Genomic DNA, 288358 nt, shown 5'->3' with positions numbered 1-288358 from the left:
ATATGAAAACAAAAGAGCTTCCTCTGGACTTGAAAGGAGGCTTCCAAACTCTTCGAAACATGAATTGGTGACACAATACAAGAGAAATTTAACACTGAATTTCCCCAATACTGACCTGCATCCCTGTAACTGATATTTTCCAAACTTGGACTAAATTGATTCATTCTGACATTAGGAAGAGGAGCTTTAGGCACAAACTGTAATTCATGTTGTATTCCCTGCTTATGAGTAAGATGTTTAGTTTTAAATAGAACTGGAAAAGTTTCTACTTCTTTGATCAAACTATCTTTAAGCTGAGTCTCATAACTTGAACAAACATCTTGTCGATTCTTATGTTGTTCCTTTACACACATGATTACAAATATTTTATTTGAACTTATTAATCGCTTCATCTTATTAGCAACAACTAAATTCAAGTGATTTTTGTTTTGATGTGCCCTAACAATAAATTCAACCCCATCTTTCTTAAGGTGATATTTATGCTCTCTCCTGTAAAATACTGCATCACGATCATAAAGATAAGGACTTCCTAAGACAACTCCACATATGTCTACTGGAACCACATCTAATTCCACTTCATCAATGTAATTAGCTGTAATGGAAAATCTTAATCGACACTGTTTTGTGACTTTTATTTGAGTTGATTTATTTAGCCATCCTAATGGGTAAGGTCTTGGATGATTCCATGTCTCCAAACCCAAGTTCTTAACTAAATATTCAGATATTAAATTGGCATGTGATCCACTGTCAAACATTGTATCTATCTTTGTGTGCTTAGAAGTTATCATTATGTTAAACAATTCAACTCTTTTATCCTCATTTGAAGGATTTATGTTTGATGAAGATGCAATAGTATTCGAACTTGAACCAGTGTCAGAAGTTTTACCTGTCGTAACCATAGCAGTTATCCTCCTTTCATCACCTGAATTTGAACCTAGATCTTGCTGGACTGTTGCAATTGCCTTCTTTTCATCCTTCTCCTTAAGGAACTTTTTGGGCTTAAGTTTTGGATGAAGTTTCCAACACTTCGATTCATCATGACCGATTCTCTGGAAATGAGAACAAGTAGGTCTTTCCTTTTGAGCTATCGCTGATTTCTTTCTCTTCGAATTGTTCTTCCCCTTACTGTCATTGGAATCTTTGATTTCCAACTCTTTGGATGATTGCGATGAAAACTTGAATGGTCTGCCACCTGATTCAATATGTATGGCCTGAACACACACTTCATAAAAATCATCACGATTAAACATGAATAATATATGCTGCAAATATGAATGTAAATTGCCGATGTATTTTAATAAAGTTTCATGTGTATCCAATGAAATACCAAGCGTTAATGCTTTCTTTCTGAACTCCTAAGTAAACTCCTGAACACTATGCCCTTTACCTTGCCTGAAATGTTGCCAATCAATAACAACTTGTTGCATGTATCCTAAAGGATAGAATTGTTTCCTAAGAGCTTTCAAAAACTTAGACCATGAAGAGATGACTTTTCCTTTTCGCTTTACATCTATCTGAGTTTTAATTTCCCACCAGACAAAAGTTGTTCCCCCCATTCTAAGTGTAGCTAACTGAATTTTCATTTTATCTTTAGAGATGTTCTGAATACGAAAATACACTTCTAACTGCTTAATCTAGTTATTTAGCTTTTCAGGATTCATTTTGTCATCATAAATAGGTAACTCAAATTTTACATCAAGTTTTAAAAGAGATGTTTTCTTAGGTTTCTTTTCTGTTTCAGATTCTACACTAGAAGAAGGTGATGATGATGATGATGATGGAGATGATGGAGGTGATGGAGGTGAAGGTGGTTTATCAGCCTTGCCTTTACCTTTGTCCTTCTTCAATGTCTTTGAAGAAGAAGCTGCATCTCTCGCCTTCTTGTCTTTGTAGAGTTCTCCCAACATCTGTTGCATAATCAAGAATGCTTGTTGGAATTGTTCATCACTCATCTTAGTTTCAGTGTTTTCACCTGCATCAGATCCTGTCATGGTCGACTTATGAACAACTCGTCGCTTTCCAATCTCTGGATCAATCTGCCGAAGGATTCCTTCTCCACGTTGCGACTTCGACCTGGTTAACATTCAATGACAAATTCTACAAACGAAACCTGCTCTGATACCAAATTATATGATCTGAAATGATCATATGTTAAAACTGAAGTAGAATTGATTATGCCATTAATGAATAGAATGTTAACTGAAAGTGCAGAAACCGAGAGAACTGCTTGAGAAGAAATACTTTACGACAATTGATAAAACATAAGTAAGATGTAAAACAGAAGTGAGAACAGCAAAAAACACAGCGATACCAGACATCAAGATTGATTATGGAGTTCGTCCCTGATGGACTACGTCTCTGGGTCCGCTTTCAAGATGGGCGACCGCTTTATTAGGATTGAAACCGAAGAGGTCGATTACACAGCAATTTGACCAATCTGAATGTGCACACAGGAAATTTTGGTCACTGTCAAAGGATAGCTCTCTAAACCAGCCTTCCAACGCCTATCACGGTTTCCAATTCCAACTCTCGATGCCTCGGTTACACTGAAAACAAAATCGACTATAACCTCCAGAACCTGCATACAAAAACCCAAAACCACTCCCTCTCTACTTCAATGAACAAACTTCCTTTTAAAACCCACCAAGTGCATTCGAACTTCCTCCACCGAGTTTAGGAATGCATTTGTTATAATTTGGGTTCTTGGAGTTAAGGTCTTATCATGTTTGAACACCTGCATGGTGGTTGAATTAATTTTAAAACCAAAACTGTAACAAAACCCAAATATAAACCTTATGTTAATGCGAAGACCGTTAGTTGTTCACTAACCGGGCGGAGGAGGAGACAATGCATGTGACAGTTGCCTTCCGGCAATCTCGGATGACGGTGCTCCGGTGGTTAACACATTATGGTTTTCTCTAGCTGTTCTGGTTGACATAACCTCCGACTGTAACCTATTCACATATCATAGTCCCCGCGTGGTTAGTGCTGCGGTCAGGTGAACTCCGCACTATTATCATCTGCCTGTTCACATGATAATAGTTTTTGACGCGGCTAGCAAATGGCAGTTTTTGGTGAACTGTTGGCGATTGACTGTCACCATAATTTTTCACATGGTCGCGATCTCTCTACGGTCTCCTCCATGGTTTCCAAGCCCGATGTTTTAACCGTGATGTTACCTCCGCATGTTCACATGCCCGCTTTCAAGTTTAACTTCCCCACGCGGTTAATCCTGCAGTTTATGACTGTGGATTGAAGTTTTGTAATGTTTTATAATGTATTTCATAACCCGAGGGTTGAAAACATCGATTTATATGTTTTGTTTAATACATAGTTTGTATTGGGATATGTTTCGATAGGTTTAGAACTTAGGGTAAAAGGTTTAGGACTTAGGTTTTATGTTTGTTAATGCATTTTAATGTATGTTTAATACATGATTTAATGCATAGAAGTAATATATTAGGTTTTTAGGACTTTAGGTTTTTGATGTTTTCCTCCATAGTTTTTAGGGCTAGGGTTTAGTCATAGGTTTTAGCCTTACATCAAAAAAACCTTTTACATCAAATTGTCACAAAGTGACATTTGCAACCATCGTAACTTGAAGATGACAACCAACCCCGGCAACATGGAAGACAAACCATATCATGGCGCACTGACGACAACCAACATGTCGACAACGAAATCCTGCGAGGCGGACGATAATCACATGTCGACAACCAGATACAAAACCATCACCATGAAAACCATTAACATCACCTGAACAATCTGAACCATAATCAACACTGTCGAAATTGAACAACACCGGATTGAATTGCTAATGACAACACTAAACTTGTGTAATTGATCTAACGAGATCCTCCTAGATCAATTCAAGTGCAAAAAGATACTAGCAATAATCTTGAAGAAGATACCGCTTTGAAATCTGAAAATCGATATGCGTTAAATTCAGAAAATCAGAACATAAATTAGCAAGTACAAGTAGCAATCGAAGTTTCCAATAATACGCAGTTTGCTGTACAAATTTCTGAATTCTTTTATGATGAACAAATGCCAAATTCAGGACAACAAAGCAATATTTTTCAAGAAAGCACAAGTACACAAATGAATGATCTCAAACCTGAAATTTACAATGAACAGAATGCACAAGAGTTCTCAAATAAAGACATTTTTAAATCCATTACTTCTTATTCTCATTTTTCCCTTTATCCTAATATTTTTGCTGATAGAAATTTATCTCCTCTTAACATTAATGATATTTTAGAAAACGGAGAGGCTAATTGTAATGAATTTCCGATTAGTTTTTATCAAGATAGAGAATTAGTTATTGATCATTCTTCTGGCATTAATGAACATGTGCCTTATATTCCTTCTTGTTTTGATACATCAGATAAGATCAAAGGGAATTCTAATGAATATCCTGAAGTCATTTATGATAATTACTTTGACATTGAGGACATTGATTTGTCTACTTCACTATTGAAACTTCATGATCAAAGAATAATCAAATGTGAAAATGAAGAACACTCTAATTCAGAAATTGTTTCAAATAATTCTCATTTTCAAATAATTAATCATACTAATGATTTCAGCATTCGAGAAAACATTCCAATCTATGATTTATATGACGATCAAGATCTCATTCCTATTCATAGACATAATTCTCTTTCTAATTCACAAGTTGGTATTAGAAATAATTCGAATTCTATTATTCTAACCAAGACTTGTGAAAATGAAGTTGTTTTAAGTTGGTCCCAATTGTGTTGTAACAATAATTGTAACACTAGTGTAAACTATGATTTGATTTTATTATTTTTTCTTCATTTATTTTGTTTAAATTCATATTTTTTTTCTGTTTTTAATTTCGATTTTTAGATAATTTGTGGTGGCATATTGAGCATCTCAGTATTGAACACTCAATTGATGTGTTGTCTGAATGGGAAAATGAAGTATTAGATTCTAATCGTGAACATCAAAAGTTATTTTTCTTCCAATTTCAATTGATATTCATTTCTTATCGATTACTTCTACCTTCTCAAAGGTAGTGTAAACAAGAGTGAATTATCACAATATGACCAGCAATCTGATTCAATTAATAATCTTCCACTATATCTAGAAGATTTTCATCCAATTTTCATTGACCCATTTATTTGGAAAGTTTTCCTTCACAGAAGATTGTTAATAATTTAACACTTGCACATAACACTAACATATTTATGCAGACCATTATATCTAAAAGCTCATTTCCATGATTTGGCTTGTTAACCCCTCTTTTGAACCTCTTCCAATCATCAATAGAAATTCATTCATATTTCTATGATCTTATTGAAATTCAACTGGAAAGGACATTTCAAGTGAAGGTAATTGTAAATAATATATTAGCAATAACTGTATATTCTAAATTCAGATTTATTTTCCTTAGCTTAATTTTATTTGTATTTTTGTTACTAATGATTGATTTGTACATACATGTAGGAATTAAAATGCTTACATGGTTACATTGGAAGTATGACTATACCTAGTCATGTTCCCTTAATTAAGTTAGAAATATGAATAGATTAATTTAGATTAGATTTGTTTTCTGTTAGCTCCTATTTCATTATTTCAGATTTCAATAAAGCAAGTAATGAATCTGACTTCTTATGGGCATTCCCTTTCATTTTCGAAAAAGTAGCTTAAAATATTTTAAAAGCTCTTGAATAATCAGATCATGCATATTTGTGAAGTCCTTAATTGTCTTGTTTTGAAAAACATCACATTAATCATGTATGAAGAAAATCCAAAGAATTGTCATGATTTGGCAATCCTTGATTCATGAGTATTTCTGCAAATCTCATTGCCAACACTCTTCTCATTTGATATGAATTTGAGGTGGATGTAATATGAAAGTTCATTACTTAGAATTTTAGATTAAATAAATAGATGATCTTGAACATATGGGAATTTTGAAAGATACATGGGAGAAATTGAAGATTCATGAGGTAAACTTACAATCAAGATTCTTCCAGGTATGCATTTTAAAGGTTCATATTCATCGATTGTTTGATTCTCTTTTTCATGATTTATTGCTTATTTATGTTCTGTTTATTTTTGCAGGTCTTCATTGCTTTGATTTTGGAGACTTGAAACAAGCAGGCAACTATTTTAAATCTGCAGCATGCTCAGGGAAGTATTAGTTGTTTTGTCAGAATTTGAGGATTCATTAATTTTCCTTATATATTTCATTAAAAATCCTTTTAGACTTTTACATACATTATTAGGAAATTCATATTGGATTATTATAATATCGCAAATCTCCTCATGAGAAAGTCGTGATAACATCTTCCTCCGATCGAATAATCTGATGGTTAATCAAATTATTGAATGAAGTTTTTATAGAAAGAAAAATTGAGTTGGGCACTTCCATGTAAATTGGATACTTTAAAACATCCCAACTTTGACGGAATGCTGCGTATAATTATCAGAGAATCCTAATGTCGGGACATTTCATATAAAGCATCAATTGAAGTATTGTGATATCCACCCAATCTTAGACCCGATACCACATTTAAATCTAGTTCTAAAAGATATCGTATACTGATTATAAATCGCAATTTTAGTTGAAGCGCATGTTTTAAAAAGTTTCGATGTCCTAGACCCAATATGACATTTAAATCCAGTTTTAAAATATATCGCGTCCATCACAATTTCAGTTGGGGCATACATTTAAAAAGTTCCGAGGTCCCAGATCTGATATGAAATTAAATCCATATAATTAAATGATCGGGTTTGTTCCATATCGCATATCGGCATATCAACAATATTACATCCCGTATTCAAAATCTTCTGATTGCCAATTTATTATAAAATTCAAAGATGGTCCCACCAATTTTCCACATCATTCATCGCATCCTCACAATCACAAAATAATATCAGTGTGTCATTTTAACAACTCCTATATTTGATTCCCTGATATTGCGATCACTTGATCGCATATATTCACATAGCAATTGCGATATCACATTTTTACATAGCATATACCCATATCGCAAATTCGCTATTGCAACGCTTGTATCGCATTGCAAAATTCAATGAAGCCTTACCTTAAGTTTTTTTTAATACAATAGACCCTGATGCATGCCTCTCTGCCATTGACTTTCAATCGTTATGTAACATTTGGTCACATATCGGAAAAGATAAATCTCGTAATTTGAAAGATGTGCATTGCATCTGATAAAACATTGTCCTGTATAAAACATTTTAAGGCACTCTTGGGCAGCCATTGTGATAAGGAAGCAATTAATAATAAATTTGCAACACGATTAAATCATTTTTTGATTTCTCTTATATTTCAATTTTAATATATAACTCTATATTTAAATATATAAAATTCAAGACCGCTTTATCTCTACTTATGTTTTAAATTGTCTTGGATTTGGTCTTGATTTTGAGCAATTTATGAAAATCATGGAGTTGATACAAAACTTGTACTATTAAGAGAACATTCATCGTTGTGTTTCATTAAGAAGCATATCTTCATTCTAATTTTGATGAGTTTGGTTCATTTTCGATTCCTTGAACACAAAGCATTACATTATTCTAGTTTACTGCTCGCTTTAGTATAGAGTTAATAAATGATGATTTTGGGTTAATAAGATTTCAGTTAGTTCAACTTCTTCATGCTTTTAATTCTAATTAAAGTACAGAGTTAACTAGTATTGGATAAAATGATATATTTCAAGGTAAGATTAAATGAAATTCTCCAATGGTAAGTTTCATGTACCCATTCTCATTATTTTACTTTTGTTTTTAGTTTCGTTTTTAATTTTTGTTGATCTTTAACTCTGTTTTTGCAGGTCTTCATGAACCTATTGTGCCTCTACCAGATTAGTGTTGAAGTTCATTCTCTTTTGTTTAGTTTTCTTTGAGATTCTTGAAAGAAGCAGTAATGATCCTCATTGAATCAACTAAACTGGGGAGTTTCTGAACCTTTAACTGTTTCCTTAAGCATTGCTTTTATTCGAAAATGATTAAGATGTTTTTTGCAGGTTTTGCTTCGAAACAAGAAAGTTTGCAGCAGAAAGAGACTTCTCATTTAATATATTATCTATCATCACTGCTATCGGAAGCCAAAATGCTTATAACTCTGCAAGATAAAATTTATCTAAATCTCAACAAAAGAAGGAACATTCACATGATTATTTTCTTTTATCTCTTTTGTTGAGACATTTGTATAAGTAGTCTTGATGGAGTTTATCTTTTAAATTTGGATTTTTCTTTCAATTTTTGCTTTCTTCAATTTTATTTTGGTTTGTTGATTTCTTTTCTTACTTTAGTTTAAGAATTCTTTTCCTTTTGCTTTTAGTTTTGATTTCATTTTGGTGACTCTGCCATGATTTATATGAAAGGCTTTTTTCCTCGCCTGACAGTGATTGGCATACATGGGAAATCTCTTAACTCTATCCATTTCAGTGAATTTCATTTATCATTAAAGGCATATCCTTATGGAACCATAAGATCATCTAGCTTTAAATATTTTTCATGGAGGAACACACATCCTTTCTAGGTGATTGAAGGAAAGAATTGATTTGAGTTTAACACAATGAATCCCTCCCACCGCTCCACATAAAAGCCTCTGATTGATAGTTGTAGGGAAAGGATTTGGAGCAAACATTATGAAAGTATTATGTCCATTAAACATAAATCTCTATTACCATCCCACATCTTTCACTCAAATATATCATAAACTACAAGCTTGCAAATACGCTTATCAAAAGAGTGATTAAAAAGGAAGCATGGAAAATACAAGTAAACCCGTCGGGGCTATGGGAGCTCATTGGCAGCGGGACTAAGCTTGTATGTCATAAAAGACAACTTCGTCGGGGTATTGTTCAAGCTCGCTAGAAGCGAAGCGATGTCAGAGACAAACATAAAATGGATGTATGCTTTATCAAAAACTCCTATCTCTACCTTCTTCTATTATTATATGAGGTAGTTTTAATATAAATTTTCCCAAATTTGGATTCATGACTTTTACTCTAGTCTTCTTTGAGTACTTATCTTTACAAACTCATATTGCTTAATCTATTTTATGTGGGACTTATGGAAATATTTTACTGTTAGACGATTTCGTAAACTCCATTATTTTCAACCTTTGGATAAATTAAAGTTTGTTATCTTTAACTAGAGATAACTAGTTCTTCCTAGTGTGTCGCCATTGTTGTAGGGAAAACCCAACACCCCCCATTACTTCAAATAATGGGGACCCTTTCCATTAATTTTTGGCAAAACACCTTTTATAATTTTCATTAAGAATTTTTGCATTTTTTTACTTTCTTCGGATTTATGTTTTGATTGTTTCTTTGAATCTGACTTTTCATAAGCTTTCCATCAATACTTGTTTCGCCTCATTTGGTCAACCAGTTTGTAAATGGCACTACTTTGAAGTTTGATCATTTTCTCGCCTGGACTAAAATTGTAAATAAATGTATAATATTTCAATTTTTGTAACTAATTAAGTTCAATAGTCATTCATTGTAAATATTGACTTTTAGTTAAATTTTATTATTTTTTCATTTTTTCACTAACGATCCTACAAAATGACCCAGCTAAATCATACAACGGATGAAAACGTGTTTCAGAATCTTGGTAATTTACTCCAATTTATTATTTTAAAACAAATTGCCAAGACCAGATTCTCAAAATTGCAAAGTGACTATAGTCCAATTTGTAGGATTATTAATTCTACATGAGCCCCACTTCATATCACTTGCTTCCTTCTAAGAATTGTGATTTTAAAACTGCGATCAAAAATTATGATGCAATATTGCGATACATCGCAAATTGCATATCGCAAATAAAACTTTTTGTTTTTTATGCACCAGTATTAAAACTCCGATACACAATTTTTAAAATATACGAGGATTAAAATCTTTAACATAAAATTTATTCGATCCTCCTTATCCCTCCGTAACATCACCCTCACATCACCATCACACCTTATCCCTCCACCTCACTCACCTCACCATCACCCTCACGTCACGCCTTATCACTCAATACCCTCTTCACTAATTACTACACTCTCCACCATCTTCACACTAATACATGAACCATTGGTTTTGTAATATTAAAATATTTTTAAATTAATATAATATTATATTAATATTATAATATTATATATTAATTATAATATATATATATATATATATAATATGCTATTTTAATTAATCATTAAATTAAAAATAATAATAATAATTAATTTTGTTAATTAAATAATTATTAAGAAATTAATAATGCAGTTATAATTAATTGTTATTAATTAATTAAACAGTGATCTAATTTAGAAATAGAATTTAATCAAAAAAATCTGATTTTTAATCTAGGTAACAGAAATTCCAGAATTCTAGCAATTTTAATATATCAATTTCAAAAGCTCATAAATGGAGTTTCACTTGGCCAAATGAGGCCCAGGATGACTCATTGGAAAGATAAAATCATGGAGAAATTTTTTGAGAAGGTTTCATTAACATATTTTATCATTTATTGGGTCTAAAATCCAGCAGAAGATCAAGCTCCGAATTTTTTAATAAAACTATTTTTTCTGAGTTTTATTTTCTGCATTTTCATTTTCCCAAGCCTCTTCTGAATGCAAATTCATTCGTCAATGATATCCTTGGCCAATTAAATCATCACAGACATAAATAGAAAGCTCAGATTTCCTTTTCAATTATTTATTTAATTAAATTTGATTGGATTTATTTTAATTCCAGATTTGGCATTGTGATTTTATTTTTGCATTTTAATTTTGTTTTAATTTGATTTTGCAGGAAAACAGTTGAAGAGATGAGGAGAACAAGATATCAATCAATAAGAATGTTCCAACAATCAAACAATGGAATTTTGAGCCAATGAAAAATTGATGGAGAGGATTTATTCTTCAACAAACTTTCTTATCCTAAATTCTTTTGTAAATATTATAGATATCATATTGTATAATGTAAGAAGGGCTTCTCTCCTCTGCAATTCTAGAATTCTAAAAGCACTTCTGTAATATGGATTTAGAGTTGTAGGTGGGAGGAGTGAAAATCTCAAATCTGGGGATTATTAAGAATTTTTCTTTTGCATTCTGAATTATGTGTGATGGGCAGAGTCTACACTTCTGCAGCTCTTATTGTAACAACAAAAATTCAAGCAATGTAAAGGAATGTTGGAGACCAGAGCAAGAGAAATGGATTCAATAAATTGGTATTTCTAATGCTACTGCTTTAAATACTAGTTTCATTTTATGATGGCAAGAATGTGTTAGTTTATTCATATTTTTGCACTTTTGTCGGTATGAATAATTTGTCTCAATCATATGTTATTATTTATCTTTGCTCTTATGGGTTGAACTCTGATTTCTGAGTAACTATTTACTCATAAAATTGTCTTTTAATAATAGTTTAACAAATAGTAATATGTTGTGAACTTCTTCATCACATTATTGTTTAATTATTCGAATTACTGATTAAACAATCAATATCATTTTTGTGAACTTCTTCCTAAATTTTGTTGGTTGATTATTTCAGTCAAGAGGTCTCTTAATAGAATGTGACTTGGTATTCATAATGTCAATTAATTGAACTACTTCATTAACTTGATATTCAATATAATCCAGACGTATTTAAATCTCAATCATTTAAATATCTTGCTCTCAGTTGGGTTAGATCTATATCTGCCTAATTGAGATAGGATTAGGATTTAGTTCCTTTTGCTTGCATTATAGAATAATTTTGCATTTAGATTTAATTTTACATTCTTATAAGTCCTCTTCCCAAAGAGGCAAACTTTAGTTGTGGCTTGGCTGAGCCCCAGATCATCTTAAGGATCACTTTCTTGCCTGATCAGCAAGAGGTTTGATCTGATGTCTCTTCTCCATTGGTGGATGAAATTCATATTGTAAGCCATTTTGGATATTGAGAGAAGGTAACTGGACCTAGTTGAACCAGTCGGAACCACCATTCCAAATGGAAAAGGAGTTGCTTTAAGGTCCGAACTGGGTGGTCATCCCCCATGTTGTTGCAGTGAATTTCGAGGCTTCAACAGGTTGTCATAAGAAAATATATCAAAAAGGTGCTTGACAGGTTTAATATGAAGGATGTCAAGACAATTGGTACACCCCTTGCAGCCCACTTCAAGTTGAGTAATGATTTATGTCCTAGTGATGACAAGGAGAAGGAAGAAATGAACAAGATTTCTTATGCTTCAGCAGTTGTGTTATCACAAAATCTAACTCTGATAGGTTGTTGATCAAGTAGACTCTGAGTAACTCTTTCAAACCAATCTTTTGGCTGAGGCTTAGCCTCCTCAACCTGAGAGGGCTCTCTCAATAGGTTTAAGATTTTTGATTAATAATTAGATGGCTAACTCTAGTAGTAAAATCAAACAAAATGTAGAACTTGGTTGAATCAAATATTAGCAAACATTCATTGGGCTATGGAGTCAAGGTAGTCTTCAACAAAAAATCATGATCAGCAAAACATGGAAGTCAAGGCACTTGGAGTTTAGGTTTACAAGTAAAATAGTAACACAGTAAATCAACACAGTTTACAAGCATGTGAAGGAAGTTAGAGCATTTTCCAATGAATTCTAAGTATCACAAGCTCATACCACTGCAAATAAGTAATTGAACAAGGCCATAAAAACATCAACCACATAAACCCCTTGTGAATCCTTAGTAGTAAAACTGATCTTTGTATTAAGTTTGAAAAAACCACAATTTCTTACAATAACACATCTTTATTTTGCTAATAAAATTACCAACACTTAGGAATTCGGTTCTCAAGCTTTATATAGTGGTTTACAACCTTGGATACTATGATCCATATTTAGGGGAATTCAAATTCCTAACACTGACACCTATCTATTCATAAAACAAACTACTTAATTACAACTTGACAGCTTGCTGTCTTTAAGATTCCTAGTACAAATAGGAGTGAAACTCCTAAAACATGCTTTCAACAACCTTATCTATGACTTTAGTACATTCTTTAATCAGCTTCCAACCCATTTCTTCGAGCTTGATGATGTCCATAGTGTTGTTGCAAAACCTGCTGAGTCATGACCTAACTATCCTGAAAACTAGGAGACAGAGTTCCTCCTTTTAAGGCCCTTAATCCTTTATGCTTATCTTCAAACAGTTTTGCTAGTGTACATGTGGCATGCATTAATAATCCATAAAAACTTCATTTTCCACCTGTGCAAAAATGAAACTCGAAAATATGGAGGAAAGGATGAAACATGACTGTGCTACGAAAATACTCTGTTTTCGTAGCACAACCTTTATATCACTTATGAAATAATTCTTGGAAGTTTGCTTTCTACACCACTGCCATCTGAAACTTCATATATGATCCCATGTCTACCAGCAACTTCAAAATTTGGAATTAATCAGACCTTACCTCCGAAAAGCATCTATAAGTGCTAAATGATCATCTTCAGCAGTTTCGTAGCGCGCTACGAAACTGCTGTGTATGCTCCTTTTCAACACGGCCTTCAAAAATCTGTAGTTTTGGAGTTTTTTTTTCAAAATTCCATGAAGACTGATATGATCAACCAAAAATCAAAACCATTTACCCTTATAAGATGTTCTTCTTCACAGCTGTCCTTCTTTTTATATGCCAAAACTGTTTTAAGATGTATCCTTCACTGCCCTTTTTCATCACCCTGTTTCATTATTGTTGTAGCCCCTTTTCCAGATTTTGTTAACTATATTTCTAGGTCTTCAATTTGTCTCTTCAATTTCCTGTTAGTAGCTCTCAACTGAGCATTAATCCTCCTTACAAATCTGGCTTCTTTGATTGCAGGAACAGTCCAGGTAAAGTACTGAGTTTCACTGTTGACTATTTCTGGTTTGGAAACTTTTTCAGCTTCCTAGAGAGCCTTTATCCTTTTGAAATCTGTCCTTTCAGCAGCATGCCTTCTTGCTCTCACTCTTAGTCTAGCAATTTCATTATTAGCAGCCTTTAACCTTTCTTCCATTACTTCGTAACTGGCTTTTTCTGTTTGAGTGGAAAGAACTGTGTTTTTGTGATTCGGACTTAAACAGGAACGCAACAAATTACAGAGATAACCCTAAACACAGATATGCAGTGGAAATAATACTTCATTTCATTAATGTAAAACACTGAAATATGCTTACAAACAGTCATGGAAATAAACTAGCTAGGGCGATGGTAGCTTATCTCTGAGAAGAGATGTGGTGGCTACATGCCTCTGAACTGTGTTACAATGAGGCTCGAAGGCCTATTTATTGTTGAGAAACAATGGAAAACCCTTAACATTCCAAAACCTAACCCTAGAAGATGAAACGCCAAACTGTGGGCCCTGTTTGGGTAAATTGGTACACCAACTTCCCAGGTCGTAACTTTGGCATACGATCTCCGTTTGACGCGTACAATAGCTCGTTAGAAATATCTATCCGAGCACTACCACTTTGGGAGGCAACATCGGTCCATGGACCCATGTTGTCCCAGATTTCCCAAAAAACGTCGTTTAGGGCCTCAAAACGGCTCCGGAAGTTCAGGACCCGAAAACTGCTAAAAATAGTAAGTTGTGCTACAATTAAGGAAACTGAAAATGCTGAGAGAAACAATGGTGGGGATCCAGGTGGACTTGGCAGGTGGCCACCAATATCCACTTGGATCATTCCCCCCCCCTTAGGAAGCAATGGTCCCCATTGCGTTGAGTTCTTCCATGAGATGAGGAAACTTTTGCTGAACTTGTTCCCTGGTGAGCCACTTGCCCTGGTGAAGGAGTTGGCCTGCATTGACAACTCGATACAGTTGGATATTCTGTTGGCGAGTGTTCTTGATCTGTGTGTCCATGATCCGATCAGTTGCAGCTTGTTCCATGAAATTTGGATTTAATTCTGTGGGTGTGAGCTGTTCTGCAATGTCGAATGTGTCTAGCAATGGTGGAAAGTATGGCCGAAGGCGGTCCACATTGAACACTGGGTGCAGACCAAAGAATGGGGGAATGCTGAGCTCAAATGCATTGTCTCCCATAGCCTTATTAATGGTGTAAGGACCATATCGGAGTGGTCTCAGTTTCCGATAGGCTCTAGTCAGGCGTTCCTTTTGCAAATGCAACCAGACTTTGTCGCCCACCTGAAACTTGTGTGGCACCCGATGTTGATCATGTCGCTGCTTGTACTTGGCATTTGATTTCTCCATAATTTCATGGACCTGCTGGCGAATATGTTGGATGCGCTCAATGAAGCTGGTGGCCTTATCTGTTTCGGACTGGACATGAGCTGAATTTATGTGAGTAGCTGCAAGTGGCATGGCCACATCAATGGGGCATAGTGGCTGGAATCCCAAACCCACCTGAAAAGGGCTATGGCCAGTGGAGCTGTTAAGAGCTCGGTTGTAGCTGTGCTGAACATAGGGGAGGTTCTCGTCCCATGTGTGTGGATGCCTTGAGTTATACATGCACAGAATGTGCACAATCGTCCTATTGACAACCTTTGTCTGGCCATCAGTTTTAGGATGGAAGGTTGTGGACTTCGTGAGTTTGGTGTCCAGCATTGACCAGAGACTGGACCAAAATGTGCTGAGGAATCGACTGTCCCGATCTGAGATGATAGACTGTGGGATCCCAAAGTGCACCCACACTCGTTCAAAGAAGAGTTTAGCAGTGGCTTCTGCTGTGATATTCTTCTTGCAGGCCGCCATAATGGCCATCTTCGAGAACCTATCGACGACCACAAAAACATAGTCATTTCCATGCTTAGTGGAAGGAAGGCCTGACATGTAATCCATGGAGATGGATTCCCAAGGTCAACTAGGGGTAGGCAACGGGGTATAGAGGCCGTGCTTCTTGATGGTCGGTTTGGCAATGGCACAAGCAGTACATGATCTGATGTACTTCCCAACATCCTGTCGAAGATTCGGCCAATAGAAATAATTTTGCAGTACTGCCACTGTTTTCTCGACCCCGAAATGCCCAGCAGCCTGACTGTAGTGTGCTTCCCAAATCATCTTGGCACGCTCGCTTGAAGGAACACAAAGGTGACCTAGGTGGCACAACAGGGCATCCTGGAGGTGAAAATCTGGAACATGCCGACCCTCCAAGAGTGTCTGGTATGTGTGGCTGAATTCTGGGTCGCTTTTGTAGAGAAGTGGCCACTCAGAAGTCTCGTGCCCACAAGAGTTGAGCACGGTCGTTAACGCCATGATCGGTGGTCGACTGAGGCAATCTGCAACATTATTGGTGCTGCCCTTCTTATACTTGATGTTCAAGTGGAACTGTTGCAGGTATGTAGACCACTTCTGATGGCGATCATTCTGCAATTTCCCTTGGGTCTGTATGAACTGCAGGGGTCAGTGGTCTGTGTGGATGACCGTTTCCTTCCCCAAAATGTAATGCTTCCATTGTCGGCAGGCCTGCACAATGGAATACATCTCTTTATCATAAGTGGGGTACTTCCGGACTGTGTCTGAAAGTGTTTCACTGTGATATGCCACTGGATGTCCATGTTGAGTAAGGACTGCCCCAATAGCATAGTCAGAGGCATCTGTCTCGACCTCAAATGGTTGTTGTAAATCTGGTAACGTGAGCACTGGTGCCGTGCAGAGGCGATCCTTCAACTCTATGAATGCCTTCTGTTGAGATTCAGACCAAAAGAATTTTTCTTTCACCCCTCCCTTGGTGACTTGACTCAAGGGCCAAGTAATATGAGAAAACCCCAACACGAACCTGCAGTAGAAGTTGGCAAGACCTAGAAAGCTGCGGAGCTCTGTTAGAGTGGTTGGAGATGGCCAATCCCGAATGACTTGGATCTTGGCTGGATCCACATGCACCCCCTGTTCATCAATGATGTATCCCAGATACTGAACCTGGGTCATGCCAAAAGTGCATTTCTCCAAATTGGCACATAGCTTGTGTTGCCGTAGTGTTTGGAGAACCTGTTGGATGTGGTGGAGGTGCTCTTCCCAACTCTGGCTGAAGATCAGAATGTCATCCAAGTATACTACTACAAATGAGTTGGTGAATGGCCGCAAGATGTCATCCATTAGCCTCATAAAGGTTGCAGGAGCATTCGTCAATCCGAAAGGCATAACCAACCATTCGAAAAGGCCCTCCTTGGATTTGAAGGCAGTCTTCCACACATTAGAGTGTTCGATTGGTACCTGGTGATATCCTGACTTCAGATCGATCTTGCTGAAATATTTCACCCCCTTTAGTTGGTCCAAGAGGTCATCAATCCGTGGGATTGGGTACCTATTACGGACAGTGATCTTGTTCAGCGCCCGATAGTCAATACAGAGTCTCCAAGTCCCATCCTTCTTCTGTACCAACACGATCGGGCTCCCACAAGGCGATCAACTCGGACGGATGTGACCTTTCTGCAGGAGCTCCTGAATCTGCCTCTTGATTTCATCGTTCTCCAAAACGGAGCGCCGATAAATTGGTCCATTAGGTAGCGGCGCACCTGGGGTCAGATCGATGGAGTGCTTGACCTGACAGTGCAGAGGAACCCCTACGGGGGAGGTGAAGATGTCCTCGTACTCCTCCACGACCTTGTCCATTTGTAGTTGTTGTGCAGAGGGGCCCTGTCTGGAGGTTGTGGCCACCATCTTCTTCTTCCCTTGAGGGCGTATCATCAGGAAAACAAATTTCCTGGTTTTGGAAATGAGCTTACTGCATTGTTTTGCAGTAATCAAAGAGATGGCGGTAGGTGGTGCTACCTCTGGTATCCTGTACAACTCATTTCCCAATGTAATAATAACAGCACGGGGCCTTGATTCATACACAGCATGTCGCTTCCACAAGTATGGTTGTCCTAATAATACATCACAAACTTAAAGGGGAGCAATGTCACACAATACCTCATCCGTGAAGGGCTTGATGTTGTATTGAAGGCGACACTGCTGGCTCACGCGAAGATCTTGTCCTTGGTGAAGCCACCCAATGGTGTACGATTGTGGATGTGCTGTGGTCGGTAAGCCCAACTGCTTCACGACCTCTGCTGAAATGAGGTTCTTTTGGCTCCCGCTATCAACAATGAACTATATCGGGGAGCCCTTTACCCACATATGGGAGTGGAAGAGACGCTCCTCCTCCTCTGGATCTTCGGGTTCATTTTTCTGGATCTTGGCGGTAGCAACAGTGGCGTTCAGATCCGCATCAATGATCTGCTTCCCTTTGTCATTCCCCTTATCAGGTTCTGACTCAGAGTCGGAACATGCATCTGATTCTGAAACCTTTAGCTCAGCCACCAGTGACTGCTTGGCCCGACACTCACTTGTGTTGTGAGTGGAGCTCTTATGGAACTCACACCATTTTCCCGTGTCCTTTTTCGGCTTCACGGCACTGTTCTTTGCTTGCAGCTTCGGTGGGTTGTCTTGGGCTGCCCCGCCTTGGCTTTGTCCTTTGTTCTGTGGTTTAGGGGCACCTTTCCCCTGCTTTGGATTCGCAGATCCAAAGTCTCACTTCTTTTGTTTAAACTTCTGCTCGACTTTGACAGCATATCGGTATGCTGTGTCGAGCGAGGAGATGTTCAGGACTTGTATTTCTTCCTAGATGTACTTATGCAGGCAGCCACAGTATTTGAGTATCAGATGTTGCTCTGAATCCTTGATACCCAACTTTGTGCGAAGGGTAAGGAAAAGATTGGTGAACTCCGCACGTCTTGGTCCCTTCCCTGCTGCAGCGTGGTCCACTTTACGTATTCATCCTCATAACTTCCGAAAGGGTAGTACTGCTCCTTGATGGCCTCCCGAAATGAATTCCAGGTGGGTGCGGCTGAAAATAGTGAGCCAGTACTTTCATCCTTCTGCTCGCAGTAGGTTTCCCACCAGTCCTTGACATGGGGGGCTGCTTTGAGAAGAGGGAAAACAATCTTTTCCCGACTCGAAAATTCATGAACAAAAAAATAACCCTCTAGCATATTTAACCATTTATCTACGGCATCTGCGTCTATCTGACCCTCGAATATGGGGATTTCAAAATTAACTTGTACCTTAAAGGGCGTGGCATTTCCAGAGTAGCTGCTGGAAGCCGATGCGTCGCTTCTGGGTAGCCGCTGAAGGATCTGGGCAAAGTTGTCCATCATCGCGTTCCGTTGTCGCTCGAGGGCTTCTTCGAGCAAGATTTTGATAGGATCTCTTGCTCCCTCGTCTTTCTTCTCATCCGCCATGGGAGGCCTTCGGGATTTGCGAGGCTGGTCTTGCAAAGGTTCGACCAGTGCAAGCCCTAACTCCTTATATCCCGACCTCGTTGGGGACATGTAAAGAAAAACAGAGAAAAAGCAGACCGCTCTGATACCACTTATCCGGACTTAAACAGGAACACAACAAATTACAGAGATAACCCTAAACATAGATATGCAGCGGAAATAATACTTCATTTCATTAATGTAAAATACTGAAATATGCTTACAAACAGTCATGGAAATAAACTAGCTAGGGCGATGGTAGCTTATCTCTGAGAAGAGATGTGGTGGCTACATCCCTCTGAACTGTGTTACAATGAGGCTTGAAGGCCTATTTATTGTTAAGAAACAATGGAAAACCCTTAACATTCCAAAACCTAACCCTAGAAGATGAAACGCCAAACTGTGGGCCCTGTTTGGGTAAATTGGTACACCAACTTCCCGGGGTCGTAACTTTGGCATACGATCTCCGTTTGACGCGTACAATAGCTCGTTAGAAAGATCTATCCGAGCACTACCACTTTGGGAGGAAACATTGATCCATGGACCCATGTTGCCCCAGATTTCCCAAAAAACGTCGTTTAGGGCCTCAAAATGGCTCTGGAAGTTCAGGACCCGAAAACTGCTAAAAATAGTAAGTTGTGCTACAATTAAGGAAACTGAAAATGCTGAGAGAAACAATGGTGGGGGTCCAGGTGGACTTGGCAGGTGGCCACCAATATCCACCTGGATCATTTTGTCACCTTCAAGTCTTAGAGATGGAAAGTCTATCAACTCTTCTTGAACAGCGAAGGCTTCTTCTATTCTTCCCAACTCAATATTGGACTCTTGCATCTTCTTGGATTTCCTGGTTAAGGGCCAAATGCTATAACATCATCCTCAAATTCCAGTTTCTTGGAGGGTTTCATTTTCTTCGATTTGATCAAATTTTATCACATCTGCCTGTACCAAAGGGGATTCTGCAATATCAATGGCTTTTAAAATATCATTTAAATCACCCTTCAAGCTTGAACCTTCTCCCGAGATCACTGTTTTACCTTTCTCCTTTGCAATTTGACTTCTAGTCAATCTCCTTTGAACTGGTTTGTTGGTTGACTGTTCTTGTGTCATTCCTTTAACCTCAGATATCTTTTCCTTTGTAGATTTAGGAGTTTCAAGAATGACTACTGGTGTTTTGCTTACTTGCTCTTTCACTTGCTTCCTAGGTTTCAACTTAACAAACCTTTTTGCCCTGGACATTACAGACTTGCTGGTTTCTGCTGATGGAGTTCCTTTAACCCTAGGGCTAATGTCTACACCTTGATTTTCTACTCCAAAGTCACATAGAAACAAAAACGAAGACCATTCTTTGTTGATCCTTTTGAGTTCATGTAGAACTATCAGTTTAATTAGACCATGATGAAACAGGGAAGTTTCACATCCTTGAGATTTCAACTGTACTTTATATGCCATCTTAGCTACACTTCGATATAAGAAGTAAGGCAAATCTAAAGAGATCATACCAGTAAAATGCAACAGGAGTTTAAAATGATATGAATAAACCTTTTGATATCTGCCTTCACAGGTAAAATAACGTTGAATGTTGAAGAGAAAGTTGGCATAGTTGTCCTTGATGTAGTCTCTGGGAACTGCCTTGGTTAAGTCTGTTTCTACAAACTCTGGCTTTAGAAACACCTTACATGGTTCCATGTCAAATTTGAAGTTTTTGAACCATATATCTTGCCCCCTAGGGATCTCTGTCACCAAAGCTATGACCTCTGGAGAAATTTGCAAGTTCAAGATTTCGACCTCTGTGCTTGAGCCAGTGAAATGTAGTGCAAACTCCTTTGTCACCTAAGTGTGCCCTCCCTGCAATTTCTTACAAAACTTCCAGCTTCCTGCTTTCTTGAAGGCGTCTACAACTGATTTATCTCTGACTAATACCTCAGTGCTTTCAGGCTCTGTTATTAAACAATGACCAGACCTGTGACGTCTCTTCTCCTCTGTCATCTTTCCTTCTGAATTCCTGTAAAAAAACCGGCCTTGCTTGAAATTCTGTTGATCAGCCTCGCTTGCAATGGTAGTCAGCCTCGCCTGAATTATGGATGAGGAAAACCTTGGTGAAAAAATTACCAAAGCTTACCGTTCGAAAACAATTCTGTTTGAGGGTTTGCATGCAAACTAAAATGATGAGACTAGCCAACCCTTTCGAATTTGAAATTATCTTTCTTAATGAGCCCTAAATTCGAAATGATGAGTTTGGATGGCGGCATGCTTAAGGACTGACTCCTAGCTGACACCTAATAATGAAAATTTTAACAGAATATTAACGGATTGATGTTTGACAAGACTGTTCTACGAATTCGCGCTTTCGTAGCGCACAGGGAAAAGTGCTACGAAAAGAGCAGCGTTTTCGTAGCGCAAAACAGACATTTTACATTGTTTGCGCTATGAAAATGTGGTTTCGGGGCTAATTCCAAAAATTTTCAAAATGGCTTAAGCTATGAGTTTCTAAAAATAATTTAAGACTCATGAAACATGGAATAAGGATGTTAGACTTTATTTGGATATGAAAAATGAAACCTTTGAGACTCCTAACCTATCACCTACCCATTAAAACATAGGGTGACTTGACACTTATCTAAGACCATGACTAGGAACAATGTAAACCCCTATTTTGGTGATAACAAGTTGGTAGCTTGATGTATGCCATGGTATGCACATGACCATACATTGCATATTCAGTGGGAGTAGTGAGCAGGTTCCATGCCATCCAAACAAACAACATTGGCAAGCAGTAAAATGGATTTTGAGGTATTTCAAGGGTACTAGTCTTTATTGTTTATGTTTTGGTCATAATGAGATTGTGCTTGAAGGATTTACAAATACAGATATGGCTGGAGATATAGACACCAGAGAGTCCACTACATGTTATTTGTATACATTTGCAGGGGTAACAATTTCTTGGGTATCAAGGCTATAAAGATTAGTAGCTCTCTCTACAACAGAGACAAAGTACATAACTGCAGCAAAGGCTTGTAAAGAGATGATGTGGATACATCGATTCTTAGTAGAGATAGGAATAAAGCAAGACAAGTATGTGTTATATTGTGATAGTGAGAGTGTTATTCACTTAGCGAAAAACCTAGCATTTCACTCAAAAACCAAGCACATTGACTTAAGGTACCATTGGCTCCAACATGTGTTGGAGGAAGGAAAATTATCCTTGGAAAAGATCCATACAGATAAGAACCCTGCTGATATGCTCACTAAGATTCTACCAAGAAATAAACATGAGTTATGTAGAGGCATGGTAGGACTTAGTGTAACTTGATTTAGGATTCTTCATTCGAATTCAAGTGGGAGAATGTTAAACGTGAAGCCATAATGAAGACGTCGGCATCGTTGTACGCCAAAATTTACTATCAACAACATCTTCATCTGTCACCGCCACACCCACACCCACACCGAACCTACCACACCGTCATTTGACTTCTAGATTTCACTGTGTAGTCATCTGAATCACATGCAGAAAATTCTAGATCCTCCTTCTTCATCTATAAATTTGTATTTTCATCTACCTGAGCAATCCAAGCCAAGGCAAGGCACTCTAGTAATAAAAAACTTGTGATTTCTTCCAGTTTTATGATTAGTCTGTCCTGTCTCTGAATTTGTAATAAGTTATGTTTTGTTGTCTCTGTATGAATCTGATGTGCTCTACTTAGATTCTCTAAGTTGTATGTTAATTTTTCCCTTTGAACCCGATATGTATGCTTTGATTTCCCATCAAGTATGTGGCTTTTTCTTAGTTTGAATTGACAATATTTCTGCATTGAGTAGTGACCTCTCAATTTATATAGAACTGCCTATCGATGTTGTTTTTGAGCTTGTGGTTTCCTGGTTCACCTCAAGACGTCGTGCATGGGTTGCAACATTCAAGAAAAGTGGCGCAACCATTCTTGGCCACACATGATGGTGAATACTAGGTAGTTTCATGGAAATGAGTGTTATTATTGTTGTATATGCACATTATTTAGCTTTAGTGTTTGCATGTGGTGTACATGTGCATTTACATAGAATAAAGCACACATAGTTTTAGTTAACTTTAGTTACCCTTAGTACTTGCATGTAGTTAAGCTTAACTTAGTTGCCTTATGTATTGATTCTCTCATCAATATTGAGATATATAATTCATTGTCTCTTCCAATATTTCTCAATTCTTGCAAGTTTATGTAATTATTTTCCAACTAGGTCCTTACCAGTTCACAATCTAATAATCTAACATGGTATCAGAGCAATGAGGGGCCTAAAGAATGTGCATGAACAATTTTTTGTAGGTTTGAAGATCAAAGCAGTGGAAATTGCTCGAAGATTGAAAGTGCCAGAATTTTCCACAAATTGAAAGTGTCAAAAACTACAGGAGAATTGAATTGGTGAAAGAATGGAATTCCCAGCTTCTGTCATTCTCACTCCATACAATTACTATGAATGGAAGCCAATGATTTTTCTTCATCTTAGGATCAAATGCTTGTATCGAATAGTCATGGGAATTGAGATGAAACCAATGTCAGAGGATGAGAAGTTTGATTGGCTTAATAGATCTGGCATGGCTTATGGAAGATTGTGTTTATCTGTGTCTCATGATATTCTTTATCAAATCATAGATATTGAATTGTCACATGAAATTTGGACTATATTGAAAGGATTATATGGTGATGAAGATGATCTAGAAGAACACCATTTGGAGACAAAGAGCTCGATCTATCATAGTAGTCATGAAACCGATGAAGACTTCTTCAACAACATGGACAAATATTCTCAAGATAGTGTTTCACATGAAAACTTTGCTTCTTCTGTTGTTGATGAAATTGTTTCAGATGAGAATTTTATCTTGTCCAATAACGAAGATGTTGCACATGAGGAAATATCTTCCTTCGCTAGTGATGAAGACTCTGCTATAGATGGAGACATTGTTTTCGAAAACATAGAAGAGGACTTTGATTCCTCTACTATTGATGATGTTGACAATATAGATCTGATGAGGTCTCAATTTGATGATGCCCCACATGCACTCTCACCCGCAGAGTCATGCATGCCCATGCATACATCCAAAGAGGCATTTATAACACCATGCATGCATCCCTAGAGACCCATGTATACGTATATTGTACATGCATTTGATTGCCAAACACATGATGAAGTTGCAAGGAATCCATACTGACATGCAACCATGGATAAGGAGAATCTGCCGTTGATCCAATCATAGGAGTTGATACCTCTACTTCTAAAAAGGAAGCTTGTTCCTCCATATCCATTTGCAAAGGAGTCAATTTACAGCTATGTACATTATTTGGGATCTGGCCCCATTTGTTGGTCAAACAAGAAGCAGGCTGCCATTTTTCTATTGTCAGCAAAGGTTAAGTACATAGAAGAAGTCAATGTCGCAATTCAAGCCATTTGGTTGCATCATTTCCTTTCCAAGCTTGGTATCATTAACCATCGTCTGACTATCATATGGTGTGACAATCATATTACCTTGAAGCTTTGCAGAGATCCATTGCAATGTCAACATACCAAACATAATGAGATCCACATGCACTACATCAAAGGATTGATACATGACGGGATCATCGATTTGTAGTATTGTCTTAGTGCTGTGAAGACTGCCAACATCTTCACTAAAATTTCACTTAGCAAAAGTTTCACTTTTTGCGGGATCATCTCGAGGTGAAGGACACAACTTCCTAGCAGTTATCTTTTCTTTTAGTTTTGCATTGGGGGGGGTTTCTGACTAGGTTTTCCCTATTTACTCTTTCATGCATTGTATATGGGCACCTAAAATGACTTGTTGCTAGGACTCATCTCTCTTGCATCACCTAAGTTATGCTTGATGGGGGGTGTTGATGTACATGCACATTAGTTAGATATAGTTTTTGCATGTGGTATACATGCACATTAACATAACTTAAAACACACTTAGCTTTATTTAGCCTTATTGCTTAATGCACTTAAATTTAACTTAATTGTTTCATGTATTGATATTCTCATGAATATTGAGATACAAAATTTGTTATCTCTTCTAATTTTTCTCAATTCTTACAAGTTTATACAATTATTCTCTAACTAAATCCTCACCTTTACTAGCTCTAATCTTGTTCACCGCAACCTCCAATGTCCGGTCTGCTTAATACTCACAGCGTTTAGCCTCCTCTCCATGATTGTCTACTCTCAATGATTACATCGGACACTGAGGTGGCCAAAAACCCTCAAACAATCCGCTTAGCACTTGGATGTTCGGTAGGGCTATGGGATTTGCGCTTAAAAGGGTATTATTGGAACCTCTACGGCGAATTTTTGTTACGCAACTCTTCGGCATACGGCATCAGTCTAATAATAACGGCAGTGCTCTGAACCTCCAACACAACAAAAAGTGGCGCTTAAGAATATGACGGACGATGGTCCGTCCATAGGAGAGCACCCAGATGCATTCTCAGATATTGTTTAACCACCACTTGCAGATAAAGAAGCATCTGGATGTTGTACTCCATCAGGCTTCGTCAGAGCTTGAGGGCAGCACCACCAATATTAGACTCATTTCATATGTCGGACATCATTGTCTTGTAGTCCTCCTCACAGCTGACTTCATGTGCTACAATTCACCGCAGAGCGAAGGGGTGCACAGCCTATATCCTCCACAAAAGTCGTCAGCGCAAATACCCTCTGCCCTTGCCAACATCAAATGTTTTGATGGGTTTATTTTAAAAAAAAATTAAACTTAATATTTAAAAAATCTTTAAACTCAATTAAAAAGTTTTATAATAAAAATTAGAAATTTTTTAATGGAATTGCCGGAATTTCCATAACTTTTAGGGTAAAAAATATTTAGATTTTATTAAAAAAATCTTAAATTTCATCATTTATTTTTAAATTTTGTAGGATATTTAATTGAATATTAAAACTAAATCAAATTATTATTAGCACAATCATGTTAGTAAATGTAGTTCAATGTTATTATCTACATGAAAAGCATATAAAATATGGAAAATGAAATGAAATAATATTTTAAGGTCTACCAGACTAAAATAGTCTTGTAGTTGATTGGCATATCAACCACAATTACTAATGTGATTGTGCTACTTACGGCTAACATCCATGGCATGTATTTGTAAAACACGATTGACTATGGTTCATGTCAGCTGACTATGGTTAAAAATGTTTGTCAAGGTTTGACCATTGTTGATGAGGTTGACCATGGTTTAACAGGGTTGATGAGGTTGACCATGGTCAACTATTAATGTCACATTAATCTCACAATATTATATTAATGTTGATGATTATCACATTGTTACATTCACATTACATTAATGTCGACCATAGTTGATGTTACATTAACATTAGAATAGTGGTTACATTAATGATTGAAGAGGGTTGACAAAGTTGAGCATGGTTGATTGAGGTAGACCTTGATCAACTAAGGTTGACCATGGTTGGTATGGTTGACCTTAATTGACCATCGACACCCATTGTTGACCATGATTACCATGGTTTGCTAAGGATGTAAATGATTGATTATGATTGACTAAAATGACCATGATAACCATGTTGATCATGTTTAACTTCTTGACCATATTTAACCATGGAAATCTAGTAAATCTAATAAACCTAATAAACCTAGGTCAACCTAGTAAACTAGGTTCAACCTAGTAAATCTAGGTCAACCTAGTAAATGTAAGTCAACATAATAAGCCTAGTTCAACCTAGTGAACCTAAGTAAAATTAATAAACATATGTCAACCTGTGTCAACTTAGTAAATCTAGGTCAACTTGTAAACCTAGTATACTCAGGTCAACCTAGTAAACCTAGTTGATTTTGGTTGACCATGGCCGACTATGGTTGACCTATTAAACCCAATAAACATAGATCAACCTAGTAAACCTAGGTCAACCTTAAACCTAAGTCAACCTAATAAACTTAGGTTAACCTAGTAAACTTAGTTCAACCTAGTCAACCAAGTAAATATATAGTAAACATAGATCAACCTAGTAAACCTAATAAAAGTAGGTCAACATAGTAAACCTAGGTCAATCTAATAAACCTAGTAAGCCTATAAACCAAGTAAACCTGTTCTACTCAGTAAACCTAGTAAATCTAGTAAACCTATTTAACAAACTAAACCTAGTTGAAAAAAAGTAAACCTAAAAATATTAGAGATTGAAAGATCATAGCTAAAAAAATGCAAGAATAACACCTCTATTTATAATCAAATAGGTGTTGTGAGAGGGATAATAGGCTACCCGTAAGATTATAGAAAACTTGGGTCTTTTATTATTTCCAATTAATAGGCGGTAAACAATACGATTTGGATGGAACAAGAGAAATCCATAGGTTTAGGTTTAAGTTTGGGAGGGAATCATCCATTGTTTCATTGCTTTAATAAACTTAGGTGTGAATCTAATAATACAATTAATAGATATCATTAATCAATTAATGGATTAGGAGGGGCCGAAGAAAAGTAAAAATAAAAAACAATAAACTATATTAGCCAATCAAATATTGAGTTAACATATACATAAATCAATCCAAAACAAGAACTCTAACAACTATATCTACCAACAGGTGAAAATCGAAGAACATGGATTGCAAAACGTGATTATAAACATTCAAAAGGATTCATAAATGGTCAACATTGATGAGTCATGATTGAAGAGGGAATTAATAAGAAAATTGAGGATATTCCATTCATTAATATAAAATTATCATGTAGGGACCCAAGCCTAATGTATAGAACCTCAAAATCATCCTTTTGAACCATGCAGAGATGATTAGGTGGATAACTTCTAATGTTTACAGTCAACTAAGTATGAGTTATTTGTGTCATTTTACGACAATTTTTCTAACAATATATGATCACTACAAAGTTACATTTAACCTTTTTTTTTGTATTTAGAGGAATCAACAATTGGGTTGGTCTCGTACTCGCATGACAGGGGTTTGATTCCAACTGTTACCACTATAACCTCTAGGTGCCTATATATGCCCATTCTGTAGGCACATGTGAATCAACGGGCTTTGAACCTCAAACCTCCTCGCACATAAGACTTCATTTTCATGACCATTGCCAATTAAGCTGCCCCTCAGGAGTTAAAGTCACATTTAACATTATGAATAAACCAAAAAACATCTAATGAACATTGCACCTCAAAAGCCTAAATTTCAAATCAAATCACCATACATAAAATGTATCTTAAACAAAAATTATGGCAGCAACATTGTCATTCCACATTAATTACAACAAACAAACTTATTAATTGCATAAAAAAAAACACAAAAAAAACATTAAAAAAATGTTCAATACAAATAGTTTCCTCACTAGAAAGATGCAATCCTTGAAAATCGTCTTAAAGAAGATTAATATTATTTAACTTCCAAAATACAAACAATTTGTTGCAAAAAAGACAGCAAAGATCTATCAATCTATGAGAAAAACACTAACTAGACTATCATAATCGCCATCAAACCGTTAATAAAATTAAATATCAAAACTAAAACATAAAAAATTTCAAAAAATACATTATCATAAACACTATACTATACGAATTTAAATTAATTAAAAAATTAATATATATATATATATAATACTTAAACCACTCAATAGCATAAATTATCATTCAATACCATAAATAACAAATCATAATGACCATAATATATCATATCTTATTTTAAATGGCTACACTCCACTAAGAAATAATAAGCTTATAAATCCCTTAATAATCATACTAGATGGAGGAAAAAAATCCAAAAATATTATTTAATTTTACACCTGAAAAGCTCCACACTAACTAAATACATAATAAAATACTAATTAAACACATAATAAAATAGGCAATTTTAAAGAACTGAAAACTCACACTCCTTTGGATTTTCCTTGGCACATCAGTAATCAAGTTTTACATATTAAAAAAACATGTTCCCTGAGCTCCACACTAACTAAAGACATAATAAAAAATGCAATATTAGATAAATGAAAATGAAAAAAAAAAAAACTCATTTGTATTTTTTTATCATATAGTATTCCAATTTTATTTATTAGAAAAATAAAAATAAAACAAATCAAATCAAATCAAAGTGATAATAATAATAAATATATAATTTTATTTAATAATTAATAAAATTATATAATTAATAAATAATAATAAATATATAATTTTATTTAATAATTAATAAAATTATATAATTAATTTTTATTGGTTAATTCTTAATAACTATTTTTTAATACTAGATTTTGAAATGAATATATTTTTGTTATATAAATATTTTAGATATATTTTTGCTATATAAATATTTTGATTAATTAATTGATTTTTTATTTTTATTCGAAAAATAAATCATATTAAATAATTTAAAACCTTCATCAACATTTTATGATATAAATAATAAAAAAATATTATCAAAATCAATATCAATCACAAAATTCTAAAAAGAAAATTTGAAATTTATTAAAATACCCAACTATATTTAAACCTAAATCTCACTTAAACTCATAAAATAACACATAAAATCAATCACGATATTTCAAAGGAGGGGGTGGATTTGGAAAATGCTATATCATTTTAAAATTACAATTTGGCATCTACCAGGACAGGGTGAGTTTGTCGCATGAGTTAAAGTCTTCCCCTTCGTTTTCACAACAACAGTTTATGGTTTACGAAAATTTCGTTTATTTGAATTGATTTTCGGGACAATATTGCGTTCGACAAACCTGCGGAAATGCACAAACGACGGCGGGCAAGTGGAGCAGAGGATAATCTGAAAGAGTATCTATATATTATTGTGAGCATGCGAGCGTGCTGAAACTTTTATTATATTGTATTCCATATATATATTGTTTACAGCTCCGAGCATTGGAGTTTTCCCAAAAATATAAACAAAAACATCAGAAAGTAGGTCTGGTAATTATGTTGCTGAGGTGATGCTGATTCTACCGATTTTGGAATATTTTAGAAATTAAATAAATAGTTAAATGATTGGTTATATAACACAAATAATAATAAATAAAATAAAATGATTGGTTTTCTAACCTTATTAATATCTTATGAAAAATTAAAATCAGTGCAATAACATTCTTTTTAAGAATTTAAAATTATAATGTGTATAGTTTAATTTTATGTGGAAAGTGTGTTGATTGTAGATTTTGAAATATTTTAGAAATTAAATAAATAGTTAAATGACTGGTTTTCTTTATATATATATTTGATTTTTAAACCACCTAAAAGGATTACCCAAGAGTGTGGAGAACAATATTGAACTAATTTTTAAGGCGATATATTATTTAATTATATTAATAAGTGTCACTATTTTGCAATAAGACTTTCAAAATTTTAATTTATTTATCACTAGTTATTTAGTGGATGGTAGAGATTTAACCTTCACGGAATATTCTAAAATATTTTTAGTAGTAGTTACATATAAAAATTTGAGATTTATCTCAAAAAAATAGTTATGTATATTCTACCCTTTTAATTAACTTGATTAATTAAAAAATGTCATGTGAGCATGAGTCATAGGTTTTTTTGGGCATGTGGTATTAGTAAGTCATTAGCCCATGGTATTATGACAAAGTATATTTATAGATTAAGAATCTCTATGGAAAAGTGGGGTGAATCTCAATGGTTAAGAATCTTATTATATATATGTTTAACTCATATATTATTTCATTTACAATAATAATTTAAAATAAAGTTATAATTTAGATTATTTTTATTATTTTTTTAAATCTTATCATGAGGTAAGTCTTTTGATGTTTATCCACATTTACTAGCCATTTGATTTATAGTTGTGTTAGTTTTAATATATCAAAGTTTTAGGTAATTTGTATTTTTCTTTTGTTTAAATGTATGAAGTTTTTGGGTAGAAAAACTTATTATAATTTAGTTGTTAATCAATAGTGATGATAGTTATGCCCACGAGGCATAGAATAGATGGTGATGGGGTGTACTGTTAAGTCACTCTGTGATATGAAGGTCATCGGTTCAAAACTCCGTGGCCCGTGCGCAAAAATCTAGTCATGTTAAGGGCTTGTGTGGCTTAGCCCGGGTGCGATCCCCAGGTGATTTTCACGACTTATATACCCGTGGGTCGCAGTTTCTCAAGCCACATTTCAAGCTTGATGTAATCTTTGATAAAAAAAAAACAGTGATGATAGTTATCAATGTGTTGACTCATCACTATTATTTAAAGAAAATCATGCCACTTGAAATGAATTTATTAGTACTAAAATCAATGAGTGAAAACATAACTTTTAATACCAAATATGCCATAATTGATTAAGCTCACACCTACTTGATTGAATTGTTCGTAGACCCCATTACAGCCCAACGTTATGGCCCAGTATTGTGCCTGAAAAAAGTCAAATTATTTGAAGAAAAACTTAATTCTTAGCAACTTAAACCCTATAAAAAAAAACTATAAAAATACCACCCCACTCCCCCAATTGCCTCACACTTCTCTCCTGTGCATTTAGATTTTTTGAGAAATGTTGAAGATCAATGGTTTAGAGAGAGCTCAGAGCTAGTTTGGAAATTATTTTGGGTTGTTTTTGTGAATTTGGCATTTTAGCGAGGAGGCTACAACTCATTTTCAAACTTGGAGGAGTTGTGGATTAAATTTTTGTGTCCAATGCCCATTTTTCTCATTCCCAAATATGTTAACATAATATATATATATATATATATTCCAGTTTATAGTGTTCTGTTTAAATTAGTATTTTGGGTTGTTTTCGTGAATTTGGCATTTTAGCGAGGGGGCTACAACTCATTTTCAAACTTGGAGGAGTTGTGGATTAAATTTTTGTGTCCAATGCCCATTTTTCTCATTCCAAAATATGTTAACATTATATATATATATATATATATATATATTCCAGTTTATAGTGTTCTGTTTAAATTACTATTCTATTATTATTTGACTTAGATGGATTTTGCATCAAATGCATTTGAGCTAAATTATCAATTGCATTCATATAATATATGGACCAAGAAAAGAAAAATACTTGGCCTCGGTAATTATGTGCTCTATGAAAATCCAACAAGGGTTGCATGCTTTCTTTGTCACAAAATAATAAGGATAAATATCAGTTCAGAAATTGAACTCCACTACCAATTGAAGATGGTGTTGGATCAGGTGCACAGCAAACATAAATACACACAGCAATTATCAAGCACATAAACACAAAAATTAACGTGGTTCACCCAACCAATCTGGGCTACTTCCACCAAACATAGGCATCAGGAATATATTAATCAAATTAGGAGATTACATCATGAAATCCTCACACACTCTTAGCAAATCATCCAAATGACTGCCTGTTATATAGCATAGAGAATCTAACAGCCTCATAACTCCCTCATATCAAATATAGGAGGCATTAACTCCCTCCCAACAACCTGGAGCTAATCTAGGAACTGAATCCCTATTGTTGTCATCCTTCAGAGATTTTTGCCTATTTGACTAAAACAGAAAATCTCAACAATCTCCACCTTGACAACAATTCGCCTGATGCCCTGTTATTATTATTTTATCTTTTCTGCAAGCCAAGAGAAGCCAAACACCAGCGTAGCTTCTCCAACAAAACTGGTTTCGTGAACATGTCTGCACAGTTCTCCTTTGTATGCACCTTTTCAAGAGAAACTCCCCTTTCAGTGATAACCTGTCTTACAAAATGATATTTGATTGGAATATGCTTTGACTTACTATGATAGGCTGGATTCTTAGCCAAATGTATTGCACTTTGACTGTCACAAAGTAACCTGATGTTATCCTGTAACCTACCAAACTCACCAAGCAAACCTTTCAACCAAACCGCCTCTTTGCAAGCATGCGAAGCAGCAATGTATTCTGCTTCAGTAGTGGATAAAGCAACAATGTTCTGTAGCTTTGACATCCAGCTTATAGCTCCACCTGCAAGAGTAAAGACGTACCCTCAAGTTGACCTTCTCTTATCCAAATCACCTGCAAAATCGGAATCAACATATCCGCAAACAAATTCACTACTCTTATTGTAAGAAATACAATAACTACTTGTGCCTCTCAAGTACCGAAGCACCCATTTCACTGCTGACCAGTGCTCTTTACCCGGATTTGCCATGTACCTGCTGACAACCCCAACTACATGAGAAATATCTGGTCGCGTACACACCATCGCATACATCAAACATCCTACTACATTGGCATAAGGAATTCGAGACATATAGTCCTTTTCTTCATCTGTATTAGGACATAAACTCGAAGAAAGCTTAAAATGGGAAGCTAAAGGGATCGACACAGGCTTCACATTGTTCATACCAAACCTCAAAAGTATTTTCTCAACATACTTCTGTTGTGATAGCCACAGCTTACCATTGCCCCTGTCTCTGAAAATCTCCATGCCCAAAATCTGTCTTGCGGCTCCTAGATCTTTCATATCAAACGTCCTTGCCATCTGAGTCTTCAACCTGTTGATTTCTTCAATGCTTTTGCTTGCTAAAAGCATATCATCAACATACAACACTAAGATAATGAACATGCCATTATTTAACTGTTTGAAATAAACACAATGATCATATTCACTTCTAACATATTTCTGACTCAACATGAAAGAATCAAACTTCTTATACCACTGCCGAGGCGACTGCTTCAGGCCATATAATGACTTCTTGAGCCTGCAGACAAATTTCGCATTGCGATGCTGAACAAACCCTTCCGGTTGTTCCATATATATTTCCTCATCTAAATCACCATGTAGAAATGCAGTCTTAACATCTAACTGCTGCAACTCCAAATCAAACAAAGCCACTAATGCTAACACAACTCTAATTGAAACAATTTTAACCACTGGTGAAAATATCTCATGAAAGTCTATGCCAGCTTTCTGAGAAAACCCTTTTGCAACCAGCCGAGCTTTGTACCTGTCTTCCGTATCATTCACACCTCGTTTCAGCTTGAAGACCCACTTGCATCCCACAGTTTTCCTGCCTTTGGGAAGTTCAACCAGATCCCACGTACCGTTCTTACCTAAGGCCATCATTTCTTCCTTCATGGCTGCTTTCCATTTGTCACTATTTGAACCTTCTACAGCTTCCTGACAACATAAAGGTTCATCATCATTAGCGATCAAAGCAACTGAAGTAACATGATCATCATACCTTCTCGGACGACGTTTGATCCTTGTAGATCTCCTTAAGAATGTTTCTGGTGCTTCCACAACTGGTTGTCTATCAACTGTAGGAATTTCTTCATGATCGCCATCTGAGACCTGTTCAAGTCCTCCATCTGAACCCTGTTCATAATCTGATTCTGAAACCTGTTCATGACTAGAATCTGAACTATGGTCGTTATGACTATCATTAGAAATGCTGTCAAACTGAATATGCTGGAAATCAGATACATCATCCTGTTTCAATCTTCTATCTACATCTAACTGTACAAGAGAGGATTCATTAAACCTTACATCTCTATTGTGATGATTTTGCGGGTAGTAGGATCCCACAATCTAAATCCCTTTGTTCCATCACCATACCCAACAAAGATATACCTTTTAGATTTTGGATCTAATTTAGTTCGCTGATGTTTAGGTACTAGAGCATATGCATCACAACCAAACACTCTGAGTTTAGAATAGTCACAAGGGTGTCCTGTCCATACCTCTTGCGGAACCTTGCAGTCTATTGTCGTTGATGGAGATTGGTTTATCACATAACAAGCAGTTGCCACTGCTTCCGTCCACAACTCATTCGGCAACCCGGCGTTACTCAGCATACACCTTGCTCTCTCTAGAAGAGTCATGTTCATGCGTTCAGCAACTCCATTCTGCTGAGGAGTATAAACCGTGGTCTTATGTCTTTCGATCCCTGCATCCTTGCAATAGCTGTCAAACTCCTTGGAGGAAAACTCACCACCATTGTCAGTTCTTAAACATTTGATTGTTCTACCAGTGTTGTTTTCTACCAATGCTCTAAACTGCTTGAAAACTGTAAAAACATCAGACTTCTTTTTCAACATGAAGACCCAAACTTTCCGAGAAAAGTCATCAATAAATGATACAAAATAAGACGAACCACCATATGACGCTGTAGGGGCTGGACCCCAAACATCTGAATGGATATAATCAAGTATACCTTTACTAGTATGTTTGCCTGTTTTAAACTTTTGTTTACTTTGTTTACCAAACAGACAATGTTTACAGAAATCCAATTTTCCAGATCTTAGATTAGGAAGTAACTTTCGGTCAGCCAAAATTTTCAATCCTCTTTCACTCATATGCCCCAATCTTTGATGCCATAAGTGAATGGAACTACTGTCATGTTCAGACACAGACACATGATCTGACCCAGTTCTACCTTCTAACTGAAATAGATTTCCTACTTTCTTAGCTTTCATCACTAGTAAGATACCTTTATAGATTTTCATAACTCCACCTTGAATTACAGTTTTATATCCATTTGAATCAAGTGCTCCTAATGAAATCAAATTTTTCCTTAAATCTGGTACATGCCTCACATCAGTTAATATTTTGGTTGTGCCATCAAACATTTGTAGTTGTATGCTTCCAATCCCAACAATATTACATGTTACATCATTACCCATGTACACAACACCATCATCAATTGATTTATATGTTTTAAACCAATCTCTATGTATACACATGTGGTTAGATATCCCGGAATCTAACAACCAATGTTGATCATGTTTTGAAACATTAACTGACAATACCTCATCACTCATACCTGAACCTGATACTGAACCTGTATCCGTGGTGTTGGCTTCCTTCTTTTCTGTCGAAGAGCCTTCTTTAGCAGCCTGCTTTCGCTTCCAGCAATCCTTTTTCAGATGTCCAGCCTTGCCACAATGCCAGCACTTCACCTTTGGCTTCTTTCCTTTGGATTTTGAGCGAGAGTCACTATGCTTTCCCCCGGAGTGTCTCTCTCGTGAGCGACCTCTGGCCATCATTACCTCTGATGTAGAGGTGTCTGCATTCGACCTTTTCCTCGTTTCCTCAGCCAACAAGGCTCCAATAACATCGTCAAATTCAAGAATTTCTGATGTACTAAAACTTATGGAAGTAACAAAGTGATCCCAGGATTCAGGCAAAGAACATAATAGAGTTATTGCCTTATCCTCTGAATCAAATTTCACATCTAGACTGTTTAATTGCACCAACAAGGTATTAAAAACATTCAGGTGATCAGCAATTGAGGTACCTTCTTTCATCCGCAAACTGTAAAGCTGTCGTTTCAGGAGAATTCGATTTGTCAAAGATTTCGTCATATAGAGCTTCTCAAGCTTCGACCACAAGCCTGCGGCGGTTTTCTCTGACACAATGTTAAACAGAACATCGTCTGCCAGACATAACCGAATTGCGCTCAGAGCTCTATCGTCCATCTCATCCCATTCATCCTCCGTCATGGAAGAAGGTCTTTTGTTTTTCCCCAACAGTGGTTTCGCCACACCTGAAAAACGCGCAGCGATTCGAACTGTAAATTGCTTCTCGGCTCAGCGCGCGCAGCAACCTCTCCTTCGTCTGGAACAGCAACCAAACCGCCGGCTGCCTCCAGCATGCAATCACGTCCAAAACACAGTCAGCACCAGCACTTCTCCTCTCGTTAGCGCAGCACCTTCAGCACTCCGGGACTTGATACAACACGACTTCCTCCGCTGTGCCAGACGTCCAACAGTGCTCTGATACCAATTGTTGGATCAGGTGCACAGCAAACATAAATACACACAGCAATTATCAAGCACATAAACACAAAAATTAACGTGGTTCACCCAACCAATCTGGGCTACGTCCACCAAACATAGGCATCAGGAATATATTAATCAAATTAGGAGATTACATCATGAAATCCTCACACACTCTTAGCAAATCATCCGAATGACTGCCTGTTATATAGCATAGAGAATCTAACAGCCTCATAACTCCCTCATATCAAATATAGGAGGCATTAACTCCCTCCCAACAACCTGGAGCTAATCTAGGAACTGAATCCCTATTGTTGTCATCCTTCAGAGATTTTTGCCTATTTGACTAAAACAGAAAATCTCAACAGATGGCCATGTTGGTTGCAAAAAGGATGCATTGAAAGGCTCATGGTCTAGCTCTAAGACATAGTCATCCTTGATACTGAAAAATACAAGGTTGTCATTATTTGCTTATACAAATAGAAGGGTAAGTGAATGGATAATGGATGGATGCATTTGTAATTACCCGTTGATGAGGTTTATTCCTTTTTTATTTTACATTTTGTAATGCAAGAAAATTATAAAAAAAGATTATAAAAAGAGCATGTCTACTTTTTGACATGTAACTTTACAATTCATAAAAGTGCTTAATACCTCTTACATATTTATCATATTTTATTGAAAGCACTTTAGTGAATTGGTTAGAGCACACATGAGAATTCAAATATATCATTGACAACAATTGTATTTGTATCATCTTCCACCTTTATTTAATGCACCATTGGTTCATGATTTAAATCACTACCTTCCATTCACAAGATGCTCCTTGAATTCCAAATGCTCAACTACAAAAAATTGTTCAACAACAAATTCGCCAACATTGACTAGAACATATTCCCACACACCAGGCCTTGGTTGTACCGCATGATCAATCCATGGTGGAAGAACAATTGCCTCCTACAACATATATTATATTTCCATAAGAAACAAACAAAAATATGCATACATTTTTTGAAAATTATACTGATCTTGAAATCTACTTCTCAAGGAGATGCAATAATGTTGCATGTATTTTAACTAATGAAAAAAGTGTAACTACACTTGCATAAGCCTCAACACATCTCCAAATAACCCATGTCATAAACTTCGAAATTCATCATTCTTTCTTATTAGCTCTTCTGGTCTATCTAATAGTTGATGAGGCTACAAAATTTTCTCCCCTTCTATTACGTATTGTTGGGTTGTGTTATATTCTTTCCACGACTAACCCACGTAGTTAACCGGTGGGTTAGAGGGGGGGAAGAGCCCCCCTTCGTTGCGTCGATTGCGTAGCGGCAGGGGGGAGGTCACAGGGGGTTTGAGGGGTACCCGTAACCCCACTTTATGGAGTCCGGGGCAGTGCCCTGGAAAATTTTGGTTTTGGACCCTATGTTAGATTGGGTGGACCCACATATTATTTTGTGCATGATTTTCGCACATGTTTTTGGATGCAATGGTTTTCGGTCCATGGTTTTGGACGCGATGGTTTTTCGGTCCATGGTATTGGATGCTTCAGTATGTATAAATATGTATTGTAACATTGAAGGGAATATAATGAAAAATCAAGCTGGTAGTCCCGGTTTTGGGATCCAGGGGAAAATCTCTGTGTATAGGTGTTTTATGTGTTATGTTCTCGCATTGTTTATTTTCTGTATTTTAGAATTCGTATGTAGGTAATTTCTATACGGGGTTAAAACCTACACGTATCTGCAACATCAAGATAAAAACAAGTCATCACTTAAAAAATTGTGGGATTAAATGTTCATTTGGTGCTTATATTCGTTTTATAGTTTATCATGTCCTAAGTTATATGAATTGTCTGTTTTGTTTACCTCAATTTAAATTCTAGAAAGTCGCTTTGAAAAACAAATATTAACCATTTTTTAATTTAAAATAATTAAAAAATAAATGAGTGAGGCAAAATCATAATTTTAAGAGGAAATGATAATTTTATCTAAAATAAATGTCTTAAAATTTTGTATGTGTAACAGTGACACCAAAAAAGATGGGATGATCTGTAGAATTGATTACCAAAACTTGTGAATCATAAAAATAATATAATGACTCTTAACATATAGTTTTTTATTAATTAGTATATTTTGAATTCTTAGCCGATGGTTTTTTATTGATTAGTATCATTTGAGTTCTCATGTGTGCTCTAACCGAGCCTTCAATAAAATATGATAACTATGTAAGGGGTATGGCCATTATAAACATTACGTTCCAAGATACGTTCTTTAAGGGTTCCTCCTCTTGAAAAGTGTTTTGCTCAAGGGAATGACTATGTTTAGAAAGCTTTATTTTCAGAAATATTTTATCATTTTCGCCTTGCTATGGAGAAATCTTTATTATTTTCAAAATGTTTCTTTGCATGGCTAATTCAATTCAATGAAAGAAATATTAGAAATCAATTGCGGGCCAACCATATTTATAAAGAACGATCGATCGGTTGTCATGGGAATGGCACTTTGTGTCGGGATTTGGCATCTCAGCGAAGTGAATGGCACTTTGTGTCGGGATTTGGCATCTCAGCGAAGTTGGGGTGGATTATAGCAGCCCCGTAATACCCAAGGCACTGCCCGCTGCTGTAAACAAACTACCACCACCGTATCCTCCTCCAACGTACCATCGTCTAGGTGGGGTGAGATAGTCTCGTGATAATTTATTTGTCTAGGCGTCGGAAAATAATGGAAATTTTGGATTTGGCAGATTCAATGTTTTTTTTAATATAATAATTTTTTACAAATCTGCCGCCTTGGTAGACAATTCCATCCTTATTGTGGATTCCTAGAATATTTTGGCAATTCACTATCCACATAAGCTCGGGGCATTTGCCATCTGCAAATTTGTTGCCTTGTCTCTCAAAACAAAGTCATCCTTATGTTGATTGTAGATTCCTAGAATATTTTGGCAATCCACTATCCACTTAAGCTCAAAGCGTTTTCTATATGCAAATTTGCCTCCTCAGTGGAGGAAGCTATTTTTATATTAATTGCGGATTCCTAAAATTCTTATGTGGATTGTGGATTCCTAAAATATTTTGACAATCCGCTATCCACTTAAGCTTCGAACTTTTGCCATGGGCTTACTTTTGTACTTAGATTTAGAACTTAGCACATAACAAACACCCTATACTTAAGTAAATTGTGAATTACTAGAATAGTCTGGGATCATACATTTGAACTCCCATGCCCATTTAATCCCAAAATATTATGAAAATTCACAATCCACATAAGTATGCCCTCACAAACGGATTTGTTCCAGTCAGCACTAAGGCCATGGTAAAAATGTGGTCCATTACCCATGACCAGGAAATCTACGAACGACCTCATTATTTCCACCAGCAGAGGTTTCACGCCCGACCATCCTTAACCCCATTGTAGGTTTCCCTAAAAGGATGTCAGAATGTGAACTTGTGCCTTGCTCCTTTTCATGTCGGTTGGCGAATGTGCCCGCGTAAGCTTTTTAGCCTCCGAACTGTTCATATGGGCCGTGAGTGATGGACCACACGCTCACCACGGCCATCATGTGAGCCGAAACCCACATCCTTCGTGTAGAGGCGAGCACCCGGCAGATGCGTTCTCAGGTATTCTTTAACCACCGCTTGCAGGCTTTCACTACTATATAAAGGGGGGTTTTAAGACAATATTTGAGACAATTTTTGGGTAAATTGTCTTAACTTGAGGCAAAAAAAAAAACTTGTGTATCATCTTAAATATTGTCTTTAAGCGAGTGTCTCAAAAATTATTGTCTTAAAGATTATTGTCTTAAAAAATATTGTCTTGCCTTAAAAAAATTGTCTCTATAAAGACAATATATAACACAAGCATTATTGTCTCTTAGGAGACAATTTCATTTTTGTCTCTCTTGAGACAATTTCATTTTTGTCTCTCTAGAGACAACACTCAGATTAGAGACAATATGTCTTTAATACTAGCTATTGTCTCTCTAGAGACAATAAATATTTTATTTAAAGATCAGTTTGTTTCTCTAAAGACAATATAAAACAATTAATCCATAAATATCTCACCATTGAAATAAATCGATATAAAAAACATTTAATTAAAAATAAACTACAAAATCATTGATTAATTCATGTTAGCACACAGTGGAATCGAACCACCAACCTCCTGCTTGTAAGGCAAGCGCTCTTCCATTGAGCTAGCACACTTTAAAGAATTACGTGAAGAGTTATGGAAATCCTGAAAACTACATTTATAGTAACTGTGTAAGTGTGTAAGTGGATCTTTAGAATCGGGAGAAAAAAGAACATTCAACAAATATTAAGTTACTAGCATTTTCACCAAAAGGTGCAAGGGCACATTGATAGTGTTTCAGGGTTTTTTGACCCTTCGAATATATATATATATATAAACAGTTGAAATACATGCAGAAGGATATGCAGTCTTGGAAATGAAAATGGTGCTAAAGGACAGGTGGGCCCAATAACAAAACCATCAATGGTTTGAGAGACCCCTATTCCAATTTTGAAAACTCGAAGTGGAGGAAGGAAACGCCAAAAATAATACAAGGTGTATATGTTGTATAAGGAAAGTAGAGTGTCTTTTTTGAATAGTGAGTTGTGGCCTATTATGTCCCAATAACAAGTGGTTGCTAGTAATAGACTATCAACAAAGCTAGACTAATAATAGGTGATTGTTTGTAATAGACTATCAATAATAGGTGGTTGATTATAATATATGGTTGTCTGAAAGAGGATCTTAATCGTCTCCTTGAAAACAATTTAAAAATTAAGAATAAATAAATAACATAGACAAATAAAATCATGCATTTATTTTACTATAACAAAGTAAAATGTTACAACCACTAAAATCCAAATTAAAAAACATTAAAAAATGGTTCATATAACTAACCCAAGTACCAACTTGTGACAGTTTTGAAAAGGACATTATTTTTTTGTAGCAAGCTAGGAACATGCTAAGTGATATGTTATTTTCATGTTTTTTGAACATAAGGCACTCAATCTAACAAGAATTATGTGAAACAACTTCAAAGTTCTTATAAAGTGGTTATAGAGTACAATATATAAATCGTGAAGGTCACGGAAAAAATTAAGCTATATATAATATTTCACAAACAAATGGTTAAACATATAGTTGCTAACTATTGCTATTAGCTTGGAAATTGAAACATGTATCTTAGGAGGTATGATGGTCCAATCAATGTGCTTAGTGTCTTGTTCTTAGAGCCAAAGAGAAAAAAAATGTAAGTATGGTTTCCTCCTCCTTACTTTACTATACTTCCTAAGCCATCCTAATTGGTGATTAACTAAACTATAAATGGTTTTTGGTCCTTTTTTTTGGTTCTTGGTCAAGCCAACTGAACATAGACAAGAGTGAGTTTCTCTTTGGATTTCTCCTCATTCACCACATCATTTTGGTTTATTGCCATACACGCAAAAAACACCATTACGAAACTTCAAGTCATTCACTTTTTCAATCTCCACTTAGTCTTCTATACAATATGAATTGTAGTTCGGGGCTAAAATCAATCATATATATATCTAGATATTTTCAATTTTTTCGATTCGCCCCTTGTTTAAAATAGAATTTAAAATAGAGTGGAGCGACCGAGTCTCTTATATACATGAAAATAAAATTCCCTTTCAAATGAGAGGTCAATATTGAGTGCTCACTTGAGTTGGTGAGTTACATTTTTCAATTAATTAAAATAAATTCATTTTATTTCTTCGGAACCAACGACTCTAGCTAGGGCTCATCCTACATAGAACTGGCACGCGCTGGGGCACAATAAAATATCTGGAACTTGCAGGTCAAGGGAAACGTTTGATTCTTTTGCTCATCACTATAGGTCTCACTCTATCCGCGACATTTCTCTGAGATGGAGCGCATTAGTTCATCGTGGAGTCACTGAATTTATCTGTGTTTGGCATTATCATAATTGAAATTGCTTGATGTGCATCTTTTACTGAGAATCTATCCTCTTCTCCCATCATACACTTAAGTAGGATCCCAAAAGGATTCCTCCAATGCAATTAGCACCCAATGCACAATACCCAACAACCTTAAGCTTCAACGATCTCCTATGTGATTTGTCCATCCCTCGAGGGAAAAGACCTATGGTAAGAAAACGAGATATGTCCTGGTATCATGGGGACTAGTGATATCAAATCATATTGGGGCTCTTGAAATTGATCCAAAGACCTAGGAATTGTTATAGTGGAAAGTGGCAATTGCCAATGAGAATAGGACTAGTAAAACGTGTAGATGCAACCATGTAATAGTCCTGACTCCATACCAAGAAAAGAGAATAATAACTTGGTAGGATGTTAAAAATAATGTGCAAACTACACAATTCACAAGTCAAGCACAGACCCAAGGATAAACATGAAACTAAAATCTCTTTAAATTAGTCCCAAAATTACTAGAATCAATGCAAGCGTTTAAAATCTATTAATGCAATTACAATTTTAACTTCACTAGGAACATCCAACCATATGAAACAACACAAAATTGGTTGATCATATAACTACACTCCATGAAATAAAATTCCAATATTAAAGATTTGAATTCTTTCAGACATCTTGAGAGATTCCATGTCAATGTAATATACAAAAGTTGGACCAAACTCATGGAACTCTAGGTTTTGAAGGTAAACCCTAGCCTCCTTTGAAATCAATGGCCAAAATAAGCCAATAGCCAATTGTTAACTATCCAACATATATCCCTGTGGTAATAAGTGGAAAGCATTCATACATCAGAAATGGTAAAAATATATTCGTGGACTTTAATCTACATTTCATGAACAGGCCTATCTCAATACATGTTAACAGGGGACTATAATACAAAATGACAAAAGAAAAGGTTCTCGGCATACTGCAAATTAGGATTCAAATATCTAATGGAGAACCCTTTAAGATCACAAGGAAACATGCAAATAAGTCAACTCTCTTATGCAATGCAATTTACTGTTGACTGGTCTAGATGAACTCAGATATGATGATGTTCATCTTTTTAATAAATGCATGTCCCTGCACAACAACTTTGTACACTTCTAGCAACGAGTTAGCTGGATGGAAAATGTTCTCAAGGATTCAAAACTGAGATTGCAGTTGGATTAAGTTTGCACCACACTTGTTGCAGCTTTCCCATGCAATCTAGGTGGAGTGCTAGTTGCAGGGCTAATAGGTCCCGCAGCTAATGTGATTGAAGGATAGTGGATAGAAATTAGACGCATTTGAACAAAATGCATAGCAGTTGAAATCACAGAAGTTTCTTTTGCATGTTGCATTGCATTTCCATTGGATTCCAATCCACTGTTGTGAGCTCTAACACCAAAAGATAGTGCCATGGACAGGCTTAGTCTACCTAGACTACTCATCCCTTTTGCCATATTGCCTCTTGACTTTTTCAAGCTTCCTGAAGCCAGACGTATAGAAGATGCTTGAGGAGAAGCATTGAAAGTTCAAAAGGATTATGTTCTGAACAAAGGATGTACATAAATTAGCAGGATTTTGTAACATTTAAACTCCATTTATATGATCTTGATTCAAGACATCTGCTCAAAAGTGGCCAAACAATAAGTAGCTGATCTAAAAAAGACATATATATGACACACGCTTGGAAAGGTCTGTGTCAATAGTTTTCTAAATCACTAAATAGGAGTTTCACCTACAACAATTTTTTTTTCTCTATGGGATTTTCAGATACATTTGTAAATGTTTACTTATATTGAGAAGGTAGAACTGCATGTGGGCTACCTGACTGATGTTGGCCACTATACCGTGCATGTAAATTGACTCCAAGAGATATACCAAGATTAATATTTGGGGGGCCACCACCCAACGTTAATGTTGGAGAGGCAAGTGACAATGTCCTAGAATTGGATGATGTTGATGAACCTGGCTGCATTTGTTGCTATTGCTCCTACTGCTGACACAAATGAGGATTACTGAAAGATGTTTCTTGGGAATTTAACCCCTGCATTTGTTGTTTCTGATGGAGTCCCGATACTTGATGAGCAGATTGAGGTAAAAACTGGGATTGTTGTATTGCTTGTTGCTGCAGATATGGACTACGGGTAAAAAGGAATTGTTGTGGATTGAAATGAGCTTGGTTATGATATGGCTAGCTCTTTAATCCAACTAGCTGTCCAGATACCATTAAGGAGACTGACTATTGTGCTTGTTGCTGGTATTGTTGCTATGTAGATTTTCTTGATGAGCTTTGAGATACATGCGAAGGCCCCAAAACAGATGGTGTGCTCCTGCTGCCCACTCGAGATGACTTTTTGTTGGAGATAGGAGCTATAGATTTCTATTGTGAGATGGGTCCTTTGCTCCCAGTTGCAATCCTTAATGTTAGTGTGCTCACAGACTTCGAAACTGGAGGTGACCAACTATTAAAGTGGGCACAGAATTTGCTGGAGGCAACTTTGGAGCCATGATAGAGCAAGAATTAACCTGTTGATTAACTAGTGGTTGTCTAGAACTCTTTGAAACAAATGAAGCTTGAGATGGGGCAACTAGACTTGCCCCTATACTAGGGTTTCCCTGCTGGAAAAAAAAATTATTGTAGCGAGAGCAGTTTGAGGTAGAGCACTTGCAGCTGTGGGCATAGTTGTTGGCATTCTAGGAGTTATTTTCCACTGATGAGATTGTTGTCCCCGCTTTAGATTCTGGCCTGTAAAAGGTGGACATGCTTGAGAAAGGTCATATTCATGATCTTAGAGCGAAAGGGTCATCCTGAATGGTATCATTCATGGTCTTAAAGGAAAGGGTTCATCCTGGAAGGTCTTAATCATTGTCTTAGAGAAAAGGGTTGGTTATGAAAGGTCTTAAGACAATTATTTAAAATTTTAAAAAATAACTTTTCAAATTTTTCATGTGAAATTAGAATGTCTTCTCGCCATATATATATAATTAATAGATATTTCATGTTTCTCGATGCCCAAATATTTGACCTCTCAAGGTGCAAAAGACACCCTATAAATCTATAAGCATATGAATCTCGTATTGTAGTTGTATAAGCACATCCAATGGACAAAATTTATTTTCTCTAAATAATCTGTGTTAAACACATTTATCAAACATTGGGAAACATATTTATTAAACATTCAGATTATGTTTTACATAGAGGGAAAAGGTTTCAATCCCCAAAGATTCTTTGAGCCCTAAAAATAGATTGCAACCATTATACTAATTTAACTAAATTAAAAAATTACATCTCATAAACAAATTAGGAGGGCCTTTTCTTCATAGCACTAGAAACAAAAATGAAAGAACGTCCTTTGCCTTCAAATTAAGAATAAAAATTTACATCAAAAAAATAACACAAGCAACCTAATTAGAAAAAGATCTTGGTAGAAAACAAATTTTCCATTCACATACCTGCAAATTCAATCGTTTTTCTTTTCCATTATCTTATATAAAGGCGAGCTCCAGTTAGGGAATTGATTTTTCTTATAATCTTTCCATTCTTCCCACCAGATCATGAACCTGCTTCCCTCCATGAAAACATCTGAAGAAATGCTCAGAGCATTTTCCATCTCTATCACACACTCTTCAAACTTTTCAAGATTTTGTAGGATCTAACTTTGGCCTTGTTTCATATTTTCCAGATCTTTCTAAGCCTCTTCTACATGCACCCAAAAGCATGAGTCTGAAGTGAGGGATGCACACTTTGTGCAAGTTCTCTGCCCTTTCGAAATGTGATTTTTTTCTTTCTCTTTGATCCATTTATGAAGAATTTTACGATGATTAGGTCTTCCCTCTGAAAGATACTTTCCATTATCATTAATTCTATAATAATGTGCAATATCCAGAGGCTCTGCAAATCTATTCTATGTGTTACCAACATTTATCCACTTATTTTGGAATTGGAAATCCATGCCCCTCCCATGCTTCAATAACATCATCCCAAAATATCCTGAGATTTATCATATGCCCATCAGCATCGATATCCCCCCTGTCACGGTTCTTGAAGGTATCATAATATCAGATGCCACTGTGTTTCTCACAACACTCTTTATACCACTCAAGATCTACCATCATATTTGATTATGATGATCTTGACCTTGATTGACTTCTTACTGATGGAATGATCTTGCTTGTTTTATCTTTTAAGTATTTCATTTCGTTCCACATGTTTTTTTATGGCCTGTAGTTCCTAGAGCTATTCAGAGATCTCCTAACGAAGTTGTAAAGATTCCATTAATTCATGTAGTAGGCATAAGTAGGTCCTCCCTAAATCCATGTGATAAGGTACGAAGTGTTTAAGTTGTGAAAGGATGGAAGCCTGCATCTATTAGATCAATGAGGTTCTGTTGATTGATGCTAATTACTATTCGAACAAAGGCTTAGAATAGATCCAGACCTTACAGATGTACTGGGAAAAATCATTGTGACCTTGCTTGGGGTTATCGGTACTTTGTTTTAAACTTAATTTAACAACTAACTTATGAACAATCATGTTATGCTTATTTTCAATTTCTCCATCTCTTTGTAGGGCAAGTGCCAAGTTGTGCTTGATCATTCTGGGAAAAGTAATCAACAACATTTCAAGCAACAATTAGCATGCTGAAATGAAGAAATTTCAATTCAAAAGTGTAGATAAAAAAATTACTATACTTTAATCTTATATTATAATTGTGTATGAGATTTTTTTTTTTGTGTGAAAGAACATATTTCATCTTTTTATTTGTGAGACAAGGGATTCATTTGGGTGTAATAATTTGAATGCTAAATTTTACAAAAGCAAACATATTATATTCATTTGGGTGTAATAATTTGAATGCTAAAGTTTACAAAAGTATACATATTCTATCCCTTTGGATTTGAATTTAAGACCTCTTAAAAAGAAGAAAAGAAAGACATAGTGTTAATCATTAAACCCACTAAAACTATACAAATAAATGGAAGATTTAAAATTCTACAATAACAATTTCTTCCATAGATTTCAATCTTGATATATGAAAGAAGTAAAACACTTTACAGAGATATATATACGATATTCTTCTGGACGTAAACCATTAGACCCACTAATGATATACATACTTTGAAAAACATAAACATTAAATTTCCTTTTTCTGTTATTTAAATGTTATTTTAAATAAGGTATTGAGAATTACCTGAGCTCCAACACCTGTAGCTTCTAACTCCACTGAAATTCCCATGTCGTAAGAAGATTCTGAATCCGGATTTGGAAATTTTCTCCCACTTTTGTAGTTTTCTATGACATGTTTCAAAATCGAATCATACCATATACTTTGAAAACAATCCTCTAATGTAACATCTAAAAGATTTTCATGGCTCTGCGTTGCATCTTCAAAATGGTGTCATAATTTTCAATACAAGCTACGCCACGGCTTGAGCAGAACATGTAAGTGTCAACAGGTCTGTATGGGCTTCTCTTGTGCTTCTCTGTGTGACCCTGTATCAACACTTTGGAAAATGAAACACATACCTTAAGTATACTACATGAAATTATTGAGAAGAATCCTACAAGCCTATTTAATAGAAGAATATAGGACTTTGTCATGCCAATAGGGAAAATAATAGTCAAAGGAGAAGAAACGGCCTCAAGCGGTGCAAGGAGCATCCAAAAAAAATTCATGCTTGGAAACCACATGGAAGCAGTTGCCTCCCCAATTCTGACGACCAACTTCTTAAACGAGTCTTTCATCTCCGACCGGAGGGCAACCAAATGTGATACAAAAGAGAGAGATTTGCCTTAACCTCTGTCCTAGGAACCACAGTGTAGCCAAGGTTGCAACTACCCCTCCAAAGGAAGACCCACAAATATAATAGGTTTTGTTTACTTTGTCTGGAGTCCGTATAAACCTGTAACTGATCAATCTAGAATACCTCAACCCAATGTTACTTTTCCCTTTGGATTTCAATCATTTCATCTATAATAACTATTTAGATAAATCAAGTAACCTTTTCTTGGAAATTTGTTTTCTCCGTAATATCCAGGAAAGACTTAAGAGCTCCCTGATGGACGAGGGCTAGTTTATCATCGTAACCCTTGAGGAAATCCAAGAATACCTGGTTGTTTTTTTTTTTTTTGGTATTTCCCTCTCCATCGATGAAACTTCATATCCATGAGGTGCTTGTAAGCATGTGCAGGCATAAAGAGTGGTTTTCATGCCGGGGAAGCCACTGATCCTAGCAAGAGAAGGCAGGCCATGCTTCCTTTTGTGGGACTGACATGTGATGGCAATGTGTTGGGTCTTATGAAATGAAGGGTAGAAAACATAAGCAACACCTCCATGCTCCTTCAGATTAAAACTCTCTAAATTGCTTTCATGAACTTACTCTTCCCAAGCCTTGAATAGTATATCACATGAAGCAAGAACAACTGCAGTCTCTTGACCAACAGTGAACTTGCAACAACATATCTATACATTAGCACCGTAAGGGCTATGGATCCCTCAAAATTTAGAATTTTGTGCTGAACATTTTGCACATTTTTTTGGATCAGGAGATAGGGAGGACATTACCATATTCAACCACAATAAAATAATACCTCCATTACCTGAGATGAAGATAAAACATGAAACAATGAAAAAACATTGTATCAGATTACAAATACAAACTAGGCTTCTAGATAGGATAACTGAGGTGTCTAATACCCTCAATCCACTTAGCATGCCAAAAACTACAGATAAAAAACTTATATATCCAACTTTTATATTTCTTTTTACGAATGAAGAATTAATATATGAAAAAAAATCTTCTTTATAACAATATTTCAATCATGTCAAGGCCACACATGATGTTTGTATTAGCAACAAGGGATTGATTAGACTCTCCCATTTTATAATTTATAATGTTTCATTAATATAACTATCTCTATCTCTTTTTATTAAACAATACCGATGTTAGAAATTTCAACTCAACAAACTACTCAATGAAGTCAAAGTGTTGACAAAATCTTGATTAAAACTTGGGGGACCTTTTTTCATTCTTGGCATTTAAATTTGATTGGGAGGAGTTTTGTCCATCCACTCATGATTTAGACTGCCTAGTAAAAATAAACTAGGTGTTACTTGCTAGTTACTTCTTAACATCATCATCAAATTAAGAATTTTTTTATCCTTATAAGATAACACCTTGATATAGTTTCCAACTTTATTATTTAATTAACATTCAATATTTGATGCGAAGTTTGGCCATGAATGATCTATCATCAACTTGTATATTTCCTTGTATAAATGAAAAATATATAAAACAAAATCTTCTTTATAACATTTCATGTGATTTTCTTTCTTATTTCCTAACATTTCTTCAATTCCTTGCTATTTCCTATGCATGTGTACCCCATATTTCTTGCCCATAGTTGGCCCAACCACTCTTGTTTCTATCAACTGATTTCCTTCCATTTCCAGTTTGTTTTCTTTGGGACAAGTACTTTTATGTCCATTTCTTTATCCAATGCAGGCTATAAAGTTATACAGGGTAGGCAAAGATAGCAAAATGTTAAAAATGAACGTATTAGACATGGAATTTTACAATCAACAAACCTTAAAAGGCCACCCACAGTACTTCATTAACCATAAAAGTAATTTGGCTGGAAATTATAAAAACTTTAATTGGTCATTCCTCTTACAAGTTATAAGAAAATTTGAATTAAGTGGAGCATGGATCAAAGGTTGCAAATCTCCTTGCTCATTTGCAGTTCTAGTCAACATCTGACAATTTAATTTCTTTAATCTATCATCACTATTGTTGTAAGGTTGCCTCAAGCCAACAAATGATCTTAGTAAAAACATTGATAACATTGAGAAAATGCAAAGAAAGATATGCTAATTTAGGTTTTCGAGTAATCATCAAACATTCAAAACATTTTTAATCCATGCAGAATGGGTAAAAATACATAAATTTAAAATATTTAATGGGAATACTTGATAAGTAAAAATAAATTTGACTCAATTTTACCATGTTCTACACGAACTGTAAAGCAGGTAGTAGGTACAAGTGAATATAAATTTTACCAATTTTAACAAAATTTTACCCACACATTAAAGCAGGTGTCTTCACTGAAATTGTGGTAATTTTCAAAGGTTACTTCACTCTTGCAATTATTTTGTCCATGTAGATGGACTAAAAGATCAAATAATTCAACCAGTCAGAAAAGATATGTTTTATAGAATTGGCCATACCATATAGTAGGCTAGGACAGAGAAATCTTTGCTCATATTTTCTTCCACTACCCTTCCCCTACCTCATGAATCTACCACTCCTCTCACCACAACCATTCTTGGCCATTAGAGCCAAAGGTCGCCCCGCCCACCAACCTTTTTTTTTATTGATAGGGCCTTATAACAACCTGATGAATCTATCTATATCCACATTTTTCTGATTGCCACTGGCGGATGGGCGAGGGATAGAACCGCATTGGAGTAATTTATGTTAACACGCTATGCTTAATTGAAGTCATGATATAAAAACATTAAATCTCAAATCAACCTCTAATTTTGTAGGTTTGTATTGTAACATGCATATTTTCCTTCAATATTTTATCTTACTATATAAAGAGTAAATCATTATGCTTATAGTGATTGCATAAAAAGAGATACAACAAGCATGCTGACCTTATCAATCTTCTCAAAATAATCGAACAGATGCGTGAACCAGCGTTTGATATAACCACCAACAACAGTAAGTCAGGTCGGCATATTGTAGTAGCCTGTTCGCTTTCGATGTGCCTAGGGGGATTCCCAATCCTGGGATTAGAATTGGTGTTGGGAACGAATTTCCTTTGTGGCTGCAAATGTTGAGAACGAAAAGGATGATGCTACTAATGTTGATGGTGTTGATAGCGTCTTTTCTTTCTGGTTTCATTTGAAAGCAATGGAGATGCGTCAACACCATTGTTCTATTTTCCTCTCAATTTATTCCTATAATCCCCCTTGTTTTTGTTCCTACCCTCAACGACTTGGCCAATGGTAGTGAGTGCTATCAACCACCGAGACGCCATAAACAAATATTATCTATTGAAGGATGCCCCATTCTCCACAAATCTCTCTGCATAATCTGCATCCCTCGTGGAGGGTTCATCACACAAGCACCCCATCAGAATAATTACAAAATGCACTCCAAAAGCCCTCCTCCGACAAACCCCAAAACCCCCAAAAAAATCCTTGAAAGCATAGAATTTGAACTTAAAAATGAACAAATATATAAATAGCAAGGCTTGCCTTTCCAGTCTTTTATCTTTAATGAGCAGGTCTTTGGCTCAAATCTATTAAAATAAATAATAAAAGTTGCACACAAAAAAACCCTGACTAGTTCTCCTCATAATTTTGTGCAAAGAATAAAACAATCCGCGTTGCATCAAGACAGACCTCATCCTGTTCCTCTAGTATTCTTCTTCTTAAACACACATCACAGTTTTCAAACCCCATGATGTGTTACGAACCCCATGATGTGCAACCAAAGCAGTCACTTGGAACCCATAGATATAATGTACTTTATGGCACGAAAATTCCATTTTCTCTGAACCAGCACGTTTGAATCCCAGAAATGGAGTGCTTCAATAAAAGCAGCACTGCTCACCAACAAGGTGCAAATATGACCCAAACTGAACAACACCCGTTCTAATTCCCTCGAGTGCATGCTAACTTTGAAAACCATGTTATTCTTGTTGAAAACCCCCTATATCTGAGGAGGTCATGGCTACCATAGGGTGAAGGTTCAAATCCTTCAAAGGTCTATGACTCCCGTGGAGGCCATGGCCGCCATTCAGAATCCCTCAAATATCTATGTCTAGGTCCGTATCTATGCACATACAAAATTATTGTGCAACTCTTCATTTATTTCCACTCACCCAGCCTCGTGACCTGCACGCCTTGTGTGCCCTCTGCATATCCCTTCTGCCATTACAGGTTATTTTTCTTCCTCATTTTATTTATTTATTTTTAAACTTTCTTCCATTTTCTTTTCATTTTAATTTGGTTTTGTGTTGTTCCCCACAAATGGGTGTTTCTTTGGTATATGTCATATACAAACGTATTTTTAGGAAGACAAATACCCCTATCACGTTGTCATATTCATGGTTATTTGCTGGGAAATTTGGCTTTATAAATTTCGTTTTAATACACATTTATTTTTTTATTATTGTGAATTGAATTTCGTTATATTTTGGATTTATTTTATTATTACTGTGAATTGAATTATATATATGATAGATATATTCTTACTATTATTATTTTAATTTTAATAATTTGGAGAGTGCATGTCATGAGGGTGTTTCCTGGTTTATGAATTTAATATTTTCATGATTCACTTTTATAGAAGTCAAAATGAAATTTAATTAAAATCAATTCTATTTTCATTAATGGATAAATTCATCATGAATAATATAAGCAATGAAAGAGATTGGCTTGCAAATGAAGCACTTAATTAGACAAGTTGATTGAAGAAAAAAACTAGTGTAAGGTCATGTTGAGCTTGAAAAACCCCATAAGTACTAGGAAAAATTTGGGGACCCTAATTTTTAATTTATTTCCTAAAAGAGATTTTTTTAACTTATATTGAGCTTAGTTTGTCGCACCTTGCACCTTGATTATTTGTCTTTATAGTTAAGTTAGACGAACTTTCATGTTTTACTTAATTAATTTTGATTTGTTTCTTTCCTTGTTATTTATTCATAAAATGAGATTTTGTTTCATCCCTTTAAATTCAATTTCCTTTGTTGTAATTCTTTTATATCAAACATTATATTGAAATCGGGCTTCTTTTATTCATGTTTTTTTGAACTTGATCCATAATTATAAAATTGGAACCCTTATTTTCCTTTACCATCATAACATTATTTGAACTCCTTATAAAACTTCTCAAATTTGTCCTTCTTTAATGTCCATAAACTCCTTAGATTTATCTCCTCTCCTCAAACTCTTTTCTTCAATCTTTTACACTTATTTAAATGTTGATTACTTGCTTTCAAACATTGGACTTATTGAAATTTTCCTTGATCCAATTTGGAAACCACAACTAATTTCCAAATAAGATCTTTTCTTCCCTTATTCACCACCCTATTTCAAAATTAGGCCCAATTTGAAAATCAATCCCCCTTCTTCATTTTGGTCCTTTTATATTTTCAAATCAAGCTAAATTCCCAAATTAGGGCCCTTGTTACTAGAAATTATATTTGAGTTATATTTTAAATTTAGAGTTATGTTTCTTATTTTCTTCTTTTGCTTTCAAGATACATTTTTCAAATTTATCTTTTTTCCTTTTTTTCTCCTTTCAAACATTGTTCCTCCTCTATACCTTGATTTCTACATCAAGCCTAATCTTTGAATTGAGGATCCTTCATTCCTTCATAGCCAAACTTTCTACAAATTGGGCTCAATTTTGGAATTCGGGCATTTTCATACCTTCCTCTTTGAAACCTTCTTCCATTTGGCATTAATGAAATTAACATAAAGTTTCCAAATAAGGTCCTTCTACCATTCACATCACAATTCAAACATTTTGGTCTAACTCTCAAACATAGAAAAAGGACAAAATATATTTATAAGCCAATTATGTATCCAAAATATTCAAAGGAATTAGCTTGATTAAATAATTGATTTTATTTGGATAACCATGTGCACATTTTTCTAGGCATACTAACATAGAAGTACCTTTACATATGAATTACCCTTATAAAAATAGCAATTGACATTTAAGAAAGGAGTTTGAGTAGTATTGAGGAGAGTTTAAATGAACAAAGGAACCTCATGTTCAAGAGAGAGTTTGAATCAAGAAAAGGAATCAAAGCCACCTAAGTTGTACAAAATGATGGAAAATTCAAATAAAAGGTGAAATTGAATGGCAAAGAATAAATTATTAACAATTAAAATTAAATTCTCATGAGTACAATAACAGTATCAAAGCCATGAATTTGTGGTACTGGCCATAGCCTTCAGCGTTGTATAGAGTCTATCACATATATGTTGCTAGGTCTACAATTCCATGTCGATCGTTACCCATTACATCGCCTATTTGTGGTAAGATTTTTCTGTAGCTCTATCATTTTGTTACCTCTATTTGCAACCATTTCTCTATGTGTGTGCAGTTCTGAATTACCTATTTCTATTGTATCCAACCCTAGGTGCTCTACAACACATAATCTTCTATTGTATCCAACCCTAGGTGCTCTAGAAAATGACATAATGAAAACCACAAAACCAATTTAAAATGAAGAAGAAAAAGAAGAAAGAATAAAAATGAATAAAATGAGGAATAAAAAATAGTCTGCAAAGGGATCCAGAGAGGGCGTTGCAAGGGTGGGTGAGTGGAAATGAATGAAGGAAGGAACTTTTTACACATTTTTTTGTATTTGCATAGTGACATAATCAAACATAGATCTTTGAGGGATTCAAACATGTACACTATGGAAGCCACATCCACCTTAGATCTAGGGGAGATATAGACCTTTGAGGTATTCGAACTTGCACCCTATATTGGCCATGGAATCCCTAGGTCTAGGGGAGTGTCAACAAGAAGACTATTGATCTGAAAATGGTTTGTCAAGCTTACAAGAACCTATCCCACTTCCAAAGCTTAAATATTCCAAAGATATTATGATTAACCAAGTGCAGAATTAATAATGTTTGAAATAGGTGTATGCTTGTGTTTATTTTTAACTGTTAATGTGCTTTAAGTTTATTTGTTTGAACCGATATAAAAAGCATATAACAGCGAATAAAGCAGCAATGCAATGCAGCAACAACAAACACACATAACAGCAATATAATATGGAGTTCACTGAAAACTCTTGGGCTATGTCTCCTTGAGCTCTAGTCAACTCGACTAGACTCTCTGGGATTATGGAAAAGTCCTTTTACAAGCTCCATGCTCAACTCCACTGTATTACACAGAAACAATGGGCTTAGAATACCATCTCATCCTTGGCTCTGAAGATCTCAGGCTTTCTAGCTCTGGCTCTTGCTCTGGCTCTCGACTCTAGCTCTTGGCTCTAGCTCTTGGCTCTAGCTCTCTGCTCTGGCTCTGGCTCTTGCTCTGGCTTTGGCTCTTGGCTCTGGCTCGTGGCTCTGGATCTTGGCTCTCAGCTCTGGCTTCTTTGAGCTCTCTCTCGGCCTCTGCATGCATCTATGGATCGCTTGACCTCCAAGCGCCCCTTAACAACCTTCCAACGGCCTTCAGCAATCTCTGCTGCTGTTAATTGAGCTTTCTGGTTCACTTGACCTCCAAGTGACTCTCGAAACTCTCTGCGTTGCTTTGTCTTCAGCTTTTTCTCTGTCTTGGCAACTGTCTTCTCTGTCTCTGACATTGAGTGGCTTTTAAGCTTATCAGCGCTTGTCTGTTTGTTTCCCCTTTTGGGCTCTTTGGTTCCTGGCCTCTGTCCGTTCAAATCCCCTCTGAGTGTTAAACAATCGTTGTGGAACACCTTCAGGTATGGTGGCCACCTGTTTTTTAAATGGAAAGGGACCACTGGCACAGTTGAAATCCCTAAGAACATGTTTCCCCATTTACATAGAGAAATACATTAAAAACACACAAAAACTCTTTCTATCGGACTTCAAAAATCATTGAATCAGCCCTATAATCATATCAGGTCCGCCTTTGGCTGCTGTCACACGCCCACCGTTGATCTGTGTGATCTCTGATCCAACAGTTGATATTAATTTCGGGTGGCTTATGCGCACAAAGATTACCCACCTGAAAAGGCGGTTTTCTCTCTCTGACGCCAAGCCACGTGTTGGCCAGTGTATGGGATCGGGTGGAGCCCGTTCAATACCACTTACCGCCTGAGGCCTGCCCGAAATCCCGCTCATTATGAAACTCAAATAATACAAAGTTGCATGTATAAACATTTTGGGTCTGTTTTATCGCTCCGGGCGCATTTCCTTTGTATTTTGTTCTCTTAACGAAAATGCGAAAATACATAGAAAAACCCTTTTTACCGGAACTCTATATATATATATATATATATATATATATTCTCATCCATAAACCCTTTCAGGTCTGGCTTTAGTCGCATATCACATCGCATAGGCAGATTGGCCAAAACCTAAATACATGGGAAATACATTGAAATTCTGAAGTTCCTGGACTACAAATTTTATGCAATCGGGTCCATAATCCCTATCGGGTCCGGGTCCTGATCGCTAATCGCAATCACAATGGCCCGGGGGTCTGCCCTTTGGGTATGTCGATCACCGATCGCTGAGATCGCACCTCGCGTATTGCATCGGTGGGGGTCTATGCCTTTTACCCCTCCAATCGCCAATCGACTGATCGCTCCAATCACCGATATCGCAATCGCATTATCGCATGTCGCCTTGTCTTGGGTCCCGATATCGGGAAAAGGCCTACATCCGATCCGATATATTAGAGATCGTTGATCAGGGGTCCTTCCACCTTTTTGTTAAGTCCTTCCCTTTGGCCTTTTGCGATACGATTCCCTTAAGGAGACTTTTAGACCATTTTTAGAAGAAATGCCTCCTTTTCCAAAGGACAAAGGCAATCTTCTTTCTGTGATAACTTCTTCATCCAAAATCCATTTTAGCCCATTCAAGTTGCAGTAGATTCAGAATGAGAAGATCTATGCAATGGGACTATTTCCAATAGCATCCTTGGACTTTAATTTTCCTTTGTGAGGAACACTTTAGACTTAGAAGTCTATCCAGGGTCCATTTTGGATCACACCTTCCCACTAAAAGAACTTTTGGTCTCCAAAAGACTAACATATTGATCTGAACAGTAAATGAGAGTAACAACACCCTCTTTCTTCAGCCTTCCTACACTTGCCTCTACATAGTGCCTCTGAACCAAAACCTTTGACCACTCCTTCCTGGATGTATTGGTCCTCTTGTGAAGAACTGACTTCCTCCTTGACTTCATGCAGAACTCCTGCTAAGATGGTCACAGAAGGTAGTTTGAACTTCTCTACCTTGATCATTGGTCCAAGGTGGTTAAAACAAATGTGAAGTTACATCTGCTTCATAAAATTTTCATTTGTATCTGTTTGACAAGTTGTCAACAACAACTATTAACAACAACAGAAATACAAACAACAACTGGATGGCATAAAACTCTTGCTTCAACAAAAGAAACAGATTTTCACATCTTTTGAACACCTCCATGTCTTACATCTGCATACAAATGATGGACTAGATAACAAGCCCACAAAACATGCCTTTAAAACAAATGACCCTTCAATTCAAGCATGTAGAAAAATACCTCTAAGACTCTTTTTCAAAGATAAAACACTTCATCATTATCTCCATCTTGGAGACCAAGTTAACTTCTCCCAAGTCAACATTGCATCACATGCATGTCAAAGCAATCAACCCTTCAAGTTAATTACACATACATGTTCAAATACAAGGAAAGCATCAACATCCCTGTGTTCATGCATCTCAAGCTTATGCATGCATTTCATCCTTCAACTTTCACTTAAGTACACTGTACTTTCAAAGCTGAAATGAAATATAATGTTGCAGCAATAAAGTAAGCCTCCTACTCAACTTTTACATTCACCTTCCTGGTAAAATTCCACAACTTGCATTCCATTAACAAAGAAATGTAAATAGATGCATCAATAGACATTCAATCTTAATTGGATAAGAACTCTAACCATTTCCTACCAATCCCTTTCAAAGGTGCTACCTTTGTCTGCACATCAGCATTGATATGTGAATCATCCTGAAACACATCATTCATGGAAACTTCCTTTCCATTTTTGCCATTTTCTCTTTCCACTTTCTTCAGCTTTTGTGGAAGCATTGTTGGATTCAGAGTCCAACATTTTGCAGCAAGATGCCCTTGCTTATGGAAGTAAGTGCATTGCATGTGCATCCTCTTGACAGCATCACTTGCCTTGTTCAATGGACCTTTGGCTTCTTGCTTCCTTTCCTTCAAAAGTTTCCTGTATGTGGCCCTTCTCTTCCAACATCTAGAAACATTATGGTTATCCTAACCACAAAAGGAACATGCAATTCTTTTCCCATGCTTATGTGGAAATTTATCATGCTGAACATAATCAAAAGGAAGATGGTAAGAACCAAATTTATACCTTTCTCTTTCACCTTTATTGCCTTCTTGAGGAGGTGAATCAAATGAAGAAGTGGCTCCCTTTGGAACACCATCAATCTCTTCAAGGTTGTTAGAGTTTCCACAACTCTCTGGTTCAAGTGTGTGCTTCTGAACACCTGCATCCTGCAAATGATGTTTCAAGCTATTGCATTCCTCCTAAATACAATCTTCACACTCTTGAGGTAGAAGACTTGTAATGCAACTCCTTCTTGGAGTTGTTTCAATGGCCTTCATGGCAGCTTTGGAACTCTCTCCATAAGATTTTCCATAGCCAAGACCCAAATACTTAGGCCTTTCCTCAACTATTATTGGCTCAACAATACCCTGTGCATGTCTACCCAAGCCTTTTCCTTCATAGCCCATCTTGGACATTAGCTTGGAACCTATGCCTCTAGTATGTTTTTCAAAAGAACCCATATAAGCATTCTTAGAAGAATTTGAAGACAAACGGGAATGGTTTACCTCTTCTACAAGCTGATACTTGACCAAGGCTTCTTTGGCAACAAAGAGTTGTGACTCCAACTCATGCATCCTTTTCAGGTTCATATTTGCAATATGAAGTTGCCTCTTTGTTTCCTACAATTTGTTAGAAAGCATCTGCTTCTCTTCCTCCATGGAATTCAACTACTCTCTAAGTATGTTGCTCTTCCTTCCATCCTCATACATTTCTCTCACCTTGTCCATCATGATGAACAAGTCTTGCTTCATATCTTCATCAAAGACTCTTGTGAAGAAAGAAGAATCTGAGGACTCACTTGTAGAAGTTGTCATTATGCCAATGAACAAAAAACTTCAAACAAGATTAACAAAGAGCTTATCCAAGCAACCTTTTGCAACAAACCTCTTGTGCTTCAAGGATTGCTTTGAGGTCCTTTTTGATAAGAAGAATGCCTTCAGCCCTTCTTCCTTCTTGTCCTTCCTGGATTGAGCTATCAATAGCTTTCCCTTCACCTCTGCAAACTCACACAATAGTCAGTCCACAACAAGCATACAATCAATCAGACAATCAATCCTTGACTGCTCAAACACCTTTTAAACAAGCAATCTTTTCTCTGTTAATCAAGCATTATGACATAACCTTCTTTGAAGGTGGGGTTAATCAATATCAGGCTCTAATACCACCTGACCTGAAAATGGCTTATCAAGCTTATAAGAACCTCTCCCACTTCCAAAGCTTAAATATTCCAAAGATATTATGATTAACCAAGTCCGGAATTAATAATGCTTGAAATAGGTGTGTGCTTGTGTTTATTTTTAACTGTTAATGTGATTTAAGTTTATTTGCTTGAACTGATATAAAAAACATATAACAACAAATAAAGCAACAATGTAATGCAGCAACAGCAAACACACATAACAGTGATATAATATGGAGTTCACCCAAAACTCTTGGGCTACGTCTCCTTGAGCTCTAGTCAACTCGACTAAGCTCTCTGGTATTATGGCCAAGTCCTTTTACAAGCTCCACGCTCAACTCCATTGTATTACACAGAAACAATGGGCTTAGAACACCATCTCATCCCTGGCTCTGAAGCTCTCAGGCTTTCTAGCTCTGGCTCTAGCTCTGGCTCTCGGCTCTGGCTCTGGCTCTAGCTCTGGCTCTGGCTCTTGGCTCTCGGCTCTAGCTTCTCTAAGCTCTCTCTCGGCCTCTGCATGCATCAATGGATTGCTTGACCTCCAAGTGCGCCTTAGCAACCTTCCAGCGACCTTCAGCAATCTCTGTTGCTGTCAATTGAGCTTTCTGGTTCACTCGACCTCCAAGTGACTCTCGAAACTCTCTGCACTACTCTGTCTTCAACTTTTTCTCTGTCTCAACAACTTTCTGCTCTGTCTCTGACATTGAGTGGCTTTTAAGCTTATCGGTGCTTGTCTGTTCGTTTCCCGTTTTGGGATCTCTGGCTCCCAGCCTCTGTCCGTTCAAATCCCCTCTAAGCGTTAAAAAATCATTGTGGAACGCCTTCAGGTATGGTGGCCACCTATTTTTTAAACAAAAAGGGACCACTGGCACAGTTGAAATCCTCGAGAACACGTTTCCCCATTTACACAGAGAAATACACTAAAAACACACAAAAACTCTTTCTATCGGACTTCAAAAATCATTGAATCCGCCCTATAATCATATCGGGTCCGCCTTTGGTTGCTGTCACACGCCCACTGTTGATCTGTGTGATCTTTGATCCAACGATTGATATTCATTTCTGGTAGCTTATGCGCACGGAGATTACCCGCTCAAAAAGGCAGTTTTCTCTCTCCGGCGCCAAGCCACATGTTGGCCAGTGTATGGGATCGGGTGGAGCCCGTCCAATACCACTTACCACCTGAGGTCCGCCCGAAATCCCACTCATTACGGAACTCAAATAATACAAAGCTGCATGTATAAACCTTTCGGGTCCGTTTTATTGCTCCGGGTGCATTTCCTTTGTATTTCGTTCTCTTAACGAAAATGTGAAAATACATAGAAAAACCCTTTTTATCGGAACTCAATATATATATATATATAGATATTTATAGATATATATATTCGCATCCATAAACCCTTTCGGGTCCAGCTTTAGTCGCATATCGCATCACATAGGCGGATTGGCCAAAACCCAAATACATGGGAAATACATTGAAATTCCGAAGTTCCCGGACTTCAAATTTTATGCAATCAGGTCCATAATCCCTATCGGGTCTGGGTCCTGATCGCTAATCACAATCGCAACGGCCTGGGGGTCTGCCCTTTGGGTATGCCGACCGCTGATCTGCCGATCCGCCGATCGCCCCGATCACCGATATCGCACCTCGTATATCGCATTGGTGGGGGTCAATGCCTTCTGCCCCTCCGATCGCTAAAATCGCAATCACATTATCGCATGTCGCCTTGTCTGGGGTCCCAATATCAGGCGAAGGCCTACCTCCGATCCGATATATTGGAGATCGCTGATTAGGGGTCATTTTTCCTTTGTGTTACGTCCTTTCCTTTGGCCTTTTACGATGTGATTCCCTTAAGAAGCCTTTTAGGCCATTTTTAGAAGAAATGCCTCATTTTCCAAAGGATAAAGGCAATCTTATTTCTACGATAACTTCTTCATCCAAAGTCCATTTTAGCCCATTCAAGTTGCAGTAGATTCAAAATGAGAAGATATATTTAATGGGACTATCTCCAAGAGCATCATTGGACTTTCATTTTCCTCTGTGAGGAACACTTTAGACTTAGAAGTCTATCTAGGGTCCATTTTGGATCAACTATGATTGTGGAAGTTAACATGCACTTTAGGGCATTAGAACATGGGTTCTTCAATTTGGGTCAACTTTGGACTTGTGCAACTCTCACTTTAATTGTGGCACTGTACACTTGGGATTCAAACCCATGACATGTTGGTGCAGAGAAAATGGAAGAAAAATCATGTCGTTAAGTGCATTTATATCTCTATGTTCCAAGTGAATTCTTTGGTTTCATGCCATGGGGTTTGAAACCACAATGTGCATTTAGGAAGAAAAATACTAGAGGAACAAGAAGAGGTTTGGACACATTGTGGGTTTTTTAATTCTCTGAACAAAATTATGCAAAGATGAACTAGTTAGGGTTTTTGTGTGTGGACTCTGTTATTTCTTTGACATATTCAAGTTGAAGACTTGTTCATAAAAGAGTAAAGATTGGAAAGGCAAGCTTTGAGTACACCTTGTTTGTATATGTGTTTGTTTTTGTGTTTATTGTAACACCCTCCTCCCACATCCACCCAAGTAACCATGCCAACTAGGGTAAACATGAGACGAGAGGCTACTATGATCATATTCGACCTCCCATGTGACCTTAAGGAAGTGGAATCGATGAAACATCATACACAATCATCCAACATCATCAACAAACCCCTTAGGATACAAGTCAGCCACTCAGATAGCCTGTCCCTGGGTCCCACTACTGTTCTAAACCTATTAGGCCATAGTCGCTCTCATGCTTTGGGAAAGGGAGTGAAAAGAAACCCAAAGTCGCTCTCATAGGCCTACCTGCCAACAACTATGGACCAGAATTGCTAGTTCTATGCTAGCGACCCTAGGATTTAAGCCACTGTTTCAAGCCTAGAGCCTAGGCCACTTTCCAAAATGGAATGATAGCTTGAAATCAAGGAAGGTATAGGGAAACAATGCAGCAAAAGCAATAAGCTCAACAAGACCTTAACCAAAGCCCTACTAGCCATGACAGGCATTTCGTCAAACATTACATCAACATGTAACCTATAGGTGTAAACAACATAATTAAGTGTAGGGATCTCATACTTATCTAAGAATCGATATAAACCATTGTTCCCTCATGTCATTTGTTGCATATTCATATGTTAAGTCATAGACACATTATCCATTCATATACAAGTAAAAACATGTTGAGAGCCATCCATAGTCGATGCCATAAAATGTACATGTCACCAACATAATAGGGACATAAATACAATAAACATATCAGTTATGAAAATCCATATATACACTAGTCAGTTTACACATGAAAATCAATGGAATGAATTTCTCATTAATCAGTGCAATGAACCAACCGGTGATGGGACTACCATGTTCCACTTGACCATAGATTGGTTGAGCCAAGACTCTCTTCAAATAATCACCCCCGTGCCATATTCCAAGCATGAATTTCAGACTCATAGAACACATCAAAAACACCAATCAATGTGGATGCCACCAGAGTTCTCTGCCTTCACCGTGAGGAATTTGAGTGCCTCCTGGTCTCTCAGGCTTTAATGTACATGTGTAGCCTGATCCAAGGATCACTAGGCCCTACACCAAGACATACTCTCTATGCTTTACCATGCATTCCATCTTGGAATCACTAGGCCCAACGGAGAGAAAATCCACCTCTTGGCTTTACCGTATATCCCGCCATTCATCGACAAGGATTCCTATGCCCACTGAGGCACACAAGCTGGCTTTATCACAACCCACAGTCTAGTTTAGGGGTTACTAGGTTAGTGGCTTCATGCATCCTCAGTCTGGTTGAGGGACCACTACACCATGTGTTTGTCAATTCGGAGATCCGCCCCACTCAGCTTTGAATCCAATCCGGCCATTCGACATAAACCAAATGAGAGAACCTATATCATCAAAGTTATCAGGAAATGGCAAGGCTAGGCTGAAAATACTGTCACACCTGGAAAAACCCTGGCCATGGTAGAAAAGAAACACATTCAATCCCATGCATACCAAATCTAGCACGGAAAATACACAGGCAAGTCGATACCTGCAATGAAGCCTATTGTAGTTGCTTGATCTTTGCTTCCCCTTTCCTTCTTTGCCTTTCTTGCTCCAATGCCAAAGTGCTCCAAGGAAACTCTAAGTGTCCAAGAGTATGAGAGATAGAGAGAATAATGAAAGAGATCCAAATCTAAACTGACAAAAGGTTACCAACTGATCCTCATAAGCCTTTTTATGAATGAGGCCTCTATTTTCTTCATTTTCCATTATTTTCCTTCATTTGCCTCCTCACATGCAACCTTTGACCTTTCAACTCCCTTTTCTCCTAATTTCCATTATTTTCATAAATAATTGTGCCAAAATGCCATTTTGCCTTTCCAAAGCCTTAGCCATTGCCTTTGCCAATTTCCTTTAGCCATAAAAAACCAAATGAACACCCCCTAAGATGTCTTTCCCTACATTCAGCTTGGAATAAGTGTCTCATTCATCCGTGGTTATTGTTTTTAACTTTTATTACATGGAATTTTCACCAAAGCTGTTACAGAACCCTCCCCCTTGGGGGACACCGTCCTCGGTGTTCAATCACACATATACCTCAGCAACCCATTGAAAGAAGACATACTGCTTATGGAGCTTTATAACACAGCTTGATGCAGTATTTACAATGAAATATCTGCTCAAGAGAAGAACATCATGACAACATGACAACATACTGCATAGTGGAGCTTTATATCACAGCTCATTATGGTATTTACAATGATCATTCTGCTGAGTTCCAATCCACATGACATCATAACATCATGATAACATAACCATAATGAATTGATACCCATACCACATAGTGGAGCTTTATAACACAACAAGAAACATCACCATAAATATAGATACCAAAACATATGCCAAATCATATACCAAAACATATATCAAACATATACTAGTCATCATATCTAAGACATATTAAAACATCATATAGCATATATCAAACCATCATAAAGCATATATCGAACCACCATAAAGCATATACCAAACCACCATAAGAAAATACCAAACCACCATAAGCAAGTACCAAACCACCATAAGAAAATACCAAACCACCATGTCAAGCTACTTTGCCTCAACTAGAAAAAAAGGAAGGATACATGGCCCACATCTGATCCACTATCTCCCATGTAGCTTCATCGGGCCCAAAGTGCTTCCACTACACTTTAACTTGCTCAATTGCTCGGTGAGCATGAGAACCTTTTTTCTATAATATACATTGAGGCTCCGGATGGAATTCTCCATCTAGTTCCACCTACAATACAAACCAGTCAATTACATGATCATCATCTTTAACATACTTCTTAAGAAAAGATACATGTAAAACATCATGGGCTTTCACTGTCGGAGGCAGTGCAAGTCAATAGGCTACTCGCCCAATCCTCTCAATGATATTGAAGGGTCCACAAAACCGTGGTGCCAACTTGGCACACGATCCAATCCACAAGGAGCTCTTCTTTGTTTTGATGTGCAAGTACACATGTTCCCCAACCTGGAACTCCTTGAACAACCTATTCCTATCCGCATAACTTTTCTACCTATCCTGTGTTTCCTTTAGATTCTTCTTGATCACCTGCATCTCATGTTCCAGGTCTGCCAACATATCATCCAATCAATACTCTACTAACCAGATCACTCCAACTAATGGGAGTGTTACAACTTCGCCCATACAATGCCTCAAAAGGAATCATCCTCAACGACTCCTGATAACCATTGTTGTATGCGAACTCTACCAAAGGGAGATACTCTTCCCACTTCCATTGCCGATGCATCACATACATCCTCAACATGTCCTCCAATATATTGTTGACCCTCTCTGTTTTTCCATCTATCTACGGATGATAAGTTGTGCTGAAGGCCAACTTTGTGCCCAAACCTGCAAATAACTCCTTCCAAAATTTGGAAGTGAACTTCGCATCCTTGTCTAACACAATCTTCTTCGGAACACCATGTAGTCTAACCACATCTTTGATAAATACCTCTGCCACATCATTAGCTGAGAACATAGACTTTATCGGAATGAAGCGTGCAACCTTTGTTAACTTGTCCACAATGACCATGATGAAATCATGTTGCTTCACTATCTTCGGAAACCCTGTGATGAAGTCCATGGAAATGACCTCCCATTTCCATTATGGAATCACAATTGGTTATAGCAGTCCACCTAGATGTTTACACTCTGCCTTCACTCGCTGACAATCAAAGCATCTAGCCACAAACTCTACTACATCCCTCTTCAAATTCGGCCAATAGTAATATCTCTTCACCGATGTTAGTGTCTTCTGATAACCTGGGTGACCTGAATATGGTTTCGCATGAAATTCCCTAAAGATCACCTTCTTGAGCTCACTGTTATCTGGTACATATATCCTGTCTCGAAACCTAACCAATCCATATGTTGTAAGACAATAGTCCATGCCCTATGCACCTGCACCTGTACTTGTGCCTGTACTACCACCTATACCTGTGCCACTACATGTACCTGTACTTGCACATGTACCTGTACCATGACCTGTACATGTACATGTACCTATACTATCACCCTGCTACAACCTGTGCACAATCTCCATATACTTGACATCCTGTTTTCTTCCATGCAAGATCTTATCCTATAAGTCTGTCCCATAGAAGCTCACAACTACAAAGTGATGTACCTATACCCATATGATGAGAGCATCTGCTACCCTGTTCTCTTTACCTTTGATGTACCTAATCTCGAAATCAAACTCGTTGATCATGGCCAACCATATAGCTTGCCTGGCATTCAGATTCAGCTAGTCAAACAAATACCTCAACCCAATGTGATCACTCATAAGCACAAACTGCCTACCAAGAAGATAGTGCCTCCACATCTTCAGTGCATGTATAATCACTACTAACTCAAGATCATGTGTCAGGTAGTTCTTCTTGTGCTCGTTTATTTTCTGGGACTCATAACATACCACCTGTCCATCTTGCATAAGGACTCCACCAAGCCCTCTCTTGCAAGCATCTATCCATACCACAAACTCTTTGTCTGAATCTGTAATCTATAGTACTGGTGCATGCGTCAACAACTGCTTAAGTTGCTCAAAGCTAGTTTCACACTCCTTTGTCCATTCAAACTTCTTACCTTTCCTTTGCAATGATGTAATGGGATAAGAAATCTGCGAGAAGTTCCTGATGAACCTCCGATAATAGCCTGCCAAACCCATGAAAGATCTCACCTCATCCACATTCTTAGGAGCTACCCACTCTATGAAGGTCCTTATCTTCTTTGGATCTATTGCAATGCCTTCCTTGGAGACAACATGTCCCAAGTAGTGCACCTCAGTCTGAAAGAAACTACACTTGCTGAGCTTAGCATACAACTGATGCTCTCTCAATAACCTCAATATTGTTGCTAAGTGCTCAATGTGATCATCCTCATTTTTAGAATATACCAGTATATCATCAATGAACAGAATAACAAACTTATCCAAATATGGACGCAACATGTTATTCATCAAACACATGAATGTAGTTGTAGCATTAGTTAATCCAAATGAAACAACAACAAACTCATAATGCCCATACTTGGTCCTGAATGTAGTCTCGTAAATGTCCTCCTCTTTGATGCATACATGATGGTATCCGGATCTCAAGTCAATTTTTGAGAACAATGTTGCTCCCTTCAGCTGATCGAACAAGTCATTAATCCTCAACAAAGGATGTCAATCCAAGCATGAATGTGGGACTCATAGAACACATAAAAAACACCAATCAATGTGGATTTCACCGAAGTTCTCCACCTACACCGTGAGTAATTTATGTTCCTCCTAGTCTCTCAAGCTTTACTGTGCATCCGTAGTATGATCCAGGGATCACTAGGCCCTACACCGAGACATACTCTCTAGGATTTACCATGCATTCCATCCCGGAATCACTAATCCCAACAGAGATAAAATCCACTTCTTGGCTTTACCGTATATCCCACCATTCACTGGCAATGATTCCTAGGCCCACCGAGGCACACAATCTGGCTTTACCGCAACCCACAGTCTGGTTCACGAGTTACTAGGCCACTGGATTCATGCTCCGCAGTCCGGTTCAGGGACCACTACACCATGTGTTTGTCAATTAAGAGATCCACCCCACTCAGATCCGAATCCAATCCGACCATCCCACATAAACCGAATGAGAGAACCCATCTCATCAAAGCTATCAGGAAATGACAAGGCTGAGCTAAAAATACTGTCACACCTAGCAAAACCCATTCCATGGTAGAAAAGAAACACATGCAATCCCATGCATGCCAAGTCTAACAAGGAAAATAACATGTCAAAGAACTGCTTACCACAATTGCTCGAGCAGGATCTATCCACCAATACAGAGTACTTGTAAGAATAGTAGCAATTAGACCAATTGTGTTGGTGATCACATCAAAGAAATGATCTTGAGCATATGCCTTCACAATCTCATTAGTAAAACTTCAAAAATACATTACGGGGAATAACTTCACAAAATTAACTAAAACCATAATTCCAACCACCCAATGTCATTTGTCACCATCTAAAAATAAACCATCCTCCTGTGGAAATTTGGAAATAGAGTTGACAAAAGTTAATTCCTTGTATGCAAATTGGAAAAATAGTCTGTCTCTCAAAATACAATACACAAAATTCTGACCATAAGGTACATGATAGAGCAATCAACAGTATGATATGAAGCATGGAGAAGCAAATCCATGGATAATATGAGCTCAATATCAGGGTAACTTTTAAGACAAGGAGTAGGATTATAACTGCACAAAAAAACAACAAGAGTATGTAAAATGATTTATTAAAAACAAAACTGTAAGACTTAGCATACAAGTAGGTCCCGAGAAAGGTGCATGGGTTTTTGGTGTTTGGGTGTTGCAAGCCCATGCTTCCTTTTAATCTATATTCATAAGACTAGAATTTGTAAATAAAGGGGTACTTGCAAGAGTTGATGTCAAGATAGGAGGGTTTCTACTAATGGCCATACAGGAAAACAAGTCAGAAAGATTTTAATCTATATTTGAAAAATAGAAAGCAATTCTGCCAGATATCAAAGAATATATAAAACCATAAATGCAGGCTTTGCAAAATTAGTTTTCCTGTGAGAGATTATAGAAACTTCAAATGTAAAAAGAAAATATCCAAATAACTATGCTAATTTGACATTCATAACGCAAAATTCAGAGTATCTTAGAGTGCACTCAAGCTCACCAAACCTCTCTGGTAGTGAAACACTAGCATGTTTGACCTACAAAATCAAAAGCATATAAATTCTATTAATGTCTAAAATGGAGCCCCAAAAAATTCTTGTTCATTGTAAGGGAGGTTATTCTTTAATGCAATTCATACATTGTACAAGTAGAAAGATAGCACAATACAGAAGCAATAAAGCAAAAGGATGAAGCCTAACTAACAAGTGCATTATGATGTTATGGTAGGAGAAGGTTATGTGGAAAATTCACTCAACTAAAAGCTCGTAACAAAGAAAGACATGAGCTGATTTGGATCTATAGTCTCTAAATAAAATTCCAACTAAATTGGATATGTTCACCACTTCCATATAAGTTTAGCTTCCATCTTCATGCAACATCAATTTCAGTAACAATGGGCATGACCTCTAGTAAGTGTGCTTCAGTTTATGTAGGTTGGGTTGTGGTCTAGCATAAGCTTGATGTGAGTCTACCCCAACTAACCCTGGTTCGATTCTTAGTGTATGCATGGTTGGGCATCCCCAAAGTGACACATGCCAAAAATTTTGCACCCACTCAGGCCATCTTGAACTCAATTATCTTTTCTATGTCTATTCTACACTGACTCCATGATCTTTTCCATGTTTACTCTACAATGTGCAACCATAAAAAGTTAAAATGCATTAAAACACATCAATTTCAAGGTATGTATTCTTGAAGTTGTTTACCCCAAGCTTGAGATATATTTCAACAAAACCTTCAACCTGGAGTGGACACAACCATCATATCTTGAATATCGATGTTTTGGAATGCATATTGCACACTTGTGGTTGGCACCTATCCAATTACAACCATCACGCTTAAAGCCTCTAGATCCCAAGTTCAACAACAGAGTAGGTAGGGAAGTGCATGATGAGTCCATGGCCTATACGAAGAAGCCAGTGGTCTGGCTGATCCAAGTGGATATTGGTGGCCCCCCGCCAATTCCACTTGGACCCCCACTATTGTTTCTTTCAGTTTCCTTTATTGTAGCACAGTTTACTATTTTTAGCAATTTTTCAGGTCCTAAACTTTCGAAGCCGTTTTGAGGCCCTAAATGACATCAAATAAAATCGTCATTTTCCAACGATTTCTATCTATGACACAAATCATTGATAAATAATATTAATAATAATGATAATTTATTATTCATTCTTTATAAAATGTAAATAAATAATTACTTATTTTAATAATAAAAAATAATAGTTAAATAGTTAATTATTGTTAAACAATAATAATAATTCTTTAATTAAATAATAATAATATGAATATAAATTAATTATGTAATAATAATAATAATTAATTCATCTTTAAATATTAATAATGATAATAATTGATTCTTTGTCACAATGTGACATTGGACCATGGCTGACCGTGGTTAGCCATGGTTGATTTTCATATTGAGAAAATCTTTGTCACAAAGTGACATTTGAGCATAGTTGACCATGGTTGACTATGGTTCACTATGGTTGATCAAAAGGAATAACAAATCATTGGGATTAATACTAAAAAACCAAGAAACCAAGATTGGCCTTGGTTGACCATGTTTTATTCTATAAAACATGCTTGACCATGATCAACCATGGGTGACCATGGTTGACAATGATTGTCCATGATTTTTATATGGAGACAATTTTTTTCACAATGCAACATCCCACCATGGTTGGTTATGGTTGACCATGATTGATATTATAAACCCAAGTTAATAATAATCCCAAGGGATTGATATTATGAACCCAAGGGATTCTACTAAAACCCCATGATTGACCATGGTTGACAATGGTTGACCATGATTGATATTATAAACCTAAGGGAATAATAAACCCAAGGGATTGATATTATAAACCCAAAGGAATAATAAACCCAAGGGATTAATATAAAAACCCCAAGGGATTATGAATCCAAGGGAATAATATTAAACCCAATGGACTAATATTATAAACCCAATGTATAAAAACCCTAAGATAAATATTAAAAATACTAAAATAAACATGGTTGAGCATGGTTGATTTTCATATTGAGACAATCCTTGTCACAATGTGACATTGGACCATGGTTGATTATAGTTAACCATTATTGAATAATATTAAACCCTAGGAATATGAACCATTAGATCAATAAACCCAAGGGATTTATATTATAAACCCAAGGGAATAATAAACCTAAGGGATAATAATTATAAACCCAAGGTATATAAACCCTAACATCAATATTATAAACCGTAAAATAAACATGGTTGACTATGGTTGATTTCCATATAGAGTCAATCCTTGTCACAATGCAACGTTGGACCATGGTTGATTTTCATATCGAGACAATCTTTGTGGGATGCAACGTTAGACCATGGTTGACCATGCTTGATTTCTGACCATGGTTAAACATGGTTGGTTATTATTGACTATGGTTGACAATGATTAATATTATAAACCCAAGGGATTAATACTAAAACCCCAAGGGATTATAAACCCAAGGGAATAATATTAAACCCAAGGGACTAATATTATAAACCCAACGTATATAAACCCTAAGATAAATATTATAGACACTAAAATAAACATGATTGAGCATCATTGATTTTCATATTGAGAGAATCCTTATCACAATTCCATGTTGGACCATGGTTGACCATGTTTGACATCATAATAAACCATGGTTGATCAGGGAATAATAAAACCAAGTGATTGATATTATAAACCAAAAGGAACAATAAACCTAAGGCATTAATACTAAAACCACATGGGATTATGAACCTATGGGCATAATATTAAGCCCAAGGGACTAATATTATAAACCTAAGGTATAAAAACCCTAAGATAAATATTAAAAATAATAAAATAAATATGGTTGAACATGATTGATTTACATATTGAGACAATCCATGTCACAACGCAACATTGGAACATGGTTAACCATTGTTGAATAATATAAAACCATAGGAATATGAAAACTTGCATAAATAAACCCAAGGGACTGATTTATAAACCCAAGGGAATAATAAACCAAAGATATAAAAATTATAAGCCCAAGGTATATAAACCCTAACATGAATATTATAAACCTTAAAATAAACATGGTTGACCATTGTTGATTTCCATATAGAGACAATCGTTGTCACAACACAATGTTGGACCATTGTTAACCATGGTTGACCATGATTGATTTTCATATCGAGACAATCTTTGTCAGAACACAACGTTGGACCATGGTTGACCATGGTCGATTTCCATATCCATATGGTTTGACCATGGTTGACCATAGTTGGCTATGATTGACCATGTTTTACCATGATTAATATTACAAACCTAATGGATTGATATTATAAACCCAAGGGATTAAAACTAAAACCCGAGGGGATTGTGAACCCAACAGAATAAGATTAAACACATGGTTGACCATGGTTGGCCAAGGTTGATTTTCATATTGGGAAAATCTTTGTCACAAATCGACATTTGAGCATAGTTGACTATGGTTGAGTATGATTCACTATGGTTGACCCAAAGGAATAACAAACCATTGGGCTTAATACTAAAAAACCAAGATTGACCTTGGTTGACCATGTTTGATTCTACAAAACATGCTTGACCATGATCAACCATGGGTGACCATGGTTGACAATGATTGTCCATGATTTTTATATGGAGACATTTTTTTTCACAATGCGACATCCCACCATGGTTGGTTATGGTTGACCATGATTGATATTATAAACCAAGTTAATAATAATCCCAAGGGAAAAATAAACCCAAGGGATTCTACTAAAACCCCATAATTGACCATGGTTGACAATGGTTGACCATGATTGATATTACGAACCTAAGGGAATAATAAACCCAAGGGATTGATATTATAAACCCAAAGGAATAATAAACCCAAGGGATTAATATAAAAACCCCAAGGGATTATGAACCCAAGGTAATAAAATAAATATGGTTGAACATGATTGATTTACATATTGAGACAATCCATGTCACAACACAACATTGGAACATGGTTAACCATTGTTTAATAATATAAAACCCTAGGAATATGAAAACTTGCATAAATAAACCCAAGGGACTGATTTATAAACCCAAGGGAATAATAAACCAAAGACATAAAAATTATAAGCCCAAGGTATATAAACCCTAGCATGAATATTATAAACCCTAAAATAAACATGGTTGACCACTGTTGATTTCCATATAGAGACAATCGTTGTCACAACACAATGTTGGACCATTGTTAACCATGTTTGACCATGATTTATTTTCATATCGAGACAATCTTTGTCAGAACACAACGTTGGACCATGGTTGACCATGGTCGATTTCCATATCCATATTGTTTGACCATGGTTGAACATGGTTGGCTATGATTGACCATGGTTTACCATGATTAATATTACAAACCTAATGGATTGATATTATAAACCCAAGCAAATAAAAAACCCAAGGGATTAAAACTAAAACCCGAGGGGATTGTGAACCCAACAGAATAAGATTAAACACATGGTTGGCTAGGGTTGATTTTCATATTGGGACAATCTTTGTCACAAATCGACATTTGAGCATAGTTGACCATGGTTGACTATGATTCACTATGGTTGACCCAAAGGAATAACAAACCATTGGGCTTAATACTAAAAAACCAAGATTGACCTTGGTTGACCATGTTTGATTGTACAAAACATGCTTGACCATGATTAACCATGGGTGACCATGGTTGACAATGATTGTCCATGATTTTTATATGGAGACATTTTTTTTCACAATGTGACATCCCAACATGGTTGGTTATGGTTGACCATGATTGATATTATAAACCCAAGTTAATAATAATCCAAGGGATTGATATTATGAACCCAAGGGAAAAATAAACCCAAGGGATTCTACTAAAACCCCATGATTGACCATGGTTGACAATGGTTGACCATGATTGATATTATGAACCTAAGGGAATAATAAACCCAAGGGATTGATATTATAAACCCAAAGGCATAATAAACCCAAGGGATTAATACAAAAACCCCAAGGGATTATGAACCCAAGGTAATAATATTATAAAACCAATGTATAAAACACCCTAAGATAAATATTAAAAATACTAAAATAAACATGGTTGAGCACGGTTGATTTTTATATTGAGGCAATCCTTGTCATGATGCGACATTGGACCATGGTTAACCATCGTTGAATAATATTAAACCCTAGGAATATAAACCATTAGATCAATAAACCCAAGGGATTTATATTATAAACCTAAGGGATAACAATTATAAACCCAAGGTATATAAACCCTAACATCAATATTATAAACCCTAAAATAAACATGGTTGACTATGGTTGATTTCCATATAGAGACAATCCTTGTCACAATGCAACATTGGACCATGGTCAACCATGGTTGACCATGATTGATTTTCATATCGAGACAATCTTTGTGGGATGCAACGTTAGATCATGGTTGACCATGCTTTATTTCCGACCATGGTTGAACATGGTTGGTTATGATTGACCATGGTTGACAATGATTAATATTATAAACCCAATGGATTGATATTATAAACCCAAGGGATTAATACTAAAACCCCAAGGGATTATGAACCCAAGGGAATAATATTAAACCCAAGGGACTAATATTATAAACCCAACGTATATAAAGCCTAAGATAAATATTATAGAAACTAAAATAAACATGAATGAGCATCGTCGATTTTCATATTGAGAGAATCCTTATCACAATTCCATGTTGGACCATGGTTGACCATGGTTGAGAAACTGTGCTCAACCATGTTAAGGGATTATGAACCCAAGGGAACAATATTAAACCCAAGGGACTAATATTATAAACCCAACGTATATAAACCCTAAGATAAATATTATAGACACTAAAATAAACATGATTGAGCATCGTCGATTTTCATATTGAGAGAATCCTTATCACAATTCCATCTTGGACCATGGTTGACCATGGTCGATTTCCATATCCATATGGTTTGACCATGGTTGAACATGGTTGGCTATGATTGACCATGGTTTAACATGATTAATATTACAAACCTAATGGATTGATATTATAAACCCAAGGGATTAAAACTAAAACCCCAAGGGATTGTGAACCCAAGGGAATAAGATTAATCCCAAGGGACTAATATTATAAACCCAACGTATATAAACCCTAAGATAAATTTTATAAACACTAAAGTAAACATGATTGACTGTGGATGATCTTCGTATTGAGACAATCCTTATCACAATGCCATGTTGGACCATGGTTGACCATGGTTAATTTTCATATCAAGACAATTTTTGTCGCAATGCGACGTTGGACCATGGTTGATCATGGTTGATATTCATATCAAGAAATTTTTTGTCACAACATGACGTTCAATCATGTTTGACCATGATTTACAATGGTTGACCATGTTTTTTTCTATAAAACATGGTTGACCATCATCAAACATGGCTGACGATGGTTGACCATATTGTCCATGATTGTCAATGGTTTTTATATGGAGACAAATTTTGTCATAATGTGAGATCGAACCATGATTGACTACAGTTGACCATGGTTGGTTATGGTTGACCATGATTGATATTATAAACCCAAGCTAATAATAAACCCAAGGGATTGATATTATGAACCGAAAGGATACATAAACCCAAGGGATTAATACTAAAACCCCAAGGGATTATTAACCCAAAGGAATAGTATTAAACCCAAGGGAATAATATTATAAACCCAACATTGGTAAACCCTAATATAAATATTATAAACACTAAAATAAACATGGTTTATTTTCATGGGGAGACAATCCTTGTTGCAATGAGACATTCAACCATGGTTGACCATAGTTATCTATGATTAAAAATGGCTGACCATTATTGATATTATAAACCTAAGGGAATAATACACCGAAGGCATTGATATTATAAACCCAAGGTATTAATACTAAAACCCCAAGGGATTATGAACCCAAGGGAATAATATTCAACCCAGGGGACTAATATTATAAACCCAATGTATATAAACTCTAAGATAAATATTATAAACACTAAAATAAACATGACTGACCATCATTGATTGTCATATTGAGACAATCCTTATCATAATTCCATGTTGGACCATGGTTGACATCATAATAAACCATGGTAAACCGGGGAATAATAAACCCAAGTGACTGAGATTATAAACACAAAGGAAAAATAAACCCAATGGATTAATACTAAAAACCCAAGGGATTATGAACCTAATGGAATAATATTAAACCCAAGGGACTAATATTATAAACCCAAAGTATATAAACCCTAAGTAGAGACAATTTTTGTCATAATGAGAGATCATACCATTATTTACCATAGTTGACCATGGTTGGTTATGGTTGACCATGGTTGATTTTATAAACCCAAGTTAATAATAAACCCAAGGGATTGATATTATGAACCCAAGGGAAACATAAACCCAATGGATTAATACTAAAACCCCAAGGGACTATGAACCCAAGGGAATAATATTAAACCTAAGGGACTAATATTATAAACCCAACATTGGTAAACCCAAATATAAATATTACAAACACTAAAATAAACATGGTTTATTTTCATGGTGAGACAATCCTTGTCACAATGCGATATTCAACCATGGTTGACTATGATTGACAATGGCCGACCATGATTGATATTATAAACCTAAAGGAATAATAAACCCAAGGGATTGATATTATAAACCCAAAGGAATAATAAACCCAAGGGATTAATACTAAAACCCCAAGGGAATAATATTAAGCCCAAGGGACTAATATTATAAACCTAACGTATATAAACCCTAAGATAAATATTATAAACACTAAAATAAACATGATTAACCATCGTTTATTTTCATATTGAGACAATTCTTATCACAATTCCATGTTAGACCATGGTTAACCATGGTTGACCAAGGGAATAATAAGCCCAAACGATTGATATTATAAACACAAAGGGATAATAAACCCAAGGGATCAATACCTAAACCCCAAGGGATTATGAACATAAGGGAATAATATTAAACCCAAGGGACTAATATTATAAACCCAAGGTATATAAACACCAAGTGGAGACAATTTTTGTCATAATGCGATATCAGACCATGATTGACGACAGTTGACCATGGTTGACCGTGATTGATATTAAAACCCAATTTAATAATAGAGTTAAGGGATTGATATTATGAACCCAAGGGAAACATAAATCCAAGGGATTAATGCTAAAACCCCAAGGGATTATGAACCCAAGGGACTAATAGTATAAACCCAACATTGGTAAACCCAAATATAGATATTGCAAACACTAAAATAAACATGGTTTATTTTCATGGTGAGACAATCCTTGTCACAATGCGACATTCAACCATGGTTAACCATGCTTGCCTATGACTGACAATGGCTGACCATGATTGATATTATAAACCTAAGGGAATAATAAACCTAGAGGATTGATATTATAAACCCAAAGGAATAATAAGCCCAAGAGATTAATACTAAAACCCCAAGGGATTATGAACCCAAGGGAATAATATTAAACCCAAGGGACTAATATTATAAACCCAACATATATAAACCCTAAGATAAATATTATAAACATTAAAATAAATATGATTGACCGTCATTGATTTTCATATTGAGACAATCCTTACCACAATTCCATGTTGGACCATGGTTCACATCATAACAAGCCATGGTTGATCGGGGAATAATAAACCCAAGCGATTGATATTATAAACCCAAGGGATTAATACTAAAACCCCAAGGGATTATGAACCTAAGGGAATAATATTAAACCTAAGGGACTAATATTATAAACCCAAGGTATAAAAACCCTAACATAAATATTAAAAATACTAAAATAAACATGGTTGAATTAATAAACCCTAAGAATTAATATTTTAAACTCAAGGGATTAATAAACCAAAGGGATTATTAATATTATAAACCCATGGAACTAATAAACCCAACTGTTTAATATTATAAGAGATTATAAACCCTAGGATTAATATTATAAATCGTATGATTATAAACCTTAAGATTATAAACCCTAAATCCAACATTATAAACCCTAAATCCCAAAATAAATATTATAAATGAAAATATTAAACCATAATTTATTCAATGTTGCAATATGACATTGAATAAATTGCAATGTAATGTATCATTGTGACAATGATTGTCATGTTGCTTGATGCTTGTCACACGACAACCTTGCTTGTCACACTGCGATGTTGCTTGTCCCTTGGTTGACCACAGTTGATCATGGTTGAACATGGTTGATCATGTTTGACATTGATTAACCATACTTGACCATGATTGACCATGTCCAACCATGGTTGACCATATTCAACCAAGGTAGAGCTTGGAATGTTCTAGGTTTGCTTTGGTTGACCAAGGATGACCATGGTTATGACTATGGTTGACCAAAGATGACCACAAGATCGTGACCATGGTTGTGACTATGGTTGACCAAAGATGACCATGAATGACCATGTTTGACCAAGGTTTTCCATGGTTGAACATGATTGGATGTGGTTTGATATATTTGGGCATGGTTGACCATAATTTTCTATGATAGAATATGTTTGTCCATTTTTACAATGGTTGACCATGTTCAACCATACATATCTTGGTTTACCATGTTTGACCATTAGGGATGGGTAAAATAATAGGTTTCCTTGGTTGAAAGGGATGAGCATGGTTGACCAAGGTTAATCATGGTTGACTATAACTAACAAAGCTTGTACATCATTGAGCATGGGCAACAATGAGTGATAATGATATTAAAAATGTAGTAATTATTATCATTAATACTATCATTCATAATGTTTTAAATATCATAATTAATATTAATAATATAATTATTAGTATATGATTTATATATTTATTTATTAATATTAAATTTATTTATATCAACCATGTTAATGTGTTTAATAATATTGATATTGTTAATTAAATATTATTAATATCCATATTATAATTTAAATGCTATTAATAATATTAATGTTATTATGTTAAAAACATTAATGCTAACCATTGTAAAAACGCGTAGTCTAACGAGGTGGAGGAGTTGCCCAGAAAGTTATGGAAATTCCAGTCATATTTAGAGAAAATCCGGTGAGGATTTTTTAAAATCCAAGTTATAGTTGTTAAACTTCAAAATTTTAGGTGTCTTACATGTTTTTGATGGTGCTGAATCCATTTCCACCATCAAAAACATGATTCAAACATTGCCTCTACAAGATATTTTGAAATTTTTTTGCCCGGATTCCGACCACTTTTGGTCGTCCAGGCAATTCCTCCACCTTGTTAGATGACTCCTTTTAAAAATTTAGTATGATTAATAATATTATTTATTAATGATATTGTTAATAATATTATTTTTAATATTAATTTGAATGTAATTATAATTATAATAATAATAATTGTTGATGATGATATATATCAATTTTAATGTTTTAAATTATTAATATTAATGTTATATATTAATTTATATTAATATTAATAATATTTAAAGATGATTATGATTAATCATAGTTGACTTAGGCTTGTTATGATTGCACATTATTGGCCATGGTTTGATATATTCCAGCGTGTTAATCATATTTTTCTACAATAGAATATGTTTATCCAATTTTACAATCTTTGACAACTTTAAACCATAGAGAGCTTGGTGACCATGTTCAACCATAAAGAACTTGGTGACCATGTTTGGCCATTCTAACCTTGGTTGATCCTAATTAGACAATATAATTACTACTAATAATATCATTGTTAGTACATAATTTTTTGATCTAAATTTTTATTAATAATTATTATAGTAATTATTTATCAAAATTAATGTTAATTCTCTTATATTGAAAATGTTAATGTGCTTAATAATATTGATATTATTAATTAAATCATATTATTATTATTATTATTATTATTATTATAATTATAGTTTAAATATTATTAATAATTTTAATATTATTATGTTAATAATATTAAATACTAATAATTTTTTAATAATTTTAAAAAATAATTTAGATTAATAACATCAATAGTATTATTTTCTAGACATTATGAGCATTATTTTCTAGCTAACAAAGCTTGTACATCCTTGAGCATGGGGCCACAATGAGTGATAATGATATTAAAAATGTTAATGTAATATCATTAATACTATCATTAATAATTTTTTAAATATCATGATTAATATTAATAATATAATTATTAGTATATAATTTATATGTTTAATGATATTAATACTATCATTAATAATTTTTTAAATATCATGATTAATATTAATAATATAATTATTAGTATATAATTTATATGTTTAAATTTTTATTAATTACTATGAGCATTATTAATTAATTATTATATTTTATATATTATTAATAATTTTAATATTATTATGTTAATAATATTAAATACTAATAATTTAAAAAATAATTAAGATTAATAACATTAATAATATTATTTTCTAGACATTATGAGCATTATTTTCTACCTAACAAAGCTTGTACATCATTGAGCATGGGCGACAATGAGTGATAATGATATTAAAAATATTAATATTATTTTTATATTTTATATATTATTAATAATTTTAATATTATTATGTTAATAATATTAAATACTAATAATTTTAAAAAATAATTAACATTAATAATATTATTTTATAGACATTATGAGCATTATTTTCTACCTAACAAAGCTTGTACATCATTGAGCATAGGCGACAATGAGTGATAATGATATTAAAAATATTAATATTATTTTTATATTTTAAGCATTATTAATAATTTTAATATTATTATGTTAATAATATTAAATACAAATAATATTTTAATAATTTAAAAAAATAATTAAAATTAATAATATTATTTTATAGACATTATGAGAATTATTTTCTAGCTAACAAAGTTTGTACATCATTGAGCATGGGTGACAATGAGTGATAATGATATTAAAAATGTTAATGTTAATATCATTAATACTATCATCAATAATTTTTTAAATATCATAATTAATATTAATAATATAATTATTAGTATATTTTTTTTGTTTGCTAATGCAAGAGTCGTGCCTTCTATTCAAAATAACCAAAAAGGATTAATTACATAAATTACAACCAACCCAAAGGAAACTGGGGACATAGAATTAACTTTCTCCCCCAGGGTATGGAGCAACTAACCAAAGGCTAAACCATTGTTCCATGGGTACACTCCCCTAACAAAGGGTCCTTCACAAAACATATGCATTATAATCCATTACAACGGAGTGAAAGAAAACCCAACAAGCTAGAACTGTAACCGGACCCGAAAAGGAATTAAACCCCCAACTATTCAGATTTTGGGTCCGCAAAAGGGGAATAAACAATGCGTATGTGGCCCGCCCAAAATTCCTTGATGCCCGCCACGAAGCTAGACAAGCACGGACGATAACAAAGAGACATGCCTCAGACCCGGACCCACCAACCTGCATGATGCATCTGGGCCGTTGATCTGCCTCGCCAGATCCCACGGTTGAGGAACATATCGGATGGAAAAGAAGCCCAGAGAATACCCGCCCGATGAGGGCGGTATTCTCTCTCCTACTATAGCCACGTGTTGCATGTTGAGTGGCATTGGGCTCAAATCAGTGAAACCACTCCCAGTGTTGAGAGCTTCTGATAATCTGTAAACCACCTTGAGGGCGGTATTGACACAGTAGGTTGTTATGAGGAAAGTTTCGAGTCCACTAAGGAAGCAAAGACTCTGGCCTAAACCCATCGAACTGCAATTTGACTCTCCACCCTTGATCCTCAGTCGCTTGATCCAACGGATGGGAGGAGTCTCCTTTTGAAGAGAACCAGGAGGGATTCCCGCCGTCCGAGCACCCGAAAACCTGTAGACCAACCACGCCAGTTCACTGTAACCATTTCCAACAATTATGTACCTATGGTGGGACTCTGTTGTACCTTCTAATATTAGTATATAATTTATATATTTAAAAGTTTATTAATTACTTTAATATTTATTTATTAATACTAAATCTATTTATATCAACCATGTTAATGTGTTTAATAATATTGATATTGTTAATTAAATATTACTAATATCTATATTGTAATTTAAATGTTATTATGTTAATAACATTAAGGGCTAACCAATTTAAAAAATTATTATGATTAATAATATTATTTTTCTAGACAAATAATATTAATGATATTATTAAAAATATTATTTTTAATATTAATTTGAATGTAATTATAATTATAATAATAAGTGTTGATGATGATATATATCAATATTAATGTTTTAAATGATTAATATTAATGTTATATAATAATTTATATTAATAATAATAATATTTAAAGATGATTATGATTAACCATAGTTGACTTAGGCTTGTTATGGTTGAACATTATTGGCCATGGTTTGATATATTTTAGCATGTTAATCATATTTTTCTATGATAGAATATGTTTGTCCAATTTTACAATGTTTGACAACTTAAACCATAGAGAGCTTAGTGACCATGTTTAGGGATTCTAACCTTGTTTGATCCTAGTTAGACAATATAATTACTATTAATAATATCATTATTAGTACATAATTTTTAGATCTAAATTTTTATTAATAATTATTACACAGTGAATATTATTAATATTATTTATCAAAACTAATGTTAATTCTATTTATATTGAAAATAGTGACGTGCTTAATAATATTAATATTATTAATTAAAACAAATTAATATTAATATTATATTTTAAATATTATTAATAATTTTAATATTATTATGTTAATAATATTAAATACTAATAATTTTAAAAAATAATTAAGATTAATAACATTAATAATTTCATATTGGATGCTTCTGTGATTCATGATATAATGATTAAGATCTTCCGGAAAATCACATGAAGGATTATTGGTCGACGCATTTCGAACCTCAATCTAGGTTCATCATCAGGACCAGGCTGAGGAGCAAGATCAACAGATTCCTAAAATATATCTCAGAGATGCAATGGTCAATATCCAACGTTCAAAAAAATAATTAATGATAAAGAGTGTTAAGGGATAAAAATTGATTTAGTCAATAGTTATATTTGACTTTTGGAAATTAATTAATTAATTATTATTATTATTATTATTATTTGTTTAAATATGATATAAAAAGTTTCTATAAATAAACTATATTAGTTTTAAATTGAATTTAAATTTTATTTTTTTTTCTCAATTGGTCTACTCCTATATTGATACAAAATGATATTATAGAGAGGCCGAGGCCACAAAAGTTCTAGCCATGGAGTTAGCATTCTTACAACAGACTCTTAACATGCCAAGCAAAGAACCTACATAATGACTTGCATCAGGATTTGTTGTCTCGGAGAGCATGAGATTCCAGAACTTGACAATGACCTTACCAAAATTGATCCAAACTGCAACTAGAAACTGACCCATACAGTGACCAGGATAGACTTGCGCGCATCTAGTACTCGGAAAAGTTCCACCATAAGCATAAACGTCAACAGACACCAGCATATAAGAAAAACACTGCCTCCTAGTGGAGACCAACAAGTAGAAATGATTGAGACCAGACTCAGCGAAATTACAAGCATCTTTCTTTGCCAACTGACCAAAAAAATAAGACCGTAGGTGCAGACAAGATCATTCATCTTCCGAGGTTGATGGTTGTTCTTCAACAATTCTGCACCCAAAACGATCTGAATCTTTTGAATCAGAATGATGAGCAGCAGAGCTTGAAGGGTCACCTCCCGCAGGCGCGCTGCGGCCAGCATCTGCATTTATATGCATAGTGTGCAAACCACCTGAGTCTTAGCGCTGGTTGACGTCCTGATTAACCACTCTCTGCTGCAGGGGAGCCTCAGGATTAACCTCCCTCGAGCTAACCGCTGCCTCACACATTTCGACAGAGACTGAAACAATGAAAGATGAATTTCCCAGTGAGCAAGGAATGCGAAAACGGGCAGTGTGCGTATGAGAGTGATGCGAGCAAACTTCAGCTGTTGTTTGCCCCCTTCCTCTGCCTCTGCCGCTTCTGGTAGCCGGGTATCTATAGCAAGAGAACTCCGAAGCATCCGAGGAAGGTTCCGAGGTGGTCGAAGATGACAGGCGGGAGCCACGACCGCGATAATTGCCCCGTCTGCATCCCATTCTTGGTCGTTCCCTTGGCATTTTGCAAGGAGCTGGACCGGAAAGCATAGAGGAATGACAGGTGAGCACTTGAGGAGCAAGCCCACCGTGTAAGGAGGAGACTGAGCACACTGATTCAGAGCTGACGGCAGGCGGAGGTAGGAGTTGGCGCAAGAGGTGCAGCAGGGAGCTGCAACCTTGCTAAGTCTGGAGGCGCGCGGAGGAGATGCCTGGTGGGAGAATAGCCATTGCAAATAAAATTAACTCCGGGATGGGCAGCATTAACACTGCCATTAATGGGTATGTGCGAGACCATGTCGCCCACCTGCTACCGTAACATTTGGCGCTTGTGGATGGCCACGCGCCCACCCTTCACGCCGGATTCATACCTCTGAGCCAGTTATTCACCCGCATCCGGGGAAATTGAATTTAAAATTAATCTTAAGACATTAGTACATTATTACAAATTTAAAAAAAAAAAAAATATATATATATATATATATATATATATATATATATATATATATCACTATTTACTTTAATGTGACATGAATTAATCACAAGCTTCTTATTATTTTATTAATGAATATTATAAATACATCTATTAATGAGTATTATCCAACAACAAAAAAATAGGACACAATGACTAATAGAGGCAAGGGCAGGGGGTTACAAACAAAGAGAAAGAACTCACGAACTACTTAACATTGTGAATATTATTTTATTATTATTATCTAAACATTATTTTATTATTAACATTATTTTCTAAATATTACGAATATTATTATATTACTTTGGCTACTGTTTCCAGAAGCAACTTCTTTCTGCACACATCGATTCCAGGCAATACATATTTGATCTCTCGAACTTGAACATTATAATAAAATTAAAAATTAACATAATCCGCTGATTATAATCTGTTTTCTTCCTTTCCCAAGTTTGGGTTGAAAATAATTTTATTACTAATGACAGATAAATTACCCTATGGGGTTTTTTATGAGTTCAACATATTTTTGAACACCAAAGCAATTTGAGAAACCTAGTATCCTACATGATGACTAGCCAAGTGAAATTTAGTGATTAATTGTTATTTTTATTTTACAAATTAAATTAATTGTTAAATAATTGATTTTATTTTTATTTATTAAATTCTAAAATCTATAATTAAACTAATAATATTAACTTATCCATCAAGCAAACAATAATCTGCACTAAGTGTATCTGCTACACCAAGAGCTTTCTAGGCATTGGCCCACATAATCAACGCCCTCCCAGAAGCTCAAAGACAATCAAAGCGCCTCTTAAGCCAATCCTGAGTGCATCCCATCCCCATATAAAATGTTGGATCATAACTTTTGTATGCACACCTATGGAGGGCAAATGTTATGGCCAGCCCTGAAATGCGCCTCCTACCATAACAATATCAATTGCTTGATGTACAGAGCAGAAGCAGTAGTCCCACACGACCATTTTCCTCCCACCTTTCTCCCTCCAACCTGATTGGCCACAACTTTGTTCGTACAATCTAAAACAATGAGGCCCCGAGGGAAATATATGGAGATTGAAGGGGATAATTCTCAGAGAGAAAGTGATGATAATGACCATTTCTGTAAATAAAACTCTAAGGAGAAAGAAAACATTATTTGTGTCATTGTCCTAGCATAGACGCAATATGCAATATACTGCAAAATAGAGACTACAACGAATAAAGCTTATGTGAATGACACTAATACGTTTACACCCTCACTAATATCTAACTCAATCAATTACTGTTAGATAGTAGTGTGGTCTTGAAATTAATTATCTATTGGAAGAATAATGGTTTTAAACTTTTACCGCACTAACCAACCAAGAAACTAATTCAATCAATAATGAATTTTCAACTTCAAATTAAATGAAGCCAAGCAGTAAGACTTTATATACCTTGTTGCAACCTGGAATAAGGTCCTGTAAAATTTTCATGGGCTTACTCATTCTCTCTCTTCTGGAATGCATTTCATAACCTATTAGTGGATGATATTGAACTAAATAATTTGTTGCAATGTATTTACCCTTTCTGCGAGGTTATTCTTGTGAGCAACCTAACCACTTCTTGCTCTTAGATGAATATAATCTTTCTAAGACTCGAACTTAGGTTCCTCCACGAGAATATTGGGCAGGAATTCTACATTGTTGCCCCTTGAAACATGGAATATAGGGTTTGAGTTTTCCTTATGATCTTTGCAACTTTTCGCACATAACTAAGATTTGTTGATGACCCTCTTGGATTTCTATAAAACCACATATCAATTAACGCTAGAATTAAATCATAAAAAATGAGATTAGGTATAATAAATCATATGTAGCTTGATTGAATAAATTGATTCAACCGTCATAATAAGTATGAATTACTGTTAATTGAAGTCACTTTGGAATATCCCTTTTGAGCTGAATCTTGCACATAGGTCTCTATGACACTCACTGTTAATTGAAATCACCTTGATAATTTATATATTTAAATGTTTATTAATTACTTTAATATTTATTTATTAATACTAAATCTATTTATATAACCATGTTAATGTGTTTAATAATATTGATATTGTTAATTAAATATTATTAATATCTATATTGTAATTTAAATGTTATTATGTTAATAACATTAACTGCTAACCAATTTAAAAATTTATTATGATTAATAATATTATTTTTCTAAACAAATATTATTAAAAATAATTAATTTGAATGTAATTATAATTATAATTATAATAATAATTGTTGATGATGATATATATGAATATTAATGTTTTAAATTATTAATATTAATGTTATATAATAATTTATATTAATATTAATAATATTTAAAGATGATTATGATTAACCATAGTTGATTTATTGGCCATGGTTTGATATATTTCAGCATGTTAATCATATTTTTCTATGATAGAATATGTTTGTCCAATTTTACAATGTTTGACAACTTAAACCATAGAGAGCTTAGTGACCATGTTTGGCGATTCTAACCTTGTTTGGTCCTAGTTAGACAATATAATTACTATTAATAATATCATTATTAGTGCATAATTTTTAGATCTAAATTTTTATTAATAATTATTACACAGTAAATATTATTAATATTATTTATCAAAACTAATGTTAATTCTATTTATATTGAAAATATTAATGTGCTTAATAATATTGATATTATTAATTAAATCAAATTAATGTTATTATTATATTTTAAATATTATTAATAATTTTAATATTATTATGTTAATAATATTAAATGCTAATAATTTTAAAAAATACTTAATATTAATAACATTAATAATCTCGGATTGGATGTTTCTGTGATTCATGATATAATGATTAAGATCTTCCGGAAAATCACATGAAGGATTATTGGTCGACGCATTTAGAACCTCAATCAGGACCAAATGAATGTCAAAGAGTGTTAAGAGATAAAAATTGATTTAATCAATAGTTAAATTTGACTTTCAGAAATTAATTAATTAATTATTATTATTATTATTATTTGTTTAAATGTGATATAAAAAAATTCTATAAATAAACTATATTAATTTTAAATTGAATTTAAAATTAATCTTAAGATATTAGAACATTAAAAAAATATAAAATATATTATATATATAACATTTGCTTTAATGTGATATGAATTAATCAAAGACTTGTTATTATTTTATTAATGAGTATTATACAATACATCTATTAATGAGTATTATCCAACAAAGAAATAGGACATAATAACTAACAGAGACACGGGCAAGAGTTACAAACAAAGAAAAGGAACCCACAAACTACTTAACATTATGAATATTATTTAATTACTATTTTCTAAACATTATTTTATTATTAATATTATTTTCTAAATATTATTTTATTATTAATATTATTTTCTAAACATTACTAATATTATTATATTACTTTCGCTAATGTTTCCAGAAGCAACTTCTTTCTACACACATCAATTCCAAGCAATACATACTTGATCTCTTGAACATGAACATTATAATAAAATTAAAAATTAACGTAATCCGTTGATTATAATTTGTTTTCTTCTTTTCCCAAGTTTGGGTTGAAAAATAATTTTATTACTAATGACAGATAAAGTACCCTGTGGGGTTTTTTATGAGTTCAACATCTTTCTGGACAGAGAGCAATTTGAGAAACCTAGTATCCTACATGTTCACTAGTCAAGTGAAATTTAGTGATTAATGGTTATTTTTATTTTCCAAATTAAATTAATGGTTAAATAATTTATTTTATTTTTATTTATTAAATTCTAAAATATTCTCAAAATCTATAATTAAATTAATAATATTAACTTATCCATCAAGCAAACAATAATCTACACTAAGTGTATCTACTACACCAAGAGCTTTCCAGGCATTGGCCCACAGAATCAAGGCCCTCCCAGAAGCTCGAAGACCATCAAAGCACCTCTTAAGCCAATCCTGGGTGCATCCCATCCCCATATAAAATGTTGGATCATAACTTTTGTATGCACACCTATGGAGGGCAAACGTTATGGCCAGCCCTGAAATGCCACCTCCTATCATAACAATATCAATTGCTTGATGTACAGAGTAGAAGCAGCAGTCCCACACAACCAATTTCCTTCCACCTTTCTCCCTCCAACCTGATCGCCAACAACTTTGTTCATACGATCTAAAACAATGAGGCCCTAAGGGAAATATATGGATATTGAAGGGGATAATTTTTAGAGAGATATCGAAAGACAAAGTGATGACAATGACCATTTCTGTAAATAAATCGTTAAGGAGAAATAAAACATTATTTGTGTCATTGTCCTAGCATAGACGCAATATGCAATATACTACGAAATAGAGATTGCAACGAATAAAGCTTATGTGAATGACACTAATACTTTCGCACCCTCACTAATATCTAACTCAATCAATTACTGTTAGATAGTAGTGTGGTCTTGAAATTAATTATCTATTGGAAGAATAATGGTTTTAAACTTTTACTTCACTAACTAACCAATAGACTAATTCAATCAATAATGAATTTTCAACTTCAAATTAAATGAAGCCAAGCAGTTTATATACCTTGTCGCAACTTGGAATAAGGTCCTGTAAAATTTTCATGGGCCTACTCATTCTCTCTCTTCTGGCCTGCATTTCATAACATGTTAGTGGATGATATTGAACTAAATAATTTTTTGCAATGTATTTACCCTTTCTACGAGGTTATGCTTGTGAGTAGCTTAACCACTTCTTGCTCTTAGATGAATGTAATCTTTATGAGACTCGGTCTTAGGTTCCTCCATGAGAATATTGGGTAGGAATTCTACATTGTTGCCCCTTGAAACATGGAATATAGGGGGTTTTCCTTATGATCTTTGCAACCCTTTGCACATAACTAAGATTTATTGATGACCCTCCTGGATTTTTATAAAACTACATATCAATTAACGCTAGAATTAAAAAAAAAAAAAATGGGATTAGGTATAATAAAACATATGTAGTTTGATTGAATAAATTGATTCGACTATCATAATAACTCTGAATCACTGTTAATTGAAATCACCTTGAAATATCCCTTTTGAGCTGAATCTTGAACATAGGTTTCCATGACACTCACTGTTAATTGAAATCACCTTGAAATATCTCTTTTGAGCTTAATCTTGCACATAAGTCTCCATGACACTCTCAGTGATCTCGCTGATCGATTTGTCTCATTTTCATCTTGATGAATTGAAACCGACTTCTGATCTCTTGAAAGAGACCATGGGGCACAAAGAGAATATGAACAGGGGGGCATTACACAACCATATTTATGACAAAGGCGCACAAGTAGAATATTAACAAGTAGTAAGGGTAACATTTATGAGAAAGATGGGGCATGGAAAAGTGTCGTCCAAGTTTCAACATTTATACGTTTCAGAGTGCAAACAGAACATTAGTTTCAACGCGTGTTTGGCACTAACTTTTTAATTTTATTTTTTCTAATCCCACATACGTGGAGATAAATAAGGTGCACGGTAATTTTTTAATGATTATTTGGTAACAAATTGATTTAGATATACAAGGAGGTTATCATTTTCAATTTCATTCTGACATCTTTTAATTTACACGGTAAGATAAAAAAAGATTAATTAACAAAATGATTAAAATACCCAATTCCAATAAATAGAAAAATATAAATATAAATAAATATAACTGATATGTAAACCACTCAATACCAAAATAACAAATCATAATGACCATGATGCATCATATCTCATTTTAAAGGACTATCCTAAGAAATAATAAGCTTATAAATCCCTTAATAATCCTACTTACTCCATGACGAAAAAAATCCAAAAATATTACTCAGATGCATAAGAAAATAATTTTCCCTTAAATAAAATGTTCTTCTTTACACAGAGAAAGTTCCACACTAAGTAAACACATAATAAAATAAAATATTCTTCTTTACACATGGAAAGTTCCACACTAACCAAACACATAATAAAATAGGAAATTTTAGAGAAATAAAAACACACTTTTTGGATTTTCTTAGGGACATCAGTATTCAAATTTTACATATTAAAAAAAATGTCCATGCAAATTGCAAGCCCCACACTAACTAAACACAATAAATTATGCCATTGTAGATAAATGAAAACTTACACTCATTTGGATTTTCTTGGGCATATCAGTATTCCAGTTTACATATTAAAAAAAAAAATTGTATAGTGAAATTTATAAAAATAGCCAAACAGATTTAAACCCAAATCTCACTTAAGGTCATATAAAATAACAAATAAAATCAATCACGATATTTCAACGACTGGGTGGATTTGGAAAATGCCATATCATTTTAAGATTACAATTGGGCATCCACTAGGACATGACGTGGTGAGTTTCTATTGGGAAAATTGTCGTATGGGCGACCTTATAGCCATTTATCACACCCCACGTGTATGCATCGCTACCAGAACCCCTATCATATATTGTCGCATGTAGTTAAAAGTCTTCCGCTCTGGTTTACGAAAATTCCGTTTATCTGAATTGAGAATTCGAAATCAGTTGAGGAACATTCCTCGTGAGAATCCAAAATATTTTATTTTTTTTTCAGAGAGAAAAAACCAGATAGATTATATTAAGAGAATATAATGAAACACATATACATAGTCAGATATTCATGCCTGGATGAATCTCAGGGCTCCTGAAAAGAAATAAGAAAGAGAGAAATGCAGATAATGGATGATGCATCCCAAGCCGGCTGAAACAGATAATATGACATATAATCCTTATGAAGGAGGCAGGAACGACAAAATGTTCATATGCAAAACAGCCCAGCGAAAGCCATGACTGTGGAAAGAGAATGAAATCAAAAATGTCATCATCAAAACCTGTAGGAAAAAATCCCTACGAGACAGGAGTGATTGAACATTCAGTAATTCACATCAGTAATTCGTGATCGAGAATCCAAAATAATTATAATGCGTATAGTTTAATTTTAGGTGGAAAGAGTGTTATGGTAAACTTGGGAATATTTTAGAAATTAAATAAATACTAAAATGATTATAAAATACCATTAACATCTTCATTAGAATTCAAAATTAGTTCAGGAAATTTATTTATTTTTACCAGAATCCAAAATTCGAACGTGTATAGTTTAATTTTAGGTGGAAAGTGTGTTAATTGTAGATTTTGGAATATTTTTTTGTGTGGTAGATTTTTTTTTGTTCTATTAATGATAGAGCAAATTTACACAAGAGAGAATTGGGTAAATGGCCTCAACTTGTCTAATGACCACCTATCCGTATTGTATGCTATCAAGTAGCAAAAAATCTCAAGTCTTTCTATCCAAGCTATATAAGTTTCAGATTCTTGCCCACTTCCATACTCTAGAGTTCTAAATACATATATAATTGCATAAAGAAATTTAAAAGCTATCGGCATATATAAACAAAAACATCCGAAAGTAAGTTTGCTAATTATGTTGTTCGGATTGATTCAACCAATTTTGAAATATTTTAGAAATTAAATAAATAGCTAAATAATTGGTTGTCTAACACAAATAATAATAAATAAAATGATTGGTTTTCTAACACGACTAATATCTTATGAGAAATCAAAATTAGTCCAGTAACTAACATCTTTATGAGAAATCAAAATCAGTCCAGTGACATTCCTGTTAAGAATTCAAAATTATAATGCGTATAGTTTAATTTTAGATGGAAAGTGTGTTGATGGTAGATTTTCAAATATTCTAGAAATTAAATAAATAGTTAAATGATTGGTTTTCTTTACATGTATTTAATTTTTAAAACACCCAAAGGGATTACCTAAGAGTGCTGAGAATATTTTTTTTTGTAAGGTTCAACGAGACTTTATATTAATAAAATACAGTAGAATACATAATGCAGAGTGGGAGTCGATGGGACCTCCCTGTGTCTGCCTTTGAATAACTGAGCTGGTCTAGTCTCTGTTCTCACTTGCTTGTATAATTGTCAGTGGATGGATATATGGAAGAATCAAAGGAGCCTGGCATTTGCTAAGCTTGCTGGTCTACCTTGTTTATGGTGTGGCATTTCTCTCTGAGTTCCCCCTCCTCCAGGTCTTGCCAGAGGATGTAATAGTCTTCACTGTTGGACTGAACTCCCGCATTGGATATGGTGTCGGCCAGCTTATTTGCAGTTCTTCTGACTGCTTGAAAGGTAATGCCTTGAATGTTGTTGAGATGGGCTTGCAGATCCTTCAGGATTGCCGAGAGCCTCCAGCTGGGTGTGATCTTGTCCACTTGCGTGCCGTTTTGAAGTTTCCTCATCATCTTGATGACTATCTCCGAGTCTCCTTCCACTATCAGGGGTAGGAATTTGTAGTGGTCAGCCAGGGTGATGCCTTTGATGAGAGCAATCAGTTCTGCAGCATTGTTGGTGTTATTTCCCAGATTGCCATGGTAGATGAGCTGGATGTTCCCCATATGGTCCCTGATTGCTCCGTCGTATCTTGCTTTTCCCGGGTTTTGCTTTGACGCGCCATCGAAGTTTAGTTTGAACGCTGGAAATGGCGGTGTTCCCCATTTGTCCTACTTCATCGCTTGTGTGGTCTGGTTCCTGCCTGTGGGATTGGTCCGGGCTCTGAGATTGAGGATTTGGACAATCCTTTGATCCTTTGGTGACAAGTTCCCCTCTTGCTACGTTATGTCCATGGCGTGGATCGTTTATATTATTAACTGCCTCGATTTTTCCACTAACATCGCAGAGTTCTTAAAGATTCGAGCATTGCGCTCTTTCCAGAGGATCCAGACCACGGCTCCCGGAATGAGGTTCCATGCCCTGTTGATCAGATTATTGGTGGACATGGTTGATCGCCAATTGCTCAAGGTAAGGCAGATCGAATCTCTGTTTCTGTCGGTTTTCCTGAAGACAAAAGCCATATCATCCCATAGCGCGCAGGCGGTGGGGCATGTATTGAGAATGTGGTTGAGCGTTTCATTATCATTCTCGCAAAGGGCGCATCAAGAGGGTCCGATGAAGCCCCATCGCTGTAGATTGTTCCAGGTGAGCACTCTGTTGTGCATGACCAGCCAGGAGAACAGGGTTATTTTGGGCCAATTGCCTCTGGTCCAGAGGGCGTGCCATCTGGGGTCCGGTTGCCAGTCTGGTGAAGCAGCGATGATTCTGTAGGCTTCCTTTAGGTTGAAAGTTCCTTTAGAATTGTTTCCCCATCGCAGGATGTCTTCTCTGGTTGAGGTGAGGATCCTGCGCTGTTCTAGCTGTTGTAGGAGTTGTTCTATGTTTCCATTGTGGTCTTGTGTTGGCCATTGATCTTTGGTTAGCCATTTTTGCCAAGTGGTGGTCACTGTTTGGGGTTGCCAATAATCTGCTACCTTTTTTAGCCCTGCCTCTTGCATGTCATTTTTGAGTGTAGTCCAATCTGGGTGGTCCAGAGGAGGGAGTTGCTGCCAAGCATCCTCCCAAAAGAGGGCAGTGTTGCCTTGGTGCACTTCCCAGAAGCAGTGTTGCTGAACAATGTGTCGATTCTCCCATACTTTGTTCTAGAGGGGAGAGCCTTGAGTGCTGCCTGTGAGCCTGATGAGGTATTTGTCCTATATTTGATTTGTGTACTTTGCCTTCCACAAGGTGCCCCATAGGGAATTAGGATTCTCCACCCATCTCCACCATATTTTTGCTGCAATAGCCTTGCTTAGGATTTCAGGATCTCTTAGGCCCAGTCCTCCTGCCAGCTTTGGTTTGCATATGTCTGTCCACTTGAGGAGGGCCCATTTGCACTTCTTTGAATCTCCATTCCAGAGGAAGGACCGCTGGATGTTCTGAATGGATTTGTAGACTGATTTGGGTGCTGCAAGGGCTGAGAGCATGTAGGCCGGCATTGTTTGAAGCACTGATTTGACCAGTACCAGTCTGTTGGCCATGTTTAGGGCTCGATGAGTCCAGCTGCTTAATCTGGATTTCATTTTGTTGAGGAGATCTTCCCAATTTGCAGCTTTGGGGGCGTATTCTGAAAGTGGTATGCCTAGGTATTTGGTTGGAAGGGAGTTCCTCTGAATCTTGAGAATTTTGCTGAGATTTCTCTGCACAAGAATAGAAGTGTTGAAGAAAAATAATTTGGATTTAGTTAGATTGATCTCCATACCTGAGGCTTCCGTGAAAGTACTTAGCACCTTGTTGAAGGTTCGAGCTTCCTTCACTGTGGGGGTTCCCATAAGCATTGTATCATCGACAAATTGTTGATGCGTTACTGTGGGTCCTTGATGCACAGCTTTGATGCCTTTGAGCTTATTTGTTTGGAGCGCTTGGGATAGGGATCTTCCGAGGCCCTCTACCATGATGACAAAAAGAAAAGGTGACAAAGGATCCCCTTGTCATATGCCTCTGGATGGGCGGAATGGTTGTAAGGGGCCTCCGTTCAACATGATTGAGAAGAATGCTCCTGAGACCATTTCCATTATCCATTTTATCCAGATCTGACTGAAGCCGAAAGCCTGAAGGATTTCTCTGATGTATGTCCAGCTGATTTTTTCAAAGGCCTTGGAGAGGTCAAGTTGAATGAGCATGCCCGGGATCTTTTGAGTTCTTATAGAATGCAGCACCTCCTGGTTGAGAATGATGCTGTCAGTTATCTGTCTTCCTTCAACATATCCAGACTGTTCATGAGAAATGATTGAGGGAAGGATGGGTTTAAGTCTGTTGGCCATCAATTTTGAGAGGATTTTATATATGACATTGCAAAGGGCTATAGGTCTAAATTTGTCGGGGGAGTCAGCATGATCAGATTTGGGGATGAGGGTGAGGAAGGTAGCATTGATGGCCGGCAGCACTCTCTTGGTTCTGTGGAAGTTCTTTATCAGATTGAAAAGGTCTGCTTTGATGATGTGCCAGCAAGCTTTGAAGAATTCAATTTTAAAGCCGTCTGGTCCAGGGGCTTTGTCAGAGGCCATGGTGAAAATGACATCTTCAATCTCCTGCTTAGTGAACTCTCTTAAGAGAAGGGAGTTTTGCTCCTCCTTTACTAGGGGGGGAATAGCACTAATGATTTTGTTGATAGCTTAGGTTCTATCTTGATTGGGCTTAGAGAGCAGTGACCGGAAGCACAAATTTAGTTCTGATCCTATTTTCTCTCTGGTTAAGACCTTAGCACCATCATCTTTTTTGAGGGATAGAATACGGTTGTTGGCTCTGTGCTGAATGGTTGATTTATGGAAGAAGCTTGTGTTTCGTTCCCCATGCTTTAGCCACTGCACCCGCGATTTTTGTTTCCATAGCAGCTCTTCTTGTCTTAGTCTGTCTTCCCATTGCTTTTGTAGGTTTGATTCCTGAGCTAACCTGTCCTCATTAGGCCCGTCCTTGATCATGGATTGTTGGAGGCCCGCCATTTTTTCCTCGAGCTCTTTTTTGGCTTGAAAAATGTTACCAAATGTGTTCTTGTTCCAGCATTTGAGCTTTGTCTTAATGCTCTTGAGCTTTTGCTGAAATATGTACATAATGTTGTCGCTCTTTACAGAGGTTTGGGTCCACCAACTTTGTATATTTTGCATGAAGGTTGGGTGATCTATCCAGAATCGTTCGAACCTGAAAGGCCGGTTTTGGGGCTTGATCATATTGGTGAAGTGCAGTTGTACTGGCCAGTGATCTGATCCCCCAATGGGCAGAATGTTGGCTTCCATGTCTAGATTCTGGAGCATGATGGATTCCGATATGAGGAACCTATCAAGCCTCGATGCAACCTGTCTATTTCCCCCTTGCTTATTATTCCATGTGTGTAGACCATTGGATGTGGGAACATCAATGAGTTTAGATGCTGCTATGAAGGTACTGAAAGCTTCCGCATCTTTATCTAATCTTCTTAGGCCCCCTTTCTTCTCCGCTAGGTTGGTGATCATGTTGAAATCGCCACCTAGGATCCAGTGGTTGGCACCATGGTGTTGTCTGATTTCGTTCAAGTCTTCCAGCATCTTGAACTTCTCCTGAATTTGCTGAGGTCCATACACATTGGTGATGCATATCGTTTGTTGTGAGTCTAGCATGTTGAAGATCACTGATAGCAAATGCTTAGTGGACAGAGCATTCTGCATAAAAAACTTGTTTTTGTTCCAAAACATTAGGAGCCCTCCTGCTTGCCCAATGGCTTCTGTGCTTGTGCATTGAAAGCCTTTTGCAAATAGTTTCTTGAGCGTTTCTATGTTGTTGGCTGAGCATTTGGATTCTTGTAGTAAGACCAGGTCTGGAGATTGCGTGAAGAGACGATTTTTAAGGATTCGTCTTTTGGAGGTGCCATTTAGCCCTCTGATATTCCATGTTGTTATCTTCATTGAGAAATCTTCGGTGTGGCTAGGACCAGAGCCCTCATCTTTCCTTCATTGATTAGGTGCCTACCTAGTTCTTGTATTTGTTGCTTTGTCGATTTTCTCCCCCGTTTTCTTCCTGGACCTTTCGGCTTGTATTGGTCCAGGTCTAGGTTTGCTTGGATGCCTTTTTGGCTGTTGTCTCCCCATTGCTTTTTAGCTACATTCTGATTCAGATATTCTAACTGCAGGTATGCCATTTCGATTTTCTCCAAGTGTTCCTGGGGAATGGCATTCACACCCTGTTTGGACCATTGCTCAGTGACCTCCTGGAGATCCAGGTCACCCAGAATTTCTTCCAGGGGACTGATAGGAGCAGTTGAGGGCATCCGATTTGGCTGAATTTCTGTGCAGGGAGGGGTATGCAGAGGATCGAGGCTTGTATCGCTGTGGTCTGAGTTGGGCTGCGGGATTTGAGGTTGTTCCTCGGTTTGGGGATGGTCCGAGCTAGGGATGGAGGTGGTTGAAGGGTTAGATGGTTGAGGCTGCCCGGGTGGATCTTGAGCCGGGGGGGCTTGGGATTTCAGAGGGTTTTCGAATGGATCCTGGTTGCCTAGAACTTCAAAGCTATTTTGATGGGTGAGGATTGGGTTGGAGGGGTTTTTCAGAGGATTTTTCCCTTTCTGCTTTTTTCTCTTCCTGGTAACAGGGATGTAATCTGGGGATGGGTTGTCCGCTTTGTCTATTTGGGGTTGAGGTGGGGGTTGATTTAGGGGGCACCCATGACTGAGATGTCCGTGCTGTCAGCATTTCCTGCATCTAAAAGGAATATTTTCATAGTCGATGGACTGCTTCCATTGAATACCTTTGTGGATCAGAGCAATATGACCTGGGAGAGGTCCTGAGACATCCATATAAACACAGATTCTAGCGTAGGTAGTGTATTTACCTTGAGATGTGAGATCTGAAGTTTTGATGAAGACACCCAGCTTGTTCCCGATGGCTTCCAGGATCCGCTTATTCCAATAGTCCACTGGCAGGGAGTATAGCCTGAGCCAGACTGGAACTTTTGTGAAGTCTTCTTGCTCTGGAACAAAGTTTGGCTTCCAGTACGTTATGTAGAGTCCTGCCGAGTTGTAGAAGTATGGGCCTCCTTCGAAAGTGCGATCTTTGTCTTCCCTGTGGGTGAAGATGACCGTGAAAAAATTCCTTGCTCCTAACTGTAGTTCATAGTTCCCTTTGGGCTTCCATTTCTGGTTTATCCACCAGCAGAGAGCTTTTTCATTGAGTCTTACTCCCATGAAGCGACAGATTAGGGCATGTTTGCTCATGTGATCCTTGTATTCTTCGATCCATGGGTCTTCGATGATTAATGAGGGAGTTTCCTTCGATATCGGTTTGCAGGGGGTTGATCCTGTTGCTCCACTTTGGTTTGGGATGCTTCTCTCAGCCGCAGGTCCGTTGGCTGTCGAGGTATAGTTTGCCGCCGGAGCTTTGCCTCTGTCCCTGGATCGGGAGGCGGATGAGGTAAAGGCGGGCTCAGGAGGGAGGCTGCCGAAAACGAAGGGGCCGAAGGCTGGGGGGGTCGATCCCCCCCCGAGGGTGTTCATGGAGCGCTGCGTCTAGGGTTTGGTTGCAGGAGTGAGCGTTGCAGACCAGCGATCTCTCCAATCCTCAGCGTTTTTAAAAGTGCTAAGAATATTGAATTAACATTCAAGGCAATATATTATTTAATTATATTAAGAAGTGTTTCTATTTTGCAATAAGGCTTTCAAAATTTTAATTTATTTATTACTAGTTATTTAGTGGATGGTAGAGATTTAACCTCAACAGAATATTCTAAAATATTTTTAGTAGTAGTCACGTATGAAAATTTGAAATTTATCTCAAAAAAATAGTTATGTATATTATGCCCTTTTAATTAAATTGATTAATTAAAAAATGTTATGTGAGCATGAGTCATAGGTTTTTTTGGGCATGTGGTATTAGTGAGTCATTAGCCCACGGTATTATAAAAAATTCATTTATAGATTAAGAATCTCCATGGAAAAGTGAGGTGAATCTCAATGGTTAAGAATCTTATTATGTATATGTTTAACTCATATATTATTTCATTTTATAATTAATAATAACAATAACAATTTAAAATAAAGTTATAATTTAGTTAATTTTTATGATTTTTTCAAATCTTATCATGAGGTAAGTCTTTGATGTTTATCCATATTTACTAGCCATTTGATTTATAGTTTTGTTAGTTTTAATATATCAAAGTTTTAGGTAACAAAATTTATCCTAATTCAGTTATTAATCAAATATTTGTATTTTTCTTTTCTTTAAATGTATGAAGTTTTTGGGTAGAAAAACTTATTATAATTTAGTTGTGAATCAACAGTGATGATAGTTATGCCCAGGGGGTGTAGAATAGATGGAGATGGGGTGTATTGTTAGTCACTCTGTGATGTGAAGGTCACCAGTTCAAAACTCTATGGGAAAAAAATCAGTCATGCTAAGCGCTGGTGTGGCCTAGCCCGGGTGTGATAAAATCCAGTCATGCTAAGGGTTGGTGTGGCCTAGCCCAAGTGTGATCCCTGGGTGGTTTTGACGACTTAGATACCCCTAGGTCCAAGTTTTTCAAGCCACATTTCAAACTTGATGTAATCCTTGATAAAACGAAAAACAATGATGATAGTTATCACTTTGTTGACTCATCATTATTATTTAAGGAAAGTCATGCCACTTGAAATGAATTTATTAGCATTAAACTAAATGAGAGAAAACATAACATTTAATACCAAATATGCCATAATCAATTAAGCTCATACCTACTTCACCGAATTTTTAATACCAAATATGCCATAATCAATTAAGCTCATACCTACTTCACCGAAACTTTCTTAGACCCCATTATAGTTGAGTATTGTGCATGAAAAAGTTGAATTATTTGAAAACAAAAATAAATTTAAGAAAAACTTAATTCTTAGCAACTTAAACCCTACCAAAAAAACTATAAAAATACCACCCCACTCCCCCAATTTCCTCACACTTCTCTTGTGTGCATTTAGATTTTTTGAGAAATGTTGAAGATCAATGGTTTAGAGAGAACTTGGAGCTAGTTTGGAAGTAATTTTGGGTTGTTTTGGCATTTTAGTGAGGAGGCTACAACTCATTTTTCTCATTCCCAAATATGTTAACATTAATTATATCTATATATATATATATATATATATATATATATAGATATAGATATATATAGATATAGATATATATATATATAGATATATATATATATATATATATATATATATATATATATATATATATGAATTTTTCCCAATTTACAGTGTTCTATTTAAACTAGTCTTCTATTATCCGTTTACAGTATTTGATTTAGATGGATTTTGCAGAAAATGCATTTGAGCTAAACTATCAATTGCATTCATACAATTTATGGACCAAGAAAAGAAAAATACTTTGCCTCGGTAATTATATGCTCTATGGAAATCCAACAAGGGTTGCATGCTTTCTTTGTCACAAAATAATCTCAAGGATAAATGTCAGTTCAGAAATTGAACTCTACTACCAATTGAAGATGGTCGTGTTGGTTGCAGAAATGATGCATTGAAAGGCTCATGGTCTAGCTCTAAGACATAATCATCCTTGATACTGCAAAATACAAAGTTTCCATCATTTGCTTAAACAAATAAATGGGTAAGTGAATCTATTTGTGCAGCTACAAATATATAAAAAAATATGAAATATAGTAGAATATAGTTATATTTATAGTTTATATCCCCTATATATATCCACCTATAGTGGATGGATACTAGATAGATGCATTTGTAATTATCCATTAATGAGGTTTATTCCTTTCTTATTTTCCATTTTGTAATGCAAGAAAATTATAAAAAACATTATAAATAGAGAATGTCTACTCTTTGACATGTAACTTTACAATTCATAAAAGTACTTAATACCCCTTATATATTTATCATATTTTATTGAAGGAACTTTAGTGAATTGGTTAGAGCACACATGAGAATTAAACTATAGCATTGACAATAATTGTACTTGTATCATCCTCCACCTTTACTTAATGCACCATGGGTTCATGATTTAAATCACTACCTTCCATTCACAAAGTGCTCCTTGAATTCCAAATGCTCAACTACAAAAAATTGTTCAACGACAAATTCGCCAACATTGACTAGAACATATTCCCACACACCAAGACTTGGTTGTACTGCATGATCAATCCATGGTGGAAGAACAATTGCCTCCTACAACATATAGTATATTTTCATAAGCAACATATTATATTTCCATAAGAAACAAACACAAATATGCACACATTTTTTTTAAAATTACACGAATCTTGAAATCTACTGCTCAAGGAGATGCAATAATGTTGCATGTATTTTAACTAATGAAAAAAGTATAACTACACTTGTGTAGGCCTAAACACATCTCCAAATAACCCATGTTGTAGACTTTGAAGTTCATCATTCTTTCTTATTAGCTCTTCTAGTCTATCTAATAGTTGATGAGGCTACAAAATCTGCCCCCCTTCTGCTACGTATCTGCAACATTAAGACCAAAAAAAAAGTCATCCCTTAAAAAATTGTGGGATTAAATGTCCATTTCGTGCTTATATCCGTCTTATAGTTTACCATGTCCTAAGTTATATGAACTGTCCTTCTTGTTTATCTCAATTTAAATTCTAGGAAGATGCTTTGCAAAACAAATGCTAACCATTTTTTAATTTAAAATAATTAAAAAATAAATGATTGAGACAAAATCATAATTTTAAGATGAAATGATAATTTTGTCTTAAATAAATGTCTTAAAATTTTATATGTGTAGTAGTGAAACCAAAAAAGATTGAATGATGTGTAGAATTGATTACCAAAACTTGTGAATTATAAAAATAATATAATTACTCTTAACATACAGTTTTTTATTAATTAGTATCTTTTGAATTCTTAGCACCTGGTTTTTTATTACTTAGTATCATTTGAATTCTCATGTGTGCTCTAACCAACTCACTAAAGAGCCTTCAATAAAATATGATAAATATCTAAGGAGTATGGCCATTATAAACATTACGTTCCAAGATACTTTAAGGGTTTCTCCACTTGAAAATTGTCTTGCTTAAGGGAATGACTATGTTTACAAAGCTTTATTATTTTCAGGCTCAAACCCAAAATGACAGGTTTGCTCCGATATAAATAAGTTTTCATCTAATCTTTGCTCGCGCATTCTTGAACCTACGGATGATAAGGCTATCCCCTCTCCTGCGCCCTTACAAATAAAATATTTTATCGTTGGCTCCCACCCCATAGTGATTTCATCTTCCTCCCCGACGCCAGATAAGAATCTTCTTCCCTCCTTAAAAGGCAAAGAGCCTTGGGTGGCGGCCACTCCTTTCAATTCCCCTGAGTCATCTCCAGTTAATAGGTGTGACAGTGATATTGATTTTTTGCTTAGTAAAAAATCTCTCGAGCTGGAACCTTTGACCATTCATAAACCGAATAGCCCTGCTTCTCCATTCATAAGCCCAAATTCTGCAAGGAATATTACAGTAAGAAAGAAACACAATGGAGGGAGTCAACATTTTAGGGGGAGAACGATTGTTTCAGATTGTGGAGTAAGGAACTTATCACTTATCGATGTTCCCATATATGATATGACTGAATCACAGCCTCTTAGAGCGAGCATGGCTGGTGAGCCGTCCAAATGACTTTTATTGTATCCATGAATATTAGGGGTTTAGGCGCAAACCCAAAATTCTTGGCGCTAAAGGACATCTTCCATACAGCTCGGCCAAAAATTATTTTAATCCAAGAAACCATGCACAGCAGTCAGGTTTCCATATCTTACTTTAGGAAAATGTTTCCTTCATGGTTTATGGTTGCCTCTGAGGCAAGAGGCCTGTCAGGGGGGCTGGCAGTCTTATGGGATCCTGATTGGATCAGTGCCAAAGCCTACAAGTGTTTTGTTGGTATTCTTATTTCGGCATTTATCAGAGGTCAAAAATTCCAAATTAATATTTTGAACACCTATGCGCCCTATAAGAACAGATTCCCTTTCTGGGAAAAAATGTTTGCCTCGGAAATTTTTGAACTTGAATCTCTGATGATTGCAGGCGACCTAAATCTAACTCTGAGCTCTGATGAATGTTGGGGTAACTACAGAAAAATAGACCCGCTTGCTGACCGTATAAAGCTGGAACTTCTTAATAAAAGATTTGTGGATATTGCTCCTACAAAAATGATGCCTATGTGGGATAATGGAAGGTCGGGAGAAGCGTATATTGCTAAAAGGATTGATCGTTACATTCTGCATGCTAGCATTATAGACAAGATGGGCATGCCTATCTCATCCATAGGGAACGCCTTTACATCTGATCATAGGCCTATTTTCCTCAACTGGCGGGAGAAGGGCTTCAGAATGGGATACCCCTTCAAATTCAATAGAACATGGTTAGAGGACTCGGATTTCAATAAAGTCATATCTAATGCATGGAAGGATCTACTCGTAAGAGAATTGTCTCCCCCATTTATGACTTTTAGAGAAAAGATGGCAGTTCTGAGAAAGGTGGCGAAGGAGTGGCAATATGATAAAAGAAAAAGGGACAGACAGGCGCTACAAGACATACAAAAGGAGATGGACAAGATTTTAGGGTCTATGGATGCAAATGCTTTTCCTCTCAGCATGAAATGCCGCATAAGATATCTTGAAAAAAAAGAAACAAAAGCTTTTGGAACAGGAGGAGGCCTCATGGAGGCTCAAAAGCAGGGCAATATGGCTAAAGGATGGTGACCGGAACACTAGATTTTTTCATAATTTTGCAAATTCCAGGCGGGATAAAAATACAATTTGGAGAATTAATGATGGTAAAGGTGGTTTTTCTGTATCCCAACATGATATATCAAATGAAGTTGTGAGGCATTTCAAAAACTAGTACAAATGAAGGGAAGTCTGTGATTTTCAAGATACTCTTTGGGGTATCGAATTGGCTCCACAAATGTTCGATGATGAGAAAAACGCGAGCCTATTTCAGCCAATCACAGAAGAGGAACTCCTTGGAATTCTCAAAGCGTTCAAAAAGGATAAGTGCCCAGGCCCAGACGGCTGGACCATAGAATTTTTCTCTCACTTTTTTGACATCATCAAAAAAGACCTGCTGAGGATGGTTGAAGCATCTCGTATGTCTGGAAGTATTCACCAGATCACAACATCCACACAGATTGCTCTAATCCCAAAAAAGGCAGAAGCGGAATCTTTCCAAGATTTTAGGCCGATCTCATTATGCAATATTTCTTTCAAAATCATCACCAAAATTATTGCTGAGAGAATGAAATCGACTTTGGCCACTTTCCTCTCCAAGGACCAACATGTTTTTTTAAAGGGGCGCAACATTTTGGACGCAGTTGCTATTACACAGGAAAGCCTTTTTTCAATGATATCAAGGAAAACAGATGCGGCCATACTAAAAATTGACCTGCAGAGAGCCTACGATTGTTTAGATTGGGGATACATTAGATGTTTATTGGCAAAGATCGGCCTAAAATCAAATTCCATCAACTGGATTATGTCATGCATTAAGAATGTCCACTACTCAGTCATCATTAATGGAATGCCTTATCCTTTCTTCCCAGCGGAAAGGGGTCTTCGTCAAGGGTGCCCCCTCTCCCCTCTTTTATTTATTCTGGCGATGAACTCTCTCAGCCTTCAGATTAACAAAGCAGTGGCCGAAAATAGATGCAGGCCAGTCAGGATTTGCAAGGACATCTATATATCTCATAACCTCTTTGTTGATGACGTGCTCATCCTTGCTATGTTGTGCAGGGTATCCTGGATTTGCCTCAACGACATTCTTAATAGATTCCAGAGAGCTACTGGGTTACATATTAACAGAGGAAAATCTACCCTTTTCCACAATGATTCAAACATGGAAATAGTGAATTGGATCGCTGAACTACTTGGTACAGAATCGAGATCGCTTAAAGAGGGTTTGAAATATCTGGGATTTCAACTGAAGGCCAAGCGATACTCCAAAGCAGATTGGCAATGGGTGTTGGAAAGATACTATAAAAAGATCTCGGCTTGGAAATATAAGACTCTTTCCTTGGCAGGAAGATTTGTTTTAACGCAGGCAGTCTCAGCGCAATTAGCTGTTTACTGGGCTCATAGTTTCTACCTTCCAGCAAGTATTATTCACAAAATGAACAAAGTTTCGGCAAATTTTATATGGGGCAGAAGATCTAAACAGAGCAAAATACATTTGTCTAAAATGGAGAAGATCTCTTTACCAAAGAAGCTTGGCGGTTGGGGCTTGCTAGACCTGCGAACTTTTGGAAAAGCGCTCTTATGCAAAGCGCTGTGGAGGGGTATTTATGGTGACGGACCGTGGAGTTTAACTATTAGAAAGAAATATTTGCAAGGTAAAGATCTGGAATTTTGGTTCAGGAGGGGATCAATCGGAGTCAGACAAGGATCTGCTATCTGGCTCAGCCTACGGAAAGTTCAGCAATACTTCTTAGAGAATTTGAGATGGAGCCTTTATTCTGGCAGCCGTATCTTAATTGGAATCGATTCCATTATGGGCGGGCGAGAATGCTTTTTCTTCCCTGAAAACCTCTTACTCTTTTTTTACAGGAATGGTATTTTTACGTGGGATAAATTAATATCAACCTGGAGCGGCCCTATTCCTTTATGGAAAGATTCCCACGATCTTCATCTGCCAGACCCGCTGATTCCAGTATGGAAATCTGTAAAGGATGCTCTTTGTAGTTTTGGAATCCATCGCTCTGGGACAGCGGATCATCTTATTTGGATTGTGCCAAATGCAAAGTTGTCGGCTCGTGTTAAAGATATCTATGCTGATATGATAATTTCTAAGGCATCAAACTCTTGTTCTATATATCCTCTGAGTTTCTGGAAGTCGGGGTGCCTTCTCAAAATGATTCTGTTCTCGTGGCTGGTTTTCAACAACAGAAATTTGACTTGGGAAAATTTGAGAAAAAGGAGCTGGCATGGTCCGAGTCGATGTGCTATGTGCGAAGCTGTGGAGGAATCCAATCTTCATATGTTCTTCCAGTGCAATTCCTCTCTTCAGATCTGGTATGAATTGTCTCTGCTTTATGGTTTCCTTCATGTTGTTTTTGTTTCAGTCCAGGTAGCTTTTCAATGGTGGTGCGCTCAAAAAGATTCATGGAGATCTTTGTTTATCACAGCCCTATGGTGCTCATGGAAATGGAGGAACGCCAAAATCTTCAAAGACTCAAAAGAGCCTCTAAAGTCAATCTTGCATCATATTGTTTCCATCCACGATGCGATGCCATTAAAACAACCCAAATTGAAAAAAGATCGCAAAAAAGAGGTTGAAAACCCTCTCATCAGTGTTCTTTGTGCTTTCTTTGATGGGGCCGAGCAGAATAATATTTGTGGATGTGGTGTTCACGTTATTATGGACGAGAAGTTGCAATACTTTTTATCATGGAACGGTGGGAATGGCTCAAACAGCTTGGCTGAAGCGAGGGCTCTTGCAGGATTGCTTGCCTTCTGTGTGTTTTTTGATATTCAGAACATTTCAATTTATGGCGATTCAAAAACGATGATCGACCATGTAAGGGGAGCCTACCACATCAGTTGTCCTCAATTGACTGGGTGGATGGATAGGATTATGTTTTTCTGGGGGAATATGAAACAGTGCTCAATTCGCCACATCTTTCGTTCCCAAAATGTTCAAGCTGACTGTCTGTCAAAGAAGGGGCTGACTTTAGAGTCTGGTTCTTGGTCTATGTTGGTTTCTGATGGAGAGCGCTCTTGCTACATCCAGGACTTTTCCATCCCTGGGTTATGAACCCTTCTTTTCATCTTTTTGTTTACTTACTATACATCTAGTTTTTTTTGTTATATGTGTATAGACATCTGATGCTCCTTTTTCTACAAGACTGTTTAGCTGTGATTTTGGACTGATGATGTTAGGCCTCCTTTGGGATGTCCTATTTCTGCATGGTTTTGATTTCATATGCTGGCAAGCTGGCTATTTTTGAGCCTTTATGTATCATCTGAACTTTTATATTGACTCAATATAATACTATGAAGCTTTTTCTCTCTGAAAAATAATATTCAAATTTTATTTATTAAAATAAAATAAAATAATCAAAGTGATAACAATAATAAATATATAATTTTATTTAATAATTAATTTTTATTGATTAATTTTTAATAATTATTTTTTAATACTGGATTTTGAAGGATATATTTTTATTATATAAATATTTTGGAAATATCTTTGTGGAGCAGAGGATAATCTGAAACAGTATCTATGTATTATTGTAAACATGCGAGCGTGCTGAAACTTTTATTATATTGTAGTCCATACATATCTTGTTTACAGCTCCCAGCATTGGAGTTTTCCCAAAAATATACTTTTAATATGTTCTAGTCCAGAGGTTAAAGTATTAAGGAATCCTTCTGTTTTGAAAATCCGGGATGGCAATCGCCATGGAAGATTCGAGCCCTCTGTTGCTGGAACCATCGTCTGTTGACGGAAATCTGCCGGGGTTTCGTCCCAAAACTTCTAGCCGTCATCTGAAAGATCTCTACTTTTTGAGTTTCACGTTTCTCTTCATCTTTACTGCTTATACTGCAACTAAGAAGTTGGAAAGCTTGTTAAATTTTGTGAGTTTTGCCGTGTCATTTTATAAGTTTGGTAGATTTTTTTTTCTGTTAATTATAGAGCAAATTTACACCACAAAAAATTGGTTAGGTGGTTTTAACTTGCTAAATGGGAAACCAAGTCTATTGACCACTTATCCGCATTGTATGCCATCTAGTAGTAGAAAATTTGAAATCTCTCTATCCAAGCTATATAAGTTTTAGATTCTCGTCCACTCCCATACTCTAGAGTTCTACATACATATATAAGTTTCAGATTCTTGTCCACTCCCATACTCTAGAGTTCTACATACATATATAAGTTTCAGATTCTTGTCCACTTCCATACTCTAGAGTTCTACATACATATATAATTGCATAAAGAAATTTAAAAGCTATCCGTATATATAAACAAAAACATCTTATCTTATGAGAAATCAAAATCAGTGCAACAACATTCTTCTTAAGAATTCAAAATTATAATGTGTATAGTTTAATTTTAGGTGGAAAGTGTGTTGATTGTAGATTTTGAAATATTCTAGAAATTAAATAAATAGTTAAATGATGGTTTTCTTTACATAAATTTAATTTTTAAAACACCCAAAGGGATTACCCAAGAGTGTCTCTATTTTTCAATAAGGCTTTCAAAATTTTAATTTATTTATCACTAGTTATTTAGTGGATGGTAGAGATTTAACCTTCAAGGAATATTCTAAAATATTTTAGGAGTAGTCACATATGAAAATTTGAGATTTATCTCAAAAAAATAGTTATGTATATTCTACTCTTCTAATTAAATTGATTAATTAAAAAATGTCATGTGAGCATGAGTCATAGGTTTTTTTGGGCATGTGGTATTAATAAGTCATTAGCCCATGGTATTATGACAAAGTATATTTATAGATTAAGAATCTCCATGGAAAAGTGGGTTGAATCTCAATGGTTAAGAATCTTATTATATATATGTTTAACTCATATATTATTTCACTTTATAATTAATAATAACAATAACAATACTAATTTAAAATAAAGTTATAATTTAGCTCATTTTTATGATTTTTTCAAATCTTATCGTGAAGTAAGTCTTTTGATGTTTATCCACATTTACTAGCCATTTGATTTATAGTTGTGTTAGTTTTAATATATCAAAATTTTAGGTAATTGTATTTTTCTTTTGTTTAAATGTATGAAGTTTTTGGGTAGAAAAACTTATTATAATTTAGCTGTTAATCAATATTGATGATATTTATGCCCACGGGGCATAGAATAGATGGTGATGGGGTGTACAATTAAGTCACTCTATGATGTGAAGGTCATTGGTTCAAAACTTTGTGGGCAAAAATCCAGTCATGTTAAGGGCTGGTGTGGCCTAACCGGGTGCGATCCCCGAGTGATTTTGACGGCTTATATACCCTTGGGTCATAGTTTCTCAAGCCACATTTCAAGCTTGATGTAATCTTTGATAAACAAAAAACAGTGATGATAGTTATCATTATATTGACTCATCACTATTATTTAAGGAAAGTCATGCCACTTGAAATGAATTTATTAGTACCAAACTCAATGAGTGAAAACATAACTTTTAATACTAAATATGCCATAATCAATTAAGCTCATACCTACTTAACTGAATTATTCTTAAACCCAATTATCGCCCAGTGTTATGGCCCATTATTGTGCATGAAAAAGTCAAATTATTTGAAAACAAAAATAAAAGGAAAAACTTAATTCTTAGCAACTTAAACCCTACAAAAAAAACTATAAAAATACCACTCCACTCGCCCAATGGCCTCACACTTCTCTCTAGATTTTTTGAGAAATGTTGAAGATCAATGGTTCAGAGAGAGTTTGGAGCTAGTTTGGAAATTATTTTGGGTTGTTTTAGTGAATTTGGAATCTTAGTGAGGAGGCTACAACTCATTTTAAAACTTGGAGGAGCATTGGATTAGATTCTTGTGTCCAATGCCCATTTTTCTCATTCCCAAATATGTTATATATATATATATATATATATATTCCAGTTTACAGTGTTCTATTTAAATTAGTATTCTATTATCAATTTATAGTAATTGATTTAGATGGATTTTGCATAAAATGCATTTGAGCTAAACTATCAATTGCATTGATACAATATATGGACCAAGAAAAGAAAAATAATTGGCCTCAGTAATTATGTGCTTTATGGAAATCCAAGAAGGGTTGCATGCTTTCTTTGTCACAAAACAATCTCAAGGATAAATTTCAGTTCGGAAATTGAGCTCCACTACCAATTGAAGATGGTTATGTTGGTTGCAAAAAGGATGCATTGAAAGGCTCATGTTCTAGCTCTAAGACATAGTCATCCTTGATACTGCAAAATACAAGGTTGTCATCATTTGCTTATACAAATAAAAGGGTAAGTGAATCTATTTGTGCAAAAAAATATATATATATATGAAAGATAGTAAAATATAGTTATATTTATAGTTTATATCCCCTATGTATATGCACCTATAGTGGATGGATAATGGATGGATGCATTTGTAATTACCCATTGATGAGGTTTATTCATTTCTTATTTTACATTTTGTAATGCAAGAAAATTATAAAAAATGATTATAAATAGAGCATGTCTACTCTTTGACATGTAACTTCACAATTCATAAAAGTACTTAATACCCCTTACATATTTATCATAGTTTATTGAAGGCACTTTAGTGAATTGGTTAGAACACACATGAGAATTCAAATATATCATTGACAACAATTGTACTTGTATCATCTTCCACCTTTATTTAATGCACCGTGGGTTCATGATTTAAATCACTACCTTTCATTCACAAGGTGCTCCTTGAATTCCAAATGCTCAACTACAAACAATTATTCAACAACAAATTCGCCAACATTGACTAGAACATATTCTCACACACCAGGCCTTGGTTGTACCACATGATCAATCCATGGCGGAAGAACAATTGCCTCCTACAACATATATTATATTTCCATAGGAAACAAACACAAATATGCACACATTTTTTGAAAATTATACTGATCTAGTCCATCTAATAGTTGATCAAGCTGCAAAATGTTCTCCCCTTCTGCAACGTATCTGCAACATTAAAACAAAAACAAGTCATCCCTTAAAAAATTGTGGGATTAAATGTCCATTTAGTGTTTATATCCATCTTATAGTTTACCATGTCCTAAGTTATGAACTATCATCATTGGATTCTATGAGGCAACTTTGAAAAAGAAATACCATCCATTTTTATAGTTTACCATGTCCTAAGTTATGAACTATCATCATTGGATTCTATGAGGCAACTTTGAAAAAGAAATACCATCCATTTTTATTTAGCAAAAAAAATGATTAAAACAAAATCATAATTTTAAAACGAAATGATGATTTAGTCTTAGATAAATGTCTTAAAATTTTAAAATTTAATGTGCAGCAGTGACACCAAAAAAATTGAATAATGTGTAGAATCGATTACGAAAGCTTGTGAATTATAAAAATAATATAATTACTCTTGACATATAGTTTTTTATTAATTAGTATCTTTTGAATTATTAGCACATGGTTTTTTATTAATTAATATCATTTGAATTCTCATGTGCGCTCTAACCAGCTCACTAAAGAGCCTTCAATAAAATATGATAAATATGTAAGGGGTATGACCACATGGTCACCACGGTCATCATGCGAGCCGAAACCCACATCCTCCGTGCCAAGGCGAGCACCCGACATATGCATTCTCAGGTATTCTTTAACCACCGCTTGCAGGCTTTTCGATGTTGTACTCCACTAGGCTTCGACGGAGCTTGAGGGAAACACCACCAATATTAGACTCATTTAATATGCTGGAAATCATTGTCCTGTAGTCCGCCTAACGGCCGGCTTCATGTGCTGCAATTCGCCGCAAGGGATGCGCAGCGGATATCCTCCACATGAGTCGCCAGCGCAAATACCATCTGCCCTTATTACCATCAAATGTTTGAATTGGTTTATTTAAAAATTCTTTTAACTTAATTAAAACGTTTTATAATAAAAATTTGAAATTTTATAAAATTTCAAGTTTATTAAAAAATGTTAAATTTTATTTTTAATTTTTATACTATATTTAAATGAATATTGAAACTAAATCAACATTTAAATGAATATTGAAATTAAATCAATTTATTATTAGTATAACTATGTTAGTAAATTGGTTTAGTGTCATTTTTTACATTGAATAGCATATAAAAGCTGAAAAATGTAGTCCATTGGAGCATATAAACAACGTTTATTAATGTGATTGTGCTAGTTATATTAGTAAAACATGATTGACTATGGTTCATATCACTATGGATCATTGTTGACCATTGTTGCAAAAGGTTGTTGATGGTTGTTGATGGTTGATGATGGTTGACCATGGTTGAGTGAAGTTGACCATGGTCAATCATTAATTTGACAATATATTTATGTTACATTAATCTAATAATGTTACATTAATGTTAATGATTATCACATTGTTACATTCACACTACAATAATGTTGACCATGGTTAATGTTATATTAGTGTTAATGTTACATTAATGTTAGAATAGTGGTTACATTAATGGTTGAAGAGGGTTGACAAGGTTGACCATGGTTGGTATGGTTGACCTTAATTGACCATGCTCACCCATGGTTGACCATGATTTCCATGGTTTACTAGGGATGTAAATGAGTTATTATGAATGATTAAAATGACCATGAAGACCATGTTGACCATGTTTAACTTGTTGACTATGTTTGATCATGGTGACCTAGTAAATCTAGTGAACCTAATAAACCTAAGTCAACTTAGTAAACCATGCCCAACCTAGTAAATGAAGTCAACATAATAAGCCTAGTTCAACCTAGTAAACCTAGATAAACTTAATAAACATATGTCAACCTGGATCAACTTAGTAAATCTAGGTCAACTTGTAAATCTAGTATACTTGGGTTAACCTAGTAAACCTAGTTAGACGTGGTTGCCCATGGTCGACTATGGTTGACCTAGTAAACCTAATAAACATATATCAACCTATTAAAAAACAAAGCAAATGAATCACAAATCGTGATTATAAACATTCAAAAGGTTCATAAAAGGTCAACATCGATTAGTGAAGAGGGGATTAATAGGAAAATTGAGGATGTTCCATTCATTAATATAAAATTATCATGTATGGACCCAAGCGTAATGTGTAGAACCTCAAAATCATCCTTTTAAATGAGTTGCTCATTCTACAGCCGAGTATGAAGTGTCATGGTTTACTAGGGATATAAATGAGTGATTATGAATGACTAAAATGGCCATGATGACCATGTTGATCATGTTTAACTTGTTGACCATGTTTGACCATGGCGACCTAGTAAATCCAGTGAACCTAATAAACCTAGGTCAACGTAGTAAACCATGCTCAACATAGTAAATGAAGTCAACATAATAAGCCTAGTTCATCCTAGTAAACCTAGGTAAACTTAATAAACATATGTCAACCTGGATCAACTTAGTAAATCTAGGTCAACTTGTAAATCTAGTATACTTGGGTCAACCCAGTAAACCTAGTTAGATGTGGTTGCCCATGGTCGACTATCGTTGACCTAGTAAACCTAATAAACATATATCAACCTATTAAAAAACAATGCAAATGAATCACAAAATGTCATTATAAACATTCAAAAGGATTCATAAAAGGTCAACATTGATGAGTCATGATTGAAGAGGGGATTAATAGGAAAATTGAGGATGTTACATTCATTAATATAAAATTATCATGTATGGACCCAAGCGTAATGTGTAGAGCCTCAAAATCATCCTTTTGAACCATGCATAGATGATTAGGTGGATAACTTTCAATGTTTATAGTCAAGTACATATGAGTCTTTTGTGTCATTTTATGACAATTTTTCTAACAAATATGATCACTAGAAAGTCACATTTAACATTTTTTTTTTTTTGGAGGAATCAACAACTGGGCTAGTCTCATACTCGGAGGGAGTTCAATTCCAATTGCTACCACTATAACCTCTAGGTGCCAACATATGTCCCTTCCGCAAGCACATATGAATCAGGGAGATTTGAGTCTTGAACCTCATTGCACATAAGACTTCATTTTCACAGTCATTACCAATCACTTTGTCCCTAAGGGGTTAAAGTCACATTTAACATTATGAAGAAACTAAAAAATATTTAATGAAAATTGCACGTCTAAAGCCTAAATTTCAAATCAAATCATCATGCATGAAATGTATCCTAAACAAAAAATATGACATAGCAACATTGTCATTCCACATTAACGGAAACAAACAAACTTATTGATTGCATAAAAAAACATTAAAAAAATGTTCACTACAGGTGATTTCCTCACTAAAAAGATGCAATCCTTAAGTGAAAAATCATCTTAAAGAAGATTAATGTTATTCTACCTCTAAAACACAAACAATTTGTTACAAAACACACATCAACGATATAAAGAGAAAGACTCATTAAACTATCATAATTACCATCAAACCACTAGCAAAATTAATTATCAAAACTAAAACATAAAAATTTCACAAAAAAACATTATCATAAACACTATAGTGCACCAATTTAAATTCCATTTAAAAAATAAAAATAATTAATATATATATATAAACCACTCAATACCATAAATAACCAATCAATACCATAAATAACCAATCATAACGGCCATAATGCATCATATCTCATAATAAATGACTACACATTATTATATCTCATTTTAAATGACTATGCTAAAAAAAATAACGGACTTATAAATCTCTTAATAATCCTACTAGATGAAGAAAAAAAAATCCAAACATATTACTTAGATAAATAAGAACATAATTTTCTCTTAAAGAAAATATTCCTCATGGAAAGTTCCACGCTAACTAAACACATAATAAAATAGGCAATTTTAGTGAAATGAAAACTCACACTTTTTGGATTTTCTTCGGCACATCAGTATTCAAGTTTTATATATTAAAAAAAATGTTCCTTACAAATGGCAAGGCCGACCCTAACTAAACAGATAATAAAATATGCCATTGTTGGTAAATGAAAACTTACACTCATTTGGATTTTCTTGGGCATATTAGTATTCCAGCTTTACATATTAAAGATAAATTTTAAGTAAAAAATCATTTTAAGGGAGATTAATATTATTTAATTTGAAGACAAAAAATAATTTGTTACAAAAACACACATTAAAGATTTACTAGAAAAACACTAACTAAACTATCATAATCACCATCAAACTATTAGCAAAATTAAGTACCAAAGCTAAAACATAAAAACTTAAAAAAAAAAAAAACATTATCATAAACATTACAGTACACTATTTTAAATTCTATTAAAAAAATAAAAGAAATGAATAAATATACATGATTGAGCTGAGTTGTTCATTCTACAGCCTAGTATGATGTATATGATTGAGCTGAGTTGCTTATTCTACAAAATTAGATCTCTCTCCGCTCATGTTAGATCGTACTTAAGATGGATTCAATACCATAAATAACAAATCATAATGACCATGATGCATCAAATCTCATTTTAAATGACTACGCTAAAAAAAACAAGTGCTACATAGTAGCTAGTTCTGCCACTTAGTTTAAATATAGTTAAATTACAGTAAAAATATTGAATTCAAATCACTGTTAAGGTTAACAATTCCATCAATTTGAGTTTTCCTTATTGGTAAAATTCTGATCTGTGCAGTTAAAGGGCAAGGCCTTGATTTCAATGCTTATACAAACACAATTTTAAAAAACTATAATATGTTATACTTGCATTTACATTTAACTACATTAGTCGTCCAAATCAAGAATTATATATTTTATTTGTTAAAATTTGAACTAAAATATTTAATATATTTTTTTTAATATATTAGTTTATAAAAATATATATTTTTTAGTTTTAAAATTTAAATTTATATTTCAAAATAAATAATAATAGTAACACTAAAAATAAAAATATTTTATTTCATTTAAATTTGAATTTAAATTAATTATATATATATATAGATATATAGATATATATTAAAGTATTTAGTTTATTTTTTAATATACTTATTAGTTTATAAAATGTATTGATGACACAAGAATAATACACTTTATTAATAAAAATAATGATTGTAATATCTTAATTTAATAAAATGTTCAAATTTTTAGTTAATAATAACAGAAATAAATACTAATAAATTTATTTTAAAAAAAAATATTTATATAATTTACTTTATTAAATCAAAACAATTTAATAGGTTTAAAATAATTAATTAAACTCCTCCCATCCTTCCCATCCCTCCGGCTCCGGCCCTTCTTTTCCCTCCTCCTCCAACCCCTTTGAAACCCTGTCCACGGAAAACCCCCCTTCCCCCCCCCCCCTTCCCCCCGAGGGATCGTTATCTCTGCCCCTGAAACCCTCCCCCAGACCTCTCCTCCCCCAACAGTGGAAAGAATCTTAACCAGAAACAAATCAAAGGAAAATAACCCCTCCACAGATCCCCCCAGAAAAGTTGGAAGGAAGTCTAACAAAGAGATTAGAGATGAAAACGCTGCAAAAGAAATGGCCACCGGAATGCAGCAACCAATGGATACATTCCTAGACAAAACAAAAGGAAGCGGAGAAAAAATGAAAGAGAAAAGCGGGGCAAACACCAAGCATGGTAAATGATGATTTTGGTCTCCTGGAATTGTAGGGGGATGGGCTCCTCCCTAAAAACAAATGCAGTCCGGGACCTACTCAAATCTGAACTTCCAGACCTTCTCCTACTACAGGAGACCAAAATCACGGAACAAGAATTTCAATGTCATATAAAAAAAAGCAAAAGATACGCAGGTATAGCAATAAGTGCAGCTGGAGCCTCAGGAGGCATAGGAACACTATGGGATAAAAGCAAATGGGATCTCAAAGAGCAAAAGTCTTATAGCTGGTGGGCCAGAACAGACATACAAAATAAAGCCTCAAAAGAGGAATACTCAATATACAACATATACGCCCCTAACCATTATAGGGACAAAGCTGCATGCTGGGATTCAATAACTTCAGACCTCATGACAGTTCAAGGAAGGAACATTTTCCTTGGAGGTGACCTAAACCTTATAAGGAATGCAGATGAGAAATTGGGAGGAAACTACTATGCTGACCCTTCAAGAGACTCTCTAGAAGCAATAATCCAAACCCATAACCTAGTGGATATCCCTCCGCACAACGGGAGATTCACCTGGAGCAATAAGAGGACTGGCAATAACAACATAAAGGAGCGACTAGACCGAATTCTCGTTCAGGACAGAACAGTGGCAAGATTTTCAAATATCCAAAGCAAAATCATCCATGGTTTCATTTCAGATCATAAACCTGTGGCCTTGATTTTAGATAAAGGGAAGAACCTGGGGCCTCTCCCCTTCAAATACAACAAGGCATGGGACAGCAAAGAAGAATTTCGAAATCTGATTAAGGAGCAGTGGGCAAAAGAAGTAATAGGATCGCCCCATTATATCTGGGAGGCTAAGATTAAATCACTCAGGACTGTTATTAAATGCTGGGCAAAAAACCATGCCGCAGAGGAAAATAAAAAAAGAACGGACCTCCAAGCACAGCTGGAACAATGGAGCCAGGAAAAGGAGCGAATTCAATACACTGAGGAAGATCAGGCCAAAGAGAATGAAATATATAAAGAACTGTATAAACAGAATAGGATGGAAGAAGAAGAACAGAGACAAAAGTCTCGCTGCCTCTGGCTCAAAGCAGGCGACAAAAATACTTCCTTCTTCCATAACAGCCTAAAACTCAGGAGGGCAGGGAATCATATTGAGAAAATCTTGATGGATGGAAGAGAGCTAAGGGATCAAGAGGAAATAAAAGAAGCTGCCTCTAGACACTTCTGCGCCCTCCTAACCGCAGACAATCAGCCCATCGATAATGCGGAATTCCTCAGCCTAATCGAAAACAAAATCTCAGCGGACCAAAACAACGAGCTGGATCAAGAGGTCACGACAGAGGAAATTGAGGGGTCGGTTTTCAGCATGGCACAGGACAAGGCACCGGGCCCGGACGGGTTCACAGTGGCATTCTACAGGAACCATTGGGCTATTATCAAGAAAGACTTCATTAGAATGGTAAAGAACTTCTTCTCAAAATGCAAAATGGGGAACAGCATCAAATCTTCTCACATAGCCCTTATCCCCAAGGATCCCAACCCTCAATCCTTTGATAGATTCCGCCCAATCTCACTGTGTAATGTCTCCTACAAAATTATCACCAAAATCCTAGCCAACAGGCTAAAAAAGCTCCTCCCCTCCCTCATCTCTGAGAACCAAGGAGGCTTCGTCCCCAAAAGACAAATCTCAGACAACGTCATCCTTATTCAGGAGGCAATCCACAGCAGTATAAACAGAAAGGAAAAGGGTATGATTATTAAGCTAGACATGGCTAATGCATTTGATAGAGTAAGTCATCAATTCCTCAAGGCAACCCTTGAGAAATTTGGGATTTCCAGCACCTTCATCAGCAGGATTATGGAATGTATCTCACTCCCCTGGACGGCCCCTCTGATTAATGGCAGGCCAAGCAACTACTTCAGAAGCTCAAGGGGTCTGAGACAAGGCTGCCCGCTCTCCCCATTCCTCTACATTATTATGGCCGAAACGTTAAGTATACACCTGGAAAATCTACGCAGGCAAAAAGAAATCACAGGTATCAGCATAGTGCATGGAATCAAGGGGATAAACCATTCCCTCTTCGCCGATGACACCCTCCTAATTGGAGGAGCTTCCAGTCTCATGGCAAGAAGGTTCAAGCAAACGTTAGATCTCTTTCTTCTAGTGTCTGGAGGAAAGCTAAATAACAATAAGTGCAAGATGTACACCTGGAACGTTCCCAGGCAGATTATTCAGAGAATCTCCTCAATCTTGGACATCCCTGCCCAAATGAACTGGAGTCATTTCATGTATCTGGGATTGCCTCTTGCAAAGGAATCGGTCAAAACTGAAATCTGGGCGAACCTAATAGAGAAGCTGAGAGGGAAACTTCAGAGTTGGGGTGTGTCCTGGCTCAACCTGGCCAGAAGAACAATTCTCATAAAAGCTATCCTCTTAGCCCTCCCAATATATCAGTTTGCAACCACTCTCGCCCCGGCTAGTATTCACAAACACATGGAATTAATCATCAGGAGCTTCTTGTGGCAGGGAGGAAGGCAGGACTCCAAAAAATTCAGCCTTGTAAAATGGGACCAGGTTATTTTACCTTTCGAAAAAGGAGGGCTAGGAATAATAATCCCAAGGCTAGCCAACGTGGCCATGGGCTTCAAGCTGATTTGGAGAATCTTCAACGAAAAAGGTGCCTGGTGGACTGAAGCAATCAAAAGAAAATACCTGAACGACCCCAACTCCAATATCCTTTCAGAATCTATTGTTGATAGACAGTGTACCCCAGTCTGGAAACTCATAAAAAAAACTCTCCCCCACTTCAAAGATTACATCTCAAGAGCTCCGGGCAGTGGAAAAGACATCAACATTTGGACTGACCGCATAATGGGCACTGAAGCAAGGGAAACTTCCTCAAATCTAAGACCGCTGCAATTGTGGATGGAAGGTAAAAATCTTAAGACTCTATTTGACATCTCCTCTTGGGAGGAAAACAGGTGGATGGGCTGGAAGTATCTCCCCCTCCCAAACAACCTAAGGAACCCGTGGGTCGACCTCAAGCTATCTCTCTCAGGGGCAGCTCCTCTCAACAGTACATCCGAGGACAAGTATGTCTGGGACCCCAATGGAGGAATCTACACAGTCAAAGAAGGATACAAAATCCTTCAAAATGCCACAGCTATCAATAATTGGCCTCTCCACAAAGTGGCTTGGAATCCGGAATGTATCCCAAAGATCAAATTTTTCAATTGGACGCTCCTCAAAAGCAAAATCCTCACAGCAGAAAACCTAAGGAAGAAAGGCATCCTCGGTCCTTCAATATGCTGCCTGTGTAGAGCTGCTGAAGAAAGCATCAATCATCTTTTCCTAGAATGCTCCTTCGCCCGAAACTGCTGGAAGCTCATTATTAGCCCGTTAAGAACAGGTGAATTGCCCACTCAAATCAACCTCCTCCAAAAAAATTGGGGGAACAGCTATCCTTACCCCAAGAAAAACAAAACCCTTGCCAAAAGACTGTGGAATAGTATCCCTCCTACCCTCTGTTGGCAAATCTGGAATGCCCGAAACAAAAGCATCTTTAACAATGAAAAGGCCAGCATCTCAAGCACTCTTGCAAAAACAATTGCTCTCATCTCGGAGACCATCAGCGCTAATGGAATAGCTCACTCAGATCAAGAATCCGGAAACCCAGTGGAAACAGAATGGATGGGAAAATTCAATTACGAAACAAGGAACTTCAAAGCAGCTAACACAGGTCAGAAAAAGATTGATTGGAAGCTAAGAGGCTCTAATGAGGAAATCAGAGAATGGATCCAAAACCAAAAGAGGCCCTCTCTCCAGTTCGATGGGGCCTCAAAAAATAATCCGGGTCAGGCAGGCGCAGGAGGAGTCATCAAAGATCACCAAGGCAAGAATATAGTAACTTATGAGTGGGGATTGGGCATGATGTCCAACAACAGGGCCGAGGCCTATAGTCTTCTCCTGGGAACCTCCATTCTGAAGAACCTTGGGCTACAAAATCCGCTCATTATAGGAGACTCAGCCATTATTATAGCTACCATGGTTTCGGGGAAAGATTTCAAGCAAGCTGCTCTAAACAACATTAAAGCCAGGATCAACGACAACATAAGAGATCTAAATGGAGCCACTTTTAAACATGTGCTAAGGAGCAGCAATAGAGAGGCTGACGAACAGGCCAACAAGGCAACCACTAGACAGGTCGGCCAAGTCAGAGAAAATGATCAGCACTATGACAAAGCCATTCCTTAAAAAATTTTGTGCACCTCCCAATCCTCAGACTCTGAGCCACCTCAGACTCCATCTCTCTCGAACTACGCCAATCCCCAAATCGCTTCACCTTCTATCAAATCTCCTCGACTGCACCATTCCGTCCCTCCTCTTTCAGAACCGCCCCCCTGTGAACGTTCAGGTCACCTCTCTCAGCCTCGACTTAGTGTCATATCCGCACCCCGCCGCCAACCTCAGGCTCTGCTCAGACGGCAATCATTCCAATATCTTCATCGCGTGCAGTAAAATCTCCATCTGGCCTCATAGTCACTTCAGGATCCGATTTGATCATCACTGGACCTCCCGCTCAAGCTGCCTCTCTCCCTCTATTTATAGCAGAATACCCCCCCCCGCCCCCGCAATTCCATCTTTCTCTGTCTCGTTGGGCATTGCTGGTGCCTTCTCCCTGCACAGTCATTATCTTGAAGACGGGCGCAACCACCTGGAGATCGGATCTCGTCCTCCATCAGCGGTATACTCACGCATTTTTAATCTCAGTGTTTCGTTTTATACTAACAATCTGGTTGTTTGGCTGTGTCAGCACTTTCCCCTCCCCTCATACGCTCCCTCGTCTCCCTGCTCCTCTCATCTGGCCCCAGTCCTGCTCTCCTCCTCCCTGTCTCTTCCCTTCATCGCCTCCTCCCCCAGAAATCGTCCCTCCCTGCACCACCAGCCCGTTCGTTCCCTCCCCAAGACTGAAGAAATGGAGGACCAGCAGCACCAGCAGGGAGCTCAGGAGCCTGCTCGAAATCCCCTCGAAAATGTCATTACAAACAGTGAATGCACACTTTGCAAAGCGCACACCTTTATGATAGGTAGATTCATTAAGCGCTTCAATGATCTCAAAGATGACTATCAGGCGGATAGCAGAGCCAAAAGGAAGAAGCTGGAGAAATATAAAGCCGAGATCGAGGCCCTGAAGGACAGATGCACCCATCTAGAGGAAGCCATTGCCCATATCAGGAATCTCACCCAAAGTATGCATGCGGAAGCCTCAACCAGAGCTAGTGCAAGGAAGGAATCCCTACCGGATGACTCGGTTAACCAGAAGAACACCTAAGACTCATGAATTGCAAATTTTGTTGGCTTGCAGGCTCCTTTATCCGGCAATATAGCCGTTACCTCTTTTATTTCAGTTACCGTTTCTGTAGCAACAAGGATCAAGGGTCTGCGAACCCGTTTTGGATCCTCATTACATTAGTTTGTCATCCCGATGTAATAGGACTCAGTCCTTTGAAGTTTTTATAATATAACAGTATCCGATTTTGTCTAAAAAAAAAAATTCAATACAATCCCTGATTCAATACAAATTTAATATATTTAACTTAATTAATTAAAATTCAATACAATCCCTGTTACATTATACTATAGGAGGGAAAAATAATAATAAACTTATAAATCCTTTAATAATCCTACTGCATGAAAAGTAATAATCGTTTAATAATATTTACTTAGATGCATAAGAACATAATTTTCTCTTAAATAAAGTGTTCTTTACACATGGAAAGCTCGTACTAACTAAATGCATAATAAATTAGGCAATTTTAGAGAAATGAAAACTCACACTTGTTTGGATTTTCTTCGGCACATCAGTGTTCAAGGTTTACATTATTTTTATTTTTTTTAAATGTTTCTTACAAATGGCAAGGCTCACACTAACTAAACACATAATAAAATATGCAATTGTAGATAAATGAAAACTTACACTCGTTTGGATTTTCTTCTTGGGCATGTCAGTATTCAAGCTTTACCTATTCATTTGCATATCATTATTCAAGCTTTACTTATTTCATTAGGTCAAAATTAGCCATTGGCAATATAGCCGTTGGAGTCTTTGCACGCTCTATTTAAACAAGCTAAGCCGGATTGGTTCTTCAACTTGTCCTGACGATGAATCACACTGGTTGGTTCGAAACTCGTCGACAAAAGATTGGTTATGTGATTTCGCCGAAGATTATCTAAACAATGTTATGAATCACAGAAGTCTAAATTCCTTAATAAAAAAATCGTATAATAAATTTTTTTTAAATAGCCAACCGTATTTAAACCCAAATCTCACTTAAGGTCATATAAAATAACAAATAAAATCATTCACGATATTTCAACGACAGGGTGGATTTGGAAAATGCTATATCATTTTAAAATTACAATTGGGCATCCACTAGGACATGACATGGTGAGTTTCTATTGGGAAAATTGTCGTATGGGCGACCTTATAGCCATTTATCACACGCCACGTGTATGCATCGCTACCAGAACCCCTGTCATATATTGTCGCATGTAGTTAAAGTCTTCCACGTCGTTTTCACAACAACAGTTTATGGTTTACGAAAATTCCGTTTATCTGAATTGAAGTTCGGGACAATATTGCGTTCTACAAACCGGCGGAAATACACAAACGACGGCGGGCAAGTGGAGCAGAGGATAATCTGAAAGAGTATCTATATATTATTGTGAGCATGCGAGCGTGCTGAAACTTTTATTATATTGTAGTCCATACATATATCGTTTACTGCTCCGGGCATTGGAGTTTTCCCAAAAATATACCTTTAATTATGTTGTATTCCAGAGGTTAAAGTGAGAAGGAATTCCTCTGTTTTGAAAATCCGGGATGGCGATCGCCATGGAAGATTCGGTCCCTCTGTTGCTGGAATCATCGTCTGTTGACGGAAACCCAAAAACTTCTAGCCGTCATCTGAAAGATCTCCACATTTTGAGTTTCACGTTTCTCTTCATCTTTACTGCTTATACTGCAACTCAGAACTTGGAAAGCTCGTTAAATTCTGTGAGTTTTTCTGTGTCACTTTGTTAAATAACTTGGAAAGCTCGTTGAAATTTAACAGGCCTTTGTTTTCCTTTAGAAGAAAAAAATGGGTCATGCTTGAGAGGATTTGTTACTTTTATGAAGAAAAGAAAGAAATTGTTGAAATGAATTTTTGGGATTTGAATTCTTGGTTTTTTTGGGGCAGTTATTTGTATTAAAATTTGATAAGTCGCTGAATTTGGTTGTCAGGATGAAGATTTAGGAACCACCTCACTGGCCATTCTTTATCTTTCATTCACTGTATGTTCATTTGTAGCAACACCTTTCGTTCGGAGGTTTGGTTCAAAGAATTCGGTCATTCTTGGAACTTCGGGCTACTGGTTATTCATTGCATCAAACCTTTTTCCATCCTGGTATATATTTTCTATCTCAATTCAAGTTCAGAATAAAGCACATAAATGTATATTCATAAATACTCATATATATGTGTAGCCTTAGCACTGGTTTTTTAGAAACAAAATCACAACTAGCTGAATCTCAAGCCCAGACAAATTAATGGTGATTCAAAGCGGCCATGCAAGTTTTTCCATAAGATAGTTTTTCATATATAAATTTTTTAACGGACTAGAGCATACATAGTTTTTCATGTATGTATTTTTGTATGTATTTTTTAACGGACCAGAGCTTGCACTTATAAGCTAACTATTACATAAACAGGGTTATATATATACTCTGATTTCATGGTAATATATACATATATAGATATATTACCATCAAATCAAAATAAATATATATATATATATATATATTGGGTACGCGTTCCATATCCCGAGTCTAAGAAGGCACCCCGACTAAACACGAGTAACATCCACATGAGAATTCAAAATCAGTTAAGGAACATTCCTGGTGAGAATCCAAAATTGTAATGTGTATAGTTTAATTTTAGGTGGAAAGTGTGTTGATGGTAAATTTGGAAGTATTTTAGAAATTAAATTAATAGTTAAATGATGTTTTCGGTTTAATGTATTTTTACTAAAACAAAACACCAATGACATTTTTATGAGAATTTAAAATTAGTTTAGTAATATTTTTAAATGGGAATTTAAAATTATAATGCCTATAGTTTAATGTTAGGGGAAGTGTGTGATTGTAGATTTTGGAATGTTTTAAAAATTAAATAAATAGTTAAATTATTGTTTTTTTTTATATATTTAATTTTTAAAATATCTAAAAAGATTATCTAAGAATGTGGAGAGAATTGAGTTAATTCTTCAGGCTGATATATTATGAAATGAAATGATATTTTAAGGTTCATGAGACTAAAAATAGTCTATGAGACCATTAGTTCTCTGTTTTCCAATTCGCCATTTTCTGACTCATTTTCCGATTCAAATTGATGATGAGCTGACCCAACCTTCCAACAATCCCCTCACTAAAAAGACAATGCCAAGAAACTAATGCTAACATGTTCTCATAACTTTCTCTGATGTCTTTGAATGCATCACATTCCAAAATGAAATGTTGCATCACATTCCAAAATGAAATGTTTTTCTAATTCCACAGCCCCAGACGTGCAAAATGTACACACCCTTTCTTCCCAAGCTTCTTTAAGCCTTTTCCACCGACCTGTTTCACACCGAAGTTGATGTGAGTTGGTCCTTAATTGAGCAATAAGAACCTTTGCCCTCCACTAAATGCTAGCTCCACTGAACTCTTTTTGTTCTAAATCACACGTAGGGTTGAATTTCTCAATGTAATATTTCTTCTTTCTACCCAACTATTTTCCCCATACCTTTTTACGAAACTTCTCCATAACAAAATCCTTTAGCTCCTTGCTATTTGTGGGACAGGCATTGAGGTAGATATTCCATTTTTGCATCCATGTGTAGTTTTGCTTCATCCATGTTTTCTTTCTTTCACTAATGCCTTCATTGAAGATAACATTAAGCCATCTACCTACTCTCATTTGTTCAATTCTTTTTAGGTATCTTATGAGCCGCACCATAGCAATTGCTTCAATGGAAGTTGCGCCTGTTTCACTCAACATTATCTCATAAGGTACCGAAATTTTTATTTTGAACTTGCTCATGATCAAGCGTTTTTAGATTTTCTCAATTTGTTTCCATTTTGAGACGGGAGTGCTGCTAGCCCACAATTCAAACCCATATAGCATCACTGGACAAACTAGGAGTCCAAAAAGCATTTTAATCATTTTCCAATCCCATAACTCTGCCTCTCTACATCTGTTTTGAAGAGCATATAACGCTTTCCACCCTCCTAAAATTCTCTTCTTTCTGCAGTTCTCCCAATTGAGTTTGTTGTTGAAATCAATCCCAAGGTACTTGTACTCCTTTACTTCTTCAAGAATGTTGTCTTCAAAGAAGAAAGAATGCTGGCTTTGCTTCCTTTTATTAGAAAAAATCATTATTTTGGTCTTGTTAGTATTGACTTGCATCCCCACTGCTCTACAAAAATGCTCAAGGGCATATAAATATTTACTTATTTAATTATATTAATAAGTGTCTCTATTTTGCGATAAGTTTTTTTTTTTTTAATTTTAGTTTAATTATCACTAGTTATTTAGTGGATGGTAGAGATTTAACCTTCACCGAATATGAAAATTGGAGATTTATCTCAAAAAATAGTTATGTATATTCTACATTTTTAATTAAATTGGTTAATTAAAAAAATGTCATATAAACATGAGTTATAGGTTTTTTTTGGCATGTGCTATTAGTAAGTCATTAGCCCATGGTATTATAACAAAGTCTATTTATAGATTAAGAACCACCATGGAAAAGTGGGGTGAATTTCAATGGTTAAGAAATATATTATTTCATTTTATAATTAACAATAATAATAATAATAATAATAATAATTTAAAACTTTATAACTTTATTGACAATCTTCGCAACCTCTGCACGATGAGGGCAGTCTCTTGTGAAATGTTCTTCGTCACAAATGAGACAAGGATAACGAGGTTTGCGCTTTTCATCATTGGATTCCGATTTTTCAGGTTTCTCCTTTGAATTTTTGTTCGTTTTATTCTTCTTCTTTCCTTTCTTCTTCCCACCGGATTTTGATTTAGCTGTAGATGACTCTACAACGTGAATATCGGCGGAAATCTCTGCAGAAGAATCTCCTGTTGGGGAATCACGCAAGGTTATAATAGGAGAAGAATTCTTGGAGGATTTCTTCTTACCTTTAGTGTTAACCGTGCCAATCATACCGTCAGCGGCATGAGATCCCGAAGGAGCTGCAGCAATTTGATTTGGCTTGGGAAGATCGGGGATCTTTTCGTGTAACGTACCTGACTGAGTATAAACCAAGTCAAGGTACTGTGCTTGAGCAATCACTTGTTCCTCAGTAACAACTTCGGCTTTAGCAACATCTTCAGTGATCCTTGGCAACAAAGATTTTACAAACCACTCAGCCAAGATTTGATCCGGAATAAATACCTTCACTAAAGGTCGTCGACGTCTCCACTCATGAATATGATCTGAAATGTACGTGGATGTCGATTGTTTTAGCGAAGTTAACAATTCCGTGCCATTTTCATATCTGATTGGCAACTGAAAATGAGTTAAAAACGAGGTAGCTAACTGACTAAAATTATAAAAAGTGCCTCGCGGTAACTCAATGTACCACTTGGTCGCGAGACCAATTAGAGTGCGCTAGAAAAGTCTAAGACGGATCGAATCATCTGTGATGGAGTTAGACGCACACCAGAGGTGGTAAGTCATCACATGGTTCGACGGGTCCTCTCCTGATTTACCTTCGAACTTGGGAATGTCACTGGGCAACTTATTCGGCATTGGTGGCCAAAACGAAAGATAATTAATCGGATCGTTCGTTAGGCGCGACAAGTCTGGTAAGTCCAAAGTTGCGATAAACGGTAACTGCTGATTAGGATCCCTAAAACTCTGGGTCATGAGACCAGCGCCAGGAGGAGGATATCCGGGATAACTAGGAATAGGAATCGCGTTCGGGATATTGTACCCTCCCGGAAAACCAGGATTAACCGGACCGTACTGGGGTTGTTGAGGTTGTTGATAAGTGTACCCAGGATACGATTGATACTGATAAACTGGCTGCTGGACAGCAGGACCGAATTGGTACTGTCCCTGGTACGGTTGATAGGTGAATTGAGGTTGACTTGTGACAACCGTACTTAAACCAGGTTGTCCTACAGGCATCTGAACCGTAGTTTGAATCGTGGATCCAGACGGTGGTAAAGATGTCTGAGGAGTAGATACAGGAACAGTAGAAACTGGAGCTGTCGATACTCCAGAAGTAGGTGGGGTAGATTGAACAGATGTTGCGGCAGTTGCAGCGGTCGTTTGAGATGGAGTACGAGGCGCAGTAGGCCCAGACTGAGAAACTACCGAAGGTACAGAAGTTTGAATGTTAGACTGGACTGGTTGCTGGGGTGAACCAGAAACTAAGGGTTGTCCAGTTTGAGATGACAACTGTACACTTGGCTGCAACACCTGTTGAGTTTGCGATGGATCCCACACTATGTTCATTCCGGGGTACTGACCCATAACAGGCTGAGAATATTGAGGACCATAACCGGGTTGAGGGTAGGATTGATAATTGAAAGGTACATTTCCCGTTCCTTGAACATAAGATTGACCTTGGGGTGGTTGGAAACCTTGGTTCGAGTACTGACCTTGGGGTAGATACCCCTGAGGCGCGTACTGATACTGGGGTTGACCTTGAGGTATAAATTGATACTGGGGTTGACCTTGGGGTACATATTGAATCTGGGGTTGACCTTGAGGAACGTATTGTACCGTAGGTACGTACTGTCCTTGAGGTTGCCCCCCAGATGCAAATTGTGTACCTTGAGGTTGCCCCCCAGGCGTTAATTGAGGCTGCCCCCCAAGCGGTAACTGACCACCTTGAGGTTGAGAATTGGGAATAGAACCTGACATCATAAGAATGTCTTCTACACTCAACGGCTTTGCACCATTGCTTCCAGTGAATAACCCTTGTTCAATGGGTTGAGGAGATGCTCCCGAAAAAGTACCAGAAAGTGACTGATACCCAGAGGGAACAGAAGGACCGCCGTACAAAAAAGATTCAGGCGATTGAGTAAACATGGACGACTGACCTGACATATTTACAGGAGTATAAAATCCTCTAGGATGATAAGGAGTACGAGGTGATGAAAAACTTAACCTTGGGTTTTCCAAATAATTAGTCAAAGAAAGATACCAAGTAGTACTTCTAGGTGGACTGTAAAAAATTGATTCACGCTCCCTTAGATCAATAACAGGTTGATTTTCAGGGATAGGGATGCCTACTTCTTCTTCCGGAGCAAGTCCTTCAATAGCTATCAAACCAGAAGGAAGATTTTCGGTGATTACTCTCTCTACCCTAGGTGAATTAGGAGCACTAGAAGTTGGAGAGACAAACCCCGATGTTGGAGTAACAGGTTCAGATATCTCAGGTTCTTCACCTATATCACTAGTAGATGAAAAGCTACCAGCAAGTTCGGAAACCGAAATAGATTCAGGATTATAGCCTGTTACTAGAGTTTGGTAATCAGGATGTACAACCAATCAAGACTCTCCTTCTTCAGGTGACCCAACTTTACTACCACTAGGAGTTACGAGGACTTTCAAGCCTTCAAGCTGGCTCGGGACTTCTTCAAGAGGTTGGCCCCGAAGTCTACGGGACTTCCTCAATAAATCAGCCACGGTTACAAACTCAGGAGACTGGCCCCGAAGTCTACGGGACTGTCTTGGTAATTCAGCCACAGTTAAAAACTTTTAACTACTTCACACGCAAACAAAGTAAAATCTCAATGAAAACCACCTAAAGCCTCTAAAGAACCAAACCAATTTGAATCACACGCCTAAAGAATCTATAGATCAAACACATACAAACAGTAACTTTTCCGGACCGAAAACACTAGTTGGTGATGAAATCCAACGTTGCAGAATTCAGTACAGAAATGGCGGTTGGAACAGTTACCCCGGCAACCTGCTTAATGAATAGACTGGACCAAGTTCCTCCACTTAACCGTCTCGAGTGAAGTGAACCCCCCAGAAAATCCAAGTGAGTCTAGCCGACGTCTGCTCCAGGTACAGTGGGATCTTCCCACCACTGTCACCTTAGGAAGAATCCTAAAGAATATGGTCACTAAGGCTACCAACTGAGACAAATACACCTGGGGGAACAGTCTACGAGCTGATACGCACGCAAGGGCAGAGTAGCAAGCTCAATCCCCTTGAAGGCTACTTGACATAATCCAAGGTTTACCAACAAGTGACCCCAGGCTCCTCGACAATGGTTAATCTGAGGTTTACCATTTTTAATTCGTGAATATCTGGCGTCGTTCCCAATGAGGAAGGATTGATTCCCACACTGGTTCGGACACGATCTCGTGCTTCTCCTTTAAGAGGAGCTTTCCCAGAGCATAAATGCAACAATTGGATTTCTTCCTACCACAAGATAGAGCTACTTGTTTTTTTTTACTGTCTTGGAGAGTTAATTACTCTCCTACTCCAAGACACTAGCCTAAGCTAAGTTGGTGTATCAGAGCCCTAGAAATAAAATGTTACTAGGTGAATTTTACTTTAAGCGTTAATTTTAGTGGTTGTTGTTTAAGTCAAGAGGTGGCGGAGATGAAACTCGTGGTGTAAAGACTCGACTCGAAATCACTAAAAAGATGCACTTAAGATGATTTAAACAATCTTTTCTCTTCGATGAACTTCTACACTAAGAAAGAATTTGAGAATGCAAATACTTTGTAAAGACAAATCTTTCTCAATTAAACAAATTTAAAGAAGAGCTTTTTCCTTTCCAAAGCACTCAAAACGAGACATCTAGTTATTTCACAAAAATTTCCCTTTTCTTTTCAAAGCACCCAATCACTACAAAAACAAACTTTTTCCAAAAGAGATTTTTTATATTTTGTAAATAAAACACTCAAAACTAATGAAAATGACTAACTTTGAGAGCTACAAACTATAAAAGCTACTTGAAGTCAAAGCCTACTAAAAGTCTTTTTGAGGATGTTTTACTTAGCTAAATGTGAGCTAAGGACTAATTTATGCAGAATCACAATTAGTCAAAAAAAAAACAACCAATCTTTCGTTTGTCTTTTTTTAAAATGAAAATTCCAACTTTCAAATACAAGTTTTTCGAAATTTTGAAATGAGAAAACACAAAGCGGATTCCTTAACAAGGGGAGATTTCATAAATGGTCAGACTCATAAGAAGACTGGTAGACACCAAGGTAATCTGAGGTCCCTACGGCTTCTAAGCTCAGAGCCACTACACAACCAAAAACGAAAAACAAACCCAACAAGCAAAATTCCTAGGAATTCCACCTAAAACCCTAACACTAATGAAATTAAACCAAGGAAAGTTTTTGACTAGGAACAAGCAGGTCTAGGCAATGGCTAAAACCTATAAACAAATTCTAAACTGATAAAAAAGAGAAAAATTTTAAATTTTTCAAATTTTTGACAGGGTACGCAGGCAACCTGTTTACACAGGTGCGTTCACGCTCTGTGTACAAAGGAAAAGTGCGTACAGGTACGCACTGTGCTTAACTCAGAGGGTGCGTACCTCTCCCAAAACTATGAAAAATAAAAACTGACTGAGAATTAACTAAATTCACTCAATCCCACAATCATCAAGTCAAAAACAGAAACAGAAAATACAGTTTCTCAGGTCAAAGTATAAACAAGGAAAACAATCAAGTCCCCAGTGGAGTCTCCATTTTGTCGCACGGAATGGGTCGATCTTGTGGACAAGATAGACCTTCCTAGAATCTAAAGAAGACCTAACGACAAGCAAACCAAGCAGACACTATCTTTCTCTAAATATGCTTCAATAAACAATAGCAAACAAGTGTTTTTAGGGCCTACCTTTGGTCCAACGCAAGCTTGTGGATGCCCTCGCTCCTTTGATCCAAATGAGCTCCTTATCGCGAATCTGCAAACACAAACAAGGCAAACAAGTTAAATAGCACCTGAAAAACCAATTGCATAAAACATATTTAACATGAAAGTCAAGGAGTCCATGAAACAAATAACATAAGATACTTGTTGAGAAAAATGAGTTTGATTGTATTAATTCGAAAGAAGAAGAACTTTACAACCTTTGCCTTGACGCTGTACAAGCTCCTCCCAGGGTCCAACAAGATGTCTCCTCTACTTTGACAAGTTTCACTCACTCTCCAATGGAACCAAGAGGTATGTGATCTCTCCTCTCAAGCTCAACCAAAGAGTCTTAATTTCACCAGCATTTACCCTCAAAATGTTCAGCTTCTAACCTCCTTAGTCCTCACCCCAATGCCTGTATTTATAGTGCAATGGAGGGAAGTTACTAGGTCCTCCTTCAAAGGGATAAAGCCCTCCTTCAAAGGGATAGCTCCTTTAGTCAAGGGATTAGCTCCTTCTCTTTTGGGATGCATGAACCACCTCAGAGCGAACAATCCACGTCAAAATTCCTTCTAGAAAACTCTAGAATTAACCCAAAGTGAGTTTTTTAAGATAAAACTTGTGCCTTTTGACTTTCACAGGGGTCCGCACCTACACCGTTAGGGACAGAGCGGGTAGGTACGCAGCTTTTGTACACAGAAAGTGCGGGACCACAGGTGACCATGAGAGAAAGTGCGGAACCAGAGTTACATTGATTTTTAATGTCTTTCTCCCATTTCCAGAGCTTGATTTGAAGAGCTGAGGTCTTAGACTTGCTTAGGAGGACAGTACAAGTGATGATAGACCCATACTGACTGTAAATAATCATAGTGACGATATTTTTGTGTAACAAGGAGCCCCATGATTCTTTTATTGGTGGATTAATAAAATAATTGAACTTTGGACTCAATTTTTTGTATACTTAATTGATTTAATTGTTGAAGAACTATGTTGTGTAAAGGGCTTGTAAGTTGAGGGTTCCTAGTGTGTTTGTGTTTGTTATTAACCTCATACCAAATCTAGGACCTAAGGAAAATTCAACATGTAATCAGAGCTACTTTGATGGGCATGTGGATGTGTGTGTAGGAAGTAGAGTGAGTTAATGAATTTTGTGTAGGCTCAAAGGAAGTCTAGCTTCAAAGGGGTATTGTGAAGGATTGTCAGCTGCCATATGGAAGTTTGAGTCTTCATGTTCTAACAAGATAGAGAAGTTTTTAGCCCATGCAAGGAAAATCATGAACCATGAGAGAACATTCATGGTCGTGCAAGGAAAGTCGTAGTGTTGGGAAAATGCAAAATGGAAGCTATTAATTCTTAAATTCCTTAACCTTAATATTTTCTTGTGAACCTTGTTAATCTTCTTTATGATGATTACTTAGATATTTTCATCAAACAAATCTCAAGAATGAAACAACAACAATAGAGGACATGAAAACTAGGCTCTCAGTTAGGGAAAAACCCCTCCAAGGGGAAAACTTGTAAAACTCTTCTCTTCTTATAGAATCTGCTTCAAATGAGACTCAAAGACCCAAACCCTAGACCAAGTCCTCCTCCAAGTACCAATTCAGCCCCTCAACAAGTTCTTCTTTGATCCTTCTTTGATCCGGCACCAACCAGCTTCAAATTACAACTTCGACTTTGAGCTTCAATACCGCACCTCGTTTTGCAACTTCGATCCTGCAATTTTGGCCTTGTAGCTTCTATGGAAACCCTAATCTAGCCTCCTCCTGAGAGCTTCCTAGAGCAAGACATCTCCTCCCAAGGTCAATGAGGTTAAGGTAGGGTATTCTTCCTTCCAACTACAAGATTTTGCACATCGTCCTACTGCAACTTCAGCCTCTTTTTGCAGCACTAGAAACCCTAGAAATTTGCACATGTGAGAGAGATATAGCCCAAAAGCAAAAAATTTCATCCTTATTTCTTCTCCCAGACCTTATCTCTTCTTCTTCTTGCTTCCCAACTATAGTTTGAACTTCTTTCTTGATATATCGAACTTGTGGATGAGTGTGTCCTAAATGAGGTTGAATTGCTTCTTTATATAGCCTTTTCAAGGGGTTGAATTCCCTCCTTTAGGCCGACTTGTAACTGTCTTGTACTTTTGGAGTTTCCAAGACTTTTTAGATTCAAAAATACTTCTTTTTACAATTACATTTTTTCCAAAAGGGTCTTATAAACATGATGTTGACTCCTTTGACACATGACAATAGACCATAAGACCTAACAAACCCTAGAAGCATGAAGAACATGTGTTTACCTAGAATACCATCAATAACGAGTATGAAACCCATGCTTTAATAATGATAACTTTTTCTTTTCTTTTCTTTTTTGTTACATAGGATACATATTGAAATGGGTACAACAACAATTATGAAGACCGAAACTAGTTACATTTTCAACACGTAGATCCTACGAGAATATGTATGGATCATGCTAGAAAAGTCATGTTTCATGCAAGAACATTCATGCACCATGTAAGACAAATCTTGGCCAAGTAAAAGAAATCATGACACATACGAGGACAAATATGGCTATGCAAGGAAAGTCATGACTCATGCAACGATGACCATGGGCATGCAAGGAAATTCATGGGCATGGAAGCACGAATGAAATACCTTCCTCACTAAGAAGGAGTGTTAGAATTTTGGGTAGCTCAAAAGGTATTTCGGAGAAGGATACCCACCAAAAGTGGCTGGTTGGGAAATTTACCCAAAATTGGGGTTTTGGATCTAAGATGTGGATCTAGGACCTAAAAGAAATAATTATTTATTCTTATGGGTTCATAAGCTAAAACCCTAGATCTAGAGGTTTCCTAAGTGAACCAAGGTTTAAAAAGATAAATAGAATAGGATTCTAAGAAGAGGTTCATTGTGTGCAAGATATATGTGACCTATATTATCCAAGGGTTCCCTAGGAGAGGGTCAAGTTTTGTCCATGTACGAGGCCAAGTATTTATGTTGCAGTGTGACCAAGTTTCCTCTGTGTAGTGACCACAAGGGAAGGAGTTTTGGTGTTGAGGCTAAATGAACCCAGCCACATCCATGTGACAGTCCTATTCGTGGTTCAGAAAAGGAGGAGGTCACAACAAAAATTATGGGGTTAGTTGTAGCCTACAAAGGGTACAACCTGTAGCAGAAAGGGGCAAACTGGTTGCCTCAACTGATAAAAAGGTTTGATCTGAGGTTGTTAAGGAAGGTGAAGACCTACATGACCTAGATTTGTAGGTTGAGGCTTATATTTGGAGGATCTAAGGGCAGAAGCAAGGGTCTATGCTTAGGTCGAGGGGTTTAAGAAACTATAAGAAGAAGGGCGACTATAGGAGGTCTGCTAAAGGCTAAATAAATGGCTCGAGGGACAGATATAAGTAGCCACAACTAGTGAGAATAGCGTCGAGGTGAGAAGGTTAATAAATGGGTTGTTCAGGAATGAAATGAGCTTAGAAATAGGGTTGATGCATGAACAGTCCAAGGAAAGACTACTCGTAGCCTAAATAATGGTTGATATGTGAAGGCCAAGGCTCAGACATGAAGGGCGAGAAAGGTGGGTACAATCTAAGCTGGGTAAAGGTGGACTATAGTCAGAATAATGGAAAGAACAAACTTAGTTGAGATTTTTCAAGTACCATATTCTTGTTGAGGAAGCTGTTAGAAAGATCTATAGGATTACTACCCTAGGAGGTCCCTCAAAAGTTTGATCAATGCTAACTGTGGAAGAAAATAATGGGAAGCAAAAGACCTATGGGCATAAGGGTTTAGGAAAAGTCTAAGAATGTTTCCAAGAGAATATTAGAAGGATTTCTAAGCAAAGATCTTGAAGTATGTTCACAAATGGAGTTGTGAACAATGTGTCTTGAAGATTAATCGTACATTCGCCTTAAAGGATATAAGATACTGTGAGTAGCTATGTTTTACAGTTATTGATCTAGTGAGTTTGATGGACCTAATTCACTGTGAGAAGTTGAGTTGGATAGAGATCAGAAAGGAGACTAATCTCTGTGATTAATAAGCTAAAGGACCTACCAGGTGTCAAGGCAAATGTGGACTAAAAGGGCTGAAGGAGAAGGGCTTCCCCAACAAGTAAGTTATGTTTTGTTCTTGCCTTCTTATTGGGTAGATTGTAGGTCTGAAGGAGGATATCACAAGCCCTAATTTGTATACTATGTATACTATTTGTACTAGTGATTAAAGGCCATGATCCCTGGTATGAGAGCCCCATGATTCTTTTATTGTTGGATTAAAAAAATAATCGAACTTTGGGCTCAAAACTCTATGTAGTTAATTGATTTCACTACTGAAGAATTTTGTTGTGAAAATTGCTTGTAAGTTGAGGGTTCCTACTGTGTTTTTGTGTGTGATTAGCCTCAAACTAGTTCTAGGGCCTAAGGGAAATTCATCAAATTGAAATTATCACCCTGCTCCTTTCTAGTTTGCTTTAAGAATTTTTTGTTTTAAAACCTCATTTTGCAAAATTTTTTAATCCAGGTGGATATTGGTGGCCACCTACCTATTCCACCTAGACCTCCAGTCAGTTTCATATGTTTCCTTGATTATTTCAGCATTTACTATTTTCAGCAATTTTTCAGGTCTTGAACTTCCAGAGCAGTTTTCACCCCCTAAATGGCATGGGTTTTTTTTTTTTTTTTTTTTTTTTAGGTTTGTAGTAGTCTTGTTGCCACAAATCTTGTAGTTCTAACAAGGTATCATATGTGCCAAACGGAGATAATATGACCAAGTTACGACCCCGTGAAGTTGGCGCCCAACTAACCCCAACGGGGCCCACAAACTCTTAGTGTTCCATCTCCTAGGGTTAGGGTTTTGGTTATTTAGGGTTTTCCCTTCTTGTTAAATAATAAATAGTCGCTTGAACCTCATTGTAACATAGTTCAGAGGCATGTAGCCACCACATCGCTTCTCAGAGATAAGCTACCATCGTCCATCTCCTGGGGTTAGGGTTTTGGTTATTTAGGGTTTTCCCTTATTGTTAAATAATAAATAGTTGCTTGAACCTCATTGTAACATAGTTCAGAGGCATGTAGCCACCACATCGCTTCTCAGAGATAAGCTACCATCGTCCGAGCTAGTTTATTTTCCATTTTGTTTGTAAGCATATTTCAGTATTCTGATATTAATGAAATGAAGTGTTATTTATGTTGCATCTTTGTACTTATGGTTATATATGTAATTTTTTATGTTCATGTTTAAGTTCAGATCAATTTCCAAGGGTGATTGGGCTTTGAGGATATTATGACTATTTTTCATCAAGCAAACAAGAGGGGAATCTATAGGTTTGATTGTCGTCAACTAAGCATTTATAGAATGAGAATTTACTCCAAGCTATCATATTGATATTCCTAGGCACGTGAAAAAATAATAACTTCATTTTCTTTCTTTTTTAAAATTTAATATAGAATTTGTAATGTCCATTAGATATACTTTTTCTTCCCTTATTTAAATGGAGAATTTAACAGTCACGTATCTATAATATTTGAATTGCAACATTCTTGAAGTATTTTGTGGATTTTCATTTTAAATTTCCCCCATTTATTTTGTCTCATAAGTTTACAAATTTAATCAATACTCTACACATTTTAAAATTCCAAAGCCATTGGACCTAATGTGATGGCACGGTCTACCATATGATGGTTATAATAAAGTGAGGTTGAATTGCAAACTATATGGTATGGAGATGTTTGGTGGAATCAGGCGTTTGAAATAGTATATTGCCAAAATTTTGGGGAATGAAATGGGGATTTCCCCAATATCTACCCTAGACATTGTCCACATTGCAAATCAACTAATTTTGGTATGAATGCAAAAAGATATTAGAGGGAGGACATAAGGTTTGAGGTTTGAAATAAATTGCAATCATCTTAAGTGTGGTGGGAAAGCCAATTCTTAGGCTCACATTCTACATTGCTCGACCCTTCAACATCCTTGCCTTCCTTTGTGTTGAGATCAATGCCTAGGGGACAACCTTCTATTTGATCGATATTAAAAACAAAGGAGGAGTATGTCGGCAATATTGTGACAAGATATTTTATATGGAGTGACATATCATTAAACATTGCCAACAGCAACTACCATTCCATGTTTGAAGTCACTCCTATTGTTGGTTTAAGGGAAGGGCCCTGCGGCTCTCCTTCAATGGGAAAAGGCTAATTTTACAAAGATATTGGGCAAGCTAAGGGAATCATGAGAGATCATATGATGCATTGTTATGTCAAATGGTTTGACATATATGAAGGGAAAATACATTCTCACTTTGTTTGTTAATTGTTGCAAGAGGACATTTTTTTATCAAAATCATTAATGCATTTACATATGATAAAGATGCATAATTACTATATGAGTTGTTAGATATCTTAATCTAGGATATAAGTCCATAATATGTTTTCCAAGTGATTATGAATAGTGGTATTAATTATGTTTCTATTGATGAGTTTCTCATGGAGAGGTATTGAACCTTATATTGGATTCCTTGTGCGCCTCATTGTATTGATTTGATGCTAGAGGACATGGGGAAAATACCTTGGATCAAGGAATTTGCTTAGAATATATATATATATATATAATCATATATATATATATATATATAATCATACAAATATTCTTACCTCATAAGATGGCTCACAGGGAACAAGAAGTTGATATGTCACATGTTTCACTACTTTTGTTTCTCTTCAATCTCTCCCTAATTTTATATTGGAGTTGTCAAGAATGTTTCTTTTAAATGAGTGGAAGTTTGTGTCTATAATATTAAGGTGGTTGGAAAATCCATATCCCAACTTGTGAAACACAATTAGAGTTTTTGGATGGGAGTTGTAACAACCCCATCTTTACCTTTTTTTTGTAATTTAAAAATCACAACTAAAACACTAGCATGGAGGCACGACTAGCTAAGATAAATGAATTTCAAACTGGAAAAAAACAAATGAAATTTTAATTATTGGAATGGAGGAGTGAAATACATGGATCCATTATTTGAGGGAGGAGTCAATCTCACTTGTTTGAAAATCCATGATACAACCTCAGAGTTATTGTTGAAGTCAGTTCTGACCCAATTGAATAACCATCGCTTAATAGAAGTTATGAGATTGGACTGGAGCAGTGAGGGGTAGGGGAAAATTACCTTTCCCATTGAAGAACAAGGATAGATTGGGAAGTGATGACTCTTTTGCGGGAGGCAGAGCAGAAATTGGATGGAGAAAGAAGAGATTGGGCTCCTTTAGAAAATGAAAGGACATAGAGGAAGTATAGATATGTGTAGTAGGAAGGAAGAGGGGTTTTGGTTCTTCTCCGTTATCTTCCTTAATTGGTTGTTGAGCTTCAAACACAAAAAAACTAGAGCGAATAACATGGATTTGTGGAGCACGACAGAAGGAAGTTGAGGCAATTGTTAAGAAAATAGTTGTGCCTTGTGCTTTGTGAATTATGGGTGTTATTCCCATTGTTTTGTGTTTGAGGCCACTAGAATGTGTTTACATGCCTGAGTGGTTAGTGGGAGGCTTATTGGATGATGAATTCATTGTGTTGATTAGGGTAACTTTTAAGGTTTCAAATATTATGCCTATGTATAGTATTATAGGCGACTATTCTAGTTTGAAATTCATACATATAGAATGTAGGAAAATATTCAATAAAAAACATATAATTTACTATCAAAATTAGTAAGATATTAGTGAATATCATTCATTTAATCATATATATGTAAAAATAAGCGATTTTTTAACGAAATGGGTAAATATTTTTTTTTTTTTTTCAGAAAATGTCCAAAAAATAGCCAATTAGCAAAATTTTGCCTCTAAAATTTTCCTTAGTGGTGCTTATTGTATAACTGATAAACCACTTGGACATGATAATGTGAGTCACTGTGATGCTTGATATATAGCTAATAAACCACTTGGATGGTGGACTGCAGAACCCTATGGTGCTTGCTATGAAAAGACAGAACCACTTGGATAGTGGATTCAATCTCCTGGACTCAACAATACCCCTTATGGACTGACCTAGAAATAGCTCCTGGAAAAAAAATGGACATTCATACATGCTAAAAAGAGAAAAAATTCTATACAATCATGGAAGAAATCGCTGAAACAGGGGAAAATGCAGAGCGGGTTGCAAAAAATATCTCTTGTTCTCTTTATTAAAAATATCATCACCTTTTATAACCAATATGGTATACACTTATCTTATTTCTAAAACTATTACATTCTTAAAAGCATAAAAAGTCAAACATATTTTAGCAAATACATTTAGACGTCCAGTGGTCCTATGCGTCTAGGCTGGAGTTGCCTCTTTCCTTCTATTTTTCTTCTTTTGGTTCTTCTTGCCCACCTCAGTTGCTAGATGTTTCCTATGCCTTCTTCAGTGATTTCCTCTTCCTTGTCTCTCGAAGTCAGCTAGTTGTTTCTCAATTCCTCCCTGTTTAAATCTAGAAGCATCCCTGCTTCCATCAACAAATGTGGAAAATTCGTCTTCAATATTTTTTCAGATATCCATTTAGCCTGAGTTGGAGTGTGTCGACCCTTTTGACCTACAAGGTATGAGATGGGTTGCTACTTGCGAGTGGTCCTTGTCTAGCAGTCAAGAATGGAGTCCTTGAGTAGAGGAGGTTGAAAGTTTGGTATATTTTCCACCAAATGTTGCACTATGACCTCTTCATCAAGGAGAGGAGGCTCAAAATGCTTGATATTGCTAACATTCATAACATCGTGGATGCCTAGATAGGGGGAAAATCCAAATGGTATTCATTTTCTCCATTTCGTTCTAGAACTGTATATGGACTATATCTCAGAAGATGCAATTTATGGTGTTGTCCTTTGAAACATTTCTTGTCCAACAACACCCATACACGGTCTCTTGGTTGAAAGTCTAGTTGTTGCCTATGCTTGTCATTCCTTTGTTTGGCACGATCTTGGTTGCTTGCAATGCAACAGTTACTCATTGATGTCGCTAAGAGAGAGATTAGATAAATTGTTGAGTTGATCGTTGTTCATATTATTGATGTGAAGATCCCAAGTGTGTGATAGTGATTGGAATCTTATAGGGTGATCAGATGAAAACCAAAACAAACTTTGAACAATGAAAATCTAGTGGAAGAATGCGTAGCTTTGTTGTAACTGTGTTAGATGATATGCAAATATGAATCCCATTTTTTATTCTTAGAAAAATAGTTATGGAGGGAGTGCACCAATGTATGATTAACAACTTCCATTTGGCCATTGGTTTGTGGGTGGAAGGTTGTAGAGAATCAAAGCTAGCAACCTAACATAGACCATAAAATATGCGAGAATGTGCTTAGAAAACAAGCATCTCAATCAGAAATAATGTTTTTTGGCAAGCAAAAGTGTGGCCAAACATGTTGGAAAAATAGTTTCATTGTTTAAGGAGCAGAGGCAGTCTTATGGCAAGGAATAAATATAGCCATTTTAGAGAAATGATAAACCACTACCTAGTATAGCATCATGTTTTTGGAAAAATCCATTGAAATAAATTCCCAAGGTTGGGATGGCACAAGTAGCAGTTGGTAGAGACTATGTCTACGGTTTAAAGGCTTGCTTTGGGAGCAAAGTGAACATGCTCATATAAACTTTTCTACTTGCTTCTACAAGGTGGGCCAATAGAAGTGGCATTGTCGATTAAGAATGGTATTTGAGGTGTCAAAATGTCCTCCATATGAAGAGACGTGTTTCTCCGATTAGCAAGAGACAATCATCACATTGTGGCACACAAAGTTGACTGATTTTATATAACCATCAATCTCAAATGGTATAATCAAGAAATGGCATTTGATTGATAATAGTAGGTTGTTGCAAAGTTTCCCATATCTCTCCAAATGAAAGATCTATGGCATACGTTTCTTTTCAAGCGTCATATGTCATGCACCTCACCTCTGATGGGTGTGTGTTATATTCTTTCCACGACTAGTCGCACACGTGGGGTGGTCATAGGGCTTTTCGCCCATTGTATTTTGTAGATCTAGTCAAGGGAAGTGTGGTTATGTTCTAATCCAGGGTTAATGGGTTGGGGTTTATGAATGCTTTGGCATGTATATATATGTATTGTAACACTGAAAGGAATATAATGAAAAATCAATATGGTTATCCCGATTTTTGGATCCATGGGAAAATCTTTGTGTATTTTTTGTGTTTCTCGTCATTGTATATTTTCTGTTTTTAAGAATTCATTTGCAGGTAATTTTTATACAGGGTTAAAACCTACATTTTGTATCAGAGTTGTTTCAGCTTCAAGGGAACACCTTTGAAGCTGAGGGGTTTTTCTCAGGCCTGTGGTAGACCCTGTTCAGTGGGAGATCTATGGGATCGATTCTTGCGGTGAAAGAATATGGTGAGTAGTGGAAAGATAGAGATCGAGAAATGCAGTGGTCAGAGTTTTGAGTTGTGGAAACTCAAGATGGAGGATCCGTTGGTGGATAAAGATCAGTGGATCGCGGTAGATCTGGGTATTAAACCAACGACAATGTCAACAGAAGACTGGGTGAAGCTGGATCAGAAGGAAAAGAGCACAATACGGTTGTGTATCTCAGATTCAGTATTGTTGAATGTATCAAGGGAAGCTATGGTGAAGCCTTTGTGGGACAAGTTAGGGACTTTGTACCAATCTAAGTCTCTGGTGAACAAATTTCTCCTACGAAAAAGTTGTATAACTTGAGGATGAAGGATGGAGACTCGGTGACAGAGCATCTGAATGCCTTTAATACTGTGGTAAGCCAATTGTTATCTGTTGATATAAAAATTTTAGATGAAGATAGGTGCATCAATTTGTTGTGTGTTCTCTACCATATTCATGGGATAGTCTAGTTGTTGTTGTAGGTAGCAATACAACTACCTTGAAGTTTGATGAAATAGCCACATCCTTGTTGTTGGAGGAGATGAGACAGAAGAATATGGAGAGCCAGAATGGAGATGACTTGTCTGTACAAGGACAATCCCATAACAAAAACAAAAATAAGTCCTCAAGTGGGAGATCTAAATCTAGAGAGAGATTTAAATCTCTAGGAAAACCTGTAAAGGTATGTTGGAAATTCGAAAAGGAAGGGAACTACAAAAAGGACTGTAGATCTAAAGCTTCTGAGAAAGGAAATGGATATGATGATGCTCCTTCTGAAAAGGAGAAAACCACCTCAAATGAAGGTGGGGATGTGTACTTGGCTTCTTCTTCAAGTATACATGTAGATCATAAGGCATGGTTTATTGACTCAGGTGCATCCTTTCACTTCACTCCTCATAAGGAATGGTTATGCGAGTATGAGAAATATGATGGTGGTGATGTTTTCTCAGGGGATGATAGGAAGGCTAGAATTGTTAGACGTGGAAAAGTCAAGTTGAAGTTGCAAGGTGGAAGGATTAAAACACTTCCAGGTGTTCTTCGTATTCCTGCATTGGTCAGAAATCTGATTTCTGTAAGCAATATGGATGATGCAGGTGTAAAAATAGTGTTCGAGAAAGATACCTGCAAGATGGTTCGAGGAGCATTGGTATTGATGCGGGGATTTCAAATGGGAACTCTGTACAAGCTTTTGGGTAGTACTATTATTGATGGGTGCCACATTTTTATGTTTCCTGAAAGTGGAGCAGAAAATCTAGTGGTCTCTAGAGAAAATACCATGCTTGGCATTAAAGGTTTGGGCATATTGGAGAGAAGGGCCTTCGAATACTTCATAGTAATGATATGGTAGAATTTATGTCTAATTTCTCTCTAGATTTCGATTTCTGTGAACATTGTGTATATGGGAAGCAGAATCAAGTGAGTTTCCTCTCTAGTGATAAGAGGGCGAAAGGGATATTAGAGCTTGTGCACAATGATGTATTTGGACCTATGTCAGTTCCATCACTGGGTAAGTATGTGTACTATGTATCATTTATAAATGACTCCTTAAGGAATACATGGATATATTTCCTCGAGAATAAATATGAAGCCTTTGACAAGTTTAAAGAATTTAAGGCTATAGTGGAAAACCAGACAGAGAAGAAGATAAAGGTGCTAAGGACAGATAATGGTGGAGAGTTCTGCAAGAAGGAATTTGAAGAGTTTTATAAGAAGTGTGGTATAGCACGACAGAAGACTACTCCATACACACATCAAAAAAATGGAGTTTTAGAAAGAATGAATAGGACATTGATGGAAAATGCAAGAAGCATGCTCAGTGGTGTCGGGTTAGGACAAGAATTCTGGGTAGAGGCATTGGAGACTACATGTTACTTGGTAAACAGATCACCTTCATCGGCGTTGGAGGATAACACTCCACATGAGGTATGGACTGGTAAGAAACCATCTCTTTCATATTTAAGGGTACTCAGTTGTGATGCATATGTACATGTTCCAAAGGAGAAACGAACTAAATTGGATAGTAAATCTGAAAGGTGCATATTTATTGGGTATAAGGATGATTTAAAAGGTTATAAGATTTAGAACCCAGAAACAAGGAAGGTTGTTTACAGCCGAGATGTGGTGTTTAGAGAGGTGAAAGATGGTATTAAACATGAATTACTACCATAGGAACCTGAGAATATAGAGTTTAAGCTAAAGGAGGAAGAATCAGACTCTACAACAGAACATGAATCAGAAGATGAAGAGCCACAAACTCCAGCTGTGAGAAGATCAGTTCGAGAAAGAAGGCAACCAAAATGGTATACTCCATCTACTTTCTATTCAAATTTTTCTTTATCTATTATTGATGATGATCCCGGAACTGTCATGGAGGCAGTAGATTCAGAGGATGGAAAACTCTAGAAAGAGGCCATGGTTGATGAAATGGCATCTTTGGACAAAAATGAAGCTTGGGATCTGGTGGAGTTGTCATTTGGAAGGAAACCCATTGGAAGAAAATAGGTGTTTAAGAAGAATATGAATGCATAAGGTAAGGTGGAGAAATACAAAGCTTGGTTGGTAGAAAAAGTTTTTTCCCAAGTGTCGGGAATTGATTTTGGCAATATTTTTTCTCTTGTTGTCAAGGTAGCTTCTATTAGATTACTTTTATCCGTTGTTGCTACTTTTGATTTTGAGGTAGAACAGATGGATGTGAAGACATCATTTCTTCACGAGGATCTGGAAGAAGAGATCTACATGAAACAACCTGAAGGCTTTGTAGTGAAGGGGAAGAAAGAACGGGTATGCAGGTTAAAAAGTCTTTGTATGGGTTAAAATGGTTACCAAGGATGTGGTATCAGAAATTTGATACATTTATACAGGGACTTGGCTTCACCAAAATCAAAGCAAATCATTGTGTGTATTTTAAATTAATTCGTGACGATGTTATTTATTTGGTCTTGTATGTGGATGTATGTTGCTAGTTGGAAATGACAAAGAAATTATCCAGGATTTGAAGACCCAATTGTCCTCCAAATTTGACATGAAGGATCTTGGTGCTACAAACTATATTTTAGGCATGGAAACTAAACAAGATCAGACAAAGAGGAAGATCCGGTTAAACCAAAGGAAATATGTGGAGACAATACTGCAGAGGTTTAATATGCAGGATAGTAAACCAGTGAAGGTTCCTATTCATGTAGGTGTAAATTTATCTGTTGAACAGTGTCCCAAGGCATAAGAAGAGGAAGAGGACATGTCCCATGTTCGATACACAAGTGCAGTCGGTAGCCTGATGTCTGCAATGGTTTGTACTAGACCAAACATTGCACATACAATGGGAGTATTGAGCAGGTTTATGTCAAAACCAGGGAAGGAGCATTGGACAACAGTGAAGCGGGTTGTGAGGTATTTGCGTGGCACTAGTGATTATTGTTTGTGTTACCAGGGAAGACCAGGATTGGACAAATTTTTGGACATCCATGGCTTTGTTGATGCAGACTAAGCAGGAGATCTGGATCAGAGAAGATCTACAAGTGGGTATGTGTTTAACCTATTTGGAGGTGTAGTAAGTTGGATGAGCAAGGGACAGTCTGTAGTGGCACTTTCAACTACAAAGGCAGAATACATGGAAACCACTCATGCAAGGAAGGATGCAATTCGGTTTCAGAGATTGTGTTCAAGTATGGGGTTAGTATAATGAGCTATAAAGATAGACTATGACAACCAAAGTGAAATTTTCTTAGCAAAGAACCCTACTTATCATTCAAAGACAAAGCACATTGATGTTTAGTATCACTTTGTGAGGGATATGGTTGAGGACAAAAAGGTGTTGCTGGTAAAGGTGGACACTTTGAAGAATGTTGCAGATGCATTGACAAAGTTTGTGAGCATTGAGAAGTTTTCTTGGTGTAGAGAAACAATGGGTGTTGCAAGGTTGGACTAATGACTAAGCTCTCTTGTGACCCCCTGTGTGGAAAAGAAAACAACAAGTGGGAGAATGTTGGGTGTGTGTTATATTCTTTCCATGACTAGTTGCACGTGCGGGTGGGTCACAAGGTTTTCTTCCCATGGTATTTTATAGATCCGGTCAAGGGAAATACAGTTATGTTCTAATCTAGGGTTAATGGATTGGGATTTATGAATGCTTCGACACACACACACACACACACATATATATATATATTGTAACATTGAAAGGAATATAATGAAAAATAATTTTGGTAGTCCTAGTTTTGGGATCCAGGGGAAAATCTCTGTGTATTTGTTTTTTGTTTCTCGCCATTGTATATTTTCTATTTTTAAGAATTCATTTGCAAGTAATTTCTGTACAGGGTTAAAACCTACAACCTCTAGCATGTGCAACACTTGACTAGGGGTTCTAGTTAACAGATTGACGATTTTGTTGATTTGACCTTTCTTATATTTAATGACCAGATGGAATTGTTGAATGTAAGTGACCCACTTCAAATGGTGTTGTTCTTGAATCTTTCTCTGTGAATTGATAAAGATGAGAGGGTAACGATCTATATGAAGAATTGTCTCTTCACCCAAAATATAATTATGCCACTGCTTCAATGCCTGGACAAGATTGTAGATTTATTTGTCATAAGTGCTATACATAAGTTTAGCCTCTACAAATGTTTTAGAATGATAGGTCACAGGGTGACCTCCCTATTTAAGAACAACGCTAATAGAAAACCAAGATGCATCCATTTCAATCTCAAAGGTTTGATTCAAATATGGTAACTATAAAAAAGGGGGGCAACATAAAGCATGTTTTAGTTTATAAAAATGGCACTTGGCTTCATTATCCCAGAGATAATTGTGGTTGGTTGGAAAGTTGATGTAATGGACGGGCCAATTGAGAAAAATGAGCTACAAATTTCTTGTAGAAGTTAATACCTCCCATGAAGCTTTTTAGATCATGAGCATTGGAAAGCATAGGCTAGTGTGCCAAAGCTTGCACTCGAGATGGATCTGGTGAACCCCTATTGGGTCAGATGAAGCCCAACTATTTCACTAATGTTTTCCCAAAGTATGATTTATTTTCTTTGACTTGAAGTTGATGTGCGTGTAGGAGATCCAGAATGTTACAGACATGATGCATGTGTTCTTCCTAATATTTAATGAAATCAGAATTTCATCAAGATAAATAACCACAAAAATAGCCAGTATGGCTTGGAGATACCATTGATTAGTCTCATAAAAGTTGTTGGGGAATTAGTGAGCCCAAAAGGCATGACCGTCCACTCAAACCAGCCAAATTTTGTCTTGAAGGTGGTCTTCCATGTGTCGGTTGCATGCATGTGCACTTGATGGTATCTAGTTGTCAAATCCATCTTTGTAAAGAAGCAAGCTCCTTGTAAATGGTTCAGCGGATCCTCAATCTGGGGTAGGGGGTATTGGTTTTTAACAGTGGCCTTATTAAGTGCCTAGTAATTAGTCACTAGGTGTCATTTAGAAGCTTCTTATTTTGGAACAATAAAGGTAGGGGAAGCACATGGTGAGGAATAAGGTTGAATATGTACATAATTTATCAATTGTTCAATTTGGCGTTCAATTTATGTTGCCTCATGAGGAGCTAGGAGATGAGAGGGAGCATTAGGCAAAGAGCCATCAGAAATAAGATTGATCTCATGTTCAATAGAACATGGGGGGGAACTTTGTAGGTGGGGTGAAAACATATACAAATTCGTGGATCAATGGAACCATATCTTGGGGAATGGGATTGGTAGATTGTTTGGTTGGACAGGGCGAACTAGACACAATGAAACACATTGGTTCAAGCTTATTTTTGTAACTGGAGGTATAGTAGGAAGGGAGGGGGTTGATTTGATTTAATAGCAGATGATGTGAGGGTGTAGGTATGAGCCTCAAGTTGTAAATGGTATTTTTGGTTTTTATCCTGGTATAGTGCATTGGGGGTTAGCTGGTAAGGAATGCCAAGTAGCAAATTGACACATTAAAGAGGAGAAACATCACATATTATTGTGTCACGGAAAGGACCAATAGAAAATGTGACTACACAATAGTGTGAAACTATAAGACGAGGGTTGTCCATTTGTACCCAACCAAGATGATTTGGAGATGAATGAGATGTTGTGGGAATTTTAAGGCGGTCAACTCAATTCCGAGCCACAAGATTCTTTTGACTCCCATTATCAAGTATCAATGAAGCCAACTCATTTTTTATTTGAAAATTATGTGTAAATAAGGGAGTATTAGAGGTGCCAGAGTGATTATCTAGCATGAGTATAATAGAGGGGTCTTCTTCCATAGGATTATCGAGAGAAACTACTACCAGAGGAGTGGGGGGAGTCTAGTAGCTCAATCTCTATAAGAAAGGTCTTGTTGCTACAATTATTTTGAAGTACTCGGTAGTCGGTAGTGGCATGGGAGTTGGTTTTATGTTAAGTACACCATGTGGGATTGCGAGAAGTGGAGGAGGAAGAAGAGGGAGGGAACATAAATGAAGTAACTACACCGGCGGGGGTAGAACGATATTGAGGAGATCAAATTCGAGGAACCACTTTACATTCTATGGCCAATGTCGACAGAAAGGATTTATCTAAGGAGTGATTGTCAAACAATTCCATTTCTATACAAAGCTCTGTAATAAACCAAAAATTGAATTTACTAATGAGTACCAACTCAGGGTCTGAAATATGTATCTAGATACGTAGTTTGCAGAAGACATCGATGTAGGATTGCACTGATTATTTCTGAAGTTGTCGGAGCTATAACCACTTTTCCAAAAGATTATGAAGATAGCCTGGAGGATAGAAACGTGCCCTTAAAGCCTGGCAGAATGCTTCCCAAGAAGTGATGTGTGTGGGAGTAAATCTTGGTTCTATGGTTCCCCTGAGCTCGTTGACCAGATCATAATTCTTAAGCTAAGTATCCCACCAAGATTGCATAATGCCTTCCAACTGTAGGTTGGATATTTGAAGCTTCATGTCCTCTACTAGATCAAGATTTTTTTTAAAGTAGGTGGATAGGTTGTGGAGCCAAGGATCAACAACCTCTCCATTCATTTGGCTTGAGAATTTTGGCAATTGAAATCGGGTATCAAGTTGCATATGTCCTAGAGGGTGCCTTTGCTACTGTAAAGTGGTAAACTCATGGAGAGTTATTGCTAAGCATTGAATGAGAGATTCCTCATTGGGGCGATCTCGACGTGGACGCATGATTTTCATGCACCCAAAGAGAAGAGAAATGACGTGAAGGGAGAATGGTGTGATGCTCCCTAAGAAGGGTATGAGAAAGCTATATCAATAATTCTTGAAAAAAACAAAAATCTTGATCATTGGCTCTGATACATATTGATCTAAAAATAGATCTTCAAAACAAACACACAGACATTTATACAAGATGAAAAGAGAAAAATGCAAAGAAAATTTTAATATTGTCATGGCAGAAATCATTAAAACAGGGGAAAATGCAAAGTGAGTTGCAAAAAATATCCCTTGTTCTCTTTATTAAAAATCCCATCACCTTTTATAACCAAGCAGTATACACTTATCTTATTTCTAAAACTATTACATTATAAAAAGCACAGAAAGTCAAACCTATTTTAGCAATTTCATTTAGACGTCCAATGATCCTTTGCGCATAGGATGGAGTTGTCTCTTTCCTTCTCTTTTTCCTCCTTCGACTTTTCTTTCCCACCTCAGTTTTTGGATGTTGCCTCTCCCTTCTTCAGTGCTTTCCTCTTCCTTGTCTCTTAGAGTTAGACAACCATTTCCCATGGACACTAGGTGAAACCCTATGAATGGACTCAGGAGAGTAAGTGAGTTACTATGGTGCTTATTATCAGAGGATAGTTGATAAACCACCTGGATAGTGAACTCCATCTCTGAATGTCTACATAATCCATTCATGTGAATTTTTCCTTGAGAGAGAATTACCTCAGACTTTGGATCCAACTCAGGGGTGGTCATCTGCAAGAAAGGTTGCAGTGTAGCTAGATTATTGTTGAGTGGAGATTTGAAGTCTCTCCTTTAATTGCTAGCCAATTTAACACATTCAGATAAGTATAATTATTTATGCATATTTGGAATATGGGCTATGATAATCATTTTTATGTTATTGACTATGTATGGTCCTAAATAATCATGATATAATGCCTATAGGTCACTGTCATATTCATTGGTAGTCGTGTTACATACTTATGGTGATAATGAATGGTTGCACTATGTAATATGTTGTTATTTTCTTAATTTTTAGGTTGTTTTAAATGCTATGAGTTGAATGAATGTACTTGAATTTGTGTTGGGAGATGCTTCATTCACGAGTAAGGTGATAAATTGAGAGTTTATGCACTATCATGGTGTTGTTGTGAAAGATGGTTATATTAGTTGAAATATTATGAGATTGTACTTTTTGAAAGATACATTATGGATTCCTTTGAATGGTATGCTTTCTTATAGATCACATGATTGATTTATTCATCTCTCATTGTAGAAGTTTAACTAGCGTACTCTAGGCATCAAAGTTGGACTGTGGCATGTGATTTCATCAAATAGTCAGTACTTTGAGTAAATCAGCCATGGGGGCCATGTTCTTATATCTCAATTGGGTTGGTGTATTTCAAGCCTTGCTAATGCTTGAATGTTTATTTTTTTCATGGCATGGTACCTTGAACGTCTAGTTTCAGGGCCTAGTCCATATCTACCAGGAATTTTGGAGTTTTCGTTATTTCCCTTTGCATTAAAATTTTCTTCATATTCTTTATAAGTTAGTGCATCAGTAGAATCCAAAAATATTGAGGTATGGGATTGACAGAGAGAAGTCCATGTTGTAATAGTTTGGGTTCCTTGAGGCCAAATTTCCTTTTAAGTGGAAGTTGCTTCTAGGGTGTTATCCATTGTAGAGGCTCAGATTTCTCCAGGGCCAAATTTCCTTCAATGTGGAATCACATTCAAGGTGTCATCTCTTGTGGAAGCCTGGTATCTTTGTGAAATTTCTATGAATTGTAGTAAATGGAAATTTAATCTTCTATCTACTGGAGATTATTTGTTTTCAAAAAATTAATTCGGCAAATAATGATTAATTCACTACTACAATATTCACAAATAAAAATATTGGAACTGGGAAAGTAATGCACACACAAAATTTGGACACCAAGATTTTTGGACAATAGTCCCTGGAAAAGCCCCAATGTGGGGAAAACCAATGCAACAAATGAGGGTTTATATTAATTCTTCAATAATTTAAGAGTAAATCAATTTGCTTGCCTGATAATGGCAAAGATCGGGTAAATAATAATCTCCAATGACAAAAATAATCCGGAGACCCAAAATCTCCTTTGCAAATCAAATCAGCCTCCTCCAGCAAACTCACACTTCCTCCTGGCACTCACACTGCTTCCTAGAAATGCGAATTGCCTGCTCTAAAAAATTTGCACAACCTCCAAGAAAATCTCCCTGCAAGTAAAACTGCCTCCATCAATTTGCAAGACCCACTTGCTCTGCCTCTAGGTGATAGATCTGGCACTAGCACACTGAATCAAGTTCTCTTCTGCAATTGACACTGGATAATTGACTACTCACACTAGTTGAATCAACCTCCTCTTCTGCAAATAAAATAAACCTCCTTCCTACCTCTGGAAACTAGAAATCACTGTGGAAAACTTCTCGAGAATTATTCTCTCAAATCTTTGCTGAAACCCTTGTTGTTAGTGTCTCCCTCTACTTCAACTATGCCCTTTCTAACTTTGCAGCTGGGTAAGTTGAACTACTCAAGTGTGTCTCTCCAACCCCAATGACTTGCTCTTATAATCTCCTATTGAGCAATCAATGGCCATGATCTAATCACAATTGATGGCTAAGATCATCTTGAATCCATCAAATGAATTTTCTAGAAGTCTCTAGAGAAAAAGTGATTTTCCTCAATTAATATTATTTAATTAACCAATTTTCCTATGTTAGACTTAGAAAAATTTAAATAATTGGATAATTAATCTAATTGAGGTGTTTTCTCGCGAAGCCTTTTCTGGGTATTGGAGAAAATGTGTTCCCTAACCTCATAGACATCACAGAGACTAGAACACTTGTACGATGATACCAAAAATAACACTTCCTCTTAGCGAGGAAGGTGTTCTCCATTACTCCCATCTTATTCCTGAAGTAGAAAAAAGTTACCTTATCTAAGGCCTTCGTGAGTATATCTTCAACCTATTGATCTATGGGAACATGATGTAGCCAAACTGATCCACCCTGCACACAACATCTAATGAAGTGGTACCTTATGTCGATATGCTTTGACCTATCATGAAACATTGGATTCTTAGAGAGCCTGACGCAACTCTGATTATCACAGTAGATACTAGTTGAATCCAACCACTGACCAAACAAACCCATTGGTAGCTTCGAAAGCCAAATAGATTTGCATGTGGCCATGCTAGCTACCATGTATTCTTCCTCTACAGAACTCAATGCCACAAAATTTTGCTTCCTGTTGCACCAAGAGACAACCCCTACTCCAATACTGAAGCAACACCATGAAGTGCATTTCTGATCCACTAAACTGCCTACCGAGTCTACATCTATATATCCACATAAACTGACACCATCACCTCAAGCATAACTCAAACCATACTCAATTGTGTCGTGCAAGTACCTTAAAACATGTCTCATTGATGTCCAATGCACCCTCTTTGGCTCCACCACAAATGAATGTGAGTGTTGACCATGAAACAAATGTTTGGCCTTATGTTGGCCATATACATAAGAGATTCGATGAGAAGCCTATATCAGGTTGGGTCCACATCTGTGTCCTCTGATGCATATATCTTCCTCTAGTTGGTAATCATAGGTGTGGACATGGGTCTATAGTCTTGCATCCTGAACCTTTTCAGGCTCTCCATAGTGTATCTCCCTTGACTAAGGAATATCTCCTTATTTGTCTGCCATACCTCTAGGCCCTAGGAAGTAATACATCAACCCCAAGTCCTTCATCTCAAACTCCACTTCCAAGTCCCTATTGCAATCCTCTATGAGCCATGATGACCCTATCAAGAAGAGATCATCCACATATAAAACCATTATGAGTTTCTTACCTCCTCTTATCATATAGTAGAGGTTGGAATCTGTTTCGCTCTTCACTAAGCCCATCTGGTGCAAGTAGTTGTCAATTCGACCATATCAAGCCCTGAGAGCTTGTTTGAGCTTGTATAGCACTCTCTTTAGCTTGCACACGTGTGTGCCTCTCTCATGTGTCTCAAAACCCTCTAGTTATTTTATATACACATCCTCCTCTATCACCACATTTAAGAATATTGTCTTGACGTCCATTTAGTGAATTTTCCATCCCATCTGTGTTGCTAGAGATATCACTACTTGAATAGAGGTATATAAGTCCACTGGTGTGAAGGTCTCCTCATAGTCAATACCTCCTTTATGCACATACCCTTTGGCCACAAACCTTGCCTCATACTTCTCTATGTTTGCATATGCAACATATTTGATCTTGTAGATCCATCTGGAACCGACTACTACCCTATCCACTAATCTAGGAACGACCTCCCATACATAATTAATCATAATGGAGTTGTACTCCTCCACCATGGCATCCTGCCACACTTGATGTTGTGTAGCCTCATCATAGCTGGAAGGATCCTTGTCAATAACCTATATCACCAATGCCTTGTACATGTCTGGTTGTTTGCACTCCCTAGTGCTCGATCTAGGAGCTCCCATAAACTCTTGAACATCTCTCAAACTCTGGAGCACCTCTCTGTTCCTCTTCATATGAGTGGTGGGTGGAGCTCCCTGCTCCTCATCCTGCCCCTACTACTCTGTCTGTTGTGAACTCGTTGGACCTCCTACACCTGAGATGTTTCTTGTACTTGTGCTCTGTTGTCCTTGCTAATCTCGCTCATCTCTTGGAGCTTTTGCTAAAAAATCGCGAGATCGCTTGAAGGATTTCTCCTCCTAAAACTTCAAGTCTCATCTCACAATGATCCTCTTGCTGCCAGGAATGTAGATCTTGTATGCCTTGGATATTTTGCTATAACCAACGAAATATCCCTTCTCTGCAGTATGATCAAGTTTGGCATGTTTGTCATTTGGCACATGATAATATGCTATGCTACCAAAGATGCTAAAGTGCTCGACCTCTAGTTTCTTCCCTGTGAAGACCTCCTCTGGTGTTATCTTCCCTAATGCTCTGTGAGGAACCTTGTTCTGTATGTACATTTTTTGCTACATACCTCTGCCCATAAGAACTTGGGCATATCCTAGTGATATAACTCTGCCTTTGCTACCCCGACAATTTTCTTATTCTTCTGCTCTGCTACTCCATTTTGTTGTGGATTGTATGGAGTTTTCCACTCTCTCCTGATGCCCTCGTTCATACAGAACCTCATGAAGTCCTTGTTTGTATACTCACCTCCATTTCTATATGAATCACCTTGATCCTTTTTCTTGTCATTTTCTCCACAAGAGCTTTAAACTCTTGGAAGTCACTGAAGACTTCATCCTTCATCTTCAAAAAGTAGATCCAAGTCTTCCTATAGTAGTCATCAATGAAGGTTACAAAATATTTTTACCCTCTGAGAGATCTAGTGGACATCTTGCCACAAATATCTAAATGTACCAATTGTAACACACCATTGACTCTACTTTCACTTCTTGGGAACATTACCTTAGCAAACTTCCCAAGTACACACTCTTGCACATGTCATTGTGTTCCATGCCAAATTTTGGAACCCCTGTTATAGTCTTCTTGAGCAACTTGAGTGCTCCATGGTGTAAGTGTCCCATCCTCCTATGCCACAACACTCCCAAGTCTCTGCCACTACTACTATTGTTGCTCACTAGTGCCTTTGGAGAATCAAACTACAACTTGCATAGCTTGTTGCTTCGAATCCCAATCTATTTGACCTTCTTCCAGCTCTAGTGTTTGATATACACCTTTTTCCCCATGAAGTAGAAAATTGTACCCCTTATCCTGTAGTGCAGATACTAAATTCACGTTCATACCAAAACCTAACACATGCAGTACATATGTAACTTGGTGGTCTTATCTGACTTCCTCTAAATGTTGATGGTACCTCTCCCGACTAGAGTACACTTTGTTTTGTTTCCCATCTGTATCTGGAAGTCCATTTCCTCATTCTTATAACTGGAGAAGTAGCCTATAACCCCTGTCATATGCATTGATGCCCCATTGTCTATCTACCAGACACTTGTGGATGTGGATCTAGATAGGCAAGCTATGAGAGTGAATTCATCTTTTAACCTGGAAGACAAATCCTCAATGTCTGTTGAATTTGTTGTTTGCTTCCCTTTATTGTCCTTCTTCCTGTTAGGACATTGGCTGACATAGTGACCATGTTGACCACAACCAAAACATTTGACCTTTGACAGGTCCTTCTTCTTCTCTCCTTTCGAGCCTTGTCCCTTACTAGGACCCTTCTTCGCTTTACCTTTTCCTACTAGAGTGACAATCTCTTGCTCTTCTTCACCTTCGATGCCTTCCCATTGTTACTGGTGTCATTGACTACGATGAGCCTCAACTCCTCCAAAATGAAATCACTCAATAGGAGATCCCAATCTAGAACTTTTCATTGCCTAGAAATCACTTGGATGAACATACGCCATTACTTTGTAAACCCATTGAGAGCTACATGCACTAGCTCGTCATCACTCAACTTTTCTCCAAATGCAGCTAATTCATGTCTAACGAACTAAACTCTTGTGATATAGGAAGTTACATCCTTTCCCTTATGCATTTTGATGGTTCTCATATTTCCTTGAGGACCATTTTCCTTTTGAGTTTTCAACATTTCGAGTCAAGACCATGACCCACCTGATGATGGGTCACGGTCTTGACTCGAAATGTCGAAAACTCAAAATGAATACTGTGGAAGTTCTGAAATCTCATAATCAAAATCCTCACTACAGAAATTTCCAAAATCTAACCATTTTCCTATTTTCTAAAGGATCATGGTATATTTTGCTAATGGCATCCCACATCTCCTTCGTTGTGTTCTTCTCTGCTATATGTGGAACGATGTGATCCCTGACTCCATCAAGAATCATACTCTTTGCTTTGGCATTATCCAACCTATACTCATGTAACATGACGAGATCCATTGGTGTAGCAATAGTTGTCATAACAAACTCATTCAGACCAAACTTTTCCAACAAGAACAACATCTTGGCCTTCCAGACTCTAAAGTTAGAGGCCCCATCCAACATGTCTTGATCTCTCAATCCTATTGTGGCCATCTTTGGAAATATGTGAACCCCTATGTGCTTCTCTTATTGTACCCTGCATTGATTTAACACTACAAAATCTCTACGCCTATATCAACTCTGATACCATGTGAAATTTCATGAATTGCAATAACTAGAAATTTAATCTTCTACCTTCTAGAGATTATTTGCCTTCAAAAAATTAATTCGAAAAACGACGATTAATTGACTACTAGAATCTTCACAAATAAAAATACTAGAACTGAGAAAATAATGCACACACAAAATTTTGACACCAATATTTTTGGACAATAGTCCCTGAAAAAACCCCAATGTGGGGAAAACACATGCAACAGATGAGGGTTTATATTAATCCTTCAACAATTTAGGAGTACATCAATCTGCTTTCCTGATAATGGAAAAGATCTGGTAAATAATAATATCCACAAATGAAGACTCAAAATCTCCTCTGCAAATCAAATTGGCCTCCTCCAGTAAACTTGCACCTCCTCCTAACACTTGCAATGCTGCCCAAAAATGTGAATTTCCTACTCTAGAAAAAATGCACAAACTTCGGGAAAATCTCCCTGCAAGTACAACTATCTCCAAAAATTTGTTAGACCCACTCGCTCTGCCTCCGGGGGATAGATTTGGCACTAGCACATTGAATCAAGCTCTCCTATGCAACTCACACTAGCTAACTAGTTGTCTGGCTACTTGCACTAGCTAAATCGACCTCCTCTTTTGCAAATAAAATATACCTCGTTCTTGCCTATGGAAACTAGAAATCACTGTGGAAATCTTCTCCAAAATTATTCTCTCAAATATCTGCTGAAACCCTTGTTGTCGATGTCTCCCTTTGCTTCAATTAAGCCCTTGCTAACTCTACAACTGGGTAAGATGAACTACTTATTTGCGTCTCTCCAACCCCATCAACTTGCTCTTATAATCTTTTGTTGAAAAATTGACCACCATGATCTATTCACAATCAATGGCTAAGATAATCTTGACTCCATCAAATGATTTTTTCTGGAAGTCTCTAAAGCAAAATCGATTTCCCTCAATTAATCTTATTTAATTAACCAATTTTCTTAAGTTAGACTTGGGGAAATTTTAATAATTGGCTAATTAATCTAATTGAGGTGTTTTCTCGTGAAAACTTTTCTGGGTATTGGAGAAAATGTGTTCCCCAACCTCATAGACACCATAGACACTGGAACACTTGTCTGATGCTACCAAAAACTAACAATCTCCAGGGATGGATTTCCCTTCTAAGTGATGTCCATATTCAAGATCCAGCGATGTAGGGTCGGCAAAGGGAACATACCTTTCGATAACCCAAATATGTTTTGAGCTGGATATCTTTCTCATTTTTGGAGGGTTGCCCCACCAACAAAACCTTGAGCATCAGAATGATGCCATTATACCATCAGACCTCAGACCTTGGTAAATTCTAGTTGTGAAAAGCTTGCGAGGAAGGTTCGATGTTGATGGGTTGATGGTTAATTATGAAAAGAGGAGTGTGGAACCTCGAGTGTCAGAATTGTGCCATCATCTGTAGGGCCTCGAACCTCAAATATTAACACTTATAATAGAGGAATGAGGAGGAAAACCCTCGATATTGACATCTCGAGATGACGTGGGCTGGTGGGCTCCACCTCAGGCACTACCTATACTAAAATGACATCGCAGACTTTAGACTTTGATATCGACACTTTTAATAGATGGAGGTGAAGAGAAAACCACGATGTCAAGACCCCGAGATGAAGTGGCAAGTGATGTGGAGCTAATGTGGTGGTGATGTGGCACTAACATGGTGGTGACGTGACATTAACGTGGTGATGACATGGAAATTATGTCGAAAGTGGCATTGTCCTACTATTTTTTCCCACCATTAAATCACGTTAGAACTCTTCTATGGGGTGAAATCACTTTGATTGGCCCATAAATCTGTAAGGTGATATTGTCCTTTCACCCTTAGAGTGAGTGTTAAACATCATGTACGTCAACTGGGCGAACTCCCTTCATGGCCAAGATTGGTGGTCGAGGCTAACTAAAGGGGACCCCCTCGTAGTTGACATGTAACGAGTAGGGGGAGGGGTGTGGTTGGGATTGGCACTAAAACCGCCCACCACCAATAGACCACTGAGATTAATTGTGAGGCCCCTCTTCCCCAAAAACAAACACACCATTAGGGGGGGTGGTTTCATGTTCATCGCGATGCACAACATGGCAGGTGACTGGTGGATGAGAAAGTGGTCGCAGTGGTGCCACATGGGCCAAGCAAAGGCCATGCAGGTCCATTTGGGGATCCAAAGATCGACGTGGACTCCTCTTATTAGCAATCTTTTCTAATGAGCATAACTTTTGTTCCATGAATTGGATTAGGATAAAAATTATAACGTTGAAAACCTTTTTATGACTTGAATATGGTGGTGAATTCGTAATTTAATTCTGCAAAGTTGGAGAGATTTAGGTCGTATGACCCCACCTTCAAAACAAACCTTAGAAGTTGGGACAAAACAATCAAGTAACACCTCCCACAACCAAGATAAGCCAAGAGGGTGGGAGGGCATGTTACACGAGTGTAGGAGTTGTGTGCTATTAGTGAACCTTTGGTAAAGGTTCTTCACTTGGTTGATGGTGAAAAGTCCACAATGGGCTACTTGTATGAGGCCATGGAAAGGGCCAAGGAACCTATCCATTGATATTATCGAGATAAGGGAAAAGAGGGATTCAATGGGCGAGCCAAGATATGGAGTGTGAATAATGAGCGATGGAACAACACTCTCCATCATTTGATTCATGTAGCAAGGCTCGACTTCAACATTGCATACTCTTATGCATATTGATTTAGGTTTGATGCAAAGGTTATGGATGTAATTTTCTAATGTGTTTAGAGGTTGGTGTTCATTCTCGCCAAATGTTTGGTGATTTCTAAACAATTTGAGATATATAAGTTGAGTGCTGAGACATTTTGGTCTGATAATGTTATCCAAGACTATTAGCATGTCATGTAAGCTACAACTAAAATACATTTCAAACTTCCAAATTTCAATATCTTTTCTTTCTATATATATATTTGTTAATGGAAATGTAATTTGTTGTCATTCCTTTCCATTTTATTGCAAATATTTTGGTGAGAAAACTATGGCAAAAGAGTCCAAAAGTTACAAAAGACTTGTTGTTCTAGCATTGAATTAAACTTGCAACTCTTCATGGTGTGAGCTTAACTAGAGTGTCTTTGAGAAAATACACTTTAAGAAGCACAAGTTAGAAATTCTCAAATTAAAATTTTAATTGTTTTAATAATTTCATTAATTTTAATTTATGCCCATGGGACACCATCTACTAATTACAGAATGACTCTCATACATGTTAGATTGCCATCATCTCACTTACATGGTCTATGTCTATTACAATTTCAGGCTATGGGTGACATAGATAGACAACGCACCCAACATGGATGCCATTTCATTAGATGCACTTGACACCATGAGTCCATGGAGGAGGCACCTGAGTGGTTAGAGCATGACATTGATGAGTTGAAAGAGGAGGAGGTATCAAATGATGTTCCACTTCAAGGAGAGACATATTTGGAGCATGAGGAGAACTTGAGAGTGTGACACAACCAATATCACCATTTGCATAGAGATTGACAACTAGGGGAAAAGGTGGAAGACAACCCACTTCAGCTTCCGCCTTATCCCAATAAATTCCACCTTTCACTCTAGGCTAAGCCTCAACATGTCCACCGACTACTTCTAAAGAAAAACACCAATCATATAATCTTTATTGTAATAAGTAGAAGGAACAATTAATATCTTTAGTCCATTATGATTATTCTGTAATATTTGTCTCTTGAAACACATTTATTTTATTTCTTCATATAAAAATTTATGGTTCACATAAGCATTATATTGAATATTAGTATTTGTTATATTACTTAATGTGGTTATATTACAATTTATTTTATATTTATAAGAAAATAGAAAATATGCTTATTATACCTGCCACATGGTATTAAGCATTCAGTTTTGCCTTTGACTGCCTATTAGTTTGTCTTTGACTAAATTTTTTTGTAGCTTATCCATAATTTAACATTAAGAATTCATTTATTAATATTATTTATTTATTAATATTATTTGTTATTTATTATTATTATTTGTAAGGTGATTGGTTGAGGTCTTATTATGGGCTATTTAGTAACTTCCATTTTTGTTAGTTACTATTTTTTTTTTGGTTTTTGTTTTATTTCCTTTTTTTTTTTCCATGAATTACATTTCTCCATATTTTCAATGAAGGACTGGCTATTATATTAAAAACATATTTTATAAATTTAATTATAAAAAATTATATATATTAATAAAAAATAAAACATACACTAAACATATATATTAAACTGTATATATATTAATATAATCAATATTAGTCATATTTCTTAGTTTTTGGTGATGGCATTTAACAATACAGTATTTTATTAGTTGTTTTATTTTTGTAATAACATGGCTGGGACTATTTGCAAATCTATTATATCTATTATTGTTTTTCAGTTTAATGAAGTTATATTTAATCTAAGCGGCAGATACTAACTATGTAACCATTGTTTGATATTAATATTGTTGTATAAATTTAAATAATAATAATAATAATTGCCGAAAACCAGATAGTAGTATATACATCATATTTCATATTATGGCCCAAATACAGTTCAACCATATAAAATAGGGTGCAAATTTGGTCAAAAAGATCAAAAAGTAGAAAAGCATCCTTCAGTGATCACTAAGGATATATACATAGTAATCCAATGTCCCCCACATCTTTAACATCTATTCACAACATGAGGAAAAGAGGTAGGCATATTTTCAAAAAAGGATAAAAACATAGAGTATACAAAAAGACAACCATAGTTACCCAAGAAACGGAAACACCCCAAGTGTCTCCCATTTTGATTTCAATGTGCATACCACCCAAGTGTTCGTGTAGACCCCTCTTTGATAGATCATCTGCTTGTTGATTGTATTCTCTTCAGAAGTGCATGATTGATGAGTCACTGAACTGTGTCCATAGATTGTCGATTTTCAGAGCCATCCGAGCACGCCCTGAATTTCAAATCCTCTCTGCCTGTCAAATGGATATTTGTTGAGGTTTTTGTATTTTTCATGCCCTTCATTTTAGGTTCTATGCAAATTTGTGAATTCAACCTCTTTTTATCTCGAAACTTTCTTTCAACTACTTTTGCATCTCAATTTTCATTAATCTTCCTCTAAAAGTGCCTTGTTTTTCCTAAGTTAGCATAAACATGTTAATTGTTGCAGTGTTATTCCATAATAATATCTTTTGTTTAATTCTCTCTCTTTTTAATCATATAGTCTCTTATTTTCAAATTAAAGGAATAAGTTATTTCATTCTCAATTTTATTTTATGTTATAAAATATTTGACATTAAAAATTATTTCAACTTGCAAAGTGGATTTAAGGATATAGATTTTGTTATTCATATTATAACTTTCTATTTATATAATGAAAAATAATTAGACCTTAATTCCATTAATTTTTATATCTTTAAATTTTCTATGATTTTAATTTAGTGTGTGCGTGTGTGAGAGAATTGATAAAGAAAAAAACTACTAAGACTCATACTTAATGCTTTTGACTAAAAGATTTATAATAATGAAATATCCATAATTTATTTTTACTCTTACTCATACAAAGCATTATAAATTCTTCAGACTTTTGAAAATATAAGCAAAACAACTAATCCTTACTTCTTATTTAAGAGTTATGTGTTATAATTATATTAAATTGAACTTCAATTTCATTTAATCATTAAAACAATTAATTTATAAAACAACCCAAAATATATTATAACTAATTAAATCAACATTAAAACTAAAAAAACAATTAAATTATTTTTAAAAGCCCACAAAAAAACACAATTAAATTATTTAAAAAAATACACAATAGAATTTTGATTTTTTCTTTAAATAAGAAAAGCCTCCAACCTCAAGTGCATACCACTAGCTGAAACAACTAAATTTTTATTAACCTCAAACCATGTACATTCATAAAACTCATAAAACTAGCTGCCTCAATCAAACGTACAACCTCAACAATCACATTGGGAGTAAGTCCTAACATTTCTTTAACAAGTCAAAAACACCTCAAAATACTTCAGTGCTTTATTGCATTGATAGCAACGATGTAAACTATAGACATTTTAAAACCTGGTTGGGCATGCGAGTGGGATCAGGATGGCCTCTCAACTCTTGAGGAAGTGTGAAGTGCATAGATACGCTTATGTCAATAAATTTAAAGTTTTGGGTGCATTCAATGCTATTAGTATGAATGCTATCTCAATCCATTTAAATTTGAATATGTGAAGTTTCAAAATGCATATGACAAGTTCACATAAATAAATAACATATCAAATTTTGAATTTGATATATGCAATCAATCATATTCTTATATAATAATCATTTTAGAAACTTATAATCATGTGGTGTCTTCTTAAAAGATTATTCGAGAAAGTTTTTAGTTGAGACAACAATTTGGTTATTAGGATTGTACAAAGTTTGAACCCTTAACCAATTTAGTTATAAACACACAAATTCGAACTAGAAATAATTATGGGTGTTATAGGACGTTGCATTATACAACAATTTGAGGTGAATTGTATAGATAAAAGTCAATTGCATTCGGTTTCCAAAAATAAAAATATTTTACCAAAAATTTTATGAGTAATCCGAGTTATAGGGCTTGAGAGCGCAGAACAAAGTTAATTGCATTCGGTTTCCAAAAATAAACATATTTTACCAAAATTTTTATGAGTAATCCCAATTATAGTGCTTGAGAGCGCAGAACAGTGGTTGGAAACTTGAATTCCCAATTATAAATATTCAATGCAATTATGCTTTATTGCGGAGTTGTGGATTTAATACGGGCACGTTGGAGAGATTGAGAGTGTAGTGAACTACTTGTATTTAAACTTATGCTAAGTGGAAAATCCCTTAAATGGTATTGGCATTATAATCTGTGACGGTTTAAATTTAAAATCAGACGTCATTCTGACGGGTTGTAGATATAAAAGAGAAGTCATTTTGACGGGTTGCCGATATAAAAGAGACGTCATATTTGACGGGTTAAATTTTTAACTTGCCGTCAAATGAGTCTTGAAACCCAAAATACGTCTTACAAGAGGTCAAATTCCAAGCCTGCATCCGAAGAGCAATTGTTGTTTAATTTTTACACATCCATTGACATGTTCAATAATAATCTTGGAGTCCCCAAATATATGGATGTCAGGCATGTTGAGAAAGCGTGTAAACAATAAAAAGCCCTAGAGAACCATTGTTTCACCGTTGGTATTTGTGCCACTATCTTTCTGTTCCAGTGTATCCAGAATTCCTGTTTATTTGAAAAAGCTATCCAAACGCTACGCCCACATGTGTTTCTTTGAGCCACGCCATCGAAGAAACCTGCCAGATACTTCATTTGAAGGCCTGGCCGCTTGTGATTTTCTTTTTTATTTCTAATATCGAGTGAAATTCTTTTTTATTTATAATATCAAGTGAAATAACTATAGAGTGAGAGGATACATAGCGCTCAAAAATCAGCATCAAGTTGTCATTTGAGTTTTCAAATATGTTCTTGTTCCGCCACTTCCATATTCAGCCCCCAATGGGATAACGATAAATGTGACATTGGTCTGAAACACAGTGGGAGTTTCGAAATGCATGCATTGAATAGATTTCAATCCATGTGGAATTCAAGTGAAATAACCATAGAGTGACAGGATACATAGCGCTCAAAAACCAGCATAAAGTTGTCATTTGAGTTTTCAAATATGTTCCTGTTCCGCCACTTCCATATTCAGCCTCCGATGGGATAACGATAAATGTGACACTGGTCTGAAACACAGTGGGAGTTTCGAAATGCATGCATTGAATAGATTTCAATCTATGTGGAATTCACTGCAATTTGCAATTTACCTTGCAGTTAGATGCAACTCAGCATGCAGAACTAATGCCTAAATAGCAAGGAAGTTTAGCTTACAGTGATTTTGCGAATCTCTTGCTGATCAAGGGGGCATATTTCACGATTTAGAAAAACCATCTGGATTGACATCTGGTTTTACACTTAGTGATGGTTGATAATATAGCCTTAGCAAATCACATTGGAGTCACAGCTCGAGGGTGCCCTGAAATTGCTTTTTAGAGCTCCAAAAACTAATGAAATGACCAAATATTATCTAAAATAAGTTTAATAACAGAACCATTGATAGAACTTGCTCCAGGGCTGCAAATAGAGACTCTTACATATGATAGAAGCTGACATTAAGTACAAAGTAGCTTTAATTTAGCTCTTTGAATGTGACAGGTACACCATGATCCCGGCGTCGCTGTATCTTGGCTTTACAGCTTCTATAATATGGGTTGGGGAGGTAAGTTAACAGCACTTTAATAACTTTCGACTTCCAGGAGACCTAAAGGCTAAAATGAATTTGTTAGGACCATCTTTTCATCTTATGTGCAGGGAACCTACCTGACTTTCGCCGCAAGGAGCCATGCAGCTGAATGTAACCTACCTGAAGGAACTGTTCTTGGGAACTTCAATGGAGAATTTTGGGGAATTTCTGCTTGTACTCAGGTTTGTTCCATAAATGCACTGCAATTATTCTGCCTCAAAATTTACACAAAGAATGGTGTGGCAAAGGTTGGCCCGGAGAATTTTGCGCACTGTTTGCTAATTTCAGGTTTTGGAAGCATCACAATCATCTCCACTCAAAATTTGCAAAGAATAGCATGTCAAAGGAAGGCCTCCCTTTGTCCTTGTTGTCAACTGAGTGATGATTAGGAGAGTTTAATGGTATGATCCATTGGAAACCACTGATTATTTAAATCTCATTGTGCCATGATCCCTGGGAGCCACCTGATTATCTTCACTGTGTTAGACTCTTCCTTGATTATCTTGACTCTTAACCGGAAGAGGAAAAAAAAACCTCTCACCTCTCTCTGTTTTGTTTTGTTTTGTTTTATATACTAACTTATATTTTATTTGGTTGAGTGGTTTGTTTTCCAGGTTATTGGTAACTTGCTTTCACTTTCTCTGCTGAAAACTGAAACTGTGAGTGCCTTATATCTTATATCCATCAGGTTTATCTTTCTGACTCTGGATCTTTTTACTCGCTTGGACTTTTATGTTCTGATTATGATTTCAGGAAGGCAAAAGCTCAGGCACAACATTGCTGTTCATTGTATTTCTCGGATGCATGTCTTTGGGCACAATTCTAGGATTCTTTTTAAGTAAACAAAATGGTACAAAAGCGAGGCTTCTTGTTCAAATGAGTAATGGTTCACATTCTTCTTTTGGAGATTCTCTGAAGGCAACCTTTGTTCCTCTACTTGATAAAAGGATGTTATTGCTGATTCCTTTGCTTGTCTACACAGGCCTCGAACAACCATTTGTATTGTATGTATTTGTTAGAAGCTTTAAAACCACTACGGAAGGGAGAACTCACCCGCAGTGATTTTATGCTTTCCCATTACTTTTCTGCCAACTCCAATGCATTTCATTTTGAAAATTTGTTATTTGGTAATTTCAGTGCAGCGTTCACAAAAGATGTTGTCATCCCTGCAATTGGTATATCGGGAGTTGGAGGGGCCATGACTGTTTATGGCGTTGCTGATGCAATTGTAAGTAGTCATATAATACCCAAGATATGATGTGAGAATATGTCATGCTATTCTTTCTTTTAATCTTTAAAATTCTGACAAGGGTCATCTACTATGGTAACGTTTGATGGTTGTTTTACCTTTACTTTCACCGTTTTCCATTTTCATATTTTGGGACAGAGAATTTGTTAATATTAAATGAAATGGTTGAATGATTTCCTTGGGATAACCCGCAATTGTAGGTACTTTTGCATTCAAGAAAGCAATGTTTCACCAAGTTTTCCTACAGGGGAATGGGGACGTGTGGGAGCACCCCTAAATTTTAGGGAAATTCAGGGGACCTCAGGGTGTGTATACAAATAGTTCAACTAATAGACAAAATGGCTCTTTACCGGGTACTTTTTCTGGTCAATTTTGCCCAAAATCCAGTAGAAATTTTTAAGAATCATAAGTTTAAGTTGTTTAATTTGCAAAGTTCAAATGCCTTAGGGGTTTTTTAGGGCGTTGAATCTATTTGTGCATTCTTGCTTGAAATTGTATTGCCAAATTATGGCAAAAAACCATTTCGTTTATTACCTATCTATCTATATATATATATATATAATTCAAATTCAAATTCAATAATGAAATATATTGATTCATACATCGTTCATGATTCAATGAAATAAAAATAGTAAAATATTGTATACATTGATTTACATCATTCATCATTCTAGAATCTACATTGATTTAAATTCATCATTCATCATTCTAGAATCTAAATGGATTTAAATTCATCATTCATTGTTCTAGAATTTGATTAGTACTAAGCAAATAGTAGATACTATAGTTTGAAGATCGGAATAATAAATTGGAATTACTCAAACTCAAAAATAGTAAAAGGTGGCAAGTCAAAGACTCGGTCTGAGGTCATCACTGTCTAGAGTCAAGACTAAAAAGTTAAAACTGAAAATGAATAATGGACAATAAACCAAACCAGTCCTCGAATTGGTGGACCCAAAAACCAGGAATCGGAAAAAAAAAACAGACCAAAAAAGATGTTCGATCAAGAAAACTGATGGACCAAAAAATACATAAATATTCAGATTTTGAAAAATATACATAAATATTCATGTGCATCCATATGAATCCAAACCATTATACACAAATATGCAAAGTTTTTTTCATATATATTGCAAGTAAGGATGCATATAACCAAAATAACACCAACAAAGAGGTTCTAGATGGCCTCTACAGTTAAAAAAAATGCCACAACAAATACCTATATATTATCAAAATCTTTTCCTATATTCGGATCCTCATCATAAATATCACCCTCTAGGCATTAAAATAAGATAGAAAAAACTTAATATTTCAAATTGAGATTTTATTTGAGTGATGAGAAAATTTTTACTAGGGTAATGACAAAGGAGTTCAACAATCAATGCCGCCAACATTGAGGTACATGGAGGGCGTGGTGCTCTTGATTAAATGCTAGTTCCATTCACTTATACATGATAAAATCCAATAGAAATGTTGCAATCACCCTAATCCCGAAATCCTGGAAACTGTTAAATTTGTTGGATTTTGAGTTGGATATTTTATATATATATATATAAACATGATTGAAATTTTAATGAAATTCATTGATTCATACATCCTAAATGATTCAATGAAATATAAATAATAAAATGTTGTGTACATTGATTTATATCATTCATCATTCTAGAATCTACATTGATTTAAATTCATCACTCGTTATCCTATAATCTAATTAGTACTGAGTAAAATAGTAGATACTAGACTCTGAAGATTGGAATAATAAATTGAAATTACTCAAACTCAAAAATAGTAAAAGTGGAGGCAAAGACTCCATCTGAGTTCATTAGTATATAGAGTCAAGATTCAAAAGGTAAAACTGAAAACAAATAATGGACAATGAACCAATGTTATAAAATCCAGATCGGTCGTCTAACCAGTCAACCCCAACGCCGAGAATTAGATAAAAAACAGATAAAAAAAACTATCGAATAATAAATAAATAAATATTCAAATTTTGAAAAAAATGCATGAATATTCATGTGCATCCATATGAATCCAAACCATTATACACAAATTATTAGTTTTTTATGGGTATGGTAGCATCAGATAGGTGTTCTAGTCTCTAAGGTGTCAGAGAGGCTAAGGAACACAAGGGTTTGAAAACTCAGAAAAGGTTTTTGTGAGAAAACACTTAGAAACCCCCCAATTAAATTTATTGATCAATAATTAAAAAGTTCCCAAGTCTAACTTAGGAAAATTTATTAACTAATGGGTATTAATTGAGGAAATCGATTTTGCTCTAGAGAATTCCGGAAAGGTGATTGGACGAAGTCTAAGAGGATCTGAGCCATTGATCATGATTAGATTTGGTCGTTGATGCTCTAGCGAGATATTATAAGAGCAAGTTGAAGGGGCTTGGAGAGGACACACTTTACAAGTTGTGATCAAGGCAGTTCGAATTCCTCAGTTTGCAGTATTTAGTGAGGGCGCATTTCGAGCCAAGGGAAAGAAAGTAGCAGGGGTTTGCAGCGGGGAGAATTGCTGGAGAAATTCTCAGGTGGTTTTCCAGTTTCCAGATTCAGGGAAGGAAAGTCAAATTATCCAGCAAGGAGGTTGTATTCTGTAGTGTGAGTTGCTAGGAGAGAGATCGATTTAGCAGCTAGAGCTCGATCTAGTCCCGGGAGGCCTAGTGAATTGTTTCCAGGGGAAGAGAGAGGCAGGACGACTTCTCTGGAATTATTCCAGAGGCAGAACAAATTTTTCTGAGCACGCAGTGCATGTTTCCAGTCCAACAGTGCGAATTAGCTGAGAAGTGCGAGTTTTCCAAAGAGGCCATATTGAAGAGATGTGCAGGAAAAGAGGATTTTTCCCACTATTTTCCAATAGAGATAAATTGTTGGAGAATAGCCATTTGGGCATCCAGTTGTGATTCTCTATATTTGCTGCATAATAATAAAAAAAAAAAAACCCTCATCTGCTGCACTGGTTTTCCTTTCGGGGTTTTTCCGGGGACTATTGTCCAAAACAACAGTGTCATTATTTTGTGTGTGTGCATCTACTTCTTAGTTTTGCATTTTTATTTCCGCAACATAATTTTATTGTGAAGAATTGCGGTGTGGTTTATTCACTATTTGTCGTAATAATAATTACATAAGACAAATAAACTATTAAGTTAGAAGAATAATACTTAGTTGTTGCAGTTCAAAGAATTTTCACATGGTATCAAAGCATTGAAGGTCGGATCAGAGGCTCAGAAGTGAAAGGAACAAAGATCATGCAGTTTCAGAGGGAGTTGAAGCACCAGTTTCCAGATCTACGCATGCCAAATGGGCAGTGTGAGTAGCAAAGACGAAGAAATTGATTTACAGTTCAGAGTGAAGGCAACGTTCGATTTTCCTCAGATTTGTAGCAGCAGGCAGTAGGATTGCTTTTCGGTAAAGGTTTCCAGTAAGCAGATTAGTTGATTCACAGAGCAAATCTAACACAGTGAATTTGTAGCAAGGGTTTTGTAGTTGCAGATCAGCGCAGGGAACGAAGAAAAAAGCACACAGAGAGGGAATTTCCAAATATTCTCAGAAGGGTTCCCAAATTTCTAGTTGTAGGAAAGGAGGTCGTAATTTCTAGTAGCAGAAGGCCGTAGCAGGCTTGCCAGTTCAACCAATGCGAATATCAGAGTCAACAGTGCGTGTGCCAAATTTGAAGAAAGACATCTAGAAGGTAGAGCGAGTTGCCCATAGGAGGAATAACAGGCATTGCAAATTCCGGGAAGGACACCGGAGGCAAGTATAGGAGCAGATCTGTGTGTTTCCAGCAGGGGGTGCAAGTGCAGGAGGAAGGCCAAGGTAGGCTGCTGGAAGGAGAATGAGATTTCCAACATTTAGTTCTCTAGTTTATTTGAGTTTCACAGAGATGGCCATAGCAGGAGTCAGAGATCATGACAGACTTGACGAAGTTTCCACTTTTATTGTCTGGAAAGACAAAGTGCAATTTCTATTGGATGAGCATGGCTTGAAGGAATTTTTGATGAATGCAATGGAAGAGCCATCAAATCCACAACAGTTGGCAACCTTTACGAAAGAGATGGCCAGACCAAGAGGATGGTCCTCGACGAAGTTCAGGATCATATTGTCCCCCATATTGCAGACAAGAATACAACAAGGGACATGTGGGATGTCGTTGTGAAGCTATATGAGGATCCATCTAAGAATCGGAAGATGATTCTCAAGGAGAAGCTCAAATTATTTAGAATGCAAAAAGGGCGAGGATGTTTCATCCTACCTCACCACGATTCAGGGAATCGGAGATGAACTTGCAGTTGTAGGAGAGAAACCTTCAGGTAGTGAGCTAGTCTGCACAACATTCAATGGGTTGTCAAAGGAGTGGCATAGATTTTTCCAAGTAATTTCTGGATGAGACACAGTTCCAAATTGGGATTAACTATGGAGTGACTTCACTCAAGAGGAGCTAAGGCTCAGTCTCGTAAAGGGTACCATAAGCAACAATAGCAAGGGACCGAAGGTGGAAAAGGAGGAAGAAAATGTAGCCCTTGCAGGTAAGGGAAAGGCAAAGAAGGGTCCCAGTCAGGGAAAAGACTCAAAGGGAGAGACGAAGAAGAAGGACTTGTCGAAGGTCAAGTGCTTAAGATGTGGTGAGTTTGGTCACTACGTCACCCAATGTCTAAGGAAGAAGAAGGACAAGAAGGGGCAATAGACAACAACTTTGGCAGAGATCGATGAGTTGATCTCCAGATTGGAGGAATTCACATTGATAGCAGCTATACCTCTAGATGGAGGGGGAGCATGATGCTTTAGATTACCAGTATGGGCAGGGTCCATGGGAGAGCAACAGGAAGTCTAGATCAGATCTAGTTGTTGTCCGCATGGATCAATACCTTTGCTATGGGAGCCCACAATCAAAGTAGCAGGAGGATCGAGGTGTCACCAAAGCGTAGTCAGGTCTTGAGGGGAAGTGAAGAGCTAGTTGCAGTCGGATACTTGAGAGATAGTTGCAGAGCCAATTGGGCACAGTCAGGTGCTCAGTAGACAACACAAAGCTAGTTGCAGTCAGAGAATCAAGGGATAGTTGCAGGGGCACAGTTGATCAACATGAGTTTGCGACTTAGAGGGAGTCTAGCTTCAGAGGGAGTAACCCTATGGAAGCTTGATCTTCACGTGTTGAGGTCGTCAATATACACCGTTGCAGTGATAGCAGTCGTGCACCAATAGTGTGAGATCAGAAATTGATTCAGCTATAGTTAGTGGCAGGTGAATCATAGTATGCGCAGTATCATGGTGGACAATGTTTTCTAGATTGACTTCTTCTTAGTAATTTCCAGCGACAGGGAGTCAAAGCAATTGAGATGTGAAGAACGGAGGTAAAACAAATGTCAAACATCAGCGGCGTGAGATAATCTAGCTACAGATTGTTCATCAGGGGAGATGAATATAATGGATAGTGGAGTGTGGAGAACACCTTCCTCGCTAAGAGGGGGTGTTAATTTTTTATGGGTATGGTAGCATTGGACAGGTGTTCTAGTCTCTAAGGTGTCAGAGAGGCTAAGGAACACAAGGAATCCAAAACCTAGAAAAGATTTCTAGAGAAAACACTTAGAAACCCCTTAGTTAAATTAATTGATCAATAATTAAAAAGTTCTTAAGTCTTACTTAGGACAATCGATTAATTAATGGGTATTAATCGAGGAAATCGATTTTTCTCTAGAGACTTTCGGAAAATTGATTTGACGGATTCTAAGATGATCTGAGCCATCGATGATGATTAGATCTTGGCTGTTGATACTCCAACGAGAGATGATAAGAGTAAGTCGAAGGGGATTGGAAAGGACACAATTTACCAGTTGTGAGCAAGGCAGTTCGAATTCCCCAGTTCATAGTATTCAATGAGGGTGCAGTTCGAGCTAAGGGAAAGAAAGTACCAGGGGTTTGCAGTAGGGAGAAATTCTGAAGAAATTCTTAGGTGGTTTTCTAGTTTCCAAAGTCAAGGAAGGAAGGTCGAATTATCCAACAAGGAGGTTGTATTCTGCAGTGTGAGTTTCCCAGTTTGCCAGTGCGAGTTGCCAGGAGAGGGATCGATTCAACAGCTAGAGCCCAGATCTAGTCCCGAGAGGCCTAGGAAATTGTTTCCAGAGGCAGAGAGAGGTAGGACGACTCATCTAGAAGTATTCCGGAGGTAGAACGAATTTATCTGAGCAGATAGTGCGTGTTTCCAGTCCAACAATGTGAATTAGCTGGGAAGTGTGAGTTTGCTAGAGAGGCTAGATTGAGGAGCTGTGAAGGAAAAAGGATTTGTCCCAGTATTTTCCAGTGGAGATAAATTGTTGGAGGATAGCCATTTGGGCATCCAACTGTAATTCTCTATATTTGTTGCATTATAATAATAAAACCCTCATCAGTTGCACTGGTTTTCTCTTCGGGGCTTTTTTCTGGGGACTATTGTCCAAAAACAATGGTGTCATTATTTTGTGTGTGTGCATCTATTTATCAATTCCACATTTTCATTTCCGTAACATAATTTTATTGTGAAGAATTGCAGTGTGGTTTATTTTCTATTTGTTGTAATAATAATTACAGAAGACAAATAAATTGTTAAGTTAGGATAATAATACTCAATTGTTACAGTTCAAAGAATTTTCACACAAATATGCAAGGTTTCTCATATATAGAGCAAGTAAGGGTGCATATAACCATAATAACATTGAGAGCAATCCATCTTTGAACCAAAAATACATCAACAAAGAGCCTCTAGATGACCATTATAATATAAAAAAATCATACTACAACAAATACCTACATATCGTCAAAATCATTGCCTATATTTGGATCCTCATTATCAATATCACCATCTAAGCATTAAAATAAGATAGAAAATGCTGAATATGTTAAATTGAGATTTTGTTTGAGCGATCAGAAGATTTTTACTAGGGTCATGATAGAGGAGTTTAACAATCAATACCACCAACATCGAGGTAAATAGAGGGATTCATTCTCTTGATTAGATGCTAGTCCCATACCCTCATACACGATATAATCCAATGAAATCTTTGCAATCACCCCAATCCTCAAATCCTCAAAACTATTAAGTCTCTTGGATTATGAGTGGATCTCTCTCTCTCTCTCTCTCTCTCTCTCTATATATATATATATATATATATAAACATGATTCAAATTAAAATTCAATAATGAAATACATTTATTCATACATCATAAATGATTATTGTATACAATGATCTAAATTTATCATATATCATTCTAGAATCTACATTGATTTAAATTCATCATTCATTGTTTTAGAATCTAATTAGTAATAAGTGAAGTAGTAGATACTAAAATTCAAAGGCTGGAATAGTAAATTGAAATTACTCAAACTCAAAAATAATAAATAGCGATGAGTCAAAGACTCGGTCTAAAGTCTTCAGTATCTAAATTCAAGACTCAAAATTTAAAAGTGAAAATAAATAATGAACAATGAACCAATGCTATCAGAACTACACTGGTCATCAAACCGGTCAACCCCAAAACGGGAATTAAAAAAAAAGGACCAAAAAAACTGGTTGACCAAAAAATACATAGATTTTCAAATTTTGAAAAAAACCACAAATATTCATGTGCATCCATATGCATCCAAACCATTATACACAAATATGCAAAGTTTCTCATATATATAGCAAGGAAGGGTGCATATAACCAAAACAGGACCAAGTGCAATTCATCTTTGAACAAAAATACATCAACAAAGAGGCTCTGTAATGTCCCTAACCAAAATATGCCAATAAATCTTGCAATAATTATCAAAATTCTCTTTCATACACTTTTAAGAACACTTTACATGAAAAGGTTTCTTCAAACACTGCAAAGAAGAGAACTTTTATGGTAGAGACATTTATTCAAAAATTTGCATGCATTCAAATAAGAAACCCTTACTCAACACATGAACAATAATAACTCAACGAATTTATTTATTAATGGAGCATAAAAATACATGCTAATCACTCCATTAACATAAAATTTGGAACCAGTGAATAACTCAAAAAATTGGCACATTTTGGTTGTAATAATAGCTGACAGAGATAATGCTAAAGTAAGTTATGCCCAAGAATCGTAGCCTTCACAAAGTTGCACGGTCCTTCCTCAACAATTCGGTCTCCACAAGACAACCTCAGCTTCTACACAAATAAACTTATCTACTGCAATAAACTTGGCCTTCCAAGTGAGGACTTTGGCTTCCAAAAGAAGAGATCGGCCTGCAAAATAGTATCTTTACCTTCAACGTTGAGCACTAGTGAGAAATTTGAATGATCCCTCCTCTTAACCAGCTAGTGTGGATGGTTTCACCATCAAAACTAGTCTTAGAATTAGCTCGGGTGGATGTATCACCACTGAAGACCAATCCTTACTCGAGTTCTCACCCTTACACTCAAGCTCCAAGAGCTCTCAAATCGATATTGAATACAATAACTAATGCATTCTCTAGAGTGAGCTCCAATTCTCTTTTTATAACTTTATCATTAGAATACCATAGGTCATCAAAATACCATGGGTTTCTCTTTTCAAGCCCTTTTTAATTTAATTATTCAATGTCGCTTTTATATGTTGTTTTTTAACCGAGTGACATTTAAACAATTAAATTTATCAATCCCCTTTTCACTGGCTATATCCTATGGGAATCAAATATTCTACTGAGTCATTTTCTAGAAGTGATCATTTGGAAAGGGACATTACAATCCTTCCTTCCCGAGATTGTTTGCCCTCAAGCAATCCAGAACTTGCATATCAATATCAATATCCCAAATATGCCTGTAGAATGCTCAAACATATATTTGTTGTACCATCCTAACACATTTGAGCCCAACATCACTGTCACACTCTACCATCCCATGAATCAATCCACTACAAAGTAAACCAATCCTCGTACAAATCCCTTGCGAGGTTGAAGGGCATAGCTCCTCATGATTCAGTTTATCATATTTACAACATACCTCATGTATCCTTCAGGGAGGATTCCAAGAACAACATTCTTTAGAATAGAATCCGCATAAGAATGATCCAAAGTCTCATCTTTGCCTTGAGAGTCAGAAGAGAAGTCCACCAAATCTTTTGAACAAAGATTAGTGAGTAGTTGAAGTAAAGCCCACAAGTCCACATGCTTCTCTGTCTTTGTTTTACTTAACAAGTTTCTTGAGGTGGCTAATGATACCTTCCCAATATTATGTACGAAGTAAATTTGACGAAGTTGTACACTAAAGTTAAATAGAATTGTAGCGTCCCTGGCCTCCAAAAATGTGGCTTCCCCATCAGTCAACTGCATTGTGAACTTGCGCCATACATATTCCACCCTAGATTGGTTTTGATATACTTCTAGACACCTCAATAAGAATTCATAACTGCAACACCCATCTTGAAATTTTCATTTTGGCATTCTGTGTTCAATAGCTATTGTTGTTTCTCGTAGATGCTCCACCAAGCAAGTAACCAGAAGAGTAACATCTGGCTTTTGGGCATAGGAATTCAGGTCACTGTTCCTTGAGAGATCAATCATATATGTTGTGATTAGCTCCATGAGATCCCTCACATACTTGCTAATGTCATCTGGTCCACCCAAACAGCAAGCAGAGCGGAAAAGAGGCTTTGGAAGTGATTATTGAAGATGCGCTAGCAATTGAAACATATTTCTTTCATTTTCAAAGGATTTTGAAAGTTCTTTCCATGGATCCAGTGTGACAAGGTGAACACATATAGTTTGTTATTGAACCAAGGTAAGTAGAAGCTAAAAACATGTGATTTCTTGTAGATTTCACACTCTAGGCCATAAGGTCAATGTCATAATGGAAATGCGAGCAAGAGTTCCAAGAAAAACTTCTCTTCTTTTTCTTCTCCAAATACATTTTGAAGACCACTCCTTCCAAGTTGTGTTTCAGGATGCCTTTCACTTTCCTGATCAAGCATACAATTTGGTCCCCTACCATCATCAGGTGGGATTAAATATGTACCAATCCACCTTGCAAAAAACCATACCAGTGCCTCTGTTAGTCAAGGATTCAAAGTTTCTCCTTGTATATTTGAATCCAAACTTTGTTCTTCCAGATCAATAATACATCGAGATAGAACCACTACTGGGTGATCCTCTGCCTCTCTTATATCCAAACAATGAACTTGTATTGTCTCTGGAATCAGTTGAGTTTCCCCATCACCAAAGTTAGCAAGGACATGCCCAGCTAGGGAAGTAACCTTTATCCATGTATCCCAATAAGAAATACTCACATAAGCCTGCTTCTGTTGTCCAATAACACCTAGAGGATTAGTCTTCCCAGAGCTACCAATAAACGTTTTATCATTGTTCTAAATGCCCCAGGTGGTTAAGGTAGGGCTAGGCAGGGCAGATAATGTTAGTCCCCTAACACTACATTGCCTGTTCAACTGCAGTTCTTGATGAATTAAACCAGCCAGGCCAGCACCATGTGCACACAAAGAAATTGGCACTCTAACCACATATGTTAAGGTGTCAGAAGCTGCAGAAGAAAACCCAGTCACTACTTGACTCTGAAGAGCAACAACATCTGAAGCTGTGAGATCACTTTGAATGCCTACCTTAGGAATAAAATCAGGAAAGAGGCATGCTGGAAAGACAAGTGGTCCATGAGATAGAGAAATCAGTCGATGGTGTTTGGTTATGCCAGATATTTTTAAATTTTCAATTCACCTGATACCCTGGGAAACCTAGGATGCACCACATTCCCTACTAGTTGAAGTATAAGGGGCATGCACAACAGATATATCCTTTGGGACTGGCTTGAAAACAATATATTCTTCATCATCTTAATTACCATTAGCTATTTTGAACAAACATCCTTAACAGATACATTGTTTTCTTTGAATACCACCACAGACCTGTCATTAAGTCCACCAAAATTGTATTGATGACGTCTAACAATCTGTCCAGCTGCAAATTCCTTTTCATTTTTATTCATCCCTTTCATCTCTCCAGCCATGAAAAACCTGTGTGTCTCTCCATCATAGGCAATTACACTCCCTGTACCATCCAATATTATTCCAATCACCTTTCCTACTGTCCAGAAACACTCAACACACACCCGCAAGTTCATTCTCTCTTTCAGAATTATGCCTGGAGGATATATAGAATAATCTAATCTTGACTAACCATGACTAAGAGGAAAAAATCCCCATGTTCTAGAAAATTCATTACTCATATACGTACACCCCGCTGATTCTATGTGCTAGAAGTCATTGGGTCCATCAGAAGTTGACAGCATTAATTTGGACAGCGATTGAACCTTTACAATGGGCCTAATAGGTCTTGATGAAAAAATAGGTGTAGTAGGAGAAGCTGGTGAAGATGGGGTGGAATTTCCACTCTGACTAGTAGGAACGTCCTGCTTTATTGTCATGGCACCAGACCTCTTTTTCCTCCTCTTCCCTTTTTTCTTCCCTAGCTTAACTGTCAGGGAATTTCTAGAATATGGAATCCCATTTGTGCCAGGAGTATGAAAAAAACAAATTTGTTTTAAGATTGAAGCTAGAAGATATTGTATAAAGTCCCCATCCGGACGCTCTTCATCATCATATCCTTCACTAGAGTGACATAGGAAAGTAATTTCATTAGTAGTTGGGATCACTCCTCCTTTCGTGCATCTTTTTCCCAGCATAGCACTGATTACTGTAGAATTACTAAAATTAAATTCACCATGTGATGTCTAGTCTTTAGCTACCATTCCAAATGTATCTTTACCATTGCCCCTATCAAATATAGTAGTTGTCCAAATCCTTTCACCATTCTTAGGCACAGTGCTAGAGCCCATATTTACAGTATCTATATCGACTGTAACCTGCCTTCTGGATCCTTCATTATTATCTTGAGTCAGTTGGCTGCAAAAAGCTTCTTTGGTCCCCATCTTTTCCTTTGTTTCTTCAGAAATAGGGCTAGAAACCCTCTCCTCCTTGGCTGTCTCATTTAAATCTGGGTGTGCATTCTCAGGTTCCATTGCATAGACCCCCTTATTTTTGTTGAGAAAACTGCCATCTCCAGCAAGAGTTGTGTCCTTTGCACCTGCAAATATTTTGTTTCCCAGTGTAGTGTCATTGTTAGGCGTGAAAGTAGGTATTGCATGCACTACACTTGTTTTTCATGGAATAGCTTCAGTTGTGCTGGTAATGCTGAACAACTGCTCTATCATATTTTTCCCACACTTCTTTAAGGCCTTCATGGCTTCCTGCACTATTATGATTATTTTTGTTGGTATCAACTAACATTTGGAACGACAATGATCCAACCTGATCTATCACTAGTGTTAGGTTCTTGTTATATTCTTCAAATTTTTGCAATAACTCTGCGTACATCTTTTACACTAAGAGAACTAATTCTTGTTGCAATTGATTGGAAGAACCCCTCAGGCTGGTAGGATACATAGCTCTGCTACCACTGTAATTTCGCTAACAAAAATATGCAAATAAATCTTGCAATAATTCTCAAAATTCTCTTTCATACATTTTCACAAACACTTGCATGAAAACATTTCTTCAAACACTTTGTATGCAAACAAGAGAACGTTTATTGTGGAGACATTTATTCAAACATTTGCATGTATTCAAATAAGAAACCTTACTTAGCACATGAACAGTAATATATCAACCAATTTATCTATTAATTTGGAGCATAAAATTACTTGTCGATCACTCCATTAATATAAAATTTGTAACCTATGAATAATTGAGAAAATTGGCACGTTTTGGCTGTAAGAATGACTTACAGAGAAAATGTTGAAGTGAGTTATGCCCAGGAATTGTAGCCTTCACAATGTAGCACACTCCTTCCTCAGCAATTTGGTCTCCACAAGACAAACTCAACTTCTCCACAAATAAACTCAGTTGCTGCAATAAACTCAGCCTTCCAAGGGAGGACTTTGGCTTCAAAAAGAAGAGACCAGCCTACAAAATAGTAACTTTAATTTCAATGTTGAACACTATTGAGAAATATGAATCATCCCTCCTCTTAACTAGCCAGGGTGGATGGTTTCACCACTGAAACTAGTCTTAGAATTAGCTAGAGTGGATGTCCCACCACCGAAGACCAATCCTTACTTGCATTCTCACCCTTACACTCAAGATTCAAGAGCTCTCAAGTCAATTGTCAAATACAATAACCAATGCATGATCTAGAGTAAGCTCCAATTCTCTTCTATAAACTTTATCATTAGAATACCACGGGTCATCGAATACCATGGGTTTCTGTTTTATAACCCTTTTAAGTTAATTTTTCATTGTCACTTCTATATGTTTCTTTTTAACCAAGTAACATTTAAAGTTTAAACAATTAAATTAATGGAACCCCTTTTTACCCACTGTACCCTGTTGGAATCAAATAAACTACGCCATCATTTTCCAGAAGTGATCATTTGGAAAGGGACATTATAGGCTCTAGATGCCCTGTGTAGTCCAAAAAAATCATGTTACCACAAGTACCTACATATCATCAAAATCATTGCCTATATTTGGATCCTCATCATCAATATCACACTCTAAGCATTAAAATAAGATAGAAAAAACTGAATATGTCAAATTGGGATTTTTTTTTGAGCGATGAGAAGATTTTTACTAGGGTCATGACAGAGGATTTCAACGATCAATGCCACCAACATCGAGGTATGTAGAGGGCGCGGTGCCCTTGATTAAATGCTAGTTTTGTACCCTCATAAATGATAGAATGTAATGGAAACGTTGCAATCCCTCCAATCTCGAAATCTTGAAAACTGTTAGGTCTGCTAGATTTTGAGTGGAATCTAAAATTCTACTTTCTCCATATGAAATCCAATGAGGTTGGAACCACTCTAAAACATCCTAAAACAATTAATGATAATGTTAAAAATTTAATTAAAAGTGGTATTCTTTATATTTCATTTTCATCCACTTTTATTACATAGCATTAGTAGGGCCCTAGGGTTGAAAATTAGGCTTCCCCACTCACAAATTATTGTTTTTAGGCAAAATTCAGGGTGGATGCCCAGAAACACCCATTTTTGGGAAACACATTCCCCGCATTGGGGAAATATCTCCCCAAATACCCTGCCATCTCGGTAGTGTGGGAAACATAGGGAGCGTGCCACCCCACCCTAGGGGACGTGTTCTCATGGAACACTATAAGAAAGAAATTGTTTCATTTTAAAATGTGGTTTCCATCTTCAAACTCTGCAAAATTTAAGAAATTTTTTTTTCTCCATATTATGTTGAGTACTTATATTGTGAAAGTTAATGCTTTTTTTGGTAAGATTACCTACTCATATATTAATAATCTTACAAAAATTTAGATGCTTCTTAGGATTATTATGATTTTTCCTATGATAGACTTCAATATTACCAAAGTTGTTCATATAATACAAGTGATTAACTAGTCTAGGAGTCCTAGTTATAGTCATGTAATTTTTACATGTGCTATTTTTGAGCCATGTTGTCACAAAATCTAGCAGGTCTTGGAGAGGAAAACCCTACAAGGCATAAACTAGACCAAGAGACAACAATGGGGTAGCGACCCACTGTTACCACAGCAAAAACTCCCTACTCTCTATGGACCTTCATCGATGGGAGGAGTCCCGGTAGGAAAGAGATCGCTTATATCAAATATTCCAAGGTTAATATGTAAAACAACCTCACTACGATCTTTTCAAGAAAGACACAATTTAGTTTCAAAGGCTCCACAAGGAGACAATTGGCTTTCTATGATGAGACCTAGGAAAGAAGGCACATGACCTAGGGTTTGATAAATTTGACGAGTGTTGGAGTTTCCAACGTCAAGGCTAAGGTAAAAGGTTTCCAACAATGTGTAGTAGCAATGCCATGGCTCATGAAACCTTCAAGGAAGCCCTTAAATTGAAGCAAGGCAAAACTAGGGTTTCCCTCTTAGGCAAACAACTAGGGCAAGAAAGCTTATGGATGTCCACCAAAGGATAGATTTTGTGGCACATACCACCCCCTTGATGTTTAGGCTCTCCAACCACCAAAACTTCACTTGCTTAGGGATTCACATCGAGCGCTAGTTTCCAAGCTTGGCCTTGAAAATTTCTGCAATTTGAGGCCCACAAAGGCTCAACAAAATGCAGATTTTTTTTTTTGAAGAAGAGAAGATAAGCCTCCTCTATGGCCACGGCCAAGAGAGAGCAAGAGATGGCCAAAATGAACTCGGCCTCCGTCAAGAAGAACACGGCCTTATCGAAGATGAATTCGGCCTAAAGGTGGAAGTAATCATTAAATCTGAGCCCCAAGGCCCCGCATGCAAACTTGTAAGTAATTTTCCAATGATGAATCCTGCAAATAGCTACAAGAGAACAAGTTAGAAAAAAATGTACAACAACACATGTTAGCTCAAGATAACTACAAAATATGTTATAAAAAGAATCTACAAGAGGCTAGGCCAAAGAGTATGAGCAAACTCTTTTCTTTGACTAGAAATGACTTAGCTCCTTGAAATAACCATATATTGATAAATGAAGTACAGTACATAAAAATTAATTTTTACCAAGTTTGATATTTTGATGCAAGAAATAAAAGCTTTAGGAAACTTGAAAGAATCCTTGCAAGACACAAATAAGATATAGATTAGGGGAAATTCTCGGAGGAATCAACCCATTCATGAAAAATATTCAAGGAGAACCTGCATGTGTTGAACTCGAAAGTTAATTCACCCACATGTTTCTCTCCCTAAACGGAGAGAAGGAATGCCATGGGTAAAACCCAAGTTTCCACAAGAAAAATAGATCTTTTATTAGCTTTTTACAATGAGTAGAAGACCCCTTAATGGGCTGCCAAAAAGATGGAAAAGACAATTACAAAATAGGAGTCTATAGCAACCAAGATCTCCTTCCAAGGAGTGGCAACCACAATGGCCAAGAAACAACTCTTGAAATCTGAAAATTACAAGTGCACAAAGGCGCACGATCAAGCTAATTTGCTGCTATCCAAGATTGCCCACAGCCTCCCTAAAGTTGATCCTGAAGTGCTCTTGGGGTCCTACAACAAATAGTTAGAGTTTCAAACTTTAGCTTCCTCAATCCTATCAACACAAAAGGTGAGAATAATCCATAAATAGATCTGAATTTTCTATAAAACCCACACTCAAACTTAGTGTAAAACAAAGAGGAAAATTAACAAATATAATCTACAAATATTCTACAAAATTTAGACTAAGGAATTGGAGCAAAACTCCAATTTTTGCCTAATTTTCAATATGCTCTTCAATAACAAAATAAAATCGTTATTAGCACAGGAAATCAAGACAAATGATTTTAATTGAAATTGGATTTTGAAAAACAAGCTAAAAGCCAAGGGTCCCTGCAACACAAGATTGTAAGATGAGGCCTTGGGAGATGACAAAAGTGGGTTCCTCAATGAACTTGTTCAAGAGTGGGATGATTCCTCTAAGAATTCCCCTCACGCTTGAGGCTTGATCCAAGAGATGTCTCTACACGACTTCGAATAAACATAAGATCCACATGGGTTAAAAGAAATACAATGATAAAGAGATCTTAGAGATTTATTGGAAAATCAACTAAAACTATATCTAGAGCAAACTCTCAAAAACCAAATGCCAATGTGAGATAGCTGCACATTAAAAAATCTCTAAAAGCATAATGGAAACTAATGAACACAATAACATCATTAGAAAATGAAACAGAATGATCAAGATATTACCTTGCTAAAGAAGAACAACACCTCATATGTGAAACCCCAAAGTCTTTTGTTGCAATAGAACATAAGTTTACATGAGAGCAGTGATTCCTTAAGCACAATAGCTCGTTTTCTATTTTAATTGCATGCTTAAAATTTACACAACCTTACTCATCACATTTTTATTTTGTTCAAATAGATTTGCTACAATTCAACTTAAGGTTTTGCATTCTCCATTTTATATGTTGATTTGAGCTACAAGCACTTTACTTTGAACAAACTACTTTTCACATGTTCATTAAGTCATTTTAATTTCATATTGCAAATTCAAGTCCATTTCTTTTGCAAAGTTAATCAATCTTGAGTTCACTTAATCACAAGCATTGTTATTTACTTACATGCAAGGCTTCTCTCAAGTTTTATTCGCTTTTTAGTAAATCACAAAACTATCATAAGGCAAAACAAATATTTTTCACAAATCCTTCATGTGTATGCAATCTTGTGTTTAAGGCAATTTTTATCATTTATGTAACTTTTGCAAATTTACTTGCATGACATAGTAAGCATATTAAATTAGTTGCATTTTACAAACTTCCAAATCCTCATTCAAAATTAACTTCCAACTTAAGTTTTTAGTATTCTATTTTCCACAGTATTTTTATGGTGAAAATTGCAGTTGTGATTTTATTTGTTGTTTGTCGTAGTAAATAAACGCATAATTAAATTTCTAGTATTGGCTTTTGCCCATGTGCTAAAATGCTTTTGTCCAGGCCATCTTTTGCATTTTGTGGTACTTTTCCTGTTGAATGTGGCCGTATATGCTTTTAACTTTCTTTTCAGCTGCATTAACTTCCGGGCTTCATTCCAGGCCATGACCCAAGGTGTGGGCAAGGGGAAGGGGCAAGTTAACCCTATGTGGACCTAATGGATGAATGTGGACCCAAGCGGGAAAAATGATGGATTGGGTAATAATGAATGGAAAGAGGGTAATATAAGTGGATAAAGGAGTGGGACCACACAACCAAAATTGAGGTTTCCCATGAAATACCATCCTTGAAACCAAATGGTCAATAAAAGAGATCCCACGGGACTAGAATCCAAGGTTAATTCCTAAAAGGGGTCTAGTGGACAGAAGCACAGACCTATCCCATCCTTTTCGCTGAATCCCCTCATTAATCCATGCGCAGAAGTGTCCATGATAAGCAAACCACAATACTCAATTTCAAAATGACAAGGCATACCTTTAGACTCGGGAGGCCCACCTTCAAACATACGATCATGGAGATGGGCGAGGGACCACATCGCTGGTTCAGGTGGCGGAGAAATGGTGAGTTAATGGCTACAAGGGGCTGCTGGTTGCCGGCTGAGGACCATCTTGGAGAAAAATTTTCCCCTAGGGATATTACTCACAAAATGGTGGGTAACAGGATCCTCCTAGGAAAGAATACAAGAAGAAGGAAAAGGGGGAGGAAGTTAAACTTGACATCGACATAGGGGCTACTGTGGGAAAGATGCCTATACTTGTTTCCTTAAAGGAAATTGTTAAGCTTCCCAAGCAACAACAACAACTTAAGACATCCCTCGGGATTCAAGATGAATAAATACTTAAAGAATTGCAAAACAATCACATCCTTGATCGAAACCCAGGGCATAAACCTTTCTGGCTCACTTTGGCTATCAATGACCTCTTCTTACACAATTGTATGTTAGATTTTGGTGCTTCCGCCAATATCATGCCTTTGACTGTTATGAAGCAATTGGGTCTCAACATCACTCGACCATATAAAAGGGTGTGTGGTTTTAATTCCAAACCTGTGGAAGTAGAAGGCATCATCAAAGATCTTAAGGTCTCTTTAGCTAGGAATCCCGATATATCCCTCCTCATGGATGTTATTGTCATTGATATACCTGATGTGTGGGGGATGTTGTTATCCCAGAAATGGGGAGCTACCGTTGGGGGACATGTTCAAATGGATTTATCATACGCAACCATTCCCCAATCCGATGGCACCCCTTTTATCCTTTATAGGGAGCCTGCTTATTCGCTGCATGTGATCAAGCCTGGACCATATTATGAGACATGCGAGGGCAAGAAACCTTCCCATATCCTCCCTACCCAGGAAATCTGAATCCTCAAGTGACCAATCTCTCAAACAAGCAAAAAGTGGAAGCCTAAGAAAGAATATAAGGTTGGGGATTTAGTCTTGGTAGATAAGGATCTCGTACCCGTCAGGATTCATGGAAGGGTTGGGGATGACTATTACTACATTGCTAAACTTAACGATGAACTTTGGCCTGAGCCAGTCAAATTAAGTCATATCACCTCCTTCCTTGAGACTTGACATTGTATTATATGCATGGTAGAGTAGGATGCATTGCATGCTGATTTTTGCATTAGAAATAATGTCATATGATATTTCTCATGGTAGATTAGCTGCACTTAGATTAAAATTTTCATATCTTTATTTTTCTGTTGATTTTATGGCCTAACATATTAGCATGTGCGATCATGAGACTTCACGAAAGCATGCTGCCCTGTGTTTTTCCATCTATTATATGTGCAGGTGACAGGTCTACGGTAACCAAGATATTGTTGGAGTTCTCGTGACCTCCCGTTCGAGTAACTTCGCCCACTTCTTTGAGAGATCACGTACCAGTTGAAGTCAGATGTTACCCATCATTATGTGGGTAATATCCCTAGGAGAAATTTTTTCACCAAGATAGTCCTCAGCCGATAGCCAACAACCCCTTGCAGACATAAGCTAGCTCATTGTGTCATTTCTCCGCCACCTGAGCTAGCTATGTGGTCCCTCGCCCATCTGCCATGATCGTATGTCTGAAGGTGGGCCTCCTGAATCTAAAGGTATGCCTTGTCATTTTGAAATTGAGTATTGTGGTGTGCTTATCATGGACACTTCTGCGCATGGATTAATGGCGGGATTTGGCGGAAAGGATGGGCTAGGTCTGTGCTTTTGTCCCCTAGACCCCTTTTAGGAATTAACCTTGGATTCTAGTCCTGTGGGATCTTGTTTAATGACCATTTGGTTTTAGGGATGGTATTTCACGGGAAACCCCGATTTTGGTTGTGTGGTCCCGCTCCCTTATTTGTTTATATTACCCTCTTTCCACTCATTATTACCCCATCCATCATTTTTCCCACCTGGGTCCACATTCCTCCATTGGGTCCACATAGGGTTAGCTTGCCCCTTCCCCTTGCCCACACCTTGGGTCATGGCCTGGAATGAAGCCTAGAGGTTGATGCAGTTGAAAATAAAGTTAAAAGCATATATGGCCACATTCAACAGGAAAAGTACCACAAAATGCAAAAGATGGCCAGGACAAAAACATTTTAGCACGTGGGCAAAAGCCAATACATGAGCTCTACCCCATTATCATGGCCATCACCTTGGTTCCTATAGGTTCTATGAGCCTTCTTCATCATATAGGAACCCATGATTGTCCCAACCCCTGGTGGGCGATGAACCGCCCCACCTTAAAAGGGGGATTCCACTACTATATCTTACACATCATGCTCTAACCCCTTGAGCCTCGAGCAGTTAATCAAAGAAAATCATAAAAAGGAAAAAGGCATAAAAGAAGGGTGGAAAAATCAAGGCTGGGGCACCTCATGTACCACGATTGCTCCCTCCTATACATTATAAACCCAAGTGTGGGCTTCCCTCTTATTAGCTACCCTTGCACCCCGACATGTGACCTAGGGCTACCCCTTTTCATCCCCTACTTCATTCACCATATTTGTCACATGCCACCACCTTTTGAAGGATGTACCTTGAATATTGTCCCCTTTAGAAGTAGAAACCACCTAATAGGGTGCTTGGTTAACCCCATTTGGAGTTTAGGAGACATTGGCACATCCTGAAGCCCATTATGGAAGGGCAGACCATTATGAAGTCCCCACTTGTGGTCCATGATTAGATAAGCTTATTTACTCGATTTCTCTAATGACTTGTTGTACTGGAAGGCTAGGGGACGCATTGGATCTTATGCAGGATTGTAGGTGGTTTCCATTTGGGGTTTGGTCTCTCTATGCAGGGTCCTAACCCTCTAGAGGGCTACATTGGCACATGTAGGGTCCTAACCCTCTAGAGGGCTACATTGGCACATGCAGGGTGAGCGTTGAGAGCCATGGGTCTCCACAGCAACAGATTGCACTCTATGGATCCCCATAGCCATTAAAAGATTGTTTGTGGTTCACTTATTGGACAAGGAGGATGCACTTGATCCATCATGCCTAGCTAGCCCCAAATCTACACCATACACTTGGGAGACGATCCAAGACTTCCATGATGATGTGGCATCACCTATACCATCATCCTAGCCCTTTAGGGTAGCCTACAAGCATCTTAGATTTGTTTGGAGACCCTTGAGGACACTTGTGTGCCCCTAGATGTCATTTGGAGCACCACAGGTTATTACAAGGGGTCACCCCCTTGCCCACTGCTTTTGAAGGTCATTCCCTTCATTATGTTGGAAAATCAAGGATATTATATTAGGGTTTGATTCTCCTTTATTGATAATAACTTGTGAGTGTGTTGGCTTCTTTTACTTCTTTATTATCTTATCTTTCATCAAGTAATTATACATTTATGAAGATCACAAAACAAAAGACACACACCAGGGAAAAACCTCCCTCGAGGGGAAAACCCAGTCAAGATAATTCTTCCTTTCAATAGTATTCTTTGAGACTCTTTACCCTAGACAAAGACCAAACTTTCCCTCCACACCATGTCAGCCTCCAAGATCTTCGACCCCTTCCAGCAACTTCGACTAGGCAACATCTTTCGGCAACATGCAGCGTACGACAACATCGAAGTCTTAGGAGACTTTGATCTCCCAACCCAGACCACGAAATGGAGAGAGAGAGGCACCAAAAGTTCGATTTTCTTCTTCTCTAGAGACTCCCCCAAACTGGAACTTCTTTCGTCCTCCCGACAATAGATTTTGCACTTCTCCAACTCTTCTTGAGATATCGAACTTGCTTGAGAGTGAGTGCTCCAAATGACTTTGACCTCCTTCAATATATAGGCTTCTAGTGGGTCGAATGGGGGTCCTTAGGCCAACTTGATCTTCCTTAGGCCAACATGATGTGGAGGACACATAATTCATATTTGACTTGATACAAAACCTTTTTACATGATTCGAAAGCCCAAGAAGGGTCTCTTCGAATATATAATGACTCTATAAACTCAATATTAATCCTAGGAGTCCACAATGGGGACTTTGACTAATATAATGATGACCCAAGCATGAAACCCATCCTTTACTAAGTCATTGTTACAATAATAATTTTTTTTTTCTTTATTCTTTTGAAAAGTACATTACATAATGACTCAAGTACATTATTGAAGACCGAACATAGTTACTTTTTCCAACACTCCCTCTTAACTAGGGAGGTATTCATAATGTACAAATACAATGGAAGATCTCAAACTATATGAAAAAATGAAGAACCTTTAGGCACCGCAATGCCATGGACTAGATTCCTGACCAGGGAAATCTATCCAACCAGTCACTCAACAATTTAGGCACCGCAATGCCATGGACTAGATTCTTGACCAGGCAATCTATCTAAGTGGGACTAAGGTGGACTCAAGCTTTCAACCTCTCTAGGTACCGTCAGGCTTACTTGCTAACCACCAACCCAAACATGTAGGTGTGTATACAAAACATAGCTCAATAAACAACACTACCTTTTTCAATTCCGGGATTCCAGACATCAACACAGAGTGCCGACCTAATGTCTCCCCAAGCAATGCTTCACTTACAAAGCCTCAACAAATCTCTTCCAATTCCTTATCATCAATATCTACAAAACCTAGTGAGTTCCTTAGATATTCGAACTTCTTATTAGGAAGAGCCTTTGTCAGAATGTATGCTACTTTTTCATTTGTCGGAACATACTCTAACTTCACGATCCCATCCTACACCAAGTTCCTAATAAAGTGGAACTTGTTATTGATATGTTTCGTCCTCGAATGAAACACGGGATCTCTAGACATCTTGATACAACTTTGATTATCACAATTAATCACAGTAGGACCCAGAGACTTCTCGAACAAATCTGTCAGAAGCTTCCTTAACCAAACAACCTCTTTTCCTACTTCACATGAAGCCACATATTCTTCCTTGACACTACTCAATGCAACGGGATCTTGCTTCCTACTCATCCATGAGATCATAGCAGCTCCTAGACTAAAGCATCCTCCGGTAGTGCTCCTTCCATCGGTCTCATTGCCACCCCAATCAGAGTCTGTGAAGCTAATTAGCTTGACTTCCTTACTATCATACTTTAGGTAGTGATGTATAGTGCCACGAAGATACCTCAATATATGTTTGGCAGCTATCCAGTGATCATGATGAGGCTCCAACTGAAACTGACTAAGAATGTTCACTGCAAAACATATATCTGGCCTAGTATTTACCAGATACATCAGGGAACCCACCAACTGACAATATGAGGTAGGATCCACAAGACTAGAGTTGGAGCTCCTCAACTTCTTGAGGTTGGTGATCATAGGAGTAACCATTGTCTTGGAGTCCATCATCCCAAATTTCTACAATAACTTGATGATGTACTTTCCTTGCCCCAAATATATCTCCCTAGGTCTCTGCCATACTTCTAGACCTAGGTAGTAATGCATCAGTCCTAGATCCTTCATCTCAAATTCAACTACCAACATCTTCTTGCATTCTTGAATTCTTCGTTCTACACTGGTGATGAATAGATCATCCACATATAGTAGAATAATGACGGGCTCATTATTCATGACCTTGATATATAGATTCGGATCAACAATACTCTTCACGAACCCAATCCTGAGAAGATATGCATCCATTCTTGCATACCATGCCCTTGGTGCTTGTTTCAAACCATATAGGGCCTTCTTGAGTCTGCAAACATGAGAGTCCCTGTTATTCACTTCAAATCCTTCAGGTTGTTCGATGTACACTTCCTCATCAATGGTCCCATTTAGAAATGCGGTCTTAACATCCATTTGATGGATATTCCACCCCATTGTAGCAGCCAATGAAACCAACGATCTAATGGTAGTGTACCTTGCAGTAGGTGCAAATGTTTCTTCATAGTCAATGCCTTCCTTTTGAGAGAAACCCATTGCAATGAACCTTGCTTTGTACTTGTCTATACTTCCATCAACAACATGTTTGATCTTATAGATCCACTTCGATGTGATAACCGATTTGTCACTAGGTCTAGGAACGATTTCCCAAACCCCATTATTCATGATGGATTGATATTCTTCTTGCATAGCTTTCTTCCAAACCTCTTCATGCTCAACTTCCTGGAATGTAGATGGTTCGGCTTCAATCAACTTTGTCATGTATGCGGCATAACCAAAATACCTTTTCGGTTTCTTACTTTCCCTGGAGGACCCTTCTGCGCTTCATATCCTTCAACATCTTCTAATGTAGCTTTCAACCAATTTGGCCTCTTCCTTGTGGTTGGGATAACCACCGATTGAATAGACTCACTTGGTCCTTCTTCATCATTTGTAGTAGAGTTCTCATGAACTTCATCTTCTTCAAATACGGAACTTCTTCGTCATCAGAATCAATAGGAATATCCTTTGATTTCTTGTAAGCTTGATTCTCATCAAATATGACATCCATGCTTACTTCAATGCATTTTCTTTCCTTTATGTAAATTCTACATGCCTTTGAGGAAAGACTATAACCAACGAATATTCCCTTGATGCTTGTCGAGTCCAACTTCTTTTCCTTGTCTTTCGGAATATGGACATATGCTGGACTTCCAAATATGCGGAAATGATCCACACTCGACTTCTTTCCTATAAATACTTCTTCGGGTGTAGTATTATCAAGACTCTTATGAGGACTTCTATTTGAATGTACACGGCAGTCATTGCTGCTTCACCCCATAAGAACTTCAGTAGATCTTGATCAAGGAGCATAGTTCTAATGCCTTCTTCAATTGATCAATTCTTTCTTTCGGCCAATCCATTTTGTTCAAGATAGTAGGGAACAATGAGCTCCCTCTTAATACCTGCATCTTTACAATATGCAATTTACTCTTTAGAGGTGTATTCCCCACCATTGTTAGACCTTAGATTCTTTATCTTCTTTTCGGTTAGGATTTCCACCTCAGCCCTGAACTCCTTGAACTGATCAAATACTTCATCTTTAGTTTTAAGTAGGTAGAGCCATGTCTTCCTCGAATGGTCATCTTACATAGTAGAGATGACCTCCAAGTGTTTTGTCGGACATGGGCCTGCATACATCGGAATGGATGAGATATAATATTTCTTTAGATCTAGATTCACTATGATGAAATGGCTTTCTAGTATGCTTTCCCAGAGAACATCCCTTGCACACACCTTCATGGTCTAACTTCATATCAGGATTACCATGAACCAATTGTCTAAGAATAGGGATGACCCTATAATGAAGATGGCCATACCTTCGATGCCATAGTTCAATGGGACTTATTTCCATATGAACAAGAGCTTGAGGAGATGGAATGGTAACTCGGTAAAGACTTCCTTCATGAACTCCAATAACCCTAGCTTTTTCAATACTAGAGTTCTTTCCCCAAACCAATACTTTTCCATCAACAAAAGCAATCCTTTCCCCTTTATCTTCTAAACAAGAAATAGAAAGTAAATTCTTTTTCAAACCTGGAACATAGAGAATGTTGTTGAGATGCAACTTCAATCCATTGTCTAGCTTCAATGATGTAGATCCCAGGCCTCTAACATCATAGCTTTTGTTGTCACCCAATTCCACTGCATGAGAGGATGACTCCTTTGATAGTGTGTGAAGTTGCTTGCTTTCACCTGTCATGTGTCTTGATGCTCCACTATCAATGATCCATGCATTGTCATCAGTAAGAGAACCTGTAAGGGCAACCAAGAATCCTTGACTCTTGACCTTGTTGAATAGGTAGTAGATGATCTTCTTGATCCATCTTCCAGCAGAGTTGAAACCCAATCTTATGTAGTTCACCATAGAGGGAGAATCCATGCCAACAAAGTGATCTTCGACTTCTCTTGACCTTAGCTCTAATACCATGTTGGAAAATCAAGGATATTATATTAGGGTTTGATTCTCCTTTCTTGATAATTACTTGTGAGTGTGTTGGCTTCTTTTACTTCTTTATTATCTTATCTTTCATCAAGCAATTATACATATATGAAGATCACAAAACAAGAGACACAAGATATAAGCACATGCTAGGGCAAAACCCCCCTCGAGGGGAAAACCTAATCAAGATAATTCTTCCTTTCAATAGTATTCTTTGAGACTCTTTACCCTAGACCAAGACCAGACTTTCCCTCCACACCATGTTAGCCTCCAAGATCTTTGACCCCTTCCAACAACTTCGACTAGGCAGCAGCTTTTGACAACATGCAGCTTAGGGCAACAACGAAGTCGTAGGAGACTTTGATCTCCCAACCCAGACCACGAAACAGAGAGAGAGAGGAACCAAAAGTTCGATTTTCTTCTTCTCTAGAGACTCCCCAAAACTTGCACTTCTTTCTTCCTCCCGACAATAGATTTCGCACTTCTCCAACTCTTTTTGAGATATCGAACTTGCTTGAGAGTGAGTGCCCCAAATGACTTCGACCTCCTTCAATATATAGGCGTCTAGTGGGTCGAATGGGGGTTCTTAGGCCGACATGATGCGTAGGACACATAATTCATATTTGACTTGATTCAAAACCTTTTTACATGATTCGAAAGCCCAAGAAGGGTCTCTTCGAATATACAACGACTCTGTGAACTCAATATTAATACTAGGAGTCCACAATGGGGACTATAACTAATATAATGATGACCCAAGCATAAAACCCATGCTTTAATTAGTCATTGTTACAATAATAAAAATTCTTTTCTTTATTCCTTTGACAAGTACATTACATAATGACTCAAGTACATTATTGAAAACCAAACATAGTTACTTTTTCCAACACATTATGGCACCCATGGACCTCATTAGGCCTCTTAGAGGGCCCTACAACATGCATAGATTATTATTTGACCTCTTGAGAGGCTTACCTTTCATTTATGAGATAGTTTGGTGGGCTTGTCACCAAAAGTTGTATTATTAGCACATTATTTTATTTTTGGGGCTTATGTAAGTCAAGGAGGCTAAATCGAACTCCTAAGATGTGTATAAATACAAGTGAGGTGAGATCATTTCTCATCATCACTTTGGATTGGATCTCTCTCTTCTTTAAAGAATTTCACATTGTTTTTTAGAGGATGAATTGGAGCTTTTATGGATGAATTTTGATGTATGGCTGTTTGTCTATCTTCTCTTGGAGCTTCTATATTTTCATTTGTGAATGGTTGGATATACTCTACTTCATGTAAGTACGAAATTTTGATGTTATTCTTGTTACTTTTTGTCACATGCGTTGGACTGGGATTTTCATTGTTTTAGAGCTAATTGCTGCATGCAGTTATTGCTTAATATTGTGGAATTGTCTCTATTATAACGTTCTCTCCATCTATGGGCCATGTAGTGTGAGCGAAACCTCCTAGGGGTAAAATTTGACCTTGATAAGCCATTCCTCTTATGCATTTGAAGTATAAAAGCTGCATGATTGCTTTCACTTGACCTAGAGGGGTTTGTGAAGTAATTTTCAGGCCTCCTTGACTGGGAACCAAGAAATCTTACACATAATCAACATAGACTCCATTCTTACAAGGATTAAGGCACTGATCTACCAAGGGTGGTCACCAAAACTCCTATTCTTTCACCTTCTCCCAAGTCTTGCCACATTGGGTTGCCTAGGGCATCAATATCCCGACAGTTAGCCACTACAAAACTTGATCTCCTAGGGTCTTCTGTGATGGCCTTTCCTCTAGCCTTCCTCCAAATTTGAAGACATTCTGATAGTGGAATTGGGAGAAAAGCCAAGCCCTAGCTCCACGACCAAAACTTGCCCTGCTATCCCCAAGGCTAGCACTTCCCAGGGTCAAACCAACATTTTTGAGCAATTATATTTTCTTTGATCCTTTCCCCACCTTGTTGAGGGTAAGAATATCATTTGCTACATTCCTTCCTCATACCCTAGACCGGGTCCACTTGGACCTGTGTGGTCCCACTCCTTTGAAAGACCATTCTTCAAGAACCATCCGGGATACCAATTCTAACAAGGATTTTAGGGATTGGGGAATTCCTTCACAAGTCTTATCCCATAAACCTAACCTTCAAATCCTCTCTTCCTTGTCCTAAATTACCTATTACCTTGCTTACAAAGAAAGCAATCTTTATCCTTCAAATTTCGGAAAAGGGATATTCGGGTCACTCATATCCATTGACTTGTCCTTCATTAGTGACCCCACACATACCGGGTCTCCTATCGGTGAAAGCCCGTAAATAGAAGGGAGCGTTAGCTACGGTGACAGTGGGCTAAGATTCCATATGTTGCCCTTGGCCTAGCATTTGTCCTTTAGGTTCCTTGCTAGTTTAAGCGGTAACAATGCCAATAATGAAGCTCCAAGATAAGAGAGATAGATCCAAACATCAAAATTCATCCATAACATCCAAATTCGTCCTCCAAAAGGGAATGCGAAGTTCACAAGAGCTACTAAATCCCAATCCAAGTGATGATGATTAGAATGAATCACCTCACTTCTATTTATACAATCACTAATGAGTTTGATTTGCCTAATTAGGCCTATTTGAGCCCCAAATAATAAAATAATATGCAATAATAACATTCCTTGGTGACAAGCCCACCAAGATAGCTCAATAACATAATAATAAGCCTCTCAAGAGGGTCGAATGATCAATAAAGTGAGTCGTTGGGCCTTTGAGGAGGCCTAATGAAGTCCAAAATGTGCCATGATGTGAGAATGGACCTCAAACATAGTGGACAAGGGGTTGGCCCCTTGTTTCCAAGCAAATCCTTGTGGTGCCCCCAAGTGGCTGTGAGGGGCACAAGGACATCCTCATGGGTCTCCAAGTGGATCGAAAATGCCTGTAAGCCATTTGTAAGGGCTAGGATGATGTCATAAGCCCTTTGTTTTGCTCATCTAAACACTGGATCATCTGCCAAGTGTATGAAGGAAGTGTGGAGCCGACTGGCATGGTGAACCAGGCGTATCATCCTCATCCAAAAGGTGGAACACGAGCAATCAATGAATGGTTCCATGAAGTACTCTCTGCTATGGTGGAGGCCCATGGCTCTCAATGCTCACCCTACCAGTGCCAATGTGGTCCTTGGGAGGGTTAGGACCCTGTATAGGGAGACTAAGACCCAAATGGAGACCCACTTGCAATCCTGCATAAGATCCGATGCGTCCCCTTGGCCTTCCAATACAACAAATCAGTAGAATAATCAAGTAAAAGAGCTTACAAGTCACAGAATCAATGGGGCACTTCATGGTGGCATGCCCTTCCATAGTGGGCTTTGGCACGTATAAGTGTCTCCAAGCTCAATAGGGTGTTAATCAAGGATCCTATTAGGTGGTTTCAACCTTCAAAGGGGGTGACATGTCCACGGTACATTCCTCAAGTGGTAGGTGGCAAATGATATAGTAATGCAATGGAGTGGAGATAAGGGGAATCATCCAAACCACATGTCATGGTATAAGGGTAGCTATAACAAGGGAAGACCACACCTGGGTATATGAGTGTAGGAGGGAGCAAATCGTGGTACATGAGTTACCTCGGCCTTTTTTTCCACCCTTCTTCATATGCCTTTTGCCTTTGATTGATTTTTCTTCATAACTGCTTAGGGCTCTAGTGGATGAGAGCATGATGTGAAATATATAGCAGTGGATGCCCCCTTAAGGTAGGCCAGTTCATCACCCACCAGGGGTTGGGACAATCACGGGTTCCTTAATGATGGAGGGGGCTCATCTAGGGCCCATAGGAACCAGGGGGTGTTTTTCCACGTGCTAAATTTGTATGTCCAACCATCTTTTGCATTTTGTGGTACATTTCTTGTTGAGAGTGGCCAAATTATACTTTTTAGTTGCATCAACCTCTGGGGCATCGTTCTAGGCCTGACTCAAGGTGTGGACAAGGGGAGGGGGAGGATAACCCTATGTGGACCCAGATGAGAAACGAGATGAATGAGGCTAAAATAAGTCGAAACGAGTGATGCATATGGTGTTGGGAAGCGGGACCCCGCAACCAAAATCAGGATTTCCCATGTAGTGCCAACCCTAAAGCTAATAGCTAGTAAAGGAGATCCCACAGGATTCGGTGTCATGTCCCTTCTCAAATACATTAGTAACAGGGTGCTGCTACACAATTTTGCACATTTTTGACTAAGGAAGAGGGCCCCACACTTTCGACTTAGGGACTTAGGAGCCAAATCGACTTTATTTAGTTGCTAGTGGAATGTGAGGGCCACCCACATAGGAGTTTGAATTAGCCATTCGATATGCTTGGAGGGAAAATCAAATGGGTGGATGGAGGGGCCCACATGAGGCTAAGGGGGCCCAAGGAGTTATAAAGAGAGATCAGCTCTCATTTTGTTCTCATTATGAATATTTGACAAACAAACTCACTCTTGTACGCTTTGTTGTTTAGCGAGGCTACCGGTTGTTTAGCCACGAGTCTTCCGCAGGGAAGATTCAACCTCTACTTCGGGGGACCATCCGTGCTCGCCCTAGCGAGGCTGTTCCACAAAGATTGCAGGAGTTTACAGCAGCGATTCACAACTTAGCCAACCATGCAGAGGAAGGGACTGCGTGTTTTTTGGGCAACCAAAAATACGCAGAGGTTGATTTAGCCACCCAAGAGGCCGAAAATCCAAAGTCAAAATCAGAGAAAGTACCTTTTGGGTTTTTTGGGTTTTGTCCAAGGAGTCTAAGGCTAAAAGGGCAGAATTTTTTGGGAAGTTTTTGGGCACTTTCCAGCAGGACGAAAGTCAGCAGATGTAGTCGGAGAGCAGCTCCTAAGAGGCTAAAAATCCAAAGTCAAAATCAGAGAAATTGCCTTCTAGGTTTTTCTAGGTTTTGTCCAAAGAGTCTAAGGTTGAAAGGGCAAAATTTTCTAGGTAGTTTCTGGGCACTTTCCAGCAGGTCGAAAGTCAGCAGATGTAGCCAGATATGAGCTCCCAAGAGGTTGAAAATCCAAAGTCAAAATTAGAGAAATTCCCTTCTGGGTTTTTCTGGGTTTTGTCTAAGGAGTCTAAGGCTAAAAGGGCAGAATTTTCTAGGTAGTTTTTGAACACTTTCCAGCAGGCCGAAGTGAGCAGATCAGCAGTTCACTGGGACAACACAGAGCATAGTAGAGCAGCAGTTGAACAACCATCTTTCCAGCTATTCTACCACTTGGGTTTGGTCCATCTTGTCCTTGAGACAAGCCCATGGGCACTACTCCATTTATATATTGTACTCATGCTCTCATATTTCATAATATATGGCTCAGTAGTTCTAGATTTATAGTGTTTTATGGGTGTATAATGCATGTTTTTAATTTTATGCTGCTGCACTGTTTATTCGTTTAGAATATCACATATATTTCGGCATAGGAACATTACAGTGGTATCAGAGCATGATTTTGTCCCAGCTATGGGTAACCAGTAAGATCATGGGAGATTTGGGCATGTATGCACAGTGACGAGTTACACCGTACACTACCCATGGCTCAAGGGAGATTTAGTATGCAAGGATTCTGTGGTGGAGTTCGCTGGAGTGATGAGAGGTTGGCTCAGTTGACAAAGGTGTCTGACCAGATCCATCCTTGTCCTTGCAACATAGACACTAGAGGTGCACAAGCCATGGGAGTTCAACCATCTACGCTATGTGGGGAAAGCCGATAGAATTAGGGCACCAGATCTCCTGGAAAGGAGCAGGCAGGTCAGAGACAGTTAGAGGATGAGTCAAGGAGACGATTTTGCTGGTGGAGACCTGGTCTTAGACATCAGGGGCCTGAGGAGGAGATGGAACATGAGGTAGAGGACACGCGGGAGTGTGAGGATCACATTGGTATACCCAATGTGGCACAAAAGTCACCATTGTTGGAGGCCTCTTTAATAGCACCAGTTGACACCTTGGGGGAGAAAATAGAGCATACACCCATAGGACCATCCATTGATGAGGTGTCAGGAAACATCCCCACTATTGATGAGGAGCCAATAGATACAGAGGCATCCAGATCTATGACACAGTTGTCGGACGACAGTCACCTACAGTTGACTGATGAGCATGTCTTGCATGTTGGGTTGTCTAGGGAGGAGCAGTTGGAGGCTCATGTCGAGCCCATGATGGAGGAGGATGTGCAACCATCCTTTGGGCTAGCCAGTGATGAGGGGCAACATAGAGACCACATGTTGGGATTTCAGCACAGTTCACAAGGCACATTCACAGGATCTACAACGTTATCAACCCATCCTTACACATTGGATTGAGAGAGGCGGAGTTGTCTAGACATACCAATGGGGATGACTAGGTTAGCAACATTGTTGGGTCACCTTTGCCCATTAGAGAGAGAGAGATAGAGCTACCTAGTCAGATCTCATGTGTTGACCTGGGTAGGGGGATGAGACGATCAAAGTGCACAAGATGCAACATCCACATGTCGGGCTTGTTCTATGTGCTAGAGTTTGTGCATTCGATCCCTCTCTTAGGGTTGGATGGTGAGAGATTTTGAGTTGGTACTCGATGGAGTGGGCTAGACTCATGGAGATGGTCGTAGTTCGGAGTAGAGCTCAGTGGGAGCTCTTCGACATTGAGGGTGTTTGAGGCCCAAGTTGGCATTGGGATCCAGGCAGGGCTTCCTATCCGATATCAGGCATGCGGGATGGCTATGGCATTGACGAGGTAGTCAACCCCATGCTTGAGCGCATGCATTCCTTATCGGAGCTCTAGTTGATGCTAGTGACCAGGTGGTTTGTGAGCAGAATCCATTGGTTGTTTTGGCATGTTGGTTGCGCATGGGGGCACAGGATGATTAACATTCTCTGGCAGGTGTTGGTTCAAGGAGGTGGCTTGGGTAGGCCACTAGACCGGATATTGTATGGAGACGATGTTCTCCCATTGATGTTTAGGACTCAGGGGTCACAGATGATCAGCACAACAAAGATATCCCCCCTAGCAAGAGTGGAGTTAAGGTGCTCAGGCCTACCAGGAGGGACGAGGGGACATGACGTGTGTCATGGTGGGGTCACTGTCAGAGTGGCAGACACTTTGGCACATGCAGGATACCGTATGTTACAGGGTGGTATGATAGTAGGCAATGGTACACAAGACTACACAGAGTTAGGTCGTAACGTTCAGTGTTATATAGAGGGATGTGGCCTGATGCATACAAATCCAATTCTAGGCCATAGCACCTAGTGGTGTGCAGGGCTATGCAACGAGGAGCAATGGTTTGCAGAGGAGCATGGAGATACATGGTGGTATAGCATAGCATGCCGGTTTACACTGTGGGGTAGGAGGAGTGACTCACATCGCATTGAGGATGTGTGGGGAGTGACAGGTGCAGTGACATAGACAGGACACAGGAGGGTACAGGATGGTATAGCCGTAGTCGGGGGTATCCAGTGGTGTATAGGGATAGGTTGCGGCATACAGTGGCATTTCATGGAGTGCGTTGGTACTTGGTGGTATGCAGTGACACATGATGCGGTTCAACGAGCTCTTGGAGCTTTGCCTCTAGGGAGACTTATGGACAGGGATAGTAGGTGTACCATTAGACGCAACTCACCTAGGATCGATGAGGACATTGTCGAGCGTTTGTGGACACCATGTCTAGTGGAGGCAGGGCCTCGAGGGAGTTATCAACAGATCCGAGGCGAAGAGAGGTCGTCCGTAGGATTACTCTTGAGCATTTCGGCAGACTCTTGATCATACTCTTTGGGATATACCCACCCATCATCCTCCATTGTTGCTTACAGTCGCAGAGAGTTTGGTTGTTTCACTTTGACACTCTCCATTCAGGCAGCAGGGCATGGGGGACTCACCCTAGGCACTTGGATGAGACACCACGTGTCATGGGCCGAGAGGAGACTGTCTAGTTTAGACACTTGGTAGGTGCACGAGTTGACGGTTATAGACTTAGGGATGGCAAGGTTTCTTGTCGAGGTAGCATATGTTCCACCCCTAGGTTCACACTTGGGGAGGTGACCAAGAGGGAGTTACATGGTGCTTTTTTAGTTGGACAGCTTGAGGCATTAGGGGAGCATGAGGTGCGCAGGATAGTAGTCCTTGTTGGCAGGATGATTCCTAGGCTTCTGGTAGTACCCGAGCAAATCATCAAGAGCTGGGATAGCAGATCTCGTTGTGTGATTTGGCAGGCACAGAACAGCTGGATATTTGCGGCACGGGTTCTTGATGCTCAGTGCCTACATATTGGATACCTATAGGAGCCAGAGACGAGGCACAAAGGGGTCCCAACAACTAGCAGCATATCACAATGACAAACAGAGAGGATTGGGGTTCGTGGACCTCTAGTATGGTTATTGGATCCAAGGATCCAATGGATTGGTGGGGTACTCCACTCCTTAGTGAGCATGACCGGGATAACAAGCAGACTGATTCGTTCACAGGCGGACACATGGGCGATCACCGAAGTCCTCACTATAGGGTAAGGCAGATTGTTGCTCAGGATTTGGGCTAGCCATGGAGTGATAGGCGCTGGCACTGTTGAGTCACTTTGGCAAGATTGGCCTAGCCTCGATCATCGCATAGATTATGGCCGAGAGTTATGGGAGAGGAGGTTCTGGTATGAGCATGCTAGGCAGTCATTCATAACCAGAGTGTCACGGTGTCAGCAGGATAGGTTCCTTCTGTGATGGGCGGGGGATTCTGGCATAACAGGGTTGAGTAGTTCAATTACCTGTAGAGGGGAGTTGGTTTCTACAGGGGATGGTCATGCAGATCTTCCATTTGGTTTTAGTGATTCATTGATGGTGTGGGGAACTTCACCAGTGTGGCAGGGTGATCGACAGTAGGAGATCAGGGGAGGCCCAGGTAGACGAGGGTTCAATTTCACCAGGATTGGATTGCATCTTCAGGAGTTTACTCTTGTAGTGCATGAGATGGACTATTCGGTAGAGCAGCTTCATGAGGATTTGGGCAGAGTTTTACATCGTCAGGATGCTTTACTTATTGGTGATAGACATAGGGGTTCTAATGCCCATATCTGACAAGATAGTGAGTGGAGCAAGGGGGGCTTCACGTTGATTAGGTTGGCTTGGGATCTTGGTATCGAGGGACTCCTTCACTATTGGATAGTACAACGATCATGGACGATCCATTGGCACATTTGGGACCGTGGTGAAGTTTGCAGTGATAGTGGAGGTCCACAGTCGGAGAGGGTGTTTGTTCAGGCATTGCTTGAGGACAAGTGATGTTTGGTGCATTGGAAGAACTTGCCAGATGAGGATGCCACCTGGGAGGGTGAGCATATTTTGGAGCACCCAACTTTGACGTCGCTTGAGGGCAAGCAACATTTGGGAGGGGAGGACTGTCATGTCCCTTCTCAAATACATTAGTAACAGGGTGCTGCTACACAATTTTGCACATTTTTTACTAAGGAAGAGGACCCCACACTTTCGACTTAGGGACTTAGGAGCCAAATCGACTTTATTTAGCTGCTAATGGAATGTGGGGGCCACCCACATAGGAGTTCGTATTAGCCATTTGATATGCTTGGAGGGAAAATCGAATGGGTGGATGTAGGGGCCCACATGAGGCTAAGGGGGTCCAAGGAGTTATAAAGAGAGATCAACTCTCATTTTGTTCTCATTATGAATATTTGACAAACAAATTCACTCTTGTACGCTCTATTGTTTAGTGAGTCTACCGGCTGTTTAGCCATGAGTCTTCTGCAGGGAAGATTCAACCTCCACTTCGGGGGACCATCCATGCCTAATCTAGGTGGATGTTGGTGGCCACCCACCTATCCCACTTGGACCCCCACAACTGTCTCTTTCAGTTTTTTAGTTTCCTTAATTGTAGCACAATTTACTATTTTTAGCAGTTTGTCGGGTCTTGAACTTCCGGAGCCATTTTGAGGTCCTAAACAACGTTTTTTGGGAAAACTAGGAGCAACATGGGTCCATTGACCCATGGACCCATGGTGCTCTTCCCAAAGTTGTAGTCCTCGGATAGATCTTTCTAACGAGCTATGGTGCGCGTCAAACAGAGATTGTATGCCAAAGTTACGACCCCAGGAAGTTGATGTACCAATTTACCCAAAACGGGGCCCATAGTGTGGCGCTTCATCTCCTAGGGTTAGGTTTTTGGATGTTTAGGGTTTTCCATTGTTTCTCAACAATAAATAGGCCTTTGAGCCTTATTGTAACACAATTCAAAGGCATGTAGCCGCCACATCTCTTCTCAGAGATAAGCTACCATCGCCCGAGCTAGTTTATTTCCATTTCTGTTTGTAAGCATATTTCAGTATTCTCCATTAATGAAATGAAGTATTATTTTTGTTTATCTCTGTATTTGTGTTTATTTCTGTACTTTATTGTGTTCCTATTTAAATCCGGATCAGTGCCCACCCTAGGGAGGCTCTTCCATAGAGATTGCAGGAGTTTCCAGCAGCAATTCACAGCTTAGCCAACCACGCAGAGGAAGGGACTGCATGTTTTCTGGGCAGCCAGAAATACGTAGAGGTTGATTTAGCCACCCAAGAGGCCGAAAATCCAAAGTCAAAATCAGAGAAATTCCCTTCTGGGTTTTTTTGGGTTTTGTCCAAGGAGTCTAAGGCTAAAAAGACAAAATTTTCTGGGCAGTTTTTGGGCACTTTCCAGCAGGCCAAAAGTCAATAGATGTAGTCGGCGAGCAGTGCCCAAGAGGCCGAAATTCCAAAGTCAAAATCAGAGAAATTCCCTTCTGGGTTTTGTCCAAGGAGTTTAAGGCCGAAGGGGCAGAATTTTCTGGGCACTTTCCAGTAGGCTGAAAGTAAGCAGATGTAGCTGGAGAGGAGCTCCCAAGAGGCCGAAAATCCAAAGTCAGAATCAGACAAATTTCCTTCTGGGTTTTTCTGGGGTTTGTCGAAGGAGTCTAAGGCTAAAGAGGCAGAATTTTCTGGGAAGTTTTTAGGCACTTTCTAGCAGACCGAAGTCAACAGATTAGCAGTTTACTGGGACAACTCAGAGCACAGCAGAGCAGCAACTAAACAACCATCTTTCCAACTATTATACCACTTGGGTTTGGTCCAGCTTGTCCTTGAGACAAGCCCAGGTGCACTACTCCATTTATATATTGTACTCATGCTCTCGTATTTCATAATATATGGCTCTGTAGTTCCAGATTTATAGTGTTTTATGGGTGTATAATGCATTTTTTAATTTTATGCTGCTGCATTGTTTAATTGTTTAGAATATCACTTATATTCCGGCATAGGAACATTACATTCAGATAGAAGGCTAACCACAAAATCGGGCAATGGAGACAAGATTACAAAGCTAGCCCACTCTTTTCGCCGAATCCCCCCACCAATCCATGCCCAAAAGTGCCCATGAAAAGTAAGGAAAATTACTGAACTATACCAATGAACGCCATACCTTCGAGGTCGGGAGGCCCACCTTCAAGCATACAATCATAACAAGTGGGCTAGGGACCACATGGCTAGCTCCGGTGGCAGAGATAATGGCACATCGAGCTATTTGGTGGCTGCAAGGGTCTGCTGGTTGCCGACTGAGGACCATCTAGGAGAAAAAATTTCTCCTATACATACTACCCACAGGTGGTGGGTAATAGTCCACATGCCCACTGGGTTGACAAGTCACTGGTACGGCCCCTCCCCTTGTCCACAGGTCTGGGTCGAGCTTGGAACTGTTACCCCGGAGATTGATGCAGCTAAAAGAATGTTAAAAGCATATCATGCCACAAGCAAGAAACCAAAGAAAAGTACATCATAAAATGCAAGACATGAGCTATACCCCTTCATCATGGCCATCACCCTAGTTCCTAGGGCTCTTGAGCGCCCCACACATCATTAAGGAATTCGTGCACGTCCCAACCCCTGGTGGGCGATGAACTGCCCCACCTTAAGGGGGTAATAGTTGTTGCATATCTCTCACAACATGCTCTTATTTACTAGAGCCCCGAGCAGTAATACAAAAAAAAAGCACAAAAAGGCAAAAGGAAAATAATGAAGGGTGGAAAAACAAAGGTCGGGACCATGTATCCACAATTGCTCCCTTTTGCATCTATACACCCAAATATGTGTACATCCCTTATCATTACCATCCTTGGACCCATGGCATTTGGATTTGAAACCCTCGTGTCCCCATTTATCTCATCATTATTCACATGACCCCTATCAATTAAAGGATGTACCTTGGATCTATCTTTCCCCTTAGGGGCTCGTAACACCAAATAGGATTTTTTGTAGCCACTCATGTTGATTTTGGATAGCATTGGATGTGCTTTAGCTCCAAAATTTTGTGGAGGGGCTAGAACACATGAGATCTCCAGAACCCATAATCGTTTGGAGAAATTCCACTCTGATGAAGAGTTATTAAAATAATTAATATTTTTAATGGTTTCCTAAGTCTAAACTTAAGAAAATAAAAATATTAATGTTTATTAATAAAATATGGGTGAGAAAGTTCTAAGCGACGAGGATCAAGCCAGTTCTAATTTTAGCCGTTGATTAGGGACCTAATCTCGATCGTTGAAGACTCAACAGGAAAAGTATAAGGGGAGGCTTGAGGGTCAGTTGGAGACACACCAAGTGATCAAAGAATTTGATTTTCTGGGGCGAGGTTTGATGAGGAAATCAAGTTAGTGATTAGAGTTGTAGCGAGGGGTAGTTCAGCAAGGGATTTTGATCCGAGGTTGAAGAATACATAGTAGAGAGGCAGCGCAGTGCCAAGAGAGATAGCATAGGCCCAAGTAGGGTTGACACAGAGGCCATAAAGCTAATGTAGAGGACGCAAAGGGCTGACGCAGTGAGACCCAAAAGCCGCAAAGGCTGACGCTGGGCCTTAGAGGTAGCGATGGGGAGATTTTGTGGGGCAGACTGGGAGCAGATCAACAGATTCTGAGCGGGAGAGGGTGACACAACTCCTAGAGGAGTGACGTAGTTCCAGAGAAGTGCTTGGTGCAACTTTTACTGTCCAGAATAGGGAACAACCAAAGCCACTGTGGGGTTGATCATCTGTTTGCTGATTTGCCAGAATATCTGTCTCCGGATAGAGGTACTACTGCCAAGGATATTCTCTATTGGGTGAGCCATTTTTGGCACCCTAGTTGTATTCACGAATCTGCTTAATAATACAAACCCTCTATATGCTGCACCGATTTTCCCGAATTGGGTTTTTCCGGGGACGATTGTCCAAAAATAACGATATCCCTTGTGTTATTGTCTCTGTTTATTTCAGTGCATGATCTATATATTTGTGAAGGCTGCAATAGTGTTTACTTCGATGTTTATGTAATTAAATAACTTGTTAATGTAAAGAACAAGTAGGAGATTGTAAACCAGTAATTGCAGTAGTGGTTTCTGATGTGTTAGATTCAGGAATTTTCACATGGTATTAGAGCGATTGCAAATCATAGACGACTGAAGACACCAGTCGAGAAATCTGAGAATTTGCAGCGGAGAAGCAACTGTTCCGAGAGACAGCGCTGTTCCAGAGCCGGAGAGGCAGAAGGAGGAGTGACGCAGTGCTAAAGAGGTGACATAGAGGCTCACACAGTGCTTGCGTGAACATTTCGAGCCGGGAGAGGAAGACATAGTAGCTGGGAGGAGCCCACATAGTAGCTGCATCAACCATCAAGATCAGTGCAGAGGCAGAGGACGGCAGATCAGGCTCACATAGAGCCAAGTCATCCTTCTGAGCTAGGAAGGATTGACACAGTTGGCCGGAAAGAGCAGATTCAGCCCACGCAGAGATTGCGTAGACCCTGAAGGGCTCCGATTCTTCAAGTTTCCGAGGCTAAGGGCGCTGTGCAGATTTTGATTTGAGGAGATGATGGGACGATGTTTCTGTTGATGCATAACATTGTCTAAGGAGATTGAACCAAGGTAGAGGGAAGCACTACCTCGATAGATTTCTAGCCAAGAAATCTAGATCCGGGTTGTAGCGGCAAAGGAGGATTGGAGAGGAGTGATTTGACAGTTGACTAGAGGATTTCCGAGAGGGAAATCAGGACTCAGAGGGAGTCTAGAGAAGAGGAGTAGAGATGGCAGTGAACGGATTAAGGGATCAGGACAAATTGGACGGGGCTTCCAATTTTGTCATCTGGAAGGCTAGGATCTTGGCAATCCTGGATAAACATCGCATCAAGGACTATGCCTTGAGAGTAGTAGCTGTCTCGATTGACGCTGATGCAACCAAGAAGTATGAGGAGGCCCAGGCAATGGAAAAATGCATGATCCTAGACGGGGTCAAGGATCATGTAATACCACATATTGCTGAGAAGAACACAGCAAGGGAGATGTGGTAGACGCTGACCACCTTATACCAGGGCTCTTTCGTGCAGCGAAAGATGTTATTGGAGAATCAACTGAGGCAATATCAGATGCAGAAAGGAGAGGAGATAGATCCATTCCTTCTCAGGTTGCAAGGGATTCATGACCAGCTTACTTCTGTGGGTCTACACCGGATCCAGAGTTCATGGTCAGGACTGCCCTAAATGCAGTCACTAAGGACTAGGAGACATTTGTCCAAAGCATTTTGGGCAGAGTGATTCTCCCCAGTTGGGAGGAGATGTGGGCAGCTCTTCGACAAGAAGAGCTCAGGAGATTGACCAAAGCGGGGAGTAGCGGTAAGGGAGCCCAAATCAAGGAGGAGGAGGAGGATGCAACTCTCGCATCAACGGGACAACAAGGGCTCAAAAGAGGAGGAAAAAAGACATCTCCAAGGTCAAGTGCTTCAACTGTGGGGAGCTGGGACATTATGCCTCTCAGTGCCCCAGGAAGAAAGGCAAAGGAGAAGCTTCCGACACAAAGGCTGCTTCAGCAAAGGTGGAGAAGGATGTTGAGACTGATGACGATTGTGCCATGAGTGCTCATGTGCCTCTAGAGAAGGGGTGGGGAGACATGGAGCTGTAGTCAAGAGGACTACAAAACGGAGCAGGATCCTTGACGTGCCCAAACTCTTGGATCACATATGGCTAAAGGAGCCCTTAATGACAGTAGCATGATGACAGGTGTCGGGTGGAGCAAGGGGTGATGGAGCAACAGTGGCAGAGCTAGAGTGCCGAAATCTGAGGCAGCGCAGTGGAGGTTGCAGCAGTGCGAGAGACACAAAGGTGTTTGCAGCAATGTAGTGATAACAAAGGGAGCACAAGATAGCAGCTGAGGTAGCTTCAGCATCACGAGGCTTCTAGAGTGACCAGGTTGTCAATGATTGGGTGAATTCAGTTACTTACTTCTCGATAACTAAGATGCAGATGTAGCAGTTAGCAATGGCAGTGCTATGGGCAACATTTTTGAGAGGTAGTTGCAGTACAGATGTAGCAGTGGCAGTGGTAGTGTCATGGGCAGTAGTACAGGAAGCAACAATGCAGTGGATGTGGGGCAGCAGGCCAAGCATCAGCATGGAGGACCGATGCGAAGGATCAGTGTGATGCTTTTATGGTGAAGCATTCCTAGAGCACATTCCTTGCTAAGAGGGAGTGCTGATTTTGGGTAGCATCGGATGTGCTCTAGCCATGAAATTTGGTGGAGAGGCTAAGGCACATGAGATCTCCGAGACCTAGAAATCGTTTAGAGAAATTCCACCCGGATGAAGTGTTATTAAAATAATTAATATTTTTAATGGGTTCCTAAGTCTAAACTTAGGAAAATAAAAATATTAATGTGTATTAACAAAATACAGGTGAGAAAGTTCTAAGTGACGAGGATCAAGCCAGTTCTAATCTTAGCCGTTGATTAGGGACTTAATCTCGGCTGTTGAAGACTCAACAGGAAAAGTATAAGAGGTGGCTTGAGGGTCAGCTGGAGACACATCAAGTGATCAAAGAATTTGATTTTTTGGGGCGAGGTTTGCTGAGGAAATCGAGTTAGTGATCAAAGTTGCATTGAGGGGCAGTTTAGCAAGGGATTTTCATTCGAGGCTGAAGAATACATAACAGAGAGGCAGCGCAGGCCCTAGAAGGGCTGACGCAGAGGCTGTAAAGCAGATGCAGAGGGTTGACGCAGTGAGACACATAAGCCGTAGAGGCTGATATTGGGCCTCAGGGGCAGTGCTGGGGAGATTATGTGGGGCAGACTGGGAGCAAATCAGCAGATTTTGAGCTGGGAGAGGGTGACGCAACTCCTGGAGGAGTGATGCAGTTCCAGAGCAGTGCTTGGAGCAGCTTTCGTTGTCTAGCATAGGGAACAAGTGAAGTCGCTGTGGGGTTTGATCATCCGTTCGTTGATTTGCTGGAATATCTATTTTTGGATAGAGGTACTACTGCCAAGGATATTCTCTGTTGGGTGAGCCATTTCTGGCACCCTAGTTGTATTCACGAATCTGCTTAATAATACAAACCCTTTATATGCTGCACCAATTTTTCCGAATTGGGTTTTTTCGGGGACGATTGCCCAAAAATAACGGTGTCCCTTGTGTTATTGTCTTTGTTTTTTTCACTGCATGATCTGTATATTTGTGAAGGCTGCAATAGTGTTTACTTCGATGTTTATGCAATGAAATAACTTGTTAATGTAAAGAACAAGTAGGAGATTGTAAACCAGTAATTGCAGTAGGAGTTTTTGATGTGTTAGATTCAAGAATTTTCACAACTCCTACCTAGGGAGGTAACACTATTTTTATTTTATTTTTTTTAACCACATGGTGAATCAGTAACTGCGAGGCCTAATCTATGGGAGACCCAGGATCAAACCTCATAGCTGCCACTATAACACCAAGAGCATAACCAACCACCTGCAAGTCTTGTATACTAAGTTCCTATGATTTTAGCAAGAGCAGACTCACAGGAAAGGGGAATCCGCCCCTCTAGCTGCCACCACAACAGGTCATTGTACTCAATGAGATTTGAACTTCGGTCTCCCCGGGCTTCGCCCATGTGACTTACCGTCAAACCACACATCACTGTACTAGGGAGGTAACACTATTACAAGATTAAAACCCCAAAGCTGGAAGGGAGGCCCACTATGAAGTCTCAATGTGCCCTTGATTAACAAGCTTGGTTCACTTAGATGCACTAATGAATTATTGTACCTGAGGATGAGGAAGCACACTGGATCTTATATGTAATTGGCAGGTGGTTTCATCATGGGTTGGGCAGCTTAATTGGGGTCCAATCCTACTACAGGATCATATTGACACTCCTAAGGGATGCGTTGAGAGCCATGGGGCCCCATCATGTGTTAGAGCATCATTTCATGCCATGGGCACCTCCAACACCCTGAGTAGTCTGCTCATTGCCCCATATTATTCGCAAGATGATGCACTTGGACCAATGTGCCCTGACTGACTTAGTGTATTATGGCAGTTGATCCAAGACCTGGAGGAAGTTTATCTCACCCTTCAGACATGGGAGGGAAAGCACCATCATGAGAGCCCTCACCATTGGAGCATTATAGGATTTTCTATCATCAGGAGACCCATGAGACCAATTCTTGTGCCCCAAACCCAATTTGGGGCCCCACATGATGATTTGCATGGAGACTAAGGGGCCATCCCCTTGTTTGAGATTTATAGATCCCTCTCTCACATTTTGGCACAAAGAGGACTCAACGTGGCCCTCCAACAACCCTACATCAGCATGACATCATCAATTCGACTAGCATTTGGATGGCTAATTTATAATTTGTGAAAGCTACTTGGTCAACTTGTGAACAAGGCTTGTTTCTTGCCTAATATTTTAATGTTTTGGGGGCTAATTAGGATAATTTGACTTAGTGAGACCCATATAATTAGAACTCACTTTCATTTGTGAGAGATCATCATCACACTTGGATTAGTTCTCTTGTAAAATAGCTCGACTTTTTCTTTGGAACTATTGGAGACTCTTTTGATGCATTTTGATATGTGGAAGATGATTTGCTTTTCTTCTTTGGTGCTTCTTCTTGAATGATGGATGGATATATTGCATGTCTCTTTGTAAGTGCTTAATGTTGATGGAAATTTTCTTTGAAAGTTGTTTACTGTATGGAATTACTACTCTAGAATATGCGCATTTGTGCCCTAATTGTCGAACATTAAATTTGGAATTGCATATGTTATCCAATGCAAGGCATGTAATGAATGTTCCTAGTGAATGAATGTCTTTGAATTCTTCATGAAACTCCATTATATCTTGAAGAGGGTAAATGTTTGAAATTGGTACCTAGGGCATCGATTTTGAGCCTCCTTAGAAGACGTTTTATCTTATCTTAAGCATCTCAAGACTCCATTGCCCAAAGGACTAGGCACTAGTCCAAGGATTTTGGTGATCAAACTTCTCTTTCTCCATATTTTCTTGTAAATTTTAGTCCCCTAAAGGTAGGGCAGAAATCTAGGGCTTGCAGCAAAATTTTATGGAGGTGATTTTTCGGGAATTCGAGGGTCTAGACATCAAGCTCAGGGTCTAGGCTACCTATGCTCCAAGTTTGGTGGGCATCCGCCCAAGTTTCATCCATAAAATTTCTTGCCCTAGGTGCTACTCCAAGAGGGAAAACCTAGGTCTTTGTCTCTCACCTTGGGGACTTCTTTGAGGGTTGTATAAGCTTAGTATTCACTGGAATAAAACATAAGGATCCCTTTCTTCTCTCTGGCCTTGACCTTGTGAATACCTATTACCATCGAGAAGCCTCAAAACCATAGGTCTTGTGCCTTCTTTTCTAGGGTTTTTCTTAGAGAGTAGTTCGCTTCTTTGAAGCCTCGTAACTTTATCAAGCCTCTCTTCGAATGAGCTCTAGGTCCATCACCTTGAACCTTCAAGCCTAGAACATGTATTGTAGGTGATCGTAATCATACCGGGACTCCTCCCATTGGTGAAAATCCGTAAAGAGTAGGGGACCATGGCTGTGGTGACAGTGGGCCGTTGTCCCATTATTGTCACTTAGTCTAGTAATTGTTCCGTGTAGAAATTCTCACTGTAGATCAACAGATTATGCAATATACTAAAGCAAAATACAAGATCTACTTCTACAACAAAATTTGTGGAAGCTTAATTGAATATGAGCAAGATCAAAGAGAACACATATAACTGAGAACGAGAAATCAATCACACATGAACACAGAAGAATAACACGAGGAAAGCCTCAGCTAAAAACCCCGCTATCTGTATTATCATACAAGTGGAAATATCTCTGGATTACACAAAGCTTTAGCTCACAAGCTATCCAGCTCTCAGTACAATCCCTCAATGCTGCTCATAGACAGAATAGACAACACATATGCCTTCCTTCAGTCCTCCAAGCCTCCTATTTCCTTGCGCAGTTTCTCCTGGGTCCTCTAGCTATAACCTGTGTGATTCTCACCCAATGTTACTTGGGAGCGGGAGCGGAAGGGGCGGAAGCGGGAGCGGGAGCGACCATTTTCAGAAGCTCCCGGTTTGGGAGCGAATCCCGGAGCGATTTTTTAAAAATATATATATTTTTTATATTTTTTAATTTTTGATACATATATGTCAACAAAAACATGTAGAATGATGAAATAGACATAAAAAACATAAAAAAACATAAATTGATCATTGAACCATATCACATCAATCATCTAGAAATTATAATCGTCATCAACCTTAGTAAAATTAAAATACATATTACAACTGCTACATATTGAGTCTTATAAATCATGATTCATCAAATTCAATATTAAAGTTTCAACTTCAAGCTTTCAGAATTGAAAATTCAATAACATTTATCATCATTGATCACCAAAGTAACAAGTTGTACTTGTAAGCCAAGTTTAACCATTACAAGAAGTAATATCGAAGATATTTCTAAGTCCTGACTCCTAACTTCTAACTGTTAACATGATATGAAATGTTAAAAATTTATAAAATGAAACATGAATAATGAGATGAAATGAAACAACTTTAGTGACTAGTCTTTCACAAAGCATCATATTCATAATTCACAATCATTACCAATGAGTTATAATTGCCAAGGCCCAACTTCAAACTTCAAATTTTCATTGTCACAGTGATATAATGTTTACAAAAAATATCATAATGTCATAATGATATGAAAGAGTCAAGAGTCAAGAGTCAAGGACTCAAAACTCAACACTGAACAGTTATGAAAACTAAAGTGACAAGTCTAATAGAAACTAAAAAAGACAAGTAAACTGTAAATCTACAAGTGGCCCTTGCCACGAGAGTCTCCAGGAGTATAAGTAGGTCGTGGTGGTCTTCTAGGAGTCTCCTGCCCAGACCGACGACCAGAACTAGAGCCTCCACGCGAGGGTGTCGATGGAGGTGGCGACAGCAATGGAACAAGCCTCGGGCCCCGAGAACTGCTACTGGATGGTGGAGGTGGAGGTGCCATGGCTGCTGCAGCTGCTTCAGCTTCATCCCGTACAAGCTCCTCTTCTAGTTCTTCCATATGTACAATGCCATCCTCCAAATTGTCGTCCTCAGGGTGATTGTCCCAAATTTTATATGTGGGATCTTCATTAGCCCGATCACAGTAATGGCTCAACAACCTCAAGTTGTAGTGCACATAAACCAAGCTTTCTGCTCGGTTGTCGTTGAGCCTGTTTCTTTTCACATTATGTATATAACTGTAGGTGCTCCAACACCTCTTTGCAGAAGAAGAATTTACAACCTGTGAAAGAACTTTTATTGCCAATTTTCGCAAAAGTCCGTGGCCGCCATATGTTTCCCACCATGTGAGAGAATCAAATTTATCTTTGTCATCCATTGCATGGAAGTTACCATACAAACCACTGCCAGTGAAGTATCTGCCTATTTCAAGGCGCACAGCTGCACATTCCTCCCTGTCAGGCACCAACTTTTCTAATGCTTCCAGATATCCTCTAGTTACCTCTCGATCTAAATGGGGTTTGGTCCTAACACCACCCCCTGCTGCAGGTTTGCCCAACCAAGAATCTGAGTAGTATTTTGGCGTAAGGATATACGCCAAGCAATGTAGTGGAAGGTTAAGCCTATTCCACCGTTCACACACACAATCGTGAATCAGTTTGTACAAGTCGGGATCTCTGTTATGAACAATGTCTTTTATTTCCCCCAACATGGTATCCATTTGCTCATACACCTCGCCAATCACTGGTTTGTCTGTATCTGCAAACCGAATCATGTTATAAATTGGCTTGGTGAAATCCAATACCTGTCTCACAGTTGTTCAAAACTGCCCATCAAGAGCGGCCTCCTCCACCGTTTCAAAACCTGCAATGTCAGCTACATTTGTAGCCCTTTCCTTTAACACCTGCCAATGTGGACTTGATACCATGCTAGCTAATGCCTCTCTTACCTTCAAAAGGCGCCTGAAGGTGAGGTAATAGCTACCAAATCTAGTCCTCGCAATCTTCAGCAACTCCAATCTCGAGTGACTGCGGAAAAGGCCATGGGTATTGCTATGATTTGTAATAAATTTTATCATTTTTTTTCCTTTCTTGTACAAATCACCAATCCATTGGTATTGTTCATTTTTGTTTTTGACAATATCATGCAACAGAAGGTTCAATGTGTGAACCAAACATCCAGACCAAAATATGTTCGGGTATTTATCCTCAATAATTGCTCCCGCTGCCTTACAATTAGGAGCATTATCAGTGATGACTTGGATGACATTGTATGGGCCAATACGCTCAATTGTTTCAAGCAATGCTTCTGCAATGTTGATAGCGGTCTTGAACTTGTCTGAGTAATCATGTGCAGCTAGAAAGATGGGACCACTTCGGGACACAGCAAGAACACTTATCAATGGCTTGCCTTTTACATTTGTCCATCCATCAGATACAATGGACACCCCATTGTCAGTCCAAGAACTTGTCATTTTATTCAAAGAATGTGATATTTTTGCTTTTTCATGATCAAGGCCAACAGTTCTTGCCTTGTCATACCCAGGGCTCTTGTATCCTTTAGGGGCATCATTTATGGCAGAAACCATTTCGTGCCAATAAGGTGAGTGTAGAACATTGAATGGTATCCCACATGCATAGAGGAACCTGTAAACTTTTGAATCCACATCATTCCTACACCCTTCATCAAGGAAATCTGATATGGTTCTACGACGTAAAGATGATGACCCTGTGCCTCCATGTGCATATCCACTGCCTTGGGAGGATGCTGAAGGAGTTCTTTGTGAGCTTGGTTCAAAGAAACCCCTTGATCTTTTTGCTCTGTATTGGGCGTCCTCCTCTTCCTTTATGTATTTGGCTCTATCTGCTGTTGACACCGCGTTACAAGTTTTGATTCCTATTTGTTTCTCTCCATCCCATGGCCTTTTCCCGCAGAGGTGTCTTCTAGCACGGGTGTATGAGCCTGTGTAATCAGTGTTGCAATGGGGGCAATGAAATTTAGTGGTTCCACCCCCTCTCCCTATTTCAGCCCTGTGAACATATTTCCACAATGGAGTTTGGTCTTGTTTAGTTTTTTGACCCTCATGTTCACCCTCCTCCACATCCTCCTCACTGGGGTTTTCACCCATTTGACTTCCTCCGGCTTCTTCATCCACCTCTTCAGTTTCAGGCCCCCTCCGTTTCCTACTCTCCACCACCATAATAACCAGAAAGGGGACCAGGAAGAGGAAAATGCCAATAAAAATCCCCAGGTCCATCGTGTTTGATGTTTGTAGGGTTTGAGTCTTGAATCTGCAAATTAATTTAGTTTATTGGGATTAATTCATTTAATTTATTAATTTAATTTAAATTAATGATCTTTAAACTCAAACAGGTAAATGAAACTAACCAAATTAACTACCTAACCAGCTAAACTAACTAAATGATTAAGTTACTTACCTCTGCAAGCTTGCTCCTCGCTCCTTGGCACTTGCTCCTCGCTCCTCAGCTCTGGCTCCTTGCTCCTCAGCTCTTGCTCCTTGCTCCTTTGCTCTTGCTCAGCTCTCAATCTCAAGCTCAATGAAGTTGAAATGAGTTTTTTTTGGCCCATTGGGCTTATAAACAAAAAAAAATTAGTTAAATTTTTTTAATTTTTCGGGTCCGGCGGAATTTTTTTCCGCCGAACCGCTCCCGGAGCGTTTTTTAATGCCCGGGAGCGATCAGGGAGCGATCGCTCCCCGATCGCTCCCGGGCATTAAAAAGCGCTCCGGGAGCTCGGGAGCGATCGCTCCCTGAAACGCTCCCTATCAGAGCAGGGAGCGTAAATTTTTTTAAGGGAGCGCGCTCCCGAAAATCGCTCCCGTCCGAGAGCGATTTTGGGAGCGCGCTCCCGACCCGCTCCCGAGCCGCTCCCGCCCGGAGCGCGCTTCGGGAGCGGGTTCGAGGGGGGGGGGCGCTCCCCCGCAACACTGTTCTCACCTCACACACAACACTGACCTCTAAAATAACTGCGCAATCTTGAAGGAAATAATTCCTTCTGCATGGATGAGTTTCCTTTATAGGAAAATTCCTCCAACTGATAATACACTCCCTTCCTTTAATCTCAACTGGGTCTATGTTTGAACTGACATGCATGAGTTATTTATGACAGAATATTCAGTTATCTGGAGAATACTAGTTGCATGCATGCATGCATTAATTGACTGAACTCACAATTAGTTCCTCCAACTATTTGGAACTAATTTAACTAGACTTAACTCAGTTAACTGAGCTAACTAATTACAACTCATCCTTATCTCCTTAATTAAGGGATAACTTCCTCAATCAAAGGGATAACTGTTGCATGTCTTCATAAAGACTTCATGTTTGATTTTTTCCAACTAATTAACTCAAGATGAATTAATTAATTATTTTACAAACAACTGCTAAGATCAAATTCAAATTTTACTTCTCTATTTTAGTTCAGGGACTAACTAAAATAGGAAGGTATCCCGAAACGCTATTTATGGAAGTGCTATTTTTAGCACTTCTATATTTAGCATTTCTTGTTGCTATTTTCAACACTCCCTCTCAACAAGAAAGGGATTATCAGTAACCCCAATCTTGTCTCTGTGGAACTCGAACTTGCATTTTGACAATGCCTTCGTCAAAATATCTGCATCCTGTTCCTCGGTTGAAACATACAGCAACAACATGATCCTCTTGACCACACAGTCTCGAAGATGGTGATACTGGATATCAATGTGCTTGGACCTGTCATGAAAAACTGGATTCTCAGAGAGTTTGATACAACTCTGATTATCGCAGTAGATCACAACTGGATCCATCCTCTGATCAAACAATCCCACTAGAATCTTCCGCATCCAAATGGCCTCACATGCAGCCTGACTCGCAACCATGTATTCAGCCTCTGCTGAGCTAAGTGCAACTGATCTCTGTTTCCTGCTGTACCAAGAAACTGCAACTGAACCAAGGTTGAAGATTCCTCCAGAATTTCTCTTCCGGTCTGATGGACTCCCTGCCCAATCCGCATCTGTGAAGCCCTAAAGCTTCACTCCTTATGTCCGTCTGTACCACAATCCAAACTGAGATGTGCCTCTGAGGTATCTTAGCACATGCTTCGCTGCCTTCCAAAACAGCTTGGTAGGTTGAATCATAGCTTGACTCAGCTGGTTCACCGCAAAGCATAAGTCTGGTCATGTGTTCACCAGATACATAAGTAAACCCACAAGCTGCCGATAAACAGTAGCAGCTACCACCTCACCTGAAGTAGCATCCTCCTTCCTCCAGTTCCCAACTAGAGGAGTCTGCATGGGTTTGCACTTCTCCATGTGAAAGCGCTTGAGTATCTCATTGGCATACTTGCCTTGAGACACAAATACTTCACCATCTTTCTGCCACACCTCCATGACTAGAAAGTAGTGCATAAGACCCATGTCTTTCATTTCAAACTCTCTTGCAAGGTCCTCCTTGCAAGACTAGATTAGCTGATCATCACCTGTCAAAATCAGATCATTGACATAAAGAACAATGATCAATGGCTTACCTTCTACCATGATGTGGTAAAGGTTTGCATCTGCTTCACTCTTGGTGAAGCCCAACCCAGTGAAATAGCTGTCGATCTTGGTGTACCAAGCACGGGGTGCTTGCTTCAGCCCATACAAAGCCCTCTTGAGTCGGCACACATGCGACTCATGATCGAAGGTCTCGAAACCCTCTGGCTGCTCAATGTACACCTCCTCCTCAATCTTCCCATTGAGGAATGCTGTCTTCACGTCCATCTGATGGATCTTCCAACCCATCTAAGCTGATAGTGCCAACATCGATCTGATAGATGAGTACCTTGCTACAGGAGCAAATGTCTCATCATAGTCGATCCCCTCGACCTGTGAGAAACCACGAGCAACAAACCTTGCCTTATGTTTCTCAATACTGCCATCAGCTGCCTGCTTTACCTTGTAAAGCCATCTGGAACTCACCACTGACTTGCCCTAAGGTCTTGGGACAACATCCCACACACTGTTCTGAATGATAGAGTCGTACTCCTCTACCATTGCATCAACCCAGACTGGTTGCTGCACTGCCTCCTCGAATGAAGAAGGCTCGGACTCTACACACTCCCCAACTAGGGCCATGTAACCAGTGTACCGCTCGGGCGACCTCCTCTGTCTGCGCTGAGAAGATGGCTGTCCCACATTCTCCTGCGCATCCAGCATCAACCTGTCAGCTTCCCTTGAGTGTTTCCGCCCATCTCTGGAAGTCTCAACATGAGTGGATGTCTCCACTCCCGGATCCTCTGCATGCGGCTGCTCCGCATCAATCTGAGGCTCCTCCTCCTTAGGAACTGAAAGTTCCTCCTCTGCATGCAACTTAAGCTCCCTCTCAAGTGATACTCGCATGGCTTTTTGCTCGTCGAATTTCAGATCCCTGCGTACCACTGTCCTCTGACTGGTAGGCAGGTACACTCGATAGTTGTGGGGTATATTAGTGTACCCCACAAGTATTCCCAACTCAGTTGTTGGATTTAGCTTCTTCCGGGCATCTTTGGTCACATGACAGTAAACTGATGATCCAAAGATTCAGAAGTGACTCACATCTGGTCGCTTCCCAGAAAAAGGCCTCCATAGGTGTCTTCATTCCTAGTATACGGTGCAGGCTTCTGTTCTGCAAGTATAATGCTGTATTGTATGCCTTAGCCCACAAATGCAGTGGTAGGCTTTGGTCATGCAACATCGCTTGAGCTGCTCCCACAATCGATCTGTTCTTCCTTTCGGCCACCCCATTTTTCTGTGGGTTATGGGGTGCCGTCAACTCCCGTTTAATTCCTTCTGTAGCGCAGAAGTTCTTAAACTGGTGGGAGACATACTCTCCACCATTGTCGGTACGCAAGGCTTTTATTTTCTTTCCAGATTCTTTCTCTGCCAAGGCTTTAAACTCACAAAACCTCAAGAAGGTCTGATCCTTCTTTTGCATAAAGTAGATCCAGCATCTACGAGAAAAATCATCAATAAAAATAACATAGTACCTTTGTTTAGCAGTGGAGGCTGTAGAGAATGGTCCACAAACATCTGAGTGAACTCGCTCCAGGATTGCTCCAGCTCTACTGTCTCAATCCGGAAAGGAAGATTTCGCATACTTACCCAAGGTACAACCTTTGCATGTATTCGTCTGCTCCAATTTTCCCTTGGGAAGTTCGATAGAAATCTGTTGCATGATCTTCAGGGCTTCATGGTGCAAGTGGCCCAATCTTCTATGCCATAGCTTGCCAACATCTTGGCTATGCACCATTTCAGCTTTGGAACCCAATGCAGCACAATCGTCTACCTCCATCTTGTAGAGATTCTTTACTCGAATCCCGATTTGCTTGGTCTGTCCAATGCCGATATGCCTCAGAAATACCTTTCCTTTACTAAAGACTACATCATAGCCTGTATCTTCTAGTATAGCAACAGACATAAGATTCTTCTTCAGACCTGGTACATACTTTACATCAGTCAAGGTGAGAGGAGCTCCATGCTCCCTCTGAAACACAACCGTACCTTCACCTGAAACACAGTACTTTCCATCATCGCCCGTCTTGATCTGCATCTGGAGATCCTTCTCCTCCAAGGTACTGAAAAGATTCTTGTCACTTGACATGTGGAATGAAGCTCCACTGTCTAGGTACCACACACATCCCACCATGGATGAAACCATGCATGCGATAAGAGAGAAATCCAACTCAAACTATGAGGCCAGTGCCTCACCATCAGATCCCTTCGAGGATCCCTTCTTGGATTTCTTCTATGGACAATTCGTAGCATAATGGCCCACTTCATGACAATGAAAGCATCGCACTTTCGATTTGTCAAACTTCTTCCCACCATGGGAAGAACTGGATTTGGAATGGGACGCCTTCCCTTTCCCCTTTCTCGCCTTACTCGCTAAGGCTAGATTTTTCTCATCATCTTGCTTTGATGAGGATCCATCTCTGGTGCTTCTTCTTATCTCCTCCTGCATCAGATCCGACCAAAGTCGTTCTCAATTTGGCAGTTTTTCTCTTCCATTAACCGAGTCTTGGTAGCTATGCTAGCTCTTAGGAAGACCAAGGAATGCAAGACTCGCCATGTCATCATCGGCTGTCGTGATCCCTACACTTCCAAGCTCATCCCTGCAGGTGGTGAGCTTGTTCAGATATGTAGAGATCGTGTTGCCCTTTTCACACTTGATTTTCCGAAGCTTGTTATTCAGCGCCAACTTCCTCTGATCGCTGCTGTTCTAATATAGATCTTTCATTGATTTCCACATCGAAAACGGTGTCTCCTTCCCATGGAGACTCGAGATTATGTGGTCTCGAACTCCCTCCAGAAGGATTCTCCTTGCTCTAGCCACACATTTCTTCCATTCCGCCAATTCTGTAGCATTAGCTGCTACGGACTTGGGGACTTATTGATCAATGAAGTCCTTTAGACTGTTATCCTCTAATACTGCTTCCATGCGATCCTTCTAGGCTATATAATTCGAACTGCCATCAAGGGCATACTCGAGTCTTAAACGCTGAACGCCATTGGTGAAATTAAGATGTGATAAGAACTCGATTTCTATATTCAGGAACCTCAAAATTCGAACTTCTCCCTTCCTGTATACTGTTCTTCACTTTGATCACCTTTTCTCTGATACCATGTAGAAATTCTCACGGTAGATCAACAGATTATGCAATATACTAAAGCAAAATACAAGATCTACTTCTACAACAAACTTTGCAGAAGCTTAATCGAATATGAGCAAGATCAAATAGAACACATATAACTGAGATCGAGAAATCAATCACACATGAACACAGAAGAATAACTCGGGGAAAGCCTCAGCTACAAACCCCACTATCTGTATTATCATACAAGTGGAAATATCTTCGGATTACACAAAGCTTTAGCTCACAAGCTATCCAGCTCTCAGTACAATCCCTCAATGCTGCTCATAGACAGAATAGACAACACATATGCCTTCCTCCAGTCCTCCAAGCCTCCTATTTCCTTGCGCAGTTTCTCCTAGGTCCTCCAACTATAACCTGTGTGATTCTCACCTCACACACAACACTGACCTCTGAAATAAATGCGCAATCTTGAAGGAGATAATTCCTTCTGCATGGATGAGTTTCCTTTATAGGAAAATTCCTCCAACTGAGAGTACACTGTCCCTTCCTTTAATCTCAACTGGGTCTCTGTCTGAACTGACATGCATGAGTTATTTATGAGAGAATATTCAGTTATCTGGAGAACAATAGTTGCATGCATGCATGCATTAACTGACTGAACTCACAGTTAGTTCCTCCAACTGTTTGGAACTAATTTAACTGGACTTAACTCAGTTAATTGAGCTAACTAATTAGTAATTACAACTCAAATACAACTCATCCTTATCTCCTTAATTAAGGGATAACTTCCTCAATCAAAGTGATAACTATTGCATGTCTTCACAAAGACTTCATGTTTGATTTTCTCCAACTAATTAACTCAAGATGAATTAATTAATTATTTTACAAACAGTTTTAAGATCAAATTCAAATTTTACTTCTCTATTTTAGTTCAGGGACTAACTAAAATAGGAAGGTATCCCGAAATGCTATTTATGGCAGTGCTATTTTTAGCACTTCTATATTTAGCATTTCTTGTTGCTATTTTCAACATCCTGTAGGTTTCCTCCCCCTGGGGCCCTGCTAGATTTTTTGGTAATAGGCTAATGAGGGGGGTAGAGCTCATGCTAGGTTTTTGCCACATGCTAAATTTTGTCTCGGCCATGTTTTGCATTTTAACTCTTCTTTTTTTTGTGTTGTGGCCATCTTATGCTTTTTAATTTTTTTGGTTGCGTCAACTTCTAGGGCAAAGTTTTCCAGCCCTACTCAAGGATGTATATGTGTGAGTGCCAAATCCCAATGAACAAATGTTAGTTAACCCAAGGGATGGAGGTGGTAACAAAGGAATGATGAAAGATGAAAGATCTTAAATATGGAAAGGGTAATGGACTTGCTACTTCAATCCAAGTTTCCTAAGTATTGTCTTTCCTATAACCGTAAGGCCTTAGAGGAGGTCCCATTGGACTAGGGTTAAAGACTAACCCCCTAGTAAGGTGAGAGAACAAGTTTACAGTCAAGATCGGTCAATCATCCAGATCACCCCTTTATATATGTTAAAATGCCCAAAACATTAAGTAAAAGCACTCGATTGCAAAATGGCTAAAGTACCTGTTGAGTGGTGGCCCACCTTCATTCAAGAGGAATGTCGGATAATGAGAGGTGCATGATTGGTGAAGATGGTGGAGGAATGTGGCATATCGTCAGCACTGGGCAATGTCTAGGGTTGCTGGCTAGCTGGCTGTCCAAGATAGGAGAAAAAGTTCTCCTATAGGGTTTACCCATTTTGGTTGGCAACAATGCTGATTTGACATATTTAAGGGATAATATTGTCGAGTGATTTGACAAACATATTGAAGATAATATGGCAGATTTACTGCTGTAAATATGCAATAATTAAAGTGATTTCAGATCTGGTTTATGCTTGGAAAATGGTGCCCTCAGGGCTGAAAAAAGTTGGCATTTGTTTAGTATATTTTCCCTGGACTGCCTAGTATATTGGGTTAAAGTGAGATAAACTACGGTTCACTGTTTGCTACTGTAAATTGATATTTCAAATCAGCCTTAAGGATGAAGTTCACAGGTACTAGACTTGGGAAACCTCTAGCGTGAGGTGAAATTTCTAAACTTGCAGTAAAAGCCATAAACATGGAAATTTTAACGAAATCACTTATGTCGCACTCTGATTACATATATGAGAGCCATAGATGAAATTTTTACCGAAATATAGCTGACATTGCAGAAAACTGTGATTCCAACTTCCAACTGCAAAATGATAAATCACCACCTAAAAATCCCCATTTTTATCTAAGATTGGCAAATTCTTGATTTTCCAAAATAATTGCCAAACTTGTGAACAAAGGGTCAATAAAAACCCGGAATTTGATTTTTTGGGGTCTTTTTTGTAATTTTATCTATTGTCGAAGCCATAATTGGAAATATTGAATTTTTAAAGTGAAAGTTGATGTTCTCCTTCATCTTTCCTTCTCTATTCTTTTACTTAGAACTTTAACATTACCATTAATAATTCTAGGATGTTTAAGAATGTTTCCAATTTTATTTCATGCCACAGAATGAGGTGTATCCTCAAGCTAGAATATTATCTTTTATGCATCTCTTGAGTTTTGTCAAATTTCTAAGAGGTTAGATTGAGATTGCATCAGTGTTTAACAGAACTCCACTCCTAATGTAAGTTAGATTATTTAGTGTTGTAGTGATGATATATGATATGGCTGATGTTAATCCATTGAAAATTCGAAATATTATTATATCTTCATGTTCAATCTCAATAGGAAGGCGAATCATACACACCCATAACAGATTTGCATTGATTTTATGGTTTAAGAGAATAATTCCATAGAACAATAAATGCATCTTGGTATTTTACATTGTTCTTCTATAAGTGGCTTGTGCTGGACACATTCTTCAAACTTGAACTCAACCTATATTTGGTTGAGGAATTGATGGTGATTCCAGTGAAGTCAGATATTAAAAGTGAAATACTTGAAGTCAATCAGGAGCTCTGTAGCCAAAGTGGCCAACTAACTAAATGGATGCAATTTTAAAGACTCCATTCATTTTGTTGTTTAAGAGGACTGAGTTTGATACCAATATTAGTGGCACACATTGATATGAATTGTTGTCTACTATCTAATTGAATACTCTTTGGCATAGGCATCCAACTTGCCAATATGGATGAACTAGGAACTTAAAATTTTAATATGAGAGAGGCTCTCAAGAAAGGCCAATAAAAGGAGGACCGTGATGATTTTGGTAATTCCATGTATGCAGTTGATGTACTCACAAATGCAAATCGAATTTTGTCATGGAACTATAGGTAGTGAAGCCATTATTATGCTTAACATCTAAATTTTCCGTAGATTCCTATGTCATGGTATTTGATACCACCAAATATATGTAGTGAGAGGTACAGGGTGGATTACATAGTAGTAACATGGCATAGGATGAGATATAGTGAAATTAATATGAAGAAAGTAGAATTTTGTAACCCATTTAGAATATGATAGACTTAACATGTAATGTTCCTAAATAGGAATGTAAGTGATATTAAGCAAATAAACTGTGCAACAACATATAAAAATTAAACACACAACAAACATCCATGAAAACGCTGCCAATAAGGAATTGCTAAGCCGTATTATTAAAAATCTGCAGGCTAGATACAATATGAAATGGAATGGTGCACCTGGGCTTGTCCCAATGAACAAGCAAGACCAACCCCAGGTGGGAAAATAGTTGAGCTGAAGGCTGCCCAGCTACTGCACCACTCTGCATTGCGTTGCTACAATAAACTGGTGCCCTACTGAACTTCGACTAGCTAGAAGGTGCTCGAAAACTGCCCAGAAATTTGTGCGCTTTTAACCCCGGACTCCTTAGACAAAACCCAAAAGGGAATTTAGCTGGTTTTGACTTTGGATTTTCTGCCCTCTTGGAGCCTCTCCTCAACTTCGACTGCCAATTTCCACTTGCAGGAAACAACCTACAAATCCTACTGCAAACTCCTCCAAAATGCTGGGTTTACCTGTGCTATCCAACTCCAAGCACCCCGGATGGCTCTTGGCCCAGATAAGCTGCTCCCCAAGTCCCCACGAATTGCTGTTGGATGGCCTCTACGTAGTTCCCCTGTCCAGAAATTCGACTGACTGATGCGCTGGTCTAGTTGGCTACAAACTGCAGCGAAAATGCCTTTACTATGTTGCCTCCTCAGTTCTTGGATCTCCCAGCAAGTAATGAATCCCTTGTTGGCTTCTAACTCCCCCTGCGTGTTTCCTGGCTACGCAGGAATATGCAGTTCCCTCTCTGCGCTGATGGATGAAGTGCATTGATGTCCTTGACACCCTAAAAACTCCTGTGTAACAGCCTCCCTAGGGCGGGCACGGATGGTCCCCCGAAGTAGAGGTTGAATCTCACGTGTGAGAGATTCGTGGCTAAATAGCTAGTAGACTTGCTAAGAAACAAAGCATACAAGTGAGTGTTTGTTTGCAAATGTAGAAGATGAAAACAAAATGAGAGCTGATCTCTATTTATAAACTCCTTGGGCCCTCTTAGCCTCATGTGGACCCCTCCATCCACCCATTCTATTTTCCCTCCAAGCATATCGAATGGCTAATTCGAACTCCTATGTGGGTGGCCCCCACATTCCACTAGCAGCTAAATAAAGTCGATTTGGCCCCTAAGTCAAAAGTGTGGGGCCCTCTTCCTTAGTCAAAAATGTGTAGCAACACCCTATTACTAATGTGTTTGAGAAGGGACATGACATAACAACTTTTAGGATTTCAGTGTTTTATGATTGGTGGGATTGTAGCATTTCAAGACTAGATTGTATGATGTATGAGGGTATGATATTGTGATTTATTCAAGAGCACCAAGTCCTCTATGTACCTTGTGTTTGGTGTGTTCATTGTTGAACTTATCTATCATGACCTTAGTAAAAATGTCCACTTCACTCAAGTCAAAACTTTCGATTATGAATGTTAAGGTTTTTACCTTAGTGTTGAACTCATCTATCATTATCTTAGTAAAAATATATGCTTCACTCAGGTAAAAATCACTAATCAGGCATGTTAAATTTTTTTCCTCATTTTAATGCTTGGATTAGCCAATTTCATCAATATAGGAAAGTGTTGGAAGAACAATAGGGTGAATGGAGTTGGATCCACAAGTATACTCAAGCACCAGTATTGATGTCCCTGGAGGATTGAGGTAGAGGCCAAAGGAGGTGGTAGAGGGTGTTATTGAAGATGAGGATCCTAATATAAGGGATGGTTTTGATGATATGCATTTATTTGTTGTAACATTATGTTTTTGGACTTTGAAGACCATTTAGACCTTGATGTTAACGTATTTTATTTCAAATATGTATCACACATAGTGCCATTTTTCTGTTTTCACCCTTACATGCTATATACATGAGCAAGCATTTGCATAACTTTACATGGGGGAAGGTGAGGCGTGATTTTGGTAATGTGATGTGTGCAATTGATGTAGTCACCAATGAAAATTGAATTTTGTCATGGAACTCTAGGTAGTGAAGCCATTATTATGTTTAACATCTAAATTTGGCATAGATGCTAATGTCATGGTTTTTGCTACCACCAAATATATGTCGTCAGAGGTACAGGGTGGATTAGGATGAGATATAGTGAACTTAATATGAAGAAAGTAGAATTTCGTAACCCTTTTAAAATTCAATAGACTTAACAATTTTTAGGATTTCAATGTTATATGATTTATGGGATTGTAGCATTTCAAGGCTGGATTCTATGATATTTAAGGGTATGAGATTGGCATTTAATCAAGAGCACCGAGCCCTCTATGTACCTCATTGTTGGTGGTGTTCATTGTTGAACTCATATATCATGACCTTAGTAAAAATGTATGCTTCACTCAAGCCAAAACCTTCGATTAGGAATGTGAATATTTCTACCTTAGTGTTGAACTCATCTATCATGACCTTAGTAAAAACATAAGCTTCACTCAAGTCAAAACCACTTATTAGGCATGTAAAACTTTTTGCCTCATTTTAATGCTTGGATTAGCCAATTTCATCAATATGGGAGGGTGTTGGAAGAACAATAGGGTGAATGGAGTTGGATTCCACAAGTATACCCAAGCACTAGTATTGATGTCCCTAAAGGATTGAGGTAGAGGCCAAAGGAGGTGGTAGAGGGTGCTACTGAAGATGAGGATCCCAGTGTCAAGGATTACTTTGATGATATGCATTTATTTGTTGCAACATTATGCTAGGCCATTTAGGGCCTCAATGTTATCGCATTTTATTTCAAATATGTATTGCACTTAGTGTCGTCTCTCTATTTTCACGCTTTCATGCTCTATATAAATGAGAAAATCTTTAAACCATAGAACCATTAAACACCAAATACGCAAATATTTTCTCATGTATATCAAAGTTTGGATTTACTTTGTATATATATATATGTCAAAGACAATCCAAACCATTAAACACCAAATATGCAAATATATATAGAACTTTACATGGGAGAGGGTGAACAACGAGTGACCTATTGTAGAGGAGGCACCTGAGTGGTTACATGAGGAACAAGGGAAGGGCGTAGGGGAGGATGGCTCACAACAGTTGGTGGTGGGGAGGAGACTAAGAGTGAGGAGGTTGATGTGATAGCCTCAACACTACCTTCCACATAGATTTAGACAATGCACTAATGACCATTTGTCTTCAGCCACAGGCCTTCTCCTATGCGAGGATGAGTCATTGCCTTTGCCCATAAAAGGGGTAGAGTGGATCAGTATAAATGATAGATTAATCATTGTAGATGACACATAATGATGATATATATTTGTTATATATTCGATGTAATTTTGTATTTTATTGGTTTGGAATGGACAACTGTCAAGATTCAACATCGACTTTGACTATCATTTATGATTTGGCATCCATTACATCATATATTAGGGTTTGTTCCATATTTATGCGCCAATATGCTTTTTTGATGTTGCTTTTATTTATATTTCAAAAATATTGCAAAAATGAATTTATTTTGTATTTTCTAATGCTCACCATGGTTTGTTGATTTTTGCTGATTTCTTTTGTGAACTTTTTGATGTCATACTGTTCAGAACCTCCGCGACTTTTTGCCAGTGCGGATTTTTTTTTTTTTTAAATTATTGGAATTTTAAGTTATCTATTCTCTGTATTTTGTAGAAATAAAAATTTCATGTTCTAACAAGTTTATGCTTAACATTTGTATTAACTAACATTATTTCTATTCATTGTTATGTTTACATTTAGACCTGACATTCATGCAGTTCTCATTTTTGGCTGGGCATTTAACAACTGCTTTGTTGCCCATCACCTTCATTATGTTTATATTAAAAAATTATTGAAAAAAATGAATTTATTTTGTATTTTATAACGCTTGCTTTTGCCATTTTTTTCGATGTGCTTTATTCGGACCTGCCACAATTTTTTTCCAAAGCAGATTTTTCATGATCAGAACAACTGATTTTAGGTTATCTATTCTCTGTGTTTTTGCAGAAGTAAAATTTCTTTTCTGACAAGGGTATGCTTCACACTTGTATTAACTAGCATTCTTACTGTTTGTTATTATGTTTACATTTGGACATGACATTCATGCAGTTCTCATTATTGGTTGGGCGTTTAACTACTGGTTTGCTGTCAATCACTTTCATAATGCTTGGTGGTATATTTCTTCACGCCATTGTGCTTTTTCGATTGTGGTTGAATCATAGGTAATTTTTGTATCCTCAATATTTGATATTCAATGTCATATGTATAATGGCATTAGATGTTTCTATGCTTTTAACTGTCACTTGTTCTTGCGTTGAAGGTTTCTTAGCTGCAGGAATATATTAGTTCAGTGCCTTAGTCTATGTCTGATGCAATTTTGCTTTTATTTAAGCAGTTTTGGGAGCGGAACAGTAGACTTAATCAATATAATAGGCATGACAGCATTATGGGGTTTAGGGGATGGAGTTTTTATGACTCAAATTAATGCTGTACTTGGAATACTTTTTCCTCACGATACGGTAAGTCATTTTACTTTATGTAATTCATGTTTGCTTCACATTTCATAAATATACTAGGCATGGCAGCATTATGGTGTTTGGGGAATGGAGTGTTTATGGCACAAATTAATGCTGTGCTTCGAAACCTCACAATACGGTAAGCCATTTTACTTTATGTAATTCATTTTTATTAAGCTAGTGTTTTTATGAAATGTGAGTGCCAGAAATATAATTTTTCATTCTATAACATATCATGATGGTTTGAAGGGAGTACGTTTTTTTCACTGAGATGAGTATCATGGATTAAGTATGACTTTGAATCTCCTTCTTGTTTTTTGGAAGAATTCCAGATGCTTATTTGAAATTCTTTCTGTTTTATTGCCAAAGATTCATTTGTTTATAGTTTTACATCTCCACCTAATTTGTTTCCTTCCTGTGGTTTCAATGGCCATTTGAAGGTTTGGAAGCATTTAAATCTTTTTCAATGCCAAATAGTCCAACAAATATTTATGTTTGAGAGAAGTAAGGTATTTTATTTTAAAATTTCAATTCATGATATACAAATTTGAACTCAAAGATCTAACTTAAAGTTGAAACTTAAAATTTTACGAAACACTAATCAAAACTTTATATTGTCACAAACTAAACTGCAGAAGTACAAATCAGGGAGTAGGAACAAAACATAGCTGAAATTTGGATCAATTTGCTAAGTCATGAATTGTAGATCTGAAAAATACTAATTCTGAAAACAAAAAAAAGCAAGCTTGAAATCTATATCAACAATCATCTTACTTCTCATTGATCTCAAAAGAATGATTACAGTAATGCAATACAAGAGAAGAAAAAGGTAGGCACTCCACCTGGGTGAGTTTTCTCAAGTCAACTCCCCTTCTAACTGGTGATTACGATGATGCAAAAGTAAGAGAAGAAAAGGTAGGCACTCCACAATGGGTAAGTTTTCTCAAGTCAACTCACCATCTTAACTTGCCACGTGCTCCTTTCAAGCAACCAAATGGCAGAAGAAGACAACTAGTAGTAGTAGATGAAGAACATAACAAAAGACACACTTAACTCTCTTAAACTAACATACAGGTTATATTAGGAAGGTTTACCACATGAGAGAATGTCTCACTAAAATTTCATTGACATGCATCAAATGAACTAGGGTAGATCTGACTTTCCTTCTCTAGATAAGGTGCACTTGTGCACGAGGAGTGAGGTGCAGCAGTGGATATAATATTCTCTCTACTCAATGTGGTCAACTAATTATTAAATGCAAATGACTTGCTGATGACTAATCACCAATCAAATAGCGAACCATAGTCTAAAAATATAATTTCTAGAATCTAAACCTACACAATCTAAAAGTAGAAAGTCCCTAAAAATTAGGAAATAAAGGAAGAAATAACTAATTACTAATCCATCGATGGTGTCAAAATGGAAGCTTCTAAAAATTAGGAAATTCTATTTTTTAAGAGATGAAGGAAATCAATGGGGAATAGCCTCAAAGCAACAAAAAACTGACACCCTGCAAATTGGGCTAGGGAAAATCTAAAATACTCTCTATTTGTGTGTGTTTTGTTACCCCCCAAAAGTGGGTAACCCTATAGGAGAAAACTTTTCTCCTATCTTGGACAGCCAGCCAGCTAGCAGCTCTACATATTGCTCAGTGATGATGATATTCCCACATTCATCTTCCATTTGCATAGATCATACACATCTCACCATCTAGCATTCCTCTTGAATGATGGCGGGCTACCACCTGGCAAGTACTTTAACCATTTTGCAATCAAGTGCTTTTACTTAATGTTTTGGGCATTTTAACATGGATAAAGGAGTGATCTGGATATTTGACTGATCTTGACTATAAGCTTGTTCTCTCACCTTACTAGGGGGGTTAGTCTTTATCCCTAGTTTAGTGGGACCTCCTCTAAGGCCTTAGGTTTATAGTAGGGGCATTACTTGGGAAACTTGGATTGAATTAGTATGTCCATAACCTTCCATACTTTACCATTTTTCACCCTCCTATGATATCACATCCATCCTTTGGGTTAACTATCATTGGTTCATTGGGATTTGGCACTGATACATCCACATCCTTGAGTAGGGCTAGAGAACTTTGCCTTGGAGGTTGATACAACTACAAGAAAGATAAAAGCATAAGATGGCCACAACAAAAGGAAACGATAAGTTAAAATGCAAATGATGGCTGGGACATAATTAGCACATGGGAAAAAGCCTAGCATGAGCTCTACTCCCTCATTGGCAATCACCTAGTTCTTGAGCACTAGATGCTCCATCTCATTATAAGGAACCCTTGCATTTACCAACCATGATGAGCAAGAAACTGACTCATCCTCAAGGGGTAAATAAATGCTATATCATACAAAGCAAGCTTGGACACTTTAGCTATGCTTCATATAAAAGCATTATCAACAATAAGCAAAAGGCATGCCAAATTGATGGAAAAGCGGTTTGAGGAAAGGGGTAGCTCATGTATCAACGATTTCTCCCTCCATTACATCTATAAACATAGGATGTGGACCTACACTCGCTGGTCCCATGGCCATGACACTTTGCCATGAAGTATTTCCCCTCCATTGTTATTTGTTATGACTAACACTTATTAACTGAAGGGTTAACCTTGGAAATATCACCTCCACTTGGGGGCTAGAAGCACCTAATAGGGTTGATTACCTAACCACCTCTATAAAGGTAAGGAACACTTTACAAGACTTGATCTAGTTAGATATTTGAAGGTGATCCCAATTTGAAGTACCATTAATAATTATTCCCATAACAACTGTGAATGGTCCACTATGATGCATATATGGTCATTGTCTCTAATGGGTGGTTTCTTTCACTTGAGTTTGAGATGATTATGCCTGGTGGTTCTACATAGAGAATCAAAGGCCTTGAGGGCACACTCATTCCATGCCTACTCCACATGATGCCCAGGTCGTACTACACTTCTAGAGAGCATGATGACCTTGCAAATGTAGCGTTTCCCTTCCACAACAGAGCGATGAACACTTTGACGATCTTGACAGTTGATTGACACCCTAGAGCACCGTTAGATGCTAAAATGTTGAGTTCAATTTGCTTGGATTTGGCGATTCTTGATGATGTACCCAGAGAACCCAAAATGCCCCCAAGCTGGCCTTAACACTATTTGATGGGAATTCCTTGATAGGAAGTCTAGATGATGACGATCATCCCTAGGATGATTAGGGAGGGCTTGTACTACCTCATGGAGCCCCAACACTGGAGAGATATTGCACCATGTTGTCTCGATGGCACACATGGAGTGTTAGTTTTTGTAGCATTGGATAGTTTTCTAGTCTCAAGACTTTGGGGAGAGGCTAAAACATAAGAGTTCTCCAAAACCCAAAAATCGTTTCAAGAAATTCCACATAGAGATGGCTCAATTAAATTAATTGACTGATAATTAAAAAATGCCTAAGTCTAACTTAGGAAAATTGATTAAATAATAGCAATTAATTGAGAAAGGTGAGAATTCTCTAGAAACTCACACGGGTTGACTTGGAGAGGATCTCAACCATCGATTAAGTTTTAATCTTGGTTTTGGAGTCCTAACTAGAGATTATAAGGAGAGGTCGATGGGTAGATGGAGAAATACACTTGGAGAGCGGGTTTCCTTGGGCAGTTTGATTTTCCAGAGAGACATTCTGCTGGAAGAGTTCGAGCTAGAGAGGGGACGCAAAGATAGAGGGGAAGAGACAATAAGTTCGGAGGAATATTTTCTAGTTCTAGAGAGGCAAGAGAGGAGGTCGAATTATTTCTTTTGGAAGTAGCGTAGGGCCTGCACAGTTGTTTGAGTCAGCAGTTTGATTTAGCTGGAGAGGAGGTCATTTCAGTTTCCTGAGGCCAGGAGGATTATCTAGGAGGCCGGAGAGACACTTTCCGAGTCAGTAACAGGCAGGACAACTTGATTAGCATCAGTTCCGGGGTGAGCGTGTGAGGGTTTGCGTAGAGGTGATGCAGGGCGTGCACAAAGGGTTTGGACGACTTGCTTTTCAGAGGTTAGTCAGAGCTAGGATTGCTTGGAGATGAGGGTAAATTCCCTTAGTTGATTTTGCCAGTATTTCTCTCAGATTGGATAGCCAGTTGGGCATCCAATATTATTGTACTCAGAATTTACTTTTGCATAATAATAAAAATCCTCAGTGGCTGCACTGATTTTCCCACATTGGGTTTTTCTTAGACATTTGTCCAAAAATAAATGTGTCAATTTCTATGTGTGTGCTAGCATTTCTCAGTTCCTATTTTTGCTTCTACATTATTTTTATTTGGTGAAGAAATTGCAGTACGAATATTTCGTTATTTTATAGTAAACAAAATAAACTGCATAATTAATTTATTAGTTAGAAGAAATATTTTCAGTTGTTGCATTTCAAGGAATTTTCACATGGTATCAGAGCATATTTGCCAGACAATATGCTCAGAGTCGGAGGAAGGGAAAATTTCGTTGTTCAGAGGGAGCAGTAGGCTAAAATTTTCAGAGGCTGTGCAGTGCCTAGCCAAGCAGTGCGAATTGCTGGGAAAGGGTTCAATTTTCTAGTTGCAGTTGCAGGAAAACTCGATATGTCCATAAAAGTGACTCCAACAGACATAGGGAGCAATTGTTCAGTGTTTTTGTAGAGCAAATTTCTTGTCTGGGCACAGAGGGTTTGTAGCAGTTTTCTAGAGTAGATTCAGTGCCAGGTGGAAGAGAAAGTGCACACACAGAGGGAGATTTCTCTTAGAGGGTTTCTAGTTGAGAAATACAATATTTCCAGTTGCAGCAGGTAGATTTCCTCACTCCAGAAGGGAGTGCGAATAACAGAGCTAGCAACCGAGCAAGAGAAAGAAGGATATTTCCATTACAGGTTGAGTTTTTTTGCAGAAATGGCCATAGTCGGGCTCAAAGATCAAGATAGATTGGATGGTGCTTCCAACTATATCATCTAGAAGGCCAAAATGTCCTTTCTCCTAGATGAGAAGGGTTTGAAGACCTATGCAGATAACATTGTGGCAGAGCCTACAGACAAACAACAATTAGTGACTTTCAGAAATAGATGGCCAAAGTGAAGCGGATGATCCTGGATGGAGTCTGGGACCATATTGTCTCACACATATTTGGTAAGAACACAACCAAAGAGATGTGGGATGCCAAAGTAGCGCAAGATGTTTCTAAAAGAGAAGCCGCAGAATGTTAGGATGCAGAAGAGAAGGCATATATCCCTTTCACCAGAATTCAGTATATTCGGGATCAACTTGTAGCTGTAGGAGAAGCAACTCAAACTACAAAGCTTGTGCATTTGGCCCTGAACAATGTCTCCAAGGAATGGGAAATATTTGTCCAAGGAATTTTGGGACAAGATACATTACCAGGGTGGGACCAGATGTGGTCAGACTTGCAATAAGAGGAGATGAGGCGATCTCTAGTTAAGAGCTCCATCAACGACAACAACAAGGGATCAAAAGGTGTGAAGGAGGAAGACAATGTGGCCCTTGCATCGAAGGGGAAATCAAAAGGTCCCAGTCAGGGACAAGGCTCACAGGGAGAGAAAAAGAAGAAAAATGATCTATCTAACATCAAGTGCTTAAGTGTGGCAAGTTTGACCACTACAGTACCCGGTGTCCTTAAAGGAATAAGGAGAAGAAGAATAAGTAGGATCAGGAGGCAACACTCGTAGAGATAGACAAAGTGTCCTCCTAGTTGGAGGAATAATTCGCCATGTATGTAGCTATATCTCCAGGAGAGAGGTGGGGCAATATCGAGCTTTAGTCCCAGAGTTGTGCAGAGATTTGGGCAGGGTCCATTGAGGTGAGCATCAGATAGTGTTTCCTCATGGGTCATTACCCTTGATACAGGGACCCACAGTATTTAATAGCAGGAGGATCAGTGTCAGTAGATGCAGTCAGTTCCAAAGTGACAGTTTCAGACGAGTTGCAGTCAGATGCGAAGAAGCGCAGAGCAGTTTTGATAGCAGGGCAAGAGGCACAGTGCAGAGTCAAAAATAACGCATATTTCCACGCAGACAGTGCATAGCAGTGTTGCGGGGGAGCGCCCCCCCCCCCCCCTCGAACCCGCTCCCGAAGCGCGCTCCGGTCGGGAGCGGGTCGGGAGCGCGCTCCCAAAATCGCTCCCGGACGGGAGCGATTTTCGGGAGCGCGCTCCCTTAAAAAAATTTATGCTCCCTGCTCTGATAGGGAGCGTTTCAGGGAGCGATCGCTCCCGAGCTCCCGGAGCGCTTTTTAATGCCCGGGAGCGATCAGGGAGCGATCCGCGATCGCTCCCTGATCGCTCCCGGGCATTAAAAAATGCTCCGGGAGCGATTTTTAATCGGCCGGGAGCGGTTCGGCGGAAAAAAATTCCGCCGGACCCGAAAAATTAAAAAAATTTAACTAATTTTTTTTTGTTTATAAGCCCAATGGGCCAAAAAAAACTCATTTCAACTTCATTGAGCTTGAGATTGAGAGCTGAGCAAGAGCAAAGGAGCAAGGAGCAAGAGCTGAGGAGCAAGGAGCCAGAGCTGAGGAGCGAGGAGCAAGTGCCAAGGAGTGAGGAGCAAGCTTGCAGAGGTAAGTAACTTAATCATTTAGTTAGTTTAGCTGGTTAGGTAGTTAATTTGGTTAGTTTCATTTACCTGTTTGAGTTTAAAGATCATTAATTTAAATTAAATTAATAAATTAAATGAATTAATCCCAATAAACTAAATTAATTTGCAGATTCAAGACTCAAACCCTACAAACATCAAACATGATGGACCTGGGGATTTTTATTGGCATTTTCCTCTTCCTGGTCCCCTTTCTGGTTATTATGGTGGTGGAGAGTAGGAAACGGAGGGGGCCTGAAACTGAAGAGGTGGATGAAGAAGCCGGAGGAAGTCAAATGGGTGAAAACCCCAGTGAGGAGGATGTGGAGGAGGGTGAACATGAGGGTCAAAAAACTAAACAAGACCAAACTCCATTGTGGAAATATGTTCACAGGGCTGAAACAGGGAGAGGGGGTGGAACCACTAAATTTCATTGCCCCCATTGCAACATTGATTACACAGGCTCATACACCCGTGCTAGAAGACACCTCTGCGGGAAAAGGCCATGGGATGGAGAGAAACAAATAGGAATCAAAACTTGTAACGCGGTGTCAACAGCAGATAGAGCCAAATACATAAAGGAAGAGGAGGACGCCCAATATAGAGCAAAAAGATCAAGGGGTTTCTTTGAACCAAGCTCACAAAGAACTCCTTCAGCATCCTCCCAAGGCAGTGGATATGCACATGGAGGCACAGGGTCATCATCTTTACGTTGTAGAACCATATCAGATTTCCTTGATGAGGGGTGTAGGAATGATGTGGATTCAAAAGTTTACAGGTTCCTCTATGCATGTGGGATACCATTCAATGTTCTACGCTCACCTTATTGGCACGAAATGGTTTCTGCCATAAATGATGCCCCTAAAGGATACAAGAGCCCTGGGTATGACAAGGCAAGAACTGTTGGCCTTGATCATGAAAAAGCAAAAATATCACATTCTTTGAATAAAATGACAAGTTCTTGGACTGACAATGGGGTGTCCATTGTATCTGATGGATGGACAAATGTAAAAGGCAAGCCATTGATAAGTGTTCTTGCTGTGTCCCGAAGTGGTCCCATCTTTCTAGCTGCACATGATTACTCAGACAAGTTCAAGACCGCTATCAACATTGCAGAAGCATTGCTTGAAACAATTGAGCGTATTGGCCCATACAATGTCATCCAAGTCATCACTGATAATGCTCCTAATTGTAAGGCAGCGGGAGCAATTATTGAGGATAAATACCCGAACATATTTTGGTCTGGATGTTTGGTTCACACATTGAACCTTCTGTTGCATGATATTGTCAAAAACAAAAATGAACAATACCAATGGATTGGTGATTTGTACAAGAAAGGAAAAAAAATGATAAAATTTATTACAAATCATAGCAATACCCATGGCCTTTTCCGCAGTCACTCGAGATTGGAGTTGCTGAAGATTGCGAGGACTAGATTTGGTAGCTATTACCTCACCTTCAGGCGCCTTTTGAAGGTAAGAGAGGCATTAGCTAGCATGGTATCAAGTCCACATTGGCAGGTGTTAAAGGAAAGGGCTACAAATGTAGCTGACATTGCAGGTTTTGAAACGGTGGAGGAGGCCGCTCTTGATGGGCAGTTTTGGACAACTGTGAGACAGGTATTGGATTTCACCAAGCCAATTTATAACATGATTCGGTTTGCAGATACAGACAAACCAGTGATTGGCGAGGTGTATGAGCAAATGGATACCATGTTGGGGGAAATAAAAGACATTGTTCATAACAGAGATCCCGACTTGTACAAACTGATTCACGATTGTGTGTGTGAACGGTGGAATAGGCTTAACCTTCCACTACATTGCTTGGCGTATATCCTTACGCCAAAATACTACTCAGATTCTTGGTTGGGCAAACCTGCAGCAGGGGGTGGTGTTAGGACCAAACCCCATTTAGATCGAGAGGTAACTAGAGGATATCTGGAAGCATTAGAAAAGTTGGTGCCTGACAGGGAGGAATGTGCAGCTGTGCGCCTTGAAATAGGCAGATACTTCACTGGCAGTGGTTTGTATGGTAACTTCCATGCAATGGATGACAAAGATAAATTTGATTCTCTCACATGGTGGGAAACATATGGCGGCCACGGACTTTTGCGAAAATTGGCAATAAAAGTTCTTTCACAGGTTGTAAATTCTTCTTCTGCAGAGAGGTGTTGGAGCACCTACAGTTATATACATAATGTGAAAAGAAACAGGCTCAACGAAAACCGAGCAGAAAGCTTGGTTTATGTGCACTACAACTTGAGGTTGTTGAGCCATTACTGTGATCGGGCTAATGAAGATCCCACATATAAAATTTGGGACAATCACCCTGAGGACGACAATTTGGAGGATGGCATTGTACATATGGAAGAACTAGAAGAGGAGCTTGTACGGGATGAAGCTGAAGCAGCTGCAGCAGCCATGGCACCTCCACCTCCACCATCCAGTAGCAGTTCTCGGGGCCCGAGGCTTGTTCCATTGCTGTCGCCACCTCCATCGACACCCTCGCGTGGAGGCTCTAGTTCTGGTCGTCGGTCTGGGCGGGAGACTCCTAGAAGACCACCACGACCTACTTATACTCCTGGAGACTCTCGTGGCAAGGGCCACTTGTAGATTTACAGTTTACTTGTCTTTTTTAGTTTCTATTAGACTTGTCACTTTAGTTTTCATAACTGTTCAGTGTTGAGTTTTGAGTCCTTGACTCTTGACTCTTGACTCTTTCATATCATTATGACATTATGATATTTTTTGTAAACATTATATCACTGTGACAATGAAAATTTGAAGTTTGAAGTTGGGCCTTGGCAATTATAACTCATTGGTAATGATTGTGAATTATGAATATGATGCTTTGTGAAAGACTAGTCACTAAAGTTGTTTCATTTCATCTCATTATTCATGTTTCATTTTATAAATTTTTAACATTTCATATCATGTTAACAGTTAGAAGTTAGGAGTTAGGACTTAGAAATATCTTCGATATTACTTCTTGTAATGGTTAAACTTGGCTTACAAGTACAACTTGTTACTTTGGTGATCAATGATGATAAATGTTATTGAATTTTCAATTCTGAAAGCTTGAAGTTGAAACTTTAATATTGAATTTGATGAATCATGATTTATAAGACTCAATATGTTGCAGTTGTAATATGTATTTTAATTTTACTAAGGTTGATGACGATTATAATTTCTAGATGATTGATGTGATATGGTTCAATGATCAATTTATGTTTTTTTATGTTTTTTATGTCTATTTCATCATTCTACATGTTTTTGTTGACATATATGTATCAAAAATTAAAAAATATAAAAAATATATATATTTTTAAAAAATCGCTCCGGGATTCGCTCCCAAACCGGGAGCTTCTGAAAATGGTCGCTCCCGCTCCCGCTTCCGCTCCCGCTCCCCGCTTCCGCTCCCGCTCCCAAGTAACATTGGTGCATAGGCTAGTAGTAGTCATAAACTCAGGAGACGGTTGCAGTGCTGAGACACCATTGGTTTAATATTTTGGATGCTTCTCAGTTGCAGTATTTGTAGTAGAAGCACCAACAATTGAGAGGGAGTATTAGTTGGGTTGCAGTGCAGATGCAAAGTTGGCAGTAGTATAGGATGTACAGTGCAATGTCAATAGCAGCACAAATGTAGCATGGTTCAACTATATTTAGTGGCAAATGAATTAGAGTTAGCGCAGTGGTTGGTGGACACTGGCAAACAACTATAGTTGTCAGGCATCAACAACGTGTACGGGTGGATGATGCAGAGATAGGGTGTTGAGGCAAATTGTGCATCACTAGAGAGAGAACACCTTCCTCTCTAATAGGGAGTGTTAGTTTTTGTAGCATCAGATGGTGTTCTAGTCTCGAGACTTTAGGGAAAGCCTAAAACATAGGAATTATCCAAAACCCATAAATCGTTTCTAGAAATTCCACCTAGAGATGGCTCAATTAAATTAATTGATCGATAATTAAAAAATGCCTAAGTCTAACTTAGGAAAATCGATTAATTAAGAACAATTAATTGAGAAACGTGAGAATTATCTAGAAACCCACACAGATCAACTTGGGGGTGATCTCAGCCATCGATTAAGTTTGAATCTTGGTTGTTGGAGTCCCAACTAGAGATTATAAGAAGAGGTCGATGGGTAGATGGAGAAATACACTTGGAAAGTGGGTTTCCTTAGGCAGTTCAATTTTCCAGAGAGAAGCATTATGCTGGAAGAGTTCAAGCTAGAGAGGGGATGCAGAGATAGAGAGGGGCAGAGATAGTGAATTCAAAGGAAGATTTTCCAGTTCCAGAGAGGCAAGAGAGGAGGTCGAATTATTTCTCCAAGAAGCAGCGCAAGGCCTGCGCAGTTGCTTCAGTGAGCAGTTCAATTTAGCTGGAGAGGAGGTCGTTTTAGTTTCCAGAGGCTTGGAGGATTTTCCAAGAGGCCGGAGAGACACTTTCCCAATCAGCAGCAGGCAAGATGACTTGATTAGCATTAGTTCTGGGGTTAGCGTGTTAGGGTTTGCGCAGAGGTGATGCAGGGCCTATGAAAAGGGTTTGGAAGACTTGCTTTTCAAAGGTCAGTCAAAGCCGAGATTGCTTGGAGACGAGGGTAAATTCCCTCAGTTGATTTTGCCAATATTTCTCTCAGATTGGATAGCCAATTGGGCATCCAATATTATTGTACTCAGAATTCACTGTTGCATAATAATAAAAACCCTCAGCTGCTGCATCGATTTTCCCACGTTGGATTTTTCTCGGGACATTTGTCCAAAAATAATTTTGTCAATTTTTATGTGTGTGTGCTAGCATTTCTTAGTTCCTATTTTTTCTTCTGCAGTATTTGTATTTGGTGAAGAAATTGTAGTGTGAATATTTCGTTATTTTGCCATAAACAAAACAAACTGCATAATTAATTTATCAGTTAGAAGAAATATTTCCAGTTGCTATATTTCAAGGGATTTTCACATGGAGATGACGCAGAGCACCCAGAGTTGGATTTTGGACACATGGAGATGTTTTGAGGCTTGATTTGCGGTTTCTTCCTCAATTGATGTTTGATCATGATGAGTGAATATGCATCTAGTCCAAATTTAGCACTTTTGCTGCCTTATTAGACCTAAAAGTGCATGTCATCATGCTTAGAGAGGGATTTCAGCTCACATGTGTGGAAAGTTAGTGGCTAATTTTGTTTTATTGAGCTACTGGATTGGCTTGTAACCCACTTACTTCACTTTTACTCAAAATCAAACTTGTAATAGGGCTTTTAGTTGGATTAATGTATGTGATAGTCCTAATATAAAAGGAGGATCACTCTATTCTTTCTTTTAATCATCACTTGTGGATTTTCGCCTCGTTTAGAGAGCTCGACTTAGCCTTTTTCTACTCACTACTTTTGGGAATGTGACCTTTTTGGAGCTATTGCTATTGGAGACTAGTTTATGTATTGGAGATGTCTTTTTGGGATTGAAAGAAGGAAATTTCTTGGAAAAATTGTCAATATAATTGCATATTTTTAATGATGTTTCATGTGATGAATGTTTGCTAGTCTAGCGTACCATGTTTAAATGCATATTTTTATTGGAAAATTCTTGGTTTATCATTGCATCTTAATTTTTGTTTTTATTGAATTCCATAGAAGACCTCCTAGAGGGCTTTCTTCTACTTAATTTCTTCCCTCATAACAAGATAGCTAGGATATACAAGTGAGCACTAGGCTTTTCCGCCTTTCTCCATGCATAGATTTGATATCTCTTAAATTTATCCCTAAAGACTCCATCACCTAGGTAGGGAAAGGCATTGGGAATCCTTTTGGCGGTCAAAATTAATAAACTCTTTTATCTTTTCTTCCTTTTTATCTTCCTAAGCCCTTTAAGGCAAGTCGCTAGGGCTACGGCATACAGCCAAATTCAACTAGAGTTGAATTGAAGGAGGACGTTGATGCCTTAGTAGCATAATCTCACCTTGATTGACCCTTTAAACTCAAAATCTAGCTCTTTCCATGATGAAATTTCCTCTAATAGAGCTTATGTCATCAACCCTAGGCAATTTGTGCCCTACAAAACCCTATTCTTAATTATGGCTTCAACTTGGGTCTTATTTTGAAGGTTTTCCATCTCATTTTTTGTTGATTTCATCATTAAGCAAACATTTTATTCATGCTTGCATGCCTAGATACTCCTTTGTTGGCCTACTTGAAACCCTAGGTATCAAGTATCTTTTAGAGGCTTTTTTATGGTACATTGTTCCTATACATAGAGAAATGTGTATTTGTTCATTTAATAAGTACCTTGGCCTTTCATATGCATCACCTTGAGCCAATTGACTTAGAATATCCTTTAGGTGAAGACTGGGAAGCCTCTCATATGGTGAAATCCCACTAAAGAGCAAGAGGTGGATTGCTAAGGTGACAGTGGCAGTCCACCTCATTGTTACATTAGGGTCTAGGCCTTGCCTTGTGAGGTCTCTCACAGGGCTTGCTGGATTTTGAGGCAACATGTGTGAGTGTGTGTGCATGTGCCAGAAGCTAAAAATGAAGAAAATTTCATCTTATTTTATGTTAATTACCATAACTTGAACAAAGTACAAAAAAGAAAAAGAAAGTAAGACCATACTATTTTTCTTCCATATTCAAACAATAATAACTAAACTAATATAGATCCATATTAACATTGGATCTATTATGTGTCCATGGAACATTGAGGTTTGCACCTCCAATGTTTTAATCCTTCTTTGTGATTACTAGATCTAGGGGTAGGATAAATCTCTACTTGTTATCCAACTTGACAGTCCTTTTAGGTCCATTACAATATGGAGTTTTGGATTTTTGTACAAACTTCATCTAAGTACTTGCTAGATTATGTTTGGTATTTGACAAAAAGAGAATATGCACCATAATCACCTCATTGGGTTAAGAGTAGAAACTTTATAGTGGTCATATTTTGTACTTAGGAGTGTTTGTTAGGAGAATGTTATTTTAAAGGTACTTCTTGAAGTAACAAAATTATATTGAGTTATGGTGTAATAATGACAAGTTAATTATGTCATGTTATGTGTTAATAATTATGACCTAGAAGTTACACATCGTACTCATGGCATACATATCTCACCTCATCAATGTAGCAATATCATAAAATGTCACACTTTGGAATGCCAAACAATGAGGTATCTTTCTCTCTGAATCTGCTATTATGTATGCTTAAACATGACATAGTATTAGAGATGTGGATGTGGAGACCTAGAGATACATTGTGAAGGATGAAGCAAAGCTGAAGGCTATGGTATGCAATGTGCATACCATCAAGTGAGGTTGGGAGACTAAGGTACATGCTAGCAAATCACATGTCAAAGCCTGAAGAGTAGTAGATGCACATAAAATGTAAGTAAATTTAATCTATTGAAAGCATTATTTTTGAAAAATAAAGTTTCCTTAGTTAGAAACTTGAGGAAAGGAAAAAAATTTAAAATTGAAGTTGAAAGGAAAATGGGCAATGTCAGGGAACATTGCAACATGGAACAAACAATTTTTTGGTGGTTTGAGGTTGGGACTTGTAATAATTTTTATTTTGTAAGAATAATATAAACTATAAAGGGGTACTAGAATTAATATACTAGATGGAGATTTGGAAATTATGAATCTTTTAATAAAATTTTATTCTAGCACAACTTCTACACATTGATTTTGTTTTCCAAATGTTATTAACATTCTTAATCTAAGTAATCCTACATGTTCTTGGCTAACATGGTTGTAACACTAAAATAGAAGATAAACAAATTAAAATAATTCCATACTATTGGTATATTACCCAAATTAACTAAAGATTACACTTGAGAGCCAATGTTGAGAATTGGGATAGGGCATCCGCATGGGAATTATAAGTTTCTATTGATGGTGTTGGATACCGCCAACATGCAAGAGGGTCTCCCTGATGAAAGTCCCAATCATACTTCACACCATTTGGTGTGGGAGCCCGTCTGGAATCAAGGCCCGACTGCCTTGGCTACAAAGTTCAGCACAAGAGAGCAATGTACATGAGCTTTCAGATGAACAAGTGGGAATGTCTTGTGAAATGTTCAACTGTGGAATGTATCAAGGTTCTTCTACCACAAGGGAGAGGAAAAGTGAGCCTTTGAAAGAGGAGTAATATTATTGATCAAATAATGACACATGAGCGTATACATAAGAATGAATCGTTGATTAACCAACGAAATAGTTCACACGGAAGCAACGATTATTAAAAAAAAATACAACACACCTTCAACAAGATAAGTACCAACGCCACTAAGGTAGTTCAATTTCCTTAGTACAGATGAAAATAACATACATCGCAAACATTCAAAGAATAGTCTCACAATATTTATGACATACGCATGAAAGTGTGTTGGCTCAACAAACTTCGTAATTAAGCAAAAGTTCCAAGATACATCAGTATAGAGAACACCACTAGCTCCAATAGTGTAGCATTAGAGAAGTCACTTGCTCCTCCAAAAGAACCCAATGGGGTTAACCAAGTACCCTATTAGGTGGTTTATGTTTCTACAGGGGATTATATAGTCAAGGTACATCCGTCAAAAGGTGGTGGCATGTGGCATATAGGTGAATGAGGTAGGGAATGAGAAGGGGCAGCCCTGGGTCACATGCTGGGGCACAAGGGTAGCTAATAAGAGGGAAGCCCACACTTGGGTTTATAAGGTGTAGGAGGGAGCAATCGTGGTACATGAGGTGCCTCGGCCTTGATTTTTCCACCCTTCTTTATATGCTTTTTTCCTTTTTATGATTGTCTTTGATTAATTTCTCGGGGTTTAAGGGGTTAGAGCATGATGCATAAGATATAGCAGTGGATTCCCCCTTTTAAGGTGGCGCGGTTCATCGCCCACCAGGGCTTGGGACAACCATGGGTTCCTATATGATGAAGAAGGCTCATAGAACCTGATGGAACGAGGGTGATGGCCATGATGCTGGGGTAGAGCTCATGTACTAGCTTTTGCCCACGTGCTAAGTGTTTTTGTTCCAGCCATCTTTTGCATTTTGTGGTACTTTTCCTGTTGAATGTGGCCATATACGATTTTTTCTTTTTAGCTGCAACAACCTCCGAGCTTAATTCCAGGCCATGACCCAAGGTGTGGGCAAGGGGAAGGGGTGAGTTGACCCTATGTGGACTCGATGGAGGAATATGGACCCAGGTGGGAGAAATGATGTATGGGGTAATAATGAATGGAAAGAGGGTAATATGAACGGATATGGAGCGGGACCACGCAACCAAAATCGAGGTTTCCCGTGAAATACCCTGGAACCAAATGGTTAGTAAAAGAGATCCCATGGGACTAGAATGCAAGGTTTATGCCTAAAAGGGGTCTAGGGGACAGAAGCACAGACCTAGCCCATTATTTCTGCCGAATACCCCCATTAATCGATACCCATAAGTGTCCATGATAAGCAAACTTCAATACTCAATTTCAAAATGACAAGGCATATCTTTATATTCGGGAGGCCCACCTTCAAACATACGATCATGGCAGATGGGTGAGGGACCACATGTCTGGTTCAAGTGGAAAAGAAAATGGCACAATGAGTTAGCTGCCAGTTGAGGACCATCTTGGAGAAAAAATTTCTCCTAGGGATATTAGTATATTACCCGTAAAATGGTGGGTAACAGGGACCAAATTGCCTCAGTCTTACCTCAAGTGGTCTGGTTGCAGAGAGCCGAAAGGCCTCAGTATAACATCCACAAAGACCAAGAGGCCTCAGATGCGAAAACCAACAAGGTCATATAACTGAAGCAAAGGATTGTACTTTTGTTTTAGTGTCTTTGAATCATACCTCAATAAAATCTCTGTGTGAGCATTTGGAAGAAGAACAAATTGATGTTACAATAATTTTGAAGAAGCCGAGGTCTTGAAAATTTGAGTCATTTCTAGAATTGAAGATTATTCTATCTTAAGAGGCCAAGTCCCTTAAATTCTTGAGGAGACGAGTTAGTGTCACTTTGGAGGTCGAGGAACCGAGATCATATACTTGCCAGATCTGGTTATCACATTGGAGGCCGAATTCCTATTGACTTGGGAGCCAAAGTTATTAGATCAGATTGAGTCATCTTTGAGGACAAAGTCATGGAGCTGATATCATTCTCTCCTAGTCATTCAAGCTTTTATATTATTGCTGGAGTTGTACCACATTACCTTTGGGGAAGCTTTTGGGCAAGATCAACCAAGTGTATTGCAACTATTTAGGTTGGGGAGGTCATGGAACTTGAATATTCTTTGTATCCTTTGCTAAGAGAGGGCAAGACTCTTAATGTTGTTACAAGCCCAAATATAAAGGTTCCAGTAGTGAGCAATCCATGCAATTAAAATGCCTAAATTTTCCTTAAGAATGCACCCAATATTCCCCCTAAAAATCTTTCATGGATTGACAAATATGGATGAAAATAAAGCAAGTGTCATCTTGCTCTAAAAGTTGGAGTGTTCTTTGATAAAGTGTCGTTATTCCTACCAGAATAAAATGGAATATTATTTGATTCAAGGAAGCTGGAACCAAGAAGAAATCTCATGGAAATTTGAAATTTATGGTTCAAGGAAAAATGTTCACAAACTAAAGGAGATTTAGAAACTTCCTATTTTGACTAAAGAACTAACAGGTTTGCATTAAATACAATTTTCACATTATGTTATCCTAGTACACATAAAGCTGGGTGAAGCTCCATATTGTCATACATGAGGCCTACCCTAAAGCAAGTCAAGCCTTGACAACTGGGAGTGTCTCAGATTGAATTTTGTGTATGAACCTGTGTATGGATACTTCTTTTGAGATACTACATATTACTGCAAAGATATGTATTCAAAAGAAAAGTCTAAAGTTGCAAGAATCGAGCCTCTAATATTGAGTTAATCAGAATCAGAGGAAGCTAAGAAGGACATTGGAATGCCATGAAGACATCTTGCTTTCATATGTCAAAAGGCATTCATAAGTTTACAATGAAAAAGTCCTCATCAAGTTTTTGAAACTAAAGTCCTCTTGTGAAGAACTGAAGTTGTCCTTGTAAAGGAAAAAATTATTAGTACTACTATAATGTTTTTGAAAGCTAACTTGGTTTGGAATAAAACAATATTCATCCGAGAATCCATAGTTACAATACTATGCTTACAAGGTAAATTGAGAAATCTCTGAAGTCGTGAGGTTGTGAAGAATTTCAGAGTTCATTGCTATAAGAAGCAATGACTCAATATGCTGAAGAGGCATGAAAATTCTATGATTTTGGGCATGAAAAGAAAGTTTGTATGTGACAAATTTTTTGTTACAAAAGACTTGAAGTATTGGATGTGATTTCCCTAGGGTTTGTGAATAAAACACTAGAGTTGGATCTAGACCAATGTTTTTGCTGAAATAAGAAACCCTAGCTCATGCAAGGAAGGAAGGAAAGTAACTGATGTAGAAAACAAGGATGAATATTTTTGCAAGATGGCTAAGATCAAGAGGGAGCTGACATTTCCCTATAATTCTCAAAAGATCAGTAACTTATATCTCTCTTCCTTAATTATTATTGTTATTGTTTAACTATTAGTTAATATCTTGTCTTTGTATCTTTTGCTTGGTTATAATTGTTCTTCCATGGCCTTCTAGTGAGGATTGCAGGTACATAGTGAAGGCTACCAACGCTTTGGCAACAGATGGAAGTAGTGGAAGAATGAAGTAAAGCTTGTGACAAGAAGACTCTCCGAGAATCAGTGATTTTTGTTGAGCGATATTGTACTAGATGAGATTTGAACTTAGAGGGAACAGGGATATCAACAGGTTTGGAGTATACCTTGATTGTGCCGAAGGGAAGTAAGTGATGACTTCCAAATGGATCTTATAAGATCTAGCATGCAACAAATGGCAACATTGACAAGTACAAAACTATATTTGAGACTAGAAGGTTCTCCCAGAAAAAGGGAGAGGATCATGAAAAGACGTGCTCCAGTTGCTAGGTACACTTCTATTAGAATTATTGTTTCTTCTGTTATGGAATTACATCAGATGGATGTAGAGGTCATTTTTCTCCATGAAGAAATTGAGGAAGAAGTGTACATGGGACCACCTCAAGGCTTTGAGGGTCATGAAGGAGTCTCTTGATTGCAAATAGAATAATGTACCTCAAACTTGGATTAATGGATCAAGGTTGATCCTATATGTTTTTTTTATGACGGAAGCATAAGGAATCAAGTGATAGAGGGAACAATCAGGGGTTCCTCAAGAAGCCTTGTTTTAGCTTCAGAGGGAGTTGACCTCTGAGTTTGAGATGAAGGACTTAGATTTGATGCATTACCTCCTTGATCAAAAGAAGCATACTATTGAGATCCCTTAGAAATTTTTGGGATGATGGACTATCATTGAGATTGTCAAGCTAGATAGCTGATATGCTATAGTAACTAGAAAGTTGTAGTCGCAGAGGGAGAAACTAGGATTGCCACAACAAGATCTGTTTCAGAAAGAGCACCAATCTAGGGTAACCGGGAAGTAGTTAATCAACTTATGGTTGATCCAATACATGTGGCTCAACATGTGTTGAAGTACCAACATGGTATAGTCGGTTATGGCACAGCCAGTTATGGTTTGAGATGTATCAAATAGCGAAGTACAACTATAGGGACACACAGATTCAGATTCGGTAGAGAGTGCAGAAGACAGAAAGAGTTCTTTAGGATATTTCTTTAGTTTGGGCTCTGTTGTGATCTCTTGGATGAGCAGGAAGCAGACATGTGTCGCACTCAATACTGTAGAGGCGGAGTATATTACAACTTGGTTGGCGAGTTGAGAAGCAGTATGGATTCATAAACTACTTGCATGATTGTTTGATCAAGTACAGGTGACGACCATGATGATAGGTCAAAGCATAGTGAGATCTAGTACCAAGCATGGTACAGAGGGAAGCATTGTGGCTCCAGTACTATTCTACTGTCAAGCAGATTGCTAATAAAGCCTCTATCCTAGGATGAAGTTTGTATACTTCGAGGACAAGCTTGGAGTGATTGAACATGTCTCTCTCAACAAGAGTGATGAAATTGCAGCATCAAGGAAAAACATTCTCTGTGGGTCAGGTTGACCAAGATTAGGGAAAATGGTCTAGAGTGTTGATGTGATAGCATCAGGGACTATCATTCTCCCTGGGTCAAGTATGTTGACCGGGATTAGGGAGAATGGTCCAGTAAAGGATAACCACTCTTCTTGGGTCAAGTATGTTGACCAGAATTAGGAAGAATGGTTCTAGAGGTCCAGACTCACTCAACCATAGAGTTGAGTGGGTGCCTTTCAGCGTTAGGCTCAAGATTACTCTCCAGATAGGTTGAGTGAGCCCATTTAGCATCATGGCCTAGAATGAGGCTATTGGATTTGGGACAAGGATTACTCAAATGGATTGAGTGTGTCCCTAGGGTTTCACCATGGGTCAAAGAGATTGACCAGAATGATGGTAAACCAAGACTAGTTTGTATGCCATTTATCAGAGGCATCGACATCATGGTGACTAGTTGACGCTAATGGTGTACCATGGGTTAGAGATGCTAACCAAAATTATGGTACCTAGTTGACACTGTAGATTTTACCATAGGTCAAAGATGTTGACCAAGAATATCGTAATAAAGTGATGTTGATCAAGATTATCGTAATAAAGTGATGTTGATGTTGATGATGAGTTGTTTTAACCTTTTCTTAGAGAAAATTTTCAACAAGAGAACATATGGATAGTCATTATGAATACCTCACTAGGTAAGAGAGAGTGTTGAATTTTTGTAGCTATGGTCGTTCTTCATAATTAAATGTTTTAGCCCTTCAAATATATGTAAGACATGTTCTTCATGTCAACATCAAAAGGGAGGGAATTTTAAATTTCTAAATTTGAATATTTCGTTCCAAAATATCAAGTCGGCCTCAAAGTGTTCAAGTCATCCCAACTTATAGAGACACCCATTCGGCCTCCTAGAAGACTATATAAAGCTTCCGACCTCCTCAAATGACAAAAGTTAATTCGGATCACCATCTGAGGCAAAGAGAAAACGACAAATTTGAGGCAGAGCATAAGACGAATATGAGGCAGTGTAAAGGACGAATCTAGGGCAGAGTAAGGACAAATCTGAGGCATATTTTTTGGGCATACGAGAGTAGCATGACCAAGATTTTCTGGGTGAGAAAAGAGGCTCGATTTTGGCCTAGGCAAATTACACAGGGCCAAATTGGATGGGCAACGTTTATGACTTAACAAAGGGCATCTTGACTAGGTTTGACTAGAATTATATTGTTGGGCATTTTGACTTTAGTCTTGACTAGAAGAATTAGATGTATCTCTTGTTGAACTGAAGAATTTCTCTAAAGAAAAGGTTGTTTTGTTTTTCCCCCGTGTGGGTTTTCCCAAGGTAAAATATTGGTGTCTCTTGTTTGGTTGTCGCTTTATGATCCTACTAGCATTTTGTTTCTACTATTGAGATCTTATGTGTAATTGCTTTATGATGAGTGTGAATGCAAGAAAAAATAATATAAGAAACCATAAGAAGTAATTGTTAGATTAGGAGATCCTTGAAAAAACATGGATTGGAGTCATGCATGCATGAGTTTTACTTCTCTTTACTATGAGTGGAGTCATGCATGAGCCATGAAATAGTTAATTGATGATTGCATGTTGATTCTCTAGTTAACTAGGACAAGGTGTCAGTTGACTTCAGTACAATTCCACTTATGCATGTTGATTCTCTAGTTATCTTTGGGATTCTAATAGTTCAGTTGATTGGTTAACTAGTTGACTAGGTCTATACTCGAGAGATGTTATCCATGCACTATGGCACCCAACCAAGGCGCATGTCATCATGGAGGCTATATATCATTGTATTATACTCCATTTTTTGATATAGACAGAAAGAAATGGTATTTTAATCTTTTTTACAATCTTTAGTTATTAGCTTGCAATTGTTACTTTTGTTTCCACCTAGATTCTCTGCAGGTGTAACACAAAATTTCACATGGTATTAGAGCACGATTGGTGGTGAAGAAAAGCATGGCCATATTTGTAAGTATTGAAGATTGAAGATTAAAGAAGATGGATCAGTCTCAACAACAAGTGATTCTCACACCATTCAACTAGCATGAACGGAAGCCAAGAATCCCTCTTGTTCTCAGAAGTAAGGGGCACTTTAGAATCACTATGGGCATTGAAGACGTGTTGAATGCAGCTCTCAAGAAGACAAAATACTTCAACAGAATGGATGAAGCATCCATTTCTCCATATCTACTCTTTCACATAGAGTCTGCCACCACTCCCAATGATGTTTGGACAACCCTTGATGGTCTCTTCAGTAAGAAAGACATGATGCATGGGCATGAGTTGGAAAATGAGCTCATATCTTTGAGCCCGAGCAATTTTGAAACCCTACTGGACTTCTTCACGAAGTTCAAGTTGCTATTTCCAGAGATAAAGGCATGCGGTGTTGGAAAGAAAGGGGAACAACTTATTCTACCAATTCTCTCCAAGCTCAGACCAAAATACTCCATTTTCATTTCTTCATTTAGTGCTTCAAGATTAATGATGGGTGCAACTTGGAAGATGCCATGGGTGGACTCTTTCATTGAGTCTCTCATGCAAGGACAAGACAAACTTATCAAAATGGGAACCCTCAAAAGTTATAATGCATATGTACTTGTTGTTCAGGGAAGCAACAAGCAGAAAGGAAAGGAGCATGATAATAGAAAGGACCAAATTCTAGATCCAATGAAAATTCTTCCATCTCCAAGAATGGGAGATCGAAGAAGGAAAATAACAGGTGCAATTACTACAATAGAGGCTTTCATCCCGAATCTGCATGCATGAAGAATCATATTGACATCATGGCACAAACACTCCAACAACACAATCTTGGAGATTGCATTCTCGATGGTGCCAAAAAGAATGAGAAAGCATCAAATGATCGAGGTAAATCTCATGCACTTGTACCAATTTCGTCTTCTTCTGATTCTTGGATTATTGATAGTGGGGCATTGTTACTGCTCAAACTAGCAGGGGTCCTAGGAGGGGATCCTATAGAGAAACTACTAGGTCAAGGGGCAACAATGGAGCAATTACCCATTGTTACCTCAGCTAAATCTCCCTGCTCTTTACATACTTTCACCGTTGGGAGGAGTCCCGGTACGAGAGGAATCACAAGAATAGATGGATCAATGATAGGATATGGGGTGATTCCTAAAGCCTATTCATAAGAGAGGCTCAGATAATGGGCTTACTTGCTATAGAAGCAAGATGAAAGGCTCTCTTAGAAGGGCTAGGGGATTACCAAGACCTAGGGTTTGAGGAGTGTTACTTAAAAAGGGGGACCCAAGATCAAGGAATCCTAAAGAAAAGGGTTTCTATGTGTCCTTTGTGAAATTGGAGTTGCAAGGTTGTGGGACCACAAAAAAGCCCTAATGGGCCCAAACAAGGTCAAGGGTTTGGGGTTGATTAACACTAGTGGACTTTACCAAGTTAGGGAGGAGAAGAGGATCAAAGGAATTAGATTTCTCTTGAAATGTGAATGCAATGATCCTTAATGAAGCCTCTAACCAAAAGCAAACTAGGGAAACAGTTTCAGAGCTAGGGCTTGGGATATCTCAAGATTCCACTGTCGGAATAGCCTCAAATTTGGAGGACCTCTAGACGACCCACCAACGCAGCTCTAAACCAATTTACTTCAATTTTTGATGGCTACAATGAAATTTGTGTGATGCCCTAGAAGGCCTTCTAGGTTTGGGCTTAGGAAAGAGGAAAATGAGGTGTAAAAGATATTTGTTTGGTGATCACCTTGGACCAAACCAGTGCCTAGTCTATTGGGAGAATGGAGTCAATGTAATCTAATGTTTAGAGATAACTTATACCCAATCAAGGAGTCTCCTAACAACTTCGCATGGCCTAGAAGCAAAACTAGGTTACTAGGAAAGTTTATACTTCATTGGTGCTGCAATTGATGACTTATCAAGGTAATAATGACAATCATATACCTCTAGGACATTTATTCATCATACTTGAACATGAAACATATGAAAAGCCCTCACACAGACAAGTTTTGACAAATTCACATTTCTTAAAAGCAGCTACACCATCTTCATGAGTGAAAACATTCATACATTACATAAGTGACAATACATGTAAAACAAAACATGAAAATGACACTTACAAGTATAGCGAAAATCCTCCAATCATCAATGTGCAAAAATATCAAAGCTCCAAGACAAAAGAAAATCTTTTCCAAACATCGAAATGCATTAGACTTCCAATTCATCCATTAAAGAGGCTAGCTGAAATTTTCAAGAAGAGATAGTCCAATCCAAAAAAATGTGATGAGAGAAATGAATGAGCCTCTCATCTATTCATACAATCCATAAGGGGATTCGAATAGCCTATTAGCCTAATAATGCGCCTTAATAATAAAATAATGTACAATAATGACATGACTTGGTGACAAGCCCACCAAGATAGCTCCATAATACAAAGATAAACCTCTTAGGAGGGAAAAATAATAGATACAATGAGTCGTTGGGCCATTGAAGAGGCCTAGTGGAGTCCAAAGTGTGCCAACGTGAGAGAATAGGCTCCAAACATAGTGATCAAGGGGGTGGCCCCTTGATATCTAAGAAAATCAAATATGGTGTTCCCAAGTGGCGTGGGGGAACAATAACATCCTCACGGGTCTCGAAGTGGATCGATAATGCCTATATACCATCTGCAAGGGCTAGAATGATGACATAAGCCCTCCCTTTGTCTCCCATGGTGAGACACATCCTCATCTGGGCCCTGGAACATCTGCTAAGTGTGTGGTGCAAGTGTAAAGCCGGCTGGGCATGGTGGTTCAAGTGCATCATCCTCATCCAAAAGGTGGAACACGAGCAATCAATGAATGGTGTGGAGGGATCCATGTAGTGGAAATATTCTCTCTGCTAGGATGGAGATCCATGGCTTTCAATGCTTACCCTACAAGTGCCAATATGACCCTCTAGAGGACTTGGACCCCATATAGGGAGACCAAACCCTAAGTGGAGACCCACTTGGAATCCTGTATAAGATCCAATGCGTCCACTTGCCTTCTAGTACAATAGATAATTAGAGTAATCGAGTAAAGGAGCTTACAAATCATGGAATCAAATGGACACTTCATAGTGGCATGCCCTTCCATAGTGGGGCTTCAGCATGTACAGGTGTCTCCAAGTTCAATAAGGGGGTTAACTGTTAGTTTTTATAGCATCGGATGTGTTCTAGACATAAAATTTGGTGGAGAGGCTAGAATACACGAGATCTCCAAAACCCATAAATTGTTTTTGAAAATTCAACATAGAAGTGTCTCAATTAGATTATTAACCGTTTTTTTAAATATTTCATAAGTCTAAACTTAGGGAATATGGTTAATAATCAGTTTTAATTGATATAAGGTGAGAATCATCTAGAAACTCACACGGATCGATCCAGAGATGATCCTATCCATTTATTAAGTTTTAATCTTGGTCGTTGGTGCTCCAACAACGGATTATAAGAGGAGATCGATGTGGTGATGGAGGACACACCACTGCAGATACTTAGTTACCCAGGCAATTTGATTTTCAATGACAGTAACTCAATAGAGAAGATAGAGCCAGAGGGTGAGTAGTAGGTGGAAGAGGAGGGTAGCAACATTCCAGGAGGAAGGTTTCCAGTTCCAAGAAGAGGCAAAGGAAGGAAGGCCGAAATCCTCACAGGGTCAGCGTAAGCTCTGCACAAAGGGTGATGCATGAGGCACAATGTAGAGGGTAGGGAAGTAATTTCAGAGGTAGAAATTAACTATGGTGAGAGAAAATTCTCACAATAATTTTGCCAATATTTTCCTCTGATTAGATTGTCAGTTGAGCACCTAAATTATTGTACTCAAAATTGTTGCTGAAGAATTATAATAAAACCCTCATCTACTGCACCGACTTTCCCGCATTGGGTTTTTCCGGGGACAATTGTCCAAAAATAATTGTGTCAAAATTCTTGTGTGTGTGCTAGAATTTCTTTGTTTTCCAACATTTTATTTTCCGTAGTATTTTTATGGTCAAAATTGCAATTGTGATTTTATTTGTTGTTTGCCGTAGCAAATAAACTACATAATTAAATTTACAATTAGAAGAATAATTTCCAGTTATTGCAATAGATAAGATTTCACATGGTATCAGAGCAAAGTTGATTAGTTGGAGAGCTCAAAATAGAAGGAAAGGAATTTCGTTGCTCAGCTAGGGCAATGTTGGGATGGGGTTCCGTGGGTCAGTTTTGGGGTTAAAAACCCAAGTTTAGATGTAAATTTTGTAAAAAGATGTAAATTCTTTGTGATTTGCGGATGCAGAGCACGTAGGTGGTTAGGAGTCAAAAAGGGTTTTAATCCTTGTTTGTGTAAAGATAAGTTGGTTTTGAGATCCACCCATGGTCCTCAGACCATGGGATTGTATGTAAAATGATATAAATAGGTGTGTCTTAGAGTGTCTAAGGCATGTCTATGGGTAACAACGGATGGAGTCTTAGTGAGATAGCGCAGAGAAGTAAGTCTTAGAGGGAAAGCCTTTGTAGCTGAGTGCGCAGAGGCCTAGAGTAGTGTCCGCAGTTGAGTGTGCGACCCCTTCAGCTAAGTGCGTAGGGCAGTTTTGAGTCTGTAACCTCATATTGAAGATCAATAAAGAAGACTTTTGGAGAAATTCATGTGTTTTAACAGTTCACTTCTGCTATTTATGTTTGCGATACAAGCTGTGATGAAATAATGTCTTTTTGAAATAATGATTTATTGATGCGCGACTCTATTGGATAAGTCTTATTAACTGATTGCAATGCATGTCATGTATTTACGCGAAGATTATAATACCTTTTGTTATGTTTATTAAGATCTTAAATAGATCTGCGTGAACACAGATCTAGGGTTAATTTATGGTGCGCGTAAGTAGCTAATTCGACTGTTGAGGGTCCACAAAGACCTATCGTAGACCTACGCGAAGGTCTAGAAGCCATTTGAAGGATGTTGCAGTGCTGGGCCCTAGGGGCTTATAGAGCTGCGCGAAGGCAGATCTAGGGAATTGAAAGACATCACACCGATCTTTGGATGCAGAAACTTGGTTCTAGCATCCCCCCATACTGCTTCGGGTGAGACTTTAGCCTGCGCTACACGGGTTGATGCCGAAAGGGCCAGTAGTGTAGGGTTTTGTTTGGCGCAACTAACTTTGAACTGGGGTCAGGACCCACTAAGCCAACAAATGGTTCTGTTGCGAGGACCGGGATCTACATAAAATGTGTGATGTTGCATCACTGGAATCCGACCAAAAAGGAAATTGAGAAGTGTTGGATAGGAAGATCCATGAATTCGCGGCGCAAGAGAACATAAATCCACACCTGTCAAAAGAGAAATGGTTGGACAGATACTTGTACATAGAAACACACAAAATTTTCTTCTACACCTTCCCGATCGAACTATACCAGTGGATAGCTAAGTTGGCAAACGACCGAGGAAGGTGGAGGCTTGACGGTCCAATAGTGTGGACCCTGAAGCTAGTGTGAAGGTTGGAAGCTTCTAAAGATAAGATCGCGCACATTGTCGACCACTCGTTGGATCGAACTATTGGAGGATTCGTTACAGAGTTCGCAGTTGATACCTTAGTCAGCTACAACGAAGCAGAGCGACGCTTTTTCAAGGGACCGCGAGGTAAGTATTTGAGATCTCTAAATACCTGGATTAAGATGCTCTTGTGTGAGAAACGAGTTATGCTGTTGCCTTGATGTTCAGATCTATGCGAAGTGGACGAATCTTCAAAAATCGAGAGAAAGCAAGGCATGAATATAGCCCATTAATTGGACCTCCTTCGAGCGACGATGAGGGAATGGCACAAGCCTCATCGCAGAATGCGGTCCAGCTGATAAGATAGGGTTTTTCGCGGATAGATCATCCATCCACTCCACCCCCACCTTCACCTCCACAGCATACACCTTTGCCCACACCGCCGTCATTCAACATGTCGAAATCAATAAAGTTGCTGATTTTCAAAGGTATAGGGAGCGAAGATACATATCAGTTCTGGTTTGTTGCGAATGCTCTGTGGACCGCGCAATAGATCACTGATGACAACATAAAGAAGGCGCACTTGGTTACTGCTCTGCAGGATTGCACGCTGATGTGGTATATTAAGTACTGTGCTGATCATCCTTTAGCAATGCTAGCAGACACTAAGGATGCTTTAAACAAAGAGTTTAGTAAGCCTAAGTCTGACTCACAGTTAGTCATTGGATTTAAGGAAATCACGATGAGGGCTGGTGAGACACCTTGGGAGTTGGATCAAAGGCTGAAATGTGCGATCCGTGAAGCAAATATGCAACTCATAGATGGTCAACCCTGCGAGTGGTTTATAGCCTCGCTTCTGCCCCACTTGAGGATTGCTTTGTCACAACAGAAGATAGGAACTCAGGCAGAAGCCCTGGAAATCGCGATGAGATTGCATGAGACACCTACTTTGGGAGTCCAACGTATTCACTCGCAGTTGCAGAACCTCTGCTTGGAATTGCAGAGCTTGAAAAAAGAGAAAGATGCTAGGCTAGAGGTGCACAAGGAAGTCTGGTGCATCAAATGTAAGAGTCAGGGGCATGATAAAGACCATTGCCATGTCTTCACAAATTATATTACGGGGGGGGGGAGGGGTGATTCCCCTAAGGCAGGAAGCTTCGATAGGGCCGATTGCGAGCCCCGCGCTATGGTGTGCTATTTGTCAGGTGGCTGGAAAACATGTAACGGATAATTGTCATCTGCTGCAAAAGTTTGTTCAGACACCACAACAATTGTTCTACAAGTTTTGCAAATCGGTGGGCCATGATGAGCGCCACTGTCGTAGCTATGAGTTAATGATGGAAAGAGCACCTACCTATCGAATGCAAGCAAAGACCCGACCTCCAAATCAGGGCGCCAGAGGACCGCACGGAGGATACCAGGGAAGAGGACGAGGCCGAGGAGGACCTCATAGAGGTCGTGGGCAGGTCATTTGTTACAATTGTGGGACGCCAGGGCACTACGCGCGGGAGTGTTAGAATCAGACACGCTCGTCATGTCAATACTGCAGCCAATTTGACCACACTATAGAAGAATGCCCTGTGTTGATAGCTAAGATGCAGGAGAAGAAGGCGCAGCCTTAGCAACCTACATAGAACCTACAAATGATGAGGGTTGTGCCCCGCGAGGAAGATCCGAATGTGAATATCATGCTGAGAAGCGGAGTAGCAACTGGGGAGGACAAGGGAAAGTAGCCTGAAGAGGATGGATGGGTCCACAAGGCCCCAGAAAAGGGGGTTGGATTTGATTTGGAGCGTGCAAAGGAAACGTTTATGGAGGCCAAGAAAAGCTTCGCTGGGGCGTCTACCTCCGGAAGCCAGAATAGAGTCCAAGAGACCAGCGCGCCCACAGAGGTCGATCCCTCTGTCCTTACCACATTCTTAGAGACTTGTATGAAACTGTTGCGCAATAGGAAGGCTATGAAGGGGCTACAGGAGTTAATAAACAAGTGTGCTGGCAAAGAAAGCGCTCCTGATGGACACCACGTAGTAAGAAAAATTGGCAAACATAAGGCAAGAATAGGGCGCGAAATGAGGCTCACCACGCAGATAGGAGATTATGAGATGGACCAGGTCATTCTGGATTTGGGGTCTGACACAATGTTTTGCCTAAACAGACATGTGAGAGAATGGGGAGACTTGCGCTGCAGTGGTCTCTGATTCAGCTTAGAATGCGAACCAGCAGAAGATCATCCCTATGGGACGACTACATGGAGTAACGGTAGATATAGAAGGTGCGGGCATGCTGGCTGATTTTGAAGTAATAGAAATTGTGGACGACAGCAATCCATACCTCGCACTCCTTGGAATTCACTGGGCCATTGATATGAATGGAATCATTAACTTAAATAAGAGGATGATGTCGTTTGAGAGGAAATCACTTCGGGTATTAGTACCATTGGACCCTGCAGAAGGATCGCGCTATACTGAACTGGTGCGCGACTACAGGAGAGTGATGATGACTTGGATCAGATCTACAAATTTACAGCGCGAGATCAAGATTGGATTAATCCAACAGCGGATGGAAGGATTGCATGGGACCGGGAAAGTTCCTGTACCTCAGATTCAGATGAAGAATTGGAGCATTGGCAGAATAGGCTGCATGAAGTATCTACACTGCGCTGCAACATGATGACTAAATCACTGCACTGTGTGTCATCGAAGGTAAGAAATTTACCCTATTATGATGGTTTAACTGACGTAGATAAGTTTTTGGATGCCTTTGAACGAGAAGTCCCTGAGGATCATCGCTTCCAAGCACTGGATTTGGCGCTGCGCGCTACGCCCGCACGATGGTGGGGTATGCACAAGGACAACTTTGATGAATGGAGAGATTACAGGAGGATGATGAGGTTGTGATTTGGTCATCCAAAAATTCGACTGACTGAGAAATATGACGGGAGAAATGATCTGCGCGATCATTTAGCGAAGTGGACTAAAGTTTATGGAACAGAGCTGCAGCCGAAGTGGGTGCACTTATTCTGTCATACTTTGGATATAATCCCTATGAATTGGTACCTAGAAATGGAGCTCTGCCATGGCACCGCAGAGTGGAATATATTAAGGGAAGGATTCTTAATGACCTTCAGTTTTGAAGATGGGTTCGAAAGTATTGATGAAGCTCTGCAGGAGGTTAAGGCAACGATTTTCAGAATACCGTAGGATCCTTTGGATTTGGTTCAGCCAGATTGGAGCACCCAACTATGCCATGCGCTAGAATGCTATAATGTGACTGCTGAGGCGGAGGATGAAGATCCAAGAAATATCAATATTCTTGAGGCAAAAGGCCATCGCGAGGTCAAAGGACTGCAAATAGAGAACCCGGACATCACCGCACCATTGAAAACCAAGCAAGTAAACATTGGTACTGAAGCAGAACCAAAATTTGCGAAGATTGGAGATTATTGGGATGATGCCACAGTGGATAAAGTTGCTGAGCTACTCTGCGAGTACCAGGATCTCTTTCCTACCAAGTTTTCATACCTGAAAGGCATCATAGGTGACTTGGGTGTGATGAAAATCACTTTGAAGTTGGATGCGAAGCCCATTAAGTAGAGGTCGTATCGCCTTAATCCCAAATACAAGGAAAAGGTTTGCTTGGAGTTAGATAAGATGCTAGAAGCAGGCATCATCAAACCTGTCAAAGTGTCTGATTGGGTGAGCCTGATGGTAGTTCAGGAAAAGAAACAGAAGGGAGAAATATGGATTTGCGTCGATCTAAGGAAGCTTAATGATGCCTGTGTCCATGATCCTTTTCCGACACCGTTTACTGATGAGGTATTGGACAACGTTGGAGGGCAGAAGGCCTACTCTTTCATTGATGGGTTTTCGGGGTACCATCAGATCAAGATCGCGCCAGAGGATCAGAGCAAAACTACCTTTGCGACTGAATGGGGTTGTTTTCAGTATACTGTCATGCAGTTTGGACTCGAACGCGCTTGCGATATTCTCTCGCATAGTTATAACAACGTTTAAGGAGTTCATCCACAAGTTCTTGGAGGTGTATTTTGATGACTGGATGGTGTTTGGCTTAGTGAAGCGCCATGTAGCAAGTCTGCACCTGATGCTGGATAGTGTCGCAGATACCAGATCGCGTTGAATGTGAAGAAGTGTCTATTCTGTGTCGCCTTAGGGATTTTTCTGGGTCACGTGGTGTGCAAGCAAGGGCTGATGGTGGACCCTGCCAAGATCGCGGTGATAGTAAATTTGGAAGCCCCGAGGAGTGTCAAACAGCTGTGCGCAATGCTTGGATATACATGATATTACAGAAAGTTCACCAAGGCCTATGCTCAGATTACTGCGCCCATGGAGAAACTGCTGAAGAAGGACACTACATTTTGTTGGGATGAAGAATGTCAGCGCAGTCTAGATGCATTAAAAGAAAAGATGGTCACAGCGCCGATCTTGGTCTTCCCGGATTGGAAAAAGGAATTCCATGTGCATGTCGATGCCTCTTGCATTGCATTGCTAGTAGTGCTAACACAGGCCAGAGAAGGAGAAATGGACCACCCTATAGCCTTCGTGAGCAGGAAATTATCAAAGGCCGAGAAGAATTACTCAACGATAGAGCGCGAAGGATTGGCTATGGTGTACGCGCTTCAAAAGTTCAGGCACTATCTGTTGGGCGGACATTTCAAGATGTACATAGATCATTCTGCCTTGAAATACCTGGTCAATAAGCCTGTGTTGGGGGGGAAGATATGCAGATGGCTGTTGCTATTTCAAGAATATGACTTTGAGGTCATTGTGAAGCCAGGAAGGTTGAATGCAGGACTTGACCATCTGTCGCGGATCGAAACAAGGGAGGAGCCTACTAATTTGGAGGAAGGATTGCCCGATGCGTAGCTCTTCGCGGTGCGCGTAGTGGATAATCATTTTGTAGATATTATCCACTTTTTGACTATAGGAACGACTCCAGAAGGGTATACCGGTCAGCAAAAGAAGGAACTAGTGGTGCGCACGACAGATTTTTCGGTGATTGTTGGACATTTGTATAAGATGGGTGTTGACGAGATCTTGCAAAGGTATGTGCCTGATTTTGAGAGAAATAGCATCCTCACGAAAGCTCATGGAGGGGCTGCGGGAGGACATTATGCAGGAAAGGCGACGACATAGAAGATTTTGCACACGGGGTTGTGGTGGCCTACGTTGCATAAAGATTCCAAAGCATATTGTAGGGCATGCGATGCATGTCAGAGAACAGGCAGACCATTGCGGAGGGACGAGCTGCCACTGAATCCTCAAGTATCATTGCAGCCATTTGAAAAATGGGCAATTGACTTCGTGGGACCGATTCAGCCCCCTAGAAAGAAGACAGGTGCGTGCTATATCATCACCACGACGGAGTATCTAACCAAATGGGCGGAGGCACAGCCCGTGAAGGATTGTACAGGGGCTACATCAGCGAAGTTCTTGTTTATGTATGTGTTAACCAGATTTCATTGCCCGAAGGTGTTAATGAGTGATCGTGGTACGCACTTCCTAAATGAAACGATCAACACGTTGATAGAAGAGTTCTAGGTTTATCATCAGAAGAGCACACCATATCACCTTCAGGATAATGGAACAGTTGAGGCCTTTAATAAAATTTTGGAGAACACATTGACGAAGATTTGCAATGCATAGCGGAATGACTGGGATGTGTGCGTACCTGCAGTGCTATGGGTATACAGGACTACTTGCAAAAAGCTGACAGGAGATACGCCTTTTCGATTAGTCTATGGTGTAGAAACTGTAAGTCCTATGGAATACATCGTGCCTAGCCTACGCATAGCATCTTTCACGGGTATGGCAGATCGCGAAGCCTTAGAAGATCGGCTCACGCAGCTAATGGAGCTTGAAGAATACAGGTTCTTGGCTGGATTTCATCAGCAGGTACAAAAGGAACGCGAAAAAGCATGGCACGATCGACACATCAAGCTGCGTACGTTCAAGGTAAATGATCTGGTCTTATTATATGATAGCAAGTTCACTAAGTTTCTGGGGAAATTTCAAATGCACTGGCTCGGGCCATATGTTATCAAAGAGATTACAGATGGAGGCATAGTTCAACTCGCGAAGCTGAATGGAGAACCTTTTCCAGGAAGGGTGAATGGCAGCCGATTGAAGCTATATACAGGGGATCTGGCTCAATAACTATATGACAACAGGACAATCTTAGTGCTCTAGGCAGTTGCAAGGGAGCGCGGGGCTATAAACTACACTGCCCGGGTTGGAGAACTACGAGGCAGGCGGGCTGTGCGGAAAATGGTGAAGTTACAGTATAAGAAACTGCACGAAGGGCGCTGCGCTACGACGGGAGATGCCGCGCACCACAGCAGGAAAGTGACCGTTGGAGTCACTGTTCGTCATTTGACAGCCAAAAGACGGTTAAGAGGAGCGGGCTGGCAGCATTTATGGCTAAAATCTTTGAAGATCTACTGCCAAAACAACATTAATGATCAAGTTTTGGGGGGAACGGTCGGATTTGAATTAAAAAACCCCTATAAATTACGCGTGTTGGCCCAACAGAGAACACTTTGCACACTTAGAGTTTTTGAGTTGTGTTTTCTGTTGCTTATGAACTGCTCGTTCTTTGAGGATTTGGTTGCGAGCCCGACATTTGCCAATTTACTAGAATTGAACCAGAAGTTTATCCTTGACACCATGTTAGGTCCAATCTCTATTGAAACGGTGAGCACTGGGGGAGATATCGCCTCGGAAGGAGCTACTCAAGAGGTTGTGAGTATGGAGGCTCCGGCTCCTGTGCCTACGGCACCGAGGTCGCCTAGGCCGAAGCCCACCCCTGTTAGAGAAACCCAGAAGCCAAAGAAGGATAAGCAGAAGAAGCCGGTGTCGTTGCGCCAGTCACCCAGAAAACATTCTGCCACTCAAAAGCAAAAGAAGGAAAAGCAACTTGAGAGGGTTGTCGATTTGGAGGTTGAGGAGGGACAGGGCACCGAGGATATAGACGCAAAGGGAGTGGAGCCCTTGACCAAGTTACTTGATTACATCCCTCCATGGAAAGGGAAGACAAAGGTCACTAAGGACCCGAATTCTGACAAATTCGTCATCTCTATGCCCTTGCTGCTGGAATAGGTTCCCTTTGAAGGTTTGCGCCTCACATAGATCCCCCTGTTGAAGATGGAAGATTGGGACATGATGGACCATGAACGGTTCCCTCACCTTGCAACCGTGAATTACATGAAGCATGTTTACTACCCGGATTCAGGTGTCACCGAGTTAGAAACGGCGGAATGGATTCGCGGAGTGGAGAATTCCAAGTTGTTGAACCTGTTATGGGTGCCCCACTATCACCGCACTACTATCAATACCACCTGTCTGAGGCAAGTACTTACTCGTGCATGATGGTTGCTTATGGCTAGGAGTGCCTATACCCATCACGGACATGCGCATCCAAAGGATCATGCACCTGCTGCATGAAGGCTTGAATCCGGCCAAGGAGTTTGGCGTAAAGGCAGGAGAAAAAGATTTAGCGGATAGAATGAAAAAGGAGTTTGAGCTTGTGAAAAAGCCGTGTGGCTATTCCATCATGTCTATCAACGATCCCGCAGTACAGATTGCCACCCAAATATTGGCCGAAAAGGTTATGAGGAAGTGCCGCGCGGACGAGGTTTCGGCGCATGTGGTATCGTTAGCTGCACAATGCGCGAAGGGCGTGCAATTTAACTGGTCATGGTACCTATGCAACGAATTCCTCGCGAATTTCCGCAAGGTCCAGGATGAGAGCAAGCCCTTCCACTATGCGTGGCTGCTGCTTTCCATTGTGCTGGTCACATGGGAGCTATCGGAGGACAACCAACTTCCTCTGTTGAAGGAAGGATTGCCGGAGGTCGCGTAGTTCGCCTCCCTCTGGGCCATGAAGGACTCCGTGCGGGTCATAGAAAAAAAGATCTTTTGGGTCTTGATGGAAATGAGTTTCCACATGGCCATCAATCAGCGGCCAAGGTTGTCCCCAACCTTGTATGAGCAGTTGTCAGCATATGCCGCATTTAAAGCTGATTTCCATCGCGTCTACATTCAGGCGCGCAAGGACCCGCAGCAGAAATGGTATGATTTACCATACTTGGTCACAGATCACGACATACAGGAGGTGATCAAGCGCTGGCCAGCAGAGTGGCGCGCCCCATCAGATTTGGATGCAGGAACTAGTAAGGGCACGGGAAGCTCGGCTGAGAAAAAGAGGAAGGATGCAGCAAAACAGGTTGCGCAAAAGTTGGCTACGTAGCAGAAGAAGGAAGCCACCGAGAAGGCCCGGATGGAACAAGAGCACACTACCAAGGAGCAGGCTGAACAGGAGCAGCGCGAATCACAAAGAAGCGGTAAATCTCCTTCGCCTGCAACAGAGGAAGAAGAACAATCTGAACAGGGCGGCGGAGGAGATGAGGGGCAGAGCACCCCATTTCAGCTGAGAAAGTGCAGAGAGCAGTAACAGGAGGGTTCCCGCAAGAAGCAGAAGTCGGACAAAACACAAGTGGACCCCATGACCTTGACAGAGGGCGATCTCGATGAGATCAGCGACAAAGTTCGGGATACTACAACTGAGTTGCTGCAACAGTTCGAGCAATAGTACATGCAGACGCTGGGGAGTGTCCAGAAGGATCTGTGCGAACTGCAGATCCAAACTAGTAGAATACAGGTGGGTGTAGGTCAAGCGAGTGCTGCACAAACGAGCCTGGCACTGGGGACAAGTCAGGCTACAGAACTGGTAAGGACAATGGACCTTCAAACAATTTCTCTACCGGAAGGGTCCCTACGCGTGGAGTCGGTTGATGACCGAGTCATATTAAGCACCCTTAAGGACGTCGCGCTGAACATTGCAGCGCTCCCCAACGAATTTATTCATGCGCTACAAGCAGGAGTAACGGAGGAATTGAGAGCTTGGGAGCAGTGCGCTGTCAGTGTAATCAGTGAGTACCGGCGAACAATGAACAAATGTTCGCCGAAAAGACACAGGCCCTGAAGGAGAGAGATACTATTTAGGCATAGAGTTCCAAGCTGGCGGCTACGGTAGTAGAGGCGTGCAGATCAGTGCTGGAGTTGCACATACCTGAGGACGCACAACCAGAGGCCAAGATTTGAAATTAGCTATAGGCGTTCATGAGGTAAAGGCAGAGGTGGGAGAGTTCAATTTGAACTCAACATGAAAATCATGGAGCTGTAGCTCAAATCACAACCTTCGACTCCGCTTGAGGTCAGGGAGCAGCGCGGAGCCACTATAAAAGAAGGAATGACCACTTTGGATGCCGCAGTCACTGACTGCTCGACCTTATTTGAATAGGCGATGGAATTAGTGATTACTCTGCAGGAAGACCCAACACTGCAGATACTAAACACAGAATTTCGCGAGCTGCAGAAGCAGTATGATGAGGTCCGGGCAACGACGCGCTCAATTGCTCCAGCATAACGCCTCGCCAAGTTGCAGGAGGGGAAGCAGCTTCACACACAGGTAGAAGCAACCCAATAGAAGGAGGTCATGCTTAAGGCCAGGTTGGGACCTTGGTTAGACGAAGCTTACCAAGTAAAAACCAACATTTAGGAGAAGCTGACGGGCTTGCAGCAAACACAACAAAAGATCAAGCTAGCCGCGGAAGGTCCAGCTACAGAACAACTTGTCGAAGAGGTGAAGCAAGAAGCCACGCAGAGCACTGCTGAAGTTGTAGTTGTATAGGTGGAGCTAGGGGATCTTTGCAGTAAGATCATTGCGCCAAACGAGTGACTCAAGGGCGAGTCACGACCTTTGTGTTGGGGGCCTGTTGGGATGGGGTCCCCTGGGTCAGTTTTGGGGTTAAAAACCCAAGTTTTGATGTAAATTTTGTAAAAAGATGTAAAGTCTCTGCGATTTGTGGATGCGGAGTGCGTAGGTGGTTAGGAGTCAAAAAGGGTTTTAACCCTCGTTTATGTAAATTTAAGTCGGTTTTGAGATCCACCCATGGTTTGCGGACCATGGGATTGTATGTAAAAGGATATAAATAGATGTGTCTTAGAGAGTCTAAGGCATGTCTATGGGTAAGAATGGATGGATTCTTAGTGAGATAGCATAGAGAAGTAAGTCTTAGAGGACAGAAAGGCTCTGCAGCTGAGTGCGTAGAGGCCTAGAGTAGTGTCCGCAGCTGAGTGCGCAGGGCAGTTTTGAGTCTGTAACTTCATATTGAAGATCAATAAAGAAGACTGTTGGAGAAATTCATGTGTTTTAACTGTTCACTTTTGCTGTTTATGTTTGCGATATAAGCTGTGATGAAATAATGCCTTTTGAAATAATGATGTATTGATGCACGACTCTATTGGATAATTCTTATTAACTAACCGCAATGCATGTCAAGTATTTATGCAAAGATTATAATACGTTCTGTTATGTTTATTAAGCTCTTATATAGATTTTCGTGAACACAGATCTAGGGTTAATTTATGGTGCACGTAAGTAGCTAATTCGCTTGTTGAGGGTCCGCAAAGACCTATCGTAGACCTATGCAAAGTTCTAGAAGCTGTTTGAAGGACGTTGCAGTGCTGAGTCCTAGGGGCTTATAGAGCTGCACAATGGTAGATCCAAGGCATTAAAAGATATCACAATGATCTCTAGATGCGGAAACTTGGTTCCAGCATCCCCCCACACTGCTTCGGGTGAGACTTCAACCTGCGCTACACGGGTTGATGTCGAAAGGGCCAGTAGTGTAGGGTTTTGTTTGGCGCAACTAACTCTGAATCTGGGTTAGGACCCACTAAGCCAACAAGCAACAGGCCAAAATTCCCAAGGGCAGTGCAGTCTTTTTTCCAGGAGGCAGAGTTGCTTGAGGAAGTTCAGTTTTTCTGAGAAAGGAGCAAAAAATTTGATTCTTCCAGTTTGAGTGATTCTAGAGGCAGAGGGAGCAACTCAATTATTTCGTGGGGCAGATTTCTAGTGAGACACAAAAGGTTTTGCAACAGATTGCTAGTGTAGAACTATTGTCGAGTGAAAGAGGAATAACACACTATAAATTTTTCAGCATAACTAAGGACAAAAGAAACATTCAGGAGACTTCAGATTTGTCTTCCATGTTGGAGGATGAATTTGCTTGCTTATGAGGATCAACTTCACAGGGTGTCTGGTATATAGACAGTGGAGCATCAACTCACATGACAGGGGTTACAGAATATTTCTCTAGCTACAAGGAGGAGCAGATGGACTTCCATATTACTATGGGAAACAAGATGAAATGTACTCTAGTGGGGAGAGGTAACATAGATTTTCAAAGGGAATCAAGAACAAGCACCAGCGCTACAAATGTATTGCATGTGCCAGGATTGGAATGAACCTGATTTCAGTATCCCTGTTACAGGATAAGGGGTATGATATTGGCTTCACAGCGAATAAAGTGTATGTCAAACACCCAAGCTAGAAAAAGGTAAGGCAGATTGGAGTTTGAAGTAACAGATTGACTCTCTAATGGCACTAATAGGCAATGACAGTAGCAATGGCAATGAGTTGAATGTGTTATGGCATAGGAGAACGGGACATTTACACCATGGAGCACTCAGGATGCTCAGAGAAACAATAACAGGGGTTCCAGAACTTGGCACGGAACACGATGATGTGTGCAGAGGATGCATACTTGGGAAGTATGCCAAGCCAACATTTCCAAGAAGTGGCAGCAAAGTTGATAGCGTGTCAAGACTCATACATTCAGATATTTGCGGCTCGATGTCCACTAGAGCTCTCAGCGGTGCCGAATATTTCGTCATCTTCATTGATGACCATTCCAGGAAGACCTGGATCTACTTCTTGAAGACCAAAGATGAGGTCTTCAATCGTTTCAGGGAGTTTAAAGCTCTCATGGATAATGCGACAGGGAAGAAGATCAAGGCGATTCGCTCAGGTAATGGTGGAGAATATATTGATAAAGACTTCACAGAATTCTGTGCTAAGGAAGGCATCAAGAGAGAATGGACAACTCCATATAATCCACAGCAGAATGGTGTAGTAGAGCGAAAAAACAGAACCATTGTTGGAGCTGCAAATGCTATGTTATATGACCAAGATTTACCCAAATTTCTATGGGCAGAGGCATGTAACACGACAACATATATTCAGAACAAGACTCCTCATAAAGTATCGGGGAAGAAAACGCTAGAAGGAGTCTTCACAAGGAAGAAGCTAGAAGTTAGTCACTTCAAAATTTTTGGCAGCATTGCTTATTGCCACGTGCCAGATGAGAAATGTACCAAATTGGACCAGACTCCAGAGAAGGGGTTCTTCGTTGGGTACATCGGAACCTCAAAGGCATACAAGATCTACCTTCCTAGCAACATGAAGATTGTAGTAACGCGAGACATGGAGTTCATGGAGAATCGAGCTTTTGGGAGATCTCGTGAGATGCCTGTAGGTGATCAAAATCAGTAAGCATAAGCTCCTTTGGTCCAGTAGCAGGGGCAACCACAGGAGCAGCCATTGGGACAGGCAGGAGGACAGTCACAAGGATCGAGTACTCTGACCAGTATCAATATTTCCTCAGGTGCAGGAAATCCGGGGAGTTCTCGACAGATGGAGCAGCAAAGGCAAGATGAGGAGGAGCTGGTTGAACCTCCCATGACTAGTGGTCGAGCCAACAGATAGGTTCGTTAGATGTAGAGAGATGCAGAGGAGTTTATTGGAACTCCTAGGTTGAACAAAAGACAATGCTAACATCCTAACAGGTACCAAGCATTGGTGGCTTATGTTGCAGAACCTTCCAGCTTTCAAGAGGCCGCACAACATCAAGTATGTGTAGATGCCATGGTAGAAGAGTATAGCTCTATCATGACAAATGATGTTTGGGAGGTAGTGCCAAAGCCGGAAGGCAGATCAGTTATAGGTTCTAGATGGATCTACAAGATCAAATATGCCGTAGACAACAGTGTGGAAAAATACAAGGTTAGGTTCATGGCAAAGGGGTATGCACAAAAGGAAGGGATAGATTATGAGGAGACCTTCGCCCTAGTTTCCAGATACACTTCTATCTGGTCAGTTATATCCCTAGCAGCTCAGATGGGATGGCAAATTCACCAGATGGACGTCAAGACAACTTTCTTGAATGGGGTGATAGAGGAAGAAGTGTACATAGAACAACCAGAGGGCTTCGAGACTCATGAGAGGTGCACTCATGTGTGCAGACTGAAGAAAGCTCTATACAGACTCAAGCAGGCTCCTAGGGCATGGTATGGTAGGATTGACAGCTACTTGCAGCAGATGGGATTTGTCAAGAGTGACGCAGATCCCAACCTTTACTATTTGATGGTAGAGGGTGAGCCACTCATCCTAGTTTGGTATGTGGATCTCTTTTTGACAGGATCATCAACGCTCATAGAAGACTGCAAGAGGAATCTGGCAGAAAAGTTCGACATGAAGGATTTGGGGTTGATGCACTATTTCCTAGGATTGGAAGTGTGGCAGAATAATGGGGAGATCTTCCTTGGGCAAAGGAAGATAAGCTACATATATTCTGAAGAGGTTCAAAATGCAAGATTGTAGACCCATGTCTACGCCCATGATCACCAACTGGAAGAAGATAGATGCATTGGATGACAAGGATGTCGACCCCACCTTGTCTAGACAGCTTACTGGATCTCTCATGTATCTAGTCAATACTAGGCCAAATATTTGCTTTGCAGTCAACGCCCTCAGTCAGTTCATGGTAGAGCTGAAGAGGGTACATTGGGCAGCAACAAGGTACATTATGAGGTATGTGCATGGCACAGTAGAGTATGGTTGAGATATACCCGAGGAGATGATGTCAGATTATGTGGATTCACAGATGTAGATTGGGCAGGCAGCTCAGTGGATAGGGAAAGTACCTCTGGGTACTACTTCAATGTTGGATCAGGGATGGTTTCTTGGTGTAGCAGGAAGTAGAATTCAGTAGCACTTAGCTCTGCAGAAGCAGGGTATATGGCAGCAAGAACAACTACGTGTGAAGCTATATGGCTTCGGAAGCTGCTAGTGAGCTTGTTCAGGTAGAGGATGGAGCCGACCAGTGTCTATTGTTATATTCAGAGTTGCATAAAGCTCTCTGAGAATCCAGTGTTTCATGAAAGGTTGAAGCACATAGGTATTCGATGTCATTTCATCAAAGATTATGTACAACGTGGAGCAATCCAGCTACAGTATGTTCCCACAGAAGTGTAGGTTGCAGATATACTCACGAAAGCTCTAAGAAGAGCTAAGTTCGTCTATTTCACAGAACAGATGGGTATGGTGGAGAACTCGTTTGAGTAACAAAGGAAGATTACCTTGGATGATTCTCAACTGTAACAGCAGCAGATGAGAGGGAGTTGCAGTGCAGATGCAGTGTCAGTGTTGGCAGTAGTATGGCAGCGTCAACAACAACACATGTGCAAGGTATATCAAAGTTGCATAGTTGTTGGTGGGCAATATGTCCAGACATCAACAACGTGACAGGAGATGATGCAGAGACGGTGTTGTGGCAGGAAGTGCAGCACTAGAACACATTCCTCGCTAAAAGGGAGTGTTAGTTTTTGTAGCATCAGATGTTTTTTAGCCACGAAATTTGGTGGAGGGATAGAATACATGAGATCTCCAAAACCCAAAAATCGTTTCTAGAAATTCCACCTATAAGTGTCTCAATTAGATTATTAACCGTTTTTTTTAATACTTCCTAAGTCTAAACTTAGGGAATATAGTTAATTAATCAGTATTAATTGAGATAAGGTGAGAATCATCTAGAAATTCACAGATCGATCTAGAGATGATCCTAGCCATTGATTAAGATTTAATCTTGGTCGTTGGTGCTCCAACGGTGGATTATAACAAGAGATCGATGTGGTGATGGAGGACACACCATTGCAGATACTCAGTTGCCCAGGCAGTTCGATTTTTTCAGTGGCAGTAACTCAATAGAGAAGATAGAGCCAGAGGGTGAGCAGCAGGTGGAAGAGGAGGGTAGCATCATTCCAGGAGGAAGGTTTCCAGTTCCAGGAAGAGGTAAAGGAAGGAAGGCTGAAATCCTCACAGGGTCAGCGTAAGCTCTGCGCAGAGGGTGACGCAGGAGGCACAACGCAGAGGGTAGGGAAGTAATTTCAGAGGCAGAAATTAGTTGTGGGGTGAGAGAAAAGTCTCATAATGATTTTTCCAGTATTTCGCTCAGATTAGGTTGCCAGTTGAGCATCTAAATTATTGTACTCATAATTGATGCTAAAGAATTATAATAAAACCCTCATCTGTTGCATCGGTTTTCTTGCATTGGGTTTTTCTGTGGACAATTGTCCAAAAATAACCGTGTAAAAATTCTTGTGTATGCTAGAGTTTCTAAGTTTTTCAACATTTTATTTTCCGCAATATTTTATGGTGAAAATTGCAGTTGTGATTTTATTCGTTGTTTGTCATAGCAAATAAACTGCATAATTAAATTTAAAATTAGAAGAATAATTTCCAGTTACTGCAATAGATAAAATTTCACATTAACCAATGACCCTATTAAGTGGTTTCTACCTCTAAAGTGGGTTACATGTCCATGGTACATCCATTAATTGGTAGGTAGCATGTGATATAATGGTGGAACGGAATGGGGCATCAAGGGAAGGCTCCAAGCCACATGCCACAGTACAAGGGTAGCCAAAATAAGGGAAGCCCACACTTGGGTGTATGAATGTAGGAGGGAGCAATCGTGGTACATGAGTTACCCCGACCTTTGTTTTTCCACCCTTCTTCATATGCCTTTTGTCTTTTATTGATTTTCTTTTATAATTGCTCGGGGCTCCAGGGGATGAGAGCATGATGTGTGGGATATAACAGTGATTACTCTCTTAAGGTGGGGTGGTTCATCGCCCACCAAGGGTTGGGACAATCATGGGTTCCTTAATGATGTAAGGGGCCAATATGAGAGGTCCTAGGAACCAGGGTGATGGCCATAATGATAGGGGTAGAGCTCATGTTTAGCTTTTGCCCACGTGCTAAATGTGTATGTCCCGACCATCTTTTGCATTTTATGGTACATTTCCTGTTGAGAGTGGCCAAATTATGCTTTTTCTTTTTCTTTTAGCTGCATCAACCTCCGGGGCATCGTTCCAAGCCCAACCCAAAGTGTGGACAAGGGAAGGGGGCAGCTAACTCCTTATGGACCTAATGGACAAATGTGGACCCGAATGGGAAAAGTGATGGATGGGGTTAAAATGAGCGGAGGGGAGTGATGTATATGGTATTGGGAAGCGGGGCCATGCAACCAAAATCGGGGTTTCCCATGTAGTGCCATCCCTAAAGCTAGTAGCCAGTAAAGGAGATGCCACAAGACTAGGATACAAGGTTAACCATCAAATCGGGCATAAGAGACAAGAGTACAGACCATGCCCACTCTTTCTGCCGAATCCCCCCCCACTAATCTATGCCCAAAAGTGTCCATGATAAGTAAACAAAAATACCCAACTACATAATGAAAAGTCATACCTTCAAGGTCGGGAGGCCCACCTTCAAACATACGATCATAACAAATGGGCAATGGACCACATGGCTAGCTCAGATGGCTGAGATAGTGACACATCGAGCTATCTGGTTCCTGCAAGGGGCTACTAGTTGAGGACAATTTAGGAGAAAAAAGTCTTCCTATGGGGGTACCCCATAAGTGGTGGGTAACATCTAGCTCCGACTGGGTCATGAGATCTCAGTAGAGTGCACAAATGTACTCGAATAGGGAGGTCATGAGAACAACAACAATCTCTTGGGACCGAAGACATGTTACCTGCACATATCAAAGACCAAACACATGGGGCAACATGTTTTTGTGGTGTCTTATGATCACCCATGCTTATATTAGGCCATAAAACCAACAAGAAATAAAATTTATTCTAAATGCAATTTAATCTCAATGCAACTAATCTAGCATGATAATATCATATGATGTTAGTTCTAATGCGAAAAACCAACATGCAATGCATCATATTCTAACATGCATATTACATCGTACAAGTACTAAGTGTAATCATAGAGCCAATGCAACCAGGACATCACTAGATCAATATAAAAATACTTTGCCCAATGATTACTTATGCAACAAATCCAACAACAAGGATAGGAACAATCATATGGAGGGTCACCAGGGCGGGAGGTGGGAAAATAGAATGCCCACACATGGAGGATCACGGGAGAAGAGGGGACAAAGGGATGTAATCTACTCCACGAGATCCTCTCTTCTAACCAAAAGATAGAGATGTCAACAATCAAGCTCATAAACTTTTGATGGATGGCAACTTCAGGCATATCACCTCCATCATGGTCCTTATCATTTATGTCATGCTTCATGGCCACCATAAGGTTATGATTAGTAGGAAAGGGAGACTGATGAGATGGAGAGACACAACAAGCAGGTTGCCCATGATGATCACACTTAGGAGAGATGGAGGATTCCTCATTATTAGTGATAATGTAAGAAGGGTTGAGGAAAGGGTCCACATGGGACTCAACTACAACCCCAAAATTGTGAGGAAAGACAAGGGTCCTATCGATATCATCGTCATTGGTGTCATAGATAGGGTCCTTGTCGAAATGATTTCCACAAACCTCTCATTTTCCTTCTTTAATATGTAAGTAATCGTTGATAGCAATGTTTGAAGAATGGGATCACCTTCTCCAAGGTCTTCAAAGGGTGGATCATTAGAGATAGTATCCTTGGAAAAGGTAGGGTTAATATTATCTTCACTCTCTACAAACTCACCCTCCTTATCACATGTGCTTTCGGAATTATCATCATGCCTATTTTCGTCATGTGGACTCATGGAGGACCCTCTTTCCTGCCCATCATCCAGATTTCTAAGGTCATGATGATGCTCAATGAAGTCAAGGCTTCCTCTTGAATGTTTAGTGCGGGGCATACTTGAAAATGTCTAAGAAAGCCTTCTAAGAACTCCTCAATAGATGAGATGCTCTTAGGTTTGTGATTATGCAACCATGAGTTGTGACCATGGAGAGAGCTCATGAACAATAGTATAAGGACATCTTGGTGGACCAATTTCTCCTTTGAAGCATGTGCAATAAATCTTTTTACATGATCAATTGCAGAGAGTGGATCACAATCAAATATGGGCAACCCACGTACCATCCTTCCTGTGGCATGATTAGGGTTTCCAGGGATGCTAGCAATGTCCAAAGCGGGAAAATCATCAAAGAAAGACATCCTATCGAGATATATATGTAAATTATGCAGGAGTCACCAAGGTGAATTTAAAGATGCCTAGAGAAATGCTTGCTTCACCCTACAAGCATTGACCTTAAAGTTCATTGAAGAACTAGGGCTTTGTTCTTCCAATGGAGTCGCCAATAATAATATATCAATAATGTCGTAAGGGAAACAAGACACACATCTCGTGTCCTCGTCAACAACGCTAAAAATGTGACTGCTCAAACTAGAAGGGGTCTTAGGAGGAGGTCCTATAGAGCAACTAATAGTTCAAAAGGGGAAACAGTGGAGCAATAGCCCACTATCACCTCAGCTAAAGCTCCCTGCTATTTACGGAATTTCACCTCTGAGAGGAGTCTCAGTACGAGAGGAATCACAAGAATAGATGGATGATAGGATATGGGCTGATTTTTGTTGTCGCTCAAAATGTATAGGCACTGCGACAACGACTTAGGTCAGGGGTTGTCTCTCTGATCCCCAACCTCTCTGTTTAAGTTGTCTCCCAACAACAGACTATGGGGGGTAGACCCTATGGAAATGAGATGAAGAAGGACTAGTTGGGAACCAACTAATCTGGGAGACACAGTTGAGTAATCAAGTACTTGTTTAGATTTAGCAAGATATTAAAGATTCGATTAGATTTATAAGATTTGAAACCAGTTCTTTATAGAATCAATACTCTTGCTTTACAAATTTTAAGACAAAGTACATGATGGACAACTGTTGCTTTGATGAGTAACTATCCTATATGAAATGCAATTCCTAAGACTTATGTGAAATGCAGAGTCTTGGTTGATTTTACTTGAATGCCTATTCTAAGTATGTCCTTTGATCTTTATCTGTTTTGAGCTTAAACTTTATAACAAATGGCAGAGAGAAGTCAAGGTGAAGCACACGAGGGTGTGATTAATGATCCCTTTCCTTGAAATCTAATGTACCCGATGCCTCCAGCGCCGTAGAGACTGTGGCTTTGACGATTGCAAGGTTACCGTTTTAGATATTAGAAGGTAGACTTCTTAAGAGAAGACATAAAGGGGTTCCTATCTTTCTATCAACCAAGATTATGCTCGGAGATCTATTATTAAATGCAAGACTAGCTTAGAATGCGGATGCGATGTGAGATTAACGGATGATAAAGAAACATGATTGTTAAAACCTTGAAGCACTTAGATTACGATTTAATCTGAGTTATATGCTAAGTACTTATTTAGGAGATCTAATAGACGATTCCAACCACAAAGATAAATGCCAATTTCGGAAAGTGCCAACAAAATAAAATAGATGACTGAAATGAAATCTTCACAAGATACACAATTTGTCAAGAAAACTTATCCAATTTTCAACGTAGAATGCCAAAGCAAATTACTTGAATTTCTAAGACATATTATTTAAGAGGTGCCCAATATGAAATTAGATCTCAAACCAATCAATTATCTTCAGATTACTCAATGTTAAGCAAATGGAGTAAATTATTTTAATGCCACTTAGCCCAAACAGAATTAGATCTCAGCACATCTACCATTCATCAATCAAGGAACGAGAATAAAAAGACAAGGACAAATACCATCAATTCCTTAGATCTTAACAGCTAAAACAAATGTGTGAGATTAATAAACTTTCTGAAACAGTGAGCTTATGTATGTGCAATTCAAATTATATAACCCAGAGAAAAACCAACAGTTATTTTGATAATGCAAGCAGTTCACCAATGAAAGCATACTTGAAACTTTAGAGATTATGTTTAGAACAACAATTTTTTTCTTAAGACAACAGTGAAATTAAAAGTCTGTAAACGCAACAAGTAAACTTATGACAGTAAAGAGAATGCCTACTGCAATCAGATACATCATCCCTCTAAAAATTCTTATGACAGTCACTTAAAACTTGTGATGAGATTAATTAATTAAATGCCCAAGTGTGTTTTAAAATCCTTCAGTGAAGTATGAGTTCAATGTCACTGCTTTAAATGTGATTAGATTAATTAATAGACAGTGAAAAATCAGAGGTTTAGACTACGAAAGCTAAGGCCCAAGGCCTAGAAGTCCTTACCAAAATCTTCCAATATGAGCAAATCTGAAAACACCAATCTCTGTCCACTCCCCTCCTCAAAATGTATCAACTAAGAATTTTTAACTTCTCCTTTCACTTCAAATTTAAATGGCAAAAAATTTATCCAAAATCAGAAAAAGAAACTCTTTAAATTTTTACCACAGTGACGCCCACAATAAATTTTTAGTGACAGTGGCTTGAGGTGATTGAAATGGTGACTTTTAGGGCCTACTATCACAGAATGTATGGCTCAGAAAAAGGCTGCTTCAAGGCTCAAAATAGGTTTGCAAGAGGTAGCAAAAAGGGGTCTGCTTAAACGCTGCAAATGGGAGAAGTAGGCAGCGGAGATGAGGAATTAGGCTGTTGTGAGTAGCGTTAAGGTTAGAAGGAGAAAAGGACAAGGGAAAAGAAAGGGATAGGAGGGGATGCAGCTAAGAAGCAGGGATAAGGGAAAGGAGAAGACAATGTGAGGGAAGAGGAGAAGGGAAGTAGGGGTATAAGGGAGGAGGCAGCGTGGAGTGATATGGGGTTGCCGAGAGAAGGGAAAGTCGGACAAAGGTTTAGGAGTGGCTGCAGGCAAGGAAAGAAGAGCTGCAGGGAGGAAGGGTCAGCGAAGGAGGAGGGAAAGGCTAAGGGTGTTGAGGAGGGTAGGAGGCCTTGTGGCCTGGGAAAAGCTTGTGGTAGGATAAAAGACAGTTGCGTTAGGAAGCGAAGGCCACGACAGCAGGGAAAGGGCAACGTTAAGGCTGTGGGCAAGGAGCCAAGAGGATTTGGGGCTGTCACTTGCCTAAAAAAAAAAATTAAATCTTAAACTTAGAACCTTTTGCCCCAAAAATTTTACTCCAAACTGATGTATTTTACCTTTACTCGATCTCAGAAGTTTATGAAACCCCAAATTTGAAGTTTTATTGAATGATCTTGTTATTCATCCCTGCAAACAAAAGTTTAAGACAAGATCTTTCCCTTCAGGGCCTAGATTTGTCTAAAAACCCTTAGATCTCCTTGAAAAATCTTAGAACTACACCCGCACAAGTGAAAAACAAAATCCCAAGACCCAATGTATAAAAAATAGAACTAAAACCCCAAGACCTAGACGTTAGAATTTTAAAATATTTCAAACCTATACAATTAAATTACAGATCTACCAGATTTAAAGAGTATGAGTCCAACTCCACTCCTAGATCTATAGATATAAACTCTTCCTAGCCAGAGCTAACTATTGAGCACAAATTATAAAAGATGATTAATTTTAAAAAATGAGATACTAGCCGCAAAGACTTTGCAAAAGGAAAATCATAAGATAAGTCTAAAAATTTAGATCAGGAAATCTCTGTAGATCTTATGCCTTGGGAGTCAACTAGTTCAGCGGAGGACTTCCCCAAACACCCAATATTTTAAATCCAAATGATTTATGCACACTTAAGATTAATAGATACATAAAATAACAAAGTAAATTTTTAGGAATTAGAGATACCTGCTACTTCTATTAAATTAAAATGTTATTTCAAACCTAATAATTTCTGCAAGATACCTGGTCAATAGATTATTACACAAAGGCTATTAACCAACAATTTATAAAAATAATATTCAACAAAACATTAAAAACAATATTACCATAAGATGCAGGAGAGGAACACCACCATCAATGTAAACCCCAAAGATTTTATTATTATTATTCTAGAAAAGATTACTAGAGAGCTTCAAGAGCAAGTACACGATTCAATGATCGGATGCTTTGTGAGACAAATGTCCTCTAATTCATAGATAAACTCTCCAAATGGCTAGTTGGCTTGATCCCCGTCAAAATAATTTCGACCGTTGATAAAGATTTAATTACCTTTTAGTCTCCACCGTCGAAATATTTTTTTGAGGAATTTTCAAATTTCTCTTTTAATTCTTTTTTAATTAGCTCAAAGTTAATTATTTTGAGTTAATTTCTTCAAAATATTGACTTTGACTTAACCACCAAGGCCCAAAGGTCTAAAATTTCTTGAAATTTTCAATATTTCCTTGGTGAAGGACCTCCAAAAATTAATTTATCTAGAATCTACGAATTTTTTTATTTTGGAATTTACTTTTCCTAAGACTTAATTTTGACTCTAATTAATTAAATTTCTGGCTTAGGGTTTTTAATTTATTTTGCCGGAAAATTTAATTAATTGATACATGAGGGGATTAATAATTGTTTCCAACCTTCTAATATTTTAACGTCATGGCTAAAATATTATTTACATAAGATAATTACATTTCAATTCTCAAAGGGGGAAAACAATTCGTTATATACCCTCAATTATTTTACCTAATTCCGCGACTCAATATGATCTAGTAGACCAAGTGATTTGTATAAAATAATTTAGCCAATTAGCTAAAATTATTCCCAAATCACTTTACAGAAGACTGAACTAGAACGCTAGGACTTACTTAAGATCTTGATGACAAAATCCACCCTAGCTTTGGGGTGAGGCTGGAGGGAAAAACTTTGCCAATTATTTGTGTTTAGAAACACAGATGAATCGGTGAGATGAAAAGCCTTTGAAGATGAAAATCGCCATCAGAATAATAGTCTTACCTAGGTTGTTACATACATTATGGTCTTACTAAAATCATTTACATTACAAACTATAGAATGAGTTTACAACTCTGATAGACTGGTGACTAATGAATCCAGGATGATCTGAATGCTCGAACATGATGGAATTCCATTGCGAGAATGTGTACTGCTATAGGGTAGTTGACACGGAGTGGTCAATGTCTGGCTCTACTTGGGGACACATTGCTTCATTGAAGGAATGTGAGAATCCAGAATCTGGACCCAAGCAACACACAAGTTCATATAAGTAGCATCCATCCGAATATAATCCAACAATCATCATATAACATTAAGTACATGAAATAGAACCTTTGAAACATAAATCTAACCTAAAGACATAATTGAAACTTAACCTATGAAATAGAATGTTGGAATGAAAACTACTTTAACAACATAAATAGATTATAAGGAGTAGGGTTAGAAATACAATACAGAGGATGCCCCATGGCAACAGATGTGTTCAATGAATTCCTTCTTGAGCATCTGCCTTCTCTTTGGCAGATCCATAAGTTGTTTCTCTGAAGTGCCATGTGAAATCGTAATAATTTTAGGACTTTGACTTATCCCAATGTTGTGTTGTATATGGACATCATAATTGTCAAGCCACTTTCTTTTTCTCTTCTACTTCTTACTTTTCTTTGTGGTGGGTTATGATGCTGATGATGTAGAACACTCTGCTTGATCTTGAAAATTTTCAGATGAAGTATCCAAGATATTCGTGACATGCCTTTCTTCATTCTGCATTTGTTCCATCGGGGGTGATGGATTAACCTTACATGTATTATCCTGATTTCCTTGAGTTTCCCTTTCATTCAGATCACCTTCAATTAGCCACTTTTCGATGGAACAAATGACCTCCTCATAAAAGGATGGAGCTTGCTTCAACAAGTAGGGAGGCTTATGATCTGTTGACGGCTCTTTATTTTTTGACTTGGGTTGAAACTTCTGTATTCTTTTTCTCTTCTACTTCTTACTTTTCTTTGTGGTGGGTTATGATGCTGATGATGTAGAACACTCTGCTTGATCTTGAAAATTTTCAGATGAAGTATCCAAGATATTCGTGACATGCCTTTCTTCATTCTGCATTTGTTCCATCGGGGGTGATGGATTAACCTTACATGTATTATCCTGATTTCCTTGAGTTTCCCTTTCATTCAGATCACCTTCAATTAGCCACTTTTCGATGGAACAAATGACCTCCTCATAAAAGGATGGAGCTTGCTTCAACAAGTAGGGAGGCTTATGATCTGTTGACGGCTCTTTATTTTTTGACTTGGGTTGAAACTTCTGTATATGTGATCTTTCCATTTTGTCCTACTTATTTTGAATAACAGTCATTTGATTAGAATGCTTGACTTTTATAACACTGATTTCCTTTGCTTGACTTGATTCCATATCTTTTATTAATTATACCTTCTTTTCCCCCATTGCTAAGAATCTGTTCTGAAGATATATTTGACCAGTTTCTATGTCCTTTATAATTTTTTATGGTTTACTTGAATAGTAATCAGTTCTTTCTCATGATTTTCTTCCATGGTGATCAAATGATTCTGCATGGTGACTATCTGATTATAGTGATTAACTTCCATCATCTTCGTTTCCTCAACATGTTTTTCTTCTATAGCCAACAACCTGATTTGCATAGAACCCATTTCCCTAGCGTGATCTGTTGTTAATCTAGCTTGGTTAAGTTCCATGTTCTTAATGAGTTGAGCCTAGTTAGTCTCCATATTCTTAATTACTTGTGCTTGATTTAGTTGCATATCCTTAACCATTTGAGTTAACTGCTTGATAAGATCATTTTCAGCTTCTTTAGTTTCCTTTACTTCAGCCTTCGCTTTGACCTTTCTCTTATCTCCATATTTATCTTCAAAAGCATCAATGATTGATTGTAAAGAATCAAAAGTGTTATCAGGAAACTCAGTAAACCAATCTAAGACATCTCCATATAAAGTGAGAACGAAAATCTTCATCTTCACTTCTTCATGGTCAAAATATCGGCGACACTTGCTTATACAAAGGCTGAAATTCTGAAGGTGAGTCTTGGCAGTAAAAGTATTGTCACCTTGGAAAGGAGGAAATTCATCGATGGTTTCACCAACTTCATAAGGATAATCATGCGGAGCTCCCTGAATGTTAGTAAAATCATAAGGAGCAAACAAGTCATCCATGATGACTTGCTTAAAGGGAAAAGGAGGGGCCAAATGGATGCTAGAGAGAGAGATCCTTGTTCAAGAAAATCAAGAGATCCACAAGAAGCAAGCTTCGAGCAGAAATTCTTGTAAGAAATGAAAGAAGTGGAGTCGCCACTTGAACATGAATCTAGCTCCAAGATCCAAAAGGCAAAAACCGAAACGTTAGTCAGGGAGAAACAGATGGATATCAGGGAGGGCTTCTTGTTTGAGAAAAAATGGATGATTCAGTGGAGTCACCAGCCAAACAAGAAACCAACCAAAATGTCCAGGTGCTAAAGGTGTAGATAGAAAAGATGAAAGGATTAGTGAGAGGAAAAGGATGAGGTGATGAAAAGATGGAGTGATATAATGGTGTCAGAAAATGTTGTGTTGCTTGACGAGCTAATGAATAGCGAAAACATTAGATGATTAGAAAAATGTCATGAGGACTGATGGCAAAAAAACTCTATCCCCAGCAATGGTGCCAAAAAATGTTGTTTCTCAAAATGTATAGGCACCGTGACAACGGTTCAGGTCAAGGGTTGTCACTCTGATCCCCAACCTCTCCGTTTAAGATGTCTCCCAACAATACACTATGGGGGGTAGACCCTATGGAAATGAGATTAAGAAGGACTAGTTGGGAACCAACTAATCTGGGAGACACAGTTGAGTAACCAAGTACTTGTTTAGATTTAGCAAGATATTAAGGATTCGATTAGATTTATAAGATTTGAAACCAGTGCCTTATGGAGTCAATACTCTTGCTTTACAAATTTTAAGACAAAGTACAAGATGGACAATTGTTGCTTTGATGAGTAACTATCATATATGAAATGCAATTCCTAAGACTTATGTGAAATGCAGGAATCTTGGTTGATTTTACTTAAATGCCTATTCTAAGTATGTCCTTTGATCTTTGTCTGTATTGAGCCTAAACTTTATAGCAAATGGCAGAGAGAAGTCAAGGTGAAGCACATGAGGGTGTGATTAACGATCCCTCTCCTTGAAATCTAACGTACCTGATGCCTCTGGCGCTACAAAGGTTGGCTTTGACGACTGCAAGGTCACCGTTTTAGATACTAAAAGATAGACTTCTCAAAAGAAGACACAAAGGGGTTCCTATCTTTCTATCAATCAAGCTTATGCTTGGAGGTCGATTATTAAATGCAAGACTAACTTAGAATGCAGATGCAATGTGAGATTAACGGATGATTAATGAAGCATGATTATTAAAATCTTGAAGCACTTAGATTACAATTTAATCTGAGTTATACGCTAAGTACTTATTTAGGAGATCCAATAGACGATTCCAACCACAAAGATAAATGCCAATTTCAGAAAGTGCCAACAAAATAAATAGATGACTGAAATGGAATCTTCACAAGATACACAATTTTTCAAGAGCACTTATCAAATCTTCAACGTAGAATGCCAAAGAAAATTACTTGAATGTCTAAGACATATTATTTAAGAGGTGCCCAATATGTAATTAGATCTCAAACCAATCAATTATCTTTAGATTACTCAATGTTAAGCAAATGGAGTAAATTATCTTCAATGCCACTTAACCCAAACATTATTAGATCTTAGCACATCTACCATTCATCAATCAAGGAAGGAGAATAAAAAAAAGGACAAATACCATCAATTTCTTAGATCTTAACAGTGAAAACAAATGCGTGAGATTAATGAAGTTTCAGAAACAATGAGCTTATGTGTGTGCAATTCAAATTATATAACCCAGAGAAAAACCAACAGTTATTTTGATGATGCAAGCAATTCACCAATGAAAACTTATTTGAAACTTTAGAGATTATGTTCAAAACAATGGAAAATTTTCTTATGACAACAGTGAAATTAAAGGTCTGTAAGAGCAGCAAGTAAACTTATGACAGTAAAGAGAATGCCTATTGGAATCAAATATATCAGCCCTCCAAAAATTCTTATGACAGTCACTTAAAACTTGTGATGAGATTAATTAATAAAATGCCCAAGTGTGTTTTAAAATCCTTCAGTGAAGTATGAGTTTAATGTCACTGCTTTAAATGTGATCCAGGTGGATGTTGATGGCCACCCGCTTATCCCACTTGGACCCCCACAACTATGTCTTTCAGTTTTTTAGTTTCCTTAATTGTAGCACAATTTACTATTTTTGGCAGTTTTTCGGGTCTTGAACTTCAGGAGCCGTTTTGAGGCCCTAAACGACGTTTTTTGGGAAAACGGGGGCCATAATGGGTTATAGACCAATGTTGGCCATTCGAAAGTTGTATTCCTCGGATAGATCTTTCTAACGAGGTATTGTGCGCGACAAATGAAGATCGTATGCCAAATTTACGACCGCGGAAAGTTGATGTACCAATTTACCCAAACGGGGCCTGTTGACCACTACGTGTCAACTACCCATATCAGTACACCCCCTTTTTCGCAAAAGGGGTAGCGCTTGATTGACATGTCTGTGCCATTCGACTGTCATCATTAGCCCCATCATGTTATGTTGTAAACCCAGTCTGCATATGTATAAATTGTAAATAATCTTAGCAAATCTGTGTCATGTATGTATTTGCCTAGGTAAACCTAATTTTCTAGTGATGATCTACATTCCGGAAGGTTTTTTGTCTCACCCACCCATGGTCGGCAGAGTTTTCCTTCAGCCTAACCCCAAAGTCGGAATGGATTTTTTCACTAGAATCTTAGGGGAATCCTAGTGTGCTAGGTCGCGTCTATGTAAAAGTAATTTGAAATAATTCTAATTGTTTGGTTAGGTTATTGCAAATTGCTTGATCTGCCAGATTATGTTTGTGTCGCAGAACTAGGTAGTCCATGAGGGTCTTTGTCAAATGGGTTCTCCCCCTTGAGATGTAAAATTGTAAAAGTCATGATGTAAAGTGTCTTGAGGGTTAGAAAATGTTTTATCCCCTCATGAGTCCTAGTGTAATATTCCTAACCCAGAATATTCCTCAAACCCCAGCAAAAACTCCAACCAAATATGTGCAAATGATATAATAACCTAGAAGTAATAAAATAACAGTGGAACAACATATAATAATGTAAATCGGAAATATAAGTAGATACACAAGAAATGCAACAAGAAATGCTAAGCCATTTTATTATACCGAGCAATAAAATAAGTACAAGAGGTGATTAGACAGATGGCACCTCAACTTGCACAAGGCAAGTGAAGAAATACTCTCAGAATGACAAGAATGGTCTCTCTGCGTGGATGCTGCTATTGCCGCTAGAAATCAAATGATGATTTGGGACTGCTCCCCTCCTCGGAAAAAGCTGAAACTCTGGATTCGGGCTCTACTCAAGAAACCCAGAAAAACCCAGAAAGCTTTCTTAGAATGGCCGACCCCCGAAAAACACCCTCTTGGGGTTCTGCGCAGTTTCTCAATGCCTTGCGCTGCCACTGAAGAAAACCCCTCTAAACTCTGCCTGAAACATTGCCTGAAATCCTACCAAAAATCCTCCAATGAGACAAGAGCTGGACCCCTGCTCAATCTCCCAACATAACTCCACCTGCAAAACCCCAATTCGGCACTACAACCAAAAAGAATTGCGCCCTTCTCCAAGTGCTGCGCAGTCCTCCAAAATGCTGATGAAACTGCTGCTGAAATGCTGATAAAACTACTGCTGAAACACTGATGGAAATACCTTGCCCGAGCAGGCACTCGAAGTCCCCCGGGGCTAAGGGTGAGATCTCCGAACGGAGACACTCAATGCACTAAATAGTGCTGCAGACTAGCTAAACAGCCAGCGTGCTCAGAAGTCGAAACGACTAGCTCAAAATGCACATAACTGAATGATCCAAAATGAGGGGGCTCCTCTCTATTTTATAGCCTCTGCCTCCCACAATCCCTAGGCTCACCTCCTCTTGCGTGATTCCCCTCTTGCCATGTGTTCTTCCCTCCTGCGCAGTCCCTCCATGTGTCTACGTGGGTCCCATTTCTGTGTCCCCCTTTGGCCCCCTTGGCTCCTCCTTAAGTCACAACGTTGTGCTACTAGGAAGTGACTTTTTATTCTTAAAGTGAGTTATGTCTCCCGTCCTCACTTTTTTTATTTATAAATAATTATAGAAGGCAAAAATTGGGCAAAATCGAATATTCCAATTAGCCATGGCTAATTAGGAATATTACACCTAGGTCCTAGGTGATTTTTCGAAAGGCTAAGTTCGAGGGTCCAATAAAAAAAAATACTAATAAAAAATAAAAAAATAAAAAAATAACTAAAAAATAAAAAATAAAATAAAATAAATTGAAATTAAAGAATAATAAAATAATAATAAGTCAAAATTTTGAGGAAATAAATGCAAGATTTTAATTTTTTAATATATTTAAAATTTCGACGGATGAGATTAAAAGAGATATTGATCCTCATCGACGATCGAGATCATTTTGACATGGATCACTTAAACTAGCCGTTGGGAAATTTTCCTTTAAATAGGGTTTCAGGAGTTGTTTGAGATCATTCGATCTGTGAGTCTTGTGCTAAAGAAAGCTCTCTTGTAGTCATTTTCTATATGCAATAAAGAAATACTTTGGGGTTGAAATCTTGCTGGTGTTACTCTTCTGAAATGCTGTAAGATGTTTCATTTTTCTGCATAAATTTAATTTCAGCCATTGGTAATAGCTTGATGAAGAGTGATGTTGAACACAGGTATCTTGTTTACTCACTAGGGTTTGAATGGTAACAGATTTTCTGAAAATAATGGCAGGTATCTCCATTGGATTTGGATTTTAGTACTGTTTTTTCCCTCTTTATTAATAGTTGAAGTGAACTGTGCAGGAAAATCTAGATTGTGAAGATCAATGGGCGTTTGGGGAAGTTCTCGGTTGAACCAGCCAACTCCCGAGAAGCATTTTTTTTTAAGATCCCAACCAGTTTTAATCCTGAGCTTATCATTTAAATTTTTTCTTAATACATGAGGGGTTTTCTGAAGCATCTCATAATAAATCTGAAATTCTGAAATTATTTCTGTGGCACATTGACAAATCTGGCTATTTAGAGCCTCTGAGCTGTAAATATTGTAATTGTTTAGTTGGTTTTAGGGTTCTTAGTTTTAGTTCTTGCTCATTTCATTTTTGGGTTTTTAGTTTTTTGTTATTGCAGGTTGCGGGTCAGAGGATTACTTTTTGTTTGAAGCCAGATATAGGCCTTGGAGGGTAAGATCTGGCCTCAGAACCAGTTTTTTGCGGGTGTATAGTTCTGCTGCTCACGGTTTCGTCTTTGCAGGAAAAAAATTTCGATTTTTTTTTCAAAGATTACTGCCAAACCCTCTTCTCAGCCATTTGTCAGCTCCACGCAGCCCTTTCCTTTCTACTTGCACGTAGTGACTCTCACCACCATTATTGCAGCATCCTTCCAGGCAGCTATACCCACGCCATCCATTGAGCTGTTTCATTCCCATGTTCTGCCGGTTTTCATTCCCTTCAAATCACGCAGCTATATGTGCTCATTGTCCAACATATTCTAAAAGCAGCCCCTCTTCCATGTTATTCCTCCAGCTTTTCTTTTCCCCTCATTGCTCTTAAACCCTACACTGTTGACACACATTGAAACCCTGCCTCTCACGCAACTGCCCCCCTTACGCTGCAGCGTTCAAGCTTCTGCATCCATCAGGCCCCAGCGTACAGCCTGCTCCAATCTTCCGCAACCATTTCTGATAGACCACGGAGTCACCATCGCCTTCCTTCGTGCTGCCAAATCCATCCTTCAGCCATTTCTGCTCCTCTACACGCTCAATCTTTCACGCTGCTCTCCCTTCCATCGTCGGGCTTTCATCAAGCTGCGTGCAATTAATCCGATGCCCTTCCATTATCAAGCTGCCTTCTCCACGCTGTTTCCTGCCTGCCGTCGTAGCTCTTCATGTTTCTGCTAACCTGCGCCAGCAAACAAACATTTCCTTAGTCGTCTTTTCTTTGGGTTTCATATCTAGCTTAGTGTTATTTGCGTTGATATTTCTTAGGTCGATTTAGCATTTGAATTTTAAATTAGCATATACATTTTTGTTTTGTTATATGATTAGGTATTAAGTTTAGATTAGACTTTAATTTTATTTAGTTTTGTTCTATCTTAATCTTAAATTAAAAATAAAAAATAAAAAATAAAATTAAAAAAATCATAAAAGGTTTAAATTTTAGATTTTAATGGTTTCATATTTTGCTTTGATTTTTTAGATTTATTTGATTTTAGGATTTAGTTTTAATAATTTTAAACTCCATTTACTTTAGTTTAGTTTTTGCTTAGTTTAGTTTTGTTTTATTTAAAAATATAAAAATATATAAAAATTAAATTTTTTGAAAAGCTTAACTAAAAATTGAAAATTCATTTTTTGGTGTCTTTTGTGGTATCTATGTTCCACTTCTCTATAGTTAAATGCACTTAAATATTTATTTAAAGTTAGCTATATGAAAGTGGTAATTGGTTAGCATTTAAATTGTATGGTTGTTTAAAACATTCAATCTTTCGAAATTTAATTGCTGGATCATTATTAAAGCATTGTGAGTTTATTGAATAGCTTGTATTGCTTGGGATATTTGAGGATAAATGATTGTTTTACAAGGTTCATATTTCTGCAGCATTTAATAAATAATCTTTTAATCATTAACTCCATAAGGCACTAGTACATTAATTTCTAAAATCAATCAGGTGCTAAATTGTCTTGCTGTGTTTCCCAACCCAACTGGTCCACAGTTGGTCTTCCTTTATTCCATAGGGTCTACCCCCCTTAGCCTCGGGAGACGTCTTAAACGGAGAGATCGGGGATTAGGGTGACAACCCCTGGTCTGAGCATTGTCGCGCTTCCCAGACAATCTGTGCGACAACATTTTTTGGCGCCGTTGCCGTGGATAGAGTTTTTTCTGTCCTTGGTTCTTTCAAAATTTGTCTCGTTTATTTCCTCTCGTCCTTAGCTCCTTCCTTTCGAGCTTTTCCGTGTTTCACTTCCTGTCCGGGTGGCAACTCCACTTCATATATCATCTGCAAGAGTGTATACTAGAAGACATCCAAGCAGTTTGTGCAATCCTGCTCCTGATCCTGAAAGGGCTCTCAGGGTACGATTACACAAACTCTCTTCTCGTACACTTCTTGTTAACCTCAGACAAGAAGCCCTCTCTGATATCCATTTGCTTTTTACTAGCCCGGTTGGGCACGACATCATGGATATATATGCCCCTTGCAATTTTTCTAACATTCAAGGTTATCCCAATGATCTTCCAACACTTGGGATCGATAAGTTGCCTAGTTTTCAAGGAAATAACGCGATTAGTGCTAATTCACATCTGAAAGCTTTTAGTTTATGGATGGCTAAGTACACAAGGTCTGCTGATTTTGGGCATGAAGATGTTAGAATGACTTTTTATTCTAACCTTGGAGGGCGATGCTCATGACTGGTTTTCAAAAAAGCCTCGGAATTCATTTAATTCCTTACAACCGATCATTAATTCCTTTAAGGAAAAGTATGGAGATAAGAGAGAAGGAAGACACCTCGTGAAAGCTATTAGCATAATAAAAAACCGTTGAAGAATTTAACAAAAGGTTTAATGATATTATTAAAGAATTACCTCAAGATTATAAACCTACCGACAAATCTCTTCGAGATTTTTATATTGACGCCTTTAGCCCTGAGCCTTCCTATGAGTTGAGACGCGCTAAACTTAATGATTATAGGGATTACCAAGCCTTAGCAATAGAACTTGAAAAAGACAAGGCGGCATCTGGGAAGTCTGAGATCCCAGGTTTCGATAGGACTGCTACGAAACTAAAAAAACCTAAAGGAAAAGAGGTTTAAGAGACTGATAGCGAGCTTGTTCGGAAATTGCTCCAAAAGATCGAAAGCATGGAAATTAATCATACTAAGGAGATAGATACTTTGCAGAATAGGTTGGTCCAAATGGAAAGAGCACAAACGCAAAATTTCCAACTTAGAAATAATAATAACAGAAATAACAATTGGCAAAAGAAGGGTCAATCTAGTGAGCAGAGACCTCCTAATCCGCTTACTAATTTGGTCGATAATGCTCCGCTTTACTGTCGGGTTTGTGATGCTCTTCATGAAGAGGCCACTTGTCCCATCGTTAGAAGAATTTTAGATAATGGAATGTTTGGGGCAGGTGATCAAATAAATGTAGTGGGTAACAAGTTTCCTTTGTCTATGGATGATTGGATGGAGGTCAAGGAAAATAGTCGTGACGTTATGAATTCCTCGTCAGCGTTTAGTATAAATAACTTTGAAAATGAAGATGACTTTTTGGCTAAGTTATATGGTGAAAAACCCTCTCTAAAGAAAATCATGGAAATTCCTAGAGACAAAGGTTTAACCTATCAGAGAAGGGATAAAGATCAAAGCGGGAATCAAATTCCCCCTCGAACTTTTAACCCTGGTTTAAACTCTGGATTAGATGTCGATTTGGGAAGTTGGTTTAACAATTCGAAAATCTAGGTTCCTGTCTCCGAGATTGCTAAAATCCCTTCCCAAAGAGATAAGTTCCTAAAAGCTATTGAAGGTCCTCAAGTAAATATTTCTCAACAGAAGGCCCAGGAAGTTGACTATCATGATGCTCCCATATATTTGCAAAGCTTAGATGTGGATAACAAAGATCACCAGCCTTTCTTTATCACCTTGTTGGTTAATGGATATAAATTGAATGATTGCATGTTGGATTCTGGTGCATCAGCTTGTGTCATGACTAAAAGGGTCATGGAACAGCTTAACTTAAGAGTTTCTAGACCCTACTATAATATATGTGCCATGGATTCTAAGAAGATTGAAGTGCATGGTTTGATCAAAGATTTACAAGTT

At 38.2% G+C, this 288358-nt stretch overlaps 3 protein-coding genes across 3 annotated transcripts; 1 reads left to right on the top strand and 2 right to left on the bottom strand.

Moving 5' to 3' along the window:
* Positions 1-96046: 96046 nt before the first annotated feature.
* Positions 96047-97309, bottom strand: LOC149189787 (uncharacterized). The gene has a single exon (XM_089410343.1). The coding sequence runs from the start codon at positions 97307-97309 to the stop codon at positions 96047-96049; it is 1263 nt and encodes a 420-aa protein (XP_089266469.1).
* Positions 97310-98085: 776 nt separating this feature from the next.
* Positions 98086-98892, bottom strand: LOC149189786 (uncharacterized). Its single transcript, XM_089410342.1, has one exon. It carries the CDS (start codon positions 98890-98892, stop codon positions 98086-98088), a length of 807 nt encoding a protein of 268 aa, XP_089266468.1.
* Positions 98893-123253: 24361 nt separating this feature from the next.
* LOC149189785 (uncharacterized) lies at positions 123254-261685 on the top strand. The gene is made up of 14 exons (XM_089410341.1): positions 123254-123654; positions 123883-124046; positions 164481-164544; positions 164637-164750; positions 165183-165227; positions 165322-165572; positions 165706-165796; positions 227057-227169; positions 227343-227466; positions 227524-227602; positions 259515-259632; positions 259786-260028; positions 260281-260482; positions 261188-261685. The coding sequence occupies exons 1-14, from the start codon at positions 123481-123483 to the stop codon at positions 261683-261685; spliced, it is 2280 nt and encodes a 759-aa protein (XP_089266467.1). The 5' UTR covers positions 123254-123480.
* The last annotated feature ends 26673 nt before the right edge of the window (positions 261686-288358 follow it).

The sequence above is a fragment of the Pinus tabuliformis genome, chromosome 3_1 (assembly GCF_031772625.1).
Source record: "Pinus tabuliformis cultivar Carrire ecotype Pingquan chromosome 3_1, CPIR1, whole genome shotgun sequence".
NCBI lineage: Eukaryota > Viridiplantae > Streptophyta > Pinopsida > Pinales > Pinaceae > Pinus > Pinus tabuliformis.
Note: the sequence above shows the minus strand (reverse complement) of the source record. Positions and strands in the feature narration are given on the sequence as shown.

Bases quoted from the DNA above. Each gene is read 5' to 3' on its own strand.
- LOC149189787 (XM_089410343.1), bottom strand. From the start codon at position 97,309: ATGAAGATAACAACATGGAATATCAGAGGGCTAAATGGCACCTCCAAA.
- LOC149189786 (XM_089410342.1), bottom strand. From the start codon at position 98,892: ATGAACACCCTCGGGGGGGGATCGACCCCCCCAGCCTTCGGCCCCTTC.
- LOC149189785 (XM_089410341.1), top strand. From the start codon at position 123,481: ATGGCGATCGCCATGGAAGATTCGGTCCCTCTGTTGCTGGAATCATCG. The intron at 165,573-165,705 runs GTATGTATTTGT...TGGTAATTTCAG, and splicing joins CTCGAACAACCATTTGTATT to TGCAGCGTTCACAAAAGATG. The intron at 227,170-227,342 runs GTAATTTTTGTA...TTATTTAAGCAG, and splicing joins CGATTGTGGTTGAATCATAG to TTTTGGGAGCGGAACAGTAG.